Source organism: Heterodontus francisci, chromosome 14, assembly GCF_036365525.1.
Source record: "Heterodontus francisci isolate sHetFra1 chromosome 14, sHetFra1.hap1, whole genome shotgun sequence".
NCBI classification, from domain to species: Eukaryota; Metazoa; Chordata; class Chondrichthyes; order Heterodontiformes; family Heterodontidae; genus Heterodontus; species Heterodontus francisci.
In genome coordinates, this window is record NC_090384.1 from 103,838,067 (window position 1) to 104,126,424 (window position 288,358).

General features: G+C 44.0%; 3 protein-coding genes across 9 annotated transcripts in view; 2 read left to right on the forward strand and 1 right to left on the reverse strand.

The window, feature by feature from the left end:
- The first annotated feature begins 2,686 nt into the window (after window positions 1-2,686).
- LOC137376924 (endoplasmic reticulum-Golgi intermediate compartment protein 2-like) lies at window positions 2,687-63,313 on the forward strand. The gene is made up of 12 exons (XM_068045878.1): window positions 2,687-2,795; window positions 9,774-9,882; window positions 12,355-12,401; window positions 17,717-17,787; window positions 21,142-21,182; window positions 21,296-21,397; window positions 23,504-23,599; window positions 25,948-26,003; window positions 37,433-37,531; window positions 50,617-50,714; window positions 59,817-59,976; window positions 63,240-63,313. Exons 1-12 carry the CDS (start codon window positions 2,687-2,689, stop codon window positions 63,311-63,313), a joined length of 1,062 nt encoding a protein of 353 aa, XP_067901979.1.
- Window positions 63,314-66,726: 3,413 nt separating this feature from the next.
- On the reverse strand, window positions 66,727-186,787 carry far1 (fatty acyl CoA reductase 1). Of its 5 annotated transcripts, none has more exons than XM_068046659.1 (12): window positions 186,700-186,787; window positions 133,333-133,585; window positions 120,628-120,803; window positions 118,573-118,752; window positions 117,785-117,962; window positions 114,481-114,525; window positions 112,551-112,669; window positions 111,356-111,423; window positions 106,596-106,767; window positions 78,525-78,654; window positions 72,220-72,347; window positions 66,727-69,835 (listed from the first exon to the last, which is right to left on the reverse strand). In XM_068046659.1, exons 2-12 carry the CDS (start codon window positions 133,519-133,521, stop codon window positions 69,673-69,675), a joined length of 1,548 nt encoding a protein of 515 aa, XP_067902760.1. In that variant the 5' UTR covers window positions 133,522-133,585; window positions 186,700-186,787; the 3' UTR covers window positions 66,727-69,672. The 5 variants fall into 5 exon arrangements, with proteins under 5 accessions (XP_067902760.1, XP_067902759.1, XP_067902757.1 ...); XM_068046658.1 differs by lacking the exon at window positions 106,596-106,767 and adding an exon at window positions 107,592-107,763; XM_068046656.1 differs by having other exon boundaries at window positions 112,542-112,669.
- Window positions 186,788-266,136: 79,349 nt separating this feature from the next.
- The window catches only part of btbd10b (BTB (POZ) domain containing 10b), a 120,790-nt gene continuing 98,568 nt past the window's right edge, over window positions 266,137-288,358 (forward strand). Inside the window, exons 1-3 of one of the 3 annotated variants that reach the window (XM_068046668.1) lie at window positions 266,137-266,247; window positions 282,098-282,136; window positions 286,930-287,090. In XM_068046668.1, the coding sequence (XP_067902769.1) occupies window positions 286,990-287,090 (101 nt within the window). In that variant the 5' untranslated portion in view covers window positions 266,137-266,247; window positions 282,098-282,136; window positions 286,930-286,989. The remainder of the gene's footprint in view (window positions 266,248-282,097; window positions 282,137-286,929; window positions 287,091-288,358) is intronic. The other 2 variants (XM_068046666.1, XM_068046669.1) reach the window with 2 other exon arrangements.

Below are 288,358 nucleotides of genomic sequence, written 5' to 3' on the forward strand. Positions count from 1 at the left end.
TGGACTAGTGGAAGGGAGGGATGCAGCAGAGGCAGCTGATTGGATTGTCTCGATTTTAGTGACAAAGTCCATGAGTGCCTCGCACTTATTGTTGGAGATGAAGGTGGAGGAGCAGGGGGGAAGGGGTTTAAGAAGATGGTTTGCAGTAGAGAAAAGAAGCTGGGGGTTATCTTTGCATTCCAGGATGATCCTGGAATAGTGAGCATCCGAAAGGGCCTGGAAACTTGCTAGGTTAACAATACATCCAGTACAATATGGAAACAGAGTGAGACAGTGTACTGGGAGAGAGGTGTTTAAACCATTTAACTTTAGCGTGCTTGGGAATTAGATCTAGAGTTACATCAACACCTTTATACCAACATGCTCCTGAAGCCACTTTGTATTAATGCGATAACTGAACTCCATGGTTTTTCAAGTTTTCATCCCCCTGTTTAAACCCTTTGTTAGGGCCAGATGGATTATGGTGTGACTGGTTTCCTCTGTTTACCTCCCAACTGACTACAGCAAGCGTTTTAACCCCTTGTGTTTTATTTACCAAATGAACAGACAGTGGAAGGTTTTCTTGCAGGTTTAAAACAGCAGATTAAGTATTTATTAAACAATACTCAGTGTCCAAAAATGTTCGCAACACCACTCACGCATGCATTCCCCCTCACATGCAGTCTGAGGAGAAGATAGATAGAAATGTACAGGGTAAGAGGTGTTCGGAGTTCAGGTTATAAAAGTCTGGTGTTTTAGGAATAATCTGTGGGATCCCCTCAGGAGGTGAATTTTAAAGTTGCAGGCCTGTTTGCTGGTTGTCTGGTAATCGTTGGCTTGTTGCAGTCTCCTAGAGGCTCACTTTGGGTTGAAGACAGTGCTGATGTCTGAGGTCAATTCCCACCAGTAGGAAAGTCATTTGTACAAAGGCATTCTCTTGTCTCTGCTGTAGCTAGCTTCCAATTTGTCTCAGCAGGGTTCAACTGTGTTGGCTGGAACCGATCTCTCTCCCGCTCTCTCTGTTAATTCTTGCTGGAATTCAAGATGGCTTCTTGCTGCACTGTGTGGCTGAGGACAGACCAGATTGATGTTGTTGTCGTTAGACCTGTCTTGAAAAGACTCCCGCTTTGTTCAAAACAATTATGTTTTTAGGTGAATTTTACAAGGGTTGGCTTCGCCCACGTGACTTCAGGTTTCAGTCCTATCTGGGCTGTATAATGGCCTTAATGATGGCCCCATTCTGAGGAAATGAGGGTGGTTCACTCTCCATTGTAATGGAGGTTATTTAGATACGACAGGTCTGAGAAAGGACTTGTCTCATTGTGTTTGAGTGCAGCTCATATCCAGGTGTGATTATCTGTCGCATTTCTATGCTGACGGGGCTTAATTGTTTCTCAGTCTTAATAAGCTCTGTGGATTTGAGTGCAAGAAATGCTGAGGGCCAGGTGTCTTGTCCTCCATTTTGTTGAGAGCACATGTATCAGTCTCTTTTTTAAAAAGTTCCAATTTTTATAACTCTTCAGTTTGGTTCTGTATTTTCATTGCTGCACTTTTCGTGAGTGTGATACCTTCCATGGCCCCTCCCCCACTACCTCCCCTCCCATATGTGTAACCTCGTCCAACCTTCAACCCTCTGAAATCTCTGCATTCTGCTAATTTTGGCCTCTTGTGCACATTCCACTTACTTCACTCCACCGTTGTCAACCATGCCCTCAGTCGTCTAGGCCCTAAACTCTGGCATTCCCTCCCTCAACCTCTCTACCTCTCACTCCACCTTAAAACCTACCTCTTTGACCTTTTTGGTCACCTGCCCTATATCTCCTTATGTGTCTGCTTTCAAATTTTGTCTGATAATTGCTCCTGTGAAGCGTCTTGGGGCATGTCATTACATTAAAGGCGCTATATAAATGCAAGTCAGAGTTGTTAAGGTTGTGGTGTCAATTAGAGTGAATTAGAGCCTGACCTGACTGAGGAGCAAAGCAGAGTGAGACTCCACCCCTCAACACACCTCAGTCCATTTCCCTCCAGCAGAAAGATTGGTACAAAGCAGGGAACTGCACCCTAAATCTATCTATACTTTTGCACCAGAATGCACCACCTTAACCTGCCCACCCTTGTCACACATTGTTTCTCAAGATAAAAGTTCTTTATGGTAACACTTTTACCTTGAACAATACAAAGGTTACGTTGTCACACCCTTAGTTAAAATGCAGCTATGATGCACTGTAACTCCAGGAATAAATTACAGCGATATTCCCCTTTACAATCTCCTCAAGATTTTCCGTATTCTGTGTTTTTAGTGTGTAAACAGTTTATAAAAATGGATTGCTGCCTTACTTTTACTTCAACATCAGTGACTGGCACTAATGTGGGAATCAGCCATCTCCTCCTTTACACTCGTGTCCTATTTCCACCCTCTCCAGTCCAATTCCTTTCTTATCTCCAATTTCATAACAAGTTGTCAGGATATTTCGTCATTATAAATTATCAGATCCTATTCTCCCGGATGTATATGCGTGAAGTCTGCTTAAAATTCAGTCTGCAGTGCTTAACAGGGTCAGATTATTGAGTGAAGTGAAAGTTTGTTGTTTTCTACTTGGCTGTCTTCCTGAAACTTCCTGAAGCAAAGCAGTTACCGGGATTCAGGGTCTGAACAGAAGATCATTGAAAGAGTGACAGGAGACTTTGGAAGAGGACTTGTCACAAGATGAGGAGACGGTTCAGCAGGAAGGTATCCCCCAGCATCATCAAAGAGTTGGATGTTTTTCCAAAAGTTCCTGACGCGTGCATCGAAACCTCCATCAGCGGCGGCACAGGTGACCTGTCACTTTTCCAAGCAGCTTTATGATTCCAAATACTTAGCATTTAAGTAGCATTTTCTACATTACAACAGTGACTGCAGTTCAGATGTACTTCATTGACTATAAAGAGCTTTGGCACATCCGGGGGTCATGAAGTGCAAGACTTTCATTCATTCCTTTTTTTATAAAAGACATCATTTCTATAAGATTTGAAATGGAGAGAAGAAAAGATTTGGGTTTCTATGGCGCCTTTCACAGAAAAAAGACAGACAGACACTCCATCAGACAGACAGATGGAAAGACAGACAGACAGTCAGAGAGTCAGAAAGGCAGGCAACAGTCAGACAAATGGTCAGAAAGAAAACCAGTCAAAAGTCAGACAGTCGTTCAGTCAGAAAGACAGGCAGACAGAAAGACAGGCAGATTGAAAATCAGACAGGCAGATGGAAGGGCAGAAAGACAGACAGTCAGACGGACAGACAGACAGACAGTCAGAAAGACAGATAGCCAGCCAGCCAGTCAGGAAGAGAGACAGAAAGACAGGGGAAGCGGTGGCAGAGTGGTAATGTCACTGAACCAGTAATCCAGAGGCCCAGCCTAATGCTCTGGAGACGTGGGTTCAAATCCCACAACGGCAGCTGGTGGGATTTCCCTCTAGGGAAGGAAATCTGCCATCCTTACCTAGTCTGGCCTACATGTGACTCCAGACCAACAGCAATGTGGTTGACTCTTAACTGCCCTCTGAAATGGCCTGGCAAGTCACTCAGTTGTCAAGGGCAATCGGAATGGCCTTGCCAGCAATGCCTGCATCCCATGAAAGAATTTAAAAAAGACAGAAAGGAAGATGCATTTATATAGCACCTTTCAGGACCTCAGAATGTCCCAAAGCACCTTTATTGCTATTAAAGTACTTTTGTAGTATAGTCACTGTTGTAATGCAGGAAATCCTGATTGACTGTCAAGATCTCCTCCTCTGGTGCCGCTCGCTAATGGGTTCCAGTCGTGTGCAGTCAGTTGATCAGTAACTTCAGAGATACAGCACTGCCAATGGAATGAAAATAAAGCCTTATCGCTGGGGCTGGGGTTTGCCAGCAACTAGTGATTATAAAGTCTCAGTTAGACTGCACGACTGAAACTAGAAAACCGTAGAGTGGGAAACTGGCAGAAGCAGCTATGCTGCAGGCTGTGCAGCTTTGTGTTCAGCTTGGCTCCCCCACCATACTCCCTGTATCTAGGAGCACACGACTGGCAGAGATAGGTTTTATCACAATATTGAAGTAAAATGTAATGTTTAAGTTTATAAAGCTGCCCATAACTGGTCCTTTCAGTAAATTCACCTCTGGGTCAGAAAATTGCAGGTTCAAGTCCCACTCTAAAGACCTCAGCACAAAATCCTAGTGTAAAACTGAGGGAGTGCTGCACTGGCGGAGGTGCCTTCTCTTGGATGTGGCCTCATCTGCTCCTTCAGGTAAATATATAGGCAGCACAGTGGCGCAGTGGTTAGCACTGCAGCCTCACAGCTCCAGCAACCCGGGTTCAATTCTGGGTACTGCCTGTGTGGAGTTTGCAAGTTCTCCCTGTGTCTGTGTGGGCTTTCGCCGGGTACTCTGGTTTCCTCCCACCACCAAAGACTTGCAGGTTGATAGGTAAATTGGCCATTATAAATTGCCCCTAGTATAGGTAGGTGGTAGGGGAATATAGGGACAGGTGGGGATGTAGTAGGAATATGGGATTAGTGTAGGATTAGTATAAATGGGTGGTTGATGGTGGGCACAGACTTGGTGGGCTGAAGGGCCTGTTTCAGTGCTGTATCTCTAAATAAAAATAAAATAAATATAAAGGAGCCACATGGCACCATTTTGAAGAATAGCAAGGGAGCTCTCCATGGTGCCCTGGCCAATATTTATTCCTCAACTAACATGACTGAAAAGAAATCAAATGATCAGGTCAATTCACATTGCTATTTGTGGGAGCTTACTGTGCACAAATTTGCTGCTGTGTTTCTGACATTAGAAACATGGGAGCAGGAGTAGGCCATTCAGCCCATCGAGCCTGCCCCACCATTCAATATGATCATGGCTGATCATCCACTTCAATGCCTTTTTCCCACTATCCTCATATCCCTTTATGTCATTGGTATTTAGAAATCTGTCAATCTCTGCTTTAAATATACTCAATGACTGAGCTTCCACAGCCCTCTGGGGTAGAGAATTCCAAAGATTCACAACCCTCTGAGTAAAGAAATTTCTCCTCATCTCTGTCCTAAGTGGCTTCCCCCTTATTTTGAAATTGTGTCCCCGGGTTCTAGACTCCCCAACTAGGGGAAACATCTTACCTGCATCTACCCTGTTTATCCCTTTAAGTATTTTGTAGGTTTCAATGAGATCACCTCTCATTCTTCGAAACTCTGAAGAATACAGGCCCAGTTTCCCCAATCTCTCCTCATAGGACAGTCCTGCCATCCCGGGAACAAGTCTGGTGAACCTTCATTGCACTCCCTCTATGGCAATAATATCCTTCCTAAGGTAAGGAGACCAAAACTGCACACAGTACGCCAGGTGCAGTCTAACCAAGGTTCTATAGAGTTGAAGCAAGACTTCACTACTCCTGTACTCAAATCCTCTTCCAATAAAGGCCAACATACCATTAGCCTTCTTAATTGCTTGCTGCACCTGCATGTTAGTTTTCAGTGACTTATTGACGAGGACACCCCAGGTCCCTTTGTCCATCTACACTTTCTAATCTCTTATCATTTAAGAAATACTCTGCACATCTATTCCTCCTATCAAAGTGGATAACCTCACATTTTTCCACATTATATTCCATCTGGCCCACTCACCAAGTCTGTCCAAATCCCCTTGAAGCCACTTTGCATCTTCCTCACAACATACATTCCCACCTAGTTTTGTGTCATCCATGAACTTGGAAATACTACATTTGGTGCCCACATCCAAATCATTGATATATATTGTGAACAGCTGGGGCCCAAGCACTGATCCATGCGGTACCCCACTAGTCACAGCCTGCCAACATGAGAATGACCCATTTATTCCTACTCTCTGCTTTCTGCCTGTTAACCAATCCCTAATCCATGCTAGTATATTACCTCCTATCCCATGTGCTTTAATTTTACTAACCAACCTCCTGTGGGGGTCTTTATCAAAAGCCTTCTGAAAACCCTATGTCCACCGACCTCCCTTTATCAATTCTGTTAGTAACATCCTCAAAAATCTCCAACAGGTTCGTCAAACATGAATTCCCATTCATAAATCCAAGTTGAATCAGATCATTATTATCCAAGTGTCCATTTAACACATCTTTTAGAATAGATTCAAGCATTTTCCCAACAACTGATGTAAGGCTAACAGGTCTATAATTCCCTGTTTTCTCTCTCCCTCCCTTCTCAAATAGTGGGGTGACATTTGCTACCTTCCAATCTGCAGGAACCGCTCCAAAATCTATAGAATTTTGGAAGATGATCACCAATGCATCCACTATCTCCATAGTTACCTCTTTCAACACTCTGGGATGCAGAATATCAGGTCCTGGGGACTTATCAACCTTCATCCCCATTCATTTCTCCAATACAACCTTCTTACTAATACTAATTTCCTTCAATTCCTCATTCTCCCTAATCCCTTGGATCTCTAATTCTGGGAGATTTCTTGTATCTTCCTTGGTGAAGACAGACACAAAGTAATCATTTAGCTTCTCTGCCGTTTATCTATTCCCCATTATAAATTCTCCTGACTCTGCCTGTAATGGACACACATTTGTCTTGGCCAAATATTTCCGTTTTATGTACCTATAGAAGCTTTTACAGTCTGTTTTTATGTTTTTTGCTAGTTTACATTCATGTACTATTCTCCTTTTCTTTATCAGTTTTTTTTGGTTCTCCTTTGCTGTATTCGAAAATCCTCCCAATCCCTCAGGTTTACTACTATTTCTGGCAACTTTATAGGTCTTTTCTTTTAATCTTATACAATCCTTTGTTATCCACAATTGACTGCCTTTACTTTTGGGGTTTTTGTGCCTTGAAGGAATGTTTAGTTGCTGTAAACTATGTAATATTTCTTTAAAGACTATCCATTGCCTATGTACTGTCATGCCTTTTAATGTATTTTCTCAATCCGCTTCAGCCAATTTTCCCTCATACCTTCACAATTTCCTTTGTTCAAATTTAACACCCTAGCTTCAGATAGAACTGCTTCACTTTCAAACATAATGTAAAATTCTATCATATTATGGTCATTCATCCCTAAAGGTTCTTTTACAACAAGATTATTAATTAGCCCTTTCTCATTACATAATACAAGATCTAAAGTAGCCTGTTTTCTAGTCAGTTCCTCAACATACTGTTCTAGAAAAGAATCCCTAACACACTCCAGAAACTCATCCTCCACAGCATTAATGTTCACTAGGTTTACCCAGTCTATGTGCAGATTGAAGTCATCCATGATTACTGTATTACCCATGCTACATGCTTCTCTAATCTCCTGATTAATACCATGCCCCACACTATTACTACTGTTTAGTGCCCTATAAACAACCCCTACCAATGTTTGCTGCCCCTTGCCCCAGGGACTACACTTCAAAAGTACTTAATTGGCTGTGAAGCAATTTGGGACATCCTGAGGCCATGAAAGGCGTTATATAAATCTTCTTAGTTTCATTATCAAACCTGGATTCACACTGCAGTGACCCTCCAATTTTCGATAGGTCAAACCCTATCAGTTTTAATGCACTTAGGAGTCAAATGAAAGCAACAACTGCCAGTTGCAGATCTGTGGTGGTCTGAAATAGGAAGCCAAACTGCAGACTCAAGGAATGCATCTTCGCAGATCTCAAGTGGGCAGCATGTAATTTTCCGCCATGCACTCACTGCATTCATCTTTCCCCTGGATCTCACTACATTTTATTGAGGTACTGGACATGAAAAGGGTGAACCCTGATCATAAGGGATGCTAGCTACACTTACCGGTCACAATGAATCCCCAAGGATATCTAGCGTATAAAAAAACAAAACTGTGATGGCCAGAATATATGCTTCAAATAAACAAAGGAGGACTTTATTCTATTTATTTATCTCACTAAAATTAAGTAACACACCGACCATTTAGGTCATGTAATAGTAACAGAAGCAAATGCTGGGAATTTCCTGACTTCAGCTGGCAGCCATTCTAACTTTGTGGGTAACTTGTGCATCTGGGTTTACACTGAAGTTACACCGATCAAGAGAACTCTTCCCCCAACCAAGGAAATTCCCCCTGATAAAATACAATATTCCTCTCAACTTCTTCCAACAACAGCAACAATTTGCATTTATATAGCGCCTTTAATGTCATTAAACAACCCAAGGTGCTTCCAAGGAGCATTATCGGACATAATTTGACAGTTGAGTGGTGTTTGGAACTGTCCTGTCCTGGTTCTGTCCTGGGCCAATGCTCTCATGCAAAAATAGGATCGGTTGCAACTGGTCAGAAAAATTCTGCTGCAACTTTCTTACTTTGCTCAATTTCGAACGTGACAAGATAGGCAGGGCTTCTCACTCTCCTGGCAATGAATGAAATTATTCTATATTTTTATTTATAGCGGCTCTCTCCTGGCATTGCTCACAGTTGTTGTGGAATGTGTTGTGACTTCTAGCTGCTAGCCTGGCCTGTCCCTTCTTAAAGCCACTGCTCATGTATTCCCTGGGGGAAGTATCCAGAAAGGTAAATTCCTGAGATCAGTAAATTGCTTTTAATATTCAAGCACCTGATTTTTTTTTAATGTAAGGTTGCTTCCCATTTGCAACAAAGTGTGACATCTGGAATGTGACACCAAGAATGTGACATCTAATGTATCACCTGCTCCAAACAATGGAACGTATTTAAACCCTTTGCACTCCGTGATATCCAATAGTTTATTCCAAAATTCTGAGCACATCTGTCACACTACAGATGTCCCAAGCCTACAATTGAGCTCAAGACCTAATTAGGTCACTCCTTACATTAAAGCGATAGGGCCAGATGAGAAGCTAAACATTGCAATCACACTCCAGAACCACAAGACTGCCAGATATGCACACATATAATACAACAACAACAACCTATATTTATATAGTGCTTTTAATCTAATAAAAGGTCTCAAGGCGCTTCACAGGAGCATTATTAAACAAAGCATGACACTGAGCAACAAAAGGAGATATTAGGTCATATGACCAAAAGTTTAGTCAAAGAGGTGGGTTTTAAGGAGTGTCCTAAAAGTGGAGAGGTTTAGGGAGGGTATTCTAGAGCTTGGGGCCTAGGCACGGTCACCAATGGTGGAGTGACTAAAATTAGGGATGATCAAGAGGCCAGAATTAGATGAGCACAGATATCTCAGAGGTTTGTTGGGCTGGAGGAGATTAGGGATAGGGAGGGGCCAGGCCATGGAGGGATTTGAAAGATGAGAATTTTAACATCAAGACGTTGCTTGAGTGGGAGCCAATGTTGGTCAGCGAGCACAGGGATGATGGGTGCAAGTTAAGACAGGGGCAGCAGAGTTTTGGATGACCTCAAGTTTATGGAGGGTAGAATGTGGGAGACCAGCCAAGAGTAGGTTGGAATGGTCAAGTCAAGAGGAAACAAAGGCATGAATGAGGATTTCGGCAGTAGGTGAGCTGAGACGTGGTGAAATCAGGAAATGTTATGGATGTGGAAATAGTGATGGTGTGAGTATGTGGTCAGAAGCTCATCTCGGGGTCAACCATGACACCAAAGGTTACGAACAGACTGGGGTTTGGTCTCAGACATCGTATAAAAATAATGAAGTGATAACAAGGATTTGAGCTTATTTTAGGGTTCGTGAGATGGTGATAAAGAGCTCAGTTTATGGTGTTAATAACAGCCCTTTAATGAGGTTACAGGAGAGACTGGTTATAAAATAATCTAATCTTCATTATGTTGATGTAGAATGATTAAGTTGTCTGTACAACATGCTAAGTAGAAACTTTGAACTCTCTTTTTGCAGTTTCACTGCTCGCCTTCACACTAATTACTATCCTAACGATTGGGGAATACTCTTATTTTCAAGACAGCTGGATAAAATACAACTATCAAGTTGATACAAATATCTCCAGGTATGATTATCTCGATTTACAGATGCTGCCTAAGGGCCGATGTTGTTGTATGGTACAAGCGCTAATTCATTCGTATCAGAATCCTTTTCCTCTTTCTTAGTCTCTTTGGATTTTTAAAAATTCATTCATGGTTGAATGTCACTGGCTGTGCCAGCATTTATTGCCCATCCCTAATTGCCCTTGAGAAGGTGGTGGTGAGCTGCCTTCTTTAGCCGCCTGCACCTCATGTAGTGTAAGTGCACCCACAGTGCTGATAGGAAGGGAGTTCCAGGATTTTGACTCAATGACAGTGAAGGAACAGCGATATAGTTCCAAGTCAGGATGGTGTGTGACTTGGAGGGGAACTTGCAGTGGTGGTGTTCCCATGTGTCTGCTACCCTTGCCCTGCCCCGTTGCAGGTTTGGAAGGTGCTGTCGATGGAGGTTTGGCAAGTTGCTGCAGTGCATCTTGCAGATGGTACACTCCTAGGGCTGGATTTTAACGACCCACCCCCCCTCCACCGACGTCGGATTTCGTGGCAGGAGGGGGCAGAAAATGTCTCTGGGAGAGGACCGCCGTGCAACCCGACGCCAGGAAGCCCAGCCTGGTATTACTGACGGCGGTGAGGCCTTGTGTCGGCCCTCCCACCGCTTGGCGATAGGACCCCAATTTGAATATTTAAATAAATTAAAATGATTGATTTAATTAAGCTCATGTCACCGTCTAATATCCCGCTCCGATCTTCGGTCTGGCAGCCGGCACTCCCCTGCCTTCGGATCCCTGTCCGGGAAAACAAGGTGCAGCACTAGTGGGGAGGGGGGGAGGTAAGTTTCTCAGTGCGGGGTAGGGGGAGGTGGGCACAGGGTCAAGTTAACATCATGGGTGTAGGGGATGGTGGGAAGGGTTGTAGTGGAAAGTTTGTGCAGCTTTGGGGGGGGGGGGTGAAGGGCAAATGATTAATTGATACTGGGAGGGCGGGAAAGGGGCAAAAGAGATGTGTTTATTTGGTTTAATTCAATTTACTTTTAAATATTTAAATTAGCCAATTGGGCTACCAGCCCTTTAAAAATGGCATCTGCGTCTGCACATAGGCAGCTGACACCATTGCCAGCGACAGACAGCCCGCCCACTCCATGTGTCCGGGGGCGGCCCGCACAGGCCATTGTTTTGGTGGCAAGATTATAAAATCCAGCCCCTTGTGTTCTGGTATCTATTATAAAAACTTCTGTTTATTGGCCTGAAAATTCCAAGCCAATTTATCTCTGCTCAGAACTTTTATGTTCATGGGGTGTCAGTTATGGCTCAGTCAGTAACACTCGTGTTTCTGTGTCAGAAGATCATGAGTTAAAGGCCTAGACTGTGGGCATTAATCATGCACACAGTGAGGGTTGTGGTGGTATCTGGACAGTGGGCATTCATGGTGTCTTGACTGTGGTGTGTAACGGTGTCTAGACTTTGAGCAATGGTGTCTCGAATGTGGTCTGTGATGGGTGTCTAGACTGTAGACATTGATGGCATCTAGACTTAAGGCATTGTTGCTGTCTAGATTGTGGGTGTTGGTGATGTTTAGACTGTAGACATTGGTCATACCTAGACTGTGGTTATTGATGGTGTCTAGACTATGGGTACTTCTAGTGTCTAGACTGTGAGCATTGGTGGTGCCTAGACTGGGGGCATTGGTGGTGTCTAGACTGTGGACATTGGTGGTGTCTATAGCATGGGTATTGCTGGTGTCTAGACTGTGGACATTGGTGGTGGCAAGACTGCAGTATTGGTGGTGTCTAGACTGTGGCCATTGATGGTGTCTAGACTATGGGTATTGCTGTTGTCTAGATTGTGGGCATCGGTGGTGTCTAGACTATAGGTATTTCTGGTGTCTAGACTGCGGGCATTGGTGTTGACTAGACTGGCTATTGGTGGTGTCTAGACTATGGGTATTGCTGGTGTCTAGATTGTGGGCATCTGTGGTATGTAGACTAAGGGTATTGCTGGTGTCTAGACTGCGGGCATTGGTGTTGACTAGACTGGGTATTGGTGGTGTCTAGACTATGGGTATTGCTGGTGTCTAGACGGCGGGCATTGGTGTTGACTAGACAGCGGGCATTGGTGGTGACTAGACTGGGTATTGGTGGTGTCTAGACTATGGGTATTGCTGGTGTCTAGACTGTGGTCATTAGTGGTATATAGACTATGGGTATTGCTGGTGTTTAGACTGTTGGCACCAGCCCTTCACATTGGCTATTCAATAAAGCAGGAACTGTGAGGAAACATGACGATAGAGATATCTCATTCGAAAGGTCTGAAGCACTAGTGGTTGGATTTCAGCAGGGGGTTTCCTTCCAATGGCCTGCACGAACCTCAGAGAAACATCGCACTGTGAATCTTACGTTGAAGTTAAGGTGGCCAATCACGAGACCCCCTCCCCCCCTCCTTGTGGAAACTAAATCCATCTGAAATTACCAATTTCTAAACTATTTTGTATTCTTATTTCAGCAAACTCCAAGTAAATATTGACATCACAGTGGCTATGAAATGTGACTGTAAGTATCTGGTATTGTTTCACAAACACACTATAGGAAGTAAGTGAGGGTCTTTGAGATTTGTCAGAATGGTTCTAGGGATGAGGCATTTTTGCTACAAGATTAGGTTGCAGAAGCTGGGGGTGCTCTCCTTGGAGCGAAATTCTTCAGTTGAACCTGCCTCCACCAGGTTCTCAGGCAGCGCATTCCAGACCTTAACCACTCGCTGCGTGAAAACGTTTTTCCTCATGTAATTTTTGCTTCTCTTACCAAATACTTTAAATCTGTGTCCTCTCATTCTCATCCTTTCACTAATGGGAACAGTTTCTCCCTATCTACTCTGTCCAGTCCCCTCATGATTCTGAATACCTCTATCAAATCACCTCTCAGCCTCCTCTTCTCCAAGGAAAACAGTCCTAACTTCGCCAAACTATCTTGGTAACTGAAATTCCTCATCCCTGGAACCATTCTCGTGAATCTTTTCTGTACTCTCTCCAATGCCCTCACGTCTTTCCTAAAGTGCGGCACCCAGAACTGGACGCAATACTGCAGCTGAGGACGAACTTGTGTCCTATACAAGTTCAACATAACTTCCTTGCTCTTGTACTCTACACTCCTATTGATAAAGCGCACGATACTGTATGCTTTATTAACCCCTCTCTCAACCTGTCCTGCCACTTTCAATGACTTATGTACATATACACCCAGGTTCCTCTGCGTATGCACCCCTTTTAGAATTGTACCCTTTATTTTATATTCTCTCTCCATGTTCTTCCTACCAAAATGTATTACTTCACATTTCTCTGCATTGAACTTCATCTGCCACCTGTCTGCCCATTCCACCAACTTGTCCAGGAACTTTTGAAGTTCTACACTATCCCCCTCACAGTTCACAATACTTCCAAGTTTCATACTATCTGCAAACTTTGAAATTGTGCCCTGTACACCAAGGTTTAGGTCATTAATATATATCAGGAAAAGCAAGGGTCCCAACACTGACCCCTGGGGAACTCCACTATAAACCTTCCTCCAGCCCAAAGAACATCCATTAACCACTACTCTTTGTTTCCTGTCACTCAGCCAATTTCATATCAATGTTACTACCATCCCTTTTATTCCATGAGCTATAGGTTTGCTCACAAGTCTGTTGTGTGGCCCTGTATCAAATGCCTTTTGAAAGTCCATGTACACTGCATTGACTGCACTGCCCTCATCAACCCTCTCTGTTACCTCCTCAAAAAACTCCAGCACCTTAGTTAAACATGATTTTCCCTTAAGATATCCATGCTGACTTTCCTTAATTAACCCACATTTATCCCTGTAACTATTAAGTGTGTCCCGAATTATTTTTTTCTAGAAGTTTCCCCACCACCAAAGTTAAACTGACTGGCCTGTAGTTGCTGGGTTTATCTTTTCACCCTTTTTATGAACAAGGGTGTAATGTTTGCAATTCTCCAGTCCTCTGGCACCATCCTCGAGTCTAAGGAAGACTGAAAAATTATGGCCATTGCCTCTGCGATTTCCACCCTCACTTCCCTCAATATCCTTGGATGCCTCTCATCCAGTCCTGGTACCTTGTCCACTTTAAGTACAGACAGTCTATCTAATACATCCTTTTTATCAATTTTAAACCCCTCTAGTGTCTGAATTGCCTCCTCTTTCATCATTGCCTGGGTTGCAAAGTATTCATTTAATACCTCAGCTATGCCCTCTGCCTCCATGTGTAAATCCTCTTTATGGTCCCAAATCGGCCCCATTCTTCCTTTTACCACCCTTTTACTATTTATATGCCTATAGAAAACTTTGGGATTTCCTTTAATGCTAGCTGCCAGTCTCTTTTCATGCTCTCTCTTTGCTTTTCTTATTTGCTTTTTCACTTCCCCTCTGGACCTTCTATATTCAGCCTGGTTCACAATAGTATTTTCTACCTGGCATCTGTCATAAGCATATGTAAAGGTTCTCCCCCCACTCTGTCTGTCCCTCTCTGTCACTCCCTCTCTCTCTGTCTCTCTCTATTTCTCTGTCTCTCCCTTTGTGTCTCCCCCTCTGCCTCTCCCTCACACCACGTCTCCCTCCCTCTCTCTTTTCATCTCTCCCTGCCTGCCTTGCTCCAGGACAGCGATGCTTTGAGCTATTTCTTGGTTAATTTTAAACCTTTAACTTTTTCCCTTGTTGGGAATGTCACGACAGTTTGAAAATATCAAACACTGATCCAACACACACCCCCAAAACATACACACTAAACCTCCAACATAGGACTGGGCAGACAATGGAAATGAGGTTCTGTTTGTGGGGGGGGTGGGGGGGGGTGATGTCAGCGTGAATTGTACAGTCTCTGTCTGTGTGTCTGTCTGTGTGTCTGTCTCTGTCTGTGTCTCTGTGTTTGTGTGCCTGTGTGTGTGTGTCTCTGTGGTTGTGTGCCTGTGTCTCAGTGTTACTGATTCCATAATGTAACCCCAGGGGCCTCCCACACCTAACTCCCTTCCCCCTGCTGCTATAGTGTCTCAGGGTCTCCCGGCACTTTCTGCACTTCCCGCTGACGACATTTAAAGAATGAGAGTTAAACAGAACCTCATTTCTCCCTCCATTTTAAACATGGTGAGGGATTTACCCCTCCTTATAAGGAGGGTGTGGAGAGATTTGATAGAGGTGTTGAAGATTATGGCAGATTTAGATAAGGCCAACAAAGAAAAGCTGTTCCCATTAGCTAATGGTGCAAGAGGACACAGATTTAAGGTTTTGGGCAAGAGATACAGGGGGGATGTGAAAAAGAGCTTTTTTTACACAGTGAGTGGTAATGATCTGGAACTCGCTGCCTATGAGGGTGGTGGAAGTGGAGACAACGAATGATTTATACAGGAAATTGAATGGGCACTTGAGAGAAAGAAACTTGCAGGGCCATAGGGACAGAGTGGTAGAATGGGACTGACTAGATTGTACAGCAATGGCATGAACTCTCTCAGGGCAGGCGGTCACATAGTGGTAATGTCACTGCACTAATAATCCAGAGGCCCAGGCTAATGCCCTGGGGACATGGGTTCAAATCTCATCACGGCAGCTGGTGGAATTTAAATTCAATGAATGAAAAAAAATGTCTGGAATTGAAAGCTAGTCTCAGTAATGGTGCCACGAAACTATCAACAAATTGTAAAAAAAACTCCATCTGGTTCACTAATGTCCCTAAGGGAAGGAAATCTGTCATCCTTACCTGGTCTGGCCGACATGTGACTCACATTTACATTATTATGCATGTGTGGTTGTCTAGTGAGCGATCAAGAGTGTGGTTGATTAGTGAGTGATCACATGTACGGCTGGTTAGCGAGTGATCCCGTGTGTGGTTGTTTAGTGAATGTGCTAATTGCTTGCTTTATGGAATATTAGAAAGTTGACTAGTTCTCAACACAGCAAGCTTCTAATTTCAATTGGGTCACTGGGGATGGTGCAGAACAGAGGCAAGGGCTTAACTTCAGGAAGGAGAAAAACTATCAACACTTCGTAACTGCATTACATTCATGATTTAGCTGAGTGGTAAATAAGGGCAGCCCATAGCCTGCTTACAAGTCTTGGCAGGGAACCGCAGAACTTAGTCCTATTTCTTACTCTGTTTTATTCCACTTGAATTTAGTGCGTCTGGAGATTTGGCATGGGCTATCTTTAGAGCTGTGACCTCATTCTAAATTGAAATACCTAGATCTGATGGTATTTGGAACTTAGGATATATGCAAATTAATGGGAACATGGATTACAATGTTATATGTGGTCCCCAGGCCTCAGTGCTATACATCATTTTTTTGAATATGTATTTTTTCTGAGGATGCGGACATTCCAAATTGCCATGAGGGCATTATTAGATAGCCACCTAGACTGGGACAAGAGTCAACTGTAGGCCAGACCACGTACAAACGGAAGATTCCCTTACTCGAAGGACATTAGCGAACAAGACGCTTTCATGATAATAAAAGCAAAATACTGCGAATGCTGGAAATCTGAAATAAAAACAGAAAGTGCTAGAAACACTCAGCAGGTCAGGCAGCAGCTGTGGAGAGAGAAACAGAGTTAACGTTTCAGGCTAATGACCTTTCAGCAGAACTGGAAAAAGTTAGAAATAGAATAGGTTTTGAGCAAGTGAGAGGGGTGAAGGTGGGAAGAAGAAAAAAAGGGAAGGTCGAAGGTGTGTGATAGGGTGAAGGGCAGGAGGGATTAAATCACAAAAGGTTTCATGGTGAAAGGCTAAAGGGAGTGGTAATGGGACAAGAAAGAAACAAAAGCTGTGTCTAGAGGAGGTGTGAATGGCAGGATCCTGAATAGCTGCTGTCCGAATGCAAAGTGAAGGAAACAAGAGAGAGAAAAAAAAAAAACCAGCAAAGAAACACAAAACAAAATGGGGGCAGAGATTACGATCTAAAATTGTTGAACTCAATGTTGAGTCCAGAAGGCTGTAAAGTGCCCAGTTGAAAGATGAGGTGCTGTTCCAAGAACTTGTGTTGAGCTTCATTGGAACACTGGCAGCAGGCCGAGGACAGAAAGGTTAGGTGGAGAATTAATTACAAGATTTTCTGTTGGATTGTAAAAACTCAACAGGTTCACTAACGTCCTTTAGGGAAGGAAACCTGCCATCCATACCCAGGCTGGGCCAATATGTCACTCCAGTCATACAACCAATGTGGCTGACTCTTAAGTGCCCTCCGAAGAGGCCTTGCAAGCCATCTCCTTCTCAAGACAACGAGAAATTAGCAATAAATGGTGGTCTTACCAGTGACACCTACATCGCAAGAATGTCCAAAACAGAATAAAAACTAAGACGTTATACCGATGGAAAGATTGAACAGGCCCAGTGCCTTTTCCCTAGAAATGATAAGGCTGAGAAATGACTGGATGGTGTCTTTAATATTATGAAGGTGTTCAATAGGGTCGATGTAGAGAAGATGTTTCCACTTGTGGGGGAGACCAGAACTAGGGGCCATCAATATAAGACAGTTACTCATAAATCCATAGGGAATTCAGGAGAAACTTCTTTAACCAGAGAGTGGTGAGAATGTGGAACTCTCTACCACAGGGAGTGATTGAGGAAAATGATATAGATGTATTTAAAGGGAAGCTAGATAAATACATGAGGGAGAAAGGAATAGAAGGAATGGTTGATAGGGTGAGGTGAAGAGGGGTGGGAGGAGTCCCGTGTGCAGCATAAACACCAACATAGACCAGTTGGGTCAAATGGCCTGTTTCTGTGCTATAAACTTTACGTAATAACAGAAATTAACCTAAAGCGTAAAGCAAAAGTGAACAAAAATGCGTGTAAAATCATTCCTGTTTCTGTTGTTCTTTATTGTCCAAAGATGTTGGAGCAGACATGCTTGATCAGACAGAAGCCATTGTTGGTGAGTCTGGAGACCTCCAGTATGAGCCAGTAAGCTTTTATCGACTTCATTTTTATCACTGATTTTGATGAACTGACCCAGAGTTTCTTTAGAGAGTAGATGCAGCACCAGTTAATGTACAGCTCCCATGGTTTTAAGCATCTGAAATGCTTTTTAAAAAAATATATCCTGAAGGTTTGTTGCCACAGTGGGTTGATATACAGATCCATGGAGCATTTCAGTGGGTAGGACCTGAATTTGCAAAAATGGTTCCCCACAGAGCCAGTTCCTCATTTCATTGCATTGTTATCCCCGCAAATATGAAAACCAACAAGGAGGGAAGATCCCTTGCCTTACAACAAAATCACACTCCTTGCAGCCAGTTATCATCAAACCTTACAGCAAAGAAGGAGGCCATTCAACCCATCATGTCTGTGCTGTTCTTTGAAAAAGCTATTCAATTAGTCACAATCACACTGCTCTTTCCCCATAGCCCTGTAATTTTTTCCTTTTCAAGTACTTATCCATTTTCCTTTTGAAAATTACTATTGACTTTGATTCAACCAGGGCATTCTACATCATTACAACTCGCAATGTAGAAATAATTCTCCTCATCGGTCCCCCATCACCTTAAATCTGCGTCCTCTGGTTACTGACCTTCCTTCACTGGAAACAGTTTCTTCCTATCTACTCGATCACAACCCTTCATAATTTTGAACACCTTTTTAAATCTCCCCTTAACCTTCCTTGCTGTAAGGAGATCAACCCCAGCTTCTCCAGTCTCTCCACACAACCGTAATCCCTTATCCCTGATACCATTCTAGTGGATTTCATGCCAAAACCTTGATATTCTTCTTAAAGTGTGGTACCCAGAATTGGACACAATACTCCAGCTGAGGACTCACTAAAAGCTGGCTGAATCTCCTTGAAGATTTGATGTTGCCTGAAACCAGCAGAGCTTTTAAGTTGGTGAAGGCTCGAGTACAAAACAGCCAGCATGCTTGATATGGATTAAGGGGCGCCTTTGTAATTGATGTCCACGCGATGTTGAATGGTTTCCACCATTTGCCTGGTACAGCCTTTGACGAGCGCGGATAGTGAGAGTAGCACGGACTCTCTCCATCTTCTTAGGAGTGGTGTCCATTTATTTTTTGATTTCACTTCTGAGAAGCGGTGTAGGAAATCTTTCTTACCAGACTAATTCCTGGGATGAGAAGGTTACCCTATTAGGAGAGATATTCCCTGGAGTTTCGACAAATGAATGGCGATCGCATTGAAAAGAATGAAGTTCTTAGTTTGACAGGGTAGATGCTGAGAGGCTGTTTCCCCTGATGAAGGGTCACAGCATCAGGATAAGGGTCGGCTATTTAGGATTGAAATAAGGAGAAATTTCTTCACTCAGAGGGTTGTGAACCTTTGGAATTCTCTACCTCAGAGAGTTGTGGATGCTCAGTCATTGAGTATATTCAAGACAAATATTAATAGATTTTTGGGCACTAAGGGAATCAAGTATAGGGCAGGAAATTGGAGTTGAGGTAGAAGATCAGCCATGACTGTATTGAATGATGGAGCAGGCTCGAGGGGATGAATGGCCTACTCCTATTTCTTAATTTTCTTATGGTGCTTACGTTAAAGGCACAATACAAAGGCAAGTTGTTGTTCATCAGTATGGATGTGCAGATCTCAGCTGAGCAGAGAGTCGAGCTCGGCAGAGGTGACTTGGTCCAACAGCTCGTGATTCCTTGAGACCTTCACCCAGGTCGTCACTGCCCATTGAGAGCTGCGAACCGCAGAATGCCCGCTTCAGCTATACATTCCACTCTCTGAGATAGATCTGGAGTGCATGCGAAAGAGAGAGGGACAGTAGCATAGTGGTAATATTAGTGGGCTAGTAGTCCAGAGACCTATCATCTTGTACCATCTACAAGATGCACTGCAGCAATGCACCAAGGCTCCTTAGACAGCACCTTCCAAACCCGCACCCTCTACCAACTAGAAGGACAAGGGCAGCAAATACATGAGAACACCATCAACTGCAAGTTCCCCTCCAAGTTACGCACCATCCTGACTTGGAACTATATCGCCGTTCCTTCACTGTCGCTGGGTCAAAATCCTGGAACTCCCTCCCTAACAGCACTGTGGGTGTACCTACCCCAAATGGACTGCAGCGGTTCAAGAAGGCAGCTCACCACCACCTTCTGAAGGGCAATTAGGGATGGGCAATAAATGCTGGCCTGGCCAGTGACACCCACATCCCATGAATGAATTTTAAAAAAACTAGACTAATGCTCAAATCCCAGCACAGCAGCTGAGGGAATTTTAAACTCAATTAATTAATAAATCTGGAATAAATTGCTAGTCTTAATAATGAGCATGAAACCACAGGATGGTTCTTGAAAAACCCATCTGGTTCATTAATGCCCTTTAGGGAAAGAAATCTGCCATCCTGCCCTATATGTGACTCCAAACCCACAGCAATGTGGTTCAGTCTTAAGTGGCCTAGCACACCATTCAGATCAAGGGCAATGAATGCTGGTCTTGCTAGTGATGCTCACACCCCAAGAACAAATATTGAAAAAAACTATTAAAATCTCACCAAATACAGTCTGAGGTTTGCCACAGGATCAGACTGGCATCCTTCCATCTATGAAAGATGATGAACACGCAGCAAACAATCCGTTTAGGTGGGGTGTCTTATCTTGGCGCACCTTTGCTGATGGCTGTGAAGGCCAATCCTTGAGAGGCAGGTTCGGCCACAAGTACCACATGGGAAGCAGCCAAGTGACGCTGTGAGTTGTTGATTTTGATGTTGGTGCCTGTTGCCAAGCTGTTCTAGCAACTGGTCATCATGGTCGTGCACACCAGTCCACAGGATGTGTTGCCATTTCCATCTTTGCGCAGCTAGTGACGCCCAGGTGTGATAGTCGACATTTAGGGCCTTCATGTCAGGCTTGCAAGCATCCTTGAAGCGGAGCTTTGGGCTCCCCACTGGTCGTCTGGCCCCAGCTACCTCACCACACAGAAGGTCCTTGAGTATGCGACTGTCTTCCATCCTGCGGATGCAGGATCAAGTGTCTATATTACTGTGATACTGGGGTTCTCCGTTAAAATGAGAACAATAACAGACTTGAACTGCCTAGACCTTAAGCCACTCTTAAAACCTACTTCGTTGACCAAGCTATTGGTGACTTGTCCTAATATCGCCTTATGTGGCTCAGTGTCAAAGTTCGTTTGATAAACACACCTGTGAGTGCCTTGGGATATTTTACTTTGTTAAAACTGCTATATAAATGCAAGTGTTTGTTGTTTGGCCAATCTCATTTTACCTCAGATGTTCATATTTTTCTAAGGAATGAAATTATGACCTCCCTTTATATATTATAAATATATTTTTTAATATTTAGACCTACTTTGAACTCTCAGCAAAGGAAAAAGCCTGGCAGAGGTGAGTTTCAAAAGGGATTTTCTTCCTATTGACATTTTGACATACAGGTGACTGTTTAAATAGGAATTTATTTCCTTCACAAAATTAATCAGGGAACTTACATTTACCTGCAGAATGGTGCAAAATATTCAGCGACAGCTCAACAAGGAGCATAACCTGATGAAATTCCTCATAAAGTCATCGTTTAATGGAACAAAAGCAACAAAGGGACCAAGGTAATGAATTCACATCACTTATGATATATCGGTTTCAAGCCCCACTTCAGAGATTTGAGCACATAATCTAGGCTGATAGTCCAGTGCAGTTCCGAGGGGGTGCTGCACTGTCGGAGGAGCCGTCTTTCGGATGAGACTTTAAGCCCCATCTGCCCTCTCAGTTAAATGCAAGCGATCAACATGGCATAGTTTTGAAGAGCAGGGGAGTTCTCCCCGGTGTCCTGGGGAGAACTCAACCAACATCACTAAAACAGATTGCCTGGTCACTATCAAGTTGCAGTTTGCGGGATCTTGCTGTGCCCAAACCACAACACTGTAACAAAAACAGAAAGTGCTGGAAATACTCAGCAGATCTGGCAGCATCTGTGGAGAGAGAAACAGAGTTAACATTTCTGGTCTGTGACCTTTCATCAGAACTAGTGTAATGTTTTCTGTCAAAGGTGGAAGCTAGACAATTCAAAGATACTTCATTAGCTGCAAAATGCTTTGGAATGTAGGCACGATATAACTGCACATTTTTTCTTCCTATCTGAAATGTTAAATTTTTGGAACATAGGAAGAAGAGGAGGTCATTCAGCCCCTTGAACTTTTTGCATCATTCAATGACATCATGGATCATCTGTATCGCACCTCCATGTACCCACTTCAAGATATTGTCCAATATCCCAAATTTCCCGTTTTTATTTCAGATGTTTAGTACTTGTGATCGCTTCTTTCCGTCTCGCCGAATGCTGGACAAGATAAACAGTGACCATATCTCCACACTGCAACAAGTGGAATTATTCCGTTGCTCTCAAAACATTTAACAAGAGAACCTAAACAAAAAACAAATACTGCAGATGCTGAAAATCTGAAATGAAAACATAAGATGCTGAAAATGCTCAGCAGGTCGGGCGGCATCCGTGGAGAGAGAAAGAGAGCTAACAGCCGGAAGTTTACACCCTACACCGCCCCTGACCCATGCCCACACGAGCTGACTGGAGGTTGGGGGCGGGGGAGGGGGGGGCGGGTAAAATTAAGTAGGAGGCAGGGGGTGTCGTTCCCATCACCTACCTGGCCCTGCTGCCATTTACCAGCAGCGGGGGAGGTTGAAAACGGCCCGCCTGCCCCAGGCCAATTAAGGCCCTTAAGTGACCAATTACTTGCCACTTAAGGGCTTCCTCCCACCGCCACTGGTATTTTAGCAGCAACAGCTGGGAACTTCAGTAACTGCACCCCCAGGGGGGAGGTGCCCTCCTGATCGGGCACCCTGTGAGGGGCGGAAGTCCCACCCAAGGCCAATTAAGGGCCTGGGCCATGTAAAATCGCTGCATAGCTTCCAGGCTTGGCGGAGGTGGGCGCGCCCCTGACTTTTAATCCAGTGGGCGAGGCCTCCACTGCCGTGTAAAACTCCAGCTGACATTTCATCAGAACTGAGAAATGTTAGAAATGTAACTGGTTTTAAGCAAGTACAGAGACAGGGAAAGGAGGGCGGGGAGGAAAAGAACAAAAGAGAAGGTCTGTGATAGGGTGGAAGGCAGGAGAGATTAAATGACAAAAGGGATGATGCTGCAAAGCAAAAGGGACAAGTAAAGAAACAAAAGATGGGTCTAGAGGAGGTGTGAATGGCAGGAGCAGACTGAAAAAATGGGATCAGTGTTTATGATCTGAAATTGTTGAGCATAATGTTGAGTCTGAAAGGCTCTGAGGTAAAAGATGAAGTGCTGTTCCTTGAGCTTAAGATGAGCTTCATTGGAACGGTGTAGGTGGCCAAGGACAGAGAGGTCAGATTGGGAGTGGGCTGGAGAATTAGAATGGAAATGAAAAAGAACATAAACCAAAATTAATTGCCTAGAGTGACACAGAATTGTAGCACAGAAACAGGCCATTCGGCCTCCTCCCATTCGACTTAATCTCATCCTAACAACTTATCCTTCCATTCCTTTCTCCCTTATGTACTTATCCAGCTCGCCTTTAAATGCATTAAAGTGGTGATTAATTAGTCTGCCACTGTGATGTTCAAATTGCGCCTGAAGTGTTGGGAGCCTGTAGACTTTAATCTCTGTCAGGCAGCGAAAGTCAATATGCAAGTGACCTGTGAAAATGGTTTTGTCATTTTTCTTTCAGAGATGTTGACTCCACTGACCCTCCAAATGCCTGCAGGATTCATGGTTCAATGCAGCTCAACAAAGTGGCAGGGAATTTCCACATTCTGGCTGGGAAGTTAGTATGATCCTGCTCTTTGTTTGCACAGCTCAGGGCTGGTAAATTCAGAATGTTTTCTGGTGCAAGTCAACCTCACGACCCCGTAAAGCAAACCCGACATCAATCAATTAGTGGCTGATACGGGTTATTCCCACTCAATGAGCCAGTAGTACATTGAATTAGAGAGAATTTACAGCACAGAAACAGGCCATTTGGCCCAACTGGTTCAGGCTGGTGTTTATGCGCTACATGAGCCTCCTCCCACCCTACTTCATCTCACTGAATCCTTCTATTCCTTTCTCCCTCATTTGCCTATCCAGCTTCCCCTTAAACATATCCATGCTATTTGCCTCAACCACTCCCTGTGGTAGTGAGTTCCACATTCTCACCACTCTCTGGGTAAAGAGGTTTCTCCTGAATTTCCTATCGGATTGATTAGTGACTATCTTTTATTGATGGCCCCTAGTTTTGGTCTCCTGCACAAGTGCAAACATCTTCTCTATGTCTACTCTATCAAACTCCTTCATAATTTTAAAGACCACTAGCCTTCTCTTTTCTGGAGAAAAAAGCCACGGCCTTTTCAGTCTCTCAGTTCTGGTATCATCCTTTGTAAATATTTGTTGCAGTTTTTAAAGACCCCTCAAAATAGGGAAGCTCGGCTGCCTCGCCATAGGTGCCCTTCCTGCAGCACCATAATTTGTGGCCTGTTTGTGTTTGTAAATTCAGGTTCATTTTATGGAACATCTGCCATCCTCATAACATGTCTGCAGTGTGACATATAGAACCATAGAAAAATTATGGCATAGGAGGAGGCCATTCAGCCCATCGTGTCTGTGCCAGCCGAAATAACTAGTCTCCCAATCTAAGCCCACCTTCCAGCACCTGGTCCATAGCCTTGCAGGTTACAGCACTTCAGGGGTATGTCCAGGTACCTTTTAAAAGAATTGAGGGTTTCTGCCTTCACCACCATTCCTGGCAGTGAATTCCAGACACCCACCACCCTCTGCGTTAAAACGTTTTTCCTCATGTCTCCTCTAATCCTTCTACCAATCACCTTAAATCTGTGTCCTCTGGTAATTGACCTCTCTGCTAGGGGAAACAGGTCCTTCCTATCTACTCTATCTCGGCCCATCATAATTTTGTACACCTCAATTAAGTCACCCCTCAGCCTCCTCTGTTCTAAGGAAAACAACTCTAGCCAGTCAAATCTTTCCACATAGCTGCAAATTTCAAGCCCTGACAATATTCTTGTAAATCTCCTCTGTACTCTCTCCAGAGCAATTATGTCCTTCCTGTAATGTGGTGACCAGAACTGTACGCAATACTCCAGCTGTGGCCTCACCAGTGTTTTATACAGTTCCAGCATTACATCCCTGCTTTTGTATGCTATACCTCGGCCAATAAAGGAACTGCACTACCCTCATCAATCCTCCTTGTTAGTTCCTCAAAAGATTCAAGTCAAGTTAGTAAGACATAACCTTTCCTTAACAAATCCATGATGACTATCCCTGATTAAATTGTGCCTTTCTAAGTGGCAGTTTATCCTGTCCATCAGAATTGATTCTAATAATTTACCCACCACCGAGATCAGACTGACCGGCCGATAATTATTTGACCTATCCCTCGCACCTTTTTTAAACAATGGTATAACATTCGCAGACCTCCAATCCTCTGGTACCTCGCCCGTATCCCCTATCTCCTCCCTGGCTGCCTTTAACAACCCTGGGATGTAATCTATCTGGCCCTGGCAATTTATCCACTTTCAAGGATGTCAGACCCTCTAGTACTTCCTCTCTCGTTATGTTTATCATATCTAATATTTCACACTCCTCTTTAACTATAATGTCTGCATCAACCCTCTCCTTTGTGAAAACAGAGACAAAAAACTCATTAAGAACTCTGCCCACATCCACGCATAAGTTCCCTTCTACATCTCTGACAGGTCCTACCCTTTCCTTAGTTATCCTCTTGCTCTTAATGTACTGATAAAACATCTTTGGGTTTTCCTTGATTTTACCTACCAATAATTTTTCATGTCCTCTCTTTGCTTTTCTAATTTCCTTTCTTACTTCACCCCTGCACTTTTTATACTCCTCTACACTTTCATTAACTGGAGCAAGGGATGATCAGGATAGGTCAGGGAGCCTTTCTGCACCTCCCGACTCCACAAATAAATAAAGCTTAATGATTGCAAAAGAATAGTGAGCAGGGAGGGCCCCTGTTTTAGGCAGCCATAATGAACATCGGGAAAATGGCCTGGCCCAATAACAAGTCGGGCATCGTGTAGATTGAGGAATACTTGAGATTTACGCTCACGAAGAACAAGTCCTTAAATTGTGAAAATTTCACTCCTACTGTTTTTTCAGATCATACCACTTCCCATTTGGCCATGCACATGTACTTTCCACAAAGAATCCTGAAGGTACCCTTTTTCTGTACAAATAACTTGCTTTATTGACATTGTGTGTTTACTGTTACAGTCAATTTGCTGCTCCCAGAATACATTGAAATCCCAATGATAGTGGCCATACCCATTATATAAAAGTATTTTAGTGCTACTACCTAACTGCCTTATGTGAGCCATGGGCTGGACTGATAGCATCCTCACCTCTGACTCAGAAGGACACAGGTTCAATGTCCCATACCAGAGTCTCAAGGGCACAGTGCAGTACTGACAGAGTGCCGCACAGTCAGAGGTGCAGTCCCATCCGTCTGCTCAGGAGGATGTAAACGATCTCCAGGCGCTATATGAAGAAGAGCTGGGGAGTCCTCCTTGTGTCCTGGCCAAGATTGCCCACTCAACCAACATCATCATCAAAAACAGATTAAATGGTCACTCATCTTGTCACTAGCTCTGGGATCTTGTTGTGTGCCAAACTGCTGCTGTGTACACCTACATAACATCAGTAATGGGGATTCATATGTCAGGCACTTTGAGCAGGTTATGATACTGGATAGGTGCTATGTAAAGGCAAATTCTTTCTTTTAATAATGTCCCCACCTTCACAACCTCAAACATACACAACGGGCTGAATTTAGTGACCCTGTCGTGGGTCCCGATGGTGGACCCAGAAGTGGGCGCCATCTCTGCTTGTCACATGTATATCGGGCCCACTGCAATCAAGCGGTGGGCAGCCAATTACAAAAATGGAGGCGCCGGGCCGATCCAATTACACGCTGTGGGGGGGTGGGCGGGCTCTCAGCTCCAGATTACATCATCAGCAATACAAGCAGTAGCTGGTGCCATATTTAAAGCACTGCCAGCCCTGCTTGTATTGTTGCCAGTCAGTGAAGCAGTGAAGCTGGGCTGCAGCTGGAGCCTTTTGATGGTACTTTGAACTATTGGATCCCCCTGCAACACAACTGCAGGTGCTGGTTCCTGTGCCTACTGGAGTCCCCACCTCCCCCCCACCAACCCCCTTCCCCGTAACACTACTGTACCTGCTGATTCCTGTGACTGAAACTCCTGGACTTCTCTGCACCAGGACTTCCGACTCTCAGAACAGAGCCTGATAGAACTGGGAACATGTCTGAGGCAAGATGGTTTAGCAATGCCTCCATGGAGATTCTCCTTCAGGCTGCGAGCGAAAGTCGGAGGTCCTCTTCCCCAGGGATGGCAAGAAGAGACCCTCCCACCTCTACAGATGCTGTCAACAGGAGAATCCAGTAGAAGGCGGACATAATTCCACCCCTGAGGAGGATCCAGAGTAAGATGATGCACTGTCCCATGACTTTCCTGCACCATCCACCAGTGCAGATACTGTCACCTCAGTGAGTTTCCACTCGACTGTAGAATCAGGGTCACAAGCTGGTGAGAGAACCACACACACGCCCAAGCAGCTGGCTGAGGCTGAGCCAGCCGAGGCCACCAACGGTCGGAGGACTGTGGGTGGCCAGGCCCATGCTGAGCCCCAAGATGATAATGAGCCTCTGGTATCGACAGCGCAGGGCATGCTGGATTTGCAGAGAGAACATACAGTATTTCCTATATCTGTTTTTTTTTGCACTGGAGTATTGCCTGTACCTTTCCCTTGACTTTTAGTTCCATCCCTCCTGGACTGTGTCTGTTGGTTACAGGCAATGCGTTGATAACCACGGTTCGTTGTCTGATAAAACTGTTATGCTTGCTCCAGTGTCTAGTTAAAAGTTGGTGATATCTCCATTCAGATATATATCAGCAGTCCAGAATGCATGATTAGGATCACTGATGACCAAGGAATTTTTCTGATTTCTCTTCTGGTGCAGATTGTTCAACTTCATTCATAGCTCTATGCGTGAACATGTTTTCTTTAGAACCTTTGAAAATAGAGGTTTTACTTTGGCACATCTTCCCAAAATGGCCAACGCTCTTGCAGTGAAAGTATTTTCTTTTGTTTGCAGGACAGTGCTCGAGCTTGTGGGTCTTTTTGGCACCGCAGTGCTGATAGGGTTTCATGGTGTCTTGCACCTTCCCTCCCAAGTGTACATCCTTTTCTAATGCATCATTTATAGTCCTGTGCTTAAGGAACTGTACAGTCATTGGAGGTTTCCTGAACCAAGGTTTTTCTTCATCTCTCAGGATTGCTCCATTCTGCCTACAGACCTCTGCTTGTCTCACCAGCTGTATTGATTTTTCTAGGTTGAGGTCTTCCTTAGACTGCAATAAATCTGATAGGGATTGATCAGCAACAACTACAACAAAGTGGTCTCATATTAATTCTGATTTTAAATCTCCGTATTCGCACCCTTCAACTAGCCTGTAAAGGTTATTAATAAAAGCATCTACCGGTTCACCTGGTTTCTGGACTCTTCTGCTGAATTTGGCCCTTGTTGTTCCTCAGGTCGAAATACTTATCAAAGGCTTTTAAGACCTCATCAAATTCATCTGACATCTCATTAATGCCTTGTCTTGCAATAACATTGTCTGCTATTGCTCCTATAGAATAAAGTAATGCACTGACTTGGGGGAGATGGTGGCGCAGTGGTAATGTCACTGAACTAGTAATCCAGAGGCTCGGACAAATGCCCTGAGAACACAGATTCAAATCCCACCACAGTAGCTGGTGGAATTTAAATTCAATTAATAACAGAAAGATTTGGAATTGGAAAGCTGGTCTCAGTAATGGTGCTGTGAAAACTACCATCAATTGTCTTAAAAACCCATCTGGTTCGCTCATGTCCTTTCAGGAAAGAAATATGTGACTCCAGACCCAAAGCAACATGGTTGATCTTAACTGCCCACTTAAATGGCTTAGCAAGCCTCTCAGTTGTGAAGAGTAATTAGGGATGGGAAATAAATGCTGGCCTTTACAGTAATGCCCACATCCCATGGATGAATAAAAAAAAATTGACATATTCTGATTCAGACTTGCTGTCTAATTGAGAAGCAATTCTGTACCTCAAAAATCTTTTTCCCCACAGTGACCAGTTTTGAGTTTGATTTGGTCCTTCCAGGTGTTCAACCTCTCTAGTAGTGTAAATGTAAGAACCATAGCTTCTCTAAACTTTCTAGGTAGTTTTCTTTCTATTCTAAATTTTCCTTCCTGTACTGGAAGTTTTCCTGTGCTTTTTGGAAGTTTTCCCGTGTTTTTCAGCCTCACAGTAGCCTCATGTAATGCCACCAACCTTCGATCTGCCTTTGCTAAGGATTTGTTTGGTTTTCCCGGTGCTGCTTGTATAGTGCACCATTAGAAACAATTTTCTACCCTTTTTTAAGGGCCCCTCACCAGATCCCCGACCGTTGGTTGGTTCTCCAACTCAAAGCCTGTGATCGCTGGACCGGGATTGTTTTTCACAGACCACCACACCTCTGTGGAGCAGCCTGAATCCCTCTGCAAGCTGACTGCCTGACTCTGCTCTTCACAGCCTCTTGTTGAATTCTGTAGTTTTGGTGCTACTTTTTCCAGGTCTGACGATAATCAAATTTCTCTTGGTGTTGTATAGCAAGAACCACCGCTGTTCACCGTTGCCACCATGTTGTATGTTTGATTACTCTACCAGAGAGATTACTGAGTTTTTGGTACTGTTTAACTATATCTATTTATTACATCTTAAGGAAATATTTACACTTTACTTAAACATATCTAACTCCTCTGATGGTCATGATGCTTCTTCTCAAGTCTCTTTCACATGTGATCTCTTACATCATCATAGTGGGAGGTGTTACTCACAACATCCCAGACCCTTTTACTGCAAGTTCCTGTACGCTGGTTCTCTTCAGTGCTGGTGATCTTTCTATTGAGTAAGAAATGTTTGTTGATATTTGGCCCTTGTCTATCAGTACAGTAAGGCACATTGGTACAGAAAGTGGCCTAAGGTATTAACAAAAGGTTTTCAAAAAGTAATTTAAAGTTGCACATTGCACTGAGTTACACTAAGGCTTGATATGAGGCAAAACAGTCTTGGGTGTAGTTTCACTCACATCTGGGACCAAATGTACAGGAGTCAACTGCACACTGAAGGAGGCAGACTGGGAACTACAGAATGTGTTCAACAAAATATGGACCATGAGAGATTTGATTTACTACAGACAAGTGCCAACCACCTGACCTCTACCACCTAGAAGAACAAGAGCAGCAGATGCATGGGAACACCATCACCTGCAAGTTCCCCTTCAAGCCACACGCCATCCTGACTTTAAACTATTTCGCCGTTCCTTCTCTGTCATTGGGTCAAAATCCTGGAACTTCCTTCCTAACAGCACTGTGGATGTACCTATCCCACATGGACTGCAGCGGTTCAAGAAGGCAGCTCACCACCACCTTCTCAAGGGCAATTAGAGGATGGGCAATAAATTCCAAGATTGGGAAATAGCCAAAGATGAAGTTGAAAGTGATGAACAATCAGCAAATCTAACTAATGCAGAACAGCAATTAAGAAAGCAAATAGAATGTTAAACAGTGGTCAGAACAGTAAAGTACAAGTCAGGAAATCATTGTCAAAACTGTACAGAGTCCTGGTTAGTTCACCCTTGACCACTGTGTCCAGTTCTGGTCACCAAGACAGAAGGGAGACGTTCAAGCATTGGAGACAGTGAAGAGCAAACCCCCAGTTATTGGAGGACTGAGCTGTGAGCTTTACAACCTTGAAGGGAAACCACTGAGAGGTGAGCTGGAAGAAGTATACAGCAAAGCAAATGGTATGAAGGACAACGATTCAGAGCTAAATAATGGTGGTAGCATGAGAGGACAGAGGTTCAAATTATTAAAAGACAAGTTTTGGACCAATATCAAGGCCTTGCAGAGGATGTGGAGGAGATTTACTAGAATTGTACCAGGGATAAGGGACTTCAGTTATGTGGCGACTGGAAAAACTGAGAAGGGAAGATTAAGGGGAGATTTAATTCAAGTGTTCAGAATTATGAAAGGTTTTGATAGAGTAGATAGGGAGAAACTGTTTCCACTGACAGAAGGATGCAGATTTAACGTAATTGGTAAAAGATCCCAAGGGGGTGTTGAGGAGAATTGCTTTTACTCGCTGATTGTGATCTGGAATGTGCTGCCATTGGCAACCGTGCCTTCAGCTACCGAGATCCTAAACTCTGATTTACCTCCGTAAACCTGTCCACCTTTCTGCCTCTCTTTCCTCCTCTAGAATGCTCCTTAAAGCCTACCTCTTTGACCAAACTTTCAGTCATCTGCCCTAATGTCTCTTTATGTAGCTCGGTATCAAATTTCACTTGATAGAGGTTCCTATGAAGCTCCTTGGGATGTTTTACTACCTGAAAGGCACTATATAAATGCAAGTTGTTGGTGTAAATACATTTTTAATGGCATTATATGTGATAATTACTGCAAAACAACCTCCCAGGCCTAGAAAATTTTATTTTCAAAGTATGGAGTCTCATTCCTTCAGAAGTTAATTAGTGGTGAAGATTTAAAAGAAAAGACAATTAAAATAATTCGTGCTTACTTCTTCTGGTGCTTACCACTCCCTCTTAATCCCATCAGTCTTTCAACATCTTTATTTCATTTCCTATGCATGATTTTAATTTAATTTAGAATTTCTGCTTTACACTTCCTGGTTTGTATTTTGCGTGGCTCATTGTGGATTTTTCAATCTAATTGGTTGAAGAGCATTGCTGTTTCTTTTCCTGCTCATGCACACTTGTACATGATGCCATGCAGGATCAGATGTCAGATTTGAACAAGTCTCCCCTCAAAAGCCTGCAAAAACTCTGTGGGCAGCTGTCAGTCGGGTGAATGGCAAGTGCTGTCCCTGTGCTATTAAACACAAAACCCATACCATTTGCTTGGCATTAGTAGCCACTTTAGAGCAACAAGAGCTATTAGCAAGTTATACTGCTGGCTGCGAACAGCTATCGCAGTCAGAGCACTACGGTTTAATGCTGAGATGTACACGGATCTACTCCCCAGTATCCAAATGCCAGAGGAACTTGCAATATTATAAAAGAGACAATTAAAGTTTCCCTTTCACAGGTTGCAGTTATGCTGCAGTCTATTGAGCCAAAGTGGTGTCCAAATGCATCCTTTAGGTCGTCCCAGGTTGTTTCTGTTAAACCAGGTTGACACCGAGCACTGCTCAAAAATGGTACTGACATTAATCTTGTACCTGCAGCATACCTGAGGACAATACCAATAACCCAGAGCTTTATTTATTTTATTTTTCATTTAGAGATACAGCACTGAAACAGGCCCTTTGGCCCACCGAGTCTGTGCCAACCATCAACCACCCATTTATACTCTTCTTTTCTTTCTTTTGGGCCTCCTTATCTCGAGAGACAATGGATACGCGCCTGGAGGTGGTCAGTGGTTTGTGAAGCAGCGCCTGGAGTGGCTATAAAGGCCAATTCTGGAGTGACAGGCTCTTCCACAGGTGCTGCAGAGAAATTTGTTTGTTGGGGCTGTTGCACAGTTGGCTCTCCCCTTGCGCCTCTGTCTTTTTTCCTGCCAACTACTAAGTCTCTTCGACTCGCCACAATTTAGCCCTGTCTTTATGGCTGCCCGCCAGCTCTGGCGAATGCTGGCAACTGACTCCCATGACTTGTGATCAATGTCACACGATTTCATGTCGCGTTTGCAGACGTCTTTATAACGGAGACATGGACGGCCGGTGGGTCTGATACCAGTGGCGAGCTCACTGTACAATGTGTCTTTGGGGATCCTGCCATCTTCCATGCGGCTCACATGGCCAAGCCATCTCAAGCGCCGCTGACTCAGTAGTGTGTATAAGCTGGGGATGTTGGCCGCTTCAAGGACTTCTGTGTTGGAGATATAGTCCTGCCACCTGATGCCAAGTATTCTCCGAAGGCAGCGAAGATGGAATGAATTGAGACGTCGCTCTTGGCTGGCATACGTTGTCCAGGCCTCGCTGCCGTAGAGCAAGGTACTGAGGACACAGGCCTGATACACTCGGACTTTTGTGTTCCGTGTCAGTGCGCCATTTTCCCACACTCTCTTGGCCAGTCTGGACATAGCAGTGGAAGCCTTACCCATGCGCTTGTTGATTTCTGCATCTAGAGACAGGTTACTGGTGATAGTTGAGCCTAGGTAGGTGAACTCTTGAACCACTTCCAGAGCGTGGTCGCCAATATTGATGGATGGAGCATTTCTGACATCCTGCCCCATGATGTTCGTTTTCTTGAGGCTGATGGTTAGGCCAAATTCATTGCAGGCAGACGCAAACCTGTCGATGAGACTCTGCAGGCATTCTTCAGTGTGAGATGTTAAAGCAGCATCGTCAGCAAAGAGGAGTTCTCTGATGAGGACTTTCCGTACTTTGGACTTCGCTCTTAGACGGGCAAGGTTGAACAACCTGCCCCCTGATCTTGTGTGGAGGAAAATTCCTTCTTCAGAGGATTTGAACGCATGTGAAAGCAGCAGGGAGAAGAAAATCCCAAAAAGTGTGGGTGCGAGAACACAGCCCTGTTTCACACCACTCAGGATAGGAAAGGGCTCTGATGAGGAGCCACCATGTTGAATTGTGCCTTTCATATTGTCATGGAATGAGGTGATGATACTTAGTAGCTTTGGTGGACATCCGATCTTTTCTAGTAGTCTGAAGAGACCACGTCTGCTGACGAGGTCAAAGGCTTTGGTGAGATCAATGAAAGCAATGTAGAGGGGCATCTGTTGTTCACGGCATTTCTCCTGTATCTGACGAAGGGAGAACAGCATGTCAATAGTCGATCTCTCTGCACGAAAGCCACACTGTGCCTCAGGGTAGACGCGCTCGGCCAGCTTCTGGAGCCTGTTCAGAGCGACTCGAGCAAAGACTTTCCCCACTATGCTGAGCAGGGAGATTCCACGGTAGTTGTTGCAGTCACCGCGGTCACCTTTGTTTTTATAGAGGGTGATGATGTTGGCATCGCGCATGTCCTGGGGTACTGCTCCCTCGTCCCAGCACAGGCATAGCAGTTCATGTAGTGCTGAGAGTATAGCAGGCTTGGCACTCTTGATTATTTCAGGGGTAATGCTGTCCTTCCCAGGGGCTTTTCCGCTGGCTAGGGAATCAATGGCATCACTGAGTTCCGATTTGGTTGGCTGTATGTCCAGCTCATCCATGACTGGTAGAGGCTGGGCTGCATTGAGGGCAGTCTCAGTGACAGCATTCTCCCTGGAGTACAGTTCTAGGTAGTGCTCAACTAATCCCACATTAATCCCATATTCCTACCACATTCCCACTTTCCCTCAATTCCCCTACCTACACTAGGGGCAATTTATAATGGCCCATTTACCTGTCAACCTGCAAGTCTTTGGCTGTGGGAGGAAACCGGAGCACCCGGCAGAAACCCAGGCAGTCACAGGGAGAACTTGCAAATTCCGCACAGGCAGTACCCAGAATTGAACCCGGGGCGCTGGAGCTGTGAGGCTGCGGTGCTAGCCACTGAGCCGCTCTTTGTTGCTACAAGAGTGTAGAAGGGGAAAGTCAACTCAACTTGTCTTAGCTTGCCCACCCAGAATAAATCATCAAATCTTGGGCCATTCAACCCAACGTGCCTATGTCTGTTTGAATGAATTATCCAAGTAATCCCTCTCTTCTTTCCCCAAAGCCCTGCAATTTTTTTCTTTTCGAGTATTTATCCAATTTCCTCTTGAAAGCTGTTATTCAATCAGTTTCCATCTCCCTTTCAGGCAGAGTGTTCCAGGTCATCACAACTTGCTGCGTAAAAAACATTTCTGGTTCTTCAGCCAATTGTTTAGGAATAGGCTCCAATAATGAAATGCCAGTTCTGTGCAGTATTGAAAGGGGGTTTGTATTCCTTGAGGTCTGTACAGTCAACTCCAACACTCATCAGCCTTATATCAAAAAGCCCAACAGGGAATAAGATCAAAGGGGTAGGCTACAAGAAAAATAAAATTCTCAGAGTATCATCAACACACACACACACAGGATAAAAGCATTTTTCTCCTTTACGTTTGTACATTATAAGAATCATCTACTCAAAACAACAGAGCACAAAAGATAGAAAGAGTGTCTCAGTGTCGTATCACTATCAGAGATTATAGTCTGGGAGAGTTAAATGCACTCACTTATTTTTTTCTCTGCAGTGAAGCCTATTAGTGCACTGTGAGGCTCAGCTGCTGTTTACAACACCTACAGGGTGAGTTATTCCCAAGGGCTAAGTGTCCTTAGCTTGAGAAAGCAATAAAGAAAGACTTGGATTTCTAGAGAACTTTTCATGACTTCAGGTCATCCCAAAGCACTTTACAGCCAATGAGGTGCTTTTGAAAGGGAATCACTGTTGTAATGTAGGAAAAACAGCAGCCACTTTGCATATTAGCAAGATCCCACAAGCAGCAATCAGATAATGACCAGATAATCCAAAGTTTTTTTATAATGTTGTTTGAAGGAAAGATATTGGCCTAGGACCCCGGGGAGCACTCCCCTGCTCTTCTCCGATCTCATAGTCATGGGATCGTTTACATCCATCCTGGAGAGCAGACAAAGCCTTGGTTTAATGTCTCATCCAAAAGGCACCACTTCTAACAACATAGCGTTTGCTCAGTGCTACACTGGGAGTGTCAGTCTAGATTTTGTGCTCAATTCTCTGAAAAGAGACTTAAATTCACCAGACTTTCTGACGCAAGAAGGGAAAGTGCCACCCACTGGGCCAAGGATATGGGCCCTGCTGGCTAGGCCAGCACTTATTGCCAGCCCCTAATTGCCCTGGAGAAGGTGGTGGTGAGCTGCCTTCTTGAACCGCTGCAGTCCTTGGGCTGTAGGTACACCAACAGTGCTGTTAGGAAGGGAGTTCCAGGATTTTGACAATGAAGGACGGCAAAATATTTCCAAGTCAGAACGGTGTCTGGCTTGGAGGGGAACTTGCAGCTGGTGGTGTTCCCATGCATCTGCTGCCCTTCTTCTATGAGGCAAAGGTCGCGGGTTTGGAAGATGCTGTCTCAGGAGCCTTGGTGAGTTGCTGCAGTGCATCTGGTAGATGGTACACACTGCTGCCACTGTGTCTCGGTGGTGGACGGTGTGAATATTTAAGGTGGTGAATGAGGTGCCAATCAAGCGTGCTGTTTTATCTCAGATGGTGTTGACCTTCTGAGTGTTGTTGGAGCTGCACTCATCCAGGCAAATGGAGAGTATTCTATCACAGTATTCCTTTGGGGCGGCACAGTGGCGCAGTGGTTAGCACTGCAGCCTCACAGCTCCAGGGACCCGGGTTCGATTCTGGGTACTGCCTGTGTGGAGTTTGCAAGTTCTCCCTGTGTCTGCGTGGGTTTTCTCCGGGTGCTCCGGTTTCCTCCCACAAGCCAAAAGACTTGCAGGTTGATAGGTAAATTGGCCATTATAAATTGTCACTAGTATAGGTAGGTGGTAGGGAAATATAGGGACAGGTGGGGATGTTTGGTAGGAATATGGGATTAGTGTAGGATTAGTATAAATGGGTGGTTGATGGTCGGCACAGACTCGGTGGGCCGAAGGGCCTGTTTCAGTGCTGTATCTCTAATCTAATCTAAAAAATCACACTCCTGACTTGTGCCTTGTAGATGGTGGACAGGCATTGGGGAGTCAGGAGATGAATTACTCACCACAGAAATCCCAGCCTCTGACCTGCTCTTGTAGCCACCGTACTTATGTGGCTGGTCCAGTTCAGTTTCTGGTCAATGGTGACCCCCAGGATGTTGATAGTGGAGGATTCAATGATGGCAATGCCATTGAACGTCAAGGCGAGATGGTTAGATTCTCTCTTGTTGGAGATCATTATTGCCTGGCACTTGTGTGGAGCAAATGTTACTTGTCACTTATCAGACAGGCCCGAATATTGTTCAGGTCTTGCTGAATGTGGACACGGACTGATTCAGTATCTTAGGAGTTCCAAATGGTACTGAACATTGTGGAATCATCAGCGAACATCCCCACTTCTGACTTTATGATGCAGCTGAAGATGGTTGGGCCAAGGACACTACCCTGAGGAACTCCTGCAGTGATGTCCTGGGGCTTAGGAGATGGCCTCCAACGAACACAACCATCTTCCTTTGTGCTATGTATGACTCCAACCAATGAAAAGTCTTCCCTTGATTCAAATTGACTTCAATTTTGCTAGGGCTCCTTGATGCTACAGTCAGCCAAATACTGAAGTCAAGGACAGGCACTCTCACCTCACCTCCGGAATTCACCTCTTGAATTCAGTTCTTTTGTCCAGGTTTGGACCAAGGCTATAACGAGATCTGGAGCTGAGTGGGCCTGGCTGAACCTTAACTGAGCATCAAAGAGCAAGTTGTTGCTGATAAGTGCCGTTTTATAGCACTCTTAACAACACCTTCCATCAGGTCAATAAGGCCATTTAAAAATAAGCAAATTTCCAGATGGAGCATTAACACCGACTGGACTGGTTGGGCCGAATGGCCTGTTTCTGTGCTGTAGATACTTTGTAACACTTTGTAATTTCTTTGCTTACAGTGTACAATTTCTCCCATCGAATTGACCATTTGTCATTTGGAGTGCCGAGTCCTGGATTAATCCACCCACTAGATGGCAGTGAGAAAATAACAGAGACAAGTGAGTTAATATAGCAAAGCCCCTCACTGGGGCACAGATTTAAAGCATTTGGGACCAATGATTTACGGTGACTGGATAAGACAAATTCCATTTTATTACATGTGATTCTGGGATTGTCATTTTTGAAACAAATGTTTTTGCAGCTAGGTTTCTGAACATGGTTTTCAATGAAAGCTATAAATCAGGAAGAGACCTTGGTTAGGTGGGGTCATCCACATTTTAAAATGATAACAGATTTTTGTGAAGGACTTAACTTTAAATTCCGGTTTACCACCATGATTTTTAATCTCTGAAAAATGTTTTTTTTTTAAATATTGGCCAACAGTTTAATGCAAAAAAAAATCAATAAACACTGGCCTGGATTTTGCGTTGGTAATGACGGGGAAATTGTCTGTGGATCTGTGGTCAAAGTCATTACACCACGGAAACTGACAGCAACTTTGGAAGTCCACACGTGCGCAGAATAATGCAGAAATCCAGAAATTGCTGTCAATGAATCCACATTCCTCCACAGGGCGTGCTGTAGAAGTTCCAACAAAATTCATGTATGACTGCATTATGGAAGGTAAAATAAAGATAAACAGTCTTAAACAAAAACTTAAGTTTTTAAAAATATGTGAATTTTCAAAATTAATTATGGATAAATTTGACATACCACAAATATAAAATTTGCTTTATAGGACCAGTGAGAATGCTCAGCAGTAATTCTGAAGCAAACTCCACTGCTACCATGAAACTCATGAAAATGTTACACCTTGTTGAATGTGGTGTAACTGGGTTTTTAACAGCATATTAACTTCAGAATTACTGCTTAACACCCTCACTGGTCCTGAAAAGTGAATTTTATATTTGTGGCATGTCAAATTTCTCCATAATTAATTTTAAAAATCCACACATTTTTAAAATCATAAGGTTTTTGTTTTAAACTCTGTTTATCTTTATTTTACCTTCTATAATGCAGTCATACATGAATTTTGCTATCTGATATTTTACATTCAAAGTGAAAGGTTTTAACTTCCTGGTTTGCTGTGTGTGAATACTTCAATTTGATTGGTTGTCATTCTGCTTGCTGACATCACTGCTGCTGCAGGTCTTGGAGATCCCCTTGATTTGGCACCAGATTTAACCTGCCAACGTGAAAGGGGAAATCCATGCCTCAGAAACCACTAGATCCTTCTAAGCAGTTTTCTTCAAGGTCAGCAGTTAGTGCCCTCCCTTTGCTGCTGACTGCAAAATCTGGGCCAATATTATTTTCGTCATGAGTTCAGAAATACAAATACGAATAAAGATTTGAAACGTTAGGTCTTTTGTCATTAGATGAATGGAGGTTATGTGCTGATACGATAGTGTTTAAAATTATAAAAGGATTACATTGTACTACATAGGATACACAATGCAGAAATAGGCCATTTGGCCCAACCAGTCCATGCCAGCATTACTCCACCAAGCCTCCTCTTGTCTTTCCTCATCTAAATCTATCACCAAAACACTTTATTCCCTTATCTCTCATATGTTTATATGCATCTATGCCTCTTAAATGCATCTATAATATTCACCTCAACCATTCCCTGTGGGAGTGAGTTCCACATTCTCACCACTCTCTGGGTGCAGTTTCTCCTGAATTCTCTATTTGAAATCTTGGTGACTCTTATACTGATGGAACAATGCTCTTCCCCACAAGTGGAAACATTCTCTCCATGTCTATTCTATCAAAACCTTTCATAATTGTAAAGACCTCTTTTAGGATGGGACAAGGTATCTAGAAGCAGACTGATTCCAGCGTTTGAAGGGGTCTAGAATGAGGGGCTGTAGATACAATATTAAATCCAAATCTGTGAAAAATTTGCAGGGCGATAGGGAAAGAAAGGGAGTGGCACTAATTGCATCACTCTTTCAAAGATGCGCTACAATCACGATGGGCCAGATGGCCTCCTTCTGTGTGGTAAGAGTCTATGAGTTGATGTTCTAGAAACAGAACACACAGGGACAACTATTTGTGTGTATATAAATCTCTGTACATACCTGTGAGTGTTTTACATTATATTTATACATACAGCTGTTCATTTGTTCTACCACTGACAGGTTGCATTAGGGATTAGTTTACAGATTTCCAGCATTTTCTGTTTTTGTTTCAATTGAACAGGCTTTAGAATAGAATATAATAATTAGGAGGGTAATGTAGAGCCTTGGTTACTCCACATTTGGAGCATTGTGCACAGTTCTGGTCTCCTTACTACAAAAAGACCAAAAGCAAATGAAAAAAAAGTACCTTTGCATGACCACCTGACATCTCAAAGTGCTTTACAGCCAATGAAGTACTTTTGAAGTGTTGTCACTGTTACGACCAGGTGTGAAAGGTGTCCCCCTTTGTGAATCCTAGTTCACTGTTTTCCAATTATAAGACAAAGAAACCAATTCACACAGACTTTCTCAGGTTTAAAAAAGAAAGATGAAATTTTATTAAACCTTGAAACTTAAACTCTATTACGGTTCACGCCTACGGATATACGACGTGCCACGCTAGCATGTACACGCGATATACACATGCAGATGGGAACAGAAAAGAGAAGAAAATATAAGTACAACAGTCAGAGGCAATATCTTGTTACTGTTTCTCAAGCTCGCTGTAGTCCTTTTGTAAGTAGTCTTGCTTTTCATTGGGGCCCAGTAGTCTTCTTAAAACCTTGTTCATGTAGCAAACCTTTCTCTCTTTGAGTTTCATGTGCTTTCACAAGATTTAGTTCCATGGGAAGGAGATGGAAGGCAGGCAGGAGAGGCTGTAATTAATGCTTCAGTTCCGGGAGAGATCTTTACTCCATAAGCACACAGCTTTGTCTCTGTTCAAAATCTGTTTTTCCAGTTTGAAACTCCCCGAGTTGACCAGCAGATGGTCACATGACCGACTGGTTTGACCAGGTCTCGTTCTGTGTATTGGGGGCAGGGATTGGCTCCCTTTGTTTCCACATTGTCTGGTACTATGCAAATGTCTTTCCAGTCAGGAACTTGCAATTTTTAATTTTAATTTTAATGCTCATGTGGCAAAATATCGTGCGCCTCAGTCTGGCAGGTGGAGGGTTTGCCTGACATCAATAACAGAAGAAAGAACTTGTCTAGAGTTCCTTTCAAAACCTCAGAACATTCCAAAACAATTTACACCCAATCAATTTAAAGAAATAGATAATTCTGAGAAATTTCAAGTGGAGTCACTGTTGTAAAGTAGGAAATGCAGCAGCCAATTTGCACACAGCAAGACCCCACAAACAGCAATGTGATAATGACCACATGATCTTTTTTGTGATGTAGATTGAGGGATAAATATTGGCCAGGATACCGGGGAGAACTTCCCTGCCGTCCTTTTAAATAATGTCATGGGATCTTTCATATCAACCTGAGAGGCCAAATGGGGCCTTGGTTTAAACATTTCATCCAAAAGAGACACCTCCAACAGGGCAGCATCCTCTCTGTGCTACACTGCAGTGTCAGCCCTGAAATTTGTGTCCAGTGATGGACTTGAACCCACAAGCTCCTAGACTCAGAGATGAGGGTAACCCTCTGAGCCACAGCTGACACAAAGCACTGCAGAAAGTGCAGAGGAGATTTCCAAGAGCACAAGAAATTGGAGCAGGAGTAGACCATATGGCCCATCGAACCTGCTGCGCCATTCAATCCGGTCGTGGCTGATCGTTTGGCTTCAACTCCACTTTCCCACCCACTCACCATATCCACTGACTCCCTGAGAGACCAAAATTCTGTCCATCCCAGCCTTAAATGTATTCAATGATGGAGCATCCACAACCCTCTGGGGTAGAGAATTCCAAAGATTCCCAACCCTTTGAGTGAAGTAATTTCTCCTCATCTCAGTCCTAAATGATCGGCCCCTTATCCTGAAAGCGTTCCCCCGTGTTTTTGATTCCCCGAACAGTGGGAAAAGTCTCTCAGTGTCTACCCTATCCAGCCCCTTCAAACTCTTATGTTTCAACGAGATCGCCTCTCATTCTTCTAAACTCCGGAGAGTATCGGCAAAGATGTTATCTGAATTGAGAAGTTGCAACGAGCAGGAAAGACATTATAGAGAAAACCAAAGAGAAACCTGATAGTGGTCAATGCCAACACTAAGACTGCCTATTTCTACCTCTGTAACTTTGTCCAACTCCACCATTGCCTCATCTCATCTGTTGCTAAAACCATCATCCATGCATTTGTTACCTCCGGATTTGACTATTCCAACACACTCCTGGCCAACATCCCATATTCCTTTTTTTTACTTTTCATTCCTGGGATGTGGGCGTTGCTGACTAGGCCAGCATTTACTGCCCATGCCTAACTGCCCTTGAGAAGGTGGTGGTGATCTGCCTTCTTGAACCGCTGTGGTCCATGTGGGGTAGGTACGCCCACAGTGCTGCTAGGAAGGAAGTTAGTTCCAGGATTTTGGCCCAGCGACAGTGAAGGAACGGCGATATAGTTCCAAGTCAGGATGGTGTGTGACTTGCAGGAGAACTTGCAGGTGGTGGTGTTCCCATGCATCTGCTGCCCTTGTCCTTCCAGGTGGCAGAGATCGCAGGTTTGGAAGGTGCTGTCTCAGGAGCCTTGGTGTGTTGCTGCTGTGCATCTTGTAGATGGTACACATGCTGCCATTGTGTGTCGGTGGTGGAGGGAGTAAATATTGTGAATGAGGTGTCAATCAAGTGGGCTGCTTTGTCTTGGATGGTGTCGAGCTTCTTGAGTGTTGTTGGAGCTGCACCCATCCAGGCAAGTGGAGAGTATTCCATCACACTCCTGACTTGTGCCTTGTAGATGGTGGACAGGCTTTGGGGAGTCAGGAAGTGAGTTACTCACCGCAGGATTCCTAGCCTCTGACCTGCTCGTAGCCGCGGTATTTATATGGCTACTCCAGTTCTGTTTCTGGTCAATGGTAGCCCCCAGGATGTTGATAGTGGGGGATTCAGTGATCAAAATGCTGTTGAATATCAAGGGGAGATGGTTAGATTCTCTCTTGTTGGAGATGGTCATTGCCTGACACTTGTGTGGCGCAAATGTTACTTGCCACTTATCAGCCCAAGCCTGGATATTGTCCAGGTCTTGCTGCATTTCTACACGGACTGCTTCAGTATCTGAGGAGTCGTGAATAATGCTGAACATTGTGCAATCATCAGCGAACATCCCCACTTCTGACCTTATGATTGAAGGAAGGTCATTGATGAAACAGCTGAAGATAGTTGGGCCTAGGACACTACCCTGTAGTGATGTCCTGGAGCTCAGATGATTGACCTCCAACAACCACAACCATCTTCCTTTGCACTAGGAACGACACGAACCAGCAGAGAGTTTTCCCCCTGATTCCCATTAAGTCCAGTTTTACTAGGGCTCCTTGATGCCATACTCGGTCAAATACTGCCTTGATGTCAAGGACAGTCACTCTCACCTCACCTCTTGAGTTCAGCTCTTTTGTCCATGTTTGAACCAAGGCTGTAATGAGATTTGGAGCTGAGTGGCCCTGGCAGAATCCAAACTGACCGTCACTGAGCAGGTTACTGCTAAGTAAGTGCTGCTTACGAACAAATGAACATACAAATTAGGGGCAGAAGTAGGCCACTCAGCCCTTCGAACCTGCTCCGCCATTCAATAAGTTCATGGTTGAACTGATTATTCCACATTTCCATCTACCCCCAAAACCTTCCACCCCCTTGCTTATCAAGAATCTATCTACCTCTACCTTAAAAATATTCAAAGACTCTGCTTCCACTGCCTTTTGGGGAAGAGAATTCCAAAGACTCATGACCCTCAGAGAAAAGATTTCTCCTCATCTCTGTCTTAAATGGGCGACCCCTTATTTTTAAACAGTGACCCCTAGTTCCCACAAAGGGAAACATCCTTTCCACATCTACCCTGTCAAGTCCCCACAGGATCTATATGTTTCAATCAAGTTGCCTTTTACTCTTCTAAATTCCAGCGGATGCAAGCCTAGCCTGTCCAATTTTTCCTCGTAAGACAGCCCACCCATTCCAGCTATTAGTCTAGTAAAACTTCTCTGAACTGCTTCCAATGCATTTACATCCTTCCTTAAATAAGGAGACCAGTATTATACACAGTACTCCAGATGTGGTCTCACCAATGTCCTGTATAGCGGAAGCATAACGTCCCTACATTTGTATTCAATTTCCCTCATGATAAACAATAACATTCTATTAGCTTTCCTAATTAAATGCTATACCTGCATACTAACCTTTTGTGATTTATGCACTAGGGAAACCAGATCCCTCTGCAATCTCTCACCATTTAGATACTATGCTTCTTTTTCATTCTTCCAGACAAAGTGGACAATTTCACACTTTCCCACATTATTCTCCATTTGCCAGGTCTTTGCCCACTCACTTAACCTATCTATATCCCTTTGTAGCCCCCTTATGTCCTCTTCACAAGTTCCTTTCCTACCTTTGTGTCATCAGCAAATTTAGCAACCACACCTTTGGTCCCTTCATCTAAGTCATTTATATAAATTGTAAAACGTTGAGGCCCCAGCACAGATCCCTGTGGCACACCACTCGTTACATCTTGCCAACCAGAAAATGACCCATTTATGCCTACTCTCTGTTTCCTGTTAGCTAACCAATCTTCTATCCATGCCAATATGTTACCCCCTACACCATGAGCTCTTATTTTCTGCAATAACCTTTGATGTGGCACCTTATCAAATGCCTCCTGGAAATCTAAGTACAATACATCCACTGGTTCCCCTTTATCCACAGTACATGTAACTCCCTCAAAGAACTCCAATAAATTGGTGAAACATGATTTCCCTTTCACATAACCATGCTTGATAGCACTGTTACTGACACCTTCCATCACTTTACTGATGATTGAGAGTAGACTGATGGGGCAGTAGTTGGCCGGGTTGGACTTCTCCTGCTGTTTGTGTACAAGACATACCTGGGCAATTTTCCACATTGCTGGGTAGATGCCAGTGTTGTAGCTACACTGGAACAGCTTGGCTAGGGGCGCGGCAAGTTCTGGAGCACAGGTCTTCAGTACTATTGCCGGAATATTGTCAGGGCCCATAGCCTTTGCAGTATCCAGTGCCTTCAGTTGTTTCTTGATATCATGCAGGTGAATCGAATTGGCTGAAGTCTGGCATCTGTGATGCTGGGGACTTCAGGAGGAGGCCGAGATAGATCATCAACTCGGCACTTCTGGCTGAAGATTGTTGCAAATGCTTCAGGCTTATCTTTCGCACTGATGTTCTGGGCTTCCCCATCATTGAGAATGGGGATATATGTGGAGCCACCTCCTCCAGTTAGTTGTTTAATTGTCCACTACCATTCACGGCTGGATGTGGCAGGACTGCAGAGCTTAGATCTGATCCGTTGGTTATGGGATCGCTTAGCTCTGTCTATCACATGCTGCTTACGCTGTTTGACATGCAAGTAGTCCTGGGTTGTAGCTTTACCAGGTTGACACCTCATTTTGAGGTATGCCTGGTGCTGCTCCTGACATGCCCTCCTGCACTCCTCTTTGAACCAGGGTTCGTCTCCTGGCTTGATGGTAATGGTAGAATGGGGGATATGCCGGGCCATGAGGTTACAGATTGTGGTTGAGTACAATTCTGCTGCTGCTGATGGCCCACAGCGCCTCATGGATGCCCAGTTTTGCATTGCTATCCTCCATAAACTTAAGGTCATCCAAAACTCTGCTGCCCATGATCTAACTCGCATCAAGTCCCGTTTACCCATCACCCCTGTGCTCACTGACCTACATTGGTTCCTGATTGAGCAATGCCTCAAATTTAAAATTCTCAACCTTGTTTTCAAATCCCACCATGGCTTTGCCCCTCCCTATCTCTGTAATCATCTCCAGCACTCAACCCTCTGAGATATCTGTGCTCCTCTAAGTCTGGACTCTTGAGCACCCCCAATTTTAATCACTCCACAATTAGAGGCAGTGTCTTCAGCTGCTGAGGCCCAAAGTACTGGAATTCTTTCCCTAAACCTCTCCACCTCTTCTCTCTCCTCCTTTAAGACACTCCTTAAAACCACCTCTTTGACCAAGCTTTTGTCCTAATATTTCCTTTTGTGGCTTGGTGTTATACTTTGCTTTATAATTGTTCCTGTAAAATGCCTTGGGACATTTTATTAAAATTATGAAACAGTTTGATAGGGTTGTTGTGGAGAAACTGTTTCCATGTGTGAGAGTCCATAAGTATGAGATGGCCACTAACAGATCAAATAAAACATTTAGGAGTAATTTCTGGACACAGAATGTAGTGAGAATGTGGAACTCACTACCACATGGATAACAGCATTGATGCATTTAATGGAGGCTTGCTACATACATGAGGTAGAAGAGAATTGAGAAATGGGGATAGTGTGGGAGGAGGTTATTAGACTGGAAAGAGGTAATTAGGATAGGAGGAGACTTGTGTGGAATATAAGCACTGGCGTCGACCAGTTGGGCTGAGTGGCCTGTTTTTATGCTGTTGATTTACATAATAATATTTCAATTCTAATGAAGGATCTAAACCCAGGTCATTAATCCCACTCGATAATTCAAGCATGCTATCTAGGTTGGCACCTCAGGGCAGTTCCGAGGGAGTGCTGCCCTATTGGAGGAGCCGTGTTTCAGATGAGACACTAAACCAAGATGTTTGTCTGTTCAAGTGACTGTAAAAAGGTCCTGAGGTACTATTTGAACAGCAGAACATCCTTCCGAAGTCTTACCTAATGTTCTTCCCCATCCAACATCACCAAAAACAAATCATCTGATTATTCATAGAATTACATAGAAGTTCCAGCACAGAAACAGGCCAATCGGCCCATCTGCTCCGTGCTGGTGTTTCTGCTCCACACGAGCCTCCTCCTGCCCTTCTTCATCTCACCCAATCACCATTTCCTTCTATTCCTTTCTCCCTCATGTGTTTATCCAGCTTCCCCTTAAATGTATCTATGCCATTCGCCCCAACCACTCCCTGTGGTAGCGAGTTCCACATTCTCACCACTCTCTTGGCAGGGGGCTGAGATACAGAGTGGAGGTACAGTAGGGGGTGATGCACAGCCAAATATAAAAGAGAAACTAAGTCAGTCTGGAAGGCAGAGCAAATATAGACCTGTTACGGCACAAGCAAATAATGCAAGGCTGGATTGCATCTATTTTAATGCAAGAAGTCTTACAAGTAAGGCAGATGAATTGAGGGCGTTGATTAATACATGGAAATATGATATTATTGCTATCACAGAGACATGGTTGAGGGAAGGGCAGGACTAGTAGCTCAATATTCCAGGGTATAGAATCTTCAGGCGTGACCGGGTTGGGGGGGGGGGTGTAAAAGAGGAGGTGGCATTGCACTATTCATCAAGGAGTCAATTACTGCAGTAGGGAGGTATGATATCTTAGAAGGTTCCTCAAATGAGGCCATATGGGTAGAACTTAAAAACAAAAAAGGGGCAATCACTTGGCTGGGAGTGTACTACAGGCCTCCAAATAGTCAGGGAGAGAGAGAGGAGCAGATATGTAGGCAAATCTCAGAGAGTGTAAAAATAATAGGGTAATAATAGTAGGGGATTTCAACTTCCCCAATATTAATTGGGCTTTTTGAGCCAGCAAGTAGAAAGTCTGACAAGAGAAGGGGCGGTACTGGACTTAATCCTAGGCAATGAAGCCAGACAAGTGGTAGAAGTGTCAGTGGGAGAGCATTGTGGGGATAGTGACTATGACTGTAAGATTTAAGGTAGTTATGGAAAAGGACAAAGATGGACCGGAAATAAAGGTACTGAATTGGGGGAAGGCCGATTTCAATATGATAAAACAGGTTCTGGCCAATGTGGACTGGGAGCAGCTACTTGTAGGAAAGTGTACATCAGAACAGTGGGAGTCATTCAAAGAGGAAATAGTGAGAGTTCAGAGCCAACATGTTCCCATAAAGGTGAAGGGTAGAACCAATAATTCCAGGGAACCCTGGATGTCAAGGGTTATAGAGGATTGGATAAGGGAAAAGGAGGCTTATGGCAGATTCAGAGGACTGAAAACAGCGGAGGCCCTAGAGGAATATTGAAAGTGTAGGGGGGTACTTAAAAAAGTAATTAGGAGAACGTAGAGGGGGCATGAAAAAACACTGGTGAACAAGATAAAGGAAAATCCTACGGTGTTTTATATGTATTTTAAGGGCAAGAGGATAACCAGGGAAAGAGTAAGGCCCATTACAGATCAAAGTGACAATCTGTGTGTGGAGCCGGAGGACGTAGGTGAGGTTTTAAATGATTACTTTTCATCTGTACTCACTATGGAGAAGGATGATGTAGGTGTAGAGATCAGGGAGGGGGATTGTGATATACTTGAACAAATTAGCATTGAAAGGGAGGAGGTATTAGCTGTTCTAGCGGGCTTAAAAGTGGATAAGTCCCCAGGCCCAGATGAGATGTAGCCCAGGCTGTTATGTGAGGCAAGGAAAGAGAGAGCAGGGGCTCTGACACAAATTTTCAAATCCTCTCTGGCCACAGGAGAGGTACCAGAGGACTGGAGGACAGCGAATGTGGTATCATTATTCAAGAAAGGTAGCAGGGATAAACCAGGTAATTACAGGCCGGTGATAGGGAAACTATTGGAAAAAATTCTGAAGGACAGGATTAATCTCCACTTGGAGAGGCAGGGATTAATCAGGGATAGTCAGCGTGGCTTTGTCAGGGGGAGATCATGTCAAACAAATTTGATTGAATTTTTCGAGGTGACTAGATGTGCAGATGAGGGTAAAGCAGTAAATGTAGTATACATGGACTTCAGTAAGGCTTTTGATAAGGTCCCCCATGAGAGATTGGATAAGAAGGTAAGATCCCATGGGATCCAGGGCAATTTGGCAAATTGGATCCAAAATTGGCTTAGTGGCAGGAGGCAGAAGGTGATGGTTAAGGGTTGTTTTTGCGATTGGAAGCCTGTGACTAGTGGTGTACTGCAGTGTTCGGTGTTGGGACCCTTGCTGTTTGTAGTGTACATTAATGATTTAGACGTGAATATAGGAGGTATGATCAGTAAGTTCGCAGATGACATGAAAATTGGTGGTGTCGTAAATAGTGAGGAGGAAAGCCTTAGATTACAGGACGATATAGATGGGTTGGTAAGATGGGCGGAGCAGTAGCAAATGGAATTTAATCCTGAGAAGTGTGAGGGATGCATTTTGGGAGGACTAACAAGGCAAGGGACTATACAATGGATGGTAGGACCCTAGGAAGTACAGAAGGTCAGAGGGACCTTGGTGTACTTGTCCATAGATCACTGAAGGCAGGAGCACAGATAGATAAGGTGGTTAGGAAGGTATATGAGATACTTACCTTTATTAGCTGAGGCATAGAATATAAGAGCAGGGAGGTTATGATGGAGCTGTATAAAATGCTAGTTAGGCCACAGCTGGAGTACTGTGTACAATTCTGGTCGCCACACTATAGGAAGGATGTGATTGCACTGGAGAGGGTGCAGAGGAGATTCACCAGGATGTTGACTGGGCTGGAGCATTTCAACTATGAAGAGAGACTGCATAGGCTGGGGTTGTTTTCCTTAAGAGCAGAGAAGGCTGAGGGAGGACCTGATTGAGGTATACAAAATTATGAGGGGCATTGATAGGGTAGATAGGAAGAAACTTTTTCCTTTAGCGGAGGGGTCAATAACCAGGGGGCATAGAATTAAGGTAAGGGGCAGGAGGTTTAGAGGGGATTTGAGGAAAAAGGTTTTCAACCAGAGGGTGGTTGGAATCTGAACACACTGCCTGGAGGGGTGGTATAGGCAGGAACCCTCACAACATTTAAGAAGTATTTAGATGAGCACTTGAAATGCCATAGCATACAAGGTTACGGGCCAAGTGCTGGAAAATGGGATTAGAATAGATAGGTGCTTGATGGCCAGCATGGACACGATGGGCTGAAGGGCCTGTTTCTGTGCTGTATAACGCTATGATTCTATGGCTCTAAGTTTCCCCTTAAATGCTTATTGGATTTGTTAGTGACTATCTTATGGTTATGACCACAGGTTTTGCTCTTCCCCACAAGTGGAAACATCTTCTCTATGCTTACCTTATAAAACCCTTCCATAATTTTAAAGACCCCAATTAGGTCGCCCCTCAGCCTTCTCGTTTGTAGCAAAAAAGTTCAGTCTTTAAACTCTCAGTTTGGGATCATGCTTGTGAATTTTTTTGCACCTTCTCTAGTGCCTCTTATAATGTGAAGACCAGAACTGTGCACAGTATTCTAAGTGGGTCTAAGTAAGGTTCGATACAAGTTTCACATAACTCTCTTCTTTTCAATTCTATCCCTTTAGAAATGAAACCCTGTGCTTTGTTTGCTTATTTTTAAATGGCCTTTTTAACCTGTGCGCTATTTTTAGTGATTTATGTATTTTTACCCACAATCCCTCTGTTCATCCACCCAATTACATTTTTCTTTTCCAAAGACTTTGTGACCTCCTTACTCCTCCTACCAAAATGCACCAGCTCACATTCATCTACATTTGCTGTTTGTGGAACCTCTCCCTGCACAAATGACTGCTGCATTTATTTATTTAGAGATACAGCACTGAAACAGGCCCTTCAGCCCACCAAGTCTTGCCGACTAACAACCACCCATTTATATTAACCCTACAGTAATCCCATATTCCCTACCACCTACCTACACTAGGGGCAATTTACAATGGCCAATTTACCTATCACCTGCAAGTCTTTGGCTGTGGGAGGAAACCGGAGCACCTGGCAAACCCACGCGGTCACAGGGAGAACTTGCAAACTCCGCACAGGCAGTACCCAGAATCGAACCCATGTCCCCTGAGCTGTGAGGCTGCGGTGCTAACCACTGCGCCACTGTGCCGCCCTAACATGACTACTTGTGACTGCTTCACAAGTAAGTCAGTGGCTGTGAAGTTCTCTGGATGTCGTGAAGCTGTAATAACGTTCGATATAAAATGCTAATTCTTTTCTTTTCTCTCTCAGATGCTGATTGGCCTGACGACTATTTCCCCCAGTTTCTGTTTTGCTTTCTTTTTAAATTGCAGATTTCCAGAATATTTTGTTTTCCTCGCCTCTAATCCACATTGCCTGATGTTGTTGCCTCTTTTTATAGATATGTACATGTTTCAATATTTCATTGTCGTGGTGCCCACTGAAATAAACACCTACAAGGTCTCCACAAACACTCATCAGTACTCAGTCACAGAGAAGGTGAGAACATTTTTTTTTTTTTGGGCTCCAGCACCTCACAAAGCAGCTATGCTGAGTCTGCTGTTTGCAAACATCCCTGTCGTTTGTCAAAAGGAAATGCAGATCAGTGCTAATTTTGTGTCAAAGCAATTTCCATTTGAAGCATTAGGATCGGTGTGTAAGTGTGTAAAGAGGCCGACACAGGAGATGAGGACACTCACCCTGTCAAGCCAGTATCCAATCCTATACAATCACATAGCTCCTCCCCCATCACACACCCACCTTGTATATTATAAAATAATGTTGATGTTTAGTGAAGGGAGTTAAAAGATACATTATTATGAAACACAAATTGTAATATGCCGATAAATTAAGGAACAGTATAATTGCATAGAAATCACAGGAGAGAAACAGGCCATTCGACCCTGCCAAGGCTTGGCCAGGAGCACAGCATGTTTAATCGTTACTGCAATTTAATGTTGGCACTTTGAGGCTTACAGTTTGGTTCCTGTTACCTCAATGCATTGATCTTATCCCTTTTAAATTTTGCATCGGGAACCTGTTTCCAAAGCACACTGAGCTTGTCCCATCACCAGTTACAGACTCACGTAGGTGTGAGGCTGACATGCAGAGAATTCTTCGAATGGCGAAGAGGGCTGGGAGGAGATTTGTGTGGAGCATAAACGCCAGCATGGACCAGTTGGGCCGAATGGCCTGTTTCTGTGCTGCAGGCTCCTATGTACATCTCTTGACAGTACACTGCATCTATCCTTTGTCCTACTCACTTCCTGGTTCAAGAAGTGTTTTGGATGTTACAAAGGCACTATTGCTTCTTTGTCTCCCAGTGTGTAACATTTACTCAATCCTGCTGTCTCTGAGATTCTTTTGTACCATTTACTGTCCCAGAATAAACTGGGAACTTATTATAAAATATCACCTCATCAAGTTTTACCACCCATAACTACAGCGCACAGTTCTTGATGATATAAAAAGTTAATAGGCTATTAGGCAGCCGACAAGGTGGAGCGAAACATCCTTGGATCTGCTTTGGTTTTTCAAATAAAATATTAATTAAAAATACAGATGCACTAGTGATTGATATCAAGGGAACAAATACTGACAATCCTTTCAATAGAAAGTGAATGAAAATTGATTTCATGCCCAGCTATATAATGTACCTTTATGACTTTTAAATCATAACTAATTATGCAGCTAAATGGGGTGGAGGCCCAATGGGATCTAGGGGTATAGATTTACAAAACATTAAAAGTAACAAACATGCATTTCTAAAAGATTATACTGCTAGGGTGAGATGAAGAGGGATGGGACAAGGCTTGTGTGAATCATAAACACTGACATAGACCAGTTGGGCCAAAGGACTTGTTTCTGTGCTGTAAATTCTATGATGCACTGTCGGAGGTGTTGTCTTTTGGATGAGACATTAAATGCTCTGTGTACCCTCTCAGGTGGATGTCAAAGATCCCACATCACTATTCCGAAGAAGAGCAGGGGAGTTCTCTCCAGTGACCTGGAGCCAATATTTATCCCTCAACCTACATCACAAAAAATGATTATCTGGTCATCATCCCGTTAGTTGTTTGAGGGAGCTTGCTGTGCGCAAACTGGCTTCTGCGTTTCCTGCATTATAACAGTGACTACAGTGCTGAAAGACAACACCTTCAACAGAGCAGCACTCGCTCAGTACTGCACTGGGGAGTGTCACTTGAGATTATGTGCTCAAGTCTCTGGAGTACAAAAGTAGGGAGATTATGCTTCAGTTATACAGAGCATTGGTGAGACCACATCTGGAGTACTGTGTACAGTACTGGTCTCCTTATTTAAGGAAGGATGTAAATGCATTGAGAGAAGGCTTACTAGACTAATAGAAACATAAAAAATAGGAGCAGGAGTAGGCCATTCGGCCCTTCAGGCCTGCTCCGCCATTCAAAAAAGATCATGGCTGATCATCTAATTCAGTATCCTGTTCCTGCTTTCCCCCCATATCCCTTGATCGCTTTGGCATTAAGTAATATAGCTATCTCCTTCTTGAATATATTTAATGACTTGGCCTCCACTGCCTTCTGCGGTAGAGAATTCCACAGGTTCACCACCTCTGAGTGAAGAAATTTCTCCTCATCTTGGTTCTAAATGGCATACCCCATATCCTGAGACTGTGACCCCTGGTTCTGGACTCCCCAGCCATCGGGAACATACCTGAAATGGGCAGGCTGTCCTATGAGGAAAGAGTGGACAGCCAGGCTTGTATCCGCTGGAATTTAGAAGAGTAAGAGGCAACTTAATTGAAACATATAGGATCCTGAGGGGTCTTGACAGGGTGGATGTGGAAAGGATGTTTCCCCTTGTGGGAGAATCTAGAACTAGGGGTCACTGTTTAAAAATAAGGGGTCGCCCATTTAAGAAAGAGATGAGGAGAACTTTTTTCTCTCAGAGGGTTGTGAGTGTTTGGAATTCTCTTCCTCAAAAGTCAGTGGAAGCAGAGTTTTTGAATATTTTTGAGGCAGAGGTAGATAGATTCTTGATAAGCAAGGGGGTGGAAGGTTATCAGGGATAGGTGGAGAAATCAGTTCAGCCATGAACTTATTGAATGGTGGAGCAGGCTTGACGGGCCGAGTGGCCTACTCCTGCTCTTAATTTGTATGCTTGTATGTGGGACTTAAACCCATCACTTTCTAACTTTCAGGCTATCCACTGCGCCGTGGCTGAAGAAAAATTTCTGGATCCTTTTTATTGCTACCTGGATCTGCCTTTTAACTGCCCTCTGAATTCTAACATTTTACCCTCTTGTGTGCTTCCCAGCCATCATAACTCTTCATTTCTTTTCATACACTTTCCATTGGCTTTTTGCTGGATTGACTTCGCTCAGGTTTTTGCACTTCTCTTAGGGTAGCAGAAACCAGAACATCTGATAGCTTGTATATCAAAGATTAAGAGGTGATCTAACTCAAATGTTTAAGATGATTAAAGAAAGAAAGACAGATAGGCATTTATATAGCACCTTTCACGACTTCAGGACACCCAAAGTGTGTTTTATACAGACACACGCGAACATATATATATATATCTTAATGACCTAGACATTGGTGTACAGGGCACAATTTCAAAGTTTGCAGATGATATGAAACTTGGAAGCATTGTGAATAGTAAGGAAGATAGTGTAGAACTTCAAAAGGGCATAGACAAGTTGGTGGAATGGGTGGACAGGTGGCAGATGAAGTTCATTGCGGAGAAATGTGGAGTGATACATTTTGGTAGGAACACAAGAACACAAGAAATAGGAGCAGGAGTAGACCATATGGCCCATCGAGCCTGCTCTGCCATTCAATACGATCATGGCTGATATTGGGCTTCAATTCCACTTTCCTGCCCGCTCCCCATATCCCTTGATTCCCTGCGAGACCAACAATCTATCTATCCCAGCCTTAACTGTATTCAATGATGGAGCATCCACAACTCTCTGGGGTAGAGAATTCCAAAGATTCACAACCCTTTGAGTGAAATAATTTCTCCTCATCTCAGTCTGAATGATTGGCCCCTTATCCTGAGACTGTATCCCCGTGTTCTAGATTCCCCGACCAATGGGAACAATCTCTCAGCTTCTACCTGATCAAGCCCTTTCAGAATCCTGTATGTCTCAATTAGATCACCTCTCATTCTTCTAAACTGCAGAGAATATCGGCCCAATTTACTCAGCCTCTCATCATAGGACAACCCCCTCATCCCAGGGACCAATTTAGTAAATCTTCACTGCACTGCCTCCAGTGCAAGTATAACCTTTCTTAAATGTGGAGACCAAAACTGCACAGTATTCCAGATGTGGTCTCATCAAAGCCCTGTACAATTTTAGTAAGACTTCTTTATTCCTGTACTCCAATGCCCTTGCAATTTGCCTTCCTAATAGCCTGCTGCACCTGCATGTTAACTTTGTGCGTTCCTTGTATGAGTACCCCCAAGTCTCTCTGAACATCAACACTTACCAGTTTCACAACTTTTGAAAAATATTCTGCTTTTCTATTTTTACGACCAAAGTGAACAACTTTGCACTTCCCTACATTATACTCCATTTGCCATCTTGTTGTCCAGTCACATAACCTGTCTATATCTCTTTGCAGCCTCTCTACATCCTCCCCGCAGCTTCCTTTCCACCGAGCTTTGCATCATCAGCAAACGTAGACACATTAATCTCTGTCTTTTCATCCAAGTCATTAATATAGAGTGTAAACAGCTGAGGCCCCAGCACTGATCCTTGCGGCACCCCACTATTCACTGCCTGCCAACTTGAAAATGCCCCATTTATGCTCACTCTCTGTTTCCTGTCTGTTAACCAATCCTCTATCCACACTAATATATTACCCCTAACACCATGAGCCCTTATCTTGCCTATGAATCTTTTATGTGGCATCCTATCAAATGCCTTTTGAAAATCCAGGTATACTACATCTACTGGTTCCCCTTTATCTACCCTACTAGTTACATCCTCAACAAACGCTAATAAATTTGTCAAACAGGATCTCCCTTTAGTAAAACCATGCTGACTTGTTCTAATCATACTATGCTTTTCCAAGTGCAATGTTAAGACTTCCTTAATAATAGTTTCCAGCATCTTCCCAATGACTGATGTTAGGTTAACTGGCCTGTAGTTCCCTGTTTTCTCTCTACCTCCTTTCTTGAAAAGCATGTAGCATTTGTCAACAGGAGGAGACAATATAAAATAAAGTGCACAATTCTAAAGGGGGTGTAGGAGCAGAGGGACCTGGGTGTATATCTGGATAAGTTATTGAAAGTGGCAGGACAGGTTGAGAGAATGGTTAATAAAGCATACAGTATCCTGGGCTTTATTAATAGGGTCATAGAGTACAAGAGCAAGGAGGTTATGTTGAACTTGTATAAGACACAAGTTCGGCCTCAGCTGGAGTATTGCTTCCAGTTCTGGGCACCGCACTTTAGGAAGAATGTGAAGGCATTAGAGAGGGTGCAGAAAAGATTCATGAGAATGGTTCCAGGGATTAGGAACTTCAGTTATGAAGATAGATTGGAGAAGTTGGGACTGTTTTCCTTGGAAAAGAGAAGGCAGAGAGGAGATTAGATAGAGGTATTCAAAATCATGAGAGGTCTGGACAGAGTAGATAGGGAGAAACTGTTCCCACGCGTGAAAGGATCGAGAACGAGAGGGCACAGATTTAAAGTAATTGGTAAAAGAAGCAAAAGTGACATGAGGAAAAGCTTTTTCACGCAGCGAGTGGTTAAAGTTTGGAATGTACTGCCTGAGAGTGTGGTGGAGGCAGGTTCAATTGAAGCATTCAAATGGGAATTAGACTGTTACCTGAAAAGGAAGAATGTGCAGGGTTACGGGGAAAAGGCGGGGGAATGGCATGAGGTGAATTGCTCATTCGGCGAGCCGGTGCAGACACGATGGGCCGAATGGTCTCCTTCTGCAGTGTAACAATTCTGTGATTCATTTACAGTCAATGAAGTACTTCTGACGTGTAGTCACTGTTGTCATGTCGGAAACACATCCAATTTGTGCACAAGCTCCCATCAACAGAGGTGGTAATGATCAGACAATCTGTTTCTCAGTAATGCTGATCAAAGAATATACATTGGCCAGGATGCCGGTAAGAACTCCCCTGTTCTTCTTCGAATAGTGCAATGGAATATTTTACATCCACCTGAGGCCTCAGTTTAACATCTCAGCTGAAGGATTTGGTAGAGCAGATAAAGAAAAACTATTTCCTCTGGTGGGTGTGGAAAAATGTCCAGAACAAGGGGGCATAACCTTAAAATTTGAGCGAGGTCGTTCCGGGGTGATGTCAGGAAGCAGTTCTTCACACATCTGGAAATCTGGAACTCCCCCACCCCGCCCAAAAATAAAATCAGCTGGATGTCAATTGAAAATTTCAAAACTGGGATTGATAGATTTTTGTTAGGTAATGGTATGAAAGGTTATGGAACCAAAGTGGGTAATTGGAATTAAGATGCAAATCAGCCATGCTCTAATTGGGGTAATGGCAGAACAGACTTGAGGGGCTGAATGGTCCTCGTTCCTACGTTTGATTTGCTTGCTGACAAGAAGGATTGGAGCAGTTCTCTGGCTGGTGAACTACAAGATCACATTCAAAGTTTCAATTTCTTGACCCCCAGCCTTCATAGGCTTTTGGGGAATTAGCATTCCAGATTCCTATCACCCTTTATGTGAATAAGTGCTTTCTGATTTCACTCCTAAATAGCCTAAATTTAATGTTAAGCTTGTGTTCCCTTGAACTGGATTTCTCCCACCAAAGGAAACACTTTTTCTGTATCTACCCTATAGAATTTCTTTATAATTTTGATACCCCTCAAGATCACCCCGGCACTGCACACCCCCTCCCCCTACCAACCCCCAACTTCTGTACTAGGCAAACTGGCAATAAATGCTAGCCTTCCCAGTAATGTCATATCCTGTGAACAAATTTTAAAAAACTCTAGGGAATACAACAGCAATTTGCATTTATCTAGCACCTTTAACATAACAAAATGTCCCAAGGCATTTGACAGGAATGTTACCAATAAAAGAATGACACCAGCAGAAGGAGCTATCAGGTCAGATGACCAAAAGATTGGTCCAAATTTTAGAAACATGTTAAAAGGAGTAGAGAGCAGGAGAGAGGAGAGATTCAGAGTGGGAATTCCAGAGTTTACGGCCACCAGTGGTGAAGTGATGAAAATTAGGGATATAGGTAGGTGAACCCAGACCTCCCCCTCTTCTTCTCTTCATTCTAAAGTCTGACCTGAACCCGTTTGGGTAGGGAAAATGATCAAGGCTCATTTCTCAGTGCAGTCGGATTCTTTTAACAGTTTATTGTACCACTAATAACTTACAAACATCAGTACCCTGCTCCCTTCAAGTTAAATTAATACTCATAAATGCTGTCCCTTAATTTCCGAACAGCACTCACCTTGTCAATCGCTCGGAGTACACTTCCATCTGTGTGGCTGATCAATCCCGCCCGGAGTTACCTTGCAAGTTGCTGCTCTTGTACCTGAACACACGTTTCTTATAGTGCAAAAATCTCACCCATGACAATGATTGACGCAAACCCCTCCCGCTTTTGATTGTAACTTCTCAAATCTTGCAACAATTCTACATCTTATGTTTGTGAATAGTCCATCAATATTCGAAAGTGTTTCGATGGGCAAGATTCTAGATTATCAGTACCATCAGATGGTGAATGAGTTTCACCCGAATGAAAGTTTTTGGGATTAGCTTTTCCAAGGGATCCGGAAGTCCACCCAGACATTCTGGAACTCAGCTCGTTAGTTTGTAAGTGCTAGTTACAGTCTGGCTACACAAATTCAATGGTTGAGAATAGTCAATTAAACTTGGATAGACACATACCATTGTGTGGTCTGATTGCATCAGCCGTTTCTTGACTAGTACGTTCATGAAGTTGATCGATTGTGTGTTGTTGCATTTCAATTCCCGGCTTGTTATAAAAGTTCAGTTAAAAGTCCTGTTGGTTCCTGGGATATGAAACTTGGCCCATTTCTGGCAATTGTCAATTGACAAACTGCCTTGGCAATACAGTCACCTGATCCCTTAATGTCTTTAATGCATTCTTGCTGCAGGATTGGCTACAGGGATGTGCAAGATGCCAGAATTGGAGCAATGCAGCGATCCTGGAGGTTTGTTGGGTGGAGGTTACAGAGGAAGAAGGGCGAGGCCATAGGAATTTGAAAGCAATGATGGAGATTTTAAAATTGAAGTGTTGTCAGACCAGGAGCCAGTGAAAGTCAGCAAGCAGAGGAGTGATGTTGAACTGGACTTGGCGTGAGTTAGGATATGGATAGCAGAGTTTCACTGAGTATAAAGTTTATGTAAGGTGTAAGCTGGGAGGCCAGCCAGGAGAGCATTGGAATAGTCAAGTCTAGAGGTAACAAAGACATGGCTGAGGGTTTCAGCAGCAGATAAGCTGAGGCAAGCACGGAGTCAGGTGATGTCACGGAGGTGGAAGTAAGCAGTCTTAGTGACAAGGGGGAATATGTACTCAGGTTTATGCAACTTGTCCTCATAATTTAACCCTTCAAGCCCAGTTTTGTTTTCTTATTCATTCATGGGATGAGGGCATTGCTGGCAAGGTCTGCAATTATTGCCCATCCCTAATTGCCCTTGAGAAGATGGTGGTGAGCCACCTTCTTGAAAAACTGCAGTTCATGGGGTGCGTATACACCCACAGTGTTAGGGAGGGAGTTCCAGGAGTTTGACCCAGCAACAGCGAAAGAACAGTGATATAGATTACAAAAACAAGAAATGCTGGATTCACTCAGCAGGTCTGGCAGCATCTGTGGAAAGAGAAGCAGAGTTAACGTTTCGGGTCAGTGACCCTTCTTCGGATTAGATTAGATTAGAGATACAGCACTGAAACAGGCCCTTCGGCCCACCGAGTCTGTGCCGACCATCAACCCCCCATTTATACTAATCCTACACTAATCCCATATTCCTACCAAACATCCCCACCTGTCCCTATACTTCCCTACCACCTACCTATACTAGTGACAATTTATAATGGTCAATTTACCTACCAACCTGCAAGTCTTTTTTGGCTTGTGGGAGGAAACCGGAGCACCCGGCGAAAACCCACGCAGACACAGGGAGAACTTGCAAACTCCACACAGGCAGTACCCAGAATCGAACCCGGGTCCCTGGAGCTGTGAGGCTGCAGTGCTAACCACTGCGCCACTGTGCCGCCCCAGTTCCAAGTCAGGATGGCGTGTGGCTTGGAGGGGAACTCGCAGGTGGTGGTGCCTCCAACCCATGTTCTTCTAGGTGGTAGAGGTTGTGGGTTTGGAAGATGCTGCTGAAGGAGCCTTGGCGAGTTGCTGCAGTGCATCTTGTAGATGGTATACATTGGTGAATCTGTGCTATAAATATGGTATAAATAATAACTCCACCTTCATTTCTGCAAGTTAACAAGTTACACTTAAATACCTGATGTTTCCTCCACACAGCGCACGCCTTGGGGATGCTCATGGGTGCTGTTTTCATAAAGGAAGTGCTATATTATGTACTAACACAGTTTATCCAGCTGTACAGAATAACAAAAGAGCAACTACTGTATCTAATTGCAGGAAAAAAAACTAGTGGGGATAAAAAAGCATGAAATACCAGGCATCCTGCTGAAATATGACATCAGCTGTCTGAAGATCCTGATATCTGAAGAAGGAATGCCCACCAGCCAGTTTTTCCTTCGCCTTTGTGGCATAATAGGTGGAATCTTTTCTACTGCAGGTAGATACCTTTTAAATAAAAGATACAACAGGTCTGACAAAAGCATTTATTGTATCAGCGTCCCGAATAAGGGGTAGTTTTCAAGGATTCCAGTATATGTGTCAGCTGTGGCTCAGTGGGTAGCAGTCTCACTTCTGAGTCAGAAATCCCACCAGTCTTCAGCACATAGCCTACACTGTGACCTCCAGGCAGTACTGAGGCAGTGCTCTCTCGGATTAGACATTAAACTGAGGCCCCCGTCAGCCCTCACAGGTGGACTTAAAAGATCTCACGGCCGCAATTTCGAAGAAGAATAGGGGAGATCCCCCTGGAGTCCTGACCAATATTTATCCCGCAAACAACATCACTAAAAAAAAAAGATTCACGTTGCTGTTTGTGGAACCTTGCTGTGACATAATTGGCTGCCGCAGTACCTAAGTACGTCACTGGTTGTAAAGCACTGTGAGGTGCCCTAAGGTGGTGAACGGCACTCTATATAAACTTTACAGTACACTTGCAACCAAGTGCACAGTGACATTGAACTAAAGAACACCAGAAATGGGAGCTGGAGTAGGCAATTTGAGCCTGCTACACCATTCAATAAGATCATAGCTTATCTTTTACCTCAACTCCACCTTACCGTACTATCACCATGTTCCTTAATTCCCTTCGTATCCAAAAATCTACCAACCTCTATCTTGAATATACTCAACAAATGAGCATCCACAGCTCTCTGGGGTAGAGAATTTCAAAGATTCACAAGTTTCAGACCTAAATGGCCAAATCCTTGTTCTAAGATTTTGGCCCTGTGTTCCAGATTCCCCAGCCAAGGGAAACATTTACCCTGTCAAGCCCCTTAAGAATTTTATATCTTTCAATGAGATCACCTCTCATTTTTCTAAACTCCAGGGAATATAGGCCTAGTCTACTCAATAGAACAACCTCCTCATCCCAGGAACCAGTTTAATGACTTTCATTGCAATCCCTTCAGGATAAGTATATCCTTCCTTAGGTAAGGAGAACAAAATAGCACACAGTAGTCCAGCTGTGTAAAAGCAAGATCTACCTACAATCAAGGACTCTACAGTGAGCTCGAGTGCTGGAGAATGGGATGAGAATAGACAGGTGCTTGATAGCCAGCACTGACATGATGGGCCGAAGGGCCTGTTTCTGTGTTGTATGACTCTATGACTAACTTCCCGTTGGCAATTTTCTATTCAGCAAGATTCTGGTTGAGCAGCATCAGTAGAGGTTGAGTCAGACAAGTGGTACTTTTGCCTCAAGTCAGAATTCTCACCCCTGACATTTGAGCACAGTGCAGTACTGAGTGAATGTGGCACTGTCAGAGGTGCGTCTGTTAGATGAAACATTAAACAGGTGAACATAATAGATCCCATGGCACTATCCGAAGTCCTCCTGGTGTCCTGCCTAAGACTTCGCTCTCAAACAACTTCACTGCCATATCTTTTAGCATCCTCTCTGATGACTTTGCTTGCCTGTGCAGTGGCTGATCTTTTGCTAGAGCAATCCAGAAATTATCCCACTGTCCAGTTATTTTCTCAAAGCACTGTATTGTTCTCTCCTTCAAGTGTGTATAGGCTTTCCCCTTAAAAAATGCATCACCTTTTCTTTGGCATGTTGCATTAAATCTTAAACTCACTATTTTAAATTGGTATTAACTCCCCAACCAGTGGAAGCAGTATTTCTATATAGACTGCTAAAATTCTCAAACACCTACACAAAATCTCTTCTTGGCCTTCGCTGCTCCAGTGGAATTAATACCAGCATTCAGGTCATTCCTCATGATTATAGAGTTTAATATTCCCAGCCAGGACCTTCCCTCACCTGAGAGTATAAGAGGAACAGAAATGTTTTCTTTAAAATTTCTTTGTTGTGCATGGCCAATTCTTTCAATCTATGGTAGCTTTAAAAACCTTTTGTACCGTGTTTAATAATGTAACAAGGCTGCACAATCATGTACGCATGCAGCTTATTGGGAGCATTGAGCGGGAGGGGCCATATGATCTCAGTCCTGAACATACTCAACGAATGGCCACCATTGTGATCCCTAATTGTTCCCTTGAGTAGATGGTGATGGGGCTGCTTCTTCAACCACTGTAGTCCATGTGAATGTGCTCCCACAGTGGAGTTGTAAGATTTTGGTCCAATGACACCAAAGGAATGACAATCTATGTCAAAGTCAGACCAATGCGTGATTTGAAGGACAACTTGGAGATGATGGTGTTCCCATGCACCTACTGCCCTTACCCTTCAAGGTGATAGAGGTCATGGGTTTGGAAGCTGTCTGTACTAAGTTAAATCTCACATTGTGATGAACACAACCCATTGTTCCCAAGCTGTACATTTGATGTTAGTGGCACAAACATCTTCCCTGCTCCTCTTCATATAGTGCTATGGTATCTTTGAAACCACCCAGATAGGGCAGCACCTTTGCCAGTGACTACTTTGTCAATACTGCACAGGAGGAGTGTCAGCGTAGATTATGTGCTTAAGTCTCCGAATCAGTACTTGAACCCATAACTTTTTGACTCAGAGGTAAGAGCAGATATGTAGAATCATAGAATGATTACAGCACAGGAGGCAGCCATTCAGCCCATTGTCTCTACACTGACTCTGCAACAGCAACTCACCTACTCCTATCCTCTCATAGCCCTGCAAATATTCACTCCTCAGCTCAACCAATTCTCTTTTGAAATCTACAATCGTATCTGCCACACTCTCAGGTAGTGCATTTCAGATTCTTACCACTCGCTGTGTTAAAAAGGTTTTTCCACATGTCACTATTGGTTCTTTTGCCATTCACCTTAAATCGGTGTCCTCTGGTTCTCGACCCTTCTGTCAATGGAAACAGTTCCCATTTACTGTATAGACCCTTTATGACTTTGAACACATCTATCAAATCTGCTCTCAAATTTCTCAAAAGGGGAACAGCTCCAGTTTCTCCAATCTATCCATATAACTTAAGTCCCTCATCCCTGGACCAGTCTTGTAAATCTTTTCTGCACCCTCAAGTCTTCACATCCTTCCTGAAGAGCGGTGCCTAGAATTGGACACAATACTACAGTTGAGGCCAAACCAGTGTTTTATAAAGGTTCATCAGAACTTCTTTGCTTTTGTACTCTATACCACTATTTATAAAGCTCAGGATCGTTTCAGCCTTTTGAAACCACTTTCTCAAATGGTGTTATGATCAAAGAAAAAGGGCATAATTGTCTTCAATAGCCTTTACTTGTTCCTATAAATTCTTACATTATTCCCTTTAGGACTACTACACAATATTTGTGGGTTCGTTATTAATCTTCTTTGCTGCCAATGCAAACCAAGAGAACAGTTGTAAAGGTAAGGAAAACAATGTCCAATATTAGCATTGTTCTTCAAGCAAAAAAGGTTACAGGGAAATCTAAAAGTGATATTCAAAATAATGAGGGGTTTTATTAGAGGCCATAGATTTAAAATAATTGGAAAGCAAACTAGAGGGGAAATTAGTTTTTTTTTCCCTCAAAAAGGGTGGCTAGGATCTGCAACACACTACCTGAAAGTTTCTATGGAATCTGCCTCTGCTACCTATCAAATGAGTATGTACGTGAAGACCAAATTGCAGGGTTATGGGGAAAATGCTGAGTGTGGGACTAAATTGGACAGCTCTTCCAAAATGTTAGCATCGGCATGACAGGCCAAATGACCTCTTTTTGTACTGAATGATTCTTTCAAAGCTGAACAGCCCAAGCTTCTTCAATCTTTCCTCAAACCCCTAACACTCGTAGCCATCATAGCATAGCCAAGTTAATTGCTTTATGCACTTCATTTGAGAACTTCTCGCTAGAAACCTACAAAATTCTAAACAAGACTGGACAGGCTGGAAGGATGTTCCTGATGGTAAGGGTGTCCAGGACCAGGGGTCACAGTCTAAGGATAAGGGGTAAGCCATTTAGGACTGAGATGAGGAGGGATTTTTTGACCCAGAGAGTGGTGAGCCTGTGGAATTCTCTACCACAGAAAGCAGTTGAGGCCAAATCATTAAATACATTCAAGAGTTAGATATAGTTCTTAGGGCTAAAGGGATCAAGGGATATGGGGAGAAAGCAGGAACATGGTAGGGAAGGAAATCTGCTGTCCTTACCTGGTCTGGCCTATGTGTGACTCCAGACCCACAGCAATGTGGTCGACTCTTACATGCCCTCTGAAATGGCTTAGCAAGCCACTCAGTTGTATCTAACTGCTACCTAGTCAATAAAAAAAAGAATGAAACCAGACAGACCACCAGGCATCGATCTAGGCACCAAAGGCAACCAAAAACAACAATGGCAAATCCAGCCCTGTTGACCCTGCAAAGTCCTCCTTACTAACATCTGGGGGCTTGTGCCAAAGTTGGGAGAGCTGTCCCACAGACTAGTCAAGCAACTGCCTGACATAGTCATACTTTACCTGACAATGTCCCAGACACTGCCATCACCTTTCCCGGGTATGTTCTGTCCCACCGGCAGGACAAACCCAGCAGAGGTGGCAGCACAGTGGTATACAGTCAGGAGGGAGTTGCCCCAGGAGTCCTCAACATCGACTCCGGACACCATGACGTCTCATAGCATCAGATCAAACATGGGCAAGGAAACCTCCTGCTGATTACCACCTACCACCCTCCCTCTGCTGATGAGTCAGTACTCCATGTTGAACACCACTTGGAGGAAGCACTGAGAGTGGCAAGGGGACAGAATGTACTCTGGGTGGGGGACTTCAATGTCCATCACCAAGAGTGGCTCGGTAGCACCACTACTGACCGAGCTGGCAGAGTTCTAAAGGACATAGCTGCTAGACTGGATATGCAGCAGGTGGTGAGGGCACCAAGGGGAAAACATACTTGTCCTCGTCCTCACTAATCTGCCTGCCGCAGATGCATCTGTCCATGACAGTATTGGAAGAAGTGACCACCGCACAGTCCTTGTGGAGACGAAGTTTCGCCTTCACACTGAGGATACCCTCCATCGTGTTGTGTGGCACTACCACCATGCCAAATGGGATTGATTTCAAACAGATCTAGCAATGCAAAACTGGGCATCCATGAGGTGCTGTGGGCCATCAGCAGCAGAATTATACTCAACCACAATCTGTAACCTCATGGCCCGGCATGTCCCCCACTCTACAATTACCATCAAGCCAGGAGACCAACCCTGGTTCAATGAGGAGTGCAGGAGGGCATGCGAGGAGCAGCACCAGACACATACTTCAAAATGAAGTGTCAACCCAGTGAAGCTACAACCCAGGACTACTTGCATGCCAAACTGCGTAAGCAGCATGCGATAGACAGAGCTAAGCGATCCCATAACCAACGGATCAGATCTAAGCTCTGCAGTCCTGCCACATCCAGCTGTGAATGGTGGACAATTTTAAACAACTAACTGGAGAAGGTGGCACCACAAATATCCCCATCTTCAACGATTGGGGAGCCCAGCACATCAGTGCGAAAGATAAGGCTGAAGCTTTTGCAACAACCTTCAGCCAAAAGTGCCAGGCAATGACCATCTCCAACAGGAGAGAATCTAACCATCTCCCCTTGACATTCAATGGCATTACCATCGCTGAATCCCACACTATCAACATCCTAGGGGCTACCATTGACCAGAAACTGAACGGGAGTAGCCATATAAATAACGTGGCTACGAGAGCAGGTCAGAGGCTAGGAATCCTGTGGCAAGTAACTCACCTCCTGACTTCCCAAAGTCTGCCCGCCATCTACAAGGCACAAGTGTGATGGAATACTCTCCACTTGCCTGGATGGGTGCAGCTCCAACACTCAAGCTCAACACCATTCAGGACAAAGCAGTCCGCTTGATTGGCACCCCATCTACATTCACTCCCTCCACCACCGACACACAGTGGCAGCAGTGTGTACCATCTACAAGATGCACTGCAGCAACGCACCAAGGCTCCTGAGACCACACCTTCCAAACCCGCACCCTCTACCTACTAGAAGGACAAGGGCAGCAAATGCATAGTAAAACCACCACCTGCAAGTTCCCCTCCAAGTCACACACCATCCTGACTTGGAACTATGTCGCCGTTCCTTCACTGTCGCTGGGTCAAAATCCTGGAACTCCCTTCCTAACAGCACTGTGGGTGTACCTACCTCCCATGGACTGCAGTGGTTCAAGAAGGCAGCTCACCACCACCTTCTCAAGGGCAGTTAGGGTTGGGCAATAAATGCTGGCCTGGCCAGCAACGCCCACAAGCCATGAATGAATTTTTAAAAAAATTTCTATGTTTCTAAAATATGAGTGTGGTCTGTTGCATTCACGCGCCTTTAATAAACTGCTCTGGAAAATAGGATGGGAAAAAGACTAAAGTGTACCTTTTCAGGTAAATCCTGCACATTAGATTCTTCACTTGTGCTCAGAAGTCCACAGCAAATTGTAGTTAGGCCTAGTTGATCCAGAACCATTATCTTAATGAACTATTAGTAAAGCAATAGCGCACGAGGAGCTTGATTAATTAGACTACCTAGCCAATCTATTGAAATCGCCAGTTTAAAAACTACCTGTTGAGCACTCAATTTATAATCAACATTAGTCTATTTCAGATGAAGATGAAATTCTACTCCAACAAAAAGGCACCATGTAGTATACAATGGGCAAGAAGCCATAATCTTAGTAGCACTTATTCTTTTTGAAAACACTTGCTGGGGGAAAGGGGGCAGGTTGGTAGTGGGGAGAAATGAAGCAATATGAAACTAACTATTTAAATAAACACTCCAGTTGCTTTTGGTTCTCAAAGGCACCCATTTAATTTTCCATTCACAAATCACTGTAGTTGTACTGCAAACTGACACGGACGCTTGTCCATTTTTCATACAAACAGTGTAAAAACATGAATGCTGCCATTGCAGTGTAGCATTAACATTGCTTTCAGGATGAAAAAAGTTTTACTCGGAGTGTACAGAAAATCATTTTCTTAAAATTAATTCTAATACAGATTTAACCTTACTGGTACACCAGCCGATAACCAATAAATAACTATTTTGATTACAAATATTGTCCTCTGTAGAAACATTCACTAAAAAAAAAGTGTCATTATTGTTTAAGGCAGCCAGCCACACAATGCACATTGAAGTACTATTTTTACAAGATTTTTTATTTTAAAAAGCACAGCAAAAGCCAGTGCCGTTTTTGCACACCAGCTCCCCTCCCCATACCATGCTGCAATTTCTTCTAAGCGCTACACAGACTAGTCCAGGCAAAACAGTCCTCAATAAGGTTCCCCTGCAAATAACGGCTTTTAAGAGGAAAAAAAGATACTAGAAAAGGGTCACCAAATCCCAGTTAACTAGAGCAAAAAGGGGCTCTCACTGTTTGCAAAATGCCCCCGTTTTCTTTTGTCTTTCTTGCAGCCATATAAAGTGAGGCTTGAATTGCAGTCACTAACACTCAAAAGGGAAGATCCGTCCGCATAATAAATTTAATCAGGTCTTTCTTGAGTTGGGTGCTGCCACTGTTTAGAGATGCAGGAGGTGGTGGAAGGGGAAAACAGGACCAGCTTTTGCTGCAGAAGGCAAACAATGTTCTGAAGACTGGAGCATTTCACAAAGGTTTTTTTTTTTTTACACAAGTTTGGTGTCCAGCCATTCCTTCCTTATTCAAGGCAGAGGACGCGGAGTAACCTATGGACATTTTCGCTGCAGTACATCATTGTAGTTCAGCTGCCAAACTACTGATTGCATTCATCTCATGCTTCAAAAGCAAAGGAAGAGTCATTTCGTGACGAGTTATGGGGACTTGCATCAATAAGTGTATCTACATTGTGAAATGAGGAGTGTCTCTTTAAAAAAAGAATGATGAGATTGAGTAAATGTAAGAACACACTTCTGTGAATTAAAGGCTGGTGGCTGTGTGTCTTGTTGGGTCTTTAACTTCTTGCCCTCTCTATGCTGTTGCTTTGAAACCATTCATCTTGATTTTTTAAATACAAAGACAAGCACTTTGAAGCTATATTTCACTCAACCAGTCACCAGTGCCAACTATTGGTAACATCAAATGACCAATATCTCAAGTTAACAGCTGTGATCTATAGCTTTTCACACCAATAGTAAGCAATGTTTATAATCGAAGAAAGAATTGAGATGTATCCATATTTTAGTTCAGTCGGGCAGAGGCTAAACAGTACCCACCAGTATAACTAATTAAATGACTTACAGTTATTAGTGCGATGTTAAGAACACATTGGTCACGAGGTCACAAAAACTAAACAGGATATTTGCAGCTTAAGTTTTAAAGAGGCAACCCGTAACATAATTCCAAAAACACACTTTACTCATTTCAAATTTTACACCAAAAGCAACAATGCCAGCATCCCAATCGGAACAATCAAATGGAAAAAGGCAGCAAATCGTAGAGGCCGATTGACATTCTCGCACCTGTCTTTTTAAAAAATCTTCAGCATAACCCCCAATAAAGTATAGGGAAGTTAGGCACAATCTGATACCTCAAATAAGTGGGCTTTTCCCGCTCACCAGGTCAAGGCAAAAAACAGTTAATTCATTTTCCTAAACTTTATCAAAATCCAACTATTTATCCATGTCTGCAGAGAGCAGAGCACGTTAATTCGTCAACACCACTTATCTTTCAGGAATACCTACAAGCAATATAAATAGCTTCAGTCTTCCGCATAAACCGAAGTCTCTAAGTTAGAAAGCATTTAGAGAAAGGCCGGGTTGGGGGGCGAGAGCGGGGGTGAAACTGGTCTTGGCCATCGTGTAAAATGGGTGAGTGAATCAACTGCCCGGAAGTCATCACCCTCCCTCCACCTCCCCACCCTCTCCCAACTAGTTTTGCTTTTTGCACTCAGACATTCATTTAAAGCTCCTAGAGTTGAAACACTCTTCTCTAGTTTTTCGGGATGGTACTGGACTGTTGCACAGGGCTCTGCTGCAGAAAGTATGAACTAAAGTTACCTCTGGTATCTTCAAATTAACTGCACATCCCACCCACCCCCACTGCCGCTCCACACCCCAACCAAACCCCATGCTGATAAGAGTTTCAAGTCTGGAGCATGCTTTATTTACCAATTATAGCATTGTTGCATCGCTCTTGGTTCAGCTACAGCAAATAGTGCTATTCTTACTGGGGGGGGTGGGGGGAGTTCAGCCAGTCAGACAAATGGATAAATATATGAAGGCAAATTCTAGCCACAATGTGAATGCTCATTAGGTTTCTTTCAGTGGGTATGTTTTTTTTCCTGTTGCACCACTGAAGTTTAAGCTGAATACCCTATCCTGTTAACCAAAGGGTATATTGATAAAGACATATTGAACATGCACTGAGTAAATTAGCATTTACAGACAAACTCTACTTGCAACAGGACATGTTTCATCAACTTCCCATGAAGAAGCAGAGATGACCTACAGAAATTTGAATACAGTTATTCAATGGAAAAAAAATAAACTTGTTTTCCCCCCACATCATTCTACCTTCAATGTTAAAGCTTATTTTATACCCTGAAACTCATTTTTTCCACTGTAGTTCAGTGCATTTCTGTATTTTTAATGGTGCTAGATAGCTGACCCAAATTATCATAAAGTAGCTTCAACGAATTACATATGTGACAAAATATAACAAGATACAGTTTTTAGTACAAACATTAACACATGGTTTATCAATGTCCAGTACAGCTATCCATTAATGCATAGGTGACTGAGTGCTTGTGGTTCCTTCAGTATCTCATGGTACTAGATGCCCTGAAGTAGGACAAGAACTTGTAGCACAGACTGACTACAAAGTACCAGATGTTCCGTGCCATCTGCGATCTTGCGATAAAAACTCTCCAGATCAGGACAACCAGGATAGTATTGAATGTATAACGAATATTTCTCAACCTACAATTTAAAGAAAGTGTTTCTCAGGCTTGCTATACACACACATATATATTTAAATGCAACTCAGAATTAATCCTAAGCAACACCAACATTTATCTCAAAATTTCACGAGTGTGAACCGGAAAGAAATATCATTTGTGATATGATGCATCAACTCTGACGATCCGAGAAAAAATGCACAGAGTGCTTTTGTTAAAATGATTAGTTCTTTGGGCAACATTTGCGAAGCCATATTTATTGGCTATCCCTCACTGCCGTCAGAGGGGTTAGACTCGTAACTTGATGCAATTGAGTGTTTCAACTGAGTGGTTTGCTCGGCCACTTTGGAGGGAGGTCACGAAGAGGATTGCAGCACGTGAGCCAGATTAAGTGACAGGTGCCTATTGAACCAGTCATTTTATTCCTTAAATGACAGATGCCAGCTTTTATGGTCCCTTCAGGTGCCCAGCCACAGGTTACCAGATTACTACAGCCATTACAGAACTGCATCTAATCACTTTAGTTATAACTATGTTTAGATCACTTAATACCTCAATTTCAGCATGAACATAGCTATGCTAGTATAACATAACCTGGCTTATACATCTTTACAAAGTATTTCAGTAAAGCCAAAAAAGTTAAACTTTAAGAAAAAAATTATAATAGAACCACTAAACTAAACTTAAACCAAATTTCTCCATGAACAAGACTATCTTTCAGGAGACTCTGAAAAGGATTTAATCCCAAGATTTTAAAATATGGTGACACCATTTAAATTTCAATTTGAACTCAGTCTAATCTTTCACTTGGGAAGTTGGTCAATTTTGAGTTCCTACAAAAGGCAGGTGGTCATTAACTCACTATAGGATTAGAATAATCCAGTAAAGCAAAACTGAGCTCCTGACCTTGGATAATAATGAAATACCATCCAGAAAACCACACGAACTGCAGCAGTTTAAAAAGGGCCCTCCACCACCTTCTCGAAGGATGTGCAATAAATGCTGTCTTTGCCAGAGACGCCTGAATCCCAAGAATGAATTAAAACTGAAATCTGGTTGAATAACTGAGTAGAAAGGATTTAAATTCGCTGGAGTTTAGAAGACTGAGAGGTGATCTCATTGAAAAGCATAAAATTCTTAGAGGGCTTGACAGGGTGGATGCTGTGAGTCTGTTTTCCCCTAGTCTAGAAGTAGGCAGCATAGACTCAGGATAAGGGGTTGACCACTTCGGACTGAGATGAGGAGAAATTTCTTTGTTCGGGATTGTGAATCTTTGGAGTTCTCCACCCTAGAGCTCTGCAGGTGCTCAATTGTTGATCATATTCAAGAGTGCGATCAATTTTTTTTTTGGAATCTATGGGAATCAAGGGATATGGAGATAGGGTCGGAAAATGAAGTTGAGGTAGATGATCAGCAGTAATCTTATTGAATGACAGAGCAGGCTCAAGGGGCCTTATGGTCTACTCCTGTTCCTAGTTCTTATGTTCGAATACCAAACTCTTACACTACCTACATTAAACAGTTTTATTCATTCCAGTATATGGAAGATCTTTCATTGGCATTTTTCCTGGATCTCTTAGCCAGAGGGGATAGGCTCACATGCCAGCAGTCCTTGCTTGATGTGAAGACTTGGGGAGCACACTGTCTGTATGGACCAGACCCCTTCCCGAAGTGAATCCCCAAACTCCTACCTAGTGTGATTGGAGGTATTGTACAATAGCCAGGAAATTTTGTCCACAGTAAATAATGCCAGTCAAATGAGCATATAAAGAGAGGGAAGTTGAAGACAAAAAAATGATGAAAGCCTGAAAGATGGAGTGCGCAAAAGCTGGTAACAGTACTTTGGGAGGAGATAGGTGAGAGCACACAAGCAAAAGAAGCCAAGCATAGCATTTTTTGAGGTGGATGGGAAGTGGGCATAGAGAGAAGTTGAGAGTAGTTAGTTCTGTGCATTGGGTGAGGTGGTGGGAGGAAACAGGGATCGAGAAAGAGAAACCAGAAGGGGCACTTTGGGGTTGAGAAGCAGTATTTCAGGATGTTTTCTCCTAGTTTGATCCCATGCTAGGCTGGATATGGTGAATTTATCATACACATCTTATATAAGCTGTCCTAATGTATTTTACAGCTCATGTAAGATTTGCATAATTAAGCTAGTAAGCCAGATCAGTCCTGCACTATTAAACTGTGGCCACATATGCTTGAGTGCACCTTTGTAAAGTGATCTGCCAATCAAAGGATGACCACCTCAGGTCAGGGCCACACATTTGTCAGAACAAAGTTCAGGCTCATTTCTTTTTAACAAGTACCTGAATTAGGTCCTTTCCCCACCCATCCATCACTCTTCTGTCCTCAAAATGCAGGAGCTACAATTTTAATCGCACACATTACGTCAGCAAGCCAACATACTTGATCAGATGTTTCCTGGCGGCAGGCAGTCCAGACAGCTCTTCATTTAGCACATATTTCTTGGTTCCCATACAATAGTTCTCCATGTACTCTGCCCAGTGAAGTTGTCTCACATCAAAATTGAATACCTTACAAGCAAAAAAATATATACAATTCTTATTAAAACATCCTGTAAACAGACTGGAGATACATGACAGCAATTCAACCAATTTGGGCAATTTTATAAATTACTGAGTCAGAAGATCTTCGCAGATAAAAATAACCGGCCTGGAAATCTTCATAGCACAGCACATAAGTGCTTCAATCGAAGCAGAAATTCTACAGAAACTAGAATTCACCAAAAAAATTAATTACACTTCTGAAAGTGTCCACTGGCATTTGGGTTGGTAACCAGGGGACACAGATTTAATATAATTGGCAAAAGAACCAGAAGGGAGATGGAGATGATTTTTTTGATGTAAAAAAACTGCGGCAGTTGTTGTGATCTGAATGCACTGCCTCTAAGAGTGATGGGAACAGATTCAAATAGTAACTGTCAAAGGGAATTGGATAAATATTTGAGAGAAAATTGCAGGGCTTTTAGAAGAGGAGGGGGAGTGGGAATAATTGGATAGCTCTTTCAAAGAGAAGGTACAAGCAGGATGGGCCGAATGGCCTCCTGCTGTGCTGCATGACTGAATGATTAGTATCCAAGTGAGAAGTTGGTTATATTTCATATACTGAAAATGATGAGTAATAATTAGGTGGCAAGCTACAGCCACAACACAGAATGTTAAGTTTGCAACATTGCATTACTACACAACATCTATTTTCAACAAAGCATAATTTCACACACAAGACTGAATGCTGAAAGTTCCCACAATGAAAAGGCTCATGTGGAGCATTAACAGCACAGACAAGCTGGGCTGAACAGCCTGTTTCTGTGTTGTAGACTCTTATGTCTTCAGTATGTTCACATAGCAGAGATATCACTGTTCATGTGTTAAGGTTACGACGTGAAACTTTTTTTTCAAATTTGCATTATAAACCATTAAATTTAATTACAATGGTGACTACATTTCAAAAGTAACTTAAAATACTGTGAATGCTGGAAATCTGAAATGAAAACAGAAAATGCTGGAAACACTCAGCAGGTCTGGTAGCATCTGTGGAAAGAGAACATAAGAAATAGAAGTAGGGCATTCAGCACCTCGAGCCTACTCCAACATGCCCGAAGTTCACCTTCCTGCCTGCCCCCCATAACCCTTGTCTCCCTTGCACATCAAAAATCTGCCTAACTCAGCCTTGAATATATTCAATGACTCAGCCTCCACTGCTCTCAGAGTTAGAGAATTCCAAAGATTAACGATCCTTGGAGAAGAAATTCCTCATTTCCGGTTCAAATGGGAGTCCCCTTATTCTGCTCCCTACTTCTAGATACCCCCACAAGGGGAAACCTCCTCTCAGCACCTCCCTGTCAATCCCCCTCAGAATCTTGTGTGTTTCAATATCATCTCTCATTCTTCTGAACTCCAATGAGCATAGATCCAACCTGTTCAACCTTTCCTCATAAGACAACCCCTTCATCCCAGAAATCAGCCGAGTGAACCTTCTCTGAACTGCTTCCAATATAAGTATATCCCTCCTCAAAGTAAGGAGACTAAAACTGTATGCAATACACTAGGTCCGATCTCATCAAGCAATAAATGCCATCATTCAATTTGCCTTCCTAATTACTTGCTGTACCTGCATGCTAACTTTTTGTAATTCATGTAAAGGACACCTCGATCTCTCTGCAATGCAACATTCTGCAGTCTCTCTCCGTGTAAATAATATTCGACTTTTCTATTCTTCCTGCCAAAGTGGACAAACTTACATTTTCCCACATTATACTCCATCTGCCAAATTTTTGCCCATGCACTTAACCTATCTATATCTCGTTGCAGGCACTTTGTGTCCTCCTCACAACTTGCTTTCCTACTATCTTTGTATTGTCTGCAAATTTGGCTACAATACACTCGATCCCTTCATCCAAATGATTAATCTCGATTGCAAATAGTTGAGGCCCCAGCATGGATTCCTGCAGCGCTCCACTAATTACAGTTTGCCAACCTGAAAATGCCCCATTTATCCTAACTCTGGCTAGCAGGAAACCATCATCAATCCATGCTAATATATTACCCTCAATTCCATGAGCTCGAGCTCTTACCTTGTGTCGTACGTTTAGGTGGCACCTTACCAAATACCTTTTGGAAATCCATATACACTACATCTACAGGTTCCCCTTTAACCACCCTGCTTGTAACATCCTCAAAGAACTCTAATAACTTTGTCAAACATGATTTCCCTTTCATAAAACCACGTTGACTCTGCCTGATTGCATTATGATTTTGTAGATGTCCTGCTACTACTTTCTTAATAATGGATTCTAAAATTTTCTCAATGACAAATGTTAAGTTAACTGGCCAATTGTTTCCTGCTTTCTGTTGATCTTTTCATCAGAACTGGAAAAAAAATAATTCACCTAAAAGATTAATCCTACATTTTTTGCTCCAGATAGATGCTGCCCAACCTGTCGAGTGCTTCTGGCATTTTCTGTTACTATTGCAAAAAGTACTTCATTGACTGTAAAGCGCTTGGGACATCCTGAGTTCATGAAAAGCACGATGTAAAGACAAGTCTTTTTAAAAGCTATTTTGGGGAAGTCAAGGCTGAGATTACACACAAAACCTGGATTGAACCTGCACAAACATTACACAAGCAAGAGACTGGCACAGCTTTGTGTGAACTGCCCCAATCGTCAACTGGCTTTGAAGTTCTCATCACTGATGCTTCCCTCACCAACCCCACACACACCCTCGACCCCCGCCAACCCACCACACACAGTCCACCAGGTAACTTTATGTAATTTGAACCCAGAGTTTAGGGGAACTACTCAAGCACACTGCTAGTTGTTTTGAAGAATTCTTTCACAAGCAACAATTTACATGTCACCTCATCACAGGAGATAACACTTTGCATTTATGTAGAGCCTTTAATGCCCCAAGGCACGTCACACGAGGTAATCATTCATTCAAAACTGGGCACCGAGCCACATAAGGAGACATTTAAACAGGAGCTTGGTTAAAGTAGGTTTTAAAGCACCTTAAAGCAAAGAGAGAAGTGGAGAGATTTAGGGAGGGAATTCCAGAGTTTAGGGCCCAGGAAGCTGAAGGCACAGCAGGGCAAAGGAAGTGGGGAATGCACAAGAGGCTAGACCTGAAGGAGCACAGATATAATCTTTCCAACAGCTGCTTACACCGATCGTAAAGCTCCAGAGGTTGGCCAAATGAAGGTTCAAATCACAAAACAGACATGCAACCGAGGAGGAGGGGAACAGTAGAAAGTTGCAAACATGTCTGTGTGCAGAGCTCTTCAACTGTTTGCAACATGAACCTGCAGCTCTTGGTGATAGCAACATTTCTTATGCAGCCTTGGTCTCGTTTACTGGGTTATATCATAGTGCTTAGCAACCAGGTGTGCTGAAGACATGTCGGCTATTGACATTGTAATGAATCATTTAACTAGACACAAGCAGCTTTCTATTCTGGTCAGTGGCACAGAAGCATTTATTTTATTTATTTAGAGATACAGCACTGAAACAAGCCCTTCGGCCCACCGAGTCTGTGCCGACCATCAACCACCCATTTATACTAATCCTACATTAATCCCACATCCCCACAATTCCCCTACCACAGACCTATACTAGGGTCAATTTACAATGGCCAATTTACCTATCAACCTGCAAGTCTTTGGCTGTGGGAGGAAAGCGGAGCACCCGGCGGAAACCCACACGGTCACAGGGAGAACTTGCAAACTCGGCACAGGCAGTACCCAGAATCGAACCCAGGTCGCTGGAGCTGTGAGGTTGCAGTGCTAACCACTGTGCCACCCTAAAGCTATTGTAAAGCTATGCTTTTTAAAATGCTGGACTACACAAATAACAGGGTAATTCTCGGGGGTATAGTAATGAGACATCTTCAGTTTCATAATGCCACTTCCCATGTAAACAGAAGCAACCAGATTTATTTTGGCTTTGCACAGGAGTAACATTAGTGAATCAATGAATTACATCTCAAGCATTATTGATTTGCCAAGGAGAACAAATAATTGGTCACCTCAAGGCACACCCATACATGCGCTGTCAACACTGCTGTGTCTAAAAGCAGGCTGGCGAGAAAATGATGAATGGCAAAAACAGGCCAGAAAGGGAAAAGAGGGTGAAACTATTTCTTTGGGGAGAGAACATATAATGTTCGACTCAACCCACTCGAGACCAGGAAAAGCAAAGTTTCCTAACTGACTATCAGCAAACTGTGTATTTAAGACCGCAGTGTGATCCACTTAATAGCCAAGATCTTAAAACTAAAAAAATGGCCATGGCTGAGAGTCAGAATACTCCTGACTACTGGCCTGCCTGATGGGAGACTTTCATCTCCAAGTGAAATACAACTTTTGTAAAGTTAGCAAACAAGACAGTACTCCTACATCAGCATCAATATGCCCTACCAAAACTAGGTCATGCCGGCAATGATCATACTGACAACCGGAGTGCATCTTAACACCATTAGGGAAGACAATGTCACAAACGTATACAGACTGGTGTGTCTCAGTTCTCACTCCCTCAAGGACTTGAATAAGTATTTGAAGGAGAAAAATTTACAGGGCTATGCTGAAAGCAGGTGAGTAGAACTAATTAGGTAGCTCTTTCAAAAAGCTGGTACAACAGGTCGAATGGCTTCCATCTGTGCTGAGCCATTCTGAGAACAAAATAGCCCATGTGTTTAGCTTTAAAGTCAATCTGACCAACTTAGAAACTGCCCTGCAATAGACACAGATCAGTTTCCAATCTGTGATGTGCAGAACAGTTAAAACCCTGGGCGCAAGGCAAATTTGTACTTTTAATAGTTGCTGACCGCAACAAAGCAGACTCTTTTTGTGGTACACTCTGAAGGATGCATCCTGCCAACTGGCAGAGTGTTGGCTGCAATGTGGTCCCTGTGCTACCATGCTGCTGTCCTCCCACCACCAACCAACCCTGATAATGGAGCCAAAAACTACTTGAAAATTTCCCTTTCAGAACATAATGTTCAGATTTCTTCAGGGGAAGATTACCTTCCTATGCTTCTTCAGGACCAGTACAACTTATACTTCTGGCCTTGATATTACAAAAGTGTATTAAATCAAAGGGAGATATTAAAAACCAGTGGAAAACTTTGCGACCCATCTGACAATTTGAAACCCAAACATATCCCAATAAAATAATTTTTAATAAAGCCCTTGACTTTTATTAAAAGCACTTCATTAGACATGCTGAAAGCAGTATTTTAATGTTGCTTATTTCAACCATCACAAACAAATTTTTTTTTTTTTAAGTTGAAAATGGGATTCCTTCAAAAACAATTATAAAGTTTATTGTAAAGCTCTTGGCTCAAGGCTGGTTTCATTGCTATTCTACTTAGCAGATGAAACTCACTGTTCTTGCTGTCAGGGTTCTTCCCGAAACAACAGACTTGCATTTATATAAAGCCTGTCACTATCACAGGTCCAGTGCTACACAGCCAGTAAAGTAGTTTTGAAGTGTAGTCACTCTTGTAGAGAAACAGAGCAGCCAATTTATGCATAGCAAGGTCACACAAATGAGATAAAGGAATTTCTGTTTTAGTGATTGATGTTTTCTGAAGTATAAGTATTGGCTAGGTCATTGGGAAGACCTCCCCTTCTCTTCTTTGAAAGAGCATCATGAGATCGTTTACATCCATCTAAGGGAGGCGTGGCCTTGGTTTAACATCTTGTCCGAAGGACAGTGCAGTACTGCACTGAAGTGCCAGCTTACATTATGTGCCTAAATTTCTGGAGTGGGATTTGAACCCAATACCTGCTGACTCAAAGGCATGAGTGCTGCCACTTAGCCAGTTTTGACACCAGTTTCAAAGCATTTCCTCACAGCATGCACACAGTGCAAAACTGCCACACCCCCACCGATTCACCAGTGTATTTATACTCCAAGTCCACGGGGTGGGAAATGGCACAAGGGTTTGATTGTTTGAGGTTGCAACTGGAGGGGGGCAAGTGTAGAAAGCAGGGCTGGGTATCTGAAATGGATTATGACCAACATCTCAGATCTTGAGCACCAAAATAGTCCAGGAAAAAAAACTAGAAACCTATTCCAAATCACCTGCAATAAACGGACGTCCAAACTAATGAATCCAATTTATATATAGCGTATACAATGACAGCAGGGCAGAAAACACAAATAGTTGCAGCACACATGAAATAAGACCTACTTTCTTGTCATCTGGGCTCATCTGACTCATAAGCATGTTTATGTTATCAGTGTTCCACACCCATGAATGGCTTGTGAAGTATTCAACCAGCATCATTGATCTGTGTAGCCGATTAATGATTTTCATCATCCTAAACATCAAGAAAGTCAAGTTAATCAACAAAAATTAAACAGATCATAGTTGTGCATTTTTTAGCATTAAAAAATTGACAGGTACAAGCAGCACGTCACTCGGAATACAAAGCACACTGTAAACAGAAGCTAGTTTCCAATGAAAATTACAACATAACTTTCAGTAAAACAAAAAGGTTAGATTCCCTTAGATTTAAGGAACAAAAATCTAGTGTCACCAGCAATGGACCATGGGCAAAGTTAATGGAGAAATGGAAAGAATAGCAGAGATTGTTTTCCAAAGTAATGGTTAAAAACTTCATAATCCTAATGGAATTTCACTTATTCAATGATAAATCAGTAGTCTAGCCCATGAGCAGAAGCAGAATTGCAAAATAGACTCATGAATTTACCCGTTTCAGTGCAGCTCAGCATCACCAAGACAAAATGTGCAAGTTTCAGCACTGGAGTTTAAACAGAGAGAAGCGAGAGATGATGCATTTCGGCAGAAGGGATAGTGAGACAACAGAGTGAACAGCACAGTTCTAAAGAGTGTGCAGGATGAAGGATTTTAGCTACAAGGTTAGGTTGGAGAAGCTGGGGTTATTCTTCTTAGAGAAAAGGAGTTTGAGGGGAGATCTGATAGAGGTGTATAAGATTTCTTCTTCTTTGGCCTCCTTATCTCGAGAGACAATGGATAAGCGCCTGGAGGTGGTCAGTGGTTTGTGAAGCAGCGCCTGGAGTGGCTATAAAGGCCAATTCCAGAGTGACAGGCTCTTCCACAGGTGCTGCAGAGAAATTTGTTTGTCGGGGCTGTTACACAGTTGGCTCTCCCTTGCGCTTCTGTCTTTTTAATTTTAATTAAGGTGGACAAAGAAAAGCTGCTCCCATTAGCTGATGGTGCAAGGACTAAGGGAAGCAGATTGAAGGTTTTGGACAAGAGATACAGGGATGGGGGCGGGGTTGGTGAGGAAGAACCTTTTTTTAAACACGGTGAATCGTGATGACCTGGAACTTGCTGCCTACAAGCGTAGCGACAATCAATGATTTCAAAAGGAAACTGGATAAGTACTTGAGGGAAATAGACTTGCAGGGCTACTGGGGAATGGGACTGACTTGATTGCTCAACAGCTGGCACCAACTTGATGGGCCAAATGACCTCCTTCAGCACCATAGTGACTACGACAGAGCAAACAGCCGAGGACCGGAGGGGCCAGAGGGGTTTTCAGGACTCAAAATTCCACATTTGATACTTTGCAGACTTTCAATTATTAAACAAGGACACACATGGGTGGGGCAAGCTAAAAATGGTGAAAATCAAAAACAGAAGCCGAAACTGGTTAGACATAACAAACCATCACCATTGGAAATAGGAAAAGGTGAAAGCCCATTGCCAGAGATGTGATGACAGGTGTACAGTCGAAATAAATAACCTCTTCCTTTTCTTTTCATAGATAGGCTTTATGTGGGTAGATATTCACTTTTCAAGAGTCACAACAAACCTTTCAATTTAACAGAACATTCCGATCCCCATTATGTGCCAAGTAAAACCTGAATTAGGCAAATTACCATGCAATGTGTGAAACTGCACTTGAAAAGTTGAAATTTCCAAAATAGATAGCAAGCTCCATCCCAGGTTTAGCACCCAAATTATGATCTGGTTAGAATCAGACATATTGAAATCCAGATTTACCGATCAGTGATTGCAATCACTTAAAGCCAGGGCCACTGGTTTATGGAGATGTGTCAAATTCTATCTTCTCATTATTCGGGATTCCAGTATTTGGCAAGTCAAACTGGACGATCGCGGACATTTCTTCCAGGAGACGGATAAAGCGTGGGACTCGAGTGTAAGCCTGGCTTACGTGCTTAAGTCTCTGAAGTGTGACTGAACCAATAACCTTCTGAAATAAAAACAAGAAATGCTGGAAATACTCAGCAGGTCTGGCAGCATCTGTGGAAAGAGAAGCAGAGTTAATGTTTCAGGTCAGTGACCCTTCTTCGAACTGACAAACACTAGAAATGTCAAAGGTTATAAGTGAGGCGGGGGTGGGGCAAGAGATAACAAAGGAGAAGGTGTAGATTGGACAAGGCCACATAGCTGACCAAAAGATCATGGAGCAAGGGCAAACAATATGTTAATGGTGCGCTGAAAGGCAAAGCATTTGGACAGATAGGGTGTTAACGGACTGAAGATTGAACAGCAAGTACAAACATGAAAAAAAGTGGGTAAGCAAACTGAACAAACTATGATGAAATGAAATAAACATACAAAAAAAAATTGTAAAAAAGAAAAAATAACTGAAAATAAAAGTAAAATGGGGGGCCCTTCATGCTCTGAAATTAGTTAAATTTGACGGGCCCACCATTTTACTTTTATTTTCAGTTATTTTTTCTTTTTTTTTAAATTTTTTACAATTTTTTTTTTGTATGTTTATTTCATTTCATCTTAGTTTGTTCAGTTTGCTTCCCCACTGTTTTTTTTTCATGTTTGTACTTGCTGCTGTTCAATCTTCAGTCCGTTAACACCCTATCTGTACTAATGTTTTGCCTTTCAACACACCATTAACATATTGTTTGCCTTTGCTCCATGACCTCTTGGTCAGCTATGTGGCCTTGTCCAATCTACACCTTCTCCTTTGTTATCTCTTGCCCCACCCCCGCCTCACTTGCTTATAACCTTTGACATTTCTAATATTTACTAGTTCCGAAGAAGGGTCACTGACCCGAAACGTTAACTCTGCTTCTCTTTCCACAGGTGCTGCCAGACCTGCTGAGTATTTCCAGCATTTCTTGTTTTTATTTCAGATTTCCAGCATCCGCAGTATTTTGCTTTTACAATAACCTTCTGACTTGGAGACGTGAGTGTTACCCACCAAGACAGGGCTGTAGTGCCCATACAGCTTGGATTTATAGGCACTGTTATTACCAGCTAAATTTCTCAGTGCCTATTATTTGAGGAATACTTGGGAAATCAATGTGGGCCTGAAGTTAATTGTTGTGCCTGGACCCAAGTAGAGTGAAGAATCTGAATGCATTTCTTCAGCATACACCACTGCAAGATCAGTGCAACTAGCAGCAACGGAACCACTTCTATCAACAAACTAAAGCCGTTTCATTCAACGTCCTACATGACCACTGATGACTATTGATACTTCTGTTTACAGTACATAAGCAACATAAAGCGTTACGTGCATTCGTTGCTATTTTATAGTACATAAGCAGAAGCTGCACTGGCACCCCCACCCACCCTCCCGACCACCACCATTTAAAAGGTCAATATATTAGTGCAATAGACGGCATGACACAGAGCAACCATGATTCCCAAAGTAAGGGCAGCCTCATCCAATGAGATGGCAACAATGCTAATATGAGCGTAAAGGAGGGCCCCTGGGCAAACAAACACGCAATGCAAAAAACAAAAACAAAAAAAAGCATCTTCAACAGTATGCCAGGATTTTAAAAAATATATATAAACAGCACCTCCAACCTGAGGCAAAACTGTGCAAGTGAAATTCTGAACTGATTAACAACATTTGCTGTCAATACAAGACTGGTGAAATGAAGAGCTCCCCTTACAGTTATCTGGAGGGGGTCTTGGTGAAACAAATTGAGGCGACTTCAATCCAGTTATTAATGGGCATGGGTCCATAAATTGTTGTGAGCTTTGCAACAACATTCTCAAAAGGCTGCAGGAATGGTTGAAGAGCAAAACACAACAGTAGTTGCTCTCAAAACTGAGATTAAATTAGATTAGAGCAAAGATTAGCTTGCAATGCAGCTGACTGTGCCATGTCTGACATAGAAGTATTGATGTTGACAGCGATGCCTGAAATCAGAGTTCAATTCTCATTCAGCAACATCACTTGCCTCAATTCACACAACTCTCCCCAAAATATAAATTTATTGCAATCGCTACCAAGGCCTATCTATTACAACTCCACTAGTTAACCAAGAATTTTCCAGTTGGAAGAAAACATGGGGAAAAAAAATCACCAAGGGCTTAGAAAATGAGCACAACACTGAATTCTCCAGGGTTATCTAGCCTCGGAGAATAGTGTTCAAATATAGTCCGAATATATTTTGCAAACTGCGCAAGAATTCCTATTGTTAAAGATAGGGTTGCCCCTCCACATACATCTTTCCTTAAACAAACAGTTGGACAACAGCTTCTGCATACAGATAGAAACCAGTCTTTACTCCATCACTTGGGTTAATGTGGGCCTAACAATGCACTTCAAAATCTCAGGCAATGATACTGAAGGAGTTGGGGAGAAGCTATTGATCCAATTGTATCATCTAGCCTTGCTAATCCCTAGATCCTTGCCAAGGAACTCCTCCCAGGTGGGCTGGCTTGAATACTGCCATCTAAAGCACTCAATAGTGTTGGACAAGTCCCCCTTGTGCCAGTAATCCTGGTTTACCTCACGGCATGGCAGCTATTCTGAACCTTCTCTCCAACTGTCCAACTCTGGAAACAGTGATACCTACTTCAATATTCCAGTGGCTTCCAAATGTGTGGGTAGTAATGTAACAAGCAAGTTGCCAAGTGTTGCACCTCAAAGCTGCATTAAGCATTTACATGTTAGATGGCTTACGACAAGAGGGGAGCTATAAAATGCCTGCACTTGTTTTTGTTGCAAACAAGTGAATTTTGTGTGTAATTTCTTTTTCTGTGACAGGTACATAGCTGGCAGCAGGATGAGTGAGAAGAGATGGGTGGTTTCATCAAACTATCTACAGAACAAAGTTGTAACTAGGCACAAAGGACAAGTAGATCACACACAAGAGAGCACATCCTGACTGAAATCAATGCCAGCAAAGATACAACAGAGGAAGTAGTGACACTGGACTTCATCTCATGCCACCCCTCTGTGTCCCTTCCATTTCTTAGACCCAACTCTACATCTTTTAATTTGTTTTTCATTTGACAGCCAATAACATCCATCTAAACTTACCCCAGAGGGAGTACAATGAAGGTTCATTAGACTGGCTCCTGGGATGAAGGGATTTTCCTATGAGGAGAGATGGAGTTGCCTAGCCCTGGAGTTTAGAAGAATGAGAGGTGATCTAATTGAAATAATGCAAACATTTTTTAAGGAGCCTGACAGGGTAAATGCTAAGAAAACTTTTCTCCTGGCTAGGCAAACATTTAGAACACAGGGTCACAGTTTCAAAATAAGGGATCGGCCATTTTGGACTGATGAGATGTTTCTTCATTCAAAAGGTTGTAAACTTTGGAATTCTCTGCCACAGAGAGCTGTGGATGCTCAGTCATTGCGTATATTCAAGACAGAGGTCGATGGATACTCAGGGAATTAAGAGATAGGAGGATAGCGCTGGAGTCGAGGTAGATCAGCTGTGATCTTGTTGAATTGCAGAGCAGGCTCGAAGGGCCAAATTGCCTGCTCCAGCTGCTATTTCATTATGCTCTAAACATGCAGTCTATGACTGGAGATGGGGTTAAGCCAACTCTCTCTTCTGGCACATTTCTTTCCCACCTCACTGGGTCTTTCATCTCTACAGTTCCACTTAGCCTTATCCTGCTATCTATTTGTATTGTTAATTTTATTAGCTTCCAAACCCCTTCACTCTAAGCCTTCACGTCCAGTAATTCTGCCCCCACATTGGCATCAAGCAACAACCCTGCTCCAACTCCAGACTCAGTTCGACATCACTCGGGGTAACTACACTGGTACTGGATAGGGCCCAGTCCAGACACTCAGCTCTGACCGATGACGGCTGGGGGTCCACCTTGGGACTGAACAGGAAAGTCTCAGCAGGGGATACTCCGTTGTTACGTCGATGGTGTAGATGGGAAGAGCTGGTAAAGGCCAGTCCACACCACTGGGTGAAACCCTGGTACCACCTTGTATTGAGATCATCCAGAATAATGAGGAGTCCTCCTCTGGCACCAGCTGGCTGAGGTGGCACATGCCTGCTGGTGCCAGAAACAGGCCAGCTCCCCAAGCACCATCAGCTGCAACTGGCGAGTCCTTCACTGGAGGCATCAGTCATCCCCTCTGGTGACACCCACCTGGGACATTGGTCTCCAGTTGGCGCCAGAGCACTTGGTGGTACAGGCCTCGCTATTTATAAATCTGTGTCACTCCCCAAAGTGCGCCCACCTTCAGTCACTCCCTACAACACTTGAGGGCTATCCAGGTTCCAATGGATCTCACTATCAGGCAGGATATGTCTGCCTCAGCAGTACCACCCCCGATCGGTGGGAGCTCAGGCTACAAGGGTTTAACTCAATCAGCCATTGTATCCATGAGCTCGTAACAGCTGCCTTCAGCAGTGACTGTTGCTGGATGCATCCCATCAATTTCCAAGGGAGTTTGATCCGCAGCCTCCAGTTATGCCCAAAATAGAGAGCATCCATAGTTATCCGGTATGTCTCCAAATAGGGTGGGACTCCCTCCTGGGTCCTTATATCAAGATGGCATGTTGCTTCCCATTGAACAGGATGACATTCCTGCTGCCACAATTGGCCGGGGTGGACCACACAAGAGTCAGCACTCAGCTGCTCTGCAGTTCACCCTGACGAGTGAATAATCCACACGGACATAGCCATAATATCTTCAGGACTTGGGAAGGTTTATCAGATCGATCGACTTGCTTGCATCACCAGACAATCACCAATCTGCTCGAGGACCTCAGGCAGTCAGGACAATCTTTCATTCTTTTGTATCTAATTTGTGTTGCTCAGGGTTTCCTGACCTCCAGGATGCTGCACAATATTGCTGAAGATGGTTCTGATTAACCCATTATCGGCCTCACAAACCATGTTTCTCAGACACCCTGGTGTTGAATACTGCCAGCCTGACCTCAGGAGCCCACTGGAGAAGACCAAGTTATTTGAAGAGTAAAGACGTCTCTACCTTTTCAAGTGAATCTATTTTTCATCCGGACGTCGTCCACACATGGCTGGATACTGTCCAACTGGTACTAAGAATGAGAAGAACAGACCCTGCAAGGGAACAGACCTCGCCTCCCAGGACAAAGAGATCAAAGTGAGTGTTATTCACGGGCGCCAGTGCCAGATCCAGACAGTAAGCTGAACCATTCAGATCTGGATCTTGCCAGCTTCTGTTTGATGGTCTGTCTGTTGAGATGGAATGCCCATCACATTAGGGTATAGCAGCAACATGTCATTCAGGGGCAATGCTCATGTTATCATGTCTGTCCTGGTCATTTAAGCGTCTATTCCCATAAAGACACCTTCACCCACCTCGGCCTCAGTACTACTTGGTCAGTTGCCAGCAGTGTGTGCAGAATGCCGGAATAAAGATCAGCTCCATTGTCAGCTCCTCTTCATTCTTCAAGTGAAAGCATTTTCCACCCACCTGGTTGTCTCCTGAACTTTGTGGGGACTATTTGCTTTGTTTTCTTTTCCTTGTTCTGGGGTGTCTTAGGCTACGAACAAACTGAGTTCTACACAATAACACAAGAAATAGGAGCGCAAGTAGACCATCAGGTCAATTGAGCCTGCTCCGCCATTCAATATGATCATGGCTGATTTTGGGCTGGAATTCCACCTTACTGCCTGCTCCCCATATCCCTCGATTCCCTGCGAGACTAAAAATCTACGTGACTCCTGACAACGCAGCCCAGCGCCGACGTCAGAGCGCTCCCAGCTTTGCACATGCACAGAACGGACCCTTGCTGGCAGTATGGTGTTGCGTATGCACAGCCTATGTCAGCACCCGCCTTGCCAAGGCTAATTTGCTCATTCATGCAAAAATGTCATTCACGTACGGCAACGTCTGCTGGCCTCTCACGTTGCACCTCGCCACTTCTCCCCCCTCTGCCACTTGCTCCCCACTTCACCACCCCCCACCCCAACCTACTTTTGGACCATTTGCTCGCGGCCTCGCTGCTTCCTCCCCTCTGCTCTGCCTCTCCTTCCTGCTCCCTCCCACGATCGCCGCCTTTCTACCACACACAAGGTGGGGGAGGGGGGAAACGAGAGAGTGACAGAATAGGTGGGGATGGGAGGGAGACTGCGGGAAGGAGTGGGGAGCAGACTCAGAGCAAAGGGAGGAAGCGGCAAAGCCGGGAGCAAGGGCCCACAAGTTTGGGAGGGGGAAAGAGATGTGGCGACACAGGGAGCAAGTGTTGAGCAGACGGGCGCGAGAAGCAGTGGTGAAAAGAAGCGGGATTGCAGCCACTGTGGCCGTTTGTGTTTCATTTGTTTTTGTGATAAATTGAGCAGCGCCATCTTTATTACCGGCAGCTGCCAAAAACGTCTGACGTTTCAGAGCATGAGGCTTCATTTGTGCATGTGCAAGAACTGCACCACCTAGTGGTTACATTGTCAGCAAACAGCCAAAAGTCTATCTATCCCAGCCTTAAATGTATTCAATGATAGAATGTGCTAAAAATTAACACTACCCAGAAGCAAGGGAAGGAGGGGAAAAGCATGTGGGTGTGCCAGGCAAAATTAGTACATCTAAAAAATGTCTTCAAAGGGAGGTCATGCCTTGAGACACTTTCCACAGACAAATCGTGCCGATGCATCCCGATAGGTCCACATTTCCCATCATTTGGAATGTCAATGTTTGGGAGCTGATGGTTTCACCCAATCATTTCTGGCTCAGTACCCGAGGTCCAATCCAATGAGCGCAACACAGCCAAAAGGAGCGGCATCAGCTCCCAACAAATTTAAAGGTGAAAAGAAATAGGGGGCCATTTTTGTTCAAACTGCAAAGACAGAATTGGGAGCTCTGGACAAGATTCAAGTCATCACCGAACGTTAGGGTTGTGGGCGCTGGTAGAGCACTGAACTGGAAATCACTGGAGACCAGGCTTCAAGGCAGTTTGTTCAGATGGTAGCAGCAAAGTAGAAGTAGAAAAGCAATTGCTTTGGAATTCATTGCCGTATTGGGGCCAGAGGGATCTCCTGAGCTAGTTTCAATCACCTAAGGGCATGAGAGGAATTCCCTGATTTTTATTTCCCCAAATCGGCCTGGGTTTTAAATTATGAGGTTCACCTCTCTCAGGAGGTTACATGGTCTCAGGTGGGGTGAAGAGTTTGTATATTGCTACGGACAAGACACCGCAGTTGTATGGGACTGGCTTTGGAGAGACCAGTGCATCTTCTACAGTTGGTAATAAACATGGAATTAAATTTAACAAACTTACTCTGCATTGTCTGATTTGTGTATGGATCACAGCAAAGAGGAAGAATTGAAGTCTCCAACGGGCGTTAAAGAATGAGGATTGTCCCTAGGCTGCGTGAACTGTCTGAGCAACACAGCAGACAGGGCCCAGAGTCAACTCGAAGTATACACATACAGAAGACAATCAGTGAATAAAGACCATCAAGCTCATCCCATCCAGTGGACAGCATAACCTCGCCATTCCACCACCCAGCAATGCCATCACAGGAAAAGCCTGAGTAATTGCTCTCCAATTCCAAGGCGCCAACAGACCAATGTTGCTCCTGGTACCTCACAATCTAACCCAGAGTTGTCCAACATAGGTCAATGGGCCGGAATCTGGCCTGCTGAAGGTTTCGATCCAGTCTGCCAATCCTGTGTAACTGACAGCGGGCTGCTCGTGGCTTGGCTTTGATAAACAGCTCTCCTATTAAAGTTTAAGGAGGTAGTCGAGCCCTGCATCTGATGAAAGGCAGACGCCAGTGATAGGTCACTGTCTGTGACAGACAGCGGGCTGCCTGACTTGGGTGAGCGTTGATTGGCAGTTTGCGGTGCAGGTGCGCTAGGATCAGCAGCCCCTGTAACTTGTGGGCAGCTCAGGGAGTGAGCGAATGAATGAGAATGGCTGCTGTGGGGGAGAGGGAGACAGGCTGAGGGAACAGCAGGAAGTGGGTCAGCACACAGCCAGAGATGTGAGGCGAAGCAGCACTGAGGGAGCAAACAGTGTCAGGCAGCCCTTTAAACCAGCACCGGCCCAGGGAGGGAGATGTAGAGAGGAGAGAGAGAAATCAAGATCACTCCTGACAAATGGACATCAATCCGAATACTCCGCATCGCTACATCAAGTGTGCGTGCAGATATTGACTACTTGTGCAAGCAAAAACAATGCCAGATATCTTACCATATCTGTGTTCAACATACTGATGAGAAACTAAGTTAATAAATTAATCTTCCCATTTAAAGCTTGTTGACAAAAATGCACATTTTTTTCGTTGTTCTGAATAGTAGCAAGAAAAATTTACAAAGCCTTCATTCTTCCGAAATTTGCTCACCAGTCTCTGACGTAGGACAAAAATTCTAATGTGGCCCCTCACGCGAAAAGGTTGCGCACCCCAATCTAAAGTAACCACAAACTCCCTGTGACTGGCAATGTCCTCTCAGAAACCAGTCAGGTCCCCCTTTTATAAGGACTCTAATGATCCCACACTAAGCACATTTTACAAATGTTTGTTGCAGAGCATGACAACTCCATGATAAGTCTGAGAATTGTATAGCGCAGGAGAACTTTTGCCCCATTATGCCTTTGCCAGCTCTTTGAAAGAGCTATCGAATTAGACCCAGTCCCTGCTCTTAATGCATAGTCCTGCAAATTCTTGCATTTCAAGCAGATATCCAATTCCATTTTGAAAGTTAAAATGGATGGAATTCTGTCATGTAATCCCAAAGTTCCAATAACTCCATTAACAAATCCCATGTCAGTAAAAACTGTATTTGGTTTATTCAGTCACTAAAGAACCAGTGGCATTTTCAAATGCCCAGGAACACCTCCAAAGATCACCTCCAAAATCTAATTAAACAAACAAGTTGTAAATTGGTACAAAAGAATAAAAGGGAAGGATTTTGGGGTGGGGAGGGGGGGGGGGGGGTAAGAACATGGAAAGACTGGCATCCTTACTCAACCATGTATTGAGAAAGAGCTTTAGTTTAATTTTAGAGATACAGCACTGAAACAGGCCCTTCGGCCCACCGAGTCTGTGCCGACCATCAACCACCCATTTATACTAATCCTACACTAATTCCATATTCCTACCACATCCTCACCTGTCCCTATATTTCCCTACCACCTACCTATACCAGGGGCAATTTATAATTACCAATTAACCTATCAACCAGCAAGTCTTTGGCATGTGGGAGGAAACTGGAGCACCCGGAGGAAACCCACGCAGACACAGGGAGAACTTGCAAACTCCACACAGGCTGTACCCAGAATTGAACCCGGGTCGCTGGAGCTGTGAGGCTGCGGTGCTAACCACTGCGCCGCCCTGTTGTGTGTTGAGTTTCCAACTCTCCAGGGATTAAAAATTAATCTCCTGGACACTTGAGCAAACCCAGTAAGACAAAGCAATGGGGCATAAAAAAAATAGTGTTTCCTTTGAACGCATTTGTTCATTAATAATAAATCTCGGAGATAGGGCAAAAAAGGCAGTTAATCAGAGAATACAGACACAAGGTAACTGGCAAAGGAACTGGGGAAGATGGAGAAGAATTATTTTCGCACTAATTTATGATCTGGAACTCGCTGCCTGAAAGGGTTGTGGAAGCAGATGCAGGAATAATTTTCACAAGGGAACTGGATAAATACTTGAATGGGGAAAATTTGCAGGGCTACAAGGAAATGAGACAAATTGGATTTTTTTTCAATTTATTCACAGGCTGAGGGCATCATTGGCAAGAGCAATATTTGTTGCCCATCCATAATTGCTTAAGGTGGTGGTGAGCCACCTTCTTTAACTACAGCAGTCCATGCGGTGAAGGTACACTCACAATGCTGTTAGGGAGGGAGTTCCAGGATTTTGACCAAGCAACAAAGGAACAGCAATATATTTCCAAGTCAGGATGGTGCGTGCTTTGGAGGTGGTGCTTTCCCACACATTTTGATAGCTCTTTCAAAGAGAAGGCACGATGGGCTCCTTCATTCTATGACCTCATATCAACAATTTTGCTCACACAATATCCTGACGATACCAAGCTAGGTGGGAATGTAAGCTGTGAGGAGGACACAAAGATGCTGCAAAGTGATAGACAGGTTAAGCGAAAAGATAAGTAGGTGGCAGATGCAGTATAATGTGGGGGAGTTTGAGGTTATTCACTTTGGTAGTAACAGAAAAGCAGAATATTTTTAAAAAGGTGTGCAAGTATTGATGACCAGAGAGACTTGGGTGAACTTACACCAAGAACACAAAGTTCGCATGCAGCTACAGCAATTAGAAAGGCAAATGGCTGAGTAAATTGGGTCTATTTTGGGAATAGATGGATACAGTCCCCAGAAGTGCAGAAGATTTTAGTTTAGGTAGGCATCAAGATCAGTGCAGGCTTGTAGAGCTGAATGGCCTGTTCCTGTGCTTTTTTATACTCTCTGGAATTTAGAAGTTTGAGAAGTGATCTCACTGAAACATACAAGATTCTGAAAAGGCTTGACAAGGCAGACATCCTGAGGTTGCTTCCCCTGGCTGGGGAATCTATAACACGAGGGCAGAATCTCAGGATAAGGGGTCAATCCTTTAGGACTGAGGTGAAGAGAAATTTCTTGACTCAGAGGGTTGAGAGTCTTTGGAATTCTCTACCCCAGAGGGTTGTGGATGCTCCATCGAGTGTATTCAAGACTAAGACACAGATGTTTGGTGTCTCAGACATCAAAGAATATGGGGAACGGGCAGGAAAGGAGCTGAGGCAGAAAATCAGCCATGGTCATACTGTACAGCGGAGCAGGCTCGAAGGGCCGTATGGTCAACTCCTGCTCCTATTTCTTAATTTCTGAAGTCTATGGCCTTCTGTAACTTCCTGCTCCCATCGATACATCTTACTGTACCCTCTTAACTTGGTAATGTGCAAAAAGACAAACAACTCTCTTCCTTCAGCCAAGTCATTAACCTATTTGGTGAAAAGCTGAGACCCCAGATAGATCCCTGGGAAGCACTACTTAGCACAAACTTGTCTTTACACTCCACTAACTTCAGTGACTGACAGCGGAGGCTGCAGCAACGGGAACAGCAGATGTTGGAGACTGAGAATTTTGCTGGGAGCAAGGGAAACAAAGAGGTGAGAGAGCAGTTAAATGAAGTGACAATGTCAGATGTCATATTGATTGGGGGATCAACACAGGGGAAATCTGGAAAGAGTGAAGATGTATGGTGACTGTTTCCTCGTGGACAGATGATAGAAGTGCTGGCATTGGAGCAGGGTATGCTGATGAGACAAGTGGTCAGATATGGTCTTGTGAGATCATAACCATGACCACGAAGCTGTCAGATTGTCACCAAAAACCCAATTGGGTAATAAATATTCTTTAGGGAAGGAAACATAACAACCCCGCAGTCTGGCCATTTTACAACTCCAATCCCACGGCAAAATGGTTTGACACACAGCTGCCCTCTGAAATGGCCCAGCAAGTCACTTAGTCACATAAACACTCTACCAGCCAATGTGTTCCGTCACCTCACAGCAACTAGGGATGCACAATGAGTACCTTGCCAGCACTGCACCCACATCGAGAATTTCTTTTTAGACTAAAGTTGTGGGTTCAAGCTCTACTTCAGGATTTCAGACTAACATAACTTTTTGTCTCTCTCTTCTCTGGTATCACCTCAGTGAATCTCTGACTCTTCCATACTTGAAATGGCCCAGTGAGCCAGTTGCATCAAAAAAAAAGAAAATCGATATTCTACACAGACGGTAAAAGTTTAAGTTTAGTTTAGTTTCGAGATACAGCACTGAAACAGGCCCTTCGGCCCACCGAGTCTGTGCCAACCATCAACCACCCATTTATACTAATCCTACACTAATCCCATATTCCTACCACATCCCCACCTGTCCCTATATTTCCCTACCACCTACCTATACTAGGGGCAATTTATAATGGCCAATTTACCTACCAACCTGCAAGTCTTTTGGCTTGTGGGAGGAAACCGGAGCACCCGGAGAAAACCCACGCAGACACAGGGAGAACTTGCAAACTCCACACAGGCAGGACCCAGAATTGAACCCGGGTCGCTGGAGCTGTGAGGCTGCGGTGCTAACCACTGCACCACTGTGCTCATCACCAGCATCTCAACGGAAAATACGGATATGCAATAAATGCTAGTAGCGATGCTCACATCCAGTGAGTTAATTTTTTAACAAGTCACATTAACCACCAAATCAGTTGAGAAGCAGATAAGCACCTTTAACATAAGCAGTAGATCTGATCAACTGAAATAATCAAGAGTGCCAAGCCTGGGATGAGGGAGCAGTACCACAGGACACGCGCAATGCCAATATCATCACCCTCGAAAAGAACAAGGGTGACCACGGTGACTGCAACAACCACCGTGGAATCTCCCTGCTCAGCATAGTGGGGAAAGTCTTCGCTCAAGTCATTTTCAACAGGCTCCAGAAGCTGGCGGAGCGTGTCTACCCTGAGGCATAGTGCGGCTTTCAAGCAGAGAGATCCACCTCTTCTCCCTTCGCCAGCTACAGGAGAAATGCCGCGAACAACAGATGCCCCTCTACATTGCTTTCATTGATCTCACCAAAGCCTTTGACCTCGTCAGCAGACATGGTCTTTTCAGACTACTAGCAAAGATCGGATGTCCACCAAAGCTACTAAGCATCATCACCTCATTCCATGAGGATATGAAAGGCACAATTCAGCATAGTCATCAGACCCCTTTCCTATCCTGAGTGGCGTGAAACAAAGTTGTGTTCTCACACCTACACGGTTTGGGATCTTCTCACTGCTGCTCTCACATGCGTTCAAGTCTTCAGAAGAAGGAATTTCCCTCCACACAAGATCAGATGGCAGGTTGTTCAACCTTGCCCATCTTAGAGCTAAGACCAAAGTATGCAAGGTTCTCATCAGTGAACTCCTGATGATGATGCTGCATTAACGTTACACACTGAAGAGCGTCTCCAGAGATTCATGGACAGGATTGCGTGTGCCTGCAACGAATTTGGCCTAACCATCAGCCTCAAGAAAACATCATGGGACAGGATGTCAGAAATGCTCCATCCATCAATATCGGTGACCACGCTCTGGAAGTGGTTCAAGAGTTCACCTACCGAGGCTCAACTATCACCAGTAACCTGCCTCGCGATGCAGAAATCAACAAGCGCATGGGGAAGACACCCGCTGCTATGTCCAAGAGGGTGTGGGAAAATGGCGCACTGACACAGTACACAAAAGTCCGAGTGTTTCAAGCCTGTGTCCTCAGTACCTTGTTCTACGGCAGCAAAGCCTGGACAAGGTACGTCAGCCAAGAGCGACGTCTCAATTTATTCCATCTTCGCTGGCCCCGGAGAATCCTTGGCATCAGGTGGCAGGATCGTATCTCCAACACAGAAGTCCTCGAGGCAGCCAACATCCCCAGCATATACACCCTACTGAGCCAGCGGCGCTTGAGATGGCTTGGCCATGTAAGCCGCATGGAAGATGGCAGGATCCCCAAGGACACATTGTACAGCAAGCTTGTCACTGGTATCAGACCCACCGGCCAGCCATGTCTCCACTTTAAAGATGTCTGCAAATGCGACATGAAGTCCTGTGACATTGATCACAAGTCGTGGGAGTCAGTTGCCAATGATCGCCAGAGTTGGCGGACAGCCATGAAGGCAGGGCTAAAGAGTGGCGAGTCGAAGAGACTTAGCAGTTGGCAGGAAAAAAAGACAGAAGCGCAAGGAGACAGTCAACTGTGTAACAGCCCCAACAACCAATTTTATCTGCAGCACCTGTGGAAGAGTCTGTCACTCTAGAATTGGCCTTTATAGCCACTGCTTCACACACTACTTACCACCTCCAGGTGCTTACCCATTGTCTCTCGAGACAAGGCCAAAGGAGAAGGAAGATGATCTGATCAACTGGTCGAACAGGAAAGCTCCACTGCACCTTAGCTTTGGAATCATCAGCTTCCACATGACTGCAGCCCCTCCCATCACACCCCCAAACTGGAAAAATAAGCTAGTCGAGAATACTTAATTGCCTTTAAAAATGACTTGAAAGGAAGACTTACATTTATACAACACCTTTCACAACCTCAGGATGTTCCAAAGCTCTTTATAGCCAGTTAAGTACTTTTGAAGTATAGCCACTGTACTACAGTAGGAAATCCAGCAGCCAATATATGCACAGCAGGATCCCATAAACAACGTGATAATGACCTGATAATCTATTTTAGTGATGTTGATTGAGGGATGGAGAGATTGGCCAGGACAACAACTTGTATTTATCTCGTGCCTTAAATTTAAGAAAACGCCCCAAGGTGATTAACAGGAGCATTATAAAGTAAAATTGGTCACAGCCACATAAGGCGATACTAGGGCCAACGGCCAAAGGCTTGATCAAACAAGTCGATTTTAAGGAACATCTTAAAAGGAGGAAAAAGTGGCAGAGGGAGGTAATTCCAGAGCTTAGGGCAGAGGCAGCTGAAAGCACAGCGAGCAATGGTGGACAGTTTAAAATCGGGAATACGCAGAGCAGAACATGCATCTTGGACACTGGGAAGAACTTCCTCGCTCTTCGTTGAATAGTGCCATGGGTCTTTTATTGAGAAGGCAGACCTCCAACAATGTAGCACTCACTCAGTATTGCGCTGGAGTGACCGCTAGAAGGGGCAGGCAGTCAGTGCAGGAATCCCCTGTGGCTATCTCCCTCTCTAACAAATATACAGTTTTGGATACTGTTGGAGGGGGATGGCCTATCAGGGGAAAACAGCAGCAGCCAGAGCAGTGGCACGACGGCTGGCACTGTTGTTGAGCAGGGAGGGACAAAGCGCAGAAGAGCAATAGTTATAGGGGACTCTATAGTCAGGGGCACAGATAGGCGCTTTTGTGGACATGAAAGAGACTCCAGGATGGTATGTTGCCTCCCTGGTGCCAGGGTCAAGGATGTCTGAATGGACAGGGGGCATTCTGAAGGGGGAGGGTGAACAGCCAGACATTGTGGTACACATCGGTACCAATGACATAGGCAGGAAGAGTGACGAGGTCCTGCAGGGGGAGTTTAGGGAGTCAGGTAGAAAGTTAAAAGACAGGACCTCTAGGGTTGTAATCTCCCTGTGCCACGTGCCAGTGAGGCGAGAAATAGGAAGATAGTGCAGCTAAACACGTGGCTGGTGTAGAAGGGAGGGTTTCAGATATCTGGACCATTGGCATCTCTTCAGGGACAGATGGGACCTGGACAAGAGGGACGGGTTGCACCTAAACTGGAGGGGTACAAATATCCTGGCTGCGAGGTTTGCTGGCGTCACTCGGGAGGGCTTAAACTAGTGGGGCAGGGGGGTGGGAACCAGAGCAGTAGGACAGCAAGTGAAATAAATGAAGGGGAACTAGTAAATAAGGCCAGTTAGACTAAGAGGAAGAGCAGGCAGGGAGATGTTGCGGAGCACAGCGGGACTGGTGGTCTGAAGTGCATTTGTTTCAATGCGAGAAGTATAACAGGTAAGGCAGATGAACTTCGAGCTTGGATTAGTACTTGGAACTATGATGTTGTTGCTATTAGAGAGACTTGGTTGAGGGAAGGGCAGGATTGGCAGCTAAATATTCCAGGATTTAGAAGCTTCAGGCGGGTTAGAGGGGGATGTAAAAGGGGTGGGGGGAGTTGCATTACTGGTTAAGGAGAATATCACAGCTGTGCTGCGGGAGGACACCTCGGAGGGGTCGTGCAGCGAGGCAATATGGGTGGAGCTCAGGAATAGGAAGGGTGCAGTCACGATGTTGGGGGTTTTCTACAGGCCTCCCAACAGCCAGCGGGAGGTAGAGGAGCAGATATGTAGACAGATTTTGGAAAGATGCAAAGGTAACAGGGTTGTAGTGGTGGGTGATTTTAACTTCCCCTATATTGACTGGGACTCACTTAGTGTTAGGGGCTTAGATGGGGCAGAATTTGTAAGGAGCATCCAGGAGGGCTTCTTGAAACAATGTGCAGATAGTCCAACTAGGGATGAGACCGTACTGGACCTGGTATTGGGGAATGAGCCCCACCAGGTGTTCGAAGTTTCAGTAGGGGAGCATTTTGGGAACAGTGACCATAATTCCATAAATTTTAAGGTACTTGTGGATAAGGATGAGTAGTCCTCGGGTGAAGGTGCTAAATTGGGGGAAGGCTAATTATAACAATATCAGGCAGGAACTGAAGAATTTAGATTGGGGGCGGCTGTTCGAGGGTAAATCAACATCTGACATGTGGGAGTCTTTCAAATGACAGTTGATTAGAATCCAGGACCAGCATGCTCCTGTGAGGAAGGAGGAGAAGTTTGGCAAGTTTCGGGAAGCTTGGATAACACGGGATATTGTGAGCCTAGTCAAAAAGAAAAAGGAAGCATTCGTAAGGGCTGGAAGGCTAGGAACAGACGAATCCCTTGAGGAATATAAAGACAGTAGGAAGGAACTTAAGCAAGGAGTCAGGAGGGCTAAAAGGGGTCATGAAAAGTCATTGGCAAACAGGATTAAGGATAATCCCAAGGCTTTTTATACATATATAAAGAGCAAGAGGGTAGCTAGGAAAAGGGTTGGCCCGCTCAAGGGAATCTATGTGTGGAGCCAGAGGAAACGGGCAAGGTACTAAATGAGTACTTTGCATCAGTATTCACCAAAGAGAAGGACTTGGTGGATGATGAGCCTAGGGAAGGGAGTGTAGATAGTCTCAGTCATCTCATTATCAAAAGGGAGGTGGTGTTGCGTGTCTTGCAAAGCATTAAGGTCGATAAGTCCCCAGGGCCTGATGGGATCTACCCCAGAATACTAAGGGAAGCAAGGGTAGAAATTGCTGGGGCCTTGACAGAAATCTTTGCATCCTCAATGGCTACAGGTGTGGTCCCAGAGGACTGGAGAATAGCCAATGTTGTTCCTTTGTTTAAAAAGGGTAGCAAGGAAATTATAGGCCGGTGAGCCTTACATCAGTGGTAGGGAAATTATTAAAGAGGATTCTTCGGGACAGGATTTACTCCCATTTGGAAACAAACAAACTTATTAGCGAGTGGCAACATGGTTTTGTGAAGGAGTTTTTTGAGGAAGTGACAAAGATGATTGATGAAGGAAGGGCAGTGGATGTTATCTATATGGACTTCAGGAAAGCCTTTGACAAGGTCCCTCATGGCAGACTGGTACAAAAGGTGAAGTCACACGGGATCAGAGGTGAGCTGGCAAGATGGATACAGAACTGGCTCTGTCATAGAAGACAGAGGGTAGCAGTGGAAGGGTGCTTTTCTGAATGGAGGGATGTGACTAGTGGTGTTCCGCAGGGATCAGTGCTGGGACCTTTGCTCTTTGTAGTATATACAAATGATGTGGAGGAAAATCTAGCTGGTCTGATTAGTAAGTTTGCGGACGACACAAAGGTTGGTGGAGTTGCGGATAGTGATGAGGATTGTCAGAGGATACAGCAGGATATAGATCGGTTGGAGACTTGGGCGGAGAAATGGCAGATGGAGTTTAATCCGGACAAATGTGAGGTAATGCATTTTGGAAGGTCTAATGCAGGTGGGAAGTATACAGTAAATGACAGAACCCTTAGGACTATTGACAGGCAGAGAGATCTGGGCGTACAGGTCCACAGGTCACAAAGTGGCAACGCCGGTGGATAAGGTAGTCAAGAAGGCATACGGCATGCTTGCCTTCATCAGTCGGGGCATAGAGGATAAAAATTGGCACGTCATACTGCAGCTGTACAGAACTTTAGTTAGGCCACACTTAGAATATTGCGTGCAATTCTGGTTGCCACACTACCAGAAGGACGTGGAGGCTTTGGAGAGGGTACAGAAGAGGTTCACCAGGATGTTGCCTGGTCTGGAGGGCATTAGCTATGAGGAGAGGTTGGATAAACTCGGATTGTTTTCACTGGAACGACGGAGGCGGAGAGACGACATGATAGAGGTTTACAAAGTTATGAGCGGCATGGACAGGGTGGATAGTCAGAAGCTTTTTCCCAGGGTGGAAGAGTCAGTCACTAGGGGACATAGGTTTAAGGTGAGCGGGGCAAAGTTTAGAGGGGATGTGCGAGGCAAGTTTTTTTACACAGAGGGTGGTGAGTGCCTGGAACTTGCTGCCGGGGGAGGTGGCGGAAGCAGGTGCGATAATGACATTTAAGAGGCAACTTGACAAATCCATGAATAGGATGGGAGTAGAGGGATATGGGCCCCAGAAGTGCAGAAGGTTTTAGTTTAGGCAGGCATCAAGACCGGTGCAGGCTTGGAGGGCAGAATGGCTTGTTCCTGTGCTGTACTGTTCTTTGATTCTTTGACTTACCCCTTTGTCTTAGTTCCATCTCTTTTAATCTAAATTCCCTCTCGTCTCCTTCACTTTCTCTCTTAAGTTCAAGTTTTCTTATTGCTATTTCTTTCTCTTCTTAGCCACTTCCACTGCAACATCCTCTGACTTGTTATCTTATTTTAAATGTTGGGCTATTTTGTTAATTATCTCTGCTTTTTTTAAGCACCTCATTTAAATTCTAACCCCAATTTTGCTGCCAAATTTTTTATTTTATTCTTAACTTTGTCAAGTCACTGAGGGACACATTCTCCTTTCCCAGAAACTCTGCAGCAACTGATGAAATAAGAGCAGGGCTGAGATCCATGGAAACTCTCAGGGGTAAATGGTAGTGTGGAATTCGCAACACAAACAGATCAGCCATGATCTTATTGAATGGTGGAGCAGGCTAGAGGGGCCAAATGGCCTACTTCTGCTCCTAATTAGTATGTTCATTATGCTAATGGCATGATACAGCCTTTACCCTATTCAAGAAACCTGGTTCCTTGTATTTTTCTCTTTCAAATTATTGCCCATATAATTCACGTAATTAGTGTTGGATTTGGATCCCAGACGAGCCCCAATTAATATGTTATGACCCAGGCGGGAGTAATGCAGTCAATTCAGTCCCATTACTCCACAGTTCACAGCATATTAAAGTTTTCCACCTACCAGAAATTAGCCAAATGACACATTTTAACCCCCAGAATAAAACACACCAACCAGGTATCTTTAAAGAACAAATTAACTATTGATTACTAAACTAAATCTTAAACAATATTAAGATAAATCTATGTCTGAAAAGCCTTTATGACTTATTCCCCTTAACCCTCATGCACCCACACATACATTCAACAACCAACAGTTTTAAAAATGATGTTTTAAATTAAAGCTGTTTGAAATTAGTAAATAACTGGGTTGTAAGTCTTGGTGGATTATGTTCCCAGTTCAATGAGGCGTCCCAGAGTCGAATAGTCAGATGCCACTCAAAGTCTTCAGGCGAGTTTGAAGAACAGTCTGTAATGGATAGGCATTCACAGTACTTCAGCTGCAGTTGGCAGCACACAGATCTTTCAACAAGGAATATAACAGCAGGTCTATTTAGATTTTGAACTAGCAGACTATTAATAGAAACTTTACTGAGTTTGCAGAACTCCCAGAAACACGAAAGGCAATGGAAAGTCATTCCTGAGGCACAGACTTCCTAGAGATGGGAGTAAAAGTGAATTTGCTACCTCTAATAATGCATATATTGCTTTCCTGAGGTCTTTTCCTCTTTAGGTGAAATATAGCCTGTAGGCCAAAGTAGATTCACTGCTGAGGGAGACAAATCCTTCCTTCTAGGAGCATGTCTAGCAGTTCAAACCGGTTCTAGCCAGTCTTTACACACAGTCAAACTGATACAATGCGGCATGTGACCTCTTATTCTTGCTGTTGCTAAGGCAACAGGCTTGCAGCTCGCACATACTGTCTTCAGAGACAAACAACTCCGTCTTAAAGGCACACAGACTCCCTTCTAGTTTTTAAACAGAAAAAAATCACTTCTTTGACCGCAGTAAGAGGTGGGGCTTATTAAGTACAGAGAGGGCGATATATGCTTAGAGACACAAGGCAAGGCTAAAATACTTAAGCACTTTGTAGCAGTGTTTACTAAGGAAGAGGATTCTGACAAAGGATCGGTAGAGGCAGAGATGGTAGAGATGATGGATGCGGTGAAAAATGACAGACAGGAGGTACTGGAAAGGCTGGCTAGGCTTAGAGTGGATGTCGCCTGATCTGGATGGCTTACATCGAAGGTTGCTGAAGGGAATGGGGGGTTGAGATAGCAGAAGGGCTTACCATAATCTTCCCTAGACACAGAGGATGTGCCAGAGAATTGGTCAGTGGCAAATGTGACACCCTTACTCAAGAAAGGATGTAAAGACAGTCCTAGTAACTGCAGGCTAGTTACTTTATCAGTGGCACATAAGGTTTTAAGAAATAATCAAGGGAAAAATTAAACAAGCACTCTGATCGGTTTGAGCTAATTAAGGAGAGTCAGCAAGGATGTGTGAATGGTAGATCGTGCTTGACTAATTTAATTGAATTTTTCGATGAAGAAACAGAGAAGGTTGATGAAGGGAATGCAATGGATGTTGTCTATTTGGACAATAGGAAGGCACTGACAAAGCAGTGCATAAAAGGCTAGTTAGCAAAATTGAGACTCAATGAACAGGAGGATCAGTGTCAACTTGGATTAAAAAATTGGCTTAAGGACAGAAAACAGACTGGAGGATGGTAGACAGTGCTGTTCCCGAAGGGTCAGTGCTCAGACCATATATAAATGACTTGGATATTCGAATAGAGTGCAACATTTCAAACTTTGCCAAAGATACCAAACTTGGAGGTGTGGCAAACAAAGAGGATGATGCAAATCAACCGCAACAGGACAGAGATGGGCTAGCAGAATGGGCAGACAAGTGGCAGATGAAATTTAATACAGAAGTGCGAGGGAATGCATTTGTGCAGAAGGGATAGGGAAATGGTACAGTTCTAAAGAGCATGCAAGGACAGAGGGACTTGGGGCTCATGCACATAGATCTTTGTAGGTGGCAGGACATATTGAGAGAGTAGTTAGCAAAGCATATGGAATCTTGGGCTTCATAAACAGAGGCATCGAGTACAAAAGCAGGGAAGTTATGCTGAATCTTTATAAAGTTCTGGCCCCAACTAGAGTTCTGTGCCCAGTTCTGGTCAGCACACTTCAAGGATGTGAGGGTCCTTAACAGGGTGCAGAGGTGGTTTACCAAAATGGTTTCAGGGATGAGGCATTTGAAAAACAAGGTTAGATTGGAGAAGCTGGGATTGTTCTCCTTCGAGTAAAGGAGATTGTGGGCAGATTTGATAGATGTGCACAAAATTAGTACAGTTTAGATAAGTTAGACAAAGAAAAACTGTTTCCATTAGCTGATGGTACAAGGACTAAGGGACAGAAATTTAAGGTTTTGGGCAAGAGATGCAGAGGGGACATGAGGAAGAACGTATGGGCTGAATGGCCACCTTCTGTGCCATAAATTACTATGACGTTTAATCTACATCCATATTAGAGCTTACTGCCCCCAACTATCCAAATCCAGTAAAAAAAAAACTAATTCTTTCTTTTGAAATCTCAATTCTACTACAAAATTTACTGTCATCTGTGAATTTTGTTACTGCTCCTTCATCTCCCTTCCAGCTCTCATCCCACTGCCAAAACACTTTTCCATGCTTTTGTCACTGTAAAAGCCATGTCCGTTCCCATTTGACAACCTTACTTCAATACTCCACAAGCTATAATTGCAGGAGGAAGAGGGTCATGTGTGGAGAGAAAGTGGAGAGGATGGAGGGGGAGGGGTGCAGACGAGAACAAAGGACAGAAAATGATTGGGGTGGGGGGGGGGGGGGGGGGGAGAAAGAGAGGTAAAGTATAGGGAAAGTGAAAGGGTGAGTACAAGAACCAGCAGCTGATGAGTATCTCTCCCACTTACGGTTTTTCTCCCCATAGCTCAGTATTTGTGACTTATTAATAACCAGTGACTCTAAAGGCCCATTGTTAAAACACGACACTTAGTGAATCTGTGAGTCTCAAGTTACCAGTGAAAATTCCCACCACAATTCCACCTACAGCAGTTAATGATAGGTTGTCCCACATCAGGAGGCTTCACATGATGGAATACATGTCCCACGTAGCAAATTTAACAACCATAGAAAATGCCCAGTCAGTGACTATCTACCTTGATGAGGGGGAGGTAAGCATTTCTCTTTCGGGTTTGAGTGCCAACAAGATGGTATGCCTGGCAAAGGAAGTGCAGAATCAAGCAAAGCTTCCTTGCCAGATTCAGTAATCTGCTATCTATTCAGATGCGTAAGCCAGGCATGTTTGCAGCACTTTAGCGTATTGTTAAGGACTGACCAGCCAGATCTAGGCATCAACAGAGCCTTGCAGGGGCGAAGGCCAGTGTTTCAGCTAGTGTTCTTTTCTGTGCGCAGCCTGTTTATTGCATTGCTTGGCAGATTACAGCATGTTGTGCAGCTGCACACCGGAGCAGTTTCAAGGGCATATTGGCTAGGACTCTTCCAACTTGGAAGGCTGCAAGGCAGTGCCTGAATAGCTTGGGTGGAATTGGTGGGACAGACAGCAGGAAGTGAGTAATACAGCCTGCTGGTAGCCTGTGCAGCTTTAGCTCATTAAACTCCAATAGAAAACCCTACATTCACTTGGGGAGCCCTGTTCCTTGTTGAGACAATGTGCACCTGAGATCTTAGAGTTAAGCTGGAGGCGTCTCTTGGGAGGTGGGGCAGGGGTGATGGTGGAGGGAGGATGCATTACATATCTAGCTGGGAGGGTTTGCAGTCTTGCTTCCAACAACTAGCTGACCAAAAACAAACTGCTCATGAATTAACAAACTGGAAAGTATAGAAATCTAAGTCAGAAAATCTGAAACTTGCAAATCCCACTTCCAATGACATCAGTTTGCAAATCTGTTTTCTAAAGCATGAGGTCATTGCACTAATGATTACTTTTCTTGGTGAAAAGTAGTGTGCTTACATGAATATTCACTAACATAAATATGCTGGAATCTCCACTGGACTGCATTTTTGTCCTCCAATTTCAATTTAAAAACTGGAAGCATCTCTCACACTGACGCAACCAATGTTCTATCAAAAAAAAAAATCGACCATTATTTTTAGTCCCTCACCCTCGCCACCCTGCCCCAGGGTGGCTCGTTTCGCTCAGAAGGTGGGACATTAATGTGTGTGCTGGCTTTGCACATTTATTAAGCAAAGTCAGCTGCTTAAGCTCAGCAGTAGAATCATAGCCTGCAAAATGGGGGATTCTGCTGCAATGACCAGGCAAATGGTTTTATCAATACAAATGGAAGCTCAAGACATGGATGCCAATCTCTCGCCATCCAAACTGAACAGCCACCAATGAAAAAAGCACTTCAAGTAGATAGCCTCCCTTTACTGTGACCTTCTGATTGAACCCCAGCTGTGCCACTGCTGACTCCCCAATCAAAACAACCAGAACAACTAATTAAACATTCCAGTACTACTGAGCTTCAATAAAAATAGTTCTGCATCTGAACTGAATTCAAACTACACAGCCATAATAGGGCACATGTAGAAGGAATGAATTTTTCTGACCCTGGAAGGATTCCTACAGAAGTTCAGATTTGAATAGAATTCCTTTTCCATTTCTGCAAAAGATTTATATCCAATGCTCCATTTGCACACCAGGATTAGCTGTCAGATAAGCTGCATCAGCCAATACACTATAGGCAGATCAGCTGGAGCTGATCTTTGCCAACTAATGCTATAACTGCTAATCCATCGGCTCACAGACAAATAAGACCAACAGTGTGTAAACAAGGACGTTGAATTTAGATAAGCTCACTTACAACACGGTAGAACAGTGCCACACTCTCCAATTACACCCAAATACAAACAGACTTGTATTTAAGTAAGGATTGAAGGAATGTGGACAAGTTTCCTCTCCAAATCAATCAGCTCCCTAAGTTGACCACTTTCTCAGTGATTAATTTAGTGAGGCTGTTGTATCAGACATCAGTAGCATAATATTTCTGTGCAAATAGCACTGACTCAGAGTGGGACACATAACTAAAATCCTAGCCTCTATGGATATTTGCACCACATCATTCTAATTTGCAGTTTCTGTCAGCCCTGACTGGGAAAATAAACATTCACCCTCCAAGTATTTGCCAACAGGGAATGGCACTGCTAACAATGATTGAGGGGCTGACAGCTCAAATTTTTTTCCCATAATATCTTATCTTTAGATGGGAGTTTATTTTTTTTAATTAAAATTTCTTTCTGGCATGCACAGGACAATTTAACTGGATAAACCTCCATGGACATAACTTATCTTTCAGCAACAAGTAACCTTCCATTCCCATGCCGTTTTATCATTCCCACATGACTACCTTCACAACAGCAGAATCAAGTTGGAACTAATTAACTCATGCCTTTTTTTTTTTAAAAATACTATTTTAAAAGGTTGCTCAGATCATAATTCAGATGTGACCCGATGACGAAACGCCACATCTGAATAGGGGAGGGAATGCAAATTAAGTCAATTTGTTGCTGTGCTCGAGGAATGTCATTTCTTTATCTCCCCCTCCCCCATACATCACTCTTAGAATCTCACGTGCAGCTACCTAATCTGTTACATATCCATTTCAACCTGCATCACGAGCAGCACTCCAGAGAATAATCGGTTTGACGTCTTTCCTATCCTTCTTCCTGACTGCCCAGCCCTGTGCAAGAAACCTTTTCACAACCATAATAGTTCATTCCTGAATGTTAACAACCACCAACTGCTCATTCAAGCGCCCACAAATTGATCCACATACCATGTAACATTTTTCACCCAGGCTCTCGCCAAAATACTATACTTCTAACTTCCTTCAGATATGGCCTCCGGAGTCTGACCTTGAACCACAACCTCGCTTTCCCTAGGCAAGAAAACTGTCAGGCTAGCTTCAAGCTTCAACTCTGCTCACCTCCCTTGGGCTAGCACCTCTTGGCTATCTTTCCTCTTCTGGTTACAATCGCCCAACACTCCCCCTGCTGTTACGGAATGAATTCGAGTGCTTCTCAACTATAGCAATCCATTGCTCGAATTTGAGAGTTTGACAATGGTCAAATTTCAGCGCATTTATCCTGTGCCGACTCATGTATGCGGAGTGATACACCACTCATTTCAAGTGGTACAACCTCTTAGGTTTTCAGAAAACATACTTGAAAGTTAAAATCTCTCATGCTTCAACATTCAAAAAGGTAACTTAGCAAGTACCTTTTTTGGATGGGTGGAAAAACAATGGACTGGCTGGCTCTCATTGTCGGAAGCATTTCAGATGAGACATTAAGCCAAGGATCCGCCTGCCCATTTCAGTGAAACATGAATACATAAAGGACCCCATGGCACTACCTACTGAAGAGTTCTCACCAGTATCCCAAACCACAGCCCTCCCTGAACCAACACTAGAAATCAACCAATCATGTGCTGTCAGACAAATCTTGCTTTGTCCAAGTTAGCTTCTGTATTTACTTGTAAAAAAAAATTACATAAGGCATCCCAAGTTCAAATTTATTGTTTGTCAATCAAATACTTTTAAACCTAAAGCAATTACAGTATGTTAATTGAGAGGAATCTTTCCCACGTACATCCAGTCAATTCCATGCCGGAAATCAATAGCGATATTTTGAACACCCCTACTGTAGAACATAAACATGAAATTTTTAACAAGTTCCTTCCTACCTTGCCGTATATTTTTCTTCTTTCTCCACAATCCCACCTGCCAAGTCAGGCAGGAGGCTTACTCCCAAACATTGATGCCATTCTCTAATGCAGCTGGTGGAAGAGGCCAGGAGTGGCAGGTGCTTGGATTTCACCCTCCCTCCAAACTAAGCAACTCGCCCCTTAACAGAGCTGCCCTGACCACACAGCCAAGCTTGGGGAACTGCACGTTGCAAGCTCTCACCCTGCTATTCTGGCCCAGCTACTTTGGTGTTAGATTACAGTGCTTTTACAAATGCATCTTAACTTTAACTTGAAAATCCCTAATAAAATTTGGAAGGGCCATTTAAGAGGAACATGCAAGTTTTTTGATTAAGATTAGTGCATTAACAGCTACCTTACAAAAAGTCACATAAATGCAAAACGTTAAACAGCATTAAGGACCATGCCACCAAAGCCCATGTTATATCAACTCCCAAAACATGTCCAATACAAAGGCTATTCTCCGCTGAGCTCTTCTTACCGGGGTTTGTGACCAGTCAGCCTGAGAATAGCATCATACAACAATGCAGGTACTGTATGACTGACAGCAATCCAATACTGATGCAAAATAGGGCTGGAACGAAGGTTTACATTTGGGCGTCTCATTGCCCGTTCTAAAGGATTCATCTTGAAGGACATATTTACATGATACTCTGCAGAGAGAATAAGCATTACTGTTGTTTTGAACGAAGCGTACCAGACACTCGTGGGATAGTGAAGAATTAAAAGGAAAATTCCAGGCTTCAAAGCAAAGTCACAAAATTACCACCACTTTGTCTGCAAATCAACAGGTTTCAAAGTGCATGTTCTCCATTCAGCCATGAATTGCATCAAATCAGATGCCATCATTATACTTCTACTTAAAATTAAATCAAGTGGGGATCAAAATGGTCTTTTGTTACACTTAAAACAAAAATAGGTGTACTTGCATTTCAACATACTAGGTGGCCTTCTGGGCATGTGTGACTATTCTGTGATCGGATGCAAGTTAAACTGAATTGGAAGACAACTTCTCCATGCCCATCTACAGGACATTATAATCAAGCAGCAATGGAAAACAATGCACTCACAAAACTTATTTTGTTACCCCTACTCCTGAATTAAGACTGAAATTTGTCTAAGGACTATTACGCTGGGGTGCATTAAATAGAAGTGCTATGAAGCCTGAAAAGTTCCTTTAAATGTGTAAACAACTCCCAAACACATCTAAGTTCCAAAGGTTTCAACAGTAGCTTAAATAGAACATTCTTTGTGCACCATTCTACACCATCCTTCTGGAAAATGTGTGACACATACTTGTGGATCTCCATTCAGTATTTATGGATGCTAAAATTAACCATCCTAACTGCAAAGACCCTTTGCACAGAGTATAGCTCAAGCATTTTTATTCAAGTAGATCGAAAAGATGAGCTTTTTGGTAAAACATATATTGCTTCATTTAAGGGTACAAGTACAGGGTAAAGCTAGCCACCATTACCTTGGTTTTCTTCCAGTAAGCCTGAGGTAGACATCATACAAGAATGCTGGGGCCTTATGGCTTACAGCAATCCAGTAGTGATAGATCAAGTGATTGGAGGTTAGATTTACATTGGGCCGTCTGAAGGCCTGTTCGAGAGGATTCCTCTTGAAAGTGGATATTACATGGTACTCTGAGGAAGAAAAGTTGCAGGACAGTATAATGATTTTTCGCATCTGTTCAAAACCTCTAGCGAGGCCAACAAGGATCTAGGGCTCTGTAGGAAGCTTGAGACCCACTGCACAGGTTCTCTTTGGTCACCACAAATTGGCACTAGTGCCAGAAATCAGCAATGTGATTTGACTGGCCAACAGACAATTTGACAGCAGCCATTTGGCAACCAGTTGACATGTGTCCTAATCAAATTTCTAAATGATTTCACTGATATTTGTCCCATTGTTGTAAAAAATGAACAAGGGTTAAAAAAGTGATTAAACTGATATATTAACCAGTGCAATTTTACTCAGTTCTGGCTGTACTCTCACTTGAATGATGTTAGTTTGGAAAAATAAAAATCGGACCAGACAAAACCAAGCAACTCTAATCTTGAAATAGTATATCTGGACTGGAATTTATTTTTAAGGTTTTTTTTTGAAAAAAAAAGAGTTCAATGCCAAATTGACTGCCCAATATAGAAACAACAGGGTATTTCACAGCTTCAGCAGACCCAGTGTCACAGGAAATGAAGCAAGATATTTGTTCACCAACCACACCCAAATATAAGTAGACTTTAACAACGTAATCCTACCATCTGCAGAATGACTAAGTAAAATACATCAAACTGTAGCAGTAGCATATGCAGACCATATAAATGAACTAAGGTGGCTTTACACATTATTGTAAGTGCTTTATTGTGCAGCAGCTATGTAATTTTAAAAATTCTTTCATTATTTATATGGGGGGGGGGGGGGTATGGTAGCAGAATAATTATGTTACTGAACTAATAATTCAGATGCCTGTGCTAATGATCCAGAGAAATGAAATCAAATCACAGCACAGCAACTGTGAATTTAAACTCAATTAACAAATCTGGAATTAAAAAGATTTTATCAGTAATGGGGAGCATGAAGCTACCAGATTGTTGTAAAAACTCATCTGGTTCTGCCGTCCTCACTTGGTCTCGCCTAGATGCGATTCTAAGCCCGCATCAACGCAGTTGACTTTTAAATGCCCTCTGAAACAGCCTAGCAAGCCACTCATTCATAGTAATGGGCCATAAATCTTGGCTTTGCCTGCAATACCCATATCCCATGAGTGAAGAAAAAAAATTCATGGGATGCGGGCATCAGCGGACAGGCCAGCATTTACTGTCCATTTGTAATTGCCCTCGAGTTGACGGTGGTGAGCCACCTTCTTGAACCGCTGCAGTGTGTACTTCCACAGTCCTGTTAGGGTGCGCGTTCCACGATTTTAACCAAGCAATGATGAAGGAACAAAGATATATTTGCAAGTCAAGATGAAAACTTGGAGTTGGTGGGTTCCCATGTACCTACTGCCCTCATTTTTTTTTTAAGGTGCTAGAGGTTACAGGTTTGGCAAGTTCTGTCAAAGGGGCCTTGGTGACCTGTTGCAGTGCATCTTGTAGACGATACACACTGCATTGGAGGTGATGGGAGTCAATGTTTAAGGTGGTGGATAGGTGCCAAAAAAGCATGCTGCTTTGTCCTGGATGGTATTGAGCTTTATTCACATCTTGTTGGAACTGCACTCATCCAGGCAAGTGGAAAGTATTTAATCGCATTCCTGACTTGTGCCTTGTAGATGGGCAACAGGCTTTGGGGAATCAGGTGGTGAGTCACTTGCCACGGAATACGCAGCTTCTGACATGCTCTCGTAGCCTCAGTATTTATACGACTGGTCCAGTTTCTGTTGATGCTTTTTGTGGACAGGACAGGACCTGGGCAATTTTCAAGTTTGGCAGGCAGATGCTGGAACAGCTTGGCTAGAGATGCAGCTAGTTCTAGAGCAAAGTCCACAGCACGGCAGTCAGGATGCTGTCAGGGCCCATAGCCTATGCTGCTGTAGCCAGTGCACTCAACCATTGCTCAATATCATGTGGAGTGAATCGAATTGTTGAAGACTGGTTTCTGTGATGGTGGGAACCGCAGAGGAATAGGCAGAGATGGATCCTCCACTCGGCACTTCTGGCTGAAGGCAGTTATTGACCCTTCAAGCCTCGTCTTGGCAAATATACGAAACCAGTCTCCCTAGTTAGCTGAAATAGGGGGTGAAAATGATCTTGGTCAGTAACACAACGCAAGCACATTGCAAATTGGCAGTCATTTTTACTCCCCACCTGATTTCCTCCTCCATCAAAGTTTTGTAGTACTGCCTTAGACTAATATCAACCCCATCATCTGAAAGTATCATGTGACACTGGCAAAATCAATGGCAGGAGATAAAAACTAAAACGGCACAAGGAAAATGGAAAAGCCTACATGATTTTATCTTGATGTATTACATGTATATGTAGATATAAAAATATATATACCTACACAAACATAGATGTTTTACCCCGTAACACACTACTCAGATGCAAACATTATACTGACGATTCCTTTAGAGAATTTCATTTTTTGCTTTGAAAATGAATTTCTTCAAAGTTTGTTATACAAGCTCTGTCATCTCCAAAGGAAGTCAAAATACCTAAGATCTAAAAATATGTAGTTTAAAAGATACACTTATCGACATATAGGACGGATGGCACATTCCTGCAAGTACAACTCATGTTCTGGGTCCTACATTACCTGCCTCAACCTCAATTACACTCAGTCTGTGACATTATTAATTTTTCCATTTGAAACTACACAATATCAAACAGAGGCAAGCTGCATCTAATGTGGGTTGGGGCGGGGGATGGTGTTGTTTAAAGAGTGAAATTATTGCCGACTGAGAAAGTTTGATGTATTTTAAGTATTTAGTCAGTTAAGAAAATTACATCTTTCATAGCATGTCAGTGAATATTTTATTTGTAAACCAACCAGTACCACTTTATAACTCTGTAAAACTTTATATTTGGACTTGAATTTCATCAATTTTGAGAGCAGCATGGGAAGATCACGCAAGAGGAACCACCACCTTTAAATCTAATGTACACAGGAGGACAGCTTTAACACAAAACAATCAGGTTGGGAACAACATTGCTGACACAAGCCTAACTTGAGATTCCATTAGCCGAAGAAAAGAGAAGGCAGTAAGGCAAGAGATTCGCTAGATCGAAATTTCATTTGGTTAAGATGGGAGGCAAATAAATTTGAATCTCAGCATTTTCAAAATTTTGCACACTACATTAAGACAAACTCAAAACGTGAAACTGTACTTTTCAACCTCATTCTATTATTTAAGTTGTAGTGGTGACTTTCTTTTCTGTACAAGCAGTGCCATGCAATTAACCAGAAATTAACTGGACCATCAATTGTTATGACTGAGCTCCATGGGTCATGAAACTAAAACAGGCTTCCAAATCATGCAGGAAAACTAGCCATGCATCAGGACATGTACACTTGGCATGTGGCATGTAAACTTTGGTAGTCTCAATTCTCCTCTTGCTTCATTTCGGTTAGAACAGATCAGAACTGCTGTATGCATAGTTGATTATTCCAATGCTACATTTCACCATGTTACGCTACACAGTACTATTGGACTAAAGTCACACTGCAATTAAGTATGCAAGCATTTAACATTGATGCAATGGAACGAGTATTTTACAATAAAGCACGTCATACCAACTTCACCCCAGTGGAAAGGATTGGTGCCGCCTGTAGTACAGTTGTAAACTAAGATGTTTCTTGGCCTGAAAAGTAAAATTGAAATGACACTTGGTACATTTAATGCAGCAACTGACTTTGTTCTGAAAAAGCAAATATAATTTCGTAGTCAGAATCTGAACAGCATTCGCCTAAAACCCCAATGGTTCAACCTAAAAGGTAGAGAGATGGGAGGAATAGATACTTGGACTGTGCCTCAGAAATTTTCTTTTCAAACAGTTGGATTTTATGAAAGGAGAAGGAAAAAGCTTCATGAAACGCATCAAGGATTCTACCTAAAACATCTTGGAGCTGTTGAAAACCGAGCAAAGTCGAGTGAACAGGTACAAAAACGAATTTAAAATCTCATGGAATGCTAACCTTTTACCTCAAAGTGGCTGGAATACAAAGTGATGGAAGCTATGCTTTGCTTTTATAAAGCTCCAGTTAGACCTTGTCTGAAATACTGTGTTCCGTTCTGGACGCCGCACCTCAGGAAGGTTTTATAGGCTTGGGGAGGTTACAGCACAAATTCACCAGAATGATAACGGAGCTAAAAAGGGTTTAATTATGAGGGCAGGTTGCACATATTAAGCTTGAATTCCATTGAGCATGGAAGATTAAGGGATGGTCTAATTGAGATGTTTATCATTGCAAGGATTTGACATGGTTGATAGAAACTATTTCCTCTAGTGGGGGTGGGGGAGTCCAGAACAAGCAAGCATAACCTTAAAATTAGAGCCAGGCCATTCAGCAGTGATGTCAGGAAGAACTCGACACAAAGGGTAGTGCAAATTTAGAACTCTCTCTTCCCCAAAAAGCTTTGAGGCTGGAGGGCAATTGAAAATATAAAACTTGAGACTCAAATTTTTGTCAAGCAAGGGTATTAAGGATTACAGACCATGGGAGGCAAATGGAGACAAGATACAAATCAGCCATGATCTAATTGAATGCCAGAACAGGCTCAAGGGGCTGAAAGGCCTTGTCCTGTTCCTACATTGAGACACAAAGTGGCAGACCTCCCAAAGCTGATAATTTAACATGCAGGGTACCATTTCTTTTCCAGACACAGAATGGGACAAGTACTTCGAACAAGGAGTATGCTCCAATGCATTTCTTGCCCCATTAAAGCTGCAGTAGCTACATCAAGTTTAAGAGGAGTCACCTGCTGTACCTATGAACACCCGAATACCATGCTGCCGCCAGAGTCATGTTTATAACCACATCCACCGGAATCAGGTCTGCCACTGCACTGTTTGATGCTCTCATTGTGCGAAGGATTCCTTTTCCAGCCTGAAAAAACAACCAATTAGATACAGGGGAGGGGAAATAAAGCACAACTTTGAAGCTCTTGCACTTGAATTACAATATTGGTACAGTTCAACAGTGCTGCACTAGCAGATTGAAGTTCACAATAGTTGAATGCTGCTCTTTCAGAAACAGAAAAGTAGTTATGAAGACTTTAATACACGGTTTGCCCACACAAGTGCAAGCTTTGCAATGATGAGTTGTACACATTTCCCTCATATGTGCCCTTGGCTAGTTAGGCTGTGGTGAGAGCATGCAAGCAAAATATTCATTGTTACAGTCCAGGTAAATAATTAGTGTTTTTGATTTGGCAAAGATTAATATAACGGCAGTATTTTTATAATTACTTTGAAGGTCAGACCCTTGCCTTTGAGCTTTGTTCAACTGAATTGAATTTTGCCAGCATTCCTGGAGGTGCACGCCATGCTGGGGGTGTGGGGTTTGCATCATTTTTTTTTTCCATGTCTTTAAACAAACAAAAGCTAAAACTGTAGAAAATTCAGCACCATAGGAACAGGAGTCAGCCATTTAGCCCCTCAAGCCTGTTCGGCGAATCAGAGAGATCAAGGCTGACCTGCGACCTAACTCCATATACTCGCCTTGGCCCAATATCCCTTAATACCTTGAATTAACAAAAAAAATCAATCTCAGATTTAAAATCAACAACTGATCTGGTATCAATTGCTGTTTGCGATAGCATTCCAAACCTCTGCCATCCTTCGTGCTTACTAGTCTTTAAAAATTTCAGATCTGGCTCTAATTTTTAGACTATGCTTCCTACTCCTGGATGCACCAACCAGCAGAAATAGTTTCTCACTTTGTCCCCTTAATGGCTTGAAAACTTAAATCAAATCACCCCTAAACCTCCTAACTTCCAGAGAACACAACCTTAGTTTGTCTAATATCTAAGATTTAACCCTTGGAGTCCAAGTATCATTCTGGCAAATCTACGCTGCACTCTCTCCAAAGCAAATATACTTTCCTAAGGTGTGGTGCCCTGAACAGTTCCAAGTTCCAGGTTTGTACCCAGTAGCAGAAAGACATATAGGGCAAGTTAGGCCAAGCACAACCAGCCAATATTCGGTGCTCAAGGGCAGCGCCAAGGTCAATCCCCAATGCAAGATACATTGAGCGAGGAATTACAAGCTTGGCTTGCAATAGCTCACATCACAAGAAAGGGAACACTGGGGCACAGAATCATGTCTGCGAAGTCACTGGCACCCTCCAAGGGTATGGTAGCATGAAAGCAGACTCTTTCCTTCTTCACCGCACCCATCAGACTGGGGAAAGAAACTCGCATTAGGAAAATCAAGAGGGCAACTTGCCTAAATACCTATCTAAGAATAACGAGGAAAAAATTTCAGAATTAAATTGACCATGGTGCAGGTCTAATTAACATGGTATTACAGATCCCGTTTGCATTCAATGCAGATAATTTATGAAGACAAGGCAATCTTCAAACCTCCAGTATTTTCTCATGTCAACTGGTTTCTTAAACACTTCGTAGCTTTTATTGGGATGCTAGCAGATTTCGTAGTGCAGCAATCTCAAGATCTTGGATACTGACATGGTAGAATACAAATTATAACTCGGTTCACCAGGACTTGCAATGTGAAGTAACACTAGCACAGGAGCTAATATGCTGAAATAGATATCACATGGCAGCATTAGCAAATAAAGGCATCAAGTTATGATACAAGCATTTCATTATGTAAATAAACACAGTATGCAACGGATAGTCTGTTTTATGTAAAAAAAAATTGAGCACAGAGGAAATGATGTAACTTATTACTTACAGCAATGAAAAGCCCACTAGGTCCATTGAAATTATCAATCCAACCCTGTTTGGTGACGAAACAAAAAAGATGAAAAGATTTTAATTTGTTTAGAACATACTGACATTTAACATAGTGAATACGTCATTAAATATCCTCTCCTAAACTACAACACACTGATAGTTGATAAACAAAAAAATAATACTGCGACAGAGAACAAGACATCAAATGCATGGTGAAACCCTGTAATATCTAAAAGTGACAGGTGGACCATAACTATGCATCTTAAAATTATACAGCATTAAACACTGGAAACTGAGCAACAAGTAGCCATGGGCAAACAAGTCATAGCACTCTGGCACAGCGAGTTAACTGAATAAGCTGCTGTACCACCTGGTCAACTTCCAGTAAACATTGAAAATGTGACTGCAGAAAGATGCTGTGGCAAAGATATTCAAACTGCAGCCTGTACACAAACCACATGCTTTGGCAATCTTTTTTTTTTTTTTAAAGAACATTAGAACATTACAGCGCAGTACAGGCCCTTCGGTCCTCGATGTTGCGCCGACCTGTGAAACCATCTGACCTACACTATTCCATTTTCATCCATATGTCTATCCAATGACCACTTAAATGCCCTTAAAGTTGGCGAGTCTACTACTGTTGCAGGCAGGGCGTTCCACGCCCCTACTACTCTCTGAGTAAAGAAACTACCTCTGACATCTGTCCTATATCTTTCACCCCTCAACTTAAAGCTATGTCCCCTCGTGTTTGCCATCACCATCCGAGGAAAAAGACTCTCACTATCCACCCTATCTAACCCTCTGATTATCTTATATGTCTCTATTAAGTCACCTCTCCTCCTCCTTCTCTCCAACGAAAACAACCTCAAGTCCCTCAGCCTTTCCTCGTAAGACCTTCCCTCCATACCAGGCAACATCCTAGTAAATCTCCTCTGCACCCTTTCCAAAGCTTCCACATCCTTCCTATAATGCGGTGACCAGAACTGCACCCAATACTCCAGGTGTGGTCTCACCAGAGTTTTGTACAGCTGCAGAATGACCTCGTGGCTCCGAAACTCGATCCCCCTACTAATAAAAGCTAACACACCATATGCCTTCTTAATAGCCCTATTAACCTGGGTAGCAACTTTCAGGGATTTATGTACCTGGACACCGAGATCTCTCTGCTCATCTACACTACCAAGAATCTTCCCATTAGCCCAGTACTCTGCATTCCTGTTGCTCCTTCCAAAGTGAATCACCTCACACTTTTCCGCATTAAACTCCATTTGCCATCTCTCAGCCCAGCTCTGCAGCCTATCTATGTCCCTCTGTAACCTACAACATCCTTCGGCACTATCCACAACTCCACCGACCTTAGTGTCATCCGCAAATTTACTAACCCACCCTTCTACACCCTCTTCCAGGTCATTTATAAAAATGACAAACAGCAGTGGCCCCAAAACAGATCCTTGCGGTACACCACTAGTAACTAAACTCCAGGATGAACATTTGCCATCAACCACCACCCTCTGTCTTCTTTCAGCTAGCCAATTTCTGATCCAAAGCTCTAAATCACCTTCAATCCCATACTTCCGTATTTTCTGCAATAGCCTACCGTGGGGAACCTTATCAAACGCCTTACTGAAATCCATATACACCACATCCACTGCTTTACCCTCATCCACCTGTTTGGTCACCTTCTCGAAAAACTCAATAAGGTTTGTGAGGCACGACCTACCCGTCACAAAACCGTGCTGACTATCGCTAATGAACTTATTCTTTTCAAGATGATTATAAATCCTGTCTCTTATAACCTTTTCCAACATTTTACCCACAACCGAAGTAAGGCTCGCAGGTCTATAATTACCAGGGCTGTCTCTACTCCCCTTCTTGAACAAGGGGACATTTGCCATCCTCCAGTCTTCTGGCACTATTCCTGTCGACAATGACGACATAAAGATCAAGGACAAAGGCTCTGCAATCCCCTCCCTGGCTTCCCAGAGAATCCTAGGATAAATCCCATCTGGCCCAGGGGACTTATCTATTTTCACACTTTCCAAAATTGATAACACCTCCTCCTTGTGAACCTCAATCCCATCTAGCCTAGTAGTCTGAATCTCAGTATTCTCCTCGACAACATTTTCTTTCTCTACTGTAAATACTGACGAAAAATATTCATTTAACGCTTCCCCTATCTCCTCTGATTTCACACACAACTTCCCACTACTATCCTTGATTGGCCCTAATCTAACTCTAGTCATTCTTTTATTCCTGATATACCTATAGAAAGCCTTAGGGTTTTCCCTGATCCTATCCGCCAATGACTTCTCATGTCCTCTCCTTGCTCTTCTTAGCTCTCCCTTTAGATCCTTCCTGGCTAGCTTGTAACTCTCAAGCGCCCTAACTGAGCCTTCACGTCTCATCCTAACATAAGCCTTCTTCTTCCTCTTGACAAGCACTTCAACTTCTTTAGTAAACCACAGCTCCCTCGCTCGACAACTTCCTCCCTGCCTGACAGGTACATACTTATCAAGGACACGCAGTAGCTGCTCCTTGAATAAGCTCCACATTTCGATTGTTCCCATCCCCTGCAGTTTCCTTCCCCATCCTACGCATCCTAAATCTTGCCTAATCGCATCATAATTTCCTTTCCCCCAGCTATAATTCTTGCCCTGCGGTATATACCTGTCCCTACCCATCGCTAAGGTAAACCTAACCGAATTGTGATCACTATCACCAAATCTGGCCCACAAAGCCCAGGCAACTCAACTCGGACTTCCCTTTCTCACTCACTGCTCTGCCCTCTTGGGCCTGGAGGTTTAGATTTGGCTGTTCAAAGCACTTTTGCCTCATTGGTTGTCAAATTCCAAATCCCAGCATGAAGACCTGTACGAATCTGTATCTTCAGATATATGCACGTTAGTAACAACACAGATTAAAGCTTTTAATTAGCTCTGCAAGGCTCTATGGTTTGTATCTAAGCTGTACAAAGTATACACAAAGCTCAGACATCCATATTTTACAGCATGGCTATCCAATTCCAATTTCCTTTGCTCAATCACTGGCAGCTGTGCCTTTAGCTGCCTGGGCCCTAAATTCAAATTCCCTCCCTAAACCTCTCTACGGCACTCTCCTCCTTTAAAGGCACTCCTTAAAATCTACCTCTTTGACCAACGTGCCTCAACATCTCTGCTTTGGCTCAGTATCAAATTTTGTCACTCTCTTCAATGAAGCGCATGGGTCGTTTTATGATGGTAAAGGTGCTATACCAATGCAAATTGCTGCTGTCTAAGCTTTTAAGAAATTATCCCAGAACTTACAGGAAATGGTTCCTTCCAGCTGGCTCCCACAATGGAAGGTCTGACAATTGCAACATTTAAGTTTCCACATTCTTGCTGTACAACATATTCTGCCATGGCTTTAGTATAGGTGTATGTGTTTGGTTTCTCGCCGATTAGTTTTCTTGTAATGTCCTGAACTAGACTGTCATCCATCCACCTACGAAAAATTTACAACAGTGAAAAATTTCAAGCCTTCAAAAATAACATTTGAATTATGTCCAATTTGGGAGATAACTAAACATCGAGAAAAGCACTCAGCTATAAATTAACAGGCACTATTTAAATGGATTAAACCCACTGAACTAACACTTCTTATAAGTTCAGAGCTATCGAAATCTTCCATAGTTACAAAGTAGAACACGACTGCAATGAATGAAGGTCAAGCTAAGTTAGAAAACATATAAGTACTCTATTTACTGGAATACAAAATTACAGACTAATACTATACCTCAAAACCTAAAGTATGCCAAAATAAGAGTCTGCTTTGAAATACAGCACTTATTTGCAATAAAACATGAAGTCAAGTTTTTTTTGGAAAAAAGACCCATCAGCTAAAAGCAATTTAAAATCTTTATAATCCAATATTACCTGAAATTACAGAAATGTTACTTTAAAATAGCTGTTGAAACTTTATTGCTCAACGTGGGAGGGAAGGAAAGCAGAAAGACTGAATGGAATGATCAACATCGTAGAAAAATAATCTAACCAATGAGATCTATTTTGTTTGATAAACAAAGTGCAGGAAAGAAATAAGACAGCAAACATACTCCAGAGCTTCAATCAATTTTTTAGGATCAACTGGAGGTGGATAAATGACCTCCTCAATATGCTTGCGATTGCAGTGCGCATATGCGGTGGAAACGTGAATGAAGACCTCAAGCTTCTTCATCAGCTGTGCAAAAGCAAGGAGCTGGCGGGTGGCGACTACATTCAATTGCATTGCATCTCTGTAAGGGAAGCACATTAAAGATGGTCATCTCGCATTTAATCTCCCATGTTTGTTTTAAATTATAAAATGAAACAGAATACAAGTACATCCCCATCTCAAAATTATCTGAGTACAGCAAATACAAGAAATAAGCATCAAATCTCTTGGATGTAAATTTTTACCGCACAGAAGGCACAACAAATCAGCTATTTATTTTGTGCCATAATGATCTTTGTTAACCCACCAGGATTATAAATCTGTTTAATGTAAAGATCAACTTGTGTTTATAGCCACTCCAATTTGGTTAACATTAATGTATAACCTGAGGATATGGCAGCCTGTTGAATATATACGTCGAGAAATGTTTAAAATCACCACTTCTATATCTAAAAATGTCTGAACATTTAATTCACACACCAGTCTCGTGAAAGTGATATTAGGCCAATATTATCGATTTAACATTACAGTTTGCCAAGTTGGGCTGCGCAGCAATGTTAAGTACAAGCTCTAAAGTACCAAAAATTTCCACTCAGACGGGTGCAAGAGTTGATTTAAAGTTAGAGCTGAGAAGTCACACACTCTTCTCAACCAGGTGCACTGAAACTGCCTTACACAAGTATACGTTTCGTGAAATTATGAACAAATGACAACAGAACTGCTCGGCAGTTATAAAGTTACTTATTGATGGCTGGTTTCCCAACCTGATGTTCTGAAAGGTGGGACAGCAGAACATTTCCAAATCCTCCTCAATGTACATAGTTTTCCAAAAAGGCATTGCTGCGCTAGATTCACAACAAAAACCTGTTTCGTTTTTTAAACGAACTGCATTCACTGTCTCACAGTAAATGCAAACATAAGTAGATTAAAACTATTTAACAAAACCATTTTGAGATCACCTGTTTTCGCAACAAATCAAATGTAGTCTTGATGACGGTCCATTTACAATCTTGGTTTTCAGGAGCTCTCAGTTCCATGTGGGGGTGGAGATGAAATGGCACAACAGCAAAAAGCAATTTAAATCAATGTCTGCATCAGGGCGGCCAGATCCTGATTGGAGGCTGAGGGGGCTAACACGCACAAGTAGTGCTAACGTCAAAGATGCTCGCCAGATTCACCCAAGGTTGGCAGTCTTTGAAACTTTGCTGCTCCCTTCTGCTGCACAAGACCCACGCATCAGGCATTGGAGACACTTGCGGAACACAAGCGACTTAAAACAGAATTGAGCTGCTTCATATTCGTCTAAAAATTTGATAACTCAGAACAAGTTCCCCATTTCATTTTGCAGAGATAAAATCGCCCATGAAATATGCAGGAACGTAGGCTGAGAAATTCTGGGTCCCCTGCTGTGCCATCCAATGCAGCCAGCATGCACCAAGTATCAAAAGCACAGAGCCCTCCCAAACTTTCAACGTCGACCACCGTAACGTACAAGGGCAGCAAGAGCATGGGAACACCACCATTTCCAAGTTCTGATCCATGTCATGCACGATACTGACTTAGATATACAGCATTCATTCCTTCAACGTCGCTGGGTCAAAATCCTGCAACTCCCTCCCCAACAGTACTGCGGGAGCACCTATGAAGGAATGACCGATGTATATCTAAGTCAGTATGGTGTGTGACTTGAATGAGAACTTGGAGACAGTGGTGTTCCCATGCTCTTGCTGCCCTTATATTTTACGGTGGTCCAGGTCGAAGGTTTGGGAGGGCTCTGTGCTTGAGACTCAGTGCACGCTGGATGCAATGGATGGCGTCTACAGATGGCACTGGCTCATCAACTTCTCACGAGACAATTCGGGATGGACAATAATTAAATGCCCGCCTTACAAGTGATGTTTGCATCCCCTGAATTAACAAAAAAAAAGCAACATTTAAAAAAATTGCGAACACTTACTTCAAGGTTTCATTGAAGCGTACGGTGGCTGCACAGTGAAAGACTACATTAATACAGGATGTCAGGAGTTCCTTGTCCGCCTGACTAAGACCAAGCTCCGGTTGGGTCAATTCACTGCTCACTGCTACAATCTTCTCCTTGAAATCTGGCTGTTCATCATGCAGTCTGTCAAAAAGCTGCACAAGTGGACAAAAAAAAATTATACAACTACATTAGATAACAGAGTAAGCACTGCAACTTCACCAGTGTAGTAGTTAACATGTTCAGTGGATAAAGGACATAGTCAGAAAATTACATAGCACTGACTTTCAATTAAAACGGTGCAGTTTGGGAATATACTATTTAGAACCAAGGCAATTACTTCAGAAGGCTACTGTAAGTTAAAAAAAAACAAAGCTCAACTCTAGCAGTGGAAAAGGGTAATTAAAATTTTATGTTCAATTATGCAAAAATACTGAGTGGTGCAGCAGGAGCAGACTTGCCTAAATCAGAAGCTTATGGGTTTGAATTGCACTCAAGATTTGCGCAAGCAAGTGCAGGACTTCAGTGCAGTACTGAGGGAGTGCTGCACTGTTGGAAGAGCCATTTTTCAAATATGATATTAAACTGAGGCTTGGTCGGCCCTCTCAAATTGAGGTAAAAGATCTGATAGGACAAATTGCAGAGGAGATCTCCCAGTGTCCTGGCCAACATTTATTCAATCAACATCACTAAACCAGATTAACTGATCCTTCATCTAATAGCTTGTAGGACAATGCTGGGCACTAACTTTTGTTATTCTTTCGTGGCATGTGGGTGTGCCCATCCCTAATTGCCCATGACAACTGACTGGTTTGCTAGGCCTTTTCAAAGGGCAGTTAAGAGTCAACCACATTGCTGTGGGTCTGGAGTCACATGTAGGCCAGACCAGGTAAGGACAGCAGATTTCTTTCTGTGAAGACTAGCTTTCAATTTTAATTAATTAATTGGATTTATTAACTCATTGAATTTAAATTCCACCAGCTGCCGTGGTGGAATTTGAATCAGCGCCCCCACGATATCAGCCTAGGCTTCTGGATTATTGGTCCATTGACATTATCACTATGCCACTGTCTCCCCTGGTCACCACATTTTCTACATTACAAAAACTGGTATTTATACAGTGTCTTTAGCACATAAACCATCTCGATGCTGCAAAGGGACGTGAACAAAATTTGACACCCAGCCATACGAGGAGACATTAGGACTGTCGGTCAAGGAGATAAGTTTTACGGTGCATCTAAAGGAATAGAAAGAGCTAGAGAAGCAGAAAGGTTTAGGGAATTGCAGAGCTCAGGACCTAGACATCTGAAGGCATATCTGCCATTGGTAGGACACACACAAGGGAACAAAATCAGAGCAGCACAGACCTCGGACGGTTGTAGGGCTGGAGAGGTTAGAGAGAAAGGAAGGGGCAAGACCACGAAGAGATGTGAAAACTAGGATGCGAATTTTAAAATCTTGGCATTTCTGGACCAGTAGGTCAACAGGGATTGATCGGTAAACAGGATTTGGTCAGGGTTAGGATACGGGCAGCAGAGTTTTGGATGAGTTCAAGTTTATGGAGTTCATTACAACAGTGATGACTCCTTATAAGTGTTTATTAGCTGTACAGAGATTTGGGACATGTGTGAAAGCTGTTATATCAATGCAAGTTCTTTCTTCAACAAGTTACATTAAAACCCAGGCCATAAAATTAGCTCAGAATAAAGTTCAGGACATCCTGAAGCCATAAAAAACTTTTAGGAGGGCAAAGCCATGACAGTGGAATGGGAACACAGCGTGAGGTTAATAAATCTGGAAAAAAATAGAAACTATGGGAATATGCACTCAATGGAAAGATGCTAAACAATGTAGAAGCAGAGTTCAAACACAAATATAATTTCCTTAAAAGATTTCAGTGCATATAAATAAAACCAAAAAAAGGCCAATAGCATTTTAAATTTTATAAGTGAGGTACACAGAGTGAAGTATTAAGTATAAATTTATAAAGAGAATGGTTAGGCCACAGATAAGTATTGTGCACAGTTGAGTGCCCTGCTTTCGAAGAGCATTAAAGCCACAGACAGAAGACGTTTGCCAAAACGATGTCTAGGTTAAGAACATTTGGTTACGAGGAGAGACATTAGATACTGACATGAGATCCACTGAGAGAGAGATGTCCAAGAGCTGTTTAGGGGTTTGTAAATTTATCAAGAGTTTTTAAGCAGCTAGAAAATGTACAGAAAACCAGGATTAATGAACCAATACCAAGCACATGAAGGACCAAATATCAACCTAGCAGCCAGCAGTTGGGCAACCTCCCTAATTTTACTCGTTTAGTCAGTACCATTATGTCCGTGTAACACCGTGGGGACTTTTACTATGTTTATGGCATGGTATAAAATTAAGTTACTGAAATATTTATAAACAACTAAATTGTATTAGGAGCGCTGGTAAGAAAGGATTTGTTGCGGAAGTCATTTAATATTCAATGCTCCATTTTGTGGCAAACAGATGTCTTCAGTATTCTGGAACATTTCCAAATACAGCTCTACTCTCAAAGCTTTGGACTCCTTTTTCCTACCCATGATTGGGTACCAACTGGATTAATCGCGACAGTTACTCCAAAATGCTTGTAGATTTCAAATAACAACCTTATCATTTGGTCACAAAACCAACACACTGATTTCAAAAGCCTCATCCTCATGTCAGATTGTCAATTGTCATGGTCGACTGTCGTAAAAACCCATCTGGTTCACTCATGTCCTTTAAGGAAGGAAATCTGCTGTCCTTACCTGGTCTGGCCTACATGTGACTCCAGACCCATAGCAATGTGGTTGACTCTGACACGCCCTCATAAATGGCCTAACAAGCCACTCAGTTGTACAGAACGGCTGGAGAAAATTCCATAAGAAATGAAACCACACGGACCACCCTGTATCGACAACGGCACACCCAGCCCTGTCAATCCTGCAAAGTTCTTCTTACCAACATCCGGGGGCTTGTGCTAAAATCGGAAGAGCTGTTCTACAAACTAGTCAAGCAACAGCCTGACACAGTCATACCCACTGAATAATAGCTGAAATAAAAACAAGAAATGCTGGAACCACTCAGCAGGTCTGGCAGCATCTGTGGAAAGAGAAGCAGAGTTAACGTTTCGGAGAAGGGTCACTGACCCGAAACATTAACTCTGCTTCTCTTTCCACAGATGCTGCCAGACCTGCTGAGTGGTTCCAGCATTTCTTGTTTTTATTTCAGATTTCCAGCATCCACAGTATTTTGCTTTTATTTTAGTGAATAGCTGAACATGGGCATGGAAACCTCCTGTTGATTACCACCTACTGCTCCCCACCACCGCAACACCCTGCCCCCCTCAGCTGACAAATCAGTACTCCTCCATCTTGAACACCACTTGGAAGAAGCACTGAGGGTGGCAATAGCACAGAATGCACTGTGGGTGGGGAACTTTAACATTCATCACCAAGAGTGACTAGGTAACACCACTACTGACCAAGCTGGCCAAGTCCTACAGGATACAGCTGCTAGACTGGGCCTGCAGCAGGTGGTGAGGGAGAAACCTACTTGACCTTGTCCTTACCAATCTACCTTGCACAGATCCATCTGTCCATGACAATATTGATAGGAGTGACCACCGCACAGTCCTTGTGGAGACAAAGTCCCATCTTCACATTGAGGATAGCCTGCATTGCATAGTGTATCGCTACCACTATGCTCAATGGGATAGACTTCCAACAGATCTAGCAACTCAAAACAGGGCATCTATGAGGCGCTGTGGGGCATCAGCAGAATTGTATTCAACCACAATCTGTAACCTCATGGTCCAGCATATCCCCCACTCGACCATTACCATCAAGCTGGGGGATCAACCCTGGTTCAAAGAGGAGTGCAGGAAGGCATGTCAGGAGCAACACCAGGCATACCTTAAAATGAAGTGTCAGCCTGAAGCTACAACACAGGACTTAATGCATGCCAAACAGCAGAAGCAGCATGCAAAAGGCAGCACCAAGTAATCTCACAACCAATGGATCAGATCGAAGCTCTGCAGTCCTGCCACATCCAGTCGTGAATGGTGGAGGACAATTAAACAACTAACAGTAGAATGAAGCTCCACAAATATCCCCATCCTCAACAATGGGGAACCCAGATCAGTGCAAAAGACAAGGCTGAAGCATTTGCAACAATCTTCAGCCAGAAATGCCAAGTGGATGATGCATCTCAGCCTCCTGCTGAGGTCCCCAGATTCACAGATGCCAGTCTTCAGCCAATTCGATTCACTCCACGTGATATGAAGAAATGGCTGAAGGCACTGGACACTCTAAAGGCTATGGGCCCTGACAACATTCCAGCAATATTACTAAACACTTGAGCTCCAGAACTGGCTACACCACGAGCAAAGCTGTTCCAGTAGAGCTACAACACTGGCATCTGACAACACCTGACAATGTGGAAAATTGCCCAGGTATGCCCTGTACACAAAAAGCAAGACAAATCCAATCCAGCCCAACCAATTACTGCTCTAGCAGTTCCTCAGAGTAGTGCCCCAGGCCCAATCATCATCAGCTGCTTCAATGACCTTCTCTCCATCATAAGGTCAGAAGTGGGGATGTTAGCTGATGATTGCACAGTGGTCACTACCAGTCGTGACTCCTCAGATACTGAAGCAGTCCATGTCCATATGCAGCAAGACCTTGACAACATTCAGGCTTGGGCCGATAAGTGGCAAGTAACATTCGTACCACACAAGTGCCAGGCAATGACCATCTCCCCTTGATGTTCAATGGCGTTACTATCACTGAAACCCCGACTATCAACATCCTGGGGGTTACCGTGGACCAGAAACTGAACTGGACCAGCCATATAAGTACTGTGGCTACAAGAACAGGTCAGAGGCTAGGAATCCAGCAGTGAGTAGCTCACCTCCTGACTCTCCAAAGCCTGTCCACTATCTACAAGGCACAAGTCAGGAGTGTGATGGAGTACTCTCCACTTGCCTGGATGAGTGCAGTTCCACCAATACTAAAGAAACTCGACACCTTCCAGAACAAAGCAGCCCACTTGATTGGCACCCCATCCACCACCTTGAACATTCACTCCCTCCACCACCGATGCACAGTGGCAGCACTGTGTCCTACAGATGCACTGTAGGAACTCACCAAGGTTCCTTCGACAGCACCTTCCAAATTCACAACCTCTACCACCTAGAAGGACAAGGGCAGCAGATGCATGGGAATATCACCACCTGCAAGTTCTCCTCCAAGTCACACACCATCCTGACCTGGAACTATATCATTGTTCCTTCACTGTCACTGGGTCAAAGTCCTGGAACTCCCTTCCTAACAGCACTATGGGTGTACCTACATCACACGGACTGCAGCACTTCAGGGCAGGAGAATAGAATTGAGATGCACAGCAACCATAATCTAACTGAAGGCTCACCACCATCTTTTCAAGGACAATTAATAACTGGCAATAAAATGTTGGCCTTGCCAGTGACGCCCACATCCCGTGAAAGAATAAAAGATCTGACAGTGATCTTGATCTCACCCACACTGCAACCTGCAGCCCTACACTCATTCTGAAGTTTCAACTACAACGCATGCCTCTCAACTCCAGCATAAATGACGTTATTAGCCATTATAACCTTGCTCACTAGAATCCTCTTGCTAAATCTCTAAAGTTTCTCTCAATCCCTTGAGGATAGGAGATTGAGGGGCGATCAATATGCTTAAAATATTGACGGTATTTGATAGTGCAGATATACAGAAATTAATTTCCTCCGGGAGAATCAAGAACAAGGCCATAATCTTAAAATGAGAGCCAGGCCATTCAGGACCAAAATCAAGAAGCACTTTTGCACTAAACTGGTGGCAGAAAGTTGGAATTGTATCCCAAAAGGCTACGATACTGGGCAACAACTGGAGTGTTCAAGACTGAAATCAATAGATTTTTGTTGAATAAGGCTCGAGAGAGATATGGAGCAAGGGTGGGAAAATATAATTGAGTTGCAGATCAGCCATGATCTAACTGAATGGTGGAGCAAGCTGAGGGGCTGAATGGGCTCCAGTTATTCTTAAATGTTGCTAAGTTAACATTTACCACAAGCCTTCCTCTTTCTTGTGAAGAGCCTTGGGAGGTTTTCTACACACAATTGAGTGTTAGCTTTTCATTTGCAATGTTCTGGAAATTTATGGGTAAAATTAGAGCAATTTTAGTTACATATAGCCCTAAATATGGTTGCACTTAATGTTTTAGTATGCGTGATACAACCTACAAGTGGATTACTGATTACAGTAGGAATGGAGCACATGAATGAATATTGAAAAAAATTATTTAGCCTCAAGCATATAAAATTCATCGTGTCCAGCGAAGAGAAGGAAGTACTTCAAAAAATAATTACTCTGGCTGGGAAACCAGTAATTGTATGATTAAAAATCTTCTGTTGGGTTGTTGGGGGTGGGGGAAGAGAGTGTTTGGGAGGAAAGAGAAAAAACAGAACATATATCGGTCTTTCTGGCTTTCTTTTTAAATTGAAAAGCCACGGTAAAGGGCCATCTCGAAAAAGTGAAAAAGAAAAGCAGGAAGATGTGACACCCAACTTGTAGAGAGCTTTCTAAGACAAACGTCAATGGCAGATCTCCCATGGTGTGGCTCACAGATAGTCTGAAGAATTTGGCTAACCTGGCCTGTCCCTTTAAGGGCCTTGTTCAAACACTTCCTATAAGAATCCAGGTAATTGTAGTTGCCTGTGCATTCTTGATGCAAATTAGAGGTAAATAAATCATCTGCTCTGATGATGCTACCTTCCATGACAGCGCTTCTGATATGTCTTCCTTTTTCCTCAACCGAGGATTCCCCCCCCCCCCACCCCCTGACTGTGGTTGACGGGGCCCTCAACCGTGTCCAGCCCATTTCCCGCACCTCTACCCTCACCCCTTCCTCCCTTCCTCTCCCTCCCAGAACTGCGACAGGGTTCCCCTTGTCCTCACTTTCCACCCCATCAGCCTCCAGATCCAAAAGATCATCCTCCGCCATTTCCACCACCTCCAGCGTGATGTCACAACCAAACGCATCTTCCCCTCCCTTCCCATCAGCATTCCGAAAGGATCGTTCCCTCCATGACACGCTGGTCCACTCCTCCATTACCCCCACCACCACGTCCCCCTCTCCAGCAATTGCAGGAGGTGTAATACCTGCCCATTTACCTCCTCTCTCCTCACTATCCCAGGCCCCAAACACTCCTTTCAGGTGAAGCAGCCATTTACTTTTACTTCCTTCAATGTAGTATACTGTATTTGCTGCTCACAATGTGGTCTCCTCTACACTGGGGAGACCAAACGCAGACTGGGTGACCACTTTGCGGAACACTTCCACTCAGTCGGCAAGCATGATCCCGAGCTTCCGGTTGCTGGCCATTTCAACACTCCCCTGCTCTCAGGCTCACATCTCTGCCCTGGGATTGTTAGTGTTCCAGTGAACATCAACGCAAGCTCAAGGAACAGCATCTCATCGACCGATAAGGCACACGACAGCCTGCCGGACTGAACATGGAGTTCAATAATTTCAGAGCATGACAGCCCCCCATTTTACTTTCATTTTTAGTTGTTTTTTCTTTATTCCTTTTCCATTTTTTTTACCTTTTTGGAATTAATTTCATTTCATCTTAGTTTGTTCAGTTTGCTTACCCGCTTGTTTGGGGGTGGACAGGAGAGGGGGAGCGGGGGGGGGAGGAGAGGGGGAGCGGGGGGGAGGAGAGGGGGAGCGGGGGGGGGGGAGGAGAGGGGGAGCGGGGGGGGGGGAGGAGAGGGGGAGCGGGGGGGGGGAGGAGAGGGGGAGCGGGGGGGGGGGGAGGAGAGGGGGAGCGGGGGGGGAGGAGAGGGGGAGCGGGGGGGGGAGGAGAGGGGGAGCGGGGGGGAGGAGAGGGGGAGCGGGGGGGGGAGGAGAGGGGGAGCGGGGGGGGGGAGGAGAGGGGGAGCGGGGGGGGGAGGAGAGGGGGAGCGGGGGGGGGAGGAGAGGGGGAGCGGGGGGGGGAGGAGAGGGGGAGCGGGGGGGGGAGGAGAGGGGGAGCGGGGGGGGGAGGAGAGGGGGAGCGGGGGGGGAGGAGAGGGGGAGCGGGGGGGGGAGGAGAGGGGGAGCGGGGGGGAGGAGGAGAGGGGGGAGCGGGGGGAGGAGGAGAGGGGGAGCGGGGGGGGAGGAGAGGGGGAGCGGGGGGGGGGGGAGGAGAGGGGGAGCGGGGGGGGAGAGGGGAGCGGGGGGAGGAGAGGGGAGCGGGGGGGAGGAGAGGGGAGCGGGGGGGGAGGAGAGGGGGAGCGGGGGGGAGGAGAGGGGGAGCGGGGGGGAGGAGAGGGGGGAGAGGGGGAGCGGGGGGGGAGGAGAGGGGGAGCGGGGGGGGAGGAGAGGGGGAGCGGGGGGGGAGGAGAGGGGGAGCGGGGGGGGGGAGAGGGGGAGCGGGGGGGGAGGAGAGGGGGAGCGGGGGGGGAGGAGAGGGGGAGCGGGGGGGAGGAGAGGGGGAGCGGGGGGGGAGGAGAGGGGGAGCGGGGGGGGAGGAGAGGGGAGCGGGGGGGGGAGGAGAGGGGAGCGGGGGGGGAGGAGAGGGGGAGCGGGGGGGGAGGAGAGGGGAGCGGGGGGGGGGGGAGAGAGGGGGAGCGGGGGGGAGGAGAGAGGGAGCGGGGGGAGGAGAGAGGGAGCGGGGGGAGGAGAGAGGGAGCGGGGGGAGGAGAGAGGGAGCGGGGGGAGGAGAGAGGGAGCGGGGGGAGGAGAGAGGGAGCGGGGGGAGGAGAGAGGGAGCGGGGGGAGGAGAGAGGGAGCGGGGGGAGGAGAGAGGGAGCGGGGGGGAGGAGAGAGGGAGCGGGGGGGAGGAGAGAGGGAGCGGGGGGGAGGAGAGAGGGAGCGGGGGGGAGGAGAGAGGGTAGGGGGGAGGAGAGAGCGGGTAGGGGGGAGGAGAGAGAGGGTAGGGGGGAGGAGAGAGAGGGTAGGGGGAGGAGAGAGAGGGTAGGGGGGAGGAGAGAGAGGGTAGGGGGGAGGAGAGAGAGGGTAGGGGGGAGGAGAGAGAGGGTAGGGGGGAGGAGAGAGAGGGTAGGGGGGAGGAGAGAGAGGGTAGGGGGGAGGAGAGAGAGGGTAGGGGGAGGAGAGAGAGGGTAGGGGGGAGGAGAGAGAGGGTAGGGGGGAGGAGAGAGAGGGTAGGGGGGAGGAGAGAGAGGGTAGGGGGGAGGAGAGAGAGGGTAGGGGGGAGGAGAGAGAGGGTAGGGGGGAGGAGAGAGAGGGTAGGGGGGAGGAGAGAGAGGGTGGGGGGGAGGAGAGAGAGGTGGGGGGGAGGAGAGAGAGGGTGGGGGGGGAAAAGAGAGAGGATGGGGGGGGGAAAAGAGAGAGGGTGTGGGGGGGGAAAAGAGAGAGGGTGGGGGGGGGAAAAGAGAGAGGGTGGGGGGGGAAAAGAGAGAGGGTGGGGGGGGAAAAGAGAGAGGGTGGGGGGGGAAAAGAGAGAGGGTGGGGGGGGAAAAGAGAGAGGGTGGGGGGGGAAAAGAGAGAGGGTGGGGGGGGAAAAGAGAGAGGGTGGGGGGGGGGGGAAGAGAGAGGGTGGGGGGGGGGAAGAGAGAGGGTGGGGGGGGGGAAAAGAGAGAGGGTGGGGGGGGGAAAAGAGAGAGGGTGGGGGGGGGAAAAGAGAGAGGGTGGGGGGGGGGGAAAGAGAGAGGGTGGGGGGGGGGAAAGAGAGAGGGTGGGGGGGGGGAAAGAGAGAGGGTGGGGGGGGAAAAGAGAGAGGGTGGGGGGGGAAAAGAGAGAGGGTGGGGGGGGGGAAAAGAGAGAGGGTGGGGGGGGGGGAAAGAGAGAGGGTGGGGGGGGGGAAAGAGAGAGGGTGGGGGAGGGGGAAAGAGAGAGGGTGGGGGGGGGAAAAGAGAGAGGGTGGGGGGGGGGAAAAGAGAGAGGGTGGGGGGGGGGGGAAAAGAGAGAGGGTGGGGGGGGGGAGAAAAGAGAGAGGGTGGGTGGGGGGAAAAGAGAGAGGGTGGGGGGGGGGAAAAGAGAGAGGGTGGGGGGGGAAAGAGAGAGGGTGGGGGGGGAAAGAGAGAGGGTGGGGGGGGGGAAAGAGAGAGGGTGGGGGGGGGAAAGAGAGAGGGTGGGGGGGGAAAGAGAGAGGGTGGGGGGGGAAAGAGAGAGGGTGGGGGGGGGAAAGAGAGAGGGTGGGGGGGGGAAAGAGAGAGGGTGGGGGGGGGAAAGAGAGAGGGTGGGGGGGGGAAAGAGAGAGGGTGGGGGGGGGGGAAAGAGAGAGGGTGGGGGGGAAAGAGAGAGGGTGGGGGGGGGGAAAAGAGAGAGGGTGGGGGGGGGGAAAAGAGAGAGGGTGGGGGGGGGGAAAAGAGAGAGGGTGGGGGGGGGAAAAGAGAGAGGGTGGGGGGGGGAAAAGAGAGAGGGTGGGGGGGGGGGGAAAAGAGAGAGGGTGGGGGGGGGGAAAAGAGAGAGGGTGGGGGGGGAAAGAGAGAGGGTGGGGGGGGGGAAAGAGAGAGGGTGGGGGGGGAAAGAGAGAGGGTGGGGGGGGGAAAGAGAGAGGGTGGGGGGGGAAAGAGAGAGGGTGGGGGGGGAAAGAGAGAGGGTGGGGGGGGGAAAGAGAGAGGGTGGGGGGGGGAAAGAGAGAGGGTGGGGGGGGGAAAGAGAGAGGGTGGGGGGGGGGAAAGAGAGAGGGTGGGGGGGGGGAAAGAGAGAGGGTGGGGGGGGGGAAAGAGAGAGGGTGGGGGGGGAAAGAGGGTGGGGGGGGGGGAAAGAGAGAGGGTGGGGGGGGAAAGAGAGAGGGTGGGGGGGGGAAAGAGAGAGGGTGGGGGGGGAAAGAGAGAGGGTGGGGGGGGGGGAAAAGAGAGAGGGTAGGGGGGGAAAAGAGAGAGGGTAGGGGGGGGAAAAGAGAGAGGGTAGGGGGGGAAAAGAGAGAGGGTGGGGGGGGAAAAGAGAGAGGGTGGGGGGGGAAAAGAGAGAGGGTAGGGGGGAAAAGAGAGAGGGTAGGGGGGAAAAGAGAGAGGGTAGGGGGGAAAAGAGAGAGGGTAGGGGGGGAAAAGAGAGAGGGTAGGGGGGGAAAAGAGAGAGGGTAGGGGGGAAAGAGAGAGGGTAGGGGGGGGAAAAGAGAGAGGGTAGGGGGGGAAAAGAGAGAGGGTAGGGGGGGGAAAAGAGAGAGGGTAGGGGGGGAAAAAGAGAGAGGGTAGGGGGGGGAAAAGAGAGAGGGTAGGGGGGGGAAAAGAGAGAGGGTAGGGGGGGGGAAAAGAGAGAGGGTAGGGGGGGGGAAAGAGAGAGGGTAGGGGGGGAAAAGAGAGAGGGTAGGGGGGGAAAAGAGAGAGGGTAGGGGGGGGAAAGAGAGAGGGTAGGGGGGGGAAAGAGAGAGGGTAGGGGGGGAAAGAGAGAGGGTAGGGGGGGAAAAGAGAGAGGGTAGGGGGGGGAAAAGAGAGAGGGAAGGGGGGGGAAAGAGAGAGGGTGGGGGGGAAAGAGAGAGGGTCGGGGGGGGGGAAAGAGAGAGGGTGGGGGGGGGACAAGAGAGAGGGTCGGGGGGGAAAGAGAGGGTAGGGGGGGGAAAAGAGAGAGGGTAGGGGGGGAAAAAGAGAGAGGGTAGGGGGGAAAAGAGAGAGGGTGGGGGGAAAAGAGAGAGGGTAGGGGGGGAAAAGAGAAAGAGAGAGGGTAGGGGGGGAAAAAGCGAGAGGGTAGGGGGGAAAAAGAGAGGTAGGGGGGAAAAAGAAGAGAGGGTAGGGGGGGGAGAAAGAGAGAGGGTAGGGGGGGGGGAGAAGAAGAGGGTAGGGGGGGGGAGAAAGAGAGGGTAGGGGGGGGGAGAAAGAGAGGGTAGGGGGGGAAAAAGAGAGAGGGTAGGGGGGGAAAGAGAGAGGGTAGGGGGGGGAAAAGAGAGAGGGTAGGGGGGGGGAAAGAGAGAGGGTAGGGGGGGGGAAAAGAGAGAGAGGAATTCAGAGCACAGGGCCAGGTTACCCGAAGGCACGGTCACGACCCTGGTGGAACAATTAAAATCAGGGATGCACAAGAGCAGTGCAGCAATTGCGGAGGGTTGGCGGGCTGCAGGAAGTTACACAGATAGGGAGGGGTGATTTGGCCAAGAAAATATAATTCTTCCACTATCAGAACAAGTTAGTACTTCATGCCCAAGAGAGACATGCGCACAAAATGAGTTTCTTTTTTCTTCACCTTACCATTTATTTGGGGTTTTTTTTTACAAGTTGTATCTTATCAAATGTGAGTGCAATGAATGGAAAATAAAGGTGAGATAAACTTTTTTTTCAAAAAATTCTTTATGGGGTGTGGGCGTCACTGGCAAGTCCAGCGTTTGTTGCCCATTCCTAACTGCCCTTGACAACTCAGTGGTTTGCTCAGCCATTTCAAAGGGCAGTTAAGAGACAAACACATTGCTGTGGGTCTGGAGTCACAGGTAGGCAAGACCAGGTAAGGACAGATTTCCTTCCCTCAGGGAAGGGGATAGGTTTTTACGACAATCGATGATAGTTTCATGGCACCATTACTGAAACCAGCTGCCATGGTGGGATTTGAACCCATGTCTCTAGCGCATTTACCTGGGCCCTTGGATTACTAGCTCAGTGAGATTACCACCACGACACCGTCTCACCTTTGCATATAGGCAACCCCGTCACCTCCCTTTCCATTGCCCACTCTGCCCCAAAGACAAGAAATGCAAATAGCTAACACCTGAAACACTTTTACCTTGCAGTTCAGCATCTCTTGAACCCGTGCTTGAGGATTCTGGCCTGCTTTGGGTCTCACCAGGATATATGCAGTCTTGACTGCTGGACAAGAGCGCAGCAGCTTTTCAAGCAGCACCTTTCCCATGAAGCCAGTGGCTCCAGTGATGAGAACATTCTTGCCCAGGTAGAATTCTGGTATTGACACCATGTTGCCCTCCTAATGTGAATAAGATGTCAACTGGTTCTTCTTGACTCAAGAACTCTCCGGCAACCTGTCAGGAACAGAAACGAAAAATTACAAAACAAACAGTAGAGATACCACACACCCTCTCCCAAAAGTAACAATGTTTTCATCATACACAACACCTTATTTTTGAAATCAGGCCAATTCTGAAGCCTCAGTTAATAAAGCATGGCTAATTCGGCTTGCTGCATTCACAATGTTTGAATCAGTCTATGCAAGACGCAAAGCATTTCAACCTTTGTTTTTTGTAGGGGGAATAATCGCCCAGTGACCTGGACTATCACGAGGATCTCCATACCACAGCTGTTTCAGCCTGAAATAATCAAAGCATTCAAGATGCTTCAACAGCAACTTTGAAATTGACATGAATGCAAATGGCTAATGTTTATCTCTTTTTGGCTGATACACGTGATTGTTTTAAAATGTGGGCATTTTAAGTGGTTGGTACTATACCGAAAAGGGCCTTTTGAAGACCATACATGATCTCTGTGTTCAAAAAATATTTGTTAAGGTAACAGTGATGCTGGCAAGGTCCCATTTATTGCCCATCCCTACTTGCCAAGGGTATTATGAGTCAATCATGAAGGGGTTCCGCCCAAATTAATCTTGCACTTCCAGATACTGGCTCACCAACTGCATATTCCTAGCATTTCGTTTTACTTCAGATTTCCAAGAATGACTGATACTGAATTTTACATAACTGCTCATTTAAAAAAGCTGCTTTGTAAACCGGTCACATCTCACAGAATCACCAATTTGTTACAGCGCAGAAGGAGGCCATGTGCTTGCAAGCCCACTTCACTTTTATTCAGGACTTGTTCAGATCTCCAAATACAAATATTTAGGAATAAAATAAAAAACTGAGATGTTAAACTAATGCCCCACTTGCCCTCTCAGGTGGGCATAAAAAGATCCCATTGCACTATTTTGAAGAGGAGCAGGGGAGCTGTTCCACATGTCCAGGTCAATATTTTTCCGTCAATGAGCAACACAAAAATAGGTTATCTGATCACCATCACATTGTTGTCTGTGGGAGCTTGCTATGCTTAAATTGGCTGCTGCGTTTCCTACATTACAACAAGGTGTTATGAATGAATTTCTGTTTTTGCTAAAAATATTTTTTGAGGAATTTAGTCTAACTGAAGAAATGTCGGACCAGTTTTTTCCCCAAGAGGGTCATCAAGAGGATACTGAAGGAATTCGTTTGGCAACAATGTTCACTGGTTGTCACATGACTCACATTAAAAATAGAACAGAAACCCTAGTATCTGGGGGAGGTGTGTGCAGAGAAGTGTCAGTCGCATGCCTCTTGATAGGTCAGAACCCCAGCTCAGCCCAGCCTGTTCCAACTCTTAAAAAAAGCCTAGAGAAGGAGAGAATACCACAACCCAGCTCAGCGTTCCAGCACCTCTCTAAAGGACCCCGAGAAGACCAAGAGATCAACTCATCTCGTCTCCTGTCTTTGAAGAAAAGACTGCTAAATTAATTCTCAACGCTGCCTGAAAAGAACGATTCTAAAAGATTCCAGTGACCCGTCTACTTGTACGCAGAGGCCGGACTGTATGCCAGTTTTGGAACACATCTCATCTGCTATTTTCTTCAAGAATTAGCAAATATTCAGCCTTAGTGTTTTTTGCGTTTGTGTGTATATAACAGCCGTGAACCAAAAGTCCCTTTTATTTTTCCTGCTAACCTGCGTGTGTGTGGGGCCAAGGTAAAAAGGGAACTTTAAAATTTAAATCTGTGTATTTATGCTTTACTTCATTACTGTTTAAGGCTTGTTTTATAATAAACTGAATTTTATTGTTCATTAAAGAAACCTGGTTAGTGTATGTTATTCTGGGAAAAAGAGTATATGATTGACCGTATCGCTAAGTGGGAAAATTTAAATGTGCATTGTGACCTGTGGAAAGGTAGAAGCACAACAAACAGTGCACTCTTCCCACCTCGGTTCGAACAAGTGACTACACTTCAAAAGTAGTCTTTGGCTGTAAAGTGCTTTGGGACGTCCTATGGTTGCACAAAGAGCTATATAAAATGAGTGTCTTTACTTTTTTCACTTCTACTCTCAGTCAGACCATAACCTGTTCAAAACCCACTCCAGGACTTACTTTCTTTTGGGCCTCCTTATCTCGAGAGACAATGGATACGCGCCTGGAGGTGGTCAGTGGTTTGTGAAGCAGCACCTGGAGTGGCTATAAAGGCCAATTCTAGAGTGACAGGCTCTTCCACAGGTGCTGCAGAGAAATTTGTTTGTCGGAGCTGTTGCACAGTTGGCTCTCCCCTTGCGCCTCTATCTTTTTTCCTGCCAACTACTAAGTCTCTTCGACTTGCCACATTTTAGCCGTCTTTATTGCTGCCCGCCAGCTCTGGCGAACGCTAGCAACTGACTCCCACGACTTGTGATCAATGTCACAGGATTTCATGTCGCGTTTGCAGACATCTTTAAAGCGGAGACATGGACGGCCGGTGGGTCTGATACCAGTGGCGAGCTCGCTGTACAATGTGTCTTTGGGGATCCTGCCATCTTCCATGCGGCTCACATGGCCAAGCCATCTCAAGCGCCGCTGACTCAGTAGTGTGTACAAGCTGGGGATGTTGGCCGCCTCGAGGACTTCTGTGTTGGAGATACGGTCCTGCCACCTGATGCCAAGTATTCTCCGGAGGCAGCGAAGATGGAATGAATTGAGACGTCGCTCTTGGCTGGCATACGTTGTCCAGGCCTCGCTGCCATAGAGCAAGGTACTGAGAACACAGGCCTGATACACTCGGACTTTTGTGTTCCATGTCAGTGCGCCATTTTCCCACACTCTCTTGGCCAGTCTGGACATAGCAGTGGAAGCCTTACCCATGCGCTTGTTGATTTCTGCCTCTAGAGACAGGTTACTGGTGATAGTTGAGCCTAGGTAGGTGAACTCTTGAACCACTTCCAGAGCGTGGTCGCCAATATTGATGGATGGATGGATGGAGCATTACTGACGTCCTGCCCCATGATGTTCGTTTTCTTGAGGCTGATGGTTAGGCCAAATTCATTGCAGGCAGCCGCAAACCTGTCGATGAGACTCTGCAGACACTCTTCAGTGTGAGATGTTAAAGCAGCATAGTCAGCAAAGAGGAGTTCCCTGATGAGGACTTTCCGTACTTTGGTCTTCATTCTTAGATGGGCAAGGTTGAACAACCTGCCCCCTGATCTTGCGTGGAGGAAAATTCCTTCTTCAGAGGACTTGAACGCATGTGAAAGCAGCAGGGAGAAGAAAATCCCAAAAAGTGTGGGTGTGAGAACACAGCCCTGTTTCACACCACTCAGGATAGGAAAGGGCTCTGATGAGGAGCCACCATGTTGAATTGTGCCTTTCATATTGTCATGGAATGAGGTGATGATACTTAGTAGCTTTGGTGGGCATCCGATCTTGTCTAGTAGTCTGAAGAAACCACGTCTGCTGACAAGGTCAAAGGCTTTGGTGAGATCAATGAAAGCAATGTAGAGGGGCATCTGTTGTTCACGGCATTTCTCCTGTATCTGACGAAGGGAGAACAGCATGTCAATGGTCGATCTCTCTGCACGAAAGCCACACTGTGCCTCAAGGTAGACGCGCTCGGCCAGCTTCTGGAGCCTGTTCAGAGCGACTCGAGCAAAGACTTTCCCCACTATGCTGAGCAGGGAGATTCCACAGTAGTTGTTGCAGTCACCGCGGTCACCTTTGTTTTTATAGAGGGTGATGATATTGGCATCGTGCATGTCCTGAGGTACTGCTCCCTCGGCCCAGCACAGGCATAGCAGTTCATGTAGTGCTGAGAGCATAGCAGGCTTGGCACTCTTGATTATTTCAGGGGTAATGCTGTCCTTCCCAGGGGCTTTTCCGCTGGCTAGAGAATCAATTGCATCACTGAGTTCCGATTTTGTTGCTCATCCATGACTGGTAGAGGCTGGGCTGCATTGAGGGCAGTCTCAGTGAGAGCATTCTCCCTGGAGTACAGTTCTAGGTAGTGCTCAACCCAGCGGACCATTTGTTTGTGTTCGTCAGTGATTATGTCTCCTGATTTAGATTTGAGGGGGGGGCGATCCTCTTGATGGTTGGCCCAAGAGCTCTCTTCATGCCATCATACATTCCTCTGAAGTTTCTGGTGTCTGAGGCCAGCTGAATATCACTGCATAGGTGTTGCCAGTAGTCGTTTGCGCAGCGCCTGGCTGTTCTTTGTGCAGTGCTTCTAAGTGCTGCGGATGTTAAATCGCTGGGGGCTTTCTTGTAGTTCAACAGTGCAACGCGCTTAGCGGCTATGACAGATCCCAGCTCTTCATTATGAGATTGAAACCAGTCTACAGCACGGAAACTCACTGACACCTCTGTGCAGTACTGAGAAAATCTCTCACTGCCTATGATGCCGTTCCTAAGGGTTGATAGCTCAAGGGCCCATCAGCTGGACATTTAAAGTGTCATGCCACCATTCAAACGAGACTTCAGAATTCTCCTGGTGTCACAGTCAACAGTCAACAGTCAACCAACCCTTACAAAACAGATTAACTAGTCGTCCAAGTTGTTTGCTATGTGTGGGACCCTACTGTGCACAAACTGCCTGCCATGTCTGTTTACAAAATAAGTTATAAAGACGATTACTAAAAAATCCACTAAGAACAATCAGGAGAAACTTCTTTACCCAGAGAGTGGTGAGAATGTGGAACTCACTGCCATTGGGAGTAGTTGGAAGTGAATAGCATAGATGCATTTAAAGGGCAGCGGGATAAACACAAGGGAGAAAGGAATAGAAGGATATGTTGGGGTGAGATGAAGAGGGCTAGGAGGAGGCTTGTGTGGAGCACAAATGCCAGCATCAGTTGAGACAAATAGCCTGTTTCTGCGCTGCAAATACTACGTTATTCCATGTAAAAAGTCGTTCCCTCTTTACACTGGGAGTGTGTAAGAAGTCATTAAGAAACCACTGGATATGCTAGTTATTTAACAGGTATATCTGGGTTTCCTTAATGTTCAGGCACTAGTTGTGGGATCCACCAATGGATAGATATTCAGTGCCATTAAATGTACTAATTAAACTGAGGAAACTGAACTGTTCTATAATCACTTCTTAAAACATCAGCCCAAAGACGGAAAACATCTCCATGATCTATTAACTAATTGTCTGCTCATAGCAAATATATAATTTATAAATCTTACTTTAAAGTACAACTCCTAAAGTGTGTATTCTATCTATAAAATAAAAGGTACACTTGAGCAGCACATTAATGTGATACACCAACATCTTTGTAAATGCTGATTAACTGATCTAAAACACTTGATCACCTCATACAGCAACCAGCACAAAATAATTGCACTTCTAAAGTAAATCCCCTGTACATGAAGAGCTTTCAGATTTTAGAGAAACATGATAATGAACTGCATAAACTCAACTCTTCATGCCAAGCCAATCAAAATGTTACGCTTTATTAAATCCGTGATGCTTGAACTATTATTGGAATCAAAACATTTTAATGAATCTCCTGTAACAGAGGTTTATTAAGACAGCAGAACACAACAAAAAATATATTGGTAAAAATTTGTGGGATTTTTTTTTCTTCTTTATATTTAGGTGTTAGCCACAGCTCTGTGGTTAGCACACTGTCACCTCCGAGCCATTAAGTTGTGTCGCACTTCAGAAACTTGAGCACAAAATCCAGGCCGAAGCCCCAGTGCAAAACTGAGGCAGTGCTATGGTGTCAGAGGTGCTGCTTTCTGGACAAGACATTAAACCAAATTCCCTCAGCCCTGCATGTAAAAGAGCCCATGGCACTGTTTAAAAGATCAGGGCAGTTCTCCTCAATGTCCTGGCTAATATTTATCCCTCAGCATTAAAACAGATTATCCGGTCAATATCTCATTTATATTTGTGGGAACTTGCTTTATACAAATAAGTTGCCACATTTCCAACATTACAACCCACGTCAAAAAGAACTTAATTAGCTGTAAAGTGCTTCAGGATGCCAAGGTCACTAAAGGTGAAAGATAAATCAGGCCTTTTTTCAATGAATACATTTTACAGAATGCAGCTATCGAAGTAGAAGCTGAAGAATCCATTTGTGCGTATACACAAATTGCATAAAACAACCAGAGGAAAGTCAGCAAGCAGAATGAGGCCAGACTAGACCAACTCTAAGATTCATTAACCTCACTAATAACTTGTTTGCCATGGTAATTTATAAAAATGTATGCAGATGACTAACAAAATCAACTGAGGAGTTGCTCACAGTGCATCAGGCACTGCACAGGCAATGACAAGAGTATCACGTCACATAATGCAAAAATTATCATTCCGCTTCTCAGGTGCAGCTATGCTTAAGAAAGCAGATTCCTTCAAGGCCCCAAGTCTCATTGCGGCACCAGCAAGATCTTGAAGGTAATTAAAGATTGATCACTGCTCGGAGGAAAGCTTACATTTTGGCATGTGTCAATGACCCATAAAATCCTGTTAAAAATCAAGCATGTCTTTTAATTTGTACATCTGGGCAGTCTTAAGTGTGTTGCATTCAAAACTACATACTGTTAATGGACAGACAGGGTGTAGCAAAGTTCTCTGGGGTTATTAGGTTATTAAGTGTAAATTCAGCTACATGACTAAAAAAACAGGAAACTAAAAAAAGTTAGACATACTAATTACAAATGTGAAATGTATGGACAGGTCTAGCATGCAAATGCTTTAAATAGGAGGAAAAAAGCCAGTGCAAAATAACAGAGGTAGTTTGGAGTTCTACTGAAAGCCAAGAACTGAAAAACAAGAGCACGACAGACACAATAACCTTGTGTACAAAACTGTCTTTCAAGAGTAAAGGAAGATAGGGACAAAAACACAACAAGCACTCTGTGGTACAAGAGTAAGCATTCTGATATACTGGAAGATGTTTCAAGCAAATTAACAGCAGGGCAGGCTGTATGTGATTTCTAATATAAACTGCCACATCTCATTGTAATCCTGAGCAAATTATGGCTACAAATTCTCTGAACACAATTAGAGTAACAGAATACACTGTTGAGACAGTCAGCATGTCCACCAGGGACACTGCACGTACGTCAAGTTGTCAACATCATGACTCAAACTATGAGCGCGTCTGAACAAAAGCCTGGCCGCAGGTTGGGGTGGGGTGGCGGGGGTGGAGAAAACAAAATAAATTGTGAACTTTATGCAGAAAAAATTGCAGGTTGCAAGATTTATTCATGTATTGCTACATTTTAAAACATAATCTGAAAGTAGTCTTGACTGCAGCCAGAATCACAACACAGAAGCTAACTGGCCTCCACCACAACCCCCCACCCCAGCCCCTGGTTAAACTATAAATCCACAACACACTACTAAATTTGAATGATATGATGAAAGGCAAAAATGATCAAGAAGTGAGGGAGACAGAAAGCAGGAAACTACAAGCCAGTTAGCTGAACATCTGTCAAAGGAAAATTGTTAGAAGCTATTAAAAAGGCATTATAGCAGGGCACTTAGAAAAACTCAAGGTAATCAGGCACAGTCAACATGGTTTTGTCAAAGGGAAATCATCTTCAACCAATTTATTGGAGTTCTTTGAGGGAGTTACATGTGCTGTGGACAAAGGGGAACCGGTAGATGTACTATACTTCGATTTCAAGAAAGCATTTGATAAGATGCCACATCAAAAGGTGATTGCGGAAAATTAAAGCTCACGGTGTAGGGGATTAACATATCGGCATGATACAAGGCTGGCTAGCTAACAGGAAATAGTAGGCATAAATGGATCATTTTCTGGTTGGCAGGATGTAACGAGTGATGTGCCACAGAGATCAGTGCTGGTGCCTCAACTTTTTACAATTTATACAAATGACTTGGATGAAAGGAATGAAGGTATGGTTGCTAAATTTAGTGACGACAGTGGCAGAGTGGTAACGTCACTGGACTAGTAATCCAGAGACCTGGGCTAAGGCCTTGGGGACACGGGTTCCAATCCCATCATGGCATCTGGTGGAATTTAAATTCAATTAATTAATAATCTGGAATAGAAAGCTAGTCTTAGTAATTTCTTCTTTTTCTTTTGGGCCTCCTTATCTCGAGAGACAATGGATATGCGCCTGGAGGTGGTCAGTGGTTTGTGAAGCAGCGCCTGGAGTGGCTATAAAGGCCAATTCTGGAGTGACAGGCTCTTCCACAGGTGCTGCAGAGAAATTTGTTTGTTGGGGCTGTTGCACAGTTGGCTCTCCCCTTGCGCCTCTGTCTTTTTTCCTGCCAACTACTAAGTCTCTTCGACTCGCCACAATTTAGCCCTGTCTTTATGGCTGCCCGCCAGCTCTGGCGAATGCTGGCAACTGACTCCCACGACTTGTGATCAATGTCACAATGGTGCCATGAAATTATCGAATGTCATAAAAACCCAGCTGGTTCATTCATGTCCTTTAGGGAAGGAAATCTGCTGTCCTTACCTGGTCTGACCTACATGTGACTCCAGACCCACAGTAATGTGGTTGACTCTTAATTGTCCTCTGAAATGGCCTAGCAAGACATTCAGTTGTCAAGGGTAATTAGGGATGGCCAACAAATGTTGGACTTGCCAGCGATGCCCACATCCCATGAAAGAATAGAAAAAATTGATGACAGAAATAGGTAGGAAAACAAGTTATGAAAAGGACATAAGGAGGCTACAAAGGGATACAGATAGGTTAAGTGAGTGGGCAAAGATCTGGCAAATGGAGTATATTGTGGGAAAATGTGAAATTGTCCATTTTGGCAGAAAGAATAAAGAAGCATATTATCTAAATGGTGAGAGATTGCAGAGCTCAGATGCTGAAGGATCTGGGTGTCCTAGTGCATGAATTGCAAAAGGTTAGTATGCAGGTACAGCACGTAATTAGAAAAGCTAATAGAATGTTATCGTTTATTGTGAGGGGAATTGAATACAAAAGTAAGGAGGTTATGCTTCAGTTCTACAGGGCATTGGTGAGACCACACCTGCAGTACTGTGTACAGTATTGGTCTCCTTATTTAGGAAGGATGTAAATGGGTTGGTAGCAGTTCAGAGAAAGTTTACTAGACTAATACCTGGAATGGGTGGGTTGTCTTATGAGGAAAGGTTGCACAGGCTAGGCTTGTATCCGTTGGAGTTCAAAAGAGTAAGAGGCGACTGGATTGAAACATATATGATTCTGAGTGGTCGCCCACTTAAGACAGAGATGAGGAGCAATTTTTTCTGAGGGTCATGAGTGTTTGGAACTCTCTTCCTCAATAGAGGCTGTGAAAGCAAAGTCTTTTAATATTTCCAAGGCAGAGGCAGATAGAATCTGGATAAGCAAGGGGGTGAAAGGTTATCGGGGTAGGCAGGAATGTGGGGTTAAGGTTATAATCAGGTCAGTCATGATCTAGTTGAATGGCGGAGCAGGCTCGAGGGGTTCAGTGGCCTACTGCTGCTCCTAATTCGTATGTTCATAAGGGCTTTATTGAGTTAGCATGTATGTGGGAAGAATAAATGGCAATCCTGTGCCACTAATACATATCAGGCCAGTGACTGACTCTGCAGATGATCTGGATACATTTCCGTTACCGTTTCTTTCCTCAGTCTCATGTTTAATAGCCTGCAAGAAGCATGAAAATCCAATCCAGCAATTATTGCCCAATCATCAATTCCAGTGGTTCTCAAAGTATGGTCTGTGAGGGTCCTCCAGGTGGTCAATGGGCTTGTCCAAAATTCAAGTCACTGACGCACAATGCTATGGCCAAGGCCACACCAGAGTACAGACCAGGACCTTCAAAAGCACCACTAGCATGACATCACCAAACTAGACCAGCTCCCTCATCTGCAGCAAGAGAGTCATCACAAGTGCTAACAATGCAGTTTTTTTAAGATTTATGTTACTGTTACAACATACAACTGCAAGCTTGGATTTTCAATATTTGTGGGGCTGAAAACAATGAGGAACCAACTGAATGTGGAGTCAGACATGAGACTGAAGCTTGGAATGAGACATCACATGTGTCACAGCAAAACCACTGCCATTCATTCGAGTTTTTTGCAGTGGCAAGGGAAAGCCTGTGGGGTAGGGCTGGCAGGTGGTCCACAGGATCTTTTGCCCAGGCTACATGCTCTGCAGACAAAAAGGTTTGAGAACCATTCTTTTTTTTAATTAATTCTTGGGATATGAATGTTGATGGCAAGGCCAGCTTTTATCGCCCATCTCTAATTACCCTCAAGAATGTGGTGCCTTCTTGAACTGCTGCAGTCCATGTGTAGGTACACCCACAGTGCTGTTAGGAAAGGAATTCCAGGATTTTGACCCAGCAACAGTGAAGTAACGGCAATTTAGTTCCAAGTAATGGTGTGTAGCTTGCAGGTGGTGTTCCTATGCGTCTGCTGGCCTTGTCCTTCTAGGTGGTAGAGGTCACGGCTTTGGAAGGTGCTGTCGTAGAAGCCTTTGCGAGTTGCTGCGGTGCATCTTATACATGGTACACATTGCAGCCATGGTGGAATGAGTGAATGGCACCCATCCACCATCATAGATCACTGATCCTTCCTTTGCTGTTGCTGGGTCAAAATCCTGAAACTCACAACAGCAATGTGGGAGTATCTTCATCACACGCACTGTAACAGTTCAAGAAGGCTGTCCACCATCACCTTCTCGACTACAATTATGGATGGGCAATAAATGCTGGGTTTGCCAGTGATGTCCACATCCCGTGACTGAATGAAAAATAATTTGATGGAAGAACATTTTTTTTGCTCTCATATCACCCTTAACCTACATTGCGAGTGCCTAGATGTCAGAAGTATTTGATTGACTTTGGGGTGTCCTGAGGTTGTGAAAGGCGCTATAGAAATCCAACACTTTCCTTCTTGCTTAATCCTATTACCTGACATTTCCCTGTTCCCCGTTATCAATTCTCCAGTCACATCCTTCAAGGGTCCCACGCTCACTTTAGCTACTCTTTTTATATACACGCAGAAGCTCTTGCTGTTTTTATATTTCTTGTCAATTTACTTTCATAATCAATTTTCTCCCTCTTAAGCTTTTAGGTCATCCGCTGCTGGTTCCTAAAAAATTCCCAATCCTCTGGCCTACCACTAGTTTTCGCCGCTTTGTATGCTTCAGTTTTTCATTCGATACTCTCCTTGACCGCCTTTGTTAACCACGCGTGGTTCATCCTTCTCATCGAGTCCTTCTTTTGGACTGGGATAAATTTTTGCTGAGCGTTATGAAATATCTGCTTAAATGTCTGCCACTGCTCATCCACTGACCTTCCCCTTAGTCTGTTTTCCCAGCCCACTTTAGATAACTCTTTCTTCATACCTCTAATTGCCCTTGTTTAAGTTGAGGACACTGGTTTGAGATTAGAGTTGCTCGCCCTCAAACTGAATTTGAAATTCTACTATATAGTGATCACTACGATCACTAGAGGATCCTTAACTACGATATCTCTCATTAATCCTACCTCATTACACATTACTAGATCTAAAATAGCCTTGTTCCTGCTAGGTTCTGCAACGTATTGCTCCAAGTAACAATCCCTGATGCACTCTACAAATTCGTCTTCCGTGTTACCTCTGCCAATCTGATTTGTCCAGTCAATTTGTAGATCACCACCCATGGACAATTGTAGTGCCCTTCTTACATGCCGTTATTTCCCAATTTATACTTTGCACTACAGGTGAGGCAACTCTTCAGGGGCCTATAGGCGACTCCCACCTATGACTTCTTCCCCTTGCTATTCCTTATTTTCACCCAAACTGATTCCACATCACGATCTATTGCACCTATAATCACAACTCACCACTGCAGTGATGCCTTCCTTTATTAACAAAGCTTCCCCACCTCATTTTCCTTTTTGCCTATTTTTCCGGAATGATGAATACCCTTGAATATTGAGTTCCCAGACTTGGTCACCCTGCAACCACATCTCTAACAGCTATCAAGTCATACTCATGAATTTCTATCTGTGTCATCAACTCATCTATCTTGTTACAAATGCTGCGTGCATTCAGATAAAAAGCCTTATGCTTTGACTTTTTGCCATTACTCCTCATTCTGGTTCTAATTGCTGCACTCTTCTGCTTGTATTTTCTGCCCCTTCCTGTCATATTTTGATTGCCGTTCGCCTCTTCACTACCCTGCACCTCTGCTCTCTAGTTTCTTTTTGATTTTTTAAACTTCCCTTCAATTGAACCCTCCCTCCCACCACTAATTAGTTTAAAATCTATCTACGACCCTAGTTATACATTTCTTGTTACCCAAGGCCTTCGAGGGGATGCTACACATTTTCATTCGATTGACTCCTGGATGAGAAGGTTGTCCTTGAAAGGAGAGATTGAAGAGACTAGGCCTATGTTTCCTAGAGTTCAGATGAAAAAAATAGAACGGGAGTCTAACAGCCAGGAACATAAAAACAGATTGTAAGAGCTATTACAAGTGTATAAAAAGGAGAGTAGCTGAAGTAAACGTTGAAATAAAAGCAAAATACTGCAGATGCTGGAAATCTGAAATAAAAACAAGAAATGCTGGAACCACGCAGCAGGTCTGGCAGCATCTGTGGAAAGAGAAGCAGAGTTAACATTTCGGGTCAGTGACCCTTCTTTGGAACCTTTCCGAAGAAAGGTCACTGACCCGAAATGTTAACTCTGCTTCTCTTTCCACAGATGCTGCCAGACCTGCTGAGTGGTTCCAGCATTTCTTATTTTTATTTGAAGTAAACGTTGGTTTCTTAAAGGCAGAGACAGGAGAAATTATCATGGGGAATGAGGAAATGGCAGAGATTCGAATAAATATTTTGTGCCTGTCTTCACAAGATACAAATTACATACCATAAAAAGAGTGCAAACCAAGGGGCTAAGAGTGAGTCACTCAAGGTAATTAATATCAGTAGAGAACAAGTACGAGGGAAACTTAAGGGACTAAAAGATGACAAATCCCCAGGACCTGATGGCCTATATCCTAGGGTTCCAAGAGCTAGTGGATGCATTGGTTATGATTTTCCAAAGTTCCCTAGATTCTAGAATAATCCCAGCAGATTGGAAGCAAGCATATATAACACTGCTATTCAAGAAAGGAAGCAAAGAGAAACCAGGGAACTGTAGATCAGTAAGCCTGACATCAGTCATCAGGAAAATGCTGCCAAATGTTACTAAGGAAGCCTCAACAACACACCTAGAAAATCCATACTATGATCAGACAAAGTCAACATGGTTTTATGAAAGGGGAATTGTGTTTTGACAAATTTATCAAAGCTCTTGAGGATGTAGCTTGTAGGGTAAATGTGGGAACTAGTAAATGTAGCATCCTTGGATTTCCAAATGGCATAAGGTGCCACACAAAAGGTTAATATGCAAGATAATGGCTCATGGAGGGGGTTAACATACAAGCACGGATGGAGGATTGGTTAACCAACAGGAAGAATAAATGGAATAAATGACGCATTTTCAAGTTGGCAGGTTGTAACTAGTGGAATGCCGCAAGGATCAGTGCTGGGGCATCAGCAATTTACAAATTGATATTAATGACTTGGACGAAGAGACCAAGAGTAATGTACCGAAGTTTGCAGACGATACAAAAAGCCAGGTGGGAATGCAAGCTGCGAGAAGGTTGCAAAGAGGCTGCAAAAAGATACAAACAGGTTTACTGAACGGGCAACAAAAGTAGAAAAGCAGAATTATTTTTATTTTTAAAAAGGCAAGCAACTTCTAAATGCTGACGTTGAGACTTAAGTGCACTCCTACAAGAAACACAGTTACCATGCAGGTACAGCAAGCAATTCAGAAAGCAAATGGTAATGTTGGCTGCCCTTTCTTACAAGGGGATTGGAGTACAAGAATAAGGATGTCTCGCTATAATTGTAGAGTTTTGGTGAGACCACTTCAGTACTAAGTGTAGTTCTGGTCTCCATATTTAAGGAAGGATATACTTGCCTTGGAGGCAGAAGAGCGAAGCTTCAATAGATTGGTTCCTGGGATGAGAGGGTTGTTATATAATGAAAGTCTGAGTAAATTGGGCTGAATCGCTCTGGAGTTTAGAAGAACGAGGGGTGATCTCATTGAAACATAAAAGACTGACGGGGCTTGACAGGATAGACACAGAGGTTGTTTCCCCTGGCTAGGGAATCTAGAACACAGGGGCACAGCCTCAAGTTAAGAAAATTGATGATTGAGGACAGAGAGGAGAAAAATTTCTTCACTCAAAGGTTTGTGAATCTTCTGAAATCTCTACCCTAGAGGGTTGTGGATATTGTATCGTTGAGTACATTCAAGACTAAGATCGATAGATTTTTGATCTCTCAGGGAATCAACGGATATGAAGCAGGCAGGAAAGTGGAGTTGAGCCAGATCAGCCATGATTGTATTGAATGGCAGAGCAGGCTCAAGGGCCCGAATGGTCTACTCCGGCTCCTATTTCTCATGTCCATGTAACTGCTTTGCTAAAGCTTGCGAAACATCTAGATGGAAGGCAGGCACAGCAAACTGTACGAATGCCAGTAAAATTCTTTAAGCATAAGCCTTACACAGCTAGATATATACTCCTAATATGCCAAACTCTGCTGCTGAATTGATGCATGACGCTTGCTGCTTATCACGTGAATCAGCAAGTTTTAGTTTGTAAACGAATTAAGTATTGTTCAGTAATACATCAGCAGACACCAGCAAATGACTCCACAGGGCGGCACAGTGGTTAGCACCGCAGCCTCACAGCTCCAGCGACCCGGGTTCAATTCTGGATACTGCCTGTGTGGAGTTTGCAAGTTCTCCCTGTGTCTGCGTGGGTTTTCTCCGGGTGCTCCGGTTTCCTCCCACATGCCAAAGACTTGCAGGTTGATAGGTAAATTGGCCATTAGCAATTGCCCCTGGTATAGGTAGGTGGTAGGAAAATATAGGGACAGATGGGGATGTGGTAGGAATATGGGATTAGTGTAGGATTAGGATAAATGGGTGGTTGATGGTCAGCACAGACTCGGTGGGCCGAAGGGCCTGTTTCAGTGCTGTATCTCTAAACTAAACAAACATAAACATAAGTGGCAGCAGATTTGAGAGAAGGACCAAGGGACATAAACATCTAGATCTATAACACTCTCCCATGTATCTTTTTACTGATTTTTCTCCTTTCTCTCCTTTCCTGAAAGTTTTGGCTTCTCACTGGGCACAGTTCCTGGGCATCAAGCAATCCCTGCTACCCCATCCAAGTGGTCATTATTCAGGTGCCATTTCACCACTCTATTACCTCAAGTATGCCACTATTCTCCTGTTTACCACATTTCTAAGTTTCAGGTCATCTGGAAACTTTGAAATTAGGCCTATATACCCAGGTCATAATGTATATCAAAAAGTGCAGTGGTCCTAATACTAACCCCTTGGGTACACCAGTGTGCACTTGCCTGCAGTCTGACAAACAACCACACACCACGACTCTCTGCTTCCTGGCCCTTAACCAATTTTATATCTGTGCTGCCACTGTCCCTTTAATCTGATTAAAGGGGCCTCTCAAGATCAGCCTACAGCTAAAGGTACTTTAAAGCTAGAAAACAGTGTTGCACCCATCTTTACAAACAGACCAAATTTCAGCACTCAATAACCCTCGTGTGCCTGGCATTAGCGCTTGAGATTCAGAAAAATCACATCAAAACTTGGCTTGCTCATTTCTCTGAAACAAACACCTCAATTTTTATAGTTCCGGGTTTTAAATTGCCTGAAACTAGTTTTCAGACCAAGTCAGTTCCGCCCCTAAGAAGCAGAAGTGGAATGCAGGAAATACACGAACAGGGCCAAATTTGAACTGACATTTTTACTCTTGCATATCAAATGATACATGTGTTACGATCAGGCGAGAAGTCGTCTAGGGGTGCCCTCTTAGCTTTTGCTTGGTTTAACCGTAACAGGGTTTAATTTTAGATGCACTGTGTTTTTAGCTCCCCCTTAATGAATTCTTGCTCACTGCTCCAATTTCAAGGCAAAGAAATTAAATGGGTTCCTTAGATTTAAAGAAGCAAGGTAGAAGTTTATTAATCTTAAACTCTAATCCGGTTAACGCCCACAAATATCAAATGCGACCACCTGACATGCGTACAGATAAACACTCGCAAATAGAATCAGAAAAAGTAAAAGGAATAAAGGGGAAAAGTTTGAGACAATAGCTGGTAGTTGCAGTCTTTTAAGTTCAGTGTGGAATCGTTGGTTGCCGGTAAGTCTTGCAATTGGTTGGGGCCTGGTTTACGCTTCAACTTGTTCCGATGTAGAAGTCGTTTTTCTCCTTAGGTTTGCGTGGCTTCCGTGGCTTGGGAAAGCAGGAGACACAGACAGGCGACAGACTTGCTTGTTTCAGCCTCTGTTGCACTACTGAATTCAAACTGTCCTGTGGCTAGTTCAAAAAACCTGGACCAGCCAGTTAGCATGTGACTAGCTGGTTTAACCAGTCGTGGCTCTGTGGACTGTATCATCTTAGCAGGGCCTGGAATGCACTTCCTTACACCTTCAATGTCTGGTGATCAAAATCTATTTGGGTTAACTGGAAAAGGTATAGCCCTTTGTCTCCACAAGCAGCATCTCCTAGCATGCAAATGTCCTTCCAGCCCAGTGTCTGGTGATCTTCAAACAAGTCATTTCTTTGCTCCAGCAAGAGTTTAAAATCAATGTTCATATGACTAAATTAATATGCTGCATTTTTGGTAGGTAGGGGTCTGCAAGACACTAAAATGAGGGGAAAACTCCACCTCAATAGCAGTGCAGCAAATGAGGAAAGCTTTAAGTGGAAGTGACTGAAATAATGGGAACACAGGAACAGGAGAAGACTATTCAGCCCCTTGGCCTGTTACAACATTCCATCAGATCAGAGCTGATCTGTACCTCAACTCCATTTAGCAGCGTCTGAGGATAGTTTCAGAAGGTGAGGAGTGAGGCTGCAGAGCACAGGGTTCAGGGAAAACTGCAGGATGCAAGGCCAAAATGGGCAGAAGGCTCTGCCATTCTAAGTGAATCAGTAGTTCAGCAGAAAGAGTAAAAGAGTGAATGAGCATCACCAACCAATGGGCAGGTTGCAGAGCTGGAATGATGGGACTTGTAAACGAGAAAGATGATCGTGAATTGAGTGCACTGAGGGACAGAAAGCCAATGAAGACTAATGAGGACAGGGGCTAGACAAGCAAGACAGAAGTACGCTACAGGTTATATCATTTAGAAAAAATAATAAACTAGAAGACAGAAAAATGGGGATGAAAATAGGGCAGGTAGAAATGTTAACATTTTCATTTTATTTAAAATATTTGCCATAACGTTAATAAAGCTAGCTTTGCAGAAGCTTCATTACAATAATCTTAGGTTTAATTACAGCAAAACCAAGAAAAAGCTGGAAATTTACACAAAGACCAAGCCAGAGACTGGAATTCCCCAGAGCAGCCAATAGAACATGTTTTGATGTTGTGTATAATGCTCCAAAATAAATCTTTCACCTGTTCAAACCATCTGTTTATTAGTTTACCAAGGCAGCACGCTTAACTTCTTTACCTTATTGTTTTAATATCAGTCCAAAGTTACTGTCACAGAAAAAGGTTCTTTTCCAAGACATGCATGCCTTAACAAAAATGTTTCGGATGACAAAAGTATAAGATCTCACTTCTCCAATTTCTTTCATGTTTAATTGCCATTCCATATTGTTACAAATAAGGTGGGAGGAGTGTATCCTTAAATTCTAGTTCCACTTCTCCACAGGTCACAACATATATATTTTAAAGTTTCCCACGTACCGATATGGTCAATCATATACTCCTTTTCCAAGAGCAGAACACACTTATCAGTTGATTATGTAACAAGTCTTAACCAGTAATTAAGTAAAGCTTAAATACAGATCAAAATTTTAAAGCCCCCTTTTTATCTTAGCCCCCATCACACACACACAAACAGACATTAGTTAACCGGGAAAAAAAAGGGATTTTGGTTCAAAGCTCTATCATACACAAAAATGGGCTTGCTCATTCTTGAAGAAAACAGATCAAATATCATGTGTTCCAAAACTGGCATACAGTCTAACTTCTAAGTACACGTAGACAAGTCACTGACATCTTTTAGAACAATTCTTTTCAGGTGGTGTTGAGAAGTAATTCAGTAGGCTTTTCTTCAAAGACAGGAGATGAGATGAATTGACAGGACTTCTCAGGGTCCTTCAGAGAATTGCTGGAAAGCGAGCTGGGTTGTGGTATTCTCTCCTTCCTTGACAATTCAGCAGGCTAACTTTATCTCATTCCAGAAGGTACAACACACTGACACTACAACCAAAAGTTTGTGAATTTGCTGCCCCCTCAGGTGCGCGCTACTGCTCCTGGACTTGTCCTATCAAGGGGTGCCTGTCACTTCTCTGTCCACATCTTCCCATTACCAGTGTTTGTTCTATTTTTAACTTGAGTCATGTGACAACCAGTATACATTGTTGCCAAACAGTTCTTTCAGTGCCCTCTTGCAAAAAAACTGGTCCAACATTTATTCAGTTAGACCTTTAAAAAATTATTTAACTAAAAAACAGAAGCACCTTCATAATATTAATCCTTGTGATTTCTTCTCAGTCACAAGTACTAACCAATTTAAGTGGAACCAAATATTATTCCAAGTCAAACGACATTATGCAGCAAAACTCTGGAAAATTTAAACGTGTCCATAACTTTCACAGACATTTTGCTGAAAGCTGTGGATCAGTTCTGCAAGAGAACACGAATCTTTCATTTATTGAGCAAACATTTTAACAGAAGGTGGCCATTCAGCCCCTCAAGCCTGCTTCGCCATTCAGTCAGACCATGGGTGATTTGTCAGGTGCAGGGGCTACTTCTTGCATCAATACAAGTGCTCAAATCAACATTAGCTTATGTGGCATAGGGTATCTGATCCATAAAGCCTTGGTAATTTATTCTACTGTGCCTCCTGCATAGTCATCTGTCGATACAACTTTCAGATGAGATGTCAAATCAAGGCCCCCCCACCCACCTTCTGTCCTCTCTAGCAGACGTGAAAGATTCCCTGGCACAAATGCAAACAAAAGCGAGGGAGTTATCCATGGTGTCCTGGACAATATTTTTCCTTCAACCAACATGATGAGAGGGGGGAACTGAAGGAAATCAGTTCTAGTAAAAACAATAGTGCTAGGGAAATTAATGGGGTTAAAGGCTGACAAATCCCCAGGGCCTGATAATCTACATCCCGGAGTACTAAAGGAAGTGGCCCTGGAAATAGTGGATGCATTGGTGGCCATCTTCCAAAATTCTATAGACTCTGGAGCAGTTCCTACAGATTGGAGGGTGGCAAATGTAACCCCACTATTTAAAAAAGGAGGGAGAGAAATAACAGGGAATTACAGACCAGTTAGACTTACATCAGTAGTGGGGAAAATACTAGAGTCTATTATAAAGGATGTGATAGCAGAACACCTGGAAAGCATAAACTGGATTGGGCAAAGTCAACATGGGTTTACGAAAAGGAAGTCATGCTAAACAAATCTACCGGAGTTTTTTGAGGATGTAACTAGTAGAATAGATAAGGAAGAACCAGTGGATGTGGTGTATTTGGATTTTCAGAAGGCTTTTGATAAAGTCCCACATAAGAGGTTAGCAGGCAAAATTAAAGCACATGGGATTGGGGATAATATACTGGCATGGATTGAGAATTGGTCAACAGACAGGAAACAGAGGGTAGGAATAAACGGGTCTTTTTCCAGGTGGCAGGCAGTGACTAGTGGGGTCCGACAGGGATCAGTGCTTGGGCCCCAGCTATTGACAATATATATATATATAAATGACTTGGGTGAGGGAACTAAATGCAACATTTCCAAGTTTGCAGACGACACAAAGTTGGGGGGAAGTGAGCTGTGAGGGGGATGCAAAGTGGCTACACTGTAATTTGGACAAGTTGAGTAAGTAGGCAAATGCATGGCAGATGCAGTATAACGTGGATAAATGTGAGGTTATCCACTTTGGTTGTGAAAACAGAAAAACAGATTATCTGAATGGTGATAGATTGGGAAAGGGGGAGCTGGGTGCCCTTGTACACCAGTCGCTGAAAACAAGCATTCAGGTGCAGCAAGCAGTTAGGAAGGCGAATGGTTTGTTGATCTTCATTGCAAGAGGATTGAGTACAGGAGCAAGGATGTCTTACTGCAGTTATATAGGGCCTTGGTGAGACCACATCTGGAGGATTGTGCAGTTTTGGTCTCCTTACCTGAGGAAGGATGTTCTTGCCATAGTGGGAATGCAAAGAAGATTTACTAGGCTGATTCCTGGGATGGCAGGATTGACCTATGAGGAGAGATTGGGTCGACTAGGACAATATTCACTAGAGTTTAGATGAGAGGGGATCTCATAGAAACCTATAAAATTCTAACAGGACTAGACAGGCTAGATGCAGGAAGGATGTTCCCGATGGCTGGGGAGTCCAGAACCAGGATGAGGAGAAATCGCTTCGCTCAGAGGGTGGTGAACCTGTGGAATTCTCTACTGCAGAAGGCAGTGGAGGCCAAGTCATTAAATATATTCAAGAAGGAGATAGATAGATTTCTTAATGCCAAAGCGATCAAGGGATTATGGGGAGAAGGCAGAAACAGGGTACTGAATTTAACGATCAACCATGATCTTTTTTGAATGGCGGAGCAGGCCCAAAGGGCCTACTCCTGCTCCTATTTTCTATGTTTCTATTGAACAGATTATTTGGGCACTATCACTTTGCTGAGTGGGATCTTGCTGTGCACCTACATTACTGTAAAGTTTGGGACAACCCGAGGTCACAAAAGGCACTATATAAAATGCAATATCTTTCTATTTATCGGAGTAAAAGAAAAGTTGCAATTGTGCCCAGGAATACTCAGTTTCCTTAACTAGGTGCTCAAAAATGGCCTGGACATCCCTGGATTACATGATTAGAAAATAACCCAGCAACGCAAGTCAGTTATGTAAAGAGGAACTCAAGAGCATCTGTCAACTTCCTTCTATGTGCTTCTCACACAAAATATCCTGCATGCAGAATCGTATGAAAAGTACCAGACTAATGGCATATGAAACCATCTTAAATTTTCACTGATAAATGGTGACGATCATAGAATTCAAAACCAATGTCACAATTCCATGTAATAAAAACTTAATGCCAGTGAAAAACCTATAAAATGAAAACTGAATGATTTGGTCTGGTTATCCACATTGAGCCAGTTCAGCACAGTTTAAATGAAGGATTAGTTGAATTAATTCCATGACTCACACAAGCTTAGGTCTATAAATATTGGCAGAACGTAAAATGGATGGCTGTGCAGAAACCATAACTGACTTACTGTGTCCATTTACAGAGCTTTAACGCAAAGCAGCTCTAATGTTGCTTATTCTAGATGGGCAGTGGAGTGGAGCTATGCTGCAAGGTATCATAAACATTTCAACCCTTTCAATGTTAATTACAAAACTAATAGACATGCCACACCTTTGTAGACAATTCAGTCGAAGATTGGCTTTGCAGTGCAAATGCATCATCATGACAACAGTCAGTGTCATTTAGGACATGGGTCATCTGGCCCATTGAATCCATGCTGGCTCTCTGTCCAGCAATCCAGTCAGTCCCACTCTCTCATTCGATCCCCATAGTCCTGCAAGTTTATTTCCTTTTGAAATCATTTATTGTCTCAGCTTCCACCACCCTTGTGGGCTGCGAGTTCCAGGTCATTACCACTCACTGTGTAATAAAGCTCCACCTCACATCCCCCCTGCCTCTCTTGTCCAAAGCTTTCAACCTATGTCCCCTAACCCTCGTTAGTGGGAACAGCTTTTCTTTGTCTAACTTATCTAAGCCGGTCATAATTTTGTACACCTATATTAAATCTCCCCTCAATCATACAAACGTACGTAATCTCCTTTGTCCCAGGGAGAACCACCCCAGCTTTTTCAACCTAACCTTGTAACTAATATCACCCATCCCTGGAACCATGCTGGTAAATCTCCTCTGCACCATCTCAAGGACCCTCCTTCCTAAAGTGTGGTGACCAGAACTGGATGCAATACTCTAGTTGGGGCTTAACCAGAACTTTATAAAAGTTCAGCATAGCTGCCCTGCTTTTGTACTCAGTGTCTCTATTTATGAAGCCCAAGATCCCATATACTTTACTAATCTTCTTTGGCCTCCTTGTCTCGAGGGACAATGGGTAAGTGCCTGGAGGTGGTCAGTGGTTTGTGCAGCAGCTCCTGGAGTGGCTATAAAGGCCAATTCTAGAGTGCCAGACTCTTCCACAGGTGCTGCAGAAAAATGTGTTTGTCGGGGCTGTTACGCAGTTGGCTCTCCCCTTGCGCTTCTGTCTTTTTTCCTGCCAACTGCTAAGTCTCTTCAAATCACCACACTTCAGCCACACCTTTATGGCTGCCTGCCAGTTCTGGCGATCACTGGCAACTGACTCCCACGACTTGTGATCAATGTCACAGGACTTCATGTCGCATCTGTAGACGTCTTTAAAGCGGAGGCATGGACGGCCGGTGGGTCTGATACCAGTGGCGAGCTCGCTGTACATTGTGTCTTTGGGGATCCTGCCATCTTCCATGCGGCTCACATGGCCAAGCCATCTCAAGCGCCGCTGACTCAGTAGTTTGTATAAGCTGGGGATGTTGGCCGCCTCGAGGACTTCTGTGTTGGAGATATGGTCCTGCCACCAGATGCCAAGTATTCTCCGGAGGCAGCGAAGATGGAATGAATTGAGACATCGCTCTTGGCTGACATACATTGTCCAGGCCTCGCTGCCATAGAGCAAGGTACTGAGGACACAGGCTTGATACACTCGGACGTTTGTGTTCCGTGTCAGTGCGCCATTTTCCCACACTCTCTTGGCCAGTCTGGACATAGCAGTCAAGCCTTTCCCAAGCGCTTGTTGATTTCTGCATCTAGAGACAGATTACTGGTGATAGTTGAGCCTAGGTAGGTGAACTCTTGAACCACTTCCAGAGCGTGGTCGCCGATATTGATGGATGGAGCATTTCTGACGTCCTGTCCCATGATGTTCGTTTTCTTGAGGCTGATGGTTAGGCCAAATTCGCTGCAGGCAGCCGCAAATCTGTCGATGAGACTCTGCAGACACTCTTCAGTGTGAGATGTTAAAGCAGCGTCAGCAAAGAGGAGTTCCCTGATGAGGACTTTCCGTACTTTGGTCTTCGCTCTTAGATGGGCAAGGTTGAACAACCTGCCATCTGATCTTGTGTGGAGGAAAATTCCTTCTTCTGAAGACTTGAATGCATGTGAGAGCAGCAGGGAGAAGAAAATCCCAGTGTGGGTGCGAGAACACAGCCCTGTTTCACACCACTCAGGATAGTAAAGGGCTCTGATGAGGAGCCACCATGTTGAATTGTGCCTTTCATATTGTCATGGAATGAGGTGATGATCCTTAGCAGCTCTGGTGGACATCCGATCTTATCTAGTAGTCTGAAGAGACCACGTCTGCTGACAAGGTCAAAGGCTTTGGTGAGATCAATGAAAGCAATGTAGAGGGGCATCTGTTGTTCACGGCATTTCTCCTGTATCTGACAAAGGGAGAACAGCATGTCAATGGTCAATCTCTCTACACGAAAGCCACACTGTGCCTCAGGGTAGACACGCTCGGACAGCTTCTGGAGCCTGTTTAAAGTGACTCAAGCAAAGACTTTCCCCACTATGCTGAGCAGGGAGATTCCACGGTAGTTGTTGCAGTCACCGCCATCACCTTTGTTTTTATAGAGGGTGATGATATTGGCATTGCGCATGTCCTGGGGTACTGCTCCCTCGTCCCAGCACAGGCAAAGCAGTTCATGTAGTGCTGACAGCATAGCAGGCTTGGCACTCTTGATTATTTCAGGGGTAATGCTATCCTTCCCAGGGGCTTTTCCGCTGGCTAGAGAATCAATGGCATCACTGAGTTCCGATTTTGTTGGCTGTACGTCCAGCTCATCCATGACTGGTAGAGGCTGGGCTGCATTGAGGGCAGTCTCAGTGAGAGCATTCTCCCTGGAGTACAGTTCTAGGTAGTGCTCAACCCAGCGGTCCATTTGTTTGTGTTCGTCAGTGATTATGTCTCCTGATTTAGATTTGAGGGGGGGGCGATCCTCTTGATGGTTGGCCCAAGAGCTCTCTTCATGCCATCATACATTCCTCTGATGTTTCCGGTGTCTGAGGCCAGCTGAATATGACTGCATAGGTGTTGCCAGTAGTCATTTGCGCATGCTTTACCCATCACTCTCTCAATATGTGCTGCCATCTTCAAAGATCAATGCAATGCACCCCCGGTCCCTGTTTCTGCACATCCTTTAGAACTGTACTATTATGCCTCACCCTATCCCTTCTGCCAAAATGCATCACTTCAAACTGTATTTAATTCTATCTGCCATTTGTCTGCTCTTCTGCCAGCCTATGTCTTGTTGCAGGCAATTTGCATCCTCCTGTTCGCCACTCCTCCAAGTTTGATATTGGCAAATTTTGAAATTCTACTCTGCATTACAAGATGCAAGTAATTTATATAGAGCAAAAAAAAATCAATGGTCCTAGCATTGATCCTTGGGCAACACCACTATCTGCCATGCTCCAGTCTGAAAAACAACCATTTACCACAACTGTTTTTTTGTCAGAAAGCTAATTTTTTTTTTTAATCCAACTGGACACTGATGCTCCTATTCCACGAGCTTCAATTTTGTTAACAAACCTTTTAAGTGTTACTTTATCGTTATCCTGCAAAACCAGTTTATATTTAATCACATGCAGAGAAAAAATTCTCTAAGCCAAGCATCTCCTTTCTACATTCAATTCTCCTGGTCCTTCCAATATAGAACTGAAGTTTTTTTTAATATAAAAGAAATTGGTTTGTCTTGATCTGGGTGATGCAGGCAAGCCTAGTTGCCCTGAATAATTTACTGGATACTTCACAGAATATTAAGAGTCAGACAAAGGTACTGCCTGTGCAGAGTTTGCAAGTTCTCCCTGTGTCTGCGTGGGTTTTCGCCAGGTGCTCCGGTTTCCTTCCATATCCAAAGACTTGCAGGTGATAGGTAAATTGGCCGTTATAAATTGCCCCTAGTGTAGGTAGGGAATATGGGATTACTGTAGGGTTAGTACAAATGGGCGGTTGTTGGTCGGCACAGACTCGGTGGGCCGAAGGGCCTGTTTCAGTGCTGTATCTCTAAATAAATAAAAAATAAAGTGTAATTTGGATCACAAAGGCCAGATGGGTGGGGCTACTGAATTCAGTCTCAACTTCTTGCAGTGTGACTTACAACACATCCTGTGGGTTGATAAACCAGGGCCAAGTCCATGTACTGTATCATTCCCAGGTAGTTTATTACTATGGCTTGGAACACCTATAAACGCTTCAAAGTACAAAATAATTTGGATTGGGTATCTAGCAGTACACTCGAAGTGTACACCTAGAGCCTTATCTGCTGCATTCCTGAGATAGGGGAGCTTTCTCCGCTTGGCCAAATTTTCCTTCTTTCATGATCACTTCCTTATCACTTTGTCATTGAATCATCTCAGGCCCTCCACCCCATCATAAAGCTCTCTTTTCCCTTGTGTTCATCTGCAACATCTGCTCGATCTGACAAAAGGTCATTGACCTGAAACGTTAATTGTTTCTCTCACCAGAGGCTGCCTGGCCTGCTGAGGGTTCCCAGCATTTTCTGATTTTGCTTTCAACTACAACACAAGAAAGAGTACAAGAAATGCTGGAACCACTCAGCAGGTCTGGCAGCATCTGTGAAAAGAGAAGCAGAGTTAACGTCACTGACCCGAAACGTTAACTCTGCTTCTCTTTTCACAGATGCTGCCAGACCTGCTGAGTGGTTCCAGCATTTCTTGTTTTTATTTCAGATTTCCAGCATCTGCAGTATTTTGCTTTTATACAAGAGTGCATTCATCTCAGGGCAGGCAGTTTGTTTTTCCTGTGTCCAAATGCTTAAATGCAGTCATTTTTCAATCATGAATCAGTTCATAACAGCAAAAGGGACCTGAATCATCTTTCTTTTGCACCTCCTCACTATAACTAAGGAAAAGTGAAATCTCGGCCGTGTCCAATACCATTTTCCTGTCAACAGGCTATCAATGTCTGAGGTTGCAGATGTGTTGACACTGATCCTACTATGGAACAAAAATGTCTATAATTAATTACAATTGAGTGACTCACACACCACTTGAGAAAAAGTGTGTGAATATTCAACAGGCAAAAAATGTGCTAAATTAAAACAGAGATGCCTCTATCAATGATACACTGTAAATGATCAACTGCCTCTGTAAATAAATCTTACATCTGTAACTTGAAGTTTCACACACTAAGTTTGTTGCTCTTGCTTCTGATTAACAGATGTGGTATTTAGCATCTTAAAAAAGGGTGTTAAAATAATCAGTTGTTTCCTGCCAGTTTCTTCTGACTTTCAACCTGGTCTCAATCACTCCTCATCCTACCCACAGCAAGAGAGAAGGAACCAGGGATTCACAAGCAGCTGTCAATGCACAGAACAAAATTCCAGCGCAAAGGCTACTTGTACCAACCTGAGGATGCGTCTATTTACAATAAAGGGATGAATATTTAAACCACTGCGTCAGCCATTGATTTAGTGATGAGGCGGGATTTGTCAGAACAACCTTTGACAAGGTTCCTCATGGCAGACTGGTACAAAAGGTGAAGTCACACGGGATCAGAGGTGAGCTGGCAAGATGGATACAGAACTGGCTCGGTCATAGAAGACAGAGAGCAGCAGTGGAAGGGTGCTTTTCTGAATGGAGGGCTGTGACGAGTGGTGTTCCGCAGGGATCAGTGCTGGGACTTTTGCTCTTTGTACTATATATAAATGATTTGGAGGAAAAATGTAGCTGGTCTGATTAGTAAGTTTGCGGACGACGCAAAGGTTGGTGGAGTTGCGGATAGTGATGAGGAATGTCAGAGGATACAGCAGGATATAGATCGGTTGGAGACTTGGGCGGAGAAATGGCAGATGGAGTTTAATCTGGACAAATGTGAGGTAATGCATTTTGGAAGGTCTAATGCAGGTGGGAAGTATACAGTAAGTGGCAGAACCCTTAGGAGTATTGACAGGCAGAGAGATCTGGGCGTACAGGTCCACAGGTCACTGAAAGTGGCAACGCAGGTGGATAAGGTAGTCAAGAAGGCATACGGCATGCTTGCCTTCATCGGTCGGGGCACAGAGTATAAAAATTGGCAAGTCATGCTGCAGCTGTACAGAACTTTAGTTAGGCCACACTTTGAATATTGCGTGCAATTCTGGTCGCCACACTACCAGAAGGACGTGGAGGCTTTGGAGAGGGTACAGAAGAGGTTTCCCAGGATGTTGCCTGGTCTGGAGGGCATTAGCTATGAGGAGAGGTTAGAGAAACTCGGATTGTTTTCACTGGAATGACGGAGGTGGAGGGGCGACATGTTAGAGTTTCACAAAGTTATGAGCGGCATGGACAGAGTGGGATAGTCAGAAGCTTTTTACAAGGCGACAAAGGTTTAAGGTGCGAGGGGCAAAGTTTAGATGGGATGTGCGAGGCAACTTCTTTACAGAGGGTGGTGAGTGCCTGGAACTTGCTGCCGGGGGAGGTGGTGGAAGCAGGTACAATAGCGACGTTTAAGAGGCATCTTGACAAATACATGAATAGGATGGGAATAGATGGATACAGTCCCCGGAAGTGCAGAAGGTTTTAGTTTAGACAGGCATCAAGATCGGCGCAGGCTTGGCGGGGCGAATAGCCTGTTGCTATGCTGTACTGTTCTTTGACAGCAAATAGAATCTCGATTACAACAGGATTAATTCGACTCAAAAATTGAAGTCCATCTCCCAACACCATTTATTATTCATATGCCAGTCTGGTTTCAACAGATTTTGTTGCCCAAAATATTGATGACTAACCATTAATCTTATGACCCAACTGCAGCAAACAGTCTCCCAAGTACAACAGGACTATTTCTGCCACAAAATGCAGTGAGTGGAGGGCAGTTATACAGATCGATGATAGCTATACAATACAAATGGTGTGTAAAATCAATCCCAGCTACTTACAGCCGTGCAATCACCTGGTGAGATTGACAAGTGAATTACCCAATCATCTCCATTCAGTCCAAGACTTGTTATCATATGCAAACTACAATAATTTGATTGCCTTTAAGAGACTGCTCATCCTAAACATGGACCCCACCTTAGCAGAATACTATCACATCTGATAGAGTATAATGCTCCAATTACTGTAAAACAGAACACCTTCCAATTTATACTGAGTAATGTCACAAGTGATCTGCTAGCGATCTTTGAAAATGCTGGGCAAGAATTTGGGGAAAGCAAAGAAAAGTTGGTCTTCTGCTGAATGCCCATCAGCCTTTATTTTCACCAGAGAACCTGCAGAATCCAGTTCCACAAATCGATTGAAACTAAGAACATAAAAACTAACTGCAACACAACCTTAAAAGCAACTGATTCTGCTCACAATCCAATTGAACCCATTGTTTTGTGGTTAACCACAATAGTGGAGATCAAATCTGTCAGCTTCCAGGCTTCTTTTAAAGATTAAGAACCAGTACACATTTCATTGGAAACTGAAAAAATGAAACTACACTAGAGCAGGAATCAATACAGGATCAGTTGCAGGTACATTTTCACACATATTTACCAGTGAGCAACTTTATCTTTCTAAATGGAGAACTGCTGTCCTAAGAGGGATATGAAAGTAGCAATACGAACAGGAGGAAGCGATATGGCCTCTCGAACCTGCTCCGTCATTCATTAAGATCATGACTGATTTGATCTTGGCCTCAACTCCACTTTATCTGTTTCCACAACCCTCGACTCTGCTGTATTTCAAGAATTTATCTCATCCTTGAATATTCAATGACCCAGCCGCCTCAGCTCTCTGGGATAGAGAACTCCAAAGATAAACAACCCTCAAATGAAATTTCTCCTCTGTCTTAAATGGGAGACCCCTTATTCTGAAACCTGCTCAGAGTTCTAGATTCCCCCACCAGAGGAACCATGCTCTCAGCATCTACCCTGCCGAGACCCCTCAGAATCTTATGTTTTAATACAATCACCTCTCATTCTTCTAAACTCCAATTAATTGGCCTAACGTGCTGAGCCTTTCCTCATAAGATACCTCCTTCATTCCAGGAATCTGCCTAGTGAACCTTCTCTGAACTGCCTCCAATGGAAGTATACTCCTTAAAAAACGAGACCAAAACTGTATGCAGTACTTACCAAGGTCCTGTACAGTTGTACAAACTGTACAGACTACCCTATTTTTATACCTCACCCCCCTTGCAATAAAGGCCAATATTCCAACTGCCTTCCTAATAACTTGTTCTACCTACATGCTAACTTAGTGATTCATATACAAAGACAGCAAGATCCCTCTGTACTGCAGCTTTCTGTAGTCTCTCTCCATTTAAATATTTTGCTTCCCTACTCTTGTTACTAAAATGGATAACTTCACATGTTCCCAAATATACCAATCTGCCAATTTTTTGCACTCTCACTTCACCTATATGTATGCATATCTTCCTCACAACTTGCGTTCCCATCTAGCTTTATAGCATCAGCAAATTTGGCTGCAATACACTTGGTCCCATGATCCAAGTCATGAATATAGTTGGTAAACAGTTGAGGTCCCAGCACTGATTCCTGTGGCATCCCAATAGTTACAGTCTGCCAACCTGAAAATGACCCATTTATGCTGTTTTAGTTAACCAAACCGCTATCCACACGAATATATTACCCCCAACACCATGGGCTCTAATATTGTGAAATAACTTGAGTTATGGAGATAGATAGCAGAAACAGAAGTTATCAGAGCTCCTTTGGCTAGAACAAAGACGACCAACAGAAGATCTGACAGAGATTTTCAGAATTCTAGAGGTAAAGTTTGAGGGATCTTTACAAGGTAAAAAGAGGAAAGAAATACCAACACTGGTCAGTAAATCTGTACTGACAATGTAAATTGAAGATCACAAAAAAAATAGTTTAGGAGAATTTCTTTAATACAAAACACAGATGATTGTTAGAATGTGGAATGTTTTGCAACAGGGAGGTCTAATCTTTTTAAGGTGGAGCTCTTGCTAAGAAGTTGGGTAGCCACTTGATGAAAAAGCAGGAGCCTCAACACAAAGGAAAGTCAAATACTACTATGTGCAAAAATTCAAACTTCCGTACAAGTAAAAAAAAGAGTACAACTCAAAAGACTGCAAAAGCCATAAGCCCCTAATTTGCAAAACTTCCAATTCCATCCCATCACAATGATCTTCAAGCCACCTCCTTAATCCTTCTCCCTGATGACCCTCCAGTGCAGTACTGAAGGAATGCTGCAGTCAGAGATGCTGGCTTTCGAAAGAGTTATTAAACCAAGACCCCATTTGCCCTCTAAGGTAGACATAAAAGATCCCATGGCATGAATTCAAACAAGAGCAAGGGAGTTATCCCCAGAGTCTTGGACAAGATTAAACCCTCAAATCAACACCACAGATAATCTGGACATTGTCACACTGCTGTTTGTGGGAGCTTGTTGCATTAAATCAGCACCTACTCTTCAAAAATACTTCATTGGCTGTTCAGCACTTTGAGACGACCAATGGTCATGAAAGCGCTACATAAATGCAAGTCGTTTTCTCATCCTTACTCCCCTCCCCCAAAAAGTGAACAATGGAATGCTTCAGCCTCAAGCAATTGGGTCGGAGGACTGACTGGTGCAAAAAAAGGCTGCTGCTTGATTGGTCTAAAACCATCCAACAAGGAACATTTCTGGTCTATCAGCCCAGTCGATCTAAAGGGTGTAGCTGATGTTCACAGAGCAACAACTGTTACTCATATAAAAGCAAAATATTGCAGATGCTGGAAATCTGAAATAAAAACAAGAAATGCTGGAACCACTCAGCAGGTCTGGCAGCATCTGTGGAAAGAAAAGCAGAGTTAACGTTTCGGGTCAGTGACCCTTCTTCGGAACTGTTACTCATATTGATGCAAAGCCACTTCCAATATTAACCAGAATATAAAATTAGCTTTGTCCACGAATTATGAAAATTGTTCACAGGCCAGCCAGATTGGGCCTGCAGGACCATTTGTTGGGCACGCCTGCCCAAGCAAAATCAATGATGGAAACAAAAAATCTACCGAAGTTTTTACAAGAGAGCCCAGAATAAGATCGAAGTGGAATCTCTTGGAAACAGCCAAGGCAGGTGTAATGTTCCAAATAGCCTCCTTCTAAAGCATCTTAGTATCTTGGCATCCTTCTAAAGTATCTTTGCATCCTTCTAAAGTATCTTTAAACAAAGAATAATACACACCTTAATGATAGTTTTTGGTGATCTAACCGGGTACCACAGTAGTCTGAAAGACAACGGAGCCTGAACTGTGTCAGATTCAGTAATTCAACACTCAGCCTGCCTCATGAATTGGTAATCACTCATTGGCCCCATGTGGCTAATGAAAACCTTGCAAGCCAATGTCCGAGGGTGCACAATAGTTCTAGCTGGAGAAGCAGGAATGAACCTTACTGGTTCTCTGTACTGATAAGCTGAGGAGCTGGTTAAACCACAGCAAAAAGATATGGGGGTCGCTGAAGGCTTAAGTGTCAGTTATGGCTCAGTAGGTTGCACATTAGCCTGAGTCAAGACCCACTCCAGAGTCTTAAGCACAAAATCTAGGGTGACACACCAAGAAAGCACCGTTATGAAGATGCAGTGTTTCAAATAAGGCATTAAACTGTTCATCGCAGGGAGATGTTAGAGATCCCACAGCATCATTTCAAAGGCAGTTTTCCCCTGGTGTCCCAGCCAATATTTATCTCTCAACGAGCATCACTAAAAACGTATTTCTGCTCATCATAATCCTGTTATTAAGCTTGCTGTGCACAAATTAGTTACTACCCTTCCTACAACAGTGACTTGTACTCCACTGGCTATAAGCTGCTTTGGGACGTCCTGAGATCACTGTATGAGTGCAATTTTTTCATCCAAGTTATTTTATTTATATATTTTTATTTAGTAATTGAGGTCTTGTCAGTCAACAATGCACACCAAGCACTGCCAGCCCCTTAGTCAAGAGCGGAGGGGTGGCATTCAACAGAACCAAAGAGCCGATATCTTGCCAAAGATGATCAAAAGATCAGTGAAAGAAGATTTAAACTAACATGGCGAGGTGGCAGTTATGACAGTTTAAGTCTGAGACAAGAGGGAGGGAACAGGCTTGAGAAAGGTACAGAATAGAAGCAGAAGGCTGAACTGAAATAAATACTGAGCAAACATGAGAAAGGGAAAGAAACAAGCTTTGAGGGAATGTGAGATTAAAAAACTGTTGTAGATGGGAAGCAAAGATCCAAGAATTAAATAAAGATGCCAGGAAAATAATATAGGTCAGCATGTCATAAAAATCTTAAGTCAAGATTGAGTGGTACATGCGTAAATGCACTGGCATTCAAAAAAAAAAGGAATTGGAATGTAGCAAACACAGATCATCAGAATAAATTCAAATAAAGGGGACTCGCAAAATACTTGCTAGAAAAATTCAGGCTGATGGCAGAACATTAAGCATAACAAGCCACGTAGAACATTGGTTTGGCAGACAAAAAACCAAGTTAGGGGAAATGGGTGTTGCTCAGATTGGAACTTGAGCACAGGGAGAACAATCTCAAAAATCTGATGGCACAGAACTAAGACATTTAGCGAACAGCAAGGACTATAAATGACATCAGGAAGACTAGCAGATCAGGCAGACACAATTTAAAGTGGATAGGCGAGCTAATGCATTTTTTGAGAGGTTCTCAGTACTCTAGCTCATCACAAATGTCCGTTCAGCAAGCCTGGTTTATTTGTGGGACCAAGAATTCTTCGCACTTGGCTCCAGACAATCCTACATAGACTAAACTTGCATCCCTTTAAATTAGATCACCCCTTAATCTTTTAAACTCAAGTGTTTAAGATTAAAGGATTTGATAGGGTAGGATGAGAAACTATTTCCTGGTTGGGGGCAGGGGGGAGCAGTGGGCGTTTGGAGTCCAGAACAAGGGAGCCTAACATTAAAGTTAGAGTCAAGTCATTCAGCAATCATGTAAAGAAACACTTCTTCACACAAAGGGCGGTGGAAATCTGGAACACTCTCCCCCAAAAAGCTGCTGAGGCTGAAGTGTAAACAGAAATCAACAGATTGTTAGGCAAGTGTATTAAGGGTTACAGGAGAAAAGGCAGGTAGCTATAGTTAAGATACAGATCGGCCATAATCTAATTGAACGGTGGAACAGGCTAACGGGGCTGCATGTCCTACTCCTGTTCCTATGATAAAATGGTCCTGGACGGACAAACCGTGGAAAGCCTGCCAGTGCTCTGAGCTGGTATGCATCATGGTTTTAGCTGGGCTACATTGCAAATTCAGGTGCCAAAGATGAAAGGCTGTTGCACCCCTGAGTGACCAGAGACTGAGACCCGTTTGGCAAACTGCTTAGGTTCACAGTACTAGAACAAAGAACAGTACAGCACAGGAACAGGCCATTCGGCCCTCCAAGCCTGCGCCGATCTTGATGCCTGTCTAAATTAACATCTTCTGCACTTCCGGGGCCCATATCCCTCTATTCCCTTCCTATTCATATATTTGTCAAGATGTCTCTTAACCGTCGCTAGCGTACCTGCTTCCACCACCTCTCCTGGCAGCAAGTTCCAGGCACTCACCACCCTCTGTCTAAAAAAACTTGCCTCGCACATCCCCTCTAAACTTTGCCCCTCGCATCTTAAACCTATGTCCCCTAGTAACTGACTCTTCCACCCTGGGAAAAAGCTTCTGACTATCCACTCTGTCCATGCCGCTCATAACTTTGTAAACCTCTATCATGTCGCCCCTCCACCTCCGTCGTTCCAGTGAAAACAATCCGAGTTTTTCCAATCTCTCCTCATAGTTAATGCCCTCCAGACCAGGCAACATCCTGGCAAACCTCCTCTGTACCCTCTCCAAAGCCGCCACGTCCTTCTGGTAGTGTGGCGACCAGAATTGCACGCACTAATTCATGTAAAAAGCTTGCCAGTAGGTTAACATGAATGTAACTGAACATTATTTTGTCATTTAAAAGGAAACATGACAGCACGTTTTGATTTTGGTCTTCAAAGAATATTGAATAAAACAAACTATGAAAACCAAATTCATTCATGGGATGTGGCTGTCTCTGGCATGGACAGTACTTATCCAGCATTTAGGGATGGGCTTAAGATGGCGACGGTGAGACCCCTTCTTGAATACAGCTAAGGCTTACTACCCCATTTCAGAGGGCAGTTAAGAGTCAACCACACTGCTGTAGCATATAAGCCAGACTGGGTAAGGTCACTTGATTTCCTTCCCAAAAGCAAATTAGTGAACCAGATGGATTTTTAATGACAATCCAGTACTTTCATGGTCACCATTATTGAGACTAGCATTTTATTCCAGATTTAGTTAACCAGTTCAATTCAAATTCCGTAACTGCCATGGTGGAATTTGAACTCGTGTCTCAAGATCATTAGGTCAGGACTCTGGATTAACTACTTATGCGACCATACACCAAGCAGACAACAGAACCCTCGGATTCAATCAATGACCACTAGTACAAATGAGGCTGGGAATTCTGCGGCAAGTAACTCCCCAATGCCTGTGCACCATCTTCAAGGCACAAGTCAGGAGTTTGATAGAATACTCTCCATTTGCCTGAATGGGTGCAACTCCAGCAACACTCAAGAAGCTTGACATCATCCAGGACAAAGCAGCCCACTTGACTGGCACCCCATCCACCACCTTCAACATTATAATGGGGAACAAAGAAATGGTCGAACAATTAAACACCTACTTGTGTTCTGTCTTCACAAAGGAGGACACAAATAACCTCCCAGAAATTTTAGGCAACCAAGGGTCTAATGGGGTGGGTTGGGGGGGGACTGAAGGAAACCAGTATTAGTAACAAAAAAAAAGTGCGCTAGGGAAATTAATGAGGTTAAAGGCTGACAAATCCCCAGGGCCTGATAATCTACATCCCAGAGTACTAAAGGAAGTGGCCCTGGAAATAGTGGATGCATTGGTAGTCATCTTCCAAAATTCTATAGACTCTGGAGCAGTTCCTACAGATTGGAGGGTGGCAAATGTAACCCCACTATTTAAAAAAGGAGGGAGAGAAAAAATAGGGAATTACAGACCAGTTAGCCTTACATCAGTAGTGGGGAAAAATACTAGAGTCTATTATAAAGGATGTGATAGCAGAACACCTGGAAAGCATAAACTGGATTGGGCAAAGTCAACATGGGTTTACGAAAAGGAAGTCATGCTAAACAAATCTACTGGAGTTTTTTGAGGATGTAACTAGTAGAATAGATAAGGAAGAACCAGTGGATGTGGTGTATTTGGATTTTCAGAAGGCTTTTGATAAGGTCCCACATAAGAGGTTAGCAGGCAAAATTAAAGCACATGGGATTGGAGTAATATACTGGCATGGATTGAGAATTGATTGACAGACAGGAAACAGAGAATAGGAACAAACAGGTCTTTTTCCAGGTGGCAGCAGTAGGGTACTGCTGGGATCAGTGCTTGGGCCCCAGCTATTCACAATATACATTAATGACTTGGGTGAGGGAACTAAATGTACCATTGCCAAGTTTGCAGACGACAAAGCTGTGGGGGGGGGGGGGGGGGGGGGCGGGGAACCGTGAGCTGTGAGGAGGATGCAAAGAGGCTGCAATGTGATTCGGACAAGTTGGGTGAGTGGGCAAATGCATGGCAGATGCAGTACAACATGGATAAATGTGAGGTTATCCACTTTGGTTGTAAAAACACAAAGGCAGATTATCTAAATGGTGATAGATTGGGAAAGGGGGAGCTGGGTGCCCTTGTACACCAGTCGCTGAAAACAAGCATTCAGGTGCAGCAAGCAGTTAAAAGGCGAATGGTTTGTTGACCTTCATTGCAAGAGGATTTGAGTACAGGAGCAAGGATGCAGCTATACAGAACCTTGGTGAGACCACATCTGGAGTACTGTGTGCAGTTTTGGTCTCCTTACTTGAGGAAGGATGTACTTGCCACGGAGGGAGTGCAAAGATGATTTACCAGGCTGATTCCTAGGATGGTAGGATTGACACATGAGGAGAGATTGGATCGACTAGGTGTATATTCACTAGAGTTTAGATGAGAGCGGATCTCATAGAAACCTATAAAATTCTAACAGGACTAGATGCAGGGAGAATGTTCCCGATGGCTGGGGAGCCCAGAACCAGTGGTCACAGTCTCAGGATACGGGATATGCCATTTAGAACCAAGATGTGGAGAATTATCTTCACTCAGAGGGTGGTGAACCTGTGGAATTCTCTACCACAGAAGGCAGTGGAGGCCTTGTCATTAAATATACTCAAGAAGGAGATTGGTACATTTCTTAATGCCAAGGGGATCAAGGGATAAGGGGAGAAACAGTAACAGGGTACTGAATTAGACGATCAGCCAGGATCTTTTTGAATGGCAAAGCAGGCCCGAAGGGCCTTCTCTTGCTCCTATTTTCTACGTTTCTATTCACTCCCTCCAACACCGACGCACAGTGGCAGCAGCGCGTACCATCTACAAGAGGAAGCTTTTGATCACCCATCCTAATGTCTCCTCCTTTGGCTTGGTGTCAATTTTTGCCGGATTGAGTTCCTGCAAAGTGCCTTGGGATGTTTTACTACAAAAGGCACTATACAGACAAATTGCTGTTGCATCACCAACTTGGTGAGCAATGCTAATGGGAGATCCACCAGCCATTTCACAATACTAAGGCAGTCTGTCACAATGCTGCTACTGTTCCAACAGCGAGACAATATATTCTGTGAAGCTGCTTTGTAACTACTTTGGTCATATAACCCACCACCACTCAGGCACCAACAAGGAATTCGCTCAAAGCATTAGTGAATTTTCATTCCACTTCACCATAGAGTGCATACAACTGGGTCATTTGGCATGCAACATTAAAAATCAACTATACAGACTACCTCAAGTCTTCGACCCACATTACACAGAAACCCAACAAATCAAAAGAAATCTGCAGTCCTAATTGCTATATTTTCTATACAGTTAGATATATTGATGATTAACTCACATTTATCAAGTTTTAATTTGCAAAGTATTACCTAAGCTACCTTTAGAATCTTCTCGAATTTATATCACAAGGAAAATCTTTCAACTGATCCATCGCACATCTCCCAAAAGGAGTTTGAGAGCCACATCTGTACCAAAAATGTAGCAGTATTTTAACAAAATAAATCTCACTTTGCTGGACCTAACTAGGGGCTGGGGAGAGGGGAGGGGGTGTGGGGGTGGTGTAGGGAGATGCAAACAACCAAATAGGAGAGGGATGGTAGGAGACCCCATTCATGAGCCAGCCCAGTGTCAGAGAACACTCATGAATAAGACATTTATTCTCAGGTCTGACTTTGTTGCATGCTTTTAACAACCTATTTTACCAAACACAATCCATATCAATTGCAGCACTTTCCACCACAAAGTTCTACAAAAACCTTTTTCGGAAGCTTATCTTTTTGATGCACTTAAACCAGTACTTAAGCAATTGCAGCAAGTATAAAACTGTATCTGATGTTTAACCCTGCATTTAACTACACTGTACTAGAAAGAGGTGGGAAGATAGCGCCTTTCACAACCAGACACCACAAAGCACTTTACAGCCAATTAAGAACTTTTGAAGTGTAGTCACTGTTGTGATGTAGGAAGCGTGGCAGCCAAAGGGTACACAGCAAGCTCCCACAAACAGCAATGTGATCATGGTCAGATAATCTGCTTTTTCAGTAAAGTTGCATAAAGGATAACTGTTGGCAGGGCAACAAGGTGAACCCCCCCCCCCCCCCCCCCCCCCCGCCCCCAACCCCCACGGCTCTTCTTTGAAATAGTGCCACAGGAACTTTTACATCCACCTGAAAGGGTAGACAGGGACTCGGTTTAACATCTCTTCCGAAAGACAGCACAGCACCTCTGGCAAGGCAGCACACCTTCAGGATTGCAATGGAGTGCCAACCTTGATTTTTTTCTGCTTACATTCGGAGTGCCTCTTCAATCCACAACCTCTGACCGAGATTAGAACGCTATCAAATGAGCCATGGCTGACGTGGACAAGCTGAATTACAGTCATAGAATCAGAGTAATGCAGCACAGAAACAGGCCCTTCAGCCCATCGTGTCCATGCTGGCTATCAAGCACCTATCTATTCTCATACCATTTTCCAGCACTTGGCCCGGAGCCTTGTATGCTATGGCATTTCAAGTGCTCATCTAAATACTTCTTAAATGTTGTGAGGGTTCCTGCCTCTATCACCCCTTCAGGCAGTGTTCCAGATTCCAACCACCCTCGGTGAAAAAAATTTTCTTCAAATCCCCCTAAACCTCCTGCTCCTCACCTTAATTCTATGCCCCCTGGTTATTGACACCTCCGCTAAGGGAAAAGGTTTCCTCCTATCTACGCCCCTCAATTTTGTATACCTCAATCATGTCTCCCTCAGCCTTCTCTGCTCTAAGGAAAACAATCCTAGCCTATCCAGTCTTTCATCATAGTTGAAATGCTCCAGCCCAGGCAACATCCTGGTCAATCTCCTCTGCACTCTCTCCAGTGCAATCACATCATTCCCAGGTGGTGCCCAGAACTGTACACAGTACTCCAGCTGTGGCCTAACTAGCATTTTATACAGCTCCTTCATAACCTCCCTGCTGTTCTATTCTACGTCGGGGCAAATAAAGGCAAGTATCCCATATACTTTCCTAATCACCTTATCTACCTGTGCTGCTGCCTTCAGTGATCTATGGACAAGTACACCAAGGCCCCTCTGACAGTCTGTACTTCCTAGGGTCCTACCATCTATTTTATATTCCCTTGCCTTGTTAGTCCTCCCAAAATGCATCACCTCACACTTCTCAGGATTAAATTCCATTTGCCACTGCTCCGCCCTCTAAATCATTCTGTAAGCTAAGGCTTTCCTCCTTTTTACGACGCCATCAATTTCCAGGTCATCTGCAAACTTACTGATCATACCTCCTATATTCACGTCTAAATCATTAATGCATGCTACAAACAGAATAGAATACATATAAGGGATTAGATCTTCAACTTTAAACTCCATATTTACTTTACCACTCCAATAAATGCTGCATAAATTCTCTTTTTAACAAGATATTAGTCACACTTCATTTCTGCCAACATTTTAGTTATTGCCACTATAAATTCCTATGTCCACATTCATACTGTCACTTGTAATAACACCCTCCAATTACTGATGGCGCTGCAACACCTTTGTGGGTGAGAAGGGAGGGTGTAATTACCATCTGACAAGTTTTTATTCAGCAGTTTCCTTCATAAATGTGGACACTGCTCTTTCCATGAATTGCACGCAGATGCAATCTGCTCTTAATTCAATTAACTAAAAACCTGCTGATAATTGAATTTTTAAAAATGACATGAAATCCCTACCTGGCTGTGTTACTTACACTGCCTGGTTCAAATTATTGATAAGAAAATTGAGTTAAAGCAGTTTTAAACTATAAAAGAAATACAAAGCCACTCACTTCCCGCTTGTTTTTTCTGACCTTGCCAAGGAATTTATAAGCAACTGCGAATTTACAAAGGAACAGTTCCATTCTAATTCACCTACACCTGTTAACAGCAATTAAATCTTGAGGCCTTAAAGGCACCCCTGAATTTATACTCAGCTCAGCCTTGCAGAGAATAATATTGTGCTTTACATGGTGTGACATTCCTGCCCTTATATAATAAAAACTTACAAGAATGTCACAGGCAATCCATTAATGGAGGAAAGCTTACCTGTTCAGGTTATTAAACACCTACCATTTTGGCATTAATATAATGCAAACAATTAATGAGCCAAGCTACTCCATAAATGCTTTGAAATACTGACTTGGTGTGATAATGCAGAATAATTACTAAAAAATATAAAGCCAAAAAGGAGTTTTGCAGTTCTTCACAGAACCAAGAATAACTGATATATCACTGAAGGCATACTTTTTATGTCTCAATCCATAGAATCTAACTGAAAAATAGGTACAGATTTACAATCAGCTAACACAAACATAATCCATTGAGTAATCAGGTTTTAATTAAGGATAATAGAACTAATTGAACTGTGACAAATATCCTTCGATCTGCAAAACTTTGAAGAGCTGAGATGCGTACATCCGTAACATGTTATAGGGGCGGCACAGTGGTTAGCACTGCAGCCTCACAGCTCCAGGGACCCGGGTTCGATTCCGGGTACTGCCTGTGTGGAGTTTGCAAGTTCTCCCTGTGTCTGCGTGGGTTTTCTCCGGGTGCTCCGGTTTCCTCCCACAAGCCAAAAGACTTGCAGGTTGATAGGTAAATTGGCCATTATAAATTGTCACTAGTATAGGTAGGTGGTAGGGAAATATAGGGGCAGGTGGGGATGTTTGGTAGGAATATGGGATTAGTGTAGGATTAGTATAAATGGGTGGTTGATGTTCGGCACAGACTCGGTGGGCCGAAGGGCCTGTTTCAGTGCTGTATCTCTAATCTAATCATAAAATAATGTTGATTGAGAGTCAATAGCTTCAGTAATGTTGGCTTATCCATCTTTTACAGAAGATTTGAAGTAGAGGCCCCCACCTGCCTTCTCAGGTGGATATAGAAGATCCCATGGCAATAATTAAAGAGTAGAGGAATTCTCTTCGGTATCCTGGCCAGTAATTATCCTTCAACCAACATCACTAAAAAAAAAATCATCATCACAATGCTGTTTTTGGGAGCTTACTGTGTGCTAATTGTCTAACACTTTTCTTAGCTAATAACCGTGACACCATTGGCTGTAAAGCACTTTGGGATGGATGGAGGTCATGAAAGACACCGTAGAAATGCACGTTCTTTCTATCTTTAGTGCAGCTGACACACAAGTCTCAAGCAGCCAATGATATCACAGCAAATATGCCAGATTAAATAAGGGAAGACAAGGAGTATTTTTTTTTAAAGCAGAAGCAGGTCTTCCAAGTTTACTTTGTTTTTGCCAATTGTACGTAGCCCATACATTGAAAGCAAACTCTAAACCAATAGACAACGAACCTTACAAACAAGGTCTAAAAGGCTTAAGTACTTTTGAGCACTGCTGACATGATGGATTAACACACTGCCCTCATCTCTGCTATTTGGATTTGAATCTCGCCTTCACTAAAGGAATGAAAGTTACTTCCCTGAAAAAGTTATAAATAATTAGAGCTGGCTTAGGCAATTTCAACCCAATTCTTAATAATAGTCATTAGCCATCAGCACTGAACCATCTACAATTTAGACAGAAGCTGGCATTCTTATTGAGAGAGACCACAAGAATGACTGAAGAGAAATGTAAAAATAATCACTTCTGTTTGCAGATGGAAAAAGTTTGTCAATTTTGAGTTCCCGCTCACATTGCGAAGGCAACTGCAAATGTATTAAAACATACCCTCCAGAGTGATTCGCACTCTTTCTGCAACGGAAGTCAAGGGTCTCCATACAGCTAACTGGAAATAGCTGCAATAAAATCTCAATAGTAAAGTGCGTCACATTGAAGATCACTGGTTTTTGTTTAACCACTGCTCCCGTGACCTTCAGGTGTTTACTCTAAGTGCAAAACTTGACGAGATAAATGTGGAGACAAAACAAGGGCCAGTGCCCGAGTGATTTTAAAATTGCGACTCTACAACATTCAATTGTTACATTTGCAATCACTCCAGGAACACAAAATTCCCCACCTCTTTCTGAATGTGGCTTTGCAAAGCAGGTGCTGAAAGAGATGCAGTGGTTTTTGTCAAGGTCATCCCAAGCAGCTCTGTAACACAGAAGTCTGTGCTCTACAGGCTGTTCCAGGGACACACACCGAGACAAACATCAACTGCTACTGGAGGACTATCAACTCGGTGAAAGACGCCCTTTGGTCTGCCCGAAACTTGCTGGTCTTCCAGCGCAAAGAGTTGTCCACGACCGAATGTTGCGGACTGGCACATTCCAAGGTCCAGGACTACGTGCTAAGGGACGCATTAAAGCTTGGGGCAGCCCGCGGAAAAAGCTCAATGGGGAAAGACAACTGCGTACGGTACTCCCCACCAAGGTGAACTGAGGGGCTGGACCAATGAAAAACCTCTCAACTGTATCCAGAAAATATTTGGTTTGCTGTAAAATGTTCATAGCATGTAAAATGAAATGGAAGGGTTGTGAGGCAACTCACTCCTGTATTGAAGGAAACTGATCTCTTTTGCACTCCTTGTATTTTTTGACTGTTCTTTTTGGAACTGTTTTGTATGTATTTTTTTACAGTTTATGAATAAAGTATATTTTGGAAATAAAAAAAATACTAAAAAAAGGTTCTCCGCACCATCAACCCTGTCTCAAGAACTAATTACTCAATCTCTCAGATATAGAAAACTAAAACACGAAATGCATGAAACACTCAGGTCAGTCACGATCTGCAGAAAGAGCAAGCCAGTTACCAAACCAGGTAAAAATCCTTCATAAAAACTAGGCTTGTTTCATAACAGATGAACAGCATTTAAAAAAGACCAGCGCAACAGAAATCAAAATAGAGGAAGTAGGAAGGCATGCTAAGGGCTTAAAAAGAGATGTTTTAGAAGTGACGTTAATAACAATTAAGAAGCACTATGAAGAAATGCAGGTATTTAAGAATTGCAGAAGCTGAAACTGTGGTTCAAGTGCGTGGTGGGGGGGGGGGGGGGGGTGATTATGAAGGTGTAAGGCAGGCCTGTAATAACAGGAAAAGCTGGCAAATAGGAACAAAATCCAGCCTTGAAGAAAAATCGTAGGCCAATATCAAGGATGGGCAGTTTTCTGATCGACGGTCCCCACCCAAAGCTGCCGCTATCCCCACCCACTCAAAACATTAGCTCCTCCATCCTGCAATGTCAGCCAGCAACCCCTCCCAAAAAGGTAACAGCTAAAGTTAAAGTCTGATATTACTGAAATATTGGCTCATCCAGTGTGGTTCTATTGTTTAGACATGTCATCCTATGTACTCTCAAAGGAGGACAGCTGTACATAATGTCAGAATTTGTAAGAATTTTGCACACAGCACAGTATTCAGTGAATCTGAAGAATCAGCAACAGAAATAGCTAACTCCTGAGATCATGCCATTAATTTAAATGAGCTTTTAACCATGTCTCAGATAAAGACAATGCTTGCATTTAGACAATCTGGAGACCCAAATAGTTTTGTTACAGTAAAGTATGTCAGCTTTTGAATGACTGAATTCAATGTTTTACCCAGAGGGTGGTGACGGTCTGGAATGCACTGCCTGGGAGGGTGGTAGAGGCGGGTTGCCTCACAGCCTTTAAAAAGTACCTGGATGAGCACTTGGCACGTCATAACATTCAAGGCTGTGGGCCAAGTGCTGGCAAATGGGATTAGGTAGACAGGTCAGGTGTCTTTAATGCATCGGTGCAGACTCGATGGGCCGAAGGGCCTCTTCTGCACTGTTTTATTCTGTGATTTTGTGATTCTGAGACACCCCATGTGCAGGGTTATCCATTGTCCTGGCTTGTAGTTCAAAGGTCATCGAATAGTCTAAGAACTGACTCCTGTTAAAACAATGGGAAACAACTGTTATTTTCAAGGAGAAAACCATAGTTCAGACAAAACAACAGCTGTGCCTGGACTGCTATGACCAGCATGAAAACAAATTGAAGGTGATTTAGTGCTTTGGATCAGAAATTGGCTAGCTGAAAGAAGACAGAGCGTGGTGGTTGATGGCAAATGTTCATCCTGGAGTTTAGTTACTAGTGGTGTACCGCAAGGATCTGTTTTGGAGCCACTGCTGTTTGTCATTTTTATAAATGACCTGGAAGAGGGTGTAGAAGGGTGGGTTAGTAAATTTGCGGATGACACGAAGGTCGGTGGAGTTGTGGATAGTGCCGAAGAATGTTGTAGGTTACAGAGGGACATAGATAGGCTGCAGAGCTGGGCTGAGAGATGGCAAATGGAGTTTAATGCGGAAAAGTGCGAGGTGATTCACTTTGGAAGGAGTAACAGGAATGCAGAGTACTGGGCTAATGGGAAGATTCTTGGTAGTGTAGATGAACAGAGAGATCTTGGTGTCCAGGTGCATAAATCCCTGAAAGTTGCCACCCAGGTTAATAGGGCTGTTAAGAAGGCATATGGTGTGTTAGCTTTTATTAGTAGGGGGATCAAGTTTCAGAGCCACAAGGTCATGCTGCAGCTGTACAAAACTCTGGTGCGGCCGCACCTGGAGTATTGCGTGCAGTCTGGTCACCGCATTATAGGAAGGATGTGGAAGCTTTGGAAAGGGTGCAGAGGAGATTTACTAAGATGTTGCCTGGTATGGAGGGAAGGTCTTACGAGGAAAGGCTGAGGGACTTGAGGTTGTTTTCGTTAGAGAGGAGGAGGAGGAGAGGTGACTTAATAGAGACATATAAGATAATCAGAGGGTTAGATAGGGTGGGTAGTGAGAGTCTTTTTCCTCGGATGGTGATGGCAAACACGAGGGGACATTGCTTTAAGTTGAGGGGTGATAGATATAGGACAGATGTCAGAGGTAGTTTCTTTACTCAGTGAGTAGTAGGGGCGTGGAACGCCCTGCCTGCAACAGTAGTAGACTCGCCAACCTTAAGGGCATTTAAGTGGTCATTGGATAGACATATGGATGAAAATGGAATAGTGTAGGTCAGATGGTTTCACAGGTCGGCGCAACATCGAGGGCCGAAGGGCCTGTACTGCGCTGTAATGTTCTATGTTAGTGGTTAGAAAAGTATGCTAACAGTTATTCAGTCATGGATGGCTCAAATCCCACGTTGCATCCACTGCAACAACTCTTCCGGAAAAATACAGTAACTAAAACTTGAACAGTCTGTTAGGTCAAGCAACAGCCTAACAGTCATACTCTCAGAATCATACCTTACAGACAAGGTCCCAGACATGTCATCACCGTCCCCGGGTATGTCCTGTCCAACCGGCAGAACAGACCCACTAGAGGTGGTGGCACAGTGGTATACAGTAGGGAGGGTGTTGCCCTAGGAGTCCTCAACATCGACTCCGGACCCCATGAAGTCTCATGGCATCAGATCAAAAATGGACAAGGAAACCTCCTGCTGATTACCACCTACTGCTCTCCCTCAGCTGATGAGTCAGTACTCCTCCATGTTCAACAGCACTTGGAGGAAGCACTGAGGGTGGCAAGAGCACAGAATGGAATCTGAATGGGGGACTTCAATGTCCATCACCAAGAGTGGCTCGGTAGCACTACTACTAACCGAGCTGGAGAGTCCTAAAGGACATATCTGCTAGACTGGGTATGCGGCAGGTGGTGAGGGAACCAACAAGAGGGGAAAACATACTTGACCTCGTTCTCACCAATCTGCCTGCCGCAGATGCATCTCACCACCACCTTCTCAAGGGCAATTAGGGATGGGCAATAAATGCTGGCCTGGCCAGCAATGCCCAAATACCAAGAATGAATTTTTTTTTTAATTCTACACGAGAGATAAGGATTAGAATTTTTTTCTCAATTCTTGCGAGTATCCAGACAAAGTTATGTGATCAGCTAGATCAAATATGCAATTTATGGACATCAGAACCTTCAAAAGAGGCTTTGTACATTTAGATTCCTTTTTCCTGCTGATAAACATGTCCCATATATAAAAATGTAGCACGATTTCACTTGCTGAAAAGCAAAAGTCTGGGGTCAGAGAAGGTAGCCACCATGTCTGTCAGCTTAGTTCAATTGGTAGCCATCTCATCTAAGTCCCTTCCTAACAGCCGATGTACCTACATCAAATGGACTGCAGCTGCTCAAGGCAGCAGCTCACCATTACCTTCTCAAGGTCTATTCGGGTTGGGTAACGCATGCTGGCCTTGCCAACAATGCTTACAGCCCAATAACAAATTTAAAATAAAAATCAGAAGGTCACGGAATCTAGTTCAGTCAATAACTTTGGCTACATTACGCAAGAGGTTATCCTTCAGATAGGCTGGTAAGCAGAGACCGTCTGCTTTTTCCAGGTGAGTGTTAGCCCCATGGCACTTTGCAAAGAGGAGGATTTGAGTTCTGCTGGTATATCAGCCAATATTTCTCAGTCAGTCAATAACATGAGCCAAAAAAAACCATTAAATGTCATTGCTGGCTTTAAACTGCTGCTTGGACTGCTTTTGTCACTGCACTCCACAAAGTAATGCGTGTGAAGTGCTCTGACCCTATCTCCTACACAAGCAGGCTCTACATAAACACAAGCTCTTCATTCTCCACTGTCAGCATCGCTGTCCAATGCTTCTCCCTATACCAGTGCACATTAGCTCCTACTTCCATAGTTACAGATGGAAGAAAAATTACTCTCCCTTACATACGATTTCCAGTTTTTTTTTTTAAATAACCTTTTTTGGAGGATCATAAAACTTGCATGTGCAACAGGGGCCAAGTGTTTTGTTTCCTATTTGGTGCAGAGCATAAATTCAGAGTACAAAACCACTGGAAATTGAGTTCTGTCATTACTAAAAAGACAAATGCGGTTTAGAAAATATGAAACTTGGTAGCTCAATGATTAATAATCTATTTATCTATGTCACACATTTAAAACAAAATGACAAATAGATTGTGAGGATACTGTGACTGAAACCACATCCGCCAAATTGAAAGATATTAATTTTGTCATATGGAACACTATTTGAACTGGTATTGAACCAGTACTGAACTTTGAACAAACTTGTTTAAAAACACCACAGAACTGAGTAGCTGAAAACATGGCTGCATATTTGCATTCTGAGATACAGTTGCCTAGAAAGACAACGGAAGTACTCCCTGATCCAATTAGCCAAATGGGTTTTGTCAATAGTGATGATCAAAAGACACAGGGTCATTGACTGTGTAAGAGCCAGCATTCCACCACCCTCCCACAAACTCCAAGTGTCTGGTAAACTTGGAGGAATCCACAAACTTCGTAGGAGAGGTTGTTTGAAACAAGGAGCTAGTCACATGACTAAACTGGTCAACCTGGAGTTGATTGAGTTATGCTCATAGTAAACTTTTGAGTCAGACTGCAATTGAACTTCAAGAAGAAAGCACCTTTCTCTCTCCCACGCAAAGTTCCAGGGCCCCACGGAAGTAACTTAAGTCACAAGACAGAAGACCCCCGCAACCTTCTGGTACCAGCGAAACAAGTTTGAAAGTGTGCACTGACGGGAAACTAAAAACACTTTTAAAAATTAAACCATTACAGCCACACCAGGAGAAGGCCGAGAGGGGAGCCCTCGACCTCTTCCTCACTGGTCATAACAATACTCAAACAAATGCTAAAGATCTTCCAAAGGGAATAGGAAAAATATTTGGAGAAAAAAAAGTTCCAAGTTAAGAGGAACGAGCAAGGAACTGGGACTAGCTGGATTACTCTTCAAAAGAGCCAATGCAGACTTAGTGGGCTGAATGGCCTTCTTCTGTGTTGCACTACTCTGTGAAAAAGCTATTGGATACAAAAAATCCATTGCAGGTTTGATTATTTTTCGTGCAATGACCTGTCTCACGAGTTGTCTATTTCCATTCATTTTCGGGATGTGGGCATCACTGGCAAGGCAGGCAGTTATTGCTCATGCCACATTTCCCCCAGGTCGTGACAGTGGGCCTTCTTTTCAAACCACTGATGGCAGTTTGATACAATGCAGTGGCTTGCTAGGCCACTACAGTGCCAACTATCTTGGTGTGGGGCTGGAGTCACATGTAGGCACAGACCAGGTAAGCACAGCAGGTTTCCTTCCCTAAAAGGACATTAGTGAACCAGTTAGGTTTTTGACGACAATCCAACAGTTTTATGATCACTTTTACCAATATCAGCTTTTTATTTTTCACTAAACTGAACTCATTCTCAAACTACCGCAGTAGGATTTGAGCTGGATTACCAGGGTTGACAGAGGCAGGGGGAGTATACTGTTAATTCAGTCCCACTTCTCCACAGGTCACAACATAATAAATATTCCCACTTACTGAAACAGTCAATTCGATACTCTATTGGTTCCCAGAATGAAGCACACCAGCCAGGTTTCCTTAAATCAACAAAATTAACCATTTATGATAAACCATGTCTTAAGTAATCACGAAGTAAATATATGCACAAATTATTTTTAAAAAAGGGCTTTCATATTTTCCTAGCCCTCACACACACCCGGTTAACCCGTTAAAAAAATTCTGTTTGCAGCCGTTACAAAGAAATAGAAGGAATAAAAAAAAACTGCAGAGAAACAGATATGGACGGTGTCCCAAAGTCGGATAGGTGGCTGCCACCAGGAATCTTTCCAGGCAATGTTAATGAAGAGTTTGTTTGGTTAGGTGTTCAAAAAAATTCAACTACAGAAGGCTTCACATACATCTTAGAGCAGGTTTCAGTTCTCACAAATCTGATGCAAAATCCTTTTAAAGATACAAGGTTTCTGCAAACATTCAGGATGTCTTCAAAATACAGGAGGCAACAGTACAACTTGATCCAGGCTTTTGCTTTTCAAGAGCAGGGATTCTTCAAAGAGAGGTGACAGTGGTCTGGATTTTCTTCTTCACCTGGCAGGTCAATATGCAGATCTCCAACTGTCTAAGTCCAAAAAACAGCTGGCTTTTCACAGTTCAAAGTGAAACTAAAAAACAGTTCAGCAACAATCATATAACAGCCATATATTGTGGCCTAACATTTCCTAGAACACCTGCTGCATTTACTTGAGATCACATGTTTGCCAGTACTTGTTTACTGGACAACTCTTTTGTTGACCTTCCTCTTAAAAAAAAACACCCAATTAGTTCAACAATCTCCAGATCATTCAAAGTCCATGCAATCCTTTTCAGTTTTTAAAAATAGATTCTCAAGTTTCAACAAAAAATATAGAAACTCTCATAACACTAAGTTCAGTAAAATACCCCCTACACAACCATAACACTAGCTCAAAACATGAAACAGGTTAATTAAACAATTATTTACTTATAACTAGAATCCAATAAAGCCTCATATCGAGTTGAGAGATTTGTTTTGTAAAGAGTGATAAACATGGTGTATATACATAAACAGTAAATACTGAACCAGTGTTGCGATTAGCCAATATCAGGCAGCCCATGTTGTAATGATAAACTAAAAATTCCCAGTTCAAGTCATCTGAACCCCAAGATGATAACATACCAAGGGAAGACTTGGCACTAATGTTGCTGTTGTTTACGCCTGCTCACAATGCAACAGCACAACAGGACAAGCAGCATGACACACGAGCATCGATCCACAGATGCCAGAAAACTGAACTTAGAATCTGAACATTAAAATATATTTTCACCAACCTGATACTACTTGACAACAAAACTGTTTATGTACTGTGTCTTAAACTCGGTCTGAAACATACTTATAGAATATCAAGTTCACCTCATTCTTGAAAGCTGTTTGAACTATTGCACATGGTAAATGAAGTCTTAAAAGTTACACCAAATATCCATTACACTAATTGCTGAACCATAACAATTTGCTCTATTTATGTCCCAAGTCCTTTTTTTCTACTTATATTATTCTGGGAACTTAAATCACTGTGTTGTAATTGAGATATGGGCGTTGCTGGCAAGACTATCCCAAATCTCCCGTACAAAGTGGCTTAGTAAAGCAGTTAAGAGTCTACCTCATCGGTGTGGGACTGGAGTTTCCTTCCATAAAGGAAATCAGTTGGATTTTTACCAACATTCCAAAAGCTTCATCTTCAGATTGCATATCATTTCTTTTAAACTGAATTCAAATTCTCAACCTATGGTTGGATATGAACTCCCAATCTCTGATTAGTCTAGACGTCCAGATTACTAATCCGGCAACATAACCACTATACCACCATACCCATGTGGACAGTCAAGTGAAATGCTGAGTTTGTGAATTGTTCATACAGTGCTCACAAAATCACCTCGAAGAACAGTACATAGATTGTGCCTGAAATGAGAATTTTGACTGCTTCACTGAGATTACATATAAGTGGATGGGTTGGAAACAATCTAGATTAAGAGCATCCCATAAGCATTTTGACTTCTCTGCAAGTTTACCAAAATACGTACGTGCCGAATGACAACACAAACTATGAGAGAACAACCTACACACAGGCGATGACATCTTGCTGACACACCGTTCAACTTTTCTTTTGTGCAGATTGGATCTTGGACAGGTCTTGCAAACAATTGAAAGGAACTTCAAAACAAACAGGAAAGCAGCTTTGTGCGTGAATGTGTGCTCTCTAAGAGGAGATTTGACAGAGGTTTTCAAAATTATGAGGAATCTTGACAGAGAAACTGTTCCCATTGGCTGAAAGGTTAAGAACTAGAGGACACCAACTTAGTGATCAGTAAAAGAACCAGAGACAACATAAGGAAAAACTTAGCACAGCGAGTGGTTAGGATCTGGAACGCACTGCTCAAGAACGTAGTGGGGGCAGATTCAATGTAAAGAGAATTGGCCAATTATCTGAAGATAGAAGATATGCAGGGCTACAGGGAAAAGGCAAGGGAGCGGGACCAGCTGAGTAGCTCACAGAGAGCCAGCATGGACAATGGGCCCGAATAGCCTCCTTCTGTGTTGTAACCATTCAATGATTCTTTAAGAGATGGACAGGATAGGAAGCGGTATCATGCATTCAGACACAGAATACAGTTGCATTTCTCAAAATTAGATCAACTTAGCACCAAATGCAACAAATTGCATTTATACAGTTGCTTTAAAGCAGTAAAACATCCCAAACAGCATCTCCAGAGAAACCGAAGTGGAGAGGGATAAGGAGCTCGAATTAAAGAACTCAGAGGCGAGAAGGCTGAAGGTTAAATTCATGGTATTTTGTAGCTAATAAAAATACTGAAAATCATTTCATTCTGCACCCTCTATCCAGCAAACAAGTATCACTGAGTCTGTGTGGGATTTAATCCTGGATACCCAGAGATCGAAAACAAGGATTGAACCCACTGTATCATCCCAGCTCCCACATGAATTATAAAACTTTCCTTCATTTTCACTCATTTCCATGTAGTTTAGCAGTAACCTACTCAAGTTGAAGCCACAACAAACAAGTCCACAAATTATCACATCGTACACATTTATTTATCTGTTGAGGTTTTTAATGGAAGCATTTCAAGGCCTTGGAGAAGGGGCAAAGGAGACATACCAAAATGATGAAGGACTTCAGTTCGGTGGAGGGGTTAGAGAAGCTGGGGTTGCCCTGGCATTCAACATTACGAAAGGTTTTGATAGAATAGGAAGGGAGAAAATGCTTCTGCTGACAAGAGGATCAGTAACCAGAAAACACAGAATTAAGGACATTGGCAAAAAGATCAAAAGGGAGATGAGAAAAAAACATAACTACACAGCAAGTTGTTTGGAATGCAGTGACTACAAGAGTGATGGATGCAGATTTAATAGCAACTTTTAATAGGGAATTGGATAAATACTTGAGAAAAAAATTGCAGGGCTATGGCAAAAAAGCAGTGGGGTAAGATTAATTGAATAGCTCAGGCATGATGGGTTAAATGGCCTCTGCTTCATATATTCCTATGACTGATGCATGACAAACCTGAAGCAGATTAATAAATGCACAGAAATGATTCTCAATCCATCAACATCAATCTCTTCGGCGATAACAGGATTAACTTTACAAAATTCTGTTCATATCCCAGTGACAAAAATACTTTCCACAAGACGGGCTGGGCCTTTAAGGGTTATATTATGTGCAGACTTGGCTACTGCAGAATGCTCTGAGGTGGGTTGTTACACAACAGCACACAGTAAGGGGGGGGGGGGGGGGCAGAGGGGAGGAAAGAGGCCCGGGGGTGGGGTGGTGGGGGAAGAGGGGTGCGGGGGGGGGGGGTGGTGGGGGAAGAGGGGTGCGGGGGGGGGTGGTGGGGGAAGAGGGGTGCGGGGGGGTGGGTGGTGGGGGAAGAGGGGTGCGGGGGGGTGGGTGGTGGGGGAAGAGGGGTGCGGGGGGGTGGGTGGTGGGGGAAGAGGGGTGCGGGGGGGTGGGTGGTGGGGGAAGAGGGGTGCGGGGGGGTGGGTGGTGGGGGAAGAGGGGCTGGGGGGGGGGTGGTGGGGGAGAGGGGCTGGGGGGGGGGGGTGGTGGGGGAGAGGGGCTGGGGGGGGGGTGGTGGGGGAGAGGGGCTGGGGGGGTGGTGGTGGGGGAGAGGGGCTGGGGGGGTGGTGGTGGGGGAGAGGGGCTGGGGGGGTGGTGGTGGGGGAGAGGGGCTGGGGGGGTGGTGGTGGGGGAGAGGGGCTGGGGGGGTGGTGGTGGGGGAGAGGGGCTGGGGGGGTGGTGGTGGGGGAGAGGGGCTGGGGGGGGGCTGGGGGGGTGGTGGTGGGGGAGAGGGGCTGGGGGGGTGGTGGTGGGGGAGAGGGGCTGGGGGGGTGGTGGTGGGGGAGAGGGGCTGGGGGGGTGGTGGTGGGGGAGAGGGGCTGGGGGGGTGGTGGTGGGGGAGAGGGGCTGGGGGGGTGGTGGTGGGGGAGAGGGGCTGGGGGGGTGGTGGTGGGGGAGAGGGGCTGGGGGGGTGGTGGTGGGGGAGAGGGGCTGGGGGGGTGGTGGTGGGGGAGAGGGGCTGGGGGGGTGGTGGTGGGGGAGAGGGGCTGGGGGGGTGGTGGTGGGGGAGAGGGGCTGGGGGGGTGGTGGTGGGGGAGAGGGGCTGGGGGGGTGGTGGGAGAGAGGGGCTGGGGGGGTTGGTGGGAGAGAGGGGCGGGGGGGTTGGTGGGAGAGAGGGGCTGGGGGGGGTGGTGGGAGAGAGGGGCTGGGGGGGGTGGTGGGAGAGAGGGGCTGGGGGGGGGTGGTGGGAGAGAGGGGCTGGGGGGGGGGGTGGTGGGAGAGAGGCTGGGGGGGGTGGGGTGGGGGAGAGAGGCTGGGGGGGGGTGGGGTGGGGGAGAGAGGCCGAGAGGGAGGGGGGGTGGGGGAGGAAGAGGCCCCGGTTGGCGGGGGGGGGGGGGGGGGGGGGGAACGGGAAGAGAGAAGGAAAGAAGCCGGGAGGGGCGGGGAGAAGGGGGAGTGGGAGAGGGGATTGATGGAAGGAGTTGTTCATGCATGAGGTAGTGAGGACTGGGCCTGTGAGGGGGGGCAGGTTGTTTGTGAGCGTTTGGCAGGCGGGGGTGGGATGTCTACGGCCCGCGGGTCGAGAACAGCGGGAGTTTGTGGGGAGCGGCCCCAGCATTGATTTTTCACCACCCCAGACGGCCTACCTGATCTACGCCGAGTGCCGCACTCTATCCCGCCGCTGTTCCGGATCCGACTCCCGCTCTCCCCGCGCCTCTCTGGGCCCCTCCCCGCGCACACTGCCCGCCACTGATTGGCCGCCTTTCGCCAATCGCAGTTCATCCCCGCCCAGAATAGGGCGGAACTGCAGCTCTGACCAATCCAAGAAGGCTCTGCTGCTGGCTTGCATTTCTATTGGATAATATGCATATCAATCAACTAATGGTCGTGTACCTCAGCTCAGAGATCGGTCTCTATTGGATGACACTGGCGGGTACCAAAGCAGCGTGTTTCGTTTTTATTGGATAATATTTATGCCAATCAACAGTAGGCCGGGCGCCTCAGCAGCAGATTGGTCAATCATGTACTGGGCGTGTACTTCAACAATAACGTGGTCTTTGATGGGGTAAAGCTGATGTCAATCAATTAAAGGGCGAGCACTTGAGTCCCATTTTTTATTTCTATTGGATAGGTATGGTGTCGATCAGGAAATGGGCGGGCATTTCCTCTAGGAGTGCAGTTCCACAGTTTAAGGTGATGGAAGGTGTTGATAAAGCAGATACAGAGAGAAACTGTCCTCTGGGCTGGAGATTACAGGAAAACCCTTAAAATTAGAGCCAGGCCATTCAGGGGTGATGTCAGGAGGCACTTCACACAAAGGTTAATGGAAATCTGGGACTCTATCTCCCCAAAAAAGTAGTTGAGTCAGTTGAAAATTTCAGAAGTAAAATTGATAGATTTTTGTTGGGGAAGGATATAAAGGAACCAAGTCAGGTAGATGGAGATCAGCCATGATCTTAATGAATGGTGGAACAGGCTCGAAGGGCTGAATGGCCTCCTCCTGTGGCTTTGGCTGAGGAAGCACAATGCGCCAATGGTAACAGGCTGAGGATGGCGAACGACAACTAAGCAGATTACAGTCAAAGTACTGGGGCCTGGGGTGCGAAAGAGGAGGCCGGATGCAAGAGCCAAGGCCAGCTGGGCTCAAAGGCTAACATGTGTGAGGGAGTGACGGGCAGGGCCATGTTACAGACACTGGAGTAGGGAGGCCGGGGTGGAATGAACAGCACCAAGTGGCAGGCGAGCTTTAATAAAGTAATTGTTGTTTGCTAATACTAGCGAACCCAGGATGTGAGGGAACAAGAAGCAGGTAGAATTTTTTTTTTAATATATTCATTCGTGGTATGTGGCAAGGCCAGCATATATCACACATCCCTAATTGCCTTTGAGAAGGTGGGGGGTAAGTAGCTTTCTCAGCCATTTCAGAGGGCAGTTAAGAGTCAACCGCATTGCTGTGCATCTGGAGTCAAATATAGCTAAGCCTGGGTGAGGACAGCAGATTTCCTTCCCTAAAGGGCATCAATGAACCAGGTGAGTTTTTACAACAATCCAGTAGTTTCATGGCCACCGTTGCTAATACAAGCTTTTTAATTCCAGATCTATTTAATTGATGGAATTTTAATTCCCCAGGGGTCATGGTGGGATTTGAACTCACATCTCCAGATCATTTGTCCAGGTTTTCTGGATTACTATAGCACCAGTAATGTAATGACAATGCTACCATACCCAACTCTTGAGTAGCACTAGCACTGAATGATTTAAAATGTTCCTTAGAGCAGAGATGTTTAAGGGGCATTTAACTCCATTTAATCACCTTGGTTCTATAACCCCTAAGAAATCTGTAATCTCTTCCCTAAGAAAAATCTTGAAATGTTCAATTGACCCCAGCCTCAACAGGTTAAGAGAAGATTTAATGGAGGTGTTCAAAATCTTGAAAAATGTTGATTGCGTAAATATGCAGAAACTGTTTGTACTGGCAGAAGGGTCAGTAACAAGGGGACACAAATGTAAGATAATTGGCAAAAGGGAGATGAGGAAACATTTTTTTCACACAGCAAGTTGTCATGATCTGGAATGCGCTTCCTGAAGGGGAAGCAGATTCAATAAGAACTTTCAAAAGGGAATTGGGGGGGGGGGGAGGGGAGGGGGATGTGGGACTAATTGGATAGCTCTTTCAAAGAGCCGGCACAGGCGCTGTGGGCTGAATGGCCTCCTTCTGTGCTGTATTATTCTATGATTCAAACAGGGTCATTTCCTGTCTGTAAAAGGTGCAGGAAATTGAATTAACTACAATTTACACAATGGTAGAAATTTAATTTAAAATAGCAAAACGTAGCTGGAAAGCTACGTGCAGAAATGGACCTTGAAGGAGTTCCTGGAAGGAGCAACAGCGCCCCTTAGTGTTGGAGGGGTCTAAAGATTCTCTAAATTAGTTCCAACATAAGGTCATGGACCTGAGCCTTTGTCCCATTCTTTACCTGGCTGGGATTTCCAAGCAGTGGGGCGGGGCGAAGTTCTGAAAATCTGAATTTCCCCAAACATGGTGGAGTTTTAACTCCACAACGTGGATGTTTTTTTCCAACAGGTTCCCTGCCCAGAAGCCAGTCCGATTGACAGGGACATGCATCTTGGAGTCGGGTGTGTCAGTGATTGTGGGCGAGAAAGCTGATTAGATTGGGGATGCAGAGGAGGGGAAGCACTCCTGGCCGACAGGCTATGCGAGAATACCCCTTAACTCTACCACGCAAGGGTCCTGACGGCCCTTTAAGCAGCATTAAACCTGGAAGATAGAAAAAATCGGAGGCGGAAGATAGAAAAAATCGGAGGCATGCTGCCTCATTAAAGAATATTTAAATGAGTGACCGCCTCCTTGGAGCAGGTTGGTTGCTAGACGAGAAAAATGATCAGGTCGTGTTCAAGGCATTTCGTCAGAAGAAGGACTCCGTTGATATTAGCCCTTCCAACATCTTCCTTGCCAATCACACCTTTCCAAAGGTTTGTGTCCCTCCCAACTCTGGCATTGAAGTCTCCGAGGAGGATCAGCTTGTTTTCCTTGGGAACATGGGACAGCAAGTGATCAAGGCTGGAGTAAAATTCCTCTTTAGCCTCATCTGTTGCTTCTAGGGTTGGGGCGTACACGCTGATGATTATGGTGTGCTGTTTCTGGGTTAGGGTGAGACAAGGGTCATGAGACAATTGTTTAATCCACAAGGGGTCTTGCTGAGGCGGTCGGCTAGTTCATTTTTTATGGCAAAGCCAACCCCGTGGAGTCAGCACTCTTCTTCTGGTTTACCTTTCCAGAGGAAAGTGTATCCACCACTTTGTTCCTTGAGCTGGCCTTTTGTCCACCGTGTCTCACTCAGGGCAGTGATACCAATGTTATAGCGGTGGAGTTCTTGGGCTATGAGGGCGGTGTGACGTTCAAGGCTGTTGCTGCTGGGGTTGTCCATAAGAGTCCTGATATTTCAGGTCCCAAAGTTCATTTTGAGGGGGTGGAAGATGCACAGCGACTACCACACGGTCTGAGAGAAGCAAGGTCTTTGTCCAATGGCAGTAATGGCCAAGACGATTGGCGACCAGGCTCTGCTACACGGATGGGACTAATACATACACATAGCCAGCATGTCCAGCTGGTGAGCCCAGATGCAGGCCTTGTGGATCTGCGTCAGGGTGTTCTTGAAGGGGTAGCTGAAAGCGTGCTCCAAGGGCTCCTGTGCCAAGGGCTCCCCAGGACCCCTCACAGAGCTGGTAGGGCCACCACCCACTCCCTGTATCCCGACCTGTCCCACTTCTCTTAAAACCAGACGTACGTTGGTTCAAGGGTTATGGGGGACCGGCAGGAAAGTGGAGTTAAGAATTCTTATTGAATGGTGGATCATCCTCAAGGGGCCAAATGGCCTACTCCTGTTCCTATTTCTTATGATCTTGTGTTCTTAGGGTTTTATGAAAGTATCAACATCTCACCAGACACACCTACCAGTTTTTGCCTGTTAAAATTCCCCTTATTAATTCTCTTTCTCACTCCACAGAGGCTGCCAGGGCTGCTGAGTGTTTCGAGTATTTTCTGCTTTTATCACGAAAGGTATAAGTATTGAGCAAAGTGTTAACGTGCAGGCGTCACCCCAGTCTTACTCAGGAGTGGCAGGAGTGACAAAAAATAGTGACTCAAGAATTAACAGAAAGAAAAGCAAGAAATACTTACATTTCTATCTCGCCTTTCAAATTGGCAAATCAAATTGACAAAGGTAGCCTGGAGGATGAGCTCATAGAGTGTATTTGCAACAGTTTCTTCGAACAATACATTCTGGAACCAACCCAAGAGCAGGCTATTTTAGACCAGGTAATGTGCAATGAGATGGGATTAATTAATGACCTCATGGTGAAGGATCCACTGATCATAACATGAAAGAATTTCACATTCAGTTCGAAGGTGAGAAATTTGGGTCTGAAAGTCATAGAGTCATAGATCATAGAGTTATACAGCACAGAAACAGGCCCTTCGGCCCATTGTGTCCATGCCGGCCATCAAGCACCTAACTATTCTAATCCCATTTTCCAGCACTTGGCCCAGAGCCTTGTATGCTATAGCGTTTCAAGTGCACATCTAAATACTTCTTAAATGTTGTGAGGGTTCCTGCCTCTACCATCTCTTCAGGCAGTGCGTTCCAGATTCCAACCACCCTCTGGGTGAAAAATGTTTTCCTCAAATTCACTCTAAACCTCCTGCCCCTTACCTTAAATCTATGCCCCCTGGTTATTGACCCCTCCATTAAGGGAAAACGTTTCTTCCTATCTAACCTATCAATGCCCCTCATAATTTTGTATACCTTAATCATGTCCCCTCTCAGCCTTCTCTGCTCTAAGGAAAACAACCCCAGCCTTTTCAACCTCTCTTCATAGCCGAAATGCTCCAGCCCAGGCAACATCCTGGTGAATCTCCTCTGCACTCACTCCAGTGCAATCACATCCTTCCTACAGTGTGGTGACCAGAACTGTACACAGTTCTCCAGCTGTGGCCTAACTGGCGTTTTATACAGCTCCATCATAACCTCCCTGCTCTTATGTTCTGTGCCTCAGCTGATAAAGGCAAGTATCCCATATGCCTTCCGAACCACCTTATCTACCTGTGCTGCTGCCTTCAGTGATCTATGGACAAGTACACCAAGGTCCCTCTGACCTTCTGTACTTCCTAGGATCCTACCATCCATTGTATATTCCCTTGCTTTGATAGTCCTCCCAAAATGCATCAGCTCACACTTCTCAGGATTAAATTCCATTTGCCACTGCTCCGCCTATCTTGCCAGCCTTTCTGTATTGTCCTGTAATCTAAGGCTTTCCTCCTCACTATTTACGACACCACCAATTTTCGTGTCATCTGCGAACTTACTTATCATACCTCCTATATTCACGTCTAAATCATTAATGTACACTACAAACAGCAAGGATCCCAGCACCGATCCCTGCGGTACACCACTGGTCAGCACTCACAAAAATAACCCTCGAACATCACCCTCTGCCTCCTGACACAAAGGCAATTTTGGATCCACTTTGCCAAATTGCCCTTGATCCCATGGGCTCTTACCTTCTTAACCAATCTCCCAAGCTGGACCTTATCAAAAGCCTCACTGAAGTCCATGTAGATTACATCAACTACCTTACCCTCATCTACATATCTAGTCACCTCCTCGAAAAATTCAATCAAGTTAGTTAGACATTATCTTCCACGACAAAGCCATGCTGACTGTCCCTGATTAATCCCTGCCTCTCCAAGTGGAGATTAATCCTATCCCTCAGAATTTTTTCCAATAGTTTCCCAACCACTGATGTTAGACTCACTGGCCTGTAATTACCTGGTTTATCCCTGCTACCCTTCTTGAATAACGGTACCACATTCGCTGTCCTCCAGTCCTCAGGTACCTCTCCTGTGGCCAGAGAGGATTTGTAAATTTGTGTCAAAACTCCTGCTATCTCCTCCATTGCCTCACATAACAGCCTGGGATACATCTCATCTGGGCCTGGGGATTTATCCACTTTTAAGCCTGCTAAAAAAGCTAATATTTCCTCCCTTTTAATGCTAATATGTTCAAGTATATCACAATCCCCCTCCTTAATCTGTACACCTACATTGTCCTTCTCCATAGTGAACACAGATGCAAAGTAATCATTTAAAACCTCACCTATGTCCTCCGGCTCCACACACATTGCCACTTTGGTCCCCGGTTATCCTCTTGTCCTTAATATACTTATAAAACGCTTTAGGATTTGCCTTTATCTTGCCCGCCAGTGTTTTTTCATGTCCCCTTTTTGCGCTCCTAATTACTTTTTATCGTACCCCCCCCCTTCCCCCCACACACTTCCTATACTCCTCGAGTGACTCCGCTGTTTTCTGTGTTCCGAATCTGCCAAAAACCTCCTTTTTTTTCCTGATCCAATCCTCAAAATCCCTTGACATCCAGGGTTTCCTGGACTTGTTGGTCCTACCCTTCACCTTAACAGGTACATGTTGGCTTTGGACCCTCACTGTTTCCTCTTTGAATGACTCCCACTGGTCTGATGTAGACTTTCCTACAAGTAGATGCTCCCAGTCAACTCTGGCCAGGTGCTGTTTTATCATATTGAAATCAGCCTTGCCCCAATTCAGTACCTTTATTTCCAGCCCGTCTTTGTCCTTTTCCATAACTACCTTAAATCTTACAGAGTTATGGTCACTATGCCCGAAATGCGCCCCCACTGACACTTCTACCACTTCTCCAGCTTCATTCCCTCGGATTAGGTCCAGTACTGCCCCTTCTCTTGTAGGACTTTCTACATACTGGCTCAAAAAGCTCTCCTGTATGCAGTCCCCTTGAAGCCTTTTGCACTAAGACTATCCCAGTTGATATTACGGAAGTTGAAATCCCCTACTATTATTACCCTATTATTTTTACACCTCTCTGAGATTTGCCTACATATCTGCCCCTCTATCTCTCCCTGACTGTTTGGAGGCCTGTAGTACACTCCCAGCCAAGTGATTGCCCCCTTTTTGTTTTTACTTTCTAAAACTTAAAACTGAAAGTACTGTCTTAATCTGAAATAAAGGCAATTACAGGGATATGAAGACAGATTTGGCGAAAGTGGACTGGGAAAATAAGTTAAAAGGTAAGACAGTAGAGAAGCAGTGGCAGACATTTAAGGGGATATTTCATAACTCTCAACAAAGATGTGCTCCATTGAGAAAGAAATACTCTATAAGAAGGATGCACCATCCGTGGCTAACTCAGGAAGTTAAGGATGGTATCAAATTGAGACAAAAGGTTTACAATGCTGCAAGGATTAGTGCTGGGCCAGAAGATTGGGAAAATTTTAAAAACCAGCAGAGGATGACTAAAAACGTGAGAAATTAGAGTATGAGAATAAACTAGCAAAAAGTATAAAAACAGACAGTAAAAGCTTCATCGCATATAAAAAGAGGAAGAGAGTTGCTAAAGTAAGTATTGGTCCCTTAGAGGATGAGACTTGGGAATTAATAATGGGAAACAAGGAAATGGCAGAGACTTTGGACAAGTATTTTGTATCTGTCTTCACAGTAGAAGACACAAAAAGCATCCCAGTAATAGAAGAAAATCAAGAGGCAAAAGGGAGGGAGGAACTTAAAACAATCAATATCACCAGACAAAAAGTACTAGGAAAACTAATGGGACTAAAGGCTGACAAGTCCCCTGGACTTGATGGCCTGCATCCGAGGGTCTTAAAAGAAGTGACTGCAGAGACAGTGGATGCATTGGTTGTAATCTTCCAAAATTCCCTAGTTTCTGGAAAGGTCCAAGCCGATTGGAAAACTGCAAATGTAAGATGTTTATTCAGGAAAGGAAGGAGGCAGAAAGCAGAAAAAAATAGGCCAGTTAGCCTAACATCTGTCATTGTGAAAATGCTAGAATACATTATTTAGGAAGTAGTAGCAGTACATTTAGAAAATCATAATGCAATCATGCAGAGTCAACATGGTTTTATGAAAGGGAAAACGTGCTTGACAAATTTATTTTAGAGTTCTTTGAAGATGTAACAAGCAGAGTGGAGAAAGGGGAACCAGTACATGTAGCGTATTTGAATTTCCAAAAGACATTCGATTAGGTGCCACATAAATGTTAACTTTGCAAGATAAGAGTTCATGGTGTTTGGGGTAATATATTAGCATGGATAGAGGATTGGCTAACAGGAAGCAGAGAATCGGGATAAATGGAGCATTTTCAGGTTGGCAAACTATAACTAGTGGAGTGCCATATATGTGCTGGGGCCTCAACTATTTACAATCTATATTAATGACTTAAATGAAGGGACTGAGTGTATTGTAGCCAAATTTGCAGGTAATACAAAGACAGGTGGGAAAGCAAGTTGTGAGGAGGACACGAAGTGTCTGCAAAGGAATATAGATAGGTTAAGTGAGTGGGCAAAAATTTAGTAGATGGAGTATAATGTGGGAAAATGTGAGGTGGTCGACTTTGGCGGGAGAAATAGAAAAGCAGAATATTATTTAAATGGAGCGAGACTGCAGAATGCCGTGGTACAGAGGGATTTGGGTGTCCTTGCACATGAATTACAAAAAGTTTGCATGGAGGTACAGCAGGTAATTAGGAAGGCAAATGGAATGTTAGCATTTATTGCAAGCTGGGGAGGGGTGGAGTATAAAAGTAGGGAAGTCTTGCTACAACTATACAGGGCTTTGGTGAGACTGCACCTAGAGTACTGCATACAGTTTTGGTCTCCTTACTTTAAGGAGGGATATACTTGAATTGGAAGCAGTTCAGAGAAGGTTCACTAAGCTGATTTCTGCGATGAAGGGGTTGTTTTATGAGAAAAGGTTGAGCAGGTTGGGTCTGTACTCATAGGAGTTTAGAAGATCGGATATATATTAATGACCTAGACTTTGGTGTTCAGGGCACAAATTCAAAGTTTGCAGTTGAGACGAAACTTGGAAGCATTGGAACTGTGAGGAGGATAGTGTAGAACTTCAAAAGGACATAGACAAGTTGGTGGAATGGGCAGACAGGTGGTAGATGAAGTTCAATGCAGAGAAACCTGAAGTGATTCATTTTGGTAGGAAGAACGTGGAGAGACAATATAAAATAAAGGGTACAATTCTAAAGTGGGTGCAGGAGCAGAGGGACCTGGATGTATATATGCATAAGTCATTGAAGGTGGCAGGACAGGTTGAGCGAGCAGTTAATAAAGCATACAGTGTCCTGGGCTTTATTAATAGGGGCATAGAGTACAAGAGCAAGGAAGTTATGTTGAACTTTTATAAGACATTAGTTCGGCCTCAGCTGGAGTATTGCGTCCAGTTCTGGGCACTTTAGGAAAGACGTGAGGGCATTGGAGAGAGTACAGAAAAGATTCACGAGAATAGTTCCAGGGATGAGGAATTGCAGTTATGAAGATAGATTGGAGAAATTAGGACTCTTTTCCTTGGAGAAGAGAAGGCTGAGAGGTGATTTGATAGAGGTATTCAAAATCATGAGGGGTCTGGACAGAGTAGATAGAGAGAAACTGTTCCCACTCGTGAACAGATTGTGAACGAGAGGGCACAGATTTAAAGTATTTGGTAAGAGAAGCAAAAGTGACATGAGGAAAAACTTTTTCACGCAGCAAGTGGTTAAGGTCTGGAATGTGCTGCCTGCAAACGTGGTGGAGGCAGGTTCAATTGAAGCATTCAAAGGGAATTAGACAGTTATATGAAAAGGAAGAATGTGCAGGGTTACGGAGAGAAGGCGGGGGAATGGAACTGAAGCAATTGCTCTTTCAGTGAGCTGGTGCAGACATGATGGGCCGAATGGCCTCCTTCTGGACTGTAACAATTCTGTGATTCTGAGAGGTGATCTTATTGAAATATATACGATTCTGAGGGGGTTTGACAGGGTGTATACTGAAAGGATGTTTCCCCTTCTGGCGAAATCTAAAACTAGGGGGCACAGTTTCAAAATAAGGGGTCTCCCTTTAAGACAATGAGGAGGAATTTCTCTCTTAGAGGGTGGTTAATCTTTGGAATTGTCTTCCCTGGAGAGCAGTGGAGGCTGGGTCACTAAATGTGTTCGAGGCTGAGTTAGACAGATATTTGATCTACAAGGGAGTCAAGGGTTATGGGGGGGCAGGCAAGAAAGTGGAATTAAGACCACAATCAGATCAGCCAAGATCTTATTGAATGGCAGGGCAGGCCCGAGGGGCCGAATGGCCTGCTCTTGCTCCTATTTCTTATGTTCGTATGACCTTAGGATGTCCCAATGCGCTTTACAGCCAATAAAGTAGTTTTGAAGTGTAGTCATTGTTGCAGTTTAGGAAAGGCAGCAGCTAATTTATGATCAGCAATCTACCACAAACAGTAATACAGTGATATTGACGAGATAATCCGTATTTGTGATGTTGATTGAGGCATAAATATTGCCCGGGACACCAGGGAGAACTCCCCTGGTCCTCATCTGAAATAGTGCCATGGGATCTTTTACATCCATCTGAGAGACAAGATGGTTTAACATCTCATCCAGAAGACGGCGGCGCAGTGGTTAGCACCGCAGCCTCACAGCTTCAGGGACCCGGGTTCAATTCTGGGTACTGCCTGTGCGGAGTTTGCAAGTTCTCCCTGTGACCGCGTGGGTTTTCGCCGGGTGCCAAAGACTTGCAGGTGATAGGTAAATTGGCCATTGTAAATTGCCCCTAGTGTAGGTAGGTGGTAGGGAATATGGGATTACTGTAGGGTTAGTATAAATGGGTGGTTGTTGGTCGGCACAGACTCGGTGGGCCGAAGGGCCTGTTTCAGTGCTGTATCTCTTTTAAAAAAAGACAGCACTTCCACAGTGCAGCACTCCTTCAGCACTGCACTGGAGTGTCAGCTTTGAGTTTTGTGCTCACGTGGGACTTGAACCCTCACATTTCTGACGCAAATGGCTGGATTTAGTTGTCCTGCCGCCAGGAGTGGTGGCAGGTGCAGAAAATGGCAGCCGCCCCACATGGGAGCCATGTCACCGAGATTGTGCGGCAGATTGAGCCACTTAACATATTGATGACAGTTGCCCCCCCCAGCCCCCGCCACCCCCCCCCCCCCCCCCTGCCAATCACGTGGTAGGGGCGGCATTGGCCACACTGTTCACGGCATCACCTGATGCCGGAGCAGGTGCTGGTACCGTTTTTAAAAGGCTGCCAGCCCTGGAAACAGTTCAAAATAATGCAGAGTTGACCGGTTCTCCTCTTCGATGGCACCAGCTTCTCATGGTCAGGACAGCAAAGGCACATGAGTGCCACAAGTCGCGCTGAAGATCGGGAATAAATGAGAAGATCACGGTGGATGACGTGGTAATGTATGCAGATAGGTATTTTAAATATTTAAACCAGGGTCCCATTGCAGAGCGGTGGAGGGGCAGCCCCGGAGCTTCCCTGTCGCCAGGAAGATGGGGCCCAGCAATCCCGGCGTCGAGTTCCTGCCGCTCCAATTCTCCGGCTCCATCTCTCCCCACCACGAAACCCAACGTCGGGCTGAGAACATCCAAATCCAGCCCAGGGAGTGTTACCCACTGAACCACAGCTGACACTGAGTCACAGGTAGGCGAATTAACCGTGCAAATAGATGTAAATGGATACAATATAGTTGCGATTACGGAGACATGGCTGCAGGGTGACCAAGGATTGGAAGTGAACATCCAACAGTATTCCAAATTTAGGAGGTACAGGCAAAAAGTGAAAGGAGGTGGAGTAGCATTGTTAGTAAAAGAGGAAATCAATACAATAGTGAGGAAAGATATTAGCTCAGAGAATCCTGATGTGGAATCTGTATGGGTGGAGCTAAGAAACACCAAGGAGCAGAAAACATTGGTGGGGGTTGTATATAGACCCCCAAACAGCAGTGGTAATGTAGAGGTTGGCATTAAACAGGAAATTAGAGACACATGCAATAAGGGTGCAACTGTAATATGGGTGACTTTAATCTACATATAGATGGGCAAACGAAATTAGCAATAATACTGTAAAGGAGGAATTCCTGGAGTGCATACGTTATGGTTTTTTGGACCAATACATTGAGGAACCAACTAGAGAACAGGCCATCCTAGACTGGGTATTGTGTAATGAGAAAGGATTAGTTAACAATCTTGTTGTGCGGTGGCCCTTGGGGAAGAGCGACCATAACATGATAGAATTCTTCATGAAGATGGAGAGTGAGAGAGTTGATTCCGAGACTAGGGTCCTGAATCTAAATAAAGGAAACTATGAAGGTATGAGGTGCGAGTTGGGGAACGTTTCTTAAAGGGTTGACAGTGGATAGGCAATGGCTAGCATTTAAAGAGCGCATGGATGAATTACAATAATTGTTCATTCCTGTCTGGTGGAAAAATACAACAGGAAGGGTAGCTAAACCGTGGCTTACAAAAGAACTTAGGGGATAGTATTAGATCCAAGGAGGAGAATTATAAAATGGCCTGAACAAGCAGCAAACCTGAGGATTGGGAGCAGTTTAGAATTCAGCAAAGGAGGACAAAGGGATTGATTAAGAAGGGGAAAATAGAGTATGAGAGTAAGCTTGCAGAGAACATAAAACCTGACTGTAAAAGCTTCTATAGATATGTGAAGAGAAAAAGATTAGTGAAGACAAATGTGGGTCACTTACAGTCAGAAACAGGGGAATTTATAATGAGGAACAAGAAATGGCAGACCAATTAAATACATACTTTGGTTCTGTCTTCACAAAGGAGGACACAGTGGTGGGAAAAATGCTACAGTCCATTATAAAAGATGTAATAGAGCACTTGGAAAACAATGACAGGATCGGACAAAGTCAACATGGATTTACGAAAGGAAAATCGTGCTTGACAAATCTACTGGAATTTTTTGAGGATGTAACGAGTAGAATAGATAAGGGAGAACCAGTGGATGTGGTGTATTTGGACTTTCAGAAGGCTTTCGATAAGGTCCTACATAAGAGATTAGTGTGCAAAATTAAAGCACATGGGATTGCGGGTAAGGTACTGACATGGATAGAGAACTGGTTGGCAGACAGGAAACAAAGAGTAGGAATAAACGGGTCTTTTTCTGAGTGGCAGGCAGTGACTAGTGAGGTACCGCAGGGATCAGTGCTAGGACCCCAGCTATTCACAATATATATTAATGATATAGGTGAAGGAATCAAATGTAATATATCCAAGTCTGCAGACAACACAAAGCTGGGTGGGAGCGTGAGCTGTGAGGAGGATGCAGAGAAGCTCCAGTGTGATTTGGACAGGATGAGTGAGTGGGCAAATACATGGCAGATGCAATATAATGTGGATAACTTTGGTGGCAAAAACAGAAAGGCAGATTATTATCTGAATAGTGATAGATTGGGAAAGGGGGAGTTGCAGTGAGACCTGGGTGTCCTTGTGCACCAGTCACTGAAAGTAAGCATGCAGGTGCAGTAGGCAGTTAAGAAGGCAAATGGTATGTTGGCCTTCATAGAGGATTCGAGTACAGGAGCAAGGATGTCTTGCTGCAATTATACAAGGACTTGGTGAGACCACATCTGGAGTATTGTGTTCAGTTTTGGTCTCCTTACCTGAGGAAGGATGTTCTTGCTATGGAGGGAGTGCAGCAAAGGTTTACCAGACTGATTCCTGGGATGGCAGGACTGACATGAAGAGAGATTGGGTCGATTAGGCTTGTATTCGCTAGAGTTTAGAAGAATGAGAGGGGATCTCATAGAAACCTACAAAATTCCAACAGGACTGGACAGACTAGATGCAGGAAGGATGTTCCCGATGGCGGGGGAGTCCAGAACCAGGGGTCACAGTCTAAGGGTAAGGGGTAAGCCATTTAGGACTGAGATGATGAGAGATTTCTTCACTCATAGAGTGGTGAACCTATGGAATTCTCTACTACGAAAAGCAGTTGAGGCCAAAGCATTAAATATATTCAAGAAGGAGTTAGATATAGTTCTTTGGGCTAAAGGAATCAAGGGATACAGGGAGAAAGCAGGAACAGGGTACTGAGTTTGGATGATCAGCCATGATCATATTGAATGGCGGAGCAGGCTCGAAGGGCCGAATGACCTACTCCTGCTCTTATTTTTCTATGTTTCTATAACAAGGCATGTGAAATTCCACAAGACTTTTGCTATGTCGGACATAGCTGCTAGACTGGGTCTGCAGCAGGTGGTGAGGGAACCAACAAGAGGGAGAAACCTATTTGACCTCGTCCTCACCAATTATACCTAACGCAGATGCATCTATCCATGACAGTATTGGTAGGAGTGACCACCACACAGTCCTTGTGAAGACAAAGTCCCGTCTTCACACTAAGGGTAACCACCATCGTGTTGTGTGGCACTACCACTGTGCTAAATGGGATAGATCTAGTAACTCAAAACTGGGCATCCATGAGGCACTGTGGGCCATCAGCAGCAGCAGAATTGTTTTCAGCTATAATCTGTAACCTCATGGCCCAACATATCCCCCACTCTACCATTATCATCAAGCCGGGGGATCAACCCTGGTTCAATGAAGAGTGCAGGAGGGCATCCAGACTTGGGCTGATAGTGGCAAGTAACATACGTGCCACACAAGTGCCAGGTAATTACCATCTCCAACAAGAAAGAATCTAACCATCTCCCCTTGATGTTCAATGGCGTTACGATTGCTGAATCCCCCACTGTCAACATCCTGGGGGTAACCAGTGAACAGAAACTGAACTGGACCAGCCATATAAATGCTGTGGCTTCAAGAGCAGGTCAGAGGCTGGGAATTCTGTGGCTAGTAACTCACCTCCTGTCTCTCCAATGCCTGTCCACCATCTACAAGGCACATGTCAGGAGTGTGATGGAATACTCTCCACTTGCAACACTCAAGAAGCTTGACACCATCCAGGACAAAGCAGCCCGCTTGATTGGCACCCAATCCACCACCTTCAACATTCTCTCCCTCCACCACCGATGCACACCGTGGCAGCAGTGCATACCATCTACAAGATGCACTGCAGCAACTCATCATTGCTCCTTCGATAGCATCTTCCAAACCTTCTACCACGTAGAAAAACAAGAGCAGCAGATGCATGGGAACACCACCACCTGCAAGCCACACACCATTCTGACTTGGAACAATATCGCCATTCCTTCATTGTCACTGGGTCAAAATCCTGGAACTCCCTCCCTAACAGCACTGTGGGTGTACCTCCACCCCAAGAACTGCAGCGGTTCAGGAAAGCAGCTCACCACCACCTTCTCAAGGGCAATTAGGGATGGGCAATAAATGCTGGCCTGGCCAACGAGGCCCACATCCCCTGAACGAATACATTTTTAAAAATGTAGATTAATTTGAAAATCATTGTTAATTTTCTAAATAGAGTGTAATAAACATTTTATAAAACTTAACAATTATGCATTTTATTCTTGCATAGTTTACTGATTTTTAAATTTCTATGTGCAATTTTACTGATGTATTTTGGGAGAAAATATTTAAACAGATTGTTGCTAAAAGAAAGCATGGAGTTGTATATAATTTACACCTATCGATGTGCAATATATCAAACTCAACACTGAATAGATCACCAATTGTGAATACTAATAATATTTCAATGATGTAACCTTTCTGCTGCTTACCAGACTATGTTAACTCAATTTATCGAAATGAGTTTCTAGGCAAATTAATTGATCATCTAAATTAATTTATTAGGTGTCGGTCGTAGCTCAGTGTGTATCTCTATCTCTGTCTTACCTCTGAGTCATAAAGTTGTGGTTTCAAGTCCCATTCTGGAGATATAATCTATGCTGACACTCCAGTGCAGTACTGAGGGAATGCTGCATTGCTGGAGGTGCTGTGTTGCAGATGAGACGTTAAACCAAGGCCCTGTCTGCTCCCTTGGGTGGATGCAAAAGATCCCACGGCAATATTTTGAAGAGCAGTGAAGTTTTTCCCTGGTGTCCTGGGGCCAATATTTATCACTCAACCAAAATGAGGAAACCACATCATCTGGTTATCATCACATTGCTGTTTGTGGGTTCTTGCTGTGTGCAAATTGGCTGCTGTGTTTTCTGCAACAGTGACTCACTTCAGATGTACTTCATTGGTTGTGAAGCGCTTTGGGATGTCTTGAGATTTTGAATGGCGTTATATCAATGTAAGTCTTTTTATCTTAACGATATTTTACAAACCACATGCAACTTCTGTGCAAGTGGCTAGCTGATATCGATTAATGTTAGCCAGTCAGTTACTCTCTTGACTTTGACCCAACAGTATATTCTCCATGAATCATCGCAGAATGGAAGTCCATGGACCAGCCTGCAGTCTGCTGATCCTTTGGTGCTCATGGCTGAATCCTAAGGTTGTGTTGACAAAAAGCGCACCAAGCTAGCCAACAAAACTTTTTCAATTTTGCAAACATCTTATTGAGAACAGACTGAAAGAAACTGACATGGAAGAAAGATATCACTGGAATTTATACTGCACCTTTCATGGCCTCAGGATCCCATTGTGCTCTGTAGCCAATACCACCGGGAAGATTATCACAAGGATTCTCCTCAACCACCTCCTTCCATTGGCTGAAGAACTTCTCCGAGTCACAATGTGGATTTCGCCCACTGAGAGACACTACAGATAATAATTTTCACTACATGGCAAGTCCAAGAAAAATGTAGGGAGCATCAACCACTGTACATAGCCATTTTTGACCTCACAAAAGCCTTTGACTCCGTCAATTGTGAGGGTTTATGGAGAGTCCTCCTCAAGTTTGGCTGCCCTTAGAAATTTGTCACCATCCTTCATCTACTGCATGATGACATGTAAGCTATAATCTTCAACGGGACCATCACAGACCCTATCTCAGTGATGACAGGCATCAAACAAGGCGGTGTCATCGCATTAACCCTCTTCTCCATCTTCCTCGCTGCAATCTTTGCACCTTACCTCCAGCAAGCTCCCCACAGGAGTGGAGATAACCGACAGAATGGATGGGAAATTATTCAACCACCGTCACCTCCACTTCAAAACAAAGGTCACTCCAACTTCAGTCATTGAGCTTCAGACACTTGAGTGCGTGCTCGTTCAGAGACTGAGAGCCAAGTCGTCGTTGATTCCTTCACTTTAAACATCCTGAAAACCACGGTCCTCTTCCAACCCATGCCCGCAGCACAACATCATCCTCCGTTGATCAGGATCAACGGCGAAATCCTGGAAAACACGGACCATTTTCCATATCTCAGGAGTCTTCTCAATGAAGGCAGACATTGATGACGAAATCCACCACCGTCTTCAATGTGCCAGCTCTGCCTTTGGCTGACTGAGGAAGAGCATATTCGTGGACCAAGACCTTAAACCCGAGTCTAAGGTCATGATTTATCGGGCAGCTGTGATCCCTGCACTCCTATATGCTTCAGAGACTTGGACAATCTACTGCAGGCACCTCAAGGCACTGGAGAAGTACCACCAATGTTATCTTGGAAAATCCTTCACATTTGTTGGCAGGATAGACAGTCTAATGTCAGCATCCTCTCCCAAGCCAACATTCCCAGCGTCAAGGTGCTAATCATCCAAAATGAGCTTCGGTGGGCAGGCCACGTCACTCGCACGCCTGACCCCAGGCTCCCGAATCAACTGCTCTACTCTGAGCATCACCACGGCAAAAGACTCCCAGGAGGACAGAGCAAACGCCTTATGGACGTTCTCAAGTTTTCCCTGAAGAAATCCAACATACCCAGTGACTCATGGGTGTCTCTGTTCCTCAACCACTCAAAGTGGAGAAGGTGCATTCGGGAAGGTACTGAGCACCTCACGAGATTTCAACAGGATCACGCTGAAGCCAAGTCCAGGCAGCGGAAGGAGCGCACAGTCCCCCCAAGTAGCTCTTCAAACACCAGCTGGCCCCCATGTGGTACAGTCTGCGATTCACACATCAAGTTCATTAGCCATATTGGAACTCACTGAACCAGAATGAAAGCAAGTTTATTTCCTCCTCGGTCCTGAGGGACTGCCTAAGAATAAAATAAGTGTTTTTGAAGTGTAGTCACTGCTGTAATGTAGGAAATGCAGCAGCCAATTTGTGCACAGCAAGCTCCCACAAACAGCAATATGACATATGACCAGATATAATGACCTAATTGCATTTAAAAAATACTTGAATGTGCACTTGAAGAACCATAACCTAAAGGACTAGGAACCAAGAGCTGGAAAGTGGGATTAGGCTGGATCACTTTTTTTCTGCTGGCGCAGACACAATAGGCCGATTGGCCTCCTTCTGTGCTGTAAATTCTCTATGTTTCTATAATCTTTTTTGCGATGTTCGAGGGATAAATATTGGCCAGGACACCAAGCATTTATATAGTGCCTTTCACAACCTCAGGACATCCCAAATCACTACAGACAAGTACTTTTTAAAGTGTAGTCACTGTTGTACTGGAGGAAACATGGCAGACAATTTGCACATAGCAAGCTCCCACATCAATGTAATAATGACAAGATCATCTGTTTTTTAATGATGTTGGTTGAGGGATGAATATTGGCCAGGACACCGGGGAGAACTCCACCCGAGGGGGCAGACTGACCTTCGATTTTAACATCTCATCCCAAAACCTGACAACTGAGTCTTGCACCAAATCTTGCTCTAAATTAAGCAAAACAAGATATGTGCGGGCAGAACAATCATTTTACATTGCGCAAGAAACATAATGGCTGTTGCTCAGCTTTAATGAGGCCTCTTTGCATTTGGGATCAAGATGTTGCAGAATGCTGATGATTAACTCCTTGGGAGTTCATACCATCATAGCCTCAGGGGTTCATTTACAGGCACATCTTGCCAGGAGTCTACACAGACAATAAAGGGAGTGGTTGAGCTACATTCAGCAGTCAGAGAACAGCTGCCTTAACCTGTACTGCAACTCACTTCATCTCGGACTAAGTATTTATAATGGATATCAAGTAATTATTGATGAAGATTATTTCAAAAGGTTGGGAATAATAAAGCTGGAGGTCATGCCTAGAAGAGAAGAGTGAGATTAAATAATAGGAAGCATTTATTTTCACAGAGTTGGTACCCTTGGGGACAATAACTTGCATTTGTATAGCAACTTTATTGTAGTATAACACCCAAGGAGCTTGACAGCAGCATTATCAGAGAAAAATTGACACCAAGTAACATTGTAGAACATTTATGGTGCAAAAGGAGGCCATTTGGCCCATCGTATCTTTTCTGGCCTCAAAGAGTTTTCCAGCCTAATCCCACTTTCCAATTCTTGATCCATGTTCACATTCTTCCTATAATGCAGTGACCAGAACTGTACACAGTACTCCAGCTGTGGCCTAACTAGTGTTTTATGCTGTTCTAGCATAACCTCCCTGCTCCTGATGAGACATGAAGAGAGGTGACAAAAGGATCAAAGGTTTTAAGGAGCGTTGTTAAAGGAGGAGAGAGAGAAAGTAAGGTATAAGGAGGAAATTTCAGAGCTGAAAGCCACAGGTGCCAATGGTGGGGCAATTGAAATCAAGAGTGCACAAGAGGCCAGAATTCCATTGACCTGTGTAAACTGTAATTCCTCCAAAACGCAACTGGTTTTCAGATACCTTCATGGCCTCGCCCTCCCGAGATCTGTAATCCCCTACAACCCTCCCAAAACCTCTCCGCCTCGCTACCTCTCTCTCTCTCTCTCTCCTCCCTTAACATACTTCTTGAAACCCACCTCTTTGGCCAAGTTCTTGGTTATCTGTCGTAATATCTCCTTCCGTGTCTCTGTGACAAATGTTATTTGATAACGCTCCTGTGAAGCACCTTGGAACATTTTACTATATTAAAGGTGCTATATAAACGCAAGTTGTTGTTGTCAGCTTAGACTATGCGCTCTCGTGTCTGACTCTGTGGCTCAGTGTTAACACTGTCCAAAACTTTCAAATAAAATGTAGAGTCTTAGAAAAAGCATTATCTTCAGCCACTATACTAAATGCACAGCAGGGTAAAAGGCATTCATAAATAAAACATTTAAATAGCAGTGATGCAATGGACAGTGACTTTATATTTCATTGGTGAGAATAGTCTTCTTACTCACAAGCATTGAAAGGTGCAAATCAGTTGTGTGGGTGATTCTCAACATTGCTGTGTAAATGGCTGTCACTCAGGTAATTTTACCACACGGGCAAATTATTAAATGAAGCCAGAATTTTTAAAAACAGTATACTCATTTACTATTTTGGTATTTTAAATAATGAAGGTTTTTAATGTCAAAGACAATAATATCAAATCACGCATGCCATGATTGGTGGGGGGGTCGTGGGTGGCATAGTGACTGTCAGCTGTGGCTCAGTGGGTAGTTCTGCTGGCTCTGAGTCAGAAGGATATGAATTCAAATCCCATTTCAGAGACTTGAGCCCAAAATCCCAGTTAACACTTCCACTACTGAGGGAGTGCTGCACTGTTAGAGGTGCTGTTGCTCAGGTCAGTCATTGAGTTGAGACTTTGCCCGGATACATGCTGCTATTTCATATAAGAGCAGTGCACTTCTTGTTGGTGTCCTGGGGCAATGTTTGGCCCTCAAGCAGTGTAATTGAAACAGATTACCTTGTCAATATCCCATTGCTGTTTGTGGGAGCTTGCTGTGTGCAAATTAGCTATTGTGTTTACAACATTGATGGTACTTCAAGAAGTTGTGGGGCCTGAAGTTGTGAAAGAATCATAGTACGTTTAAGGCACAGAAAGAGGCCACTTAGCCCATCATGTCTGTACCGGCCGAAAAACAATTCACCGCTTCTAATCCCACCATCCAGCATTTCGTCTGTGGCCCTGCAGATTATGGCACTTGAGGTGCATATACAGGCTGCTTTTGAATGAGTTGAGGATTTCTGCCTCAACTACCCTTTAAGGCAGTGAGCTGCAGAACCACCCCCACCCTCTGGGTGAAAAAGTTTTTCCTCATTTCCCTTCTAATTTTTCTATCAATCACTTTAAATCTATGCCCCCCAGTCACTGACCTCTCTGCTAAGGTGAATAGACCCTTCACCTCCACTCTATCCAGGCCCCTCAAAATTTTGTACATTTCAATCAGATCTCCCCTCAGCCTTCTCTGTTCCAAGGAAAACAACCCCAGCCGATCCAATCTTTCCTCATAGCTGCATTTTTCCAGTCCTGGCAACATCCTCGTAAATCTCCTGTGTACCCTCTCTATTGCAATTACATCCTTTCTGTAATGAGGTGACCAGAACTGCACACAGTACTCAAATTGTGGCCTAACCAATGAGTTATACAGTTCCAGCATAAACTCCCTGCTCTTATATTCAAAACTCAGCTAATAAAGGAAAGGATTCCATTTGCCTTCTTAACCACCTTATCGACCTGTCCTGCTACCTTCAGGGATCTGTGGATATTCACTCCAAGGTCCCTCACTTCCTCGACACTACTCAGTATTTTCCCATTAATCGTGTATTCCTTTGCCTTGTTTGACCTCACCAAATACATCACCTCACACTTCTCCAGGTTGAATTCCATGTGCCACTTTTCTGCCCATCTGACCAAACCATCAATATCTTCCTGCAGCCTACAGCTATCCGCCTCGCTATCTACCACACGGCCAATCTTTGTGTTGTCTGCAACCTTCTTGATCATGCCCCCTATGTTTACGTCCAAATCATTAATATATACCACTAAAAGCAGGGGACCCAGTACTGAGCCCTGCGGAACGCCACTAGAAACAGCCCTATGGTCATAAAAACAGCTGTCAACAATTACCCTTTGTTTCCTGCCACTGAGCCAATTTTGTATCCACCTTGCTGCATTTCCCTGGTTCCCATGGGACTTTCTTTTAACCAGTCTGCCATGTGGGACCTTGTCAAAAGCATTGCTAAAATCCATGTAGACCACATCATCCGCACTACCTAATCTATCTTCCTTGTTACTTCAAAAAATTCGATCAAGTTGGTCAAACAAGATCTTCCCTTAACAAATCCATGCTGACTATCCTTGATTAACCTGTGCCTTTCTAAGTGACAGGGGAAAGCATCCAGTAGTGACCTTATGGGTGGAACTGAGGAACAGAAAAGGATCTAAAACTGTAATGGGTGTTGTGTATAGACCCCCTGGTAGCAGTTCTGAGGTGTTAGATTGTATAAATGCACAAATCAGGCAAGTGTGTAACAAAGGCAGAGTAGTATTAATGGGGGATTTTAACTTACACATAGATTGGGAGAGGCAGACTAGCACCTGTCAGAAAGGTGGTGAATTTCTGGAATGTGTCCGGGATAGTTTCCTACAGCAATATGTCCCAGATGTAACAAGGGGACAGGCAATATTAGATTTAGTTATGAGTAATGAGCCAAATTTAATTAATAGCCTAACTGTGCATGAACATTTAGCAAATAGTGATCACAACATGATCGAATTCAAGGTAACGTTTGAAAGTGAAAAGCACGAATCAGCTACTAGAATTTTAGACTTGGGTAAGGCTGACTTTACCGGGATGAGACAGAGACTGTCCATGGTAAACTGGGTAGATCTGTTAATGGGTCAAAGGACTGAAGAACAGTGGAGAATATTTGAAGAAACATTTAACGAAATACAGAGGGAGTATATACCCCTGAGAGGAAAAAGCTCCACTTCACAGAAAAAACAGCCATGGACAACTAGAGAGATTAGGGATAGCATAAAACAAAAAGAAATGGCTTACAAAAATGCAAAACGCAGCACAGATCCGACCGAATGGGATCGATACAAAGACCAGCAAAGGGTTACAAAGCAGCTTATAAGAGCTACTAAAAGAGATTATGAAAGGAAACTTGCAAGGGACATCAAAATCAATAAGAAGAAATTTTATAGTTAGATAAAGGGAAAGCGGGTGGTCAAGAGCAATGTAGGCCCACTAAAAGCTGAAACTGGAGATACTGTCATTGATAATGGGGAAATGGCAGACATGTTGAACAATTACTTTGCCTCAGTATTTACAGTTGAAAAGGAGGATAACTTGCCGGATGTCCCGAAAAAATTAATAGCCGATAGGGGACAGAGACTTAATACAATTAACGTAAGTAAAACACCAGTAACAAGGAAATTAATGGAACTAAAGAGTGATAAATCCCCAGGACCTGATGGTTTCCATCCAAGGATGTTAAAGGAAGTAGGGGAGCACATTGTAGGCGCCCTAACTATAGACTTTCAGAGTTCCCTAGATTCAGGAGTGGTCCCTCTGGATTGGAAAGTTGCACATGTCACTCCACTTTTTAAGAAGGGTGAAAGGGGGAATTGAGGAAATTACAGACCAGTTAGCCTGACATCTATGGTGGGCAAGTTGCTGGAGTCTATAATCAAGGATAGGGTGACTGAACACCTAGAAAAATTTCAGTTAATCAGGGACAGCCAGCATGGATTCAGGACGGGAAGGTCATGCCTGACAAATCTCATTGAATTTTTTGAGGAGGTGACTAAGGTAGTGGACAGGGGAATGTCTATGGATGTTATTTATATGGATTTCCAGAAGGCATTTGATAAAGTCCCACATAAGAGACTGTTAACTAAGGTAGAAGCCCATTGAGTTGAGGGCAAATTATTGACATGGTTAGGAAGTTGATTGAGTGGGAGGTGACAGAGAGTGGGGATAATGGGTAAGTACTCCGATTGGCAGGATGTGACTAGTGGTGTCCCACAGGGAACTGTGTTGGGGCCTCAATTATTCACATTATTCATTAACAACTTGGATGATGGCATAGTCATTTATCCAGATTTGCTGATGATACAAAGTTAGGCGGCCTTGTAGACAATCTAGACAATGGCATAAAATTGCAAGGAGATATTGCCAGACTAGGTGAGTGGGCAAAACTGTGGCAGATGGATTTCACTGTGGGCAAGTGTGAGGTTATCCATTTTGGACCAAAAAAGGAAAGAGCAGGGTACTTTCTAAATGGGAAGAGGTTAAGTACAGCGGATGTCCAAAGAGACTTGGGGGTTCAGGTGCATAGATCTTTAAAATGCCACGAGCAAGTGCAGAAAATAATCAAAAAGGCTAATGGAATGATAGCCTTTATATCTAGAGGATTGGAGTATAAAGACACAGAGGTTATGCTGCAGCTGTACAAAACCCTGGTTAGACCCCACTTGGAGTACTGTGAGCAGTTCTGGGCACCACACCTTAGGAAGGATATATTGGCCTTGGAGGGAGTGCAACGTAGGTTTACAAGAATGATACTTGGACTACAGGGGTTAAGTTACGAGGAGAGATTACACAAATTAGGCTTGTTTTCGCTAGAATTTAGAAGGGTAAGGGGTGATCTGATTGAAGTCTTCACGATATTAACAGGAAAAGACAGGCTAGATAAAGATAAACTATTTCCACTGGTTGGAGATTCTAAAACTTGGGGGCATAGTCTAAAAATTAGGACCAGACCGTTCAGGAGAGATGTTAGGAAACACTTCTTCACGCAAAGGGTGGTAGAGGTTTGGAACTCTCTCCCACAAACAGCAGTTGAAGCTAGAACAGTTGTTAATTTTAAATCTGAGATAGATAGATTTTTTGTTAAGCAAAGATATTAAGGGATATGGGTCAAAGGCAGGTATATGGAGTTATGCTGCGGATCAGCCATGATCTCATTGAATGGCAGGACAGGCTTGAGGGGCTGAATGGCCTACTCCTGTTCCTATGTTCCTATCCTGTCTCTCAGAATAGATTCCAATAATTTGCCCACTACTGAGGTTAGGCTGACTGGCCTGTAATTATTCAGTCTATCCCTCGCGCCCTTTTTAAACAGAGGTACAAGGTTTGCAGTTCTCCAATCCTCCGGCACCACACCTGTATCCAGTGAGGATTGGAAAATGATGGTCAGACCTTCTGCTATTTCCTCTCTTGCTTCTTTTAACAGCCTAGGGCACATTTCATCTAGCCCTGGTGATTTATCAACTTTCAAGGATGCTAATCCCATTAATACTTCCTCTCTCCCTATGTTTATCACATCCAATACTTCACACTCCTCCTCCTTAACTACAATATCTGCATCATCCCCCTTTTTTGTGAAGGCAGATGCAAAGTATTCATTAAGAACCATACCAACATCTTCCGATCCTGCACACAGGTTACCTTTTTGGTATTTTATGGGCCCTACTCTCTCCTTAGTTTTCCTCTTACTCTTTATGTATTGATAAAACATCTTTGGGTTCACCTTGATTTTGCTTGCCAATATTCTTTCATGCCCTCTCTTTGATTTCCTAATTTTCTTTTTGATTTCACCCCTCCATTTTCTACACTCCTCTCGGCTTTCTGTAGTATTGAGTTCTCTGTGTCGAACATAAGCTTTCCTTTTCTGCCTTATCTTACCCTGTCAGCTCCCAGATCCACGGGGCTCTAGATTTGGCCATCTCACCCTTTTCTTTTGTGGGAACATGTTTACTCCGAAACCCTTGAATCTCCCTTTTGAATGCCTCCCACTGTTCTGACACTGATTTACCTTCAAGTTGCTGTTTCCAGTCCACTTTCGCTAAATCACTTCTCAGTTTAGTAAAATTGGCCTTGCCCCAATTGAGAACTCTAACTCCTGTTCTATCTCTGTCCTTTTCCATAATTATGTTAAAACTGACTGAATTATGATCACTACCACCAAAATGCTCTCCCACTGCCACTCCTTCCACCTGCCCATCTTCATTTCCTAAAACTAAGTCTAAAACTGTGCCCTCTCTTGTTGGACTTGCTACATACTGGGCAAAAATGTTCTTCTGAATGCACCTCAAGAATTCTGCTCCCTCAATTGGGGTAGTTAAAATCCCCTACTATTACTGCCCTATTGTTCTTGCACTTCTCAGAGATTTGCCTACATATCTGGGCACTATATAAATGTAATTTCTTCCCATGATAAAGACAGATTGGGCGGTGAAATACTAGTTTGTACAATATATACAGGGGTTTATTCCCTTGTTAAAGTAAAGTAAATTATATCATCTCTTCTGGTTAAATCTAATGACTTGATTGGATAATGCCCACTATTTATCACGTGAGCATCCATTGCCAGCAAAATAAAGCATCTAGAAAACCCAACTTCATACAGCTAGTACTCATTTATTATTGCTCACTTTCAGCATCTAGTTCAATTCTATCAATCCTCACCAGTCCTGATGTCCACAGCTCACTCCCATCCTCTAACCGCACAGCATTTCCATCTCCCCCCCCCCACCATGCTGTCTCTTCCTGTTCTGAATTTTTCACCCCTCATCACCAATATAGTTGGACCTTGTTCCAAGTTCAATTTTTTCCCTGCTCTCAAGGCCTACTCCCTCTTAACACTTCATTTAGTCTTGGTTCACCATTGAACTGCCACGGGAATCGAACCGCTGCAGTCCATGGGGCGAAACTACTCCCAAAGCTGCCGTGAAAGGAGTTCCAGCATTTTGGCCCAGTGACAATAGAGGAACAGCTGATATATATCCAAATCAGAATGGTGTGTGATCTGAGGGGAATTTGCAGGCAATATGCACCTGCTGCCCTTGTCCTTCGAGGTGGTAGAGGTCGTGGGTTTGGAAGGTGCTGTCGAAGGAGCCTTGGTGAGTTGCTGCCGTGCATCTTGTAGATGGTACACACTGCTGCCACTGTGCATCAGTGATGAAAAGAGTGAATGTTGAAGGTGGTCGATGGGATACCAGTCAAGCGGGCTGCTTTGTCTTGGATGCTGTCGAGCTTCTTGAGTGTTGTTGGAGCTGCACTCATCCAGGCAAGTGGAGAATATCAGCCTAGGTGGTGGACCTGCTTTTGGGAAGTCAGGAGATGAGTGGATCACGGCAGAATACTCAGCCTCTGGCCAGCTCTTGTAGCCACAGTATTTATATGGCTGGTCCAATTGAGTTTCTGTTTATGGTAACCTCCAGCATGTTGATAGTGGGGGATTCAGCAATGGGAATTTTGTTTTCCATCAATGAAGTGTCTACTTTTTCTTTTAGAGATACAGCACGGAAACAGTCTGTGCCGACCAACAACCACCCATTCCACTGTTTGGAAACATGTTAGCATTTCATTTTATGGCAGAACAGGTTAAGGAGATATTGAACAGAGATATTTTAAATTATATAACGTTTTGATGGAGAAAATAGGGAGAAACTGTTTCCAGTGGCAGGAGGGTTGACAACCAGAGAGCACAGATTTTGGATAAGTGAAACAGAACTGGGAGGAGATGAGGAAACATATTTTTAAGCAGCAACTTGTTACAATCTGGAATGCACTGCCTGAAAGGGTGGTGGAAGCAGATTCAGTTGGGAATTGGAGGAATACTTAAAGGAGAAATATTTACAGGGCTATGGGGATAGAGCAGGGGGGTCGTGGGACTAATTGGATAGCTCTTTCAAAGAGCTGGCACAGGCACGATGGGCCAAATGGCCTCCTTCTGTGCTGTGAGTTTCTCTGATTTCTAAAATTTCCAAGCCAAGTTACCGAGAGATCCTCACAGGGGGAGCTTCTGTTTGGCTGATATGGATTGCAAATTCTCTATATGTAGCAGCACACCCCACTTCACTCAGTCTGAAGAGCTTGACTGTAGGTTGGCAAGAACTAAGCATCAGTTACTTCTAAGATTTTTTCTGATTCCTTCACAAGACATGGGTGTCGCTAGTAAGGCCAGCATTTATTGCCCATTCCTAATTATCCTTGAGAAGGTAGCAGAGAGCCACCTTCTTGAATACAACTGCGTGGCTTGTTAGGTCATTTCAGAGGATAGCTAAGAGTCGACCACATTGCTGTGGGTCTGAAGTCACGCATAGGCCAGACCAGGTCAGGACGGCAGATTTCCTTCCCTATAAGACAGATGGGTCTTCGCAACTATCAATAGTTTCATGGTCCCCGTTACTGAAACTAGCTTTTTATTCCAGTATTTTAGCTATGAGGAAAGATTGGATAGGCTGGTGTTGTTTTCTTTGCAATAGAGGAGGCTGAGGGGAGATTTAAATGAGTTGTGTATAGATAGAGTAGATAGGAAGAACCTATTTCCTGAAGCAGAGAGATTAATAAGTAGCAGGCATAGATTTAAACTAATTACCAGAAGATTAGAGGGGAGTTGAGGTGTCATTTGTTTCACCCACAGTTACAGACCAAGTGCTAGAAGGTGGGATAACTCTTCGTGGACTGGCATGAACACAGTGGGCCAAATGCCCACCTTCTGTACTGTATTTTTCCAGTTATTTAATTAATTGAATTTAAATTCCTGATCTCCCGTGGTGGGATTTGAACTCATGTCTCAAGCTTATTCATCCAGGTCTCTGGATTACAAGTTCAGTAAAATAAGCACTTTGCTACCCTACGCCTTTAAATGGATGGACACATGTACTGCTGAAATTCAACCAGCTATAACCTTGTAGTACACCAGAGGAGCACCCAGAAGCTTCCTGTTGGTTATTCAGCTCGGACACTCAATCCACTACACCTCTGGCTTAGAGCTAAATGGGAAACTCTCAGCCCCAAGTGATAGGCCTACTCCTTCAAATCCCACTATTGAGCTAGACTGGCTGGTCAATCAATGGTGCCTTGAACCTACCTGGTATAGGTATCGGTTACTAGTCTACCATGGAGGAGTGACATGATTTGATCTTAAATCACCAGATCTCCCATCTTGGGGAGGTCTTGATTTCTCACACAAGAACTGTATTCAAGTAGTTGGCCATGAGACAACTAAGGAGCATAACTGAGGGAGTGCTGCATTGTCAGAGGTGCTGTCTTTCGAATAAAACATCAAGCCAAGGCCCCATCTGCCCTCACGTGGATGTAAAAGATCACATGGCTGCAATTTCCAAGAAGAGCTGTATCCTGGACCAATATTTATCCCTGAACTAACATCACTAAAAGTGATTACCTGGTTATTATCACATTGCTCTTGTGGGAGCTTGCTGTGCACAAAATAGCTGCAGTATTTCCAACATCACAACAGTGACTCCACTTCAAAAGTACTCCATTGGCTGTAAAGTGTTTTAGAACTGCCTGAGACCATGAAAGACACTATAGAAATGCAAGTCTTTTTCTACAGTTTACAAGGGTTTGATGGTCAGTCGATGGCAATGCTCTGTTTTTAAACACTAGAGGGTGCATTTTTCACACTCATATTGTGGCAGGACTGCTTTACATAAATTTTAGAGCCCTGATATGAAGAATCCTGTTTTATGTGCTAGGCTGGGTTGGAAAAAAGATATTGCTTATTAATCAGACTTGCATAAACAGTCCATTATCCCAAAAGTAGAAGTGAGTAAAATTTATACTTCTGAACTCGGGTCGGCAGGCTGTGACCAGTGGGGTATTGCAAGGATCAATGCTTGGGTCCCAGCTGTTCACAATCTACATCAATGATTTGGATGCCAGGACCAAATGTAATATTTCCAAGTTTGCTGATGATACAAAACTAGGGAGGTGAGGAGGATGCAAAGAGGCTTCAAGGGGGTTTAGATAGGCTAAGTGAGTTGGCGAGAATATGGCAGATGGTATATAATGTGGAAAAATGTGGTTATCCACTTTGGTAGGCTTAAATGAGAGATTGGGAAGTGTTGATGTCCAAAGGGACCTGGGTGTCCTTGTTCATGAGTCACTAAAGGCCAGCATGCAGGTGCAGCAACTAAGTAGGAAGGCAAATGGTATATTGGCCTTTATTGCAAGAGGATTTGAGTACAGTAGTAAAGAAGCAATTGTATAGAACCTTTGTGAGTCCTATGAGGAGAGTTTGAGGAGACAGGGCCCATATTCTCCAGAGTTTCAAAGAATGAGAGGTGATCTCATTGAAGCATACAAAATTCTTACAGGGCTTGGCAGGGTAGATGCAGGAAGGATGTTTCCCCTGGCTGGGGGGTCTAGGACCAGGGGACACAATCTTAGCCCATTTAGGACTGAGATGAGGAGGAATTTCTTCACTCAGTGGGTGGTGAATCATTGGAATTCTCTACCCTTGCGGGTTGTGGAGACTCAGTCATTGAGTATATTCAAGACAGAGATCGATAGATTTCTAGATATTAGAGATATCACAGGATATGGGGATAGTGCGAGAAAACAGCGTTGAGGTAGAAGATCAGCCATGATCTAGTTGAATGGCGGAGCAGTTTTGAGGGGCTTCATGGCCTACTCCTGCTCCTATTTCCTATGTACCTAATGAATTTTTCCAGAAATGTGTTTACTGCAGGTTTATGGATTAGGAATCTTTGAACAACTTATCTCCTTTTACAACTTGGGGAGGTGATCTCACTGTCTGTTCCTTGTTGACCTACCTGATGTCCGGCGCAGAGGGGGACCTGGAAGAAACAGGGCTGAAGAGCAATAAAAGAAAGAGCGGGGCTCGAGGCCCTTCACCGACCTGAGTTCCGGGGCGGCGGAGGGCAGCGTTTGGGCTCTCTGACTGTTTTGGATTAAGTGAAAAAGAAACTAATGGTGACATCACTGAAATTCTGTCCTCTGATTGGTCGGTGGCCGGCAGCTGTTAATGCCTGGGGAGAGCTGAAATAGATTGGAGTTAAAAAAAAGGTTCCTTTTAAACTAATGCCCTCGGATAGCGACCTGTAAATTATTAGTAATACTAGCTATACGAGCGCTGTTTGCACGGAGTGAGGCTGTAAGTTAAATGTGGGTATTTTCGTTGGCTGTGGTGGTGGAAGGTGCTCTTTGGTCTCTCTCTTTCTTAGCCTCAAAGGTACAGGGGATAAAAGCTGATTATAAATAGCTGGTAAGTTATTACACTAGCAAGTTTTCATTGTCAAATTCGGTAAAGGCAGGGCAGCTTGGCCAAGCGGAATGTACCTCCTGTGCAATGTGGGAAGTCGTGGACGTGCCATGTGACCTTGGTGAACATGTCTGCAGAAAGTGTCTCCGGTTGCAGAAGCTTGAGCTTCGGGTTTCTGAGCTCGAGCAGCGGCTGGAGCCAGTGGCACATCCGCGAGGTGGAGGACTACCTGGATGGCATGTTTCAGGAGGTAGTCAACCTGGTGCCGAGGCGAGCACAGTCGGGGGTGGGGTAGGTGGAGAGGGTGATGGTGCTGGGTACTGGGTGGCTGCCGGACAGGCAAAGAAGTCAGGGCAGGTAGTGCAGGAGTTCCCAGAGGACATCCCACTTTCTAACCGGTATTCAGTTCTGAGTACTGATGGGAAAGAGGGTTCCTCTGGAGAATGCACCGAGAGTCATAACTGGAACATCATGGGTGACTTAGCTGTGCTGGGATGGAGAAAAAGGGACAAGAGGGCAATAGTGGTAGGCGATTCGATGTTTAGTGGGGGGGGGTGGGGGGTGTGGTGGTGGGGGAGGGTTTAAACTAATTTGTCAGGGGGATGGGATACAGAGTGGAGGTATAGTAGGGGGTGATGTACAATCAAATATGGAAGAGAAGCTAAGTCAGAGTAAATGTAGACCTGTTAAGGCTCCAGCAAATAATGCAAGGTTGGATTGTATCTATTTTAATGCAAGGAGTCTTACTAGTAAGGCAGATGAATTGAGGGTGTTGATTAAAACATGGGAATATGATATTATTGCTATCACAGAGACATGGTTGAGGGAAGGGCAGGACTGGCAGCTCACTATTCCAGGGTATAGAATCTTCAGACTTGATAGGGGAGGGGATAAAAGAGGAAGTGGTATTGCACTGTTGATCAAAGAGTCAATTACTGCAGTAAGGAGGGATGATATCTTAGAAGGTTCCTGTAATGAGGCCATATGGGTATAACTTAAGAACAAAAGGGGACCATCACTTGGCTGGGAGTGTACTACAGACCTCCAAACAGTCAGGGAGAGTTAAAGGAGCAGATATGCAGGCAAATCTCAGGCAGGTGCAAAAATAATAGGGTAATAATAGTAGGGGATTTCAACTTCCCCTATAATAGAGGGGACAGTATTAGTGCAAAAAGCTTAAAGGGGGCAGAATTCTTCAAGTGCATTCAGGAGATCTTTTTGAGCCAGCACGTATATAAGAGGAGGAGCGGTACTGGACTTAATCCTAGGGAATGAAGCCGGACAAGTAGTAGAAGTGGCAGTTCAGGGATAGTGACCATAACTCTATAAGATTTAAGGTAGTTATGGAAAAGGACAGAGAGCGACCGGAAATAAACGTACTGAATTGGGGGAAGGCAGATTTCAATTTGATGAAACAGGATCTGGCCAAAGTGGACTGGGAGCAGCTTCTTGTAGGAAAGTTTACATCAGACCAGTGGGAGTCATTCAGAAAGGAAATTGTGAAGGTTCAGGTGTAGCATGCTCCCATAAAGGTGAAGAGTAGGACCAACAAGTCCAGGGAACCCTGGATGTCAAGGGTTACAGAGGATTGGATCAGAAAAAAAAGGAGGTTTATGGCAGATTCAGAGTGCTGAAAACAGCGGATGCCCTAGAGGAGTATAGAAAGTGTAAGGGAGTACTTAAAAAAGTAATTAGGAAAGTGAAGAAGGGGCATGAAAAAACACTGGCAGACAAGATAAAGGAAAATTCCAAGGCATTTTATAAGTATGTTAAGGGCAAGAAGATAACCAGGGAAAGAGTGGGGCCCATTAGGAATCAAAGAGGCGATGTGTGTGTGGAGCCGGAGGACAGGTGAGGTTTTGAATGATTACTTTTCATCTGTGTTCACTATGGAGAAGGACGATGTAGGTGTAGAGATCAGGGAGGGGGATTGTGATATACTTGAACAAATTAGCATTGAAAGGGAGGAAGTATTAGCTGTTTTAGCTGGCTTAAAAGTGGATAAATCCCCAGGCCCAGATGAGATGTATCCCAGGCTGTTATGTGAGGCAAGGGAGGAGATAGCAGGGGCTCTGACACAAATTTTCAAATCCTCTCTGGCCACAGGAGAGGTGCCAGAGAACTGGAGGACAGCGAATGTGGTACCATTATTCAAGATGGGTAGCAGGGATAAACCAGGTAATTACAGGCCTGTGAGTCTAACATCAGTGGTTGGGAAATTTTTAGAAAAAATTCTGAGGTACAGGATTAAGCTCCACTTGGGAGAGACAGGAATTAGTCAGGGATAGTCAGCACGGCTTTGTCGGGGGAGATTGTGTCTAACGAACTTGATTGAATTTTTCGAGGAGGTGACTATATGTGTAGATCAGGGAAAAGCAGTTGATGTAGTATACATGGATTTCAGTAAGGTGTTTGATAAGATCCTGCATGGGAGATTGGTTGAGAAGGTAGGAGCCCATGGGATCCAGGGCAATTTGGCAAATTGGATCCAAAATTGGCTTAGTGGAAGGAGGCAGAGGGTGATGGTCAAGGGTTGTTTTTGCGAATGGAGGCCTGTAACCAGTGGTGTATCACAGGGATCATTGCTGGGACCCTTGCTGTTTGTAGTGTACAATAATAATTTCGACGTGAATATAGGAGATATGATCATTAAGTTCGCAGACAACATGAAAATTGGTGGTGCCGTAAGTAGTGAGAAGGAAAGCCTTGGATTACAGGATGATATAGATGGGCTGGGAAGATGGGTGGAGCAGTGGCAAATGGAACTTAATCCTGAGAAGTGTGAGGTGATGCACTTTGGAAGGACTAACAGGGCAAGGGAATATACAATGGATGGTAGGACCCTAGGGAGTACAGAGAGTCAGAGGGACCTTGGGGTGCTTGTCCATAGATCACTGAAGGCAGCAGCACAGGTAGATAAGGTGGTTAGGAAGGCATATGGGATACTTGCCTTTATTAGCCGAGACATAGAATATAAGAGCAGGAAGGTTATGTTCGAGCTGTGTAAAACACTGGTTAGGCCACAGCTTGAGTACTGTGTACAGTTCTGGGCACCACACTATAGGAAGGATGTGATTGTACTGGAGAGGGTGCATAGGAGATCACCAGGATGTTGCCTGGGCTGGAGCATTTCAGCTACGAAGAGAGACTGGATAGGCTGGGGTTGTTTTCCTTGGAGCGGAGAAGGCTGAGGGGAGGACCTGATTGAGGTATACAATATTATGAGGGGCATTGATAGGATAGATAGGAAGAAACTTTTTCCCTTAGCAGAGGTGTCAATAACCAGGGGGCATAGATGTAAGGTAAGGGGCAGGAGGTTTAGAGGGGAGTTGAGGAAAAATGTTTTCACCCTGAGGGTGGTTGGAATCTGGAATGCACTGCCTAAAGAGGTGGTAGAGGCAGGAACCCTCACAACATTTAAGAAGTATTTAGATGAGCACTTGAAACGCCATAGCATACAAGGCTACGGGCCAAGTGCAGGAAAATGGGATCAGATTGGATGGGTGCTTGACGGTCGGTGCAGATGCGTTGGGCCAAAGAGCCTGTTTCTGTGCTGTTTAACTCTATGACTCTAAAGCTTGCATTTATAAAGCTCCTTTCATGTCCTCAGGATGCCCCATAGCACTTCACAGCCATACTAACATTTTTAACTGTTGCAATGTAGGAATCATGGCAACCAGTTTGCACACAGCAAGCTTCCACAAAGAGCAATGTGATAATGACCAGATCATCGGTTTTCATGATATTGGTTGAAGAATAAATATTGGCCCATGACAGCAGGAAGAACATCCCTACTCTTTAAATAGAGGCTGTGGGATCTTTTAGGCCCACATAAACAGACTGACGAGGTCTCAGTTAACGTCCCATCTGACAGTGCAGCTCTGACAGTGCAGCACTCCCTCAGTACTGCACTGGTAGCGTCAGCCTGGATTATATACTGCAACAAATTACAGGAGGACATTAATAAACTTGCAGATTGGCAAATAATTGGAAAATAAAGTTCAACACAGAGGAATGTGAGGTGGTGCATTTCGGTTGGCAGAATAGGGAGGTCACTTATTACTTGGAAGGTGTAAATTTAGGTGGGTTAGAGGAACAAAGGGATCTCGGATTACAAATACACCAATCACTAAAAGTTGTGCCACAGGTTAGCAAGGCCATAAAAGAAAACCAAGCACTAGGCTTTATTTCTATTGGAATAGAATTGAAAAGTGGGGAAGTAATGCTAAACCTGTATTGAACCTTGGTTAGACCACATTTAGAGCACTGCATGCAGTTCTGGCCACCGTTTTATATGAAGGATATGGAGGCACTGCAGAGGGTGCAGAAATAATTTGCAAGGATTATACCAGAAATGTATGGGTATACATGTCAGGAAATGATGAACAGGCTGGGTCTCTTTTCTCTTGAAAAATGAAGGCTCGGGGTTACCTAATAGAAGTATTTAAGATTACGAAAGGTATTGATAGAGTGATACAGAGAGAATGTTTCCACTTGTAGGGATGAGCAAAACTAGAGGCCATCAATGTAAGATAGTCGCCAAGAAATCCAATTCAGAGGAAACTTCTTTACCCAAAGAGTGGTGAGAATGTGGAACTCACTACCACAGGGAGTGGTCGAAGCGAATAGTATAGATGCATTTAAGGGGAAACTAGACATGTATATGAGGCAGAAGGGAATAGGCATTTATAATGATAGATATAGATGAGGAAAGATGGGAGGAGGATCGAGTGGAGCATAAACAACAGCATGGACTAGTTGATCTGAATGGTCTGTTTCTGTACCATATATCCTATGGAAGTCTCTGGAGTAGAACTTGTACCCATGAGCTCCTGACTCAGAGGCATGAGTGCTACGACAGAGTCAATAAGTCAATGTTCAAGTCCCACTGTAGAGACATAATCCACGCTGATGTTCCAGTGCAGTTCTGAGGGAGTGCTGCATTGTCTGAGGTGCCGTCTTTCAGATGAGATGTTAAACCGTGGCCCCCTCTGGCTCTTGGGTGGAATGTAAAGATCCCATGGCACTATTTCAAAGGAAAGCAGGGGAGTTCCCCCTGGTGGCCTGGCCATTGTCTATCCCTCAATCGACATCACTAACAAACAGTTTATCTGGCTATTGCTGTTTGGTCATTATCACATTGCTGTTTTCGGGATCTTGCTGTGCTGTGTTGAAATTATGGTTGATTTTAAACTCGTGCCTCGGTGTACAACTGTTGATCCTCCACAGACAGCACGTCCGAGCGTTGACTGCAATGTTAAGTTGCCTAGTTCGCTGGCAGTGGCCCTCACGTAAACCCCATGTTGGGTGGTGGGTTCAGGAGGGATGGAGAGGGGCAATTACACATCCTGTGACACCAGGAGACAATTCCTGCTCCTCTGATCCAACTGTAATATTTCTTTCGTTGCTGAAAAAATTGGTTTCGATGCATACCTACAGCAGGAATAAAGATTCCTAAGTGAAGCTGGGCCCCGTTCGGAGCTAAGTCATTTGGGAGAGAAATTATGAAACATCACTTCACGCAAAGGGTGGTAGAAAGGTGGAACCCTCTCCCATAAAAAGCAGTAGATGCTAGCTCAGTTAATCATTTTAAATAGGAGATCAATAAATGTCATTTTGCTCGCCGTAGGTATTCAGGGTCAGTGGAACCAAGAAGGGTATATGGAGTTAGGTCACAGATCAGCCATGATCTCATTGAATGTTGGAACAGGCTCAATGGTCTCCTCCTGTCCCCATCCAACTAATAGGAGAGCCATTTCTAAAAGATGTTCTTTATCAATGTTAGACTCTAAGTTACATATTCAAGGGGCCGGGGATGCCTTCTAAACAGGCAACACGAATTTAGTGGTGGGATCAATGCCCACACAGATTAGGCGCAGACCATCCCACGGCGAAACTGGCTCCTTTGCTCAGGTGATCTGTCCGTGAAGGATCCACAATCCACATTAATTCCTACCCCAAGGTCTGCAGAATCAATCCAAAAGAAAACTACTCTAGATTAAGAGATAAGGTAATGAATGCACCACTGTTAGTGGAAGATTGACTAAACCTTGCTGCCCGTGTCTTAACTCGCACCAAATCATGTTCCCCTATCACCCCTGTGCCCGCTGACCTACACTGGCTCCCAGTCAAGTAACGCCATGATTTTCAAATACTCATCCTTGTTTTCAAATCCTCCATAGTCTCACCCCGTCCCTATCACTGTAATCTCCTCTAGCCCCACAACCCTCCAAGATATCTGAGGCCATAATTTTTCAGTCTTCCTTAGACTTGGGGGTGATGCCAGAGGACTGGAGAATTGCAAATGTTACACCCTTATTCAAAAAAGGATGTCAAGATAAGCTCAGCAACTACTGGACAGTCAGTTTAACTTCAGTGATGGGGAAACTTCTAGAAACAATAATTTGGGACCAAATTAATAGTCATATGGACAAATGTGAGTTAATTAAGGAAAGCCAGCAAGGACCCGTTAAGGGAAAATCATGTTCAACTAACTTGCTGGAGTTTTTTGAGGAGGTAACAGTGAGGGTTGATGAGGGCAAAACTGTTGATGTGTACATGGACTTTCACAAGGCATTTGATACAGTGCCACATAACAGACTTGTGAGCAAACTTGTAGATCATGGAATAAATGGGATGGTAGCAACATGGATACGGAATTGGCTGAGTGACAGGAAACAGAGTAGTGGTTAATGGATGTTTTTCGGGCTGGAGGAAGGTTTGTGGTGGAGTTTATTTATTTATTTTTTTTAAATTTATTTAGAGATACAGCACTGAAACAGGCCCTTCGGCCCACCAAGTCTGTGCCAACCATCAACCATCCATTTATACTAATCCTACATTAATCCCATTACCCTCTCACATCCTCACCTTCCCTCAATTCCCCTACCACCTACCTATGCTAAGGGCAATTTACAATGGCCAATTTACTTATCAACCTGCAAGTCTTTGGCTGTGGGAGGAAACCAGAGCACCCGGCAAAAACCCACGCGGTCACAGGGAGACCTTGCAAACTCCACACAGGCAGTACCCAGAATTGAACCCGGATCGTTGGAGCTGTGAGGCTGCAGAGCTAACCACCATGCCACCAGTTCCCCCGGGATCAGTGTTGGGCCCATTGCTCTTCCTGATATATATTAATGACCTGGAGCTTGGTGTGCAGAGCACAATTTCAAAACTTGCGGATGATAAGAAATTTGGAAGTATTATGAACTGTGAGGAAGATAGTGTAGAGTTGGAATGGGCAGACAGGTGGCAGATGAGGTTCAATGAGGAGAAATGTGAAGTGATTCATTTTGTTAGGAAGAACAGGGACAGACAATATAAAATAAAGGGTACAACTCTAAAGAGGGTGTAAGAGCAGTGGGACCTGGGGGTCTATGTGCACAAGTCATTGAAGGTGGCAAGACTGGGTGAGAGAGCAGTCAATAAAGCATACAGTATCCTGGGCTTTATTAAAAGGGGCATAGAGTTTTCGAGCAAGGAGGTTATGTTAAACTTGTATAAGACACTAGTTCGAGCTCAGCTGCGTTCAGTTCTGGGCACCGCACTTTAGGAAAAATATGAAGGCATTGGAGAGAGTACAGAAAGATTCACGGGAATGGTTCCAGGGATGAAGAACTTCAGTTATGAAGATAGATTGGAGAATTTGGGACTGTTTACATTGGAGAAGAGAAGGCTGAGAGTAAATTTGATTGAGGTATTCAAACTCATGAGGGGTCTGGATAGAGCAGATGGAGAAAAGCTGTTCCCACTCGTGAAAGGATCAGGAATGAGAAGGGACAAATTTAAAGTGATTGGCAAAAGAAGCAAAATTGATATGAGGGAAAACTTCTTCACGCAGTGAGTTGTTAGGATCGGGAATGCACTGCCTGAGAGTGTTGTAGCCGGATGGCTGACAGCTAAAACTGTGCAAGGCATGAAGAGAAAAGTTGCCAGCTTTATACAAGGACAAGGAGCTGTGAAGCAGCTGAAGTAATCGTTTTCCAACCTGCTAGGCAGTGTGAGGTGCTGTGGTGGTAAGGTTACAGATAAGAAGGAAGGCAAGCAAATGGATTTTGTTTTAGAACTAAGCAGACAGATGACTCCAGGCCCTGAGTGTACGTGACGAAGAACATTCTTGATGCTGGGAGAAACTGGATAAAGAAGGGGAGGCAGGAGCCCCGAAAAGGAGAAGACCTGCAGGGCCATTGCGGAAAGGGAACCCTGAGTCCACTTCAGTGAAGACAACCCATCAGAGGGAGACTGATCACCTCGCAATGGGTGGTATTTAAGTATTTAACTCCAAGCCGTGGGTCTTGTGATTTATTGTAACAAGTAACGTGTAGTTTAACAAGTGAAATAACAGCAGATAAGTGACTTAAGTATCAACAAAAGTGTTTATACAAAGTATCTCGTGCAGGTGTCTTTTGTCCGTCACGTCAGTGGACACCCTAGTTTGAGGGTCAACAGTGTGGTGGAGGCAGATTCAATCAAGGCCTTCAAAAGGCAAGTAGACTGTTATCTGAAAAGGAAGAGTGTGCAGAGTTATGGGGAGAAGGCGGGGGGATGGCATTAGGTGAAGTGCTCATTCGGAGAGCCAAGCAGACATGATGAGCTGAATCGCCTCCTTCTACGCTGCAACGATTCTGTGATCCCTCTAATTCTGGCCTCTCGAGCATCCCTGATTTTAAGTGGTGGCCTCGCCTTCAGTAGCCTAGCCCTAACCTCTGTAATACCCTCCCTAAACCTCTCCGCCTCTCCACCTCGCTTTCCTCCTTTAAGACATTCCTTAAAACCTCTTTGACCAAACTTTTAGTCAACCGACCTAATATCTCCTTATGTGGCTCGGTGTCATATCTTGTTTTATAATGCTCCTGTGAAGTGCCTTGGGACTTTTTTTTATGTTAAAAGCACTATATAAATGTAAGATAAATAAAAACAAAAAGTGCTGGAAATACTCAGCAGGTCTGGCAGCATCTGTGGAGAGAGAAACAGAGTTAACATTTCAGATCAGTGACCCTTTAAAAGTAAGATGTTGTTGTTGTCTGTAAAAACCTTCAATTTACAATTTCCAGAAATTAGCCTCAAACAGCATTGTCTGAGAGTAACAGCATTCACGTAACATCCAGTTAATGTAACTATTATACCAACTACAACCAGCTGCTGTCATTTCATGTTCCACTCACCTCACACATTGTGAAAATGAAATAGGACAAACCCTGTCCAGGTTGGTGGGCTGAAGGGAAGAATGCACTGAAGTATCAAGACAAAGGCAATTTTTTAAGTGGAGTTGTCAGGAATGCTGAATAAGTAGGAATTCCTTTTGCCTCAGGAAAGAAAAACGTAAAGGTCAGCTAAACTTGCAAAGAAACTTTCAACCATGCAATGGCCCAAATGACTGAAGGCACTGGATACTGCAAAAACTATGGGCCCTGACAATATTCCAGCAATAGTACTGAAGACCTGTGCTCCAGAACTTGCCGCGCCCCTAGCTAAGCTGTTCCAGTACATCTACAACACTGGCATCTACCCTGCAATGTGGAACATTGCTCAGGTATGTCCTGTACACAAAAAGCAGGACAAGTCCATCGCGGCCAATTACTGCCCCATCAGCCTACTCTCAATCATCAGGAAAGTGATGGAAGGTGTCATCAACAGTGCCATCAAGCGGCACTTGCTGAGCAATAACCTGCTCAGTGACGCTCAGTTTGGGTTCTGCCAGGGCCACTCAGCTCTTGACCTCATTACAGCCTTGGTTCAAACATGGACAAAAGAGCTGAACTCAAGAGGTGAGGTGAGAGTGACTGCCCTTGACATCAAGGCAGCATTTGATCGAGTCTGGCATCAAGGAGCCCTGGCAAAACTGAGGTCAATGGGAATCGGGGAAAACCCTCTGCTGGTTGGAGTCATACCTAGCGCAAAGGAAGATGGTTGTGGTTGTTGGAGGTCAATCATCTGAGCTTCAGGACATCACTGCAAGAGTTCCTCAGGGTAGTGTCCTAGGCCCAACCATCTTCAGCTGCTTCATCAATGACCTTCCTTCAATCATAAGGTCAGAAGTGGGGATATTCACTGATGATTGCACAATGTTCAGCACCATTCGCAACTCCTCAGATACTGAAGCAGTCCATGTAGAAATGCAGCACGACCTGGACAATATCCAGGCTTGGGCTGATAAGTGGCAAGTAACATTCGCGCCACACAAGTGCCAGGCAATGACCATCTCCAACAAGAGAGAATCGAACCATCTCCCCATGACATTCAACGGCATTACCATCGCTGAATCCCCCACTATCAACATCCTAGGAGGTACCTTTGACCAGAAACTGAACTGGAGTAGCCATGTAAATACCGTGGCTACAAGAGCAGGTCAGAGGCTAGGAATCCTGAGGCGAGTAACTCACCTCCTGACTCCCCAAAGCCTGTCCACCATCTACAAGGCACAAGTCAGGAGTGTGATGGAATACTCTCCACTTGCCTGGATGGGTGCAGTTCCAACAACACTCAAGAAGCTCGACACCATCCAGGACAAAGCAGCCCGCTTGATTGGCACCCCATCTACAAACATTCACTCCCTCCACCACCGACGCACAGTGGCAGCAGTGTGTACCATCTACAAGATGCACTGCAGCAATGCACCAAGGCTCCTGGCAGCACCTTCCAAACCCGCGACTTCTACCAACTAGAAGGACAAGGGCAGCAAATACATGGGAACACCACCGCCTGCAAGTTCCCCTCCAAGTCACACACTATCCTGACTTGGAACTATATCGCCGTTCCTTCACTGTCGCTGGGTCAAAATCCTGGAACTCCCTTCCTAACAGCACTGTGGGTGTACCTACCCCACATGGACTGCTGCGGTTCAAGAAGGCAGCTCTCCACCACCTTCTCAAAGGCAATTAGGGATGGGCAATAAATGCTGGCCTGGCCAGCATCGCCCACATCCCATGAATGAATAGAAAAAAAAGTTGAATTAAACCTAACGTCTACGTCACTGCTCTCAGGGTTGGTTATCTGGTATGAAAAGCTTTTCCCTGAAGGCAGAGGAACGATTTTCCATTATCGGAGGAACATTTGATTTTTAAGGTACAGAATGAAATTTGTATGACATTATCTGACTGGTTAAGATAGTTTGCGCTTATCTAAAAGAGTTGCCATTTAATATTATATGATCAAAAGAAATAGGAGCAGGAGTAGGCCATTCAGCCCCTTGAGCATTCATTAAGATCATGGCTGATCTGATTGTGGCCTTAACTCCACTTTCCTGCCTGCCCCCAAAACCCTTGACTCCCTCATAGATCAAAAATCTGTCTGACTCAGCCCTGAATATATTCAATGACCCAACCTCCACTCCAAAGATTAACCACCCTCTAAGAGACAAAATTCCACCTCATTTCTGTCTTAAAAAGGAGACCCCTTATTTTTAAACTGTGCCCCCTAGTTCTAGATTCCTCCACAAGGGGCAACATCCTTTCAGCATCTACCCTGTCAAGTCTCCACAGAATCATATATGTTTCATTAAGATCATCTCTCAATCTTCTAAACTCCACTGAGTATAGGCCCAATCTGCTCAACCTTTCCTCATAAAACAACCCGTTCATCCCAGGAATCAGCCTAGTGAAACTTCTCTGAACTGCTTCCAATGCAAGTATATCCCTTGTTAAAGTAAGGAGACCAAACCTGTGTGCAGTATTCCAGGTACAGACTTGCCAATGCCCTGTACAGTAGTAGCAAGACTTCCCTACTTTTATTTTCCATCGCCCTTGCAATAAATGCCAACATTTCATTTGCCTGTTCTTGCATGTTAACTTTTTGTGATTCATGTACTGTGACGGAAATCACACCGACCAAATGAAACATATTCATTTCGTCATACAGGACACTAGTTGAAACTTTTTTGCTGGATATTGCAAAGAACTTGTTTAAAAAACAGAACTGACCAGCTAAAAACATGGTTGCACATTTGCATTCTGAGAAGACAAGGACTAGCTGTGAGATCGTTGAATAGAGAGACAATGGGAGTGCTCACTGATTCAATGACCAAGATGGGTTTTGTCAATAGTGGTCAACATCCTTTGACTGTGTAAGAGCCAGAACTCCACCCCCACTGAGTGTATCTGGAAAGCTTTGAAATCCAACAACCCTCCAAGAAGCTGCTGTTTCAAACAAAGAGATGGTCATATGACCTACCTACTGACCAGACTGGGGCTTTTTTGAATTGTGCCTCACAGAAAGGAAACAGACTACAATTTGAAAAACAAGGAGAATGTCCCTCTCTCTCTGTCTCTCTCTCCAGCAAAATCCCAGGGACCCACAGTAGCAGCTTAAGCCTCAAGACTACAGACAGAGCACCTCTTCGGCCTTCTGGTACCAGAGAAGCAAGTCTGAAATTGTGCACCGGGCCCCAGCGAGTACTCCAGACCTTAACTTCAATCAAGGCCATTACATCAAAGAAAAAAGGCAATACCTGTATTCCATTTATTGCCAACTCGACTGCAACACCCACCCACCAACTCTTTCTTCCCCTCTGTATCTATTTGTGTGGGTGTGTGCCTCTTATTTGTATGCGGGCATGGTTGCGTCACGTATGTTTGTAATTTTAACCAAGTTAGAGTGATAAAGCTAATAAACTTACATCTTTCTTGTTTAAGCCTAAAAACAACCTGTCTGATTGGTTCATTTGCAATTGTAATGACAGTACAGTGTGCAAGAGCTCACTGAGTGTGATAAGCTAAAATCACTGTGTTTTAAAAGATAACCCCTGTTGCGGCCAAACCAGGAAAGGGGCAAGAGGGGAACCTGAGACCCCTTCCTCACCCGGTCGTAACAGTATGAAGACACCCAGATCCCTCTGTACCACTGCAGTCTGCAGTCTCTCTCCATTAAATAATATTTTGCTTTTCTATTTTTCTCACCAAAGTGGACAACCTCACATTTTCCCACATTATACTCCATTTGCCAAATTTTTGCCCACTCACTTAACCTATTTATATCCCTTTGCAGACACTTTGTGTCCTCCTCACAACTTGCTTTCCTACCTATCTTTGCATTGTCCACAAATTTGGCTGCAATGCACTCGGTCCCTTCATTCAGTCATTAATATAGATCATATATAGTTGAGGCCCCAGCACTGATCCCTGTGGCACTCCACTAGTTACAGTTTGCCAACTGAGGCTATAAAACTTAACATTTTAGGACACTAAAGCTCCTATTTAAAAAAATGTATAAACCTCACAGTGACTATAAGCATAGTTATCTACAAATACTATGAAACAAATTATTTTCCCTGTTAATATAACCTCCATAACCTATCCCTATCTCTGTAACTCTTCCAGCCCTGTAACCATCTGAGATCTCTGCATTCCTCCAACCCTGGCTTTTTTTTAATTCATCATGGAATGCGGGCGTCGCTGGCCAAGCCAGTATTTATTGCCCATCCCTAATTGCCCTTGAGAAGATGGTGGTGAGCTGCTTTCTTGAACTGCTGCAGTCCTTGGGATGCAGGTACACCAACAATGCTGTTAGGAAAGGAGTTCCAGGATTTTGACCCAGCGACAGTGAAGGAATGGCGATATAGTTCCAAGTCAGGATGGTATGTAGCTTGGAGGGAAACTTGCAGGTGGTGGTGTTCCCATGTATCTGCTGTCCTTGTCCTTCTAGGAGGTAGAGGCCACAGCTTTGGAAGGTGCTGTCGAGCCACTCTTGGTGATGGAAATTGAAGTCCCCCACCCAAATACATTCTGTGACCTTGCTACCCTCAGTGCTTCTTCCAATTGGTGTTCAACATGGAGAAGCACTGATTCATCAGCTGAGGGAGGGCAGTAGGTGGTAATCAGCAGGAGGTTTCCTTCCCCATGTTTGACCTGATGCCATGAGACTTCATGGGGTCCAGGAGTCAATATTGAGGACTTCCAGGGCAACTCCCTCCTGTATACTGCTGTGCTGCCACCTTTGGTGGGTCTGTCCTGCCAGTGGGACAAGACATACCCAGGAATGGTAATGGTGATGTCAAAGCATTCTGTAAGGTATGATTCCATGAAGATGACTATGACAGGCAGTTGCTTGACTAGTCTGTGGAACAGCTCTCCCAATTTTGGCTCAAGTCCCCAGATGTTAGTAAGGAGGACTTTACAGGGTTGACAGGGCTAAGTTTGCCATTGTCATTTCTAGTTTGGTTGATGCCAGGTGGTCTGTTCAGTTTCATTCCTTTTCTTAGGCCTTACAGAAGTTTGATACAACTAAGTGGCTTGCTCAGCCATTTCAGAGTCAACCACATTGCTGTGGGTTTGGAATCACATGTAGGCCAGACCAGGTAAGGACAGCAGACTTCTTTCGCGAAAGAACATTGGTAAACAATATGGGTTTTTACAACAATCGACAATGGTCACCATTAGACTAGTTTTTTAATTCCATATTTATTAATTGAATTAAAATTTTACCATCTGCCATGGTGGGATTCAAGCCCCTGTCCCCAAAGCATTAGCCTAAGCTTCTGGTTTAGAAGTCCAGTGACATTACCACTATGTCACTGTCTCCCCAACTGCTATTTCCTTTGCCTCACCATTGGTGGCGGCACCTTCAGCTGCCTCGGCCCTGAGATCTGGAATTGCCTGATGAAACCTTTCCACTTCTTTCTCTTTCTCCTCCATTATGATGCTAAACCTACCCTCAACTATCCTAATACCTCCTTCCTTGGCTTGGTGTCAATTTTTGTCTGAGTACACACCTGTGAACATATGATTCTTTAGAAGGAACTATATAAATGCAAGTACTTGTCAACTGAAGAGTTTAGAAAGGGTGTCAAGACCTTGGAGAGGGTGCAGAGGAGATTTATCAAAATAATATCAGAAATGAGGAACTTCAATTACGTGGAGAGACTGGGAAAACCTAGAGGGAGATTTAATAGAGGTGTTCAAAATCATGAATGTTATTGATAGAGTAAATAAAAAGAGACTATTTATGTTGTGTTGTAGTGTTTTGAAATTGCAATTGCATTGTGCAGTGTTTACTCTAGAGGCTGCTGTAGAACACACATGCTAGCAAAGGGAAAGTGAAACCAAAACAGAATAAAGAAGAAGCCTTTATGTTCAACAGCCTGCTGCTTCTGTCTCAGTCTTTGGCTCATATCCTATCCTAAACTCAGCTAAACCTCACTCCAGTCCCGAGGACATCACAGTTTCCTTTGGCAGGAGGATCAGTAACCAGAAGACACTGATATAAGATAATTGACAAAAGAACGAGAGGGGAGATGAGGACAATTTTTTTACATAGTGAGTTGTTATGATCTGGAATGCACTGCCTGAAAGGGCAGTGGAAGATTTCAGAAGTGAGTTGGATAAATACTTGCTGGGGAAAAAAAATTGCTGGAGAAGGAGGAGGCGGGGTGGTGGGTAGTGAAACTAATTGGATAGCTCTTAGAGACAGCCAGCATAGATTGCTGCATTTCCTACATGACAACAGTGACTGCACTTCTAAAGTTCCTAACTGGCTGTAAAGTTGAAAGTGTATGGGAAAGGTGCACAGCAGGATCCCACAAGCAGTAATGTGATAGTGATAGAACCATAGAAAAATTACAGCCAGAAAGAGGCCATTCAGCCCATCGTGTCTGCGCTGGCTGAAAAAACTAGCCGCCCAATCTAATCCCACCTTCCAGCACCTGGTCCATAGCCTTGCAGGTTACAGCACTTCAGGTGCATGTCTAGGTACCTTTTAAATGAGTTGAGGGTTTCTGCCTCCACCCCCAATCCGGGCAGTGAGTTCCAGACACCTACCACCCTCTGGGTGAAAAAGTGTTTCCTCATGTCCCCTCTAATCCTTCTGCCAATCACCTTAAATCTGTGCCCCCTGGTAATTGACCTCTCTGCCAGGGGAAACAGGTCCTTCCTGTCTACTCTATCTAGGCCCCTCATAATTTTGTACATCTCAATTAAGTCACCCCTCAGCTTCCTCTGTTCTAAGGAAAACAACCCTAGCCAATCCAATCTTTCCTCATAGCTGCAACTTTCAAGCCCTGGCAACATTCTTGTAAATCTCCTCTGTACTCTCTCCAGAGCAATTATGTCCTTCCTGTAATGTGGTGACCAAAACCGTACGCAATACTCCAGCTATGGCCGAACCAGCGTTTTATACAGTTCCAGCATTACATCCCTGCTTTCGTATTCTATACCTGAGCCAGTAAAGGAAAGCATTCCATATGCCTTCTTCACCACTCTATCTCCCTGTCCTGCTACCTTCAGGGATCTGTGGACATGCAGTCCAAGGTCTCTCACTTCTTCTATCAATATCCTCCCGTTTATTGTGTTTTCCCTCACTTTGTTTGTCCTCCCCAAGTGCATTACCTCACACTTCTCCAGACTGAATTCCATTTGCCACATTCCTGCCCACTCAACCAAACCATTGATATCTTTCTGGAGTCCACAGCTATCCTCTTCACTATCAGCTGCACAACCAATTTTTGTGTCATCAGCAAATTACCCAATCATGCCTCCCACATTTAAGTCCAAATTCTTAATATATACCACAAACAGCAAGGGACCCAACACCAACAACCCTGTGGAACGCCACTGGAAACAGCTTTCTATTCGCAAAATCATCCGTCGACTACTACCCTTTGTTTCCTGTCACTGAGCCAATTCTGGATCCAGCCTGCCACCTTTCCCTGTATCCCATGGGCTTTCATTTTCCTGACCAGTCTGCCATGAGGGACCTTGTCAAATGCCTTATTAAAATCCATGTAGACCACATCCATTGCACTACCCTCATCAATCCTGCTTGTTACTTCCTCAAAAAACTGAATCAAATTAGTAAGACACGACCTTCCCTTGACAAATCCATGCTGACTATCCCTGATTAATCTGTGCCTTTCTAAGTGGCTGCTTAACCTGTCTCAGAATTGATTCTAATAATTTACCCACCACTGAGGTCAGACTGACCGGCCTATAATTATTTGGCCTATCCCTCGCACCCTTTTATAAACAATGGTACAACGTTCACAGACCTGCAATCCTCCGGTACCTTACTCGTATCCAGTGTGGATTTGAAGATGATTCTCAGCGCATCCGCTATTTCCTCCCTGGCTTCCTTTAACAGCCTGGGATGCAATCCATCCGGCCCTGGCAATTTATCCACTTTCAAAGATGTCAGACCCTCGAGTACTTCCTCTCTCATTATGCTTATCCTATCTAATATTTCACACTCCTCTTTTACTACAATGTCTGATCAAATCATCTGTTTTGGTAATGTTGGTTAAGGGGTAAATATTGACCAGGAAAAAAATCCCCTGTTCTTCAAAATAGTTCCATGGGATATTTTACATCAACTTGAAAGGGAAGATGGTGTCCTCAGTTTAATATCATCTCTGCAAGACAGCACCACCGACAGTGCAGCAAACACTTTATCCTGCACTGGGTATATCAGTCTGGACTATGTGTTTAAGTCTCTGCAGGGAGATTTAAACCCACAGCCTTCTAAGTTAGAGGTAAGAATGCTACCCACTGATACACATCTGACACCAGTGATGCTAATCTAATGAATATCTAATGGATATTCAGTTCCAATAATTGTAATGCCAGTCCAGAGTTATTCACAGCCTTGAACCATGAAAGGGAATTAGCCATCTCCCCATGTGTTTACAGGAGACAGAAAGTGCACTGTGACCATGCAACACCTGTGTTTCACACAAGGTCACAGGCAATTGCAAGGATGAAAAGACAGTTTTCAAATACTGCCATTCAGAAGATGATCATTCCACTGATCATGTGCTACAATTCCAGTGTAAAGTTGGCAGGATTAGAAACACCAAGTTAGGATGTTTCTCTTTGTCACTGACAGAATGACTACATACACTGATCTTAAATGTCCAATATATCTTGATAGCAATTGAAAAAAAATGTCTGACTTTAGATACCTTAACAGTTATTAAAAGATAAAATGTTAAAAGGAATCAGAGAATGTTGTAATAATCAAGAGTACCAATGTGCAGCTAAACAAGTGCAACATTGAGAGAGAGGGTATGTGGACAGAACTATTACATAAGACAGATACATATGCTGTTGGTGCCACCTTGAGTATTTATTGGAGTAAGTAATGAAATTGTTGAAACAGCAGTATGATTTATTGAATTTCTGAAATCTTTAGGCTTCATTAGCACTGATTTAATGCATTAAGATCATAACTCGCTCCTAAATCAGTCCTCAGTGCCCCAGACGTGTTTAGCTTTCAGCTGTTGTTTAATTTCAATTATATTACTTAATGCTGTCCCAAATTATTTGTTAACTGCCCGGCTTTGAGTTTCACACACGATGTGGATACAGAACCCAAACTATGCCAACAGACAAAATCAGACCATAAATGCAAAGTTAAGTTCCAGGCTAACACTCCCAGTGAAGTACTGAGGAAATGTTGCAGTGTTGGCGGTACCGTTTTTCGGAGGACACGTTAAACCAACGCCCCCATCTGCCTTCCCATGTGGCTATAAAAGATCCCACAGCACTATTCAAAGAAGAGCAGGGAAGTTCTAGCAGGTCAGCTATTCTGTGACCTTGTCCTATCTACACCTTCTCCTTTGTTATCTCTTGCCCCACCCCTGCTTTATTTGCTTAACACCTTTTACATTTCTAATATTTGCCAGTTCTGAAGAAGGGTCACTGACCTGAAACGTTAACTCTGTTTCTCTCTCTACAGATGCTGCCAGAGCTGCTGAGTATTTCCAGCATTTCTTGTTTTTATTTCAGCTTTCCAGCATCTGCAGTATTTTGCTTTTATCATAGCAGGGAAGTTCTCCCTGGTTTCCTGGTCAATTTTTACCACTCATTCAGATTATCTGTTCATTATGTCATTGCTGTTTGTGGGATCTTGCTGTATGCAAATTGGCTGCCGTGTTTCCACATTACAGCAGTGACTCTGCTTCAGAAAGTACTTCGTTGGCTGTCAAGTGCTTTGGAACATCCTAAGTTTGTGAAAGATGCTTTATAAATGCAAGTCTTTCTTTTCAGTAAGAATCAGCCATTTACAATCCATTGACCTGTTGTCACCAACACAGCTGTGATGTGAAACAATTCCAATTCCAAAACCCCTCAAACAAGCAAGCATACAGAAAAGAGTAACCCCAAGGGGTCACTAATAAGCCACTGTCCTTCGTGAGAGCCTACATTGTTATTGTCTCATCACATTCAGCTACCTGTCAGTGATGGATGGTGAGTTTACATACTTCCTATTTTTGGAAGCCTATATCATTGGCGTTTGAGAGTGACTAGCTGTATATAGACCTTGTTGACTTTGTTAATGGCATCATGATGCAGGCCATTGAGGGTAACGTAATCACCTCATTTGTCATTAATTGCAAGAAAGAGCTTAAAATTCATGTGTGGAGCCGGCTGTGGTGCTCATCAAACTTGTTAGCACCCTTCTGCATTATAAAGCTAACGTTGGATTTATAGTCTAATAATTTCAGCAGTGTGCAATGAGGTTTTAAATGATGGTCATCATTTGGAGGCCACGAGTAATACTCAGTACCAGAGGGCAAGCTGTAAAGACACACAGCAAATGACGTAAGGATAGAACTTGCATTTATATAGTGCCTTTCATGATCTGGAGATGTTCCAAAATGCTTTACAGCCAATGATGAACTTTGAAGTGTTGCCACCGTGGTGTAGAGATTCACAGAAGGCAACTTGTGCATTGCAAGGCCCCACAAACAGCAATGTGACATCAAACAGATCATCTGATTTTTTTTAGTGATTTTGGATAAGGGATAATTATTGGCAAGGACACTGGAGAGAACTTCCCTATTCTTCTTCATAATAGTGCCCTAGAATGTTTTACATCCACCTGAGAGGGTGGGACCTCGATTTAATGGCTCCTCTGAAAGACAGCACCTTTGACTGTGCAGCACTCCCTCAGTTCTGCAGCGTTACATAATATGTGAACAACAACAACTTTCATTTATATAGTGCCTTTAATGTAGTAAAATGTCTCAAAGTGCTTCACAGGAGCGTTATCAAACAGGATTTGACACTGAACAACAGAGGGAGATATGAGAGTTTTTTATTCATAGAAAGAAAGACTTGCATTTGTATAGCACCTTTCACAACCATTGGATGTGTCAAAGCACTTTACAGCCAATGGTGTACTTTTGAAGAGTAGTCACTTTTGTAATGTAGGAAATGCAGCATCCAATTTGTGCACAGCAAGATCCCACAAACAGCAATGTGATAATAACGCCAGATAATCATTTACAGGATGCAGATGTTGCTGGCAAGGTCAGCATCTGTTGCCCATCCCTATACAACTGAGTGGCTTGCTCAGCCATTTCAGAGGATACTTAAGAGTCAACCACATTGCTGTGTGGTCTGGAGTCACATATAGGCCAGATCAGTAAGGACGACAGATTTCCTTCCCAAACGACATTAGTGACCCAGGGGTTTTTAACAGCAGTTTGGTAGTTTCATGGTCACCATTACTGGCCTTTTATTCCGGACTTATTTAATTAACTGAATTTAAATCCTCAGTTGTTGTGGTAGGATTTGAAATCATAGTCTCTGAATTATTCGTCCAGGGTCTACTGGACTATCAGTAACATAACAACTATGCCACTGTACCCCCTGAATATACAGGAGATAAAATGATCTAAAGCTTAGTCAAAGAGGTAGGTGTTAAGGAACATCTTAAAGGAAGGGACAGAACAAGGTCGAGAGGCGAAAGGTTTAGGCAGGCAATTTCAGAGCTTATAGCCTTGGCAGCTGCAGGCACAGCCACCAATAGTGGAGTGAAAAAGAAAATGGCAATCGTTTATACATTCACCAAACTACTTGAATACAAAGTGATCTGCAAGAATGAAAAATTCTACGTTCAAATGAACGTAAGAACAAAAGAAATGGAAGCTGGAAGAGACCATTTGGCCCTTGGAGCCTGTTCCATCATGCAACAACTTTGAGCCCATTGAACAGTTGATGGTTACAGCACAGAAGGAAGCCCATTCTGTCTACACTGGCCCTGTACCCGAACAGCCCAAAACTAATGCCATTGGGCTGCACTCTCCTGAATTACTTCTGAAGTGCAGACACTGTTAAGAAAACTCAGGGCGCGCACCTACAAACATCTAATGAAATCCATGACCAGTCTGATCATTTTTGGTGGCGTTGGTCAAAGGAGAAATGTTGACACTGCTTCAAGAAGGGCCATGGGACCTTCAGCCTGCACAGCCAAACAAGGCTTTTGTTTAACATTGCATCATGAAAATGATAGTGTGGCACTCCCTCAGCGTCCTGCACCAAAATACTTCCCTAGGTTGCAGGCTGAAGTGGGACTCAAACCCACAACCTTCTGACTCAAGAGTAAATGTACAACCCACTGAGCTGGAACAAAGTCTTTCGTAATTTAACTCAGGGTGAGACAGAACAGTGGCCCATGAAGAAGCACCAGTCATCATTCTTCTCTGCGTGTCACAGATAATGATCAGCCAATGGAGAGGTTTTCAGGATGCCTTTCCCTTTAAGAGTGCATTACATCATCCTGTATTGTGACCTTCTCCTTCTAACAACTAAAATAACAAGCCCACGACATCTCCTCTCAGTTCTTTGCACTGGTACTCACTACATTGGCACTCTGTCAATCAACCAATAAGTGAATAACTCTCTGGGGGAGATGTTGGCTTTGTGCATTAGTGAGTCGACAGCCCCTTGACTTCAATGGAAACAAAGATCATGAGAGATATAAAACACGCAGCAACTCACTAGCACCAACTCAGCAATCACCTGTTTCAATCTATTGCACAAAGTCAGGACCTACCCTTCTCTCTCTCTGTCCCTGTCTTTAGCCCTCCCTCACTGTCTCTCCGCCTGTATTCTCTCTGTACTTCCCTCTGTCTTTCTTTCCATCACATTCCATGCCTCTTTCTCTCCCTGCCGCTTTCACTGTTTCTGTCTCTTACTGCCTATCTCTCGCTGCTTCTGTTGCTCCTGTTCCCATGTTCAATTGATAGGGACACAGCAGGATTGAAGTAATGGTACGTTTGTACAAAACGTTGGTAAAATCACAGTGAGAGTACTGTGTCCAGTTCCAGGTGCCCCATTATAGGAAGGACAGTAACTAAAATTAAACCATACTCAATGCTATTTATGAGCAAGATGTGACAAGTGGAATTATCCAGGGACCTGTACTGGAGCCTTAGCTTTTCACCCTGCCTATTAATGGCTTCGATGACGGCATAGTGAGTTGCATATCCAAGTTTATAGATGACACTAAGTTAAGAGGCATGGTGAGGTAGAAATTGAACTTCCTTGTGCCCCAATTGTTGTTATCACAAGAATCCAATTGGTTAGCAAAGGGAAGGGAATCTATAAGTGACTCCAGTCCTATAATATGGATTTTTTATTCCTTCATAGGATGTGGGTGTCGCTGGCTAGGACAGCATTTATTGCCCATCCCTAATTGCCCTTGAGAAGGTGGTGGTGGTGGCCTAACAATGGTCTGGACAGAGTAGATCGGGAGAAACTGTTCCGTTTGGTGGAAGTGTCGATAACCAGAGGACACTGATTGAAGGTGAATTAAAAAAACCAAAGGCGACATGGAGATAAATATTTTACACAGTGAGTGGTTAGGATCTGGAATGCATTGCCCGAGAGTGTAGTGAAGGCAGATTCAATCATGGCTTTTAAAAGGGAATTGGATAATTATCTGAAGAGAAAAATTTTGCAGGGCTAGGGGGAAAGGGTGGACGAGTGGGACTAGCTGAGTTTCTCTTGCAGAGAGCTGTCATGGACATGATGGGCCAAATGGCCTCCTTCCGTGCTGTAACCATTCTATGATTCTATGAATCTGCTTAGTTTTAAAAGCACAGTGGCTGCAAAACATTACCACAAGGACTGGTTCACGTCAAGGAGAAGGGCGAGTAAGAATGGCCAATAAATGCAGCCATGCCAGTGTCACCCTCATCCCAGGAACAAAATCAAATAAAACTTTGAAAGTAAGGAAATACCTTGCGTATGTATAGCTCCTTTCACAACCTCAGGGTGTCCTAAAGTGCTTTATAGCCAGTGACGGACACTTGATGTGCAGTCACTGTTTTAATGCAGGAAAACGTGACAGCCAATTGGCACACAGCAAGCTCCCATCATCTGCTTTAGTGATGTTGGTTGAAGGATAAATATTGACCAGGGCTCCCCTGCTCTTCTTCAAAACAGCATCGCTGGATCTTTAACTTCTTGAGGGTCGGCAGAGATTTGGTTTAATATCTCACCCAAAAGACAGCATCACACTCCTTTAGTACCACAGTGAAAGTGGCAGCATGGACATTTACAATTAACTTTTTGGACAGGGAATTGTACCCACCATTTTCTGAGTCAAAGGTGAGAATGCTACCCACTGAGCCACAGCTGACTTGAGTTAGCTACTGTGTTAAAATAGCAGTTCAAAGACAAATAATTGCCACAGAAATCACCAGCAGTAAACTGTGATATAATTATGTAAATCCTCAGATGGAAGCATAGTCATTTTTGACATTCAACCTTTTGTCAAAATTCCCTCACCTGTTATTTATTCTATGCAGGTAATTATTTTAATGCTCAAACGTTACTGAAGTGTAACGTATTAAAAGCAGCTGAGTAATGCACTCTGCAACAGCATTCCCCTGGCAGTTCAAACAGTAAGGACAGCACGACGTAATCATGCTCCACACAGTATCGACAGCACAGGTTTAGTCACTGCCAGAAGTCCTCCTTTGCATATGTCATGATTCACTGACAGCTCTCCCACATTGCTGTGCATGACATTTGTGCGTCTTAACATGCTGTTCGTAACTCAGAGGTGAAGTAATTAAAGCTGTCAACCCGGGGTTAAAGGTTTCCTTCAAGGAAGCTGGATGTGGAACTGTGCAGCAGTGCTTTAGAATCTGATGCAAGCCCAAAGGGCAATTCATTTCAGCTTGTGTCATCAAAACATGTCTATGTCCAAAATCAATCAGCACAGTGGGGAGGACTAACTGCGACAGGAGTATTGTGACATGCTGTCATTGCAGTTCTGGTTACTGAGTTCATTGTTTTCTTTTGCTAACCAATGTCGACTAACCGAACTCTAATAGGGTCATTTCCCATGTCGACTGAGCCCTTTGAATCAGTGCTGGAAGCTCTGTCTCTGAATAAGAAAGTCCTGAGTTTGAACCCCACTCTCCTCAGTCCCAGTGAGTGAAGACCAGAGCTCTGTGAATTCTGAGTGGATGTTCAGTGGCATTCTCATGTCTGCTGGACATAGATAACTGTCTCCCTGCCCCACTCCCCATTCTACGAGTTAGTTTACATTCACCTGAACAGCCTTGGTTTAACTTTTGCATCCAAAAAAAGGCTTCTCTGACAGTGCAGTGCTTCCTCAGTATTACAGTGGGAGTATTCACCTGGATTCGGTGCTCAAGTTTCTGCAATATATGGTCATTATCTTATTTCTCTTTGATGGAGCTTGCTGTGCACAGATTGGCTGCTGCATTTCCTACATTACAACAGTGACTGTACTTCAAAAGTACTTTGTTGGTTGTAAAGCACTTTGGGATGTCCTAAGGTTGTGAAAGGCACTATAGAAATCCAAGTTTTTCTTCATTATCAGCACTATAGGTCTATAGGCACAGGAGGAGGCCATTCAGCCCCTCGAGTCTGTTCTGTCACAGAATTGCAGAATCACAGAATAATACAGTGCAGAAGAGGCCCTTCGGCCCATCGAGTCTGCACCGATGCATTAAAGACACCTGACCTGTCTACTTAATCCCATTTGCCAGCACTTGGCCCATAGCCTTGAATGTTATGACGTGCCAAGTGCTCACCCAGGTACTTTTTAAAGGATGTGAGGCAACCTGCCTCTACCACCCTCCCAGGCAGGGCATTGCAGACTGTCACCACCCTCTGGGTAAAAAAGATCTTCCTCAAATCCCCCTTAAACCTCCTGCCCCTCACCTTAAACTTGTGTCCCCTAGTAACTGACCCTTTAACTAAGGGGAACAGCTGCTCCCTATCCACCCTGTCCATGCCCCTCATAATCTTGTACACCTCGATCAGGTCACCCCTCAGTCTTCTCTGCTCCAGTGAAAACAACCCAAGCCTATCCAACCTCTCTTCATAGCTTAAATGTTCCATCCCAGGCAACATCCTGGTGAATCGCCTCTGCACCCCCTCCAGTGCAATCACATCCTTCCTATAATGTGGCGACCAGAATTGCACACAGTACTCCAGCTGTGGCCTTACCAAAGTTCTATACAACTCCAACATGACCTCCCTGCTTTTGTAATCTATGCCTCGATTGATAAAGGCAAGTGTCCCATATGCCTTTTTCACCACCCTATTAACCTGCCCTTCTGCCTTCGGAGATCTATGGACAAACACGCCAAGATCCCTTTGTTCCTCGGAACTTCCCAGTGTCAGGCCATTCATTGAATACTTCCGTGTCACATTACTCCTTCCAAAGTGTATCACCTCACACTTTTCAGGGTTAAATTCCATCTGCCACTTTTCTGCCCATTTGACCATCCCGTCTATATTTTCCTGTAACCCAAGACACTCAACCTCACTGTTAACCACTCGGCCAATCTTTGTGTCATCCGCGAACTTGCTGATCCTACCCCCCACATAGTCATCTATGTCGTTTATATAAATGACAAACAATAGGGGACCCAGCACAGATCCCTGTGGTACGCCACTGGACACTGGCTTCCAGTCACTAAAACAGCCATCTGTCATCAGTCTCTGTCTCCTACAGCTAAGTCAATTTTGAACCCACCTTATCAAGTTACCCTGTATCCTATGTGCATTTGCTTTCTTGATAGGACTCCCATGTGGGACCTTGTAAACTACATCAACTGCACTACCCTCATCTACACACCTGGTCACATGCTCAAAAAATTCAATCAAATTTGTTAGGCATGACCTCCCTCTGACAAAGCCATGCTGACTATTCCTAATCAAATTTTGCCTCTCCAAGTGGAGATAGAGTCTCTCCTCAGAATTTTCTCCAATAGTTTCCCTACCAATGACGTGAGACTCACTGATCTGTAGTTCCCTGGTTTATCTCTACAACCTTTCTTAAATAGTGGGACCACACGAGCTGTTCTGTCATTCAATTAGTTCATGGTTAATCTGTATCTCAACTCTATTTACCTGCTATCTACTCTGGGGAAAGCAATGCTCAGCAGCCTTCAATTGACTGTGAAATTTCTCAGTTCAAGGAAAGATCTGAAAGGCCACAGCTAGCTCCTTAAGACACCAGAAACTATAAAGGCAGTTTGCAAAGTTGGTCTTGCTTCACAACAGCTGCACCTTCTCTCAAGGTTTCCTCACAAGGAATGGCAAATATCAGCTGGCCAAAGTGCAGCTGCAGTTCCACAGCAATACTTATGGGTTGGCAACAGCTTCATGTGGACATGAAATGCAGAACTGCACCAGCAGATAACTAAAGCAAGACTAGCGGGGGGCTTGCTAACTTGTAGAGGCCACCCATTAAGCAACACTTTCGCTGCTCCTAATGTGCTCACCTTTATGTCAAGGACTTACACTTGCCAGCGCTCCCTGATCATTCACTCAGGCACCTGCTGTGCTGTCTGATGGCTCACCCTTTAGAAACCACATGACATGACACAAGGCCGTCCTAGCAAGATGCATGATTGTCACATCATGCCAGGGCTACCCCTGAGTCATGACAGATCTTCATTCCTTGTGCTGTATTTAGAAAACCTGTCTCATAGTCAACTGATGTGTAATCCTTTGCCCAAAAATGTCATTTAACATTCTTAAAATAACACTAGTCACCTTATTTATAGTGCAAGGTGCTTAATTTCATCCTCTCAGTGCCAAAAGAGGTGTGTTGTTATTATTAAATTAGCTCTCAAAGAGGGAAGGTTGCAGTGCACAGCCAGTGCAGAGTCAAATACTAGTGGATGGTGAGCAGAGGAAAATCTTGGTGAGCAGGAGGGGTCTTGGGGGGGGGGGGGGGGGGGGTGCGGCAGGGGTGCGACAGAATTGCAAGCCCATAACTTCACTCAATATGGTGAGCATAATAATCATGGAAACCTACAGCACAGAAGGAGGACATTCGGTCCATCGTGCCTGTGCCGGCTCGCTGAAAGAGCTATCCAATTAGTCCCACTGCCCCTGCTCCTTCCCCACAGCCCTGCATTTGTTTCCTTTTTAGGTATTTCTCCAATTCCCTTTTTGAAAGTTACTATTAAATCTACATACACTAGCCTTACAGGCAGCGCATTCCAGATCACAACAACTCACTGCACAGCAAAAAAACCTCGTCTCCCCTCTAGGCCGTTTGTCAATTATCTTAAATCTGTGCCCTCTGGTTACCGACCCTTCTGCCAGTGGAAACAATTTCTCCTTATTTGCTCTATTAAAGCCCTTCAAGCCTCCAGATCCCAAATAAACCTGAATGAAACATTATCTTCTGTGGACACGATGTTGAACATTTCCATTGGTGTTGCTTTCACTGACTGCTTACTCTGAATGCAATCTCCTTTAGGATGGAAATACTTGGCAGTTCAACCTAGTTAATGCTGATTCTAAATCCGTGTATTGGTCAGAGGACAGCGCATGGGCTGGTGAAGTACATGCTCAGCACCAGGGCTGCGAGTCACCATCGGAAGATTCCAAACAGAGGGCATTATCTCAAGGTTGTGTTAAAGTAGTCAATGGCCCCTTCTCAACTCAGACCCTGTTTAAAATCAGCAACTCTCATCCTTGTAGCTCCAGGGTTTTGCAATTCAGAGGATGAAAGAGAGGTTCAAGAAAGCAAGAGGTTGTGAGGCCGTCATCGAATCCCGAAGCAACTCTTGTGGTTTTAAATTACAAAGTATTTACAGCACACCCCAAAAGGTGCATGCCATTGTTTATGCTCCACACGAGCCTCTTCCCACCCCTCTTCATCTTCACCCATTAGGACAACCTTCTATTCCTTTCTCCCTCATGTGTTTTTCTAGCTTTCCCTTAAATGCATCTTTTCTATTCGCATCAGTTATTCCATGTGGTAACAAGTTCCACATTCTCACCACTCTCTGGCTGAAGAGGTTTCTCCTGAATTCCATTTTGGATTTATTAGTGACCATTATGGCTCTTGGTTCTCATCCTGCTTGCAAGTGGAAACATCTCTACATCTATATCTGGTTTGAAACCATATAGAGGCTTTGTCAAGAGGTGAATGCTGCTAAAATACTGCAAGTGCTTTGCAGTAAAAGCTGTTTACAGAAAATATATATACTGCTTTAGGGGAGAAACTGAATTTATTAATGTACATTCAAACACGTATAACCTCTTGTATGTTTGCCCTAATCATCTTGCTCATTTCTCAAGGAAGTTAAAAAAAATGGGAGGCTCTTTAGAGCAACTGAACAGGAAAGTGCAGGATCGTGAGGTGCGGAGAATGTACCCTTAGTCAGATCACCACGACTACAGTTCCAGCATCATTCCATTATTAATTAATGGCACGCATACTTACTTAATTTCAGATTGTGAAATTATGATTTATTTTAAAATGGTAAAATTATAAATAGAGGCAGAGAGTACAAAAGCAAGGAGGCAATGTTAAGCTTTTATCAAACATTGTTTCGGCCTCAGCTGGATTCTTGTGTTCAATTCTGGTCACCACACTTTAGGAAGGACCTTAAAAAGGTTGCAGAGGGAATTTACTTGCATATTACCAGGAATGAGGGACTTCAGTTATGTCGAGATTCTAGAGAACTAGGATTGACCTCCCTTACAACAGAAAAGGTTAAAAGGTGATTTATTAGAATGTTCAAAATCATGAGGGGCTTTGATAGAGTGAATAGGGAAAAATTGTTTCCACTGGTGGGAGGGCCAGTAACCAGAGAACACAGATTTAAGATAATTAGCAAAACAACCAGAGGGAAGATGACGGGATTTTTTTTTACGCAGTGAGTTGTTGTGATCTGGAACGCGCTGACTGATAGGGCGGTGGAAGCAGATTCAATAGTAACTTTCAAAAGGGGAATTGGATAAATACTTGTAGGGGAAACATTGCAGGGTTGTGGGGAAAGAGTAGGGGGGAGTGGGAATAATTGGTTAGTTCTTTCAAAGGGCTGGCACTGACACGATGGGCTGAATAGCCTCTTTCAGTGCTGTAAGGCCCCATGACACATTTCATGCTGCAAATGTGGGGATTTACAGAGGCATCACAAACACTGCTGAGTTCAATTCTCTGATGCACCTGTCAAATTGGCTGACAGGATAATCTGACATTTACAGATCACATTAGATGAGTTCTCTGATCAGTCCTTTAAAATTTCTAACTTCCCCCACCCCCCAATCCCAAGCCCATCCCGTATATAAAACCCCCCACAAAGAGCCACTGGCAATCTGAGCGAGTTATCCCAGCAACAAACACAAGCAAGGGTTTGTAAACCCATCAGCTGGTTGATTTTGGTGAGTATTACAGCACGTGTTACTGAACTTTAGCAAATTGACAGAAAATGGAATTCATTTAGACTCTTAAAAATGAACAATGACTGTCGGGGGACTGATCATGGCAATTTGACTTTGAAGTTCTGAGCTAATCTCTTCAGATATTGCAAAGCAGACAGCCTCATCGATAATTAAAACGCTTCAAGTCATGAATTCCAAGGCATTTCGTCAATTGACCCAGTGAATTGATGCTATTTGTTTTCTATAACTGGTACAAGTGGATACAGAGCACTGACACCCTGTTTCGATCTCAATCGAGATAGCAGTGTGTCTTTTGGTTAAATCTTTTTACTGAAGTTCTCTGGTGATGTCTATCGATCGATTTTCATGGTTTATTTTACAGTCTCAGAATGGGCTCGGTGGGAAATCGATCCCAAACACAGAGTTTATTGGTTCTCTGCACCCTGTGCACCGCTTTAGTGTCGGAGGGTCGGCCGATGAGGTAAAAGACACGGCAAATCACAACTAATTCATGCTTTAGTTGTACATTCGCTTAATGACTACAGCACGGTCACTTCTGTGTGCAAGATATAAATTTGATATTTCCTGGTGTTTGTATAAGATCTACATTTATGACATTTCCAGATCTGTGAGTCTAAGATCTGTCTTTCTGATATTCCCAGATCTATGTGCCTATGATCTTTATTTGTGATATTTCCAGATCTGTGAGTCTAAGATCTGTATCTGTAATATTTCCAAACTCTGTATTTATGATATTTCTAGGGCTGTGTGGCCTTCATTGCAAGAGGATTTGAGTACAGGAGTAAAGAAGTTTTACTGCAATTGTATAGAGCCTTGGTGAGACTGCGCCTGGAGTATTGTGTACAGTTACCAAAGGAAGGATACACTTCCCAGAGGGAGTGCAACAAAGGTTCAGCAGATTGATCCCTGGGATGGTGGGATTGTCTTATGAGGAGAGATTGAGGAGACTAGGCCTGTATTCTCTAGAGTTTAGAAGAATGAGAGGTGATCTCATTGAAGCATACAAAATTCCTACAAGGTAAAGGCCTGCTTAGGTCGGGAAAAAGAACCTGACCCAAACCACAGTGGACCCAAGTCCAACCCCGCTCGACCCAACCCGACCATCTCTTTACTTACCTTCCGACTGGGAAGCTTCGGGAAGCTGCAGCGCATGTGTGATGACATCATAGTGATGTCACTCGCTCACTGCGCAGACTCAGTTTCGTCCCGGACTGCCAGCTCAGCTAAGTTTTAAAAAAAAAAAAAAATTTTAATACTTACCAGCAGAGCACTTAGCGGCCCGACCCGACCCAACCCAAAACCGATACATGTCGTCAGGTCCCATTGGGTTCGGGTCGGGTAGCAGGCCTTTACTACATGGCTCAACAGGGTAGATGCTGGAAAGATGTTTTCCCTGCCTGGGGGATCTAGAACCAGGGTACACAGTCTCAGAATAAGAGGCAGACCATTTAGGAATGAGATGAGGGGGAATTTTTTCAGACTGTGGTGAATCTGTGGAATTCTCTACCCCAGAGGGCTGTGGCTGCTCAGTCTTTTAGTATAATCAAGACAGAGATCAATAGATTTCTAGATTAAAGATATCGAGGAATACGGGGATAGTGCGGGAAAATGGCATTGAGGTAGATGTTCAATCATGATCTAGTTGAATGGCAGAGCAGGCTCAAGAGGCCAAATGGCCTACTCCTGCTCCTGGTTCCTAAGATCTATATTTGTGATATTTCCAGGTCTCTGAACCTATGATCTGTATTTATGACATTAAGGAAATTAGGAAAGCAAAGAGAGGACGTGAAAAAATATTGGCAGGTAAAATCAAGGAAAACAAGATATTTTATCAGTACATTAAGAGCAATAGGATAATTAAGGAAAGGGTAGGGCCTATCAGAGATGTACAAGGGAACTTGCATGTGGATGCAGAAGATGTGGGCAGGGTCCTTAATGAGTATTTTGTCTCTGTCTGCATCATCCTTTGTGAAGACATTGTAGTTAAAGAGGAGGAGTGTGAAATATTAAATATGATTAGCATATTGCGAGAGGAAGTACTAGAGGGGCTGATATCCTTGAAAGTGGATAAATTACCAGGACCGGATGGATTGCATCCCAGGCTGTAAAAGGAAGCCAGGGAGGAAATAATGAATGTGCTGAGGATCATCTTTAAATCCTCACTAGATAAAAGCGAGGTACCAGAGGATTGGAGGTCTGCAAACATTGTACCATTGTTTAAAAAGGGTGCAAGGGATAGACCAAATAATTATAGGCCAGTCAGTCTGACCAGTGGTAGGCAAATCATTAGAATCAATTCTGAGAGATAAGATAAACTGTCAATTAGAAAGGCATGGATTTGTTAAGGGAAGGTTGTGTCTTCCAACTTAATTGAATTTTTTTGAGGAAGTAACAAGGATTGATGAGGGTGGTGCAGTGGATGTGGTCTACATGGATTTTAGTAAAACATTTGACAAGGTCCCACATGGCAGACTGGTCAGAAAAGTAAAAGGCCATGGGATACAGGGGAATGTGGTGAGTCGGACCCAGAATTGGTTCAGTGACAGGAAACAAAGGGTAATGGTCGACAAATGTTTTTGCAAATTGAAGGCAGTTTCCAGTGGCGTTCCACAGGGATCAGTGTTGGATACCTTGCTGTTTGTGGTATATATTAATAATTTGGACTTAAATTTGGGAGGCAGGATTGGGATATTTGCAGATGACACAAAAATTGGCCGTGTAGCTGATAGTGAAGAGGATAGCTGTAGACTCCAGAATGATATCAATGGTTTGGTTGAAGTGGGCGAAAAAGTGGCAAATGGAATTCAGTCTGGAGAATTGTGAGGTAATGCATTTGGGAAGGACAAACAAAACGAGGGAATACACAATAAACGGGAGGATATTGAGAAGAGGAGAGGAAGTGAGAGACCTTGGAGTACTTGTCCACAGGTCCCTGAAGGTGGCAGGACAGGTAGATCAAGTGGTGAATAAGGCATATGGAATGCTTTCCTTTATTGGCCGAGGTATAGAATACAAAAGCAGGGATGTAATGCTGGAATTGCATAAAACGCTGGTTAGGCCACAGCTGGAGTATTGTGTACAGTTTTGGTCACCACATTACAGGAAGGACAGAATTGCTCTGGAGAGAGTACAAAGGAGATTTACAAGAATGTTGCCAGGGATTGAAAATTGCAGCTATGAGGAAAGATTGGATTGGCTAGGGTTGTTTTCCTTAGAACAGAGGAGGCTGAGGGGTGACTTAATGGAGGTTGTTTTTTTCAATTCAATCATGGGATGTGGGCATCACTACTATGCCAGCATTTATTGCCCATCCCTAATTGCCCTTGAGAAGGTGGTGGTGAGCTGCCTTCTTGAACCGCTGCAGTACATGTGAGGTAGGTACACCCACAGTGCTGTAAGGAAGGGAGTTCCAGGATTTTGACCCAGCGACAGTGAAGCAACGGCGATATAGTTCTAAGTCAGGATGCTGTGTGACTTGGACGGAAACTTGCAGGTGGTGGTGTTCCCATGTATTTGCTGCCCTTGTCCTTCTAGTTGGTGGAGGTCACTGGTTTGGAAGGTGCTGATTAAGGAGCCTTGGTGCATTGCTGTAGTGCATCTTGTAGATGGCACACCCTGCTGCCACTATGCGTCGGTGGTGGATGGAGTGAATGTTTGTGGATGGGGTGCCAATCAAGCGGGTTGTTTTGTTCTGGATGGTGTTGAGCTTCTTGTGTGTTGTTGGAGCTGCACCCATCCAGGCAAGCGGAGAGTATTCCATCACACTTCTGACTTGTGCCTTGTAGATGGTGGACAGGCTTTGGGGAGTCAGGAGGTGAGTTACTCGCCGCAGGATTCCTAGCCTCTGACATGCTCTTGTAGCCATGGTATTTATATGGCTACTCCAGTTCAGTTTCTGGTCAATGATAGCCCCTAGGATGTTGTTAGTGGGGGATTCAGTGATGGTAATGCTGTTGAATGTCAAGGGGAGATGGTTAGATTCTCTCTTGTTGGAGATAGTCATTGCCTGGCACTTGTGTGGTGTGAATGTTACTTGCCACTTATCAGCCCAAGCCTGGATATTGTCCAGGTCTTGCTGTATTTCTACACAGACTGCTTCAGTATTTGAGGAGTCACGAATGGTGCTGACCATTGTGCAATCATCAGTGAACATCCCCACTTCTGACCTTATGATTGAAGGAAGGTCATTGATGAAGCAGCTGAAGATGGTTGGGCCAAGGACACTACCCTGAGGAACGCCTGCAGGGATGTCCTGGAGCTCAGATGATTGACCTCCAACAACCACAGCCACCTTCCTTTGCGCTAGTTATGACTCCAACCAGCAGAGTGTTTTCCCCCTGATTCCCATTGACTCCAGTTTTGCTAGGGCTCCTTGATGCCGTACTCTGTCAAATGCTGCCTTGATGTCAAGGGAAACCACTCTCTTGAGTTCAGCTCTTTTGTCCATGTTTGAATCAAGGCTGTAATGAGGTCAGGAGCTGAGTGGCCCTGGCAGAACCCAAACTGAGCATCACTGAGCAGGTTATTGCTAATCAAGTGCTGCTTGATGGCACTGTTGATGACAGTTTAACATTTTACTGATGATTGAGAGTAGACTGATGAGGTGGTAATTGGCTGGGTTGGACTTGTCCTGCTTTTTGTGTACAGGACATACCGGGAAATTTTCCACATTGCCGGGTAGATGCCAGTGTTGTAGCTATACTGGAACAGCTTGGTTAGGGGTGTGGCAAGTTTTGGAGCACAGGTCTTCAGTACTATTGCTGGAATATTGTCAGGGCCCATAGCCTTTGCAGTATCCAGTGCCTTCAGTCATTTCTTGATATCACGTGGAGTGAATCGAATTGGCTGAAATCTGGCATCTGTAATGCTGGGGACTTCAGGTGGAGGCTGAGATGGATCATCAACTTGGCACTTCTGGCTGAAGGTTGTTGCAAATGTTTCAGCCTTATCTTTCACACTGATGTTCTGTGCTCCCTCATCATTGAGGATGGGGATATTTGTGAGCCACCTCCTCCAGTTAGTTGTTTAATTGTCCACCACCATTCACGGCTGGATGTGGCAGGACTGCAGAGCTTAGATCTGATCAGTTGGTTATGGGATCGCTTAGCTCTGTCTATTGCATGCTGCATATGAAGTTTGGCATGCAAGTAGTCCTGTGTTGTAGCTTCACCAGGTTGACACCTCATTTTGAGGTATGCCTGGTGCTGCTCCTGGCATGCCCTCCTGCACTCTTCTTTGAACCAGGATTGGTCTCCTGGCTTGATGGTAATGGTAGAGTGGGGGATATGCCGGACCATGAGGTTACAGATTGTGGTTGAGTACAATTCTGCTGCTGCTGATGGCCCACAGCGCCTCATGGATGTCCAGTTTTGCATTGCTACATCTGTTCGAAATCTATCCCATTTAACACGATGATAGTGCCACACAACACGATGGACGGTATCCTCCATGTGAAGGTGGGACTTCGTATCCACAAGGACTGTGCAGTGGTCACTCCTACCAATACTGTCATGGACAGATGCATCTGCGGCAGGCAGTTTGATGAGGACGAGGTCAAGTATGTTTTTGCCTCGTGTAGGTTCCCCCACCACCTGCTGCAGACCCAGTCTAGCAGCTGTGTCCTTTAGGACTCAGCCAGCTCGGTTAGTAGTGGTGCTACTGAGACACTCTTGGTGATGGACATTGAAGTCCCCCACCCAGAGTACATTTTGTGCCCTTGCCACCCTCCGTGCTTCCTCCAAGTGGTGTTCAACTTGGAGTACTGAGTCATCAGCTGAGGGAGGGCGGTAGGTGGTAATCAGCAGGAGGTTACCTTGCCCATGCTTGACCTGATGCCCTGAGACTTCATGGGGGTCCGGAGTCGATGTTGAGGACTCCTAGGGCAACGCCCTCCCTACTGCATACCACTGTGCCACCACCTCTGCTGGGTCTGTTCTGCCAGTTGGACAGGACATACCCGGGGACGGTGATGACAGTGTCTGGGACATTGTCTGTAAGGTATGATTCTGTGAGTATGACTGTGTCGGGCTGTTGCTTGACTAGTCAGTGGGACAGCTCTCCCAACTTTGGCACAAGCCCCCAGATGCTAGGAGGACTGTGCAGGATTTGCCATTGTCGTTTCCGGTGCCGAGGTCGATGCCGGTTGGCCGTCCAGTTTTTTGTTCCTTTTTATTGACTTTGTAGTGGTTAGATACAACTGAGTGGCTTGCTAGGTCATTTCAGAGGGCATGAAAGAGTTAACCACATTGCTGTGGGTCTGGAGTCACATGTAGGCCAGACCAGGTAAGAACAGCAGATTTCCTTCCCTAAAGGACATTAGTGAACCAGATGGGTTTTTACAACAATCGACAATGGTTTCATGGCCATCATTAGACTAGCTTTAAATTCCAGATTTATTAATTAAATTCAAATTCCACCTTCTGCAGTGGTGGGATTCAAACCCATGTCCCTAAAGCAATACCCTGGGTCTCTGGGTTACTAGTCCAGTGATATTACCATTACGCTCCCTCCTACCCTGTGTACAAAATTGTGAAGTGCCGAGATAGAGTAGACAGGAAGAACCTGTTTGCCCATCGGGGAGGTTAGTGACCAAGGGCCACAGACTTAGTGATTGGTCGAAGGATTAGAGGGGACATGAGGAAAACTTTTTCACCCAGAGGGTGGTGAGTGGCTGGAATTCACTGCCCGGATCGGTGGTGGAGGCAGAAATCCTCAACTCATTTAAAAGTTACCTGAACCTCCAGCTAAAATGCTATAACCTACAAGGCTATGGACCAGGTGCTGGAAGGTAGGACTAGAGTGGGCGGCTCATTTTTTCAGTCGGTGCAGACACAATGGGCTGAATGGCCTCTTTCTGTGCTGTAACTTTTCAATGGTTTTATGGTTCAATGATGTTTCCAGACTGTCTCTAGGAGCTGTATTTGTGCTGGCTGTCAGCTGTGGCTCAGTTCGTAGCCCCTTTGACTCTGAATTACCTTGTTCTGGGTTCAATTCCCACTGCAGATTTGAGCACAAAATCTAGGCTGACATTCCCAGTACAGTTCTGAGGGAGTGCTGCACTGTTGGACATGCTGTCTTCCAGATCAGACACTAAATTGAGGCCCTGTCTGCCCTCTCGGGTGGATGTAAAAGATCCCGTGACACTATTTCAAAAAAGAGCAGGGGAATTCTCCCTGGTGTTCTGGCCAATGTTTTATTTTTCAATTAACATCACAAAAATAGATTAATAAAAGCAAAATATTGCAGATGCTGGAAATCTGAAATAAAAACAGAAGGTGCTGGAAATACTCAGCAAGTCAGGTAGCATCTGTGGAGAGAGAAGCAAAGTTAACATTTCAGGTCTGTGACCTTTCATCAGAACCGTTTCTTTAGAACGGTTCTGATGAAAGGTCACAGACCTGAAATGTTAACTTTGCTTCTCTCTCCACAGATGCTGCCTGACCTGAGTATTTCCAGCACCTTCTGTTTTTATTTCAAAAAATCAGATTATCTGGTCATTATCTCATTGCTGTTTGTGGGATCTTACTGTGTGCAAATTGACTCCACGTTTCCCACATTATAACAGTGACTAACTTCAATGGCTGTAAAGCATTTTGTGATGTCCTAAAATCTGTATAAAATGCAAGTCTTTCTTTCTTTTCCACATCGGTGTGTCTAAGTTGTGTGTTTGTATTATTTCTAGGAGGTCGGTGAGTGAGATGCAGCTCATGCATGATCTGGGGAGGCTGCTGTATGGTAGTAAGAGGCAGGAACTGATTAAGGATGTGGTAAGAGATGTCCACACTGCTGGTGAGAAGGACGTAACTCCCTACACTGAGCCTTCTGGTTCCAAATATCCCCGCTCCTGCAAGCACTTTCCTGCAGCAGGAAAGCAACAGAGCCGGGGCAAGAACAGGAGGCAGAGAAATGGTGAGACGGAGAGAATCAAGAGGTTGCTCACTGATGACTTCTCAGAAGTGGGAACACTGCATGATCCTGACAGCTTTCCAAAGGCTTCGCACCAGATTGTCTAGCAATCTTGCACATCCTTTTTCCTAATCATAAAAGTTTAGAATGCTGCTAAATGAATTTTATTCAATACTATCTTGGAAGCTAAATGTAAGCTAAACTGACCTGAAACCTTAACGCTGCTTCTCTCTCCACAGATGCTGCCAGACCTGCTGAGTATTTCCAGCATTTCTTGTTTTTATTTCAGATTTCCAGCATCTGCAGTATTTTGCTTTAATTATTATGTATGTAAGCTAAAAGAGATTGTGACAAGTTGTCACTGTTAAATTTTTAAACATTAGGGTTGAAGAAGCAATGGCTTTATATTACAGGGTTTATGCACTCTTTAAATTAAGGGTACATTTACACACCAACATCTAATACTTGTCACCATTGCTACTAAAGTTGCCATGGAAGTTTGGAGTCACATCAGCTCACATCACTTGCATTGCTCTGGGAATACAAAATGCAAACCTTGCTTCACCAGCCCCATCAGAATGGGCCTGGATTTTTGCGGAGGCTGGAGGGGTGTGTGTGTTGTGCTGGGGGTTGACCGCAAACTGTCAGCATTCACTATCATTCCCCCTTTGAAACTGACTGCAACTTCAGGATGTCGGGCACGCACAGATTAGTGCAGAAGTTCTGAAGCTGCGATCTGTCACTCAGTGCTCCACTACAGGCTGCACTGTGAATCCTCCCAGAGCCAGCAATCACTGAAATCAGCAAACTTCAAGTCTTGACTAAAATTGTACAGGGCTTTGAGACTGCACCTGGAATACTGTGTGCAGTTTTGGTCTCCACATTTAAGAAAGGATATACTTGCACTGGAGGCAGTGCAGCGAAGATTTACTAAATTGGTGCCTGGGATGAGAGGGTTGTCCTATGATGAGAGGCTGAGTAAACTGGGCCAATATTCTCTGGAGTTTAGAAGAATGAGAGGTGATCTAATTGAGATGTACAAGATTCTGAAAGGACTTGATAGGGTAGAAGCTGAGAGATTGTTCCCACTGGTCAGGGAATCTAGAACACGGGGACACAGTCTCAGGATAAGGGGTCAATCATTCAGGACTGAGATGAGGAGAAATTATTTCACTCAAAGGGTTGTGAATCTTTGGAATTCTCTACCCCAGAGGGTTGTGGATGCTCCATCATTGAATACATTTAAGGCTGGGATAATTAGATAGATTTCTGGTCTCGCAGGGAATCAAGGGATATGGGGAGTGGGCAGGAAAGTGGAATTGAAGCCCAAGATCAGCCGTGGTTGTATTGCATGGTGGAGCAGGCTCGATGGGTCATATGGTCTACTTCTGCTCCTATTTCATGTCTTCATCTGTTCAACTTTACCTAAGAAAAAAAGGAACAGGAGTAGACCATATGGCCCATCGAGCCTGCTCCGCCATTCAATACCATCATGGCTGACCTTCGGCCTCAGCTCCACTTGCCTGTCCACTCCCCATATCCCTTGATTTCTTGAGACCAAACATTTGTCTATCTCAGTCTTGAATATACTCAATGATGGAGCACCCACAACCCTTTGGATTAGAGATTCACAACCCTCTGAGTAATGAAATTTCTCCTCATCTCAGTACTAAATGATCGACCCCTTATCTTGAGACTGTGTCCCCCTATTCTAGATTGCCAGCCAGGGGAAACGGCCTCTGTGTCTACCCTGTCAAGCTCCTTCAGAATCTTGTATGTTTCAATGAGATAACGCCTCATTCTTCTAAACTCCGGAGAATATAGACCCAATTTACTCAGCCTGTCATCTTGGGACAACCAAATTTTCCAGCTCCCGCATTGATCTTCGAAACCCTTTGGAAAAACAACACCTTGTTCAATTAGGTGTAATTGGGTGTTTAACAGCGACCTGAGTAATAATTATTGCTGAAGAACAGAACTGTCCGTGAAAAATAATTTTATATTTGTAGAGTGTTTTCAAAGTCTCCATTTGATTAATTAGCGGATGTTTAAACTAAATTTTTGAATAATTTTTTCCAAGTTTTTTTCCCGGAATATTTCAGTTTCCAGCTTCACTCCTTGTAATGTCTCAAACTTTAATTTGTTCTATGTAAAAAAAAAAAAAATTAAGTGTTTTTATTTTAGTGCTTTTCCTTTCCTGATTGGGTGTTTGTGAAAATCCTTTAATGTGATTGGCTGCTTGGATGGCTTGATGATGTCACTCCACATGGGGAATTCCTGGTAAAGAACACTGTAATCAGTTACAGTACCACTGCATGCCAATACAGGGGAAATACTCACCAGAGATGGCTAGATCTCTCGGCAAGGCTTGCTTACTGCTGACCATAAACTTCAGGCCAAAAACTTGCATTATTATTGCACCTCAAAAATAACAAAGCAAACCCCAGGCTGCGGCTCAGTGGGTAGTACTCTTACTACTGAATTATAAAAGTTATAAGTTTAAATCCCCTGCCCCCCCCCCACCCCCGAGACTTAATTATATACTCTGCACTGATCCACTCAGTGCCATACTGAGGAAGCGCTGCACTTTTGGAGGTGTCACCTTCTGTACAAGATGTTGAACAGAGACCTTGTTTGTCCTCTTAGGCTGATGTAAAAGATTCCTTGGCTATTATTTTGAAAAAGAGCAAGGAAGTTTTCCCTGGTATCTGAGCTGATAATTATCCCTCAACCAACATCACTACAATACCTAAAACAGATTGTTTGGTCCTTTATCTCGTATTGTTTGTGGGACCTTGCTGGTTGTAAATTGGCTGTCCCATTTCTTACATTAAAACAGGAACTACACTTGAAAAGTAATTCATTGGCTGTAAGACGTTTGGGACATCTTGAGGTCATGAAAGGTGCTATATAAGTGAAAGTTTTCTTTCAACTGGTTCACTGATGGCCTTTCAGGAAGAGAACCTGCCATCCTTACCCAATCTGGGCCTATATGTGACTCCAGTCCCAAACCTACAAGGTTAACTCTTAACAGCCCTTATTCCGAGCAAGCCACTCAGATATAATTGAAAAAACACACTACCTTCTCAAGGGCAACTAGGAATGGGCAATAAATGCTGACCTTGCTCGTGACGCTGAATTAAAAAATAAACTTGAGGACAAGTTATGCTCTACTTGTGGTGTAAATGTACCTTTAGGTTTGAGACGTTATAAAATCTCCAATAAACAGATTTGTAATTTATGTAAAATATAAGTAATGTATTTTCCTACAGAGCAAGGTGCATATTTATTCTTTGTAATTTATATTTTGCATAATTTATGATTTCGTGAAATTGCACTTTTTGTATGATAAAGCTGCACCTATTTATTTCAGGAGATAAAGGCTGCTTTTTGCTTTCATTTGTAAAATAATTATAAATAAACAGTTGATTGATCTCATGCTGCAAGATTTCCAGTACAGTGTCTGATTCCTCACTTTTATAGCAGAGGGGTAATGGTGACTGGGTTGCTGTCCTTTAACTGTTTGTAGTACAATTCACAAAGCACGGGAGACCTCAGCAATGGTGTCTGTGGTCACAGATGTAAATTTAAGATCTAGTGCTCCCAGTGGAGACCTTACCGGGCAGAAGCAGAGATCAAGCATCTGTGGCATGATTTTAATTGGCAGGCGAACACTTAGGGAACGCTGACCTCCGATCCCAAACTCCTACCATGTGGTCCTATAGGCTGTGTCCAGGGAGTGCTAAATCATTAACCTGAGACTTCCTTCCATTTGATCATGGGGTAGTTTAAAACTACAACCCCTGTTAGGCATTGCAACTCATCGTTACGTTTTTAAAATTTTGAAGTAATTCCTCTTGAATGGAGTGCAAACTTTATATGCTCAAGTTCTCTATAGAGTGAGGCAACATCCTTTCAAACTATTTCTCAAACTTGTTGCTGCTTCATTTATTCTTCCCAAGTAATTGAGAATATCGGGGCACTAAAGAATTAAAATAGTACAATCTAGTGCTTATTCAATGCCTAAAAATGTAATGGCTGGTAAAGTTTGTTTTGGGACAAAAAAGATGCAAAGATTGTTAAATGTTTCTTGTCCCCCAAATGCTACTTGCCCTTTGTATTATTGGATCAGTTATAAATAAACTCATCAGCATTCGCCATTAGCCTTTTGTTTGTGAAACCACACAGGTTTGCACCCAAAAAGTGTCGGCCCTGGCTCAGTAGTATCCCTCTTGCCTTTTGTTGAAAGCTGGTCTTTACTTTGTGCCATTCTTAGTTCTTTGGCATTGCACAATTTTTCGATTCGTAGGATCAGGTGTTCACTTGCTCCACTTTTTTTTTGTTTGGTTTCAACTTTGCTGCTTGATCCCTCCATCAAAGCAATTTAGGGGTGAAATTAATCTTGGACATTAGTGAGAAACAAGCAAAGGCAAATCAGATACCCATGGGAGTGGAGACTAAAGCCAAAACCTTCAGGAGTTAGAGGCGAGAGTGCTATTACTGAGCCCATGTTCACATGTATGTAGGAAAAGTGCTGTATAAAAATTGCAAGTCTTTCTTTCTTTGGATTTATTTTCAATGTCGCTTGAAGGTACAAACTCAAATGAACACAATGTCAATTTGTTTTTTGATTTGGCAGAGATCTGGAATTGAACTTGTGCTGTGGCTCACTCTTTATTCACCAGCACTGAGACAGAGGTAAAGGTTGGATCTTTGCAATGCCAGAACTCCACAACACCAGTAGCACAGGAGAAATGAACTGCCCTTCATAAATCAGGGCTTTTGTTTTCTAATAAGCACATCCTGGCAATGTTAGTTTTCAATGTACATGACCTTTCATGGGCTTGTTAACTCTTAAAATTAATACTGTCAACAGTTTCTACTTCACCCCGGGGAATTCAAAATAGAAAACTTTCAATCATTCTTTAAACAAAAGCTTGATCTTAAACTAAAAGGTCAAAGTCAGAGGGTCATTGCTGTAAATCCACAGTGGGATAGGATTGATGTCACAGCTCCCCTTATAGTTCAGAAACTCACCACAATTTGAAATGACTTCCCTCTGCTCAGTCAATGTGCAGGCACTTTACGTCTTATTATCAGGGAGACATCACTATGACATCAGCTGTAACAAAAGGAACTTTGATCAATGGGTTCCGAGTTCCTTATATAAGGGAGCGTTTTCACAGCGAAAGGATCAAACACAACTCCAAGCAGTGTACAGCGAACAAACAGTAGTGGCAGAAACTCATCAGAAGTTGGGCTCGGACTCTGCGGAATAAAACCTTCCGTTGAATTGGTAAGTAACTTTGCTCATCATCAGAGTGCTACTGCCTTGGCAGTCGATCTTGTAGCCCAGTGTCATTGGCAGAATCACTACAAATTGACAGTGTGACTTGTCTCGTACAGTATGTCCAAGCTATACAGAGGCAGTATGCTTTTTGGATTTGGCTGTGGTTCAGTTGGTCGCCTGCTTACCTCGGAGTTGAAAGATTATGGGTTCTAATCCCATTCTGATGACTTGAGTGCAAAATCCAGGCCAACACTCCCAGTGCCAGTACAGAGGGAGTGCTGCACTGTCAGAGGTGCCACCTTTCAGATGTGATGTTAAACTAAGCCCACGTCTGCATGGCTGAAACCACAGAGTAGCAGCTTAATCCACAGATACTTCATGCATCAAGATGTAGCTTCCTGAATGCTGTGCTGTACAAGATTATCCAACAACCATCTAGATTAAAATTTTGATTTAGACATACCTGCTCTCTCAAGCGAGTGTTAAAGATCCCAGGGCTGCTATTTCAAAGAAGAGCAAGAGCGTTCTCCCTGGCATACTGGCCAATAACCTTTCTGCAATCAGCATCACTAAAACAGATTATCTGGTCATTATCATATTGTTGCTTGTGGGATCTTACTGTGTGCAAATTGGCTGCTGTATTTCCTACATTACAACAGTGTCTGTGCTCCAAATGGCACTTCATTGGCTGTATGGAACTTTGGGATGCCCTGAGGTTGTGAAAGGTGCTATAGAAATGCAAATCTTTCACTTTAAAAATAGAAATAATCTGCTTTCTAATTGCAGGTACGATGTTTTCATTATTCCTGGGGAGAGCTGGCCTTATGGCCATCCTGTACACCATGGCCTGGATGCTGCTCTGCAATGGGAATCCCATAGGGTAATTCACTAAATTAAAAACTATATTGCATACTCAACATTACAATGAATGAGACTCCTATGAAAACGATTTAATCCTTTCTTTCAGGAAGAGATCAGTGAGTGAACATCAGGAGATGCATGACCGGAGCCGGTTCCTGCAAGACCTGAAGAGGCGGCAGTGGCTTGAGAATATGATGAAGGACCTGCACACGGCTGTTGAGGTCCTTCCTCGAGACGAGGCCACCAGCGACCTGCCACGGTGGAGGGAATCATCCACGTTTCCTCAAACACCTGGATCTCAAGAGGAAATTAGCAGAAACCGGAGAGACATCATAGCAAGAGGCGGGTTTAGAGAAGGGATGGGAGATGGTGAGATTTCATCCTTCTGGGTTCTCAGAGCTGACCAATCCTGAAGTTCAGTCCATTAGAAAACGTTTGGCGTCTTTGGAGGACTTACAGTAAGACCGGTGCTGTCTGAACTGGAATAAAAGCAACCGCACCATTATACAAATATTTAAAATAGTATTTTATACTAATTATTTTTAACCGCACACGGGATCATCATTCGGTTGTCCCAAAAAGTACTCGCGAAGAGATATTTATTCTATTATTTATTCCATTATTTATGTAACTTATTTTTTTGAGATTAAAGTTCTTATTTATTCTGAAATATATATATTGCTCGTGGGTTCCCAATGCTATCAAAAATAAACAATAATTGTTTAAGATTATTGTTCTACTTATTTTCCTGACTTGGAAACAGACGTGATTAAAAATTAGTAATGACATAAGAAATAGGAGCAGGAGTAGGCCATTTGGCCTCTCCAGCCTGCTCCGCCATTCGATAAGATAATGTCTGATCTCTAAATCAACACCACTTTCCCATCCTATTGGCGTATCCCTGGATTCCCTTTGTGCCCAAGAATCTACCGAACTCAGTCTTGAAAATAATCCTGGAACTCACTGCCTAGCAGGGTGGCGGAATTGGAGATGATCAATAATTTCAAAAGGAAATTGGATCAGCATTTGAGGGAAATAAACTTGCAGGGCTATGGGGAATAGAGTGGGGAATGGGACAGACTGTGTTGTTCTACAGAGAGCTGGCATGGACTTGATGGGGTGCTGTAATGCCTCTATGACTCCAGAACTGCGCATCCACAGCTCTCTGGAGTGTGGAATTCCAAAGATAAATTAATAATATTTTAACATTTCCATCATTAAGCATATTGAAAATATTCTTAACTCAAAGACTATCACCTTCGGGGTTAAATGTTGCAGTGGTTATATCACTGGACTAATCATAGAATCATCAAATTGTACGGCACAATAGGAGGCCATATGGCCCATCATACCTGTACTAGCTCTTTGTACCAGCTGTCCAATTTAGTCCCATTCCCCCAACCTTCTTCCCACAACCCTGCAAATGAATCTTCTTCAAATGCATGCCCTATTGGCTTTTAAAAGTTCCTATGGAATCCGATTCCACCACCCCTTCAGGTAGTGTATTCCAGATTTTAACCACTTTTCATGGAAAGCAATTTCTCCTCATTTCCCCTCTAGTAATAATGCAGATCAAAGAGTGTTCAAATCTCATTATGGTAGCTTTGAGAATTTGAATTCAATTTTTAAAGACATGTGGAAATAAAAAAGTTTTGCTCACAAAATGATTGAACTATCTCAATAAATAAATAAATCATAAGCTGTCTGCAGTTGAAAGGAGTTGAAAACAGAAGACAGTTTCTGAAAGATCTGAAGTTTTTTGATATAAAACAGAGAGAACACTTTCGTGTGCCACAAGTGATCCCTTCTGTTGATGCTCAGGGTACAATTCAAAACTGCCAATTCTTAAATGTTACAGAGAGAAATTGTTTCCCATGGTGGGGGGAAGCCCAGAACAAATGGGCACAATCTTAAAATAAGAGCCAGGCCGTTCAAGGGTGATGTCAGGAAGCACTTCTTCACACAAAGGGTAGTGGAAATCTGGAACTTTCTCCGACAAGAAATGTTGAGGCTGGAGCTTCAAAACTGAGATTGATAGATATTTGTATAGGCAAAGGTATTAAAGATTCCAGAACCAAGGCAGGTCAATGGAGTTAAGATACAGATCAGCTGTGCTAGAAGGTCTGAAAGATTGCCTTCTGTTTCTATGTTTCTACATCAGTTACACTGTGTAAGTGTGATGATGGTGGAAAGACATTCTGAAGATGCCTGGAAATGTTAACCAAAACTATTTGCAGCAAACTTTGTGAGTGGCTTCTGTAATACACTTAGCAGTTTTATAATTATTCCCTGAGAATTGTGGAGAGATGAGGGGAGGATTCATTCTAAAGTATTTCCCTCTACATTCAGTTAAGTAAACACCTTGATTTTAACCCCTCCCTTCATCCCGACAGGCAGGAAAGTGTCAAACGAGAGGTTAAGATCTTAAAAATTACGGCCCCATCTCCAAACCACTGAGGTATTTGTTATGACCAGGGGAGGAAGGAGTCTCAGGCTCCCCTTTCGCCCCTTCACTGGTTTGGCAATAACAGGGTTTATCTTTTTAACACAGTGATTTTAGCTTACCACCTCAATGAGTCCTTGCTCACTGTTCCTCGAATATAATTACAAATGAACTAATCAGACAGGTTTTCTTGAGTTTAAACAAGAAAGATGTAAGTTTATTAACCTTATCACTCTAAACCGGTTAAAATTACGAAAATACGCAATGTATCCACCCTTACATGCATAAGAGAGGCACACACACACAAATAGATACAGAGGGGAAGAGGGAGCTGGGAGGTTGAAGTAAAGTTGATAATAAATGGAATGCAAATACTGGGTTGTAATGTCCTTAATTGAAGTTAAAGTTTTGGAGGCCTCACTGGGGCTACATGCACAATTTCAGGCTTGCTTCTCGGGTTCCTGAAGGCCGAAGACTGAGTTTATCTATCTTCTTGCTTGTTGCCTGTAAAGTTCTGTAGTCCTGAGGCATAGTAGCTGCATCTATGGTTTCCCTGGGACTTTGCTGGAGAGGGACACAGAGAGAGAGAGATATCCTTTTCTCTTCCAGTTCAGCTGCAGTCTCTTTGCTTTCTGAGGCACAATTCAAAAACCTTAGTTGTACACCAGCAGGTGTGTCATGTGACCATCTCTTTGTTTGAAACAGCAGTTCCTGGAGGGCTGTTTGCATTTCTGAGTCTTTCAGACATACTCGGTGGGGGTCGGTAGGGGGGAGGGGGGTGGAGTTTGGCTCTTACAAAGTCAAAGGGCATCGATGTCTTGATTACCACTATTGACAAAACCAATCTTACTAATTGAATCAGGGAGTACCCCCATTGTTCCAGCTAGACTGGTAATTTACTTCTGTCTCTCAGCCAGCCTTTGTCTTCTCGAGATGCAAATGTGCGTGGCCATTTTTTAGCTGTTCAGTTTGCTTTTAAAAAAAAGTTATTTGTAGTGTCCAGTAAAACGTTTTCAAGCAGTATTTCATGTGATAAAATTAATATTATTCCATTTGGCACATGTGATTTCCGTCACATAATATTAATGTCATCTCAGGGTCAAAAATAACACCAAAGTTTCGAACAGTCTGGCTCAGCCGCAGACAGTTGCAAGGGAGAGGAATGGAGTCGCTGGTAGGGAACAGAGTTGGTGGCTGGCCGTGGGAACAATGTGAGTGATCCCAATCATGGGAAGGGCACCCAGAGAGTTGGGCGATGTGGAGGCAGACCAATCTTTAACTGCAGGATCTGAATTCAATAAAAGTAATCATGACAAGTCTACTGCTAAAGGCAGGCAATGGCCAACTTAAGATGCAAAAGTCGTGGCTTGATATTGGTGACACTGTCTAGGTGGTGGGGTTTGTGGGGGACAGGAGAGTCCTGCACAGTCTGTTGTCCCAGTAACAGGAGGAACTGACTGACCAGAAGATGCCCATGTAAGTGTGAGAAATTTTGTTCTGTTTGTCTTCTCACTCCCAGCTCCCTCAAGTAGCCCTTGGACCACCCCAGCCTCAGCAACCCCTGATTGCTCTGTAATCCGCACCCCCTCCCCACCTCACTACTCCACTCTAGCCCATGATTGCCTCCGGACCCGACTGCTTGGTGAGAACCATACCCAAGGCCCCTTGCTGCCTACCTGCTAGGCAGTCAATCAGGGCGGGTGTTGGGACGGGGATTTGATTCAGGTCCTGCTGCTAAGGATTGGCCAGGCCACCACGTTTCCAACTGGATGGCTGAGCCGCCCGGAATCAGGATTGCAGGCACTGTTCTCACAGCCCCATAAAAATCCAGGCCACGAAAATAAAACTCCAACCAGACACTTGGAAATTTTTTTAATATTCTTTCATGGAATGTTAGTGTCACTGGCAAGGCCAACATTTATTGCCCTTCCCTAATTGCATTTGAGAAGATGATGGTGAATCGCCTTGAATACAACTGAGTGATTTGCTAGGCCATTTCAGAGGGCAGTTAAGAGTCAATCACATTGCTCAGGCTCTGGAATCAAATGTAGGCCAGACCGGATGAGGATGGCAGATTTCCTTCCCTAAAGGACATTAGTGAACCAGATGAGTTTTACAACAATCTGGCAGTTTCCGGGTTACCATTACTGAGACTAGTATTTTATTCCAGATTTATTCAATTAATTGAACTTAAATTCCCCAGCTGCCATGGTGGAATTTGAACTCAGGTCTCCATGTCACTAATCCAGGCCTCTGGATTACCAGTCCAGTAATGTAAATATTATGCTACAGTACCCACAAAAAACCCCACAAAAATGTGCACTTGTATAGCAACTTTCAAGAGCACTTTGCAGCCAAGGAAATACTTTCTGAAATGTTGTCACTGTTGTAATATAGGTAATGAGGCAGCCAATTTGCGCAAAGCAAGCACCCGCAAATAGCAATATGATAATGACCAATTAATCTCTTTTATTACTGTTGATTGAGGAATAAATATTGGTCAGGATTCTGGGGAGAACTCCCCTGCCTTTCTTCAAAATAGTGCCATTGGATCTTTTACATCTGCCTGAGAGGGCAGAGGGGTCTTCAGTATAGTGACAGGCAACACCTCCGACAGTGCAGCACTCCTCTAGTATTGCGCTGGAGTGTCAGCTTAGATTTCCTGCTTAAATCCTGAAGTGAGACTTGAATGCAAAACAAATATAGTGAGATCTTCTTCCTCTCTCCTTGTCTGGCTTGCCCCCAACCCTGTGCACGTAGTTTAATCTCCTTGGAGGGGATTTCCCCAGCTGCAAGCTCAGAAACGATGCTGCAACTCCCAGCTGCAAGCTCACACCTTCCACACCTCCCAGGAGCACGAGGGGCCGCGGGGAATTACGGTAATGCGCAGGCGCAGTTGTAAAATGACGGGAGGGTGACGGCATTACGCAGGCACAACTGAGAAGCCGTGGGGGTGTGACGGGGATGCGCAGGCGTATCTGCGAAGCCACGGGAGAGTGACGGGACTACGCAGGCGTAAACGGAGACGGGATTGCGCAGGCGTGCCTGCACATTGGCTGGCGAACTCTCGCGAGAGTTTGCGTTCGGGGCCTATGCGGATCAGTGCCCGGGTCGAAGTTTGAGAGAAGCGAAAATTAGCGATCTGGAGCCCGAGCGCCCGCACCCGGCCTCGCCAGGTAGGTCCGGCTGCCGGCCCTTTCTCTTTATGGCGTGGTTGTTTACACAGTGAGGGGAGGAGGCCGATGGCCGAGCATTGCGGTGCCGCGGGGTTGCCCGGCGGTCCGAGCTGCACCCCCAGCTCCCTGCCCCGGCTCCAGCCTCTAGCCCCCCTGCCTCACTCCCACGGCCCCTATGGAGAAGCTGCTGAAAGATTTATCTCGGCTGGTGGATCAGGGAGGCTCAGACTGAGCCTCATCACGACAGGGGCAATCACACAGCACAGGGGCAGGCCATTCGGCCCATCGTGCCTCTGCTGCCTCTTTGAAAGAGCTATCCAGTTAGTCCCACTCCCCCTGCTTTCCAATAGCCTTGATTCTTCTTTCCTTCCAAATATTTATCCAATTCCCTTTTGAAAGTTGCTTTTGAATCTGTTCCACCTGTTTCAGACAGAGCATTCCAGATCGTCATAAACTCACAGTGTAAGAAAAAAATCATGTCAGATTCTAAGGGAACTCGACAGGGTAGATGCTGGAAGGATATTTCACCCGGCTGGGGAATGTAGAACATGGGTGCATTGCCTCAGCATAAGGGGTTGGCCATTTAGGACTGAGATGAGAAGAAATTTCTTCACTCACATTCTCTACCCCAGAGGGTTGTGGCTGCTCCATCATTGAGTTTATTTCAGGCTGGGATAGACAGATTTTTGATTTCTCAGGGAATCAAGGGATATGGGGAGTGGGTGGGAAAGTGAACTTGAGGCAGAAGATCAGCCATGATCATATTGACTGGCAGAGGAAGCTCAAGGGGTGATATGGTTGACTCTTACTCCTATTTCTTATATTCTTATCTCCCCTCTGGTTCTTTTGTCAGAAGCCTTATACTTGTGATCTCTGGTTACAGTTCTACTGCCAGTGGAAATAGTTTCTCTCTATCTTTATCAAAACTCCTCCATCATTTTGAACATGTATATAAAATCTCCCCTTAACCTTCTCTACTCAGGGCGGCACAGTGGTTAGCACCGCAGCCTCACAGCTCCAGGGACCCGGGTTCGATTCCGGGTATTGCTTGTGTGGAGTTTGCAAGTTCTCCCTGTGTCTGTGTGGATTTTCTCCGGGTGCTCCGGTTTCCTCCCACAAGCCAAAAGACTTGCAGGTTTTTAGGTAAATTGGCCATTATAAATTGTCACTAGTATAAGTAGGTGTTAGGGAAATATAGGGACAGGTGGGGATGTTTGGTAGAAATATGGGATTAGTGTAGGATTAGTATAAATGGGTGGTTGATGTTCGGCACAGACTCGGTGGGCCGAAGGGCCTGTTTCAGTGCTGTATCTCTAATTACTGTAATGAGAACAATCTCAGATTCTCCAGTTTCTCCACATAACTGAAGTCCCTCATCCCTGGTATCATGGCCCATAACCCTGCACAATTTACCCATTCATGCTCCTATTCATTTTCCTTTTGATGGTTACTGCATTTGTTTGTGAAGAAGATTTTTTTAAATCTGTAAAAGCTTATTAGAATATGGAACAGGGAAATGTGATTAGTGAGCCAGTAACTAAGGGCCCAAATTGATTAACATCAAAAGAATAAAACCAGCGATTGGCATTTCTGTTGGAGAAAGTGTTGTCAGCACGTGGAACCCACCCCTCGAAGAAACAGCAGGTGAAGGATTCATCATAACCTTTTAAAAATGCAGTTTGACCAAGTAGACATAGAGCAGATATTTCTGCTTGAGGGGGGAGAACAGAACTAGGGCCTATAAATATGACAGTCACAAAAAAAATCCAATAGGGAATTCAGGAGAAAATTTTTTACCCAGAGAGTGGTGAGAATGTGGAACATGGTACCACAAGGAATAGGTGAGCCAAATGGTATAGATGCATTTGTGGAAAATTAGGTAAATGCATGCAACAGAAAGGGATAGAAGGATATGCTGATAGTGTGAGATGAAGGGTGAGAGGAGACTCTTCAGAAGCATGGATCTGATGGGCCAAATGGCCTGTTTCTGTGCTGTAAATACTATGCAATTTTTATAATACTTCATTTCATTTTTTTCATGACAGTCTTTGTGTCAGTTGTTGCTGATAGCCAATGCAAGCTCTCAGTGCATGATTCTAACGTAATAAAAGGTCCCAAGCCATTTCATATGAGTGCTATAAGGCAAAGTTTGACATTGAGCCACATAAGGTGATATTAAGATGACCAAAAGAGCATCTTAAAGGAGGAGAAAGAGGTGGACAGGTGAAGTGGCTTAGGGAGGGAATTCCAGAGCTTAGGTCTGAATCTTGGCTTGGCTGTAAAATTAAAATCCGACCTGGTCCTGACCTGACAACAGCCAACCCGAACCCTTTAATTTTTTTAAATGCCCGACCTGACCTGTACATAACAAACATATTATTGAAACAGAAAAAAAATCATAGATTAAAACGAAAACACTACGAAACAGAACAGTACAGTCCAGCCCGACCCGACCCGAGCCTGAATGCTGGACATACAATACAGACCTGAGCCGAATCCGACACATATAGTCAGGTTTGGTCGGGTTCGGATCAGGTAGCCAGGCTTTACTTAGGACCCAGGCAGCTGAAGAAATGGCTACAAATGGTGGAGCAATTAAAATCGGGGATGTTCAAGAGGCCAAGAATTGGAGCTTAGAGATCTTGCTGGGCTGTGGGACTGGAAGCAATTACAGAGATAAGGAGGTGTGAGGCTGTGGATGGATTTGAAAACACGGATGAGAATTTTAAAATCAAGGTGTTGCTGAACTGGGACACAATTGTAGGTCAGTGAGCACATGGGTGCTAGGTGAAGGGGACATGGTGTGAGTAAGGATACAGGCTGCAGAGTTTTGGATGACCTCAAGTTTATGGAGGGTAGAACGTGGGAAGCTGACCTCAAATGTGCTGGAATAGTCAAGTCTAGAGGCAACAAAGGCATGGAAGAGGGTTTCTAGAACAGATGAGCTGAGGTAGGACTGAGTCGGGCAATGTTAAAGAGGTGGAACTAGGTGGTCTTAGCAATGGCATGGATATGTGGCTGGAAGTTCTTCTCATGGTCAGGTGTGACACTAAGGTTGCTAACAGTTTGGTTTGGCCTTGGACTATTGCCAGGGAGAAGGATGGAGTAAGTGGCTAGGGAACAGAGTTTGTAGTGGGGTTTAATTGGAGGTAATATTTGCTCATCCAGTACTGGATGTCGGACAAGCAGTCTGATAATTTAGAGACAGTGGAGGAGTTACAAGAGGTGCTGATGAGGTATAGCTTGGTGTCGTCAGTCATGTGTGAAAATTCGTGATGTGTTTTCAGATGATGTCGCTGATTGACAGCATGGAGATGAGAAATAGGAGGGGGCCAGAGTTAGACCCTTGGGGGACACCAGGGGTAATAGGCAGGAGCAGGAAGAGAAGCCATTGCAGGAGATCTTATTGCTACATTTACGCTGAAGGATAAATAATTGAGATGGAATTTCAGCAATACTGCCACAGCAAATACTGTTCTATCTCTGGTCTGGATAATGAGTTTCTGTAAACACGGAATTTTAAAAAAATTCATTCATGGGATGTGGGCATCGCTGGCCAGGCCAGCATTTATTGCCCATCCCTAATTGCCCTTGAGAAGGTAGTGGTGAGCTGCCTTCTTGAACCGCTGCAGTCCATGTGGGGTAGGTACACCCACAGCTAGCGGTTAGATACAACTGAGTGGCTTGCTAGGCCATTTCAGAGGGCATGTAAGAGTCAACCACATTGTCGGGGGTCTGGAGTCACATGTAGGCCAGACCAGGTAAGGACAGCAGATTTCCTTCCCTAAAGGACATTAGTGAACCAGATGGGTTTTTACGACAATCGACAATGGTTTCATGGCCATCATTAGACTAGCTTTTTAATTCCAGACTTATTAATTGAATTCAAATTCCACCTTCTGCTGGGTGGGATTTGAACCCATGTCCCCAGAGTCTCTGGGTTACTAGTCCAGTGACAATACCACTACGCCACTGCCTCCCCATAATTAAACATTAAATGCTGATAAGCAAAAGCCAAAAATTGAAAACTAGCAAAGTGCGAATGAAAAGAAACAAGTTTGCTGACATAACAACAGTAAGTGTACTTCAGAATAAATCATCATCAGTGGAGTGTTTTTGTGATCACCTGAGCCGTGGTGGAACATTTTACAAATGCAAGTTTTTAAGATGAATTACTGATTGGTTGGTTCCAATACACACTAAGTAAAACATATTTATCCTTTTTACTTCAAGTTCTTAGAGGCTTTATTTGAGCAATAACGTGAAAAATATGCATCTTGTAATCTTAATACTGAAACTCTCCACCTTTTTCTCCTCATTTAACACACTCCATAAAACATCTACCTCTTAGACCAAGCTTTTGGTCACGTGTCCTGATACCTGCTAATGTGGCTGGGTGTCAAATTTTGCCTGATAATTGCTCCTGCTAACCACCCTGGTACATTTTAAAGATGCAGTATAAGTGAAGATTGTTAAGTGCAGGTTAAACGATTTTTGTTGTGCGCCTCTTGTGAAGCTGGAAGTGTTACATTTATTGGATTTCCCAATATTTTTCAGTTGTGCAATTTGCTACAACTCGTTGCTACAGTTTATCCAAAAAGGACAGTAATGCAAAGTGTTGGGTCTTATTTTGATCAATTTTAAAGTTGTTCGTTAGCCTGATCTATCTTAGAAGTTCTCAAAATATTGGTTATTAATAAAAATAGATTCCTCACAGGCGGTTGGGGAACTTGTTAATGCAAAAGCAGTTATGTGTAATTTTTAATCCAAGAAAAATTATAAAACTCAAAATGTGGAAATTGCTGTCCATGTATTATAATGCCATGTGAAATGTATTGATGTTTGTCCACGTAGAAACAGCTAATACTTGCATTTATATAGCACTTTGAATGTAGTCAGTGTTCCAGAGTCATGAGGGAACCTGGTGCCAAGTCAAAGAAGGAGCGAAAAGACAGTGATTAAAAGCTTAGTTGCAGAGGTTGGTTATCAGGAGGATGTTTAAGGTTGATGAGAAGCCAGAAAGATGTAGAGAGGAAATTCTAGGAAGCCAAAGCTAGGTATCTGAAGGCATGGTTGCTGATGGTGGGGAGGGGAAAGGGAATTGACAAAAACAGGAGTTCAAGATTTGGGGAGATTTTTGGTGTTGGAGGAGGTGAGAAAGGACTGAAACTGGGGAGGGATTTCAAGACAAGGACATGAATTATAAACTTGAGAGACTTTCTGTACTGGTTGGCGGATTAGATGCGAACAATAACGTTTTTGAGTAGCTCCAGTTTATGGAGGGTGGAAGGCTGGTAAGCTGAGCATTGGCGTGATTGAATCTGAAGGCATGTGTTAATATGGGCATGTAATCAGGGTTTCAACAGTCGGTGGACTGAGGTGGGTTAGGTGAGCGGTGGAGTTAGGCACTGTTTGTGACGGAGAGGAATTGAGGGTTGACCAAGAAACCAAGGCTGTGAACACAAACAAACAGCATGCAAATTCCTCATGTCAAATTCGATACTTGTAACACATGGTTTGCGAAATATTTTGTTTTGAAATGCAGATCTGTAATCATCTGTCCACAAAAAAATCATAGTTGGACATTAATATTTAGAAATGGAGATTAATATTTAGAAATGGAGCTGGACTGTGCTCGTGGCACTGCTTCCTGATTGTGAAGTTTGCAGGAAATAGTGACCGAGCATTACCACAAATGTTTACAAGCATGAAACCAACGTCAGAGGGGATCCGCAAGCATTCGCACTCTTGAAAGTTTGACCTCATTTACGGGGGACTGGCTGGGAGCCAATAACCATTGCTCAGCTTCACAGTAACTTGAGATAGTGTTTGAAACTGAAAGGGGTGTGGGAAATTACCAGAAACTTGCACTGAGAAATAAATAGTTGTTACAGGATCTCCGTGTTGTTTACAAAAATACAGCTGAAAAATTATTTTTTTTTGAGTGTTTTGTATCTTGGTCACCATGGCAAGTTATTTTACAGTTCAAATACTGAAACTCCCAGTTGAAGCAAATGCTCATTAAATTCATGGTACGCAATGAAGCCTTTATTTCATTTATACTGGGAAATGTACTGTTAGTTAGTCCTTCAAATTATACCATAGTTCGTGATAATCCTGATAGTTTTGATATCCCAGATACATTTTTAAGGGTTAGTTGTTTGTAGAAAGCTAAATGTTAAGACTGTTCTGCAGACCAATAAAGTCAAATGTTAGAAAAATTCTATACTGTAAGGAACTGTGGATGCTCAGTCGTTGAGTATGTTCAAGACAGAGATCAATAACTTTTTGGATACTCAGGGACTCAAAGGATATGGGAATAACGTGGGAAAATCAAGTTGAGGTAGATGATCAGCCATGATCGTATTGAATGGCAGAACAGGCTTGAAGGGCCAAATGCCCTACTCCAGCTCCTATTTCTTAAGAAATAAAAACAAAAATGCTTGAAATACTCAGCAGGGCTGGCAGCACCTGTGCCGAGAGATACCGTGTTAACTTTTCAGGTCAATGGCTTTTTGGCAGAACTGGAAAAAGATAGAGATGTAACAGGTTTGAAGTAAGTGCAGAGATAGGGAGAGGGGGGGTGGGGAAGAGGGAAGAACAAAAGGGAAAGTCAGTGATAGGGTGGGAAGGTCTGGATAGGGTGGAGAACAGGAGAGATTAAATGTGAAATATGTTGTCTTGCTGAGTGCGCAATGCTGGAAATTTTTCCCTGACGTCTCGAGACTAAAATCATTTTGAGATGTGAATCTGCAGCTATTCTGCACAGTATTGATTTAAAAAAAAACTTATTTTGCTGTACTGAGACTTCAACTGAGAAATGATTCTTCGTTTAAAAAAACATTGAGTTGAACACATCACACTGCACAAACAGTTTGATGCCATTACGATTTCTGGAGCAGTGTGGGTGGATAATGTGGAGTTACGCTATCCACCATCTCATGGCCTATGCATTTACATGCTTAATGGGGAAAGTATTTTCAGTTGGAAGCTGTGCTCCTAATGTTTCTTACTGTCTTGCAGGCCACTTAACCTTAAAAGAAACCAGGCTCGGAAATCTGCCTTCCCGACCAAAAGTATGCTCTTTGCAGCACTCTTCTCAAAACAATTTCACGCTGCACCTGCTTTTTCTTCTCCCACATGCTCACCCAAGCTGTTTACCCATCGTTTTGTTTATCATTCTTGGGATGTGAGAATGCTATATAGGCTGCATTTGTTGCCCCATCTCTAGTCGGCCTTCCTCTTGAGCCTGTTGCCTGTATGCAGCAAGATCTGGACAACATTCAGGCCTGGACTGATAAGTGGCAAGTAACATTGCCTGGCACTTGTGCGACACTAATGACAAGAGGAAAGAAGGGGCACAGATTTAAGGTTTTGGGCAAGAGATGCAGGAGGATGTGAGGAAGAACATATGAACGTATGAATTTGGAGCAGGAGTAGGCCACTTGGCACCTCGAGCCTGCTCTGCCTTTTAGCAAGATCATGGCTGATCTGACTGTAACCTCAACTCCACATTCCGTCCTACCCCTAATAACCTTTCACTTCTTGCTCAACCAGAATCTACCTCACTTGAATAATGGTACCACATTCTCTGTCCTCCAGTCCTCTGGCACTTCTCCCGTGGCCAGAGAGGATCTGAAAATTTGTCAGTGCCCCTGCTATCACCTCCCTTGCCTCACACAACAACCTGGGATTCATCTCATCTGGGCCTGGGAATTTATCCACTTTTAAGCTTGCTAAAGCATCTAATACTTCCTGCCTTTCAATATTAATATGTTCAAGTATATCGCAATCCTCCTCCCTGATCTCTACACCTCCATAGTGAACACAGATGAAAAGTAATCATTTAAAACCTCACCTATGTCCTCCGGCTCCACACACAGATTGCCACTTTGGTCCCTAATGGGCCCTACACTTTCCCTGGTTATCCACTTGCCCGTAATTTACTTATAAAACGCCTAGGATTTTCCTTTATATTGACCGCCAATGTTTTTTCATGTCCCCTCTTTGCTCTCCTAATTTTTTAAAGTACCCCCCTACACTTTCTATACTCCTCTAATGCCTCTGCTGTTTTCAGTGCTCCGAATCTGCCATAAGCCTCCTTTTTTTTTTTTCTGATCCAATACTCTATATCCTTTGACATCCAGGGTTCCCTGACCTCCAGTAAATTGGTTAAACATGATTTCCCTTTCACGAAACCGTCTTGACTCTGCCTGATTATTTTGAATTTTTCTAAGTGCATTGCTATAATGTCATTGATAATAGCTTCTAACGGTTTCCCTAAGACTGATGTTAAGCAAGCTGGCCTGTAGTTTCCTGCGATCTGTCTCCCTCCCTTTTTGAATAAAGGAGTTACATTGGCTATTTTCCAATCTAATGGAACCTTCCCCGAATTGAGGGAATTTTGGGAAATTAAAACCAATGCATCAACTATCTCGCTAGCCGCTTAGAGTCATAGAGTCGGACAGCATAGAAACAGGCCCTTTGGCCCACTGCGTCCATGCCGACCATAATGCCTATCTATACTAATCCCACCTGCCTGCATTAATTCCATATCCTTCTATGCCTTGCTCATTCAAGTATATAACCTGGAACCCGCTGCCTACGAGGGTGGTGGAAGCGGTGATGATGAATGATTTAAAAAAATAAATTGTATGGACACTTAAGGGATATAAACTTGCAGGGTTACAGGGATGGAGGAGGGAATGGGACTGATTGGATTGCTCTGCAGAGAGCTGGCATGGATTCAATGGGCCGGATGGCCTCTTTTTGTGTCGTAATGCATCTATGACTAATCTAACGATTCCCCCTTGATGTTCAATGGCATTAGCATCGCTGAGTCCCCCACCATTAATATCCTGTGCGTTACTATTGACCAGAAACTGGACCAGCCATCTAAATGCTGGACTACAAGAGCAGATCGGGGGCGAGGAATTCATGAACAGCTCACCTCTGACTCCATTTACTAGTTCAGCCTCAGCTGGAGTACTGCGTCTAATTCTGGGCGCCGCACTTGAGGAAAGACGGGAGGGCATTGACGAGACTACAGAAAAAATTAATGAGGATGGTTCCAGGAGTGAGGAATTTCAGTTTTGAAGATAGATTGGAGAAGTTAGGACTGTTTTCCTTGGAGAAGAGAAGGCTAAGAGGTGATTTGATAGAGGTATTCAAAATCATGAGAGGATTGGACAGAGTAGATAGGGGGAAACTGTTCCTACTCGTGAAAGGTTCGAGAATGAGAGGGCACAGATTTAAAGTATTTGATAAGAGAAGCAAAAGTGACATCACGAAAAAATTTTCACGCAGCGAGTGGTTAAGTCTGGAATGTGCTACCTGAGAACGTGGGGGAGGCAGGTTCAATTGAAGCATTCAAAAGGGAATTGGACAGCTGTATGAAAAGGAAGAATGTGCAGGGTTATGGGGAGAAGGCAGGGGAATGGGACTGAGGGAGTTGCTCTTTCAGGGAGCCAGTGCCGACATGATGGGCCAAATGGCCTCCTTCAGCGCTGTAACGATTCTGTGACACCCCAAAGCCTGTCCACCATCTACAAGACACAAGTCAGGAATCTGGTGGAATACTTCCCAGCTGCCTGCACACTTGATCAGCACCCCATCCACCAGCGATGCACAGTGACAGCAGTGTGTACCATCTGCAAGATGTACTGCAGCAACTCACCAAGGCTCCTTCGTTTGCATCTTCCAAACTCGTGACCTCTACCACCTAGAAGTACAAAGCCATCAGATGCATAGGAACACCACCAACTGCAAGTTCCCCACCAAATCTCTCACCATCCTGATTTGGAACTATATCGCTGTTCCTTCACTGTTGCTGGGTCAAAATCCTGGAACTCCTTCTTCAGCAGTACTGCGGGCGTACCTACACCACATAGACTACAGCTGTTGAAGAGGGTGACTCATCATCACCACGACCTGCTCGAGCAAATAGGAATGGACAATAAATGCTGGCCTTGCCAGCGAAGTTCACATCCCAAGAATGAATTAAATATAACTGCAGTCCTTATGATGGATGGTGCTTCACAATGGCATTGTCACAGAGTTATACAGCACAGAAACAGGCCCTTCGGCCCATCGTGTCTATGCCGGCCATCAAGCACCGATCTATTCTAATCCCATTTTCCAGCATTTGGCCCGTAGCCTTGTATGCTATGGCGTTTCAAGTACTCATCTAAATGCTTCTTAAATGCTGTGAGTGTTCCTGCCTCTACCCCTCCTTCAGGCAGTGTGTTCGAGATTCCAACCACCCTCTGGGTGAAAACATTTTTCTTCAAATCCCCTCGAAACCTTCTACCCCTTATCTTAAATCTATGTCCCCCTGGTTACTGACACCTCTGCTAAGGGAAAACGTTTCTTCCTATCTACCCTGTCAATGCCCCTCATAATTTTGTATACTTCAATCATGTCCCCCCTCAGCCTTCACTGTTATAAGGAAAACAAGCCAAGCCTATCCAGTCTCTCTTCATAGCTGAAATGCTCCAGCCCAGGCAACATCCTGGTGAATCTCCTCTGCACCCTCTCTCCAGTGCAATCACATCCTTCCTATAGTGTGATGCCCGGAACTATACACAGTACTCAAGCTGTGGCCTAACTAGAATTTCATACAGCTCCATCATAACCTCCTTGTCTTATATCCTGTGCCTCAGCTAATAAAAAAAGGCAAGTATCCCATATACCTTCCTAACCACCTTATCTACCTGTGCTGCTGCCTTCAGTGATCTATGGACAAGAACACCAAGGTCCCTCTGTACTTCCTAGGATCCTACCACCCATTGTATATTCCCTTGCCTTGTTAGTCCTCCCAAAATGGATCACCTCACACTTCTCAGGGCCCCAGCAATCTCCTTCCTTGCTTCCCATAGCATCCTAGGATACACCTGGTCAGGCCCTGGGGATTGATCCACCTTAATGTGCTTCAAAACCTCCAACACCACCTCCTTTGTAATGTTGATATGCTCCAGGATATCGCTGTTCATTCCCTTGAACTCACTAGCTTCCATGACCTTCTCCACGGTAAATACGGACGAGAAGTATTCATTTAAGACCTCGCCCATTTCCCGTGGCTCCTCACATAGATTACCACACTGATCCTTAAGGGGCCCTACTCAGTCCCTAGCTACTCTTTTACTCTTCATAAACTTATAGAATATTTTAGGATTCTCCTTTTATCTGCCAGGGAAATCTCATGGCCCCTTTTCGCCCTCCTAATTTCCTTCTTACGTGTACTCCTACATCCCCTATACTCCTCGAGGGACTCGCTTGATTCCAGCTGCCTATACCTGACATATGCCTCCTTCTTTGTCCTGACCAGACCCTCAATATCCCTTGTCAACCAAGGTTCCCTAAACCTGCCAGCCTTGCCCTTCCATCGAACAGGAACATGCCGGCCCTGAACTCTTCCTATCTCACTTTTAAAAGCCTCCCACTTGCCAGACGTCTCTTTACCTGTAAACGGCCTCTCCCATTCAACTTTTGAGAGTTCCTGTCTGATGCCATCAAAATTAATCTTCCCCCAGTTTAGGACTTCAACCTGAGGACCAGTCCTATCCTTTTCCATAACTATCTCTTTTAAATGTGCAGCTTAAAGAAAGTCTAGCATTTATATCGTGCCTTTCAAAGAACAAAGAAAAGAACAAAGAAAATTACAGCACAGGAACAGGCCCTTCGGCCCTCCAAGCCTACGCCGATCCAAATCCTCTATCTAAACCTGTCGCCTATTTTCTTAGGGTCTGTATCTCTTTACTTCCTGCCCATTCATGTATCTGTCTAGATACATCTTAAAAGACGCTATTGTGCCCGCGTCTACCACCTCCGCTGGCAAAGCGTTCCATGCACCCACCACCCTCTGCATAAAGAAATTTCCACGCATATCCCCCCTAAACTTTTCCCCTTTCACTTTGAACTCGTGTCCACTTGTAATTGAATCCCCCACTCTGGGGAAAAAGCTTCTTGCTATCCACTCTGTCTACACCTCTCATGATTTTGTACACCTCAATCAGGTCCCCCCTCAACCTCCGTCTTTCTAATGAAAATAATCCTAATCTACTCAACCTCTCTTCATAGCTAGCGCCCTCCATACCAGGCAACATCCTGGTGAATCTCCTCTGCACCCTCTCCAAAGCATCCACATCCTTTTGGTAATGTTGCGACCAGAACTGCATGCAGTATTCCAAATGTGGCCGAACCAAAGTCCTATACAACTGTAACATGACCTGCCAACTCTTGTACTCAATACCCCGTCCGATGAAGGAAAGCATGCCGTATGCCTTCTTGACCACTCTATTGACCTGCGTTGCCACCTTCAGGGAACAATGGACCTGAACACCCAAATCTCTCTGTACATCAATTTTCCCCAGGACTTTTCCATTTACTGTATAGTTCACTCTTGAATTGGATCTTCCAAAATGCATCACCTCGCATTTGCCCTGATTGAACTCCATCTGCCATTTCTCTGCCCAACTCTCCAATCTATCTATATTCTGCTGTATTCTCTGACAGTCCCCTTCACTATCTGCTACTCCACCAATCTTCGTGTCGTCTGCAAACTTGCTAATCAGACCACCTATACTTTCCTCCAAATCATTTATGTATATCACAAACAACAGTGGTCCCAGCACGGATCCCTGTGGAACACCACTGGTCACACGTCTCCATTTTGAGAAACTCCCTTCCACTGCTACTCTCTGTCTCCTGTTGCCCAGCCAGTTCTTTATCCATCTAGCTAGTACACCTTGGATCCCATGCGCCTTCACTTTCTCCATCAGCCTACCATGGGGAACCTTATCAAACGCCTTACTGAAGTGCATGTCTATGACATCTACAGCCCTTCCCTCATCAATCAACTTTGTCACTTCCTCAAAGAATTCTATTAAGTTGGTAAGACATGACCTTCCCTGCACAAAACCATGTTGCCTATCACTGATAAGCCCATTTTCTTCCAAATGGGAATAGATCCTATCCCTCAGTATCTTCTCCAGCAGCTTCCCTACCACTGACGTCAGGCTTACCGGTCTTTAATTACCTGGATTATCCCTGCTACCCTTCTTAAACAAGGGGACAACATTAGCAATTCTCCAGTCCTCCAGGACCTCACCCGTGTTTAAGGATGTTGCAAAGATATCTGTTAAGGCCCCAACTATTTCCTCTCTCGCTTCCCACAGTAACCTGGGATAGATTCCATCCGGACCTGGGGACTTGTCCACCTTAATGCCTTTTAGGATACCCAACACTTCCTCCCTCCTTATGCCGACTTGACCTAGAGTAATCAAACATCTGTCCCTAACCTCAACATCCGTCATGTCCCTCTCCTCGGTGAATACCGATGCAAAGTACTCGTTTAGAATCTCACCCATTTTCTCTGACTCCACGCATAACTTTCCTCTTTTGTCCTTGAGTGGGCCAATCCTTTCTCTAGTTACCCTCTTGCTCCTTATATATGAATAAAAGGCTTTGGGATTTTCCTTAACCCTGTTTGCTGAAGATATTTCATGACCCCTTTTAGCCCTCTTAATTCCTTTTTTCAGATTGTGCCTACAATCCCGATATTCTTTCAAAGCTTCGTCTTTCTTCAGCCGCCTAGACCTTATGTATGCTTCCTTTTTCCTCTTAGCTAGTTTCACAATTTCACCTGTCATCCATGGTTCCCTAATCTTGCCATTTCTACCCCTCATTTTCACAGGAACATGTCTCTCCTGCACGCTAATCAACCTCTCTTTAAAAGCCTCCCACATATCAAATGTGGATTTACCTTCAAACAGCTGCTCCCAATCTACATTCCCCAGCTCCTGCCGAATTTTGGTATAGTTGGCCTTCCCCCAATTTAGCACTCTTCCTTTAGGACCACTCTCATCTTTGTCCATGAGTATTCTAAAACTTACGGAATTGTGATCACTATTCCCAAAGTAGTCCCCTACTGAAACGTCAACCACCTGGCCCGGCTCATTTCCCAACACCAGGTCCAGTATGGCCCCTTCCCGAGTTGGACTATTTACATACTGCTCTAGAAAACCCTCCTGGATGCTCCTTACAAATTCTGCTCCATCTAGACCTCTAACATTAAGTTAGACCTCAGGACGTCCCAAAGTGCCTTACAGCCAACAAAGTACTTCAGAAGTGTCACTATTCCAATGTCGGAAATGTAATACTCATTCCCTTTAACTTTTGGGAGCACCTTAATAGTTATGCGCTGACAGTCCTGCCTGTAACAGCACTATGCAAAAGAGCAATCCCATAAATAATCTTGAGTACTTTGCTATTTCATAAGAATGCAATAAGACTGGACTATTCTTGGCCATCGTGTCCTAAACATAGAAGGAGGATTGGCACTTTTCAGAAAGAAAAAGCCAAAATAGATTTAGAAAACCAGGCCTGTTTGTGTTTTTTTTAATGTAAACTACAAATAAGGGGCTCGAGATGCACTGTAATCATAGTTTGCTATTATGAATAAAGGAATATTTGCAATTTAAAATTGTGAATGCTTTGGGGATAAGTTAATGGTTTGCACATCTTTTCATCTGCAATGCAAATGGATTTTTCAGGTCAGTTTCTGACCTTTAATAAGAATCACTGGTTCAAACTTGAATGTCGCAGTGACTATTAAAAATAATATACTTTCTGAAGTTTTTTTGATGTGAAAACATGACTTTCAGGTGCATTAAAAAGCACACAATTGGGTGCTATTTTCCAAGCGTTTAGAGCTATTTTTAATGTTGTACTCAGGGCGTGCTATTTTCATTGTCCCCCTCTGTTGTCGACAGCACCAAAATAATGCTGGCTGGATTTGCTAAAGTCGAGATGACTCATTTTTCATCAATATTGCTTTGGTAATGCTGCTGACTGCATGAGACTTGTGCAGCATGATCTGTGACCAGAGCAATAAAAAGCATTTATACAGTATGTGTGGGGTGGGTTGATGCGGAATATTTAAATACTCAGGTGGCCCACCAGATGATAGATAACCTCCTCCACCCGACGACCCTCTGAAATCTGTGAATTCCTCCTCTTCTGCCCTCTATTCATGACCGTGCCTTCAGCTGCCTCGGCCCGAAGCTCTGAAATTCCCTCCCTAAACCCCTGTCTGCCAGGCTCTCCTTTAAGACTCTCCTTAAAACCTATCATTTTGACCAACCTTTTGATCACTTGTCCCAATGTTTCCTCCTTTGGCTCGATGTCGGTTTGTGTCTGATAATAGTCCTGAGAAGCACAGTGGGACTCTTTATTGCCTTAAAGGGGTTATATCAATGCAAATTGTTAATGAACTGCTAATAATTTTTAAATAAACAATCAATGAGGCAAGACACTTTGTCTTGACTCCCATATAATTTGGCTTAATTGTCTCATCCCAACCTGCCTGATGTCTTGATTGAGGTGACAAACTCAATATCAAATCCGTGTAATGTCGGGAGACCCCACCATAACAATGAAGGTTATGAAGCAAAAACTCTTGTCCATTAGTTCCCACTGGATATTAATGTCTTAGTCTTACAATGTAGGATATGCAGTGTCATGCCACAGATAACCCATCTCCTTAGACAAGTTGAACTTTTAAGCCTCAGTTGTGATCAGAATTACCCTACCCTTATTTTTTTTAAAAAGATGTAATTGACAAAGTTTTGGGGTTTTTTGTTGAAAGTGTGCTTCAGCAATTCTCTACTCCAGAGAGTAAAATCCCTTTGAGCCTGCATAGGAATTGTTAACTTTCTGTTTGTGACCTCCAGTTCTCCAGTTAAGAGATTAGGTTAAATAAATTGCTGTATCTACATTATCTGTGAGTGTCGTCATTACTTTGTCCATACAATCTTTTCTATAACAAAATACAATTTCTTCATAAATCCAGGTATTGTGCTTGTTCTTTGAAGTCCTCTCCTATATGAAGGTAGGGTGTACAGTTATGACCACTATTAATGTGACCTTGTTATAATCTGTTTTGTGTTAATTGCTAAATGGCCTTGAGAATCATCCCTCTTACTCAATTAACCTAATTATAAAAATTTCACTGAAACTGAATGTTTTCAGTAGGTTATTCTTAATTATCATCTTATTTCCCTTTTCCACATTCATAAATAGTAACCCATTTATTTTGTAGCACTCATCAAACCTTAGAGCATGGCATTGCAGCCTTGCATATTAACCTTATTTTAAGTTTATATTATGTGGTTAAATACCAACATGAGAAGTCGAGTTGGTTGCAACATAGGAGTTTGAGTTTCTTTGTCGTACAAACTGAGGAGCTTGGCGATGCAAAACTAGGACTCTGCATGCCACTGCTGAGATGTAGTGTATTACAGGGTGATAAATTTACAGAGGTGTGCCCATTATAAGTGTGGGTGCAGCAATTTATAATGGAAACAGTTAGAAGTGTGCACAAAGATATTATTTTTCATAAATTTTTTGAAGTATCATATGCAGTTGCAGGATATCTAATTTCGGCTGAAAGTCCTCCAGGGATCTGGCTCTGCTGTTTTCCAGAAATGTTGAGCTTTCTGTGCCGGTTTCTTTTGAAGATGTTAGTTTTCGATCTGGTTACAGAAGAAGATAACCTGAATATGTTTGTGGCAAAAGCATTGTTCCAGTATTGAGTTCAAAGAGTCTGTGTAAAAGCTCGTCAGTATCTCAGCTTTTATAAAACCAAATGGGTTAAGACAGATTTGCAGCGATGGACTTGATTTTACTCTCCAGAATATTGCATATTAAGATTGAGGTGGGATTTTTAAAAATAAAATGGCTTTTTCTCTTGTACATTACCAGGCTGTAAGTAAAAAAAATGCTGCTCCCCTACAGTTCTGCAGCCTCTGTGTATATTTTGCTTGGCTCATTTCTTTACAGCTGTCATCTTTCAATTCTTAGAGTCATAGAGTCATTTATGGCACAGAAGGAGGCCATTCGGCCCATCGAGTCCATGCCGGCTCTCCACGGAGCAATCCAGTTAGTCTCACTCCCCTAATATAAAATAAAAACAAGAAATGCTGGAACCACTCAGCAGGTCTGGCAGCATCTGTGAAAAGAGAAGCAGAGTTAACGTTTCGGGTCAGTGACCCTTCTTCGGAACTGACAAATATTAGAAAATTCACAGGTTATAAGCAAGTGAGGTGGGGGTGGGGCAAGAGATAACAAAGGAGGTCTAGATTGGACCAGGCCACATAGCTGACCAAAAGGTCACGGAGCAAAGGCAAACAATATGTTAATGGTGTGTTGAAAGACAAAGCATTAGTACAGATTAGGTGTTAATACACTGAATATTGAACAGCAGCAAGTGCAAACCTGAAAAAAAACAGTGGGTAAGCAAACTAGACAAACGAAGATGAAATCAAATAAATGCAAAAAAAAGATTGTAAAGAATGTAAAAAAAAAAGGAAGAAAAAATAACTAAAAATGAAAGTAAAATGGGGGGCTGTCATGCTCTGAAATTATTGAACTCAATGTTCAGTCCAGCAGGCTGTAGTGTGCCTAATCGGTAGATGAGATGCTGTTCCTCGAGCTTGCGTTGATGTTCACTGGAACACTGCAGCAATCCCAGGACAGAGATGTGAGCATGAGAGCAGGGGGGAGTGTTGAAATGGCAAGCAACCGGAAGCTCGGGGTCCTGCTTGCAGACTGTCTCACTCCCCTGCTTGATCCCTGTAGCCCTTCAAGTTTACTTCCTTCAAGTGGCCAGCCAATTTCCTTTTGAAATCATTGGTCGTCTCTGCTTCCACCGCCCTTGTGGGCAGCGAGTTCCAGGCCATTGCTAACTACTGCGTAAAAGTTTTTTCCCTCATATTCCCCCTGCATCTCTTGCCCAAAATCTTCAATCTGTGTCCCCTAGTCCTTGCACCATTAGTTAATGGGAACAGCTTTTCCTTGTCTAACTTCTCTAAGCCTGTCATAATCTTGTGCACCTATATTAAATCTCCACTCAATCTCCTTTGCTCTATGGAGAACAACCTCAGCTTTTACAACCTAACCTTGTAACTAAAACCCCCCATCTCCTTCCAGTGCCTGGTCTAATCAAGGGTCTTGGGAGGGATTTGCAAGAGTCACAAGTTGAGCAGAATGGGCCTAAACTCTGGAGTTCAGAAAAATGGCAGGTGATCTCATTAAAAGGTATATGATTTTGAAGGGTCTTGCCAGGGTAAATGCTGAGAGGCTCTTCTTTCTCCTGGCTGGAGAGTCTAGAACTAGGAGTCACAGTCTCACAATAAGGTGTCAGCCATTTACGACTGTGATGAGACATTTCTTTACTGAGGGTTGTGATTTTTGGAATTCTCAACCCCAGAAGGTTGTGGATGCTCAATTGTTGAGCATGTTCAAAGCTGAGGGATTTTTGGACTCCAAGGCAATAAAGGGATATGGGAATTGAGTGGGAAAGTGGTGTTGAGGTGAAAGATCAGCCATGATATTGAATGGTGGATGAAGGGTTGTATTGCATACTCCTGCTCCTATTTCTTATGTTCTTATATTCTTACAAGGAAGGAGCAGTGGGCAGACTGTGCAGGGAGAAAGCTGGAAGAATAGAGACTGAAGTGGGAACTGCTATACTAGTGCAAAAAAATTACAACTGCTAAGCACAGGAGAAAATTTGTGTTGGTTTGCTAAACTGTTTTCGAGGGGTGGGTGGGGGGTGGTGTAGAAATGAGTCTTCGGGAGATAAACACATGTTTGTAGAATCATAGAAAGTTTAAGGCACAGAAAGAGGCCACTTGGCCCATTGTGTCGGTGCCAACCGAAAAACGATCCACCTGTTCGAATCACTCCTTGCAGCATTTGGTCTGCAGTCCTGCAGATTACGGCACTTGAGGTGCATATCCAGACGCCTTTTGAATGAGGTCAAGGTCTCTGCCTGAACGAACCTTTCAGGCAGTGAGTTCCAGACCCCCACCACCCTCTGGGTAAAAACATTTTCCCTCATCTCCCCTCTAATTTTTCTACTAATCACTTTATATCTATGCCCCCTTGTCACTGACCTCTCTGCTAAGGTGAATAGACCCTTCACCTCCACTCTTTCCAGGCCCCTCACAATTTGTACATCTCAATCAAATCTCCCGTCAGTCTTCTCTGTTCCAAGGAGAACCACCCCAGCCTATCCAGTCTTTCCTCATAGCTGCATTTTTCCAGTCCTGGCAACATCCTCGTAAATCTCCTCTGTACCCTCTCTCGTGCAATTACATCCTTTCTATAATGAAGTGACCAGAATTGCACACAGTACTCAAGTTGTGGCTTGACTGATGAGTTACACAGTTCCAGCATAACCTCTAAAATAAAAGCAAAATACTGCAGATGCTGGAAATCTGAAAAAAGAACAAGAAATGCTGGAAATGCTCAACAGATCTGGCAGCATCTGTGGACAGAGAAGCAGAGTTAACGTTTCAGCCAGTGACCCTTCCATTAGAACTGGTAGATGTTAGAAATGTAATAGTTTTTAAGCAAATAAAGTGGGGTTGGGGCAAGAGATAACAAAAAGCAAGGTGTTGATAGGACAGAGGGTCACAGAGAATAACTGACCAGAAGATCATGGAGCAAAGGCAAACGGTATGTTAGTGGTGTGCTGAAAGACTAAGCGTTAGTGCAGAGAGGGTGTTAATTAACAGATATGTCAATTAACTTGTACTTCTTTCAATTTAGTACGCTGTATTCACTGCTCACAATGTGGTTTGCTCTACATTGGGGAGACCAAACGCGGATTGGGTGACCACTTTGCGGAACACCTCTGCTCAGTCCAAAAGCATGACTGCAAGCTTCCGGTTGCTTGCTATTTCAACACCCCCCTGACATCCCCCCCCCCCCCCCTCCCCCTCTCCCCAGCTCTCATGCCTACATATCTGTCCTGGGCTTGCTGCAGTGTTCCAGTGAATGTCAACGCAAGCTTGCAAGCTTGAGGAACAGCATCTCGTTTACTGATTAGGCACATTACAGCCTGCCAGACTGAATATTGAGTTCAATAATTTCAAAGCATGATAGGACCCCCTTTTTATTTTTAGTTATTTTTTTCTTTTTTTTAAATTTTATTTTAGTTTGTTTCATAATTTCTTTTTACCATGTGCATACCCACTTTTTTCATGTTTGTGCTTTGGGCCAGGGCTGTTCATTTTTCTGTCAATTAACACCCTCTACACGAACGCTTTGTCTTTCAACACACCATTAACATACCGTTTGCCTTTGCTCCATGACCACCTGGTCAGTTATTCTCTGTCGGGACCTCTGTCCTATCAACACCTTGCCTTTTGTTATCTCTTGTCCCGCCCCCACTTTATTTGCTTAAAACCTATTACATTTCTAACATTTGCCAGTTCTGATGAAGGGTCACTGGTCTGAAACGATAACTGCTTCTCTGTCCAGATGCTGCCAAACCTGCTGAGTATTTCCAGCATTTCTTGTTTTTATTCCAGCATAACCTCTCTGCTATTATATTCTATACCTTGGCTAATAAAGGAAAGGATTTCATATGCCGCCTTAACCACCTTATTGACTAATCCTGCTACCTTCAGGGATCTGTGGTCTTCCTCTACACTTCTCAGTATTTTCCCATGTATTGGGCAGAGTTGACTTCGTCTTCTGTCCTAGATCACGTCAAATGTGTTACGATCACAAAATCTCATAGAAGGTCAATTTTAGAAAACTTATTCAGCTTTTTGACTTGTCTGAAATGAAAAATATTCAGATTTGAAAATAATAACGTATACTTTCCTGTAGGTTATGAGTGCCTTGTGTGTGAACTGAAGGCATTGGCTAAGCGGAGACCCTTAGCGTGGGATGGCTGCACGGCCATACCCTTATGATAGTAATTCTAGTGATCCGGAAAATTGGGACCGGCGCGCTCACAACAGACCTCGCAAACTCTATAAGCACTCCAGGTAAGTGAGTGATTATAAACATTATGATCTTGGGCCTTGGTATCTTCCTTTCGAAGGTCAGTATACCTGATGCATCAGCTCAGTTGGAAGAAGCTCTGTTGCATGCAGATTGTTTGCGTGGGACTCATTCTAGGTTATTTTGCTGCTGTCAGAGAAATATACTTTAAAAAAAAAACACAAAGCCCTCCCATGGTAGGCTTATAATTTTGCTGACATGATGTATTGGCTTTCAACAGTGAATTGAGGACTGACTGCATTTATAACCCATTATTTTTGCACCATGTGATGGCTCTGTATTAACATTGATTCAGTCCAGAAGGAGCCATACCAGCTATCATGCTTGTCCAATGCTAACTACCACACCTAAACTATCTGCAGTGGAACTTTTATGTATGTATTACTGATTTCACACTGCCAGACCTGATTGAGAATGCTTTTTTCCTAAGAAGGAATGGTAATGGTGCTCTCACTGTCATTGTAAGGTGTTTGTTTTTACACTTTTAACTCCTTAGTTTAATCAGAGGTAAGATCAACAACAATTCTAAAATTGCCCACTGTAATGGGTTTTATTAATGTTCATCACCTGACTTCGCCCCGTCTCAGCTCATCTGCTGTTGAAACCCTCATTCATGCCTTCGTAACCTCTAGACTTGACTATTCCAACACACTGCTGGTTGGTGTCTCGCATTCTCCTCTCCAAAATCTTGAGGCCATCCAAAACTCTGCTGCTTATATCTTAACTCCTGCCAAGTCCCATTCCCCACCTGTGCTCGCTGACCAACATTGGTTCCCAATCAAGCAATTTTCAACCTTGTTTTCAAATCCCTCCATAGCTTCATCCCTCCCCATCTCTGTAATCTCCTCCAGCCCCACAACCCTCCAAGATATCTGTGCTCCTCTAATTCTGGCGTCTTGATCATCCCTGATCTTAATTGCTCCACCATTGCTGGTTGTGCCTTCAGTTGCTTGGGCCCTAAGCTCTGGAATAGCCTCCCTACACCTCTCCACTTCGCTTTCCTCTTTTAAGACACTCCATAAAACCTACCTCGTTAAGCAAGATTTTGGTCATCTGAACTAATATCTCCTTTTGTGGCTTGGTGTCATACTTTGTTTTATAATGCTCCTGTGAAGTGCTTTGGGATGTTTTATTACGTTAAATGCGCTACATAAATATAAGTTGTTGTTAAAACGCAAAGGTTTACCGAAAGAGAGGCAACAATCTCTTAAGTTAGGGAAACAACTCCGAGCTCAACCTGGCTGATTCTTCT

Excerpts from the sequence above, each read along its gene's own strand:
- LOC137376924 (XM_068045878.1), top strand. The coding sequence starts at position 2,687 with ATGAGGAGACGGTTCAGCAGGAAGGTATCCCCCAGCATCATCAAAGAG. Across the intron at positions 12,402-17,716 it reads AGTGGCTATGAAATGTGACT|ATGTTGGAGCAGACATGCTT; the intron begins GTAAGTATCTGG and ends TATTGTCCAAAG. Across the intron at positions 50,715-59,816 it reads AGTACTCAGTCACAGAGAAG|GAAAAAAAACTAGTGGGGAT; the intron begins GTGAGAACATTT and ends ATCTAATTGCAG.
- far1 (XM_068046656.1), bottom strand. The coding sequence starts at position 133,521 with ATGGTGTCAATACCAGAATTCTACCTGGGCAAGAATGTTCTCATCACT. Across the intron at positions 118,753-120,627 it reads CGCTTCAATGAAACCTTGAA|AGATGCAATGCAATTGAATG; the intron begins GTAAGTGTTCGC and ends CTTCCCTTACAG. Across the intron at positions 106,768-111,355 it reads TTTCCACTGGGGTGAAGTTG|AGTATCATGTAAATATGTCC; the intron begins GTATGACGTGCT and ends TTCTCTCTGCAG.